Source organism: Lontra canadensis, unplaced genomic scaffold (genome assembly GCF_010015895.1).
Source record: "Lontra canadensis isolate GAN:19392208 unplaced genomic scaffold, GSC_riverotter_1.0 scaffold8, whole genome shotgun sequence".
In the NCBI taxonomy this organism is placed as follows: Eukaryota; Metazoa; Chordata; class Mammalia; order Carnivora; family Mustelidae; genus Lontra; species Lontra canadensis.
Genome location: NW_022631002.1, coordinates 17,680,430 through 17,886,944, shown reverse-complemented (window position 1 = coordinate 17,886,944; position 206,515 = coordinate 17,680,430). Strand labels below are relative to the sequence as shown.

General features: G+C 49.8%; 13 protein-coding genes and 1 pseudogene across 36 annotated transcripts; 9 read left to right on the top strand and 5 right to left on the bottom strand.

Annotated features, from left to right (window-relative positions):
* Positions 1–2,330: 2,330 nt before the first annotated feature.
* On the top strand, positions 2,331–14,792 carry CARMIL2 (capping protein regulator and myosin 1 linker 2). The gene is given in 40 exon segments (XM_032854188.1): positions 2,331–2,939; positions 3,163–3,257; positions 3,353–3,403; positions 3,629–3,691; positions 3,792–3,916; positions 4,053–4,144; positions 4,343–4,413; positions 4,525–4,598; positions 4,731–4,806; positions 4,886–4,974; positions 5,096–5,190; positions 5,268–5,354; positions 5,430–5,542; positions 5,645–5,722; positions 5,854–5,930; positions 6,022–6,126; positions 6,324–6,393; positions 6,534–6,615; positions 6,717–6,813; positions 6,911–6,968; positions 7,109–7,281; positions 7,459–7,621; positions 7,703–7,804; positions 8,856–8,984; positions 9,075–9,188; positions 9,333–9,493; positions 9,580–9,667; positions 9,880–10,035; positions 10,156–10,222; positions 10,692–10,921; positions 11,765–11,865; positions 11,948–12,317; positions 12,398–12,520; positions 13,259–13,295; positions 13,459–13,530; positions 13,627–13,745; positions 13,747–13,849; positions 13,969–14,049; positions 14,456–14,533; positions 14,624–14,792. Coding segments are annotated over 40 exon segments (4,218 nt in total). The 5' UTR covers positions 2,331–2,899; the 3' UTR covers positions 14,737–14,792.
* ACD (ACD shelterin complex subunit and telomerase recruitment factor) lies at positions 14,745–17,543 on the bottom strand. Its single transcript, XM_032854189.1, is given in 13 exon segments — positions 14,745–14,936; positions 15,017–15,108; positions 15,235–15,608; positions 15,780–15,860; positions 15,943–16,039; positions 16,118–16,159; positions 16,161–16,270; positions 16,415–16,449; positions 16,561–16,605; positions 16,736–16,812; positions 16,894–16,987; positions 17,127–17,263; positions 17,364–17,543. Coding segments are annotated over 13 exon segments (1,362 nt in total). The 5' UTR covers positions 17,463–17,543; the 3' UTR covers positions 14,745–14,857.
* A 574-nt stretch (positions 17,544–18,117) lies between these two features.
* On the top strand, positions 18,118–20,021 carry PARD6A (par-6 family cell polarity regulator alpha). 3 transcript variants are annotated; one of them, XM_032854185.1, is made up of 3 exons: positions 18,118–18,282; positions 18,671–18,893; positions 19,143–20,021. In XM_032854185.1, exons 1-3 carry the CDS (start codon positions 18,232–18,234, stop codon positions 19,895–19,897), a joined length of 1,029 nt encoding a protein of 342 aa, XP_032710076.1. In that variant the 5' UTR covers positions 18,118–18,231; the 3' UTR covers positions 19,898–20,021. The 3 variants fall into 3 exon arrangements, with proteins under 3 accessions (XP_032710076.1, XP_032710075.1, XP_032710073.1); XM_032854184.1 differs by having other exon boundaries at positions 18,118–18,294; positions 19,146–20,021; XM_032854182.1 differs by having other exon boundaries at positions 18,118–18,294.
* ENKD1 (enkurin domain containing 1) lies at positions 19,946–23,780 on the bottom strand. Its single transcript, XM_032854181.1, has 8 exons — positions 23,596–23,780; positions 23,283–23,382; positions 22,983–23,177; positions 22,282–22,454; positions 21,183–21,308; positions 20,916–21,079; positions 20,678–20,814; positions 19,946–20,580 (listed from the first exon to the last, which is right to left on the bottom strand). Exons 1-8 carry the CDS (start codon positions 23,743–23,745, stop codon positions 20,420–20,422), a joined length of 1,206 nt encoding a protein of 401 aa, XP_032710072.1. The 5' UTR covers positions 23,746–23,780; the 3' UTR covers positions 19,946–20,419.
* A 90-nt stretch (positions 23,781–23,870) lies between these two features.
* Positions 23,871–26,290, top strand: CUNH16orf86 (chromosome unknown C16orf86 homolog). Of its 2 annotated transcripts, XM_032854187.1 has the most exons (5): positions 23,871–23,997; positions 24,214–24,443; positions 24,796–25,013; positions 25,090–25,293; positions 26,001–26,290. In XM_032854187.1, exons 1-5 carry the CDS (start codon positions 23,893–23,895, stop codon positions 26,192–26,194), a joined length of 951 nt encoding a protein of 316 aa, XP_032710078.1. In that variant the 5' UTR covers positions 23,871–23,892; the 3' UTR covers positions 26,195–26,290. The 2 variants fall into 2 exon arrangements, with proteins under 2 accessions (XP_032710078.1, XP_032710077.1); XM_032854186.1 differs by lacking the exon at positions 26,001–26,290 and having other exon boundaries at positions 25,117–25,732.
* Positions 26,291–30,890: 4,600 nt separating this feature from the next.
* Positions 30,891–69,813, bottom strand: GFOD2 (glucose-fructose oxidoreductase domain containing 2). Of its 5 annotated transcripts, none has more exons than XM_032854177.1 (4): positions 69,616–69,813; positions 48,307–48,416; positions 40,960–41,305; positions 30,891–32,465 (listed from the first exon to the last, which is right to left on the bottom strand). In XM_032854177.1, the coding sequence occupies exons 3-4, from the start codon at positions 41,234–41,236 to the stop codon at positions 31,567–31,569; spliced, it is 1,176 nt and encodes a 391-aa protein (XP_032710068.1). In that variant the 5' UTR covers positions 41,237–41,305; positions 48,307–48,416; positions 69,616–69,813; the 3' UTR covers positions 30,891–31,566. The 5 variants fall into 5 exon arrangements, with proteins under 5 accessions (XP_032710068.1, XP_032710070.1, XP_032710067.1 ...); XM_032854179.1 differs by lacking the exon at positions 48,307–48,416 and having other exon boundaries at positions 30,891–31,369; positions 31,563–32,465; XM_032854176.1 differs by lacking the exon at positions 48,307–48,416.
* LOC116865929 lies at positions 36,921–37,783 on the top strand (annotated as a pseudogene).
* A 5,565-nt stretch (positions 69,814–75,378) lies between the features above and the next one.
* RANBP10 (RAN binding protein 10) lies at positions 75,379–140,752 on the bottom strand. Of its 2 annotated transcripts, XM_032854174.1 has the most exons (14): positions 140,483–140,752; positions 139,587–139,698; positions 114,744–114,796; positions 89,988–90,155; positions 84,681–84,703; positions 82,565–82,749; positions 80,185–80,297; positions 78,607–78,715; positions 78,349–78,497; positions 77,953–78,157; positions 77,175–77,296; positions 76,579–76,724; positions 76,148–76,259; positions 75,379–75,699 (listed from the first exon to the last, which is right to left on the bottom strand). In XM_032854174.1, exons 1-14 carry the CDS (start codon positions 140,715–140,717, stop codon positions 75,569–75,571), a joined length of 1,863 nt encoding a protein of 620 aa, XP_032710065.1. In that variant the 5' UTR covers positions 140,718–140,752; the 3' UTR covers positions 75,379–75,568. The 2 variants fall into 2 exon arrangements, with proteins under 2 accessions (XP_032710065.1, XP_032710066.1); XM_032854175.1 differs by lacking the exons at positions 114,744–114,796; positions 139,587–139,698; positions 140,483–140,752 and adding an exon at positions 108,988–109,004.
* Positions 140,753–141,091: 339 nt separating this feature from the next.
* Positions 141,092–157,010, top strand: TSNAXIP1 (translin associated factor X interacting protein 1). 7 transcript variants are annotated; one of them, XM_032854156.1, is made up of 16 exons: positions 141,092–141,373; positions 144,233–144,332; positions 150,973–151,085; positions 151,236–151,359; positions 152,911–153,004; positions 153,611–153,807; positions 154,068–154,203; positions 154,637–154,806; positions 154,874–155,033; positions 155,110–155,240; positions 155,376–155,498; positions 155,638–155,790; positions 155,891–156,000; positions 156,209–156,335; positions 156,457–156,563; positions 156,770–157,010. In XM_032854156.1, exons 1-16 carry the CDS (start codon positions 141,327–141,329, stop codon positions 157,008–157,010), a joined length of 2,133 nt encoding a protein of 710 aa, XP_032710047.1. In that variant the 5' UTR covers positions 141,092–141,326. The 7 variants fall into 7 exon arrangements, with proteins under 7 accessions (XP_032710047.1, XP_032710046.1, XP_032710049.1 ...); XM_032854155.1 differs by having other exon boundaries at positions 151,233–151,359; XM_032854157.1 differs by lacking the exon at positions 141,092–141,373 and having other exon boundaries at positions 144,248–144,498; positions 151,233–151,359.
* A 166-nt stretch (positions 157,011–157,176) lies between these two features.
* CENPT (centromere protein T) lies at positions 157,177–171,253 on the bottom strand. Of its 6 annotated transcripts, none has more exons than XM_032854166.1 (13): positions 171,147–171,253; positions 161,596–161,686; positions 161,401–161,488; positions 161,203–161,299; positions 160,943–161,079; positions 160,783–160,822; positions 160,422–160,570; positions 159,609–159,809; positions 159,005–159,313; positions 158,652–158,742; positions 157,673–157,849; positions 157,482–157,586; positions 157,177–157,404 (listed from the first exon to the last, which is right to left on the bottom strand). In XM_032854166.1, exons 2-13 carry the CDS (start codon positions 161,626–161,628, stop codon positions 157,281–157,283), a joined length of 1,551 nt encoding a protein of 516 aa, XP_032710057.1. In that variant the 5' UTR covers positions 161,629–161,686; positions 171,147–171,253; the 3' UTR covers positions 157,177–157,280. The 6 variants fall into 6 exon arrangements, with proteins under 6 accessions (XP_032710057.1, XP_032710053.1, XP_032710054.1 ...); XM_032854162.1 differs by lacking the exon at positions 171,147–171,253 and adding an exon at positions 163,135–163,511; XM_032854163.1 differs by lacking the exon at positions 171,147–171,253 and adding an exon at positions 163,160–163,272 and having other exon boundaries at positions 160,783–160,819.
* Positions 166,809–168,912, top strand: THAP11 (THAP domain containing 11). Its single transcript, XM_032854169.1, has one exon. It carries the CDS (start codon positions 167,252–167,254, stop codon positions 168,188–168,190), a length of 939 nt encoding a protein of 312 aa, XP_032710060.1. The 5' UTR covers positions 166,809–167,251; the 3' UTR covers positions 168,191–168,912.
* On the top strand, positions 171,241–188,177 carry NUTF2 (nuclear transport factor 2). Of its 3 annotated transcripts, XM_032854171.1 has the most exons (6): positions 171,253–171,361; positions 177,716–177,884; positions 181,107–181,234; positions 183,633–183,704; positions 183,789–183,887; positions 186,534–188,177. In XM_032854171.1, the coding sequence occupies exons 3-6, from the start codon at positions 181,136–181,138 to the stop codon at positions 186,645–186,647; spliced, it is 384 nt and encodes a 127-aa protein (XP_032710062.1). In that variant the 5' UTR covers positions 171,253–171,361; positions 177,716–177,884; positions 181,107–181,135; the 3' UTR covers positions 186,648–188,177. The 3 variants fall into 3 exon arrangements, with proteins under 3 accessions (XP_032710061.1, XP_032710062.1, XP_032710063.1); XM_032854170.1 differs by lacking the exon at positions 177,716–177,884 and having other exon boundaries at positions 171,241–171,361; positions 186,534–187,058; XM_032854172.1 differs by lacking the exons at positions 171,253–171,361; positions 177,716–177,884 and adding an exon at positions 171,691–171,827.
* A 455-nt stretch (positions 188,178–188,632) lies between these two features.
* EDC4 (enhancer of mRNA decapping 4) lies at positions 188,633–200,197 on the top strand. The gene is given in 30 exon segments (XM_032854150.1): positions 188,633–188,910; positions 191,720–191,876; positions 192,213–192,324; positions 192,613–192,712; positions 192,971–193,160; positions 193,264–193,411; positions 193,498–193,602; positions 193,936–194,045; positions 194,130–194,213; positions 194,307–194,402; positions 194,493–194,526; positions 194,528–194,596; positions 194,693–194,873; positions 194,967–195,039; positions 195,146–195,237; positions 195,316–195,503; positions 195,596–195,714; positions 195,797–195,950; positions 196,248–196,681; positions 196,766–196,870; positions 196,956–197,108; positions 197,198–197,234; positions 197,366–197,543; positions 197,658–197,813; positions 197,919–198,034; positions 198,133–198,298; positions 198,385–198,571; positions 198,664–198,883; positions 199,267–199,430; positions 199,664–200,197. Coding segments are annotated over 30 exon segments (4,206 nt in total). The 5' UTR covers positions 188,633–188,825; the 3' UTR covers positions 199,857–200,197.
* Positions 200,198–200,283: 86 nt separating this feature from the next.
* NRN1L (neuritin 1 like) lies at positions 200,284–202,239 on the top strand. 3 transcript variants are annotated; one of them, XM_032854153.1, is made up of 3 exons: positions 200,284–200,675; positions 201,446–201,557; positions 201,689–202,238. In XM_032854153.1, exons 1-3 carry the CDS (start codon positions 200,585–200,587, stop codon positions 201,972–201,974), a joined length of 489 nt encoding a protein of 162 aa, XP_032710044.1. In that variant the 5' UTR covers positions 200,284–200,584; the 3' UTR covers positions 201,975–202,238. The 3 variants fall into 3 exon arrangements, with proteins under 3 accessions (XP_032710044.1, XP_032710043.1, XP_032710042.1); XM_032854152.1 differs by having other exon boundaries at positions 201,425–201,557; positions 201,689–202,237; XM_032854151.1 differs by lacking the exon at positions 200,284–200,675 and adding an exon at positions 200,684–201,343 and having other exon boundaries at positions 201,425–201,557; positions 201,689–202,239.
* The last annotated feature ends 4,276 nt before the right edge of the window (positions 202,240–206,515 follow it).

Sequence of the window (206,515 nt, the reverse complement as noted above, 5' to 3'; positions counted from 1 at the left end):
TGGGTAAAAGTTTCAGCCACTAATTCTAGGGCTTTTTAACCAGAATTCTGAATTAGTGGTTTTCAGTAAGAAGTAACAAAAGGTAAGGTGTGTGTGACCTTTGGCTGTTTGTACTTTCCACATTGTCCCTTCTCCCAGGAAAACGGGTCTGAGGCCTCAAGACTCAGAACGTGGCGGTCAGCTCCTTGGACCCAGTGTTCGTGGCCCGAGGCTGTCTGGGGTCTTTGTCTCACGCATGGGCCAGCCCCTGTGGGGGCCACAGTACCCCTATCAGTGTTCCAGTGGCCATATAATTTAATAAAATTTTTGGTGTTTATAATCTCTGCAGAACAGTGTGATCTCTATCTAAAGCATAGCTTTTTATCTCATTGTATATATGCAGCTTGTTTGAAAATTTAAAAGATCAGTTTTGGATGGAAGGGGGGAAGGAAAGTCCCATTCTGATGAAGTAGAAACTTAGGAGGGATCCCCCATTGCATAGCCCATGATGCACCCTGTGTGACTCCATTATATATAAAACCTATCTAAAATATAGGTTATACATATATAAGCGTTAAAGTACAGAAGCCACTCCTCACTCCACACCAGAAAACTTCGGGTGGGGTGCTTGCCTGACCTGTCTGCCCTTCCCCACTGTTACAGCACAGCAGGTACTGGAGTCAAATTCTCCCTTAACACACCTGGACTCGCACCCCACCCCACCCCCACGCCCGCTGCCGTGCAGCCCTTCTCTGGCCTGTGGTCTGGATCTAGTCTTCGAAAACATCTGAGCTAGCCTTGTGGCCCCGGGAGGCGCAGTCCAGCGCCTGCTCGGCCCCTCCTCCCACGCCGCTGCCGCAGGCGGGGCTTAGGCCTCCGGAGGCGCTTTGAGCATTTCCTGAGCGCCCACGGAGTGTCATGCCATCTAGAACACAGACGAGCTGAAGGCCTCTCCGCCTCGCACTGAGTCACCCAGTATGGTAGGAGCTGGGTCCCATGTGTTCCCCTGGGCTCTGACAGACGCGCGGTAGTCTGGTCACTGCTGACTGGGGTTTGCTCTCAGCAGCCCGTGCCCACCCCCACGGCTCTCATCAGACAGGGCAGGTGCCACCAGTGTCTTGCTCGCCTGGAGACCGTCTCCTCTGGCGGTGCTTGCCTCTTGTATTTCTCCTCCGAATCATTCTCAACAGGAAACCCCTGGCCAGGTGGATTTTCTCATGGTGGGCTGTGGGGCCCTGGGGTTGCCGTGGCAGATGTGGTGGGTATGCGTACTCCCAGAGTGCCAGGCGCTGCTGTGAGCACTTAAACAGCATTTCATATGCTTACAGCAACACTTAGAGGTAAGTTAATAGCTCCAGCTTACGAACTGGAAGCCCAAAGAAGTAATTTCTTGAGTGTGGAACACCTGGCAAGAGGTGGAGTCAGGCCTCCATTCAGGCAGTCGGCCCTTAGAACCAGCCTTCTCCACTGACCGACCGCCTGGCCTGCTGAGAGTGCAAGAGACCTACTGAGTTCTCATCCTAAAAGCAGTTTGTGGGTGCTGTGTGCTCTTAGGAGTCCTAAATCTTAACCCAAACTCTTCTTCCAAGCTGGGAGACATCAGAGGAGGACTGGTGCCTCTGTTTACAAAAATACCTTCTCTAGCTGAGGCCTCCCATCCACCCTAGCCAGTCCCCAGCTGACAGATCACCTGACTGGAGGATGTTCCCCCTTCTCTTGAGGTGGGGAGGGGTGGCTGGATGGGAAGGAAGCCAAGGGACCCTGCTCAGCGTCTCGTCTATTCTCGAGGTTATTCTACCTCTGCCCGGCTGAGCTGTGGGCAGGGCAGTGCGCTGTTCCTAGTAAGTGGAGTTTCATTGGATTGTAGTGGAAGAAAAAGAAGTATTTCTTCTCCTGTGAACCCTCCATATTCTAGGTCCCTGGTCTTTTCTAGGGCAGCATGCTTCTGGTTAGCAGGACCCCACCGCATGACCTCCTGATCCCTCCCAGCCAGCAGAGGTGAGGTCTGGAGGGGAGCTAACCCCCATGTACCTGGCCTTTGCTCACCCCTCCCTGAAACCCTTGGGGTTTAGGCATTTAACTCAAGGCCGCCTGCCTCCTGAGGGTACTTCCCACCTTCCAGCCTGCAACCAGCTTGAACCTGATAAAAGCTGAGGACCGTGTGCTGCAGAGAAGGGCGCCTGAGCCCATCTGGCATTTTTTCTGGCATTTTTTTTCTGCTGCTTCCGGGACGCCTGGCTGGCTCAGTTGGTAGAGCATGAGACTCTTGATCTCTGGGGCGTGAGTTCCGAGTCCCCGTAGAGATTACTCAAAAAAAAAAAAAAAAAAAAAAAAAAAAAAGTTCGTGGATTTCCAAGGGGGTCACAGGCTCCAGGCTAGGAGCATCAGATTAGGTCCTTCAGGTTGTGACCCCGGTGTTGGGAGCGATTCTGGGAGATAACCGATGCTCGTTGCTGAATAGACGCCCCTCCCGGCCTCCAGTCCACTTCCCCAGCTGGGTTTTGGAGTGGACGAACGCGGGTGGGTCGCAGGGATCCCGAGCGGGCAGCGCCCCCTGGTGCTCCCGGCAGGGACTGCGGCGCGGGGTGGAAGTAGGGGGCTAGGAACCGCAAGAGGCGCGTGCCGCAGGCGTCCAACTCCTACCCCGTGTCTGCCCTCCCAGAGTAGCTCCTGCGCGACAAGGGGGGCGGACAGCTGGGACTCTGCCCCCCTCCTACGTCTCCTGGCCCGCGGAGGCTGGGGCGGGGAGGAGCCGGGCTGGGGGCGGCCTGGCAGGAAGCAGCGCGTACCTTCCGCTGCAGGAGGAGCAGGTGGCTGCAGTGCGGGCCAGGGCCCCCAGGCTTCCTGTGTGCGCGCCCGCCCGCCCGCAACTGTTTCTCATCGGAGCTCCTTGGGCCACCCGGCGGCCCGGCCTGGCCCCATGGCCCAGACCCCCGACAGCATATCATGTGAGCTGAGAGGTAAGTTCTGGCCCTTCCCGCCTACTTGGCTCCAAAGCCAGAGCACACCCAGCGTCCCAGGCAGTGTTGTCTGCATCTCTGAAGAGCTTTGCGCCCCCACATCCACTCCACTCCTTCCTTGCTGGCCCATAGATGAGCCCAGGCCACAGGCCTGGTACAGACCATGGGCATGCGTTGGCCTCCGTGGGAGGACCCAATCACCCAGTGGGCTGCCATTCCACAGGCGAGATCACCAGGTTCCTGTGGCCCAAGGAGGCCGAGCTGCTGCTGAAAACCTGGCTACCAGAGCGGGAGGGTGCTGAGCAAGGTCATGTCCTGGTATGGCAGGGGGCCGAGTGTGGGAGGACCACGGGGGCCCCAGGCTAAAAGAGCCCCTTGGCCTGTCCTGGGCGTCAGACACTCTCTCCCCACAGGCATTGCTACGCTGGAGAGCCTACCTGCTCCACACCTGCCTCCCCCTGAGGGTGAGTGTCAGGGGCTGACTGCCACCTTCACCTTGCCCTCCAGCAGCTTCCTTGGTGAGGGTTGCGCCGGCCAAGCTGTCTCTTGTCCTGTGGGCTCTGCCCTTCCCACAGCACCGGGCTCCACAGCGGGCGGGGCTGGCTCAGAGCTCCCAGCTGCGCAGAGGACTGGGACCCCAGAAGCGTGGGGCTAGGGCCTTGGTTCCAGCTGATTCCAGCTCTCCACAGGTGGACTGCACATTCAGCTACCTGGAGGTCCAGGCCATGGCGCTGCAGGAGACACCCCCTCAGGTGAGACAGCTAGTACCCCACCCCCGTGGTCTGCAGCCTGGTTTTCGCCTCCCTGGCACCCACACAGAGAGGGCAACCCAGCTGCCCTCCTCCCCATCAGGTGACTTTTGAGCTAGAGTCCCTGCCTGAGCTGGTCCTGGAGCTTCCGGGTGTGGCCGCTCTGGAACAGCTGGCCCAGCACATCGCCGCCGCCATCAAGAAGGTCTTCCCTCGCTCCAGCCTTGGGTGAGGCCCAGCGACTACAAGGGACCAGCAGAAAACCAGGGCAGCAGAGGTGTGCTGGGGATGACACAAGTGGGTTGCCTCCCATCCCAGGGGTTACAGGTCGCTTGTCCCCTTCTCCTTTCTCCTCGCACCCCAGGAAGCTCTTCCGGAGGCCCACATCCCCCTCCATGCTGGCTCGGCTGGAGAGAAGGAGCCCCTCTGAGGACACGGCGGCCAGCACCCCCTGTGGTAAGGGCCAAGAAAAGGCCACCCAGGGCTTCCAGCCTACCCCTCAGCCTGCAGCCCCAGACCCCTGAATTGGGGGTCTCTGAAACTGAATAGTCACCTCAAGTACAGCCACCACCCGGCTTGGCTCTGATCTTCCTCCTCCTCTGACCTTCTGTCTCTCTCCTCCTCACCCCATTATACCCCTGGCACCTCCCCCAGGTGGCTTCTTGGAGACATATGAGGCTCTGTGTGACTACAATGGCTTCCCTTTCCGAGAGGAGATTCAGTGGGTGAGAGTAGGGCCCTCCTTGGGGGGCTCTGGAGGCATTTGATCCCCCCTGTGCATAGGGTCCCTTCCCCTTTGATCCCAAGCCAGTGGGAGACATCTTCTTCCCATCCAGGATGTGGACACCATCTACCATCGCCAGGGCTGCCGCAACTTCAGCCTGGGTGACTTCAGCCATCTGGGCAGTCGGTCTGTGGCCTGCCAGGGGCGGGAAGGGAGGACCCACATTCCCGAACTGTGGCCTCTCCATGGAGGGGGATGTTGGGCCGAGGATCTGGCTAGAGGGCCCTGAATTCTGCCTCTGCCCCTTCTCCCACCCAGGGACCTGGCCTTGAGTGTGGCTGCCCTGTCCTACAACCTGTGGTTCCAGTGCCTCTCCTGTGTGGACATGAAGCTGGTGAGAATATAGGGGAGGGGAGGGGCCCAGGGTGCGGGGCCCAGGGTGCAGCTCACTGAGCCCCCACTCTGGTTCTCAGAGCCTTGAGGTCTCAGAGCAGATTCTGCACATGATGAGTCAGTCATCCCACCTGGAGGAGCTAGTGCTAGAGAACTGTGGCCTGAGGGGGTAAGGGGGACAGGGTAGGGCTTGGGGTCAGGAGTCTGGGAGCTCGGGATGGGGAGGCTTGTGGCCGGGGAGGAGATGGGAATCCAGGGTCAGAGTTTCACACCTGGGGTCTGGTCCCCAGAGACTTTGTCCGGCGACTGGCCCAGGCACTGGCAGGGCACTCAAGTTCTGCCCTCCGGGAGCTTAGCCTCACAGGGAACCTGCTGGATGACCGAGGTACGGCTGAACCTAGGGAACCCCAGGGAGCGGGTGCTGGAGGAGGTGAGAGCCACACAGCCACCCCCATTCCCTAGGCATGATTGCTCTCAGCAGACACCTAGAGCATCGACCTGGAGCCCTTAGGAGACTCTGCCTAGCCCAGACCGGGTTAACTCCTCGAGGTAGGTGGGGTAGGCAGGGGGCGGGGTGGGGGTGGATCTCCCTGATTGGTGAGCCACTCCCTCCTTCGCCACCAGGAATGAGGTCTCTGGGCCGGGCGCTGGCTTCCAATGTGGCCTTTGACACTGCCCTGACCCACCTGGACCTTTCCGGGAACCCTGGGGCTCTGGGGGCCTCGGAGGACAATGGGGTAAGTGGTTGTCTTTAGAGGCAATGATTGGGGGCAGTGGGATGTCAGGGAGCTCTTGGTGATGTGATCCCTGACTTCCTCCCACCGCCATCCTCCCATCAGGGCCTCTATAGTTTCCTGAGCCGTCCTAATGTTCTGACGTTCCTGAATCTTGCGGGCACGGACACCGCCCTGGACACTGTGAGAGGGTGGTCCGTGGGGGGATGATCTGTAGGGCCGGTGACCCGGCCCGAGTCCTGAGGATAGACTGGGGTTTGGGGGGTGCCGGGTCTCGGTCCTCCGTCGGTGTAGCCCACACCCTCCTCCCGTAGCTCTTCGCGGCACTGGCCCGCGGCTGCTGCACCAGCCTCAGCCACCTGGACGCCTCGAGGAATGTCTTCTCCCGCACGTAAGGGGGGCGGGTCCGGGCGGTGGGGGGAGACTGCCGGGAGCCGCCCTCCTGCGCCCGGAAGCCCACTCCTCCCGCTCGCCCACCCCAGGAAGTCCCGCGCTGCGCCCGCCGCGCTGCAACTGTTTCTCAGCCGCGCGGGGACGCTTCGGCACCTGGGCCTGGCCGGCTGCAAGCTGCGGCCCGACGCGCTCAGGTCAGTGTCGCTGCTCACGGCTACGCCCCCCACGGGTACGTGTGCGGCCACCACCCAGGCCGGGCCCCCCAGAGCTTCACCTCGCTCCTAACGCCCCCACGACCTGCCGGCGTCTTGGCCCTTCGGTCTTGTTATTCGTTCGCGCCCTGGGGCCCCCTTTCCCAGCTCCCGCCACTCCCTGTGACATCCCCTCCCAGGGCCCTTTTGGAAGGCCTCGCGCTCAACACGCACACGGGCGACCTGCACCTGGATCTCAGCGCTTGTGAGGTGAGCGCCGGCCCGAGACGTGAGCTGCAATGGGCCCACGCGCCGAATGGGGCTGGGAGGCGCAAGCGCCGGCCATCGGGCGCCCAAGTCTCTGCACCTGCAGCCCATTGGTCTGAACGTGCCTCACCTTCCACTCTCAGCTGCGCTCTGCGGGCGCTCAGGTGATACAAGACTTAGTGTGTGATGCTGGCGCAGTGAGCTCCCTGGATCTGGCGGATAATGGTGAGGCCGCCCCGAACCCACCCTCCCCCCACTGCCCACCCAGCTCCCACCCATGCCCACCCTTTCAGCCTCTCCTGATGCGTGACCGGAGCCACCCCTAGGTTTCGGCTCAGACATGGTGACTCTGGTGCTGGCCATCGGGAGGAGTCGGTCCCTAAGACATGTGGCACTTGGAAGGAACTTCAACGTCCGGTGCAAGTGAGCCCCTATCCCACTCCCTCCCGGACCTCTCAAACAGCACCCCACCACCCGCCACCTACCCAGGTCCTTCCAAACCGCGGCCCCTGCCCCACAGGGAGACCCTGGACGACGTCCTGCACCGGATTGTCCAGCTCGTGCAGGATGACGACTGTGTGAGTTCTTGGGACAATGAGGGAGCCCTTCGGCAATAGACGGGCCCCGGTGATTCCTGCTCTATCAGACCCTGAAACTTGCCCTCCTTGCTGACCGCCCATTCCAAACCCAAATCGCGCTTTCCACCCCCCTCCCCCAGCCCCTGCAGTCTCTGTCCGTGGCTGAGTCACGGCTGAAGCTGGCTTCCAGCGTCCTGCTTCGGGCCCTGGGTACCAATCCTAACCTGATGGCGCTGGATATCAGCGGCAACGCCATGGGGGACACTGGCGCCAAAATGCTGGCCAAGGCACTTCGGGTCAACACAAGGCTCCGGTGGGCGGGGTCAGAGGGGAGGGGGCGTGGCCGGGGAGGTGCTTACTGGACTAAGGGGCGGGCCGAATGTGGAGGGGCAAATGCTGGGGACTGGGGCGCGAGGTGAATGGACAAGCCAGCGGGGTTGGGTGGAGCCTTGTGGAGCTCCGCCCTTGATTGAAGTCCGGCCTGGCCCAGGTCGGTTGTCTGGGACCGAAACCACACGTCTGCTCTGGGCCTGATGGACGTGGCAGAGGCCCTGGAGCAGAACCGCAGCCTAAAGACCATGCCTCTGCCGTTGAACGACGTGGCCCAGGCACATCGCAGCCGCCCGGAGCTGACCGCACGTGCAGTGCATCAGGTTGGGTTCCTCACTCCTCCCCGGCCCTTCTCTGAGCCCTGGCCCCGCCTCCTACCACTTCTCTATATCGCTTATGCGCAGATCCAAGCCTGTCTTTTGAGGAATAACCGTGCGGACCATACCTCTTCTGACCGCACCTCCCGTCCGCAGCCACCGGGTCTGGTCTCAGACCCCTCAGAGCAGGTTAGTGTCCCCTCCCTCAACCTTGAGTAGGTACAGAAGATAGGGGATGGGAAGAAGTGTGGTGCCTGGAATCCTCCATGAGTTTGAGCCTCTGACTTTCTTGGGGCTAGAGTGCCTGTATTTGCTCTCCAGGACAAGTCCCTCTTTTTTGGTAGCTCCCCCAAATAACACCCCTGGATACCTTTTTAAAGGATTTAAATAGACTGTCCTGTTCAAGATGGGAGGTATTTAAAAATCCTCCCTCAATTTCCCCCAACCCCCAGATGCTTGTAGCCCATCTGTGACTTCCCTTTCATAGGACTCTCCTCTGCACTGACCTCTGCTGGGGCTGAACCCAGCAACCCTTTTTCTGGCCTCATCTCCCTCCACTCCCCTGCCTTTGTGAGATGTTCCCACCTATCCATTCCCAAATCCCACTTCTTTCTCAGGCTTTAAAGCTGAGGCATCTTGACCCAGACATCCTGCGGGGGCTCCACATTCTGTACACCTTCAAGTGACCTCATCACCTCCCACAAACTCTTCTCTCTACCCTAGAACCCATTCCCACTGGTGCTCACACACACCAAGTGTTGTGGCCAGAAGTTTGGGCCAGGTCTCTCCTGGCCACACTAGAACCCCCACAGACGGACTTGGTCCTATCTCGGTTAACTCTCAAACACACTGCTCCTCGCTCCCACCCCAAATATCTGTTGCTTCCCTGGTCCTTAGTCCATGGCTCCTCACTCCCATTTCTGCCCCCCTCAGTCTGTCCTCTACGTGGCTAGTGAGCAGACTGAGCTTCTAAAACATAGAAAAGACTAACAGCTCCTTTTTTTTTTTTTCCTATTCTGGACACTTAGAAGTGTATATAAAGTCCCTAAAATGATCCAAAGGGGACACTTCATGCCCTCCTTGAGCAGATAGGGTTCCTGAATGGCTGGCCTGATAGTACTGGCTTCAGGACCTCACCCACCCTGTTGGAGACCCTGGGCAGGAAGCAATCAGAGTCTGGGAGGCTGGAGGGAGCTAGGATGGCACTGATTCTTGATGCGCACCTCCCCCCATCCCCCAGGAAGTGAATGAACTGTGTCAGTCAGTGCAGGAACATGTGGAGCTACTGGGCTGTGGGGCTGGGCCTCAGGGCGAAGCTGCTGTGCACCAGGCGGAGGATGCCATCCAAAATGCCAACTTCTCTCTCAGTGTGAGCACCCCTTCCCCACCGCTGCTGCAAGGACCCTTTCCCTCTTAATCGAGTGTCACCTTGCAACTCCTTCTCTTGCTTGGCTTCCAGATTCTCCCAATTCTGTATGAGGCTGGGAGCTCCCCAAGTCATCAGTGGCAGCTGCGGCAGAAGCTAGAAGGCCTCCTAGGACAAGTGGGTGAGGTCTGCCGCAAGGATATTCAGGTAAGATATTACCCTTGCCCCAGGCCCAGGTCCATATACAGGCTTAACCCTATCTCATAGGTTTGGCTGTGATATCCCTTGTGTCAACGTTCTGTGGGGTTTGGAGCCTCAGACCACACTCTCCATGCTCTGGTCTTTGCCCAGGACTTCACTCAGGCCACACTGGACACAACAAGGAGCCTCTGCCCACAGATGCTGCAGGGGCCCAAGTGGAGGGAGCAACTAGAGGGGGTCCTGGTGGGTTCAAGGGGCCTCCCAGAGCTGCTCCCAGAACACCTGCTACAAGATGCCTTCACTAGGCTCAGGTAGACTGGATAGGCCTGAGGTTGGACTGGATTGAATAGGACTGGGCAGAGATAGTCCATTAATCCTTGCTCTGTCTTGCTCTTAGGGATATGCGGCTGTCAGTCACGGGGACCTTGGCAGAGAGCATTGTGGCTCAGGCACTGGAGGGGCTGAATGCAGCCCGGGATCGGCTGGTGAGGGAGAATTGTGCACGTGCATGCACACGTGTGCATGCACACACACACACACACACACACACACACACAGTGACCTGGCCACTGCCTTGCAGGGGTTCTATAATGTCTTTTGGGTTCATAGAGCCCAGGGGTATTTCAGAGTTTCTTTAGGACCGATGGGACTGTGGCTGAGGCCCAACTGCCCATCTTTGGGCTGCCTGGTATTGCAGGTGGAGAGTCTGGCTCAGCAGGCGACAGTGGCAATACCTCTTGCCATACCAGCACTGGATGGAGGTGAGCCCAGCCCCCTTGGGCCTGGGGAACTGGAAGGTCTTTTCTTCCCTGAGGAGGTGAAGGAAAAGGAGGAGGATGAAGACAAACAGAAGGTATGTGGTCCTGGAACCCTGGCCCTAGAACTCTTAGATCTTCCCATCTTGTTATGAAGTGTGGAAGGCTGGGAGACAGTCCGCCTGTGTCCCAAGCTGAGTTTCTGCCCTCCCCACTAGGATGGCAATCCCCCACAGAAATGGCCTGAGTGCAGCCAAGGTCTTCCCCTGGTTCCCTCCACTCACAGTAAGTCAGGGTCTGTGGGGAGGGGGAGTTAACCAGGCCCGGCTGAAAGTTCTCCATTAGATCTGGGAACCAACCTGGACACGTGGACACATTCATTCAGTCTTGTGCTAGGACCTCCCTCACCCTTGATTAAGCCAGCCCAGGCCCTCCGTGCAATTTGCAGGTTGGGGTCTGCTACGGTCAGCATGAAACAGGACCTGAGCAGACCAGGATCAGGACACTGTTTCCATTCGCCTCCCCCGCCCCTTTCTCTACCCCCAGGATGCGCATGCTTGGCGGCCGCGCAGAGCCGCGCTGCTCGGGGCCGCGCTCAGCACCACGGACAGCGGTGGGGGGGAGGGGCAGGGGGCGGGCGGCGTAGCCGGGCCCCTCCCCGCGCCCTGGGCGGGTCCCGGGCTGCCCTAGCTCCGCTGCCACCACCACCTCCCCGGGTTCGCTGCTCGGTGCTCCTCTGGTGCTTTCCCCTTAGGTGCTGCTGAGGAGCCGGAGCCCGAGCTGGCGGCTCCGGGGGAAGATGCGGAGCCGCAGGCGGGGCCTTCTGCGCGTGGCTCTCCGAGCCCCGCCACTCCCGGACCCCAGGCCGGCCTACTGCCTCGCATGGACCTGCCACCCGCTGGACAGCCCCTGCGCCATCCGACCCGGGCCCGGCCGCGGCCACGGCGCCAGCACCACCACCGGCCACCACCGGGGGGCCCCCAGGTGAGCGCCCTTCCCCCACTCTAGAGCTTGTGGAATTGGGGGGTCACAGGGGCTTTTCCTCTTCTCAGGAGTGATGGCAGCTAGGGAGGTGGGTTTTAGGGGCCCAAGACCACCTGGTCGTACTGCCGTGCCTTGGTTTATTTCTGGCGTTTCCTCAGGCCGTTGTCATGCAGGGTCATGAGTGTGTGGATTTCACTGGGGGTACATCTCAGTTTTAGGACTGCATCTTGGGTTGGCCCTCTGCAGGGACGGATTTGTGAGGGAGGGTGTCCATCTTCTCCTCCTCCTCCCAGGGTTACTGACAGATGCGGGGCCCCAGGCTGTGGGGACAGTCCTGCATCAACCACAGGTCCAGTGGGTATTTACCTGGGGAGATGTGTGTGTGCTGGGTGCGGGTGGGGGCAGTGGGTACGGGGCAGAAGGCAGAGAGTCAGCTTGAGGCCCCCCCAGAGGGTCTGACGCAGCAGCAGGCGCCGCCGAGCTGCCAGCAGGCCGGGTGGGGTGGGGGTGGAGGGTACTGCGGGGAACTGTTTGGAGCAGAGGGGGTGGCAAGTGGGAATGTGTGACCCAGGGGGCCAGTGGGTTCTCGCCTGTTGGTTCAGGGTGTGTAGGATACTCCATGGGACAAGGTGTGGGCTGGGTGTGTGTCCAGGGGCAACCACTGGTGAGGAGATACGTGAAACCAGCATTTCTGCCCACCACGTCGACAGCAAGAATGTCTGTCAGTAGCCCTTTAGGGTGACTCCAGCTGCCCAGTCCGGGAGTTGCCCAGGCCAGGCTGTTGGACAATGGGTGGAAAGAATTCATGGTTGTGCTCAGCCCTGACCCTGTGGTGTCCCCCAGGTGCCCCCAGCCCTGCCGCAGGAAGGGAATGGGCTCAGTGCCCGCGTGGACGAGGGCGTGGAGGAATTCTTCTCCAAAAGGCTGATCCAGCAGGATCGCCTGTGAGTGAGGGGCAGCTATAGGGGGTGGGAGAGGGTGGGATGTTCCATGGGCCTTCCTACTCACTGCTGGCTGTTCCCACAGCTGGGTCGCTGAAGAAGACCCGGCCAACGAGGGGGGTGCCACCCCTGTTCCTCGTACACTGCGAAAGAAGCTGGGTACCCTCTTTGCCTTCAAGAAGCCTCGTTCAACACGGGGGCCACGGCCTGATCTAGAGACCAGCCCTGGGGCAGCTCCGCGCACTCGGAAGGCTACACTCGGAGACCTGTTGCGGCCACCAGCCCGTCCCGGCCGTGGTGAGGAGTCTGGTGGGGCTGAGGGGGGCACCAGCAGCCCTGACCCTACCCGTAGGAGCCGGCCTCGCTACACTCGGGAAAGCAAAGCCTATTCCATGATACTCCTACCTGCCGAGGAGGAGGAGGAGGAGGAAACCCTGGGTACTAGACCTGACAAGGTAAGCCTGGTGACAAGGGGTGAGGGCTCTGCTAGGACTGAGGTGGTGGGCTCTCTCCCCATTTGGGCTTCTGTCCTCAGCGACGGCCCCTGGAGCGGGGGGAGACAGAGCTGGCCCCATCCTTTGAACAGCGGGTACAAGTGATGCTCCAGAGGATTGGCGTGAGCAGAGGCAGCGGGAGTGCCGAAGGCAAGAGGAAGCAAGTAAGTTGGGAGGGACACAAGTGCAAAGTGAGGGGGCAGGTGACATGTGTCTTGTGGCAGTCTGTGGGTGACATATGTGACCAGAAGGAGACTCATGACAGCTCTATCAGGTCCACCCCCCTCCTCCTCAAAATAGTTCTCAGCTTCAGCCTTTCCTCCTTCACGGCTTCTGCCCTGGCCACTGCTACCTCTTCCTTGGAGCTGGGATGGTCCTTCCTCTGTAGATTGAACAGAACCCAGACCTTGTGACCTGCATTTAAAACAGCAAATCTGGGTGCCTGGATAGCTCAGTGGGTTAAAGCCTCTGCCTTTGGCTCAGGTCATGATCCCAGGGTCCTGGGATCAAGCCCCGCATCGGGCTCTCTGCTGGGCAGGGATCCTGCTTCCTCCTCTCTGCCTGCCTCTCTACTTGTGATCTCTGTCAAACAGATAAATAAAATCTAAATAAAATAGCAAATCCTCCAGGAACATCCTCTCAGGACACTGCCCTGCCTCCTAGTCTTGTCCTAAGGCCTCAGCCCCAGTCATTTCCTTCATCTCACTGTGCTACACCCGGTGCAGCTCAATGCCCCTCATAACATAGTCCTCCGTCGGGAGCTACTTTCAGCTTCTCCTCACCACCCATGGGCTACATCAGCTTCCTCTTCACCCATCCCGGCATCTCCTGGTGGACATGTACTGGCAGTTGCTAGAATGAGGGCAGGACTGGACTGAGTTTGACTTCCCCGTTTCCTACAGAGCAAGGACGGAGAGATCAAGAAGGCTGGCTCGGATGGTAAGTGGGACCCTTTGCTTGGGCAGTACAGCTTTGGTGAGGGAGTTGTCCTTAGAGATAGTCTCAAGGCACTGGCTCTCCTGGGGGAAAAGGCAAAGAGGCCAGGTTTTCTTTCCCCTCATTCCCAAGGGCTGGTGCCTGAACCCCCAGCCCCACCTTGCAGGTGATATTATGGACAGCTCCGCTGAGGCCCCTCCCATCTCGATCAAGTCCCGCACCCACTCTGTATCTGCTGGTGAGTAAGTGTTGGCGTGTGTGTGTGTGTGTGTGTGTGTGTGTGTGTGTGTGTGTGTGTGTCAGACTAGTTAGGCTTATACCATTCTCCCTGCAGACCCCTCGTGCAGACCTAGTCCAGGAGGTCAAGGGCTTGAGTCTACTAGCTGGAAGACACTGGGGCAGCAGCTGAATGCAGAGCTTAGGGGCCATGGCTGGGGCCAACAGGACGGCCCTGGGCCCCCCCTCTCCTTGTCCCAGCCCCAGCCCACGAAGAGCCAGCCCCTCCCCAGACAGCCTGGGTCTCCCGGAGGACCCTTGCTTGGGCCCCAGGAATGAAGGTAATTGGGCACCCTAGGCCCCACTCCAATATGGGGCTGGGGACCCTGACAAGGGGGAGGCAAGGGCTGGGGTGGGGGTAGCTGTCCAGAACATACCCTGATATCCTGGCCTCCTCTAGATGGCCAGCTGAGGCCGAGGCCTCTCTCAGCAGGGCGACGAGCAGTGTCTGTGCATGAGGACCAGCTCCAGGCCCCTGTTGGTGAGGGGGGGACATCTCCCTGTGTGCTTGAGTGCAGGAGATGGGGGAGGGTAGACTCCAGGGCTCCCTTGGTGGCTCTGGTCTTTATTTGGAGGGGGCTACCAGTGATGTTAAGGGTTTGAGAAGTCAAGGAGCCAGAAGGCCTGGAGTAAGGGTCTGACAAGGCCTGGAGCAAGGGTCTGACAAACCCTGCCTCCTAGCCCTGTCTCCACCTAGCAGCTTTTGCCCCCGCCCCGGGGGGGGGGGGAGGGGGAGGGTTGGGGGTGTGGCAGGGGAGGAGGGAGGCACTGAAGCCAACAGTGTGAGCTCTGGAACTCACACACTGGAGGTGATGGAGACTGCATGGGAACAGGCAGCAAGTCCCTAGGAATACAGCTCCCCCCTGCCAAGTCTTTATGTCTCTCAGAACGGCCCCTGCGGCTGCAGCGCTCCCCTGTTCTCAAGCGGAGACCAAAGCTTGAGGCACCTTCATCTCCAAGCCTAGGTAAGAGAAGGCTGGGGCCAGCTGGGAGTGGGGGCAGGACAGCTTGGTCCAGTCTTGACCCCCTCCCCTCCCTTTTTCCTTCCCTTGCAGGATCTGGCCTTGGAGCCCAACCTCTGCCCCCACAGTCTACAGAGCCCTCCAGCCCTGAGCCAAACCCACCCTCCCCAGCCACAGACCAAAGAGGCGGCGGCCCCAACCCCTGACCCTCTCCTTTTCCTGCCGCATGAGATTATTTTATTAAAAAACTCAAAGAAGCAGAGCGTGGAGCACTGTTTGTCTATCCCAGGCCTGGATCTGTGTGCATATATCCTCCCCCATGATCCCTCACACCTGGGTTAGCTGAGAATCCGGCGGTGGTTCCATTAGAAAGTGCAAGGCCCAGGCCACGAGCTGGGGAGGGAGCCTGGGAAGAGATCCATGGCTGTAGGTCAATGGGGACAGGGACTGGTGACTAAAAGGGTAGGGGCAGCCCTAGGCACTCACCTGACGGCTTGGACCTGGGCACAGAGGGAGGTGCAGGGTGGCTCATACCCATATTGGAAGGCAGAACCATCACGATGCCGCTTTGGAGGGTCCTGAAGGTGGTGTGATATCAGGAGAGGGGCCAATAAAGACCCCTAACCCCATCTAAGGCTACCCCTCCACCCCTACTCCCAGCTCCACTCAAGGTCTACCCCATTCTACTATCCATGTATGCTCACCCAAACAGGGCTGGACTCCAGGGCTCCCGGGGTGCTTTTTGTCCTTGGAGAGTGCTGCCAGTTCTTGGGGGGCAACCCTTGCTCCCTGAATTCCAGGCTAGGTTTCTGGGCCCTAGTCACAGTGGCCTGATGTGGACTGGGTACATAGCCAAGGGGTGACAGAGTTGGGGTGCAGCTCAGGAGTGGGGAACTGGGAACATGGCTAGGGTGTGGGGAGCCAGGGGGCAAGGGGCCAGGGGCTGAACAGATGGCTGGTACAGCCTGGGCGCTGCCCTTTTGCACTGGGTCTGAAGCAGCCAAGGACAGGGAAGGCAGAAGGCTGATGCTGGCGCCGCTTTCCTCTGAGGACACATGGCTGGATAAAGCTGGAGTTCCTGGGAAGGAGGGGACTGACTGTGGGCACAGCCCTCTCAGCTCAGTAGCCCATGAGTTTAGGCAGGCCTATAGGGACTGTGTTCATCCCCTACCTGGGTGTGCAACCTTTTGCAGCAGCCTGGGAACCTGGGTGATAGCAGTGAATGGCTGTGGCCTGAGCAACCCCTTACCTGAGGAAGTAGGCGAGGAAGGAGAAATGAGGGTCAGCGATAGGTCCTGCAAACCTGGGTCTGGTGGAGGCAGCTCAGGGCCTGAAGGTCAGGGGGAGCTTATTAGCAGTGTGGGTACTGGGCCCCCAGGTACCCTCCTCTTCCCCTCTCCAGTCCTCCACACCTGGTGCTCTCTGACCTGGGCGCAGAGAGCTCAGAACTCGCTGGTCATTCTCAGAGATGTGCAGCCATGAGCTGAGGACAGTGTACACAGCTTCTCCCTGTGGGGCATAAACTCTTAGCACAGCCCTTGCTCAACTCCTCACCCTGACACTCCCCAAGGGAAGCCCCAGACTGACCGTGGCCCTATGGCAGGAGGAGGTCCAGCGGGTGAGGGGGGGGTGCTGTGCAAGGGCCTGCCAGCATCAGACAGCTCTCAGCCAGATGCACTAGCGCCCCCCGATGCTCCTGGTCCTCTTGCACTTCATCCAGAAGTTGGGACAGTGAAAGTCCTAAAGGCAGGGGACGAGAGGATGGGCCAAAACTTAAAGAAGGGAAGGGTGGGTAGAGAGAGGAGCTTACTAAGGAAGCAAAAGACAGTGACCGAGGGTGTCATTCTATGGGTGTTAGGATCATTGGCCAAACACTATAAGTACCTGCGCTGGGGGAGATGGACTCTGAAAGGTGCTCCCTATAGAAACAGAGAAAACAAGGCTGAGGAACAATCCTGAGGCCTGTCTACACAGATCTACCATCCCCTGACACAGCCACACTTGGCTGAAGAGCCCAATTCCGTACTCACTCCAGACAGTCAAAGAGCTTTTTCTGCACATCTGGGTCCTGGTTGCTGGGGGGCGGGAGGAGAGTTGAGGCAATGTTGTTACTAGGGGCCTAAGCCCTCCCACTCAAAAGACCTGTACCAAAGGCAGTCAGACCTGATTAGGGAGAACAGCTGAGGCGGGGGGGGCATCACTTACCAACCAATCACCCGTTCCCGGCGCTGCTCTGCAGGCAGCAGGCTGAAGCGATCCACCTGGAGGTAGAACTCTGCGGGCTGAAGGAATTCAGGGGCACGTGTTAGGAGCTGTCACGGAGTCAGGCTCATTAACCCACCCAAGCCAGCCTCACCACTCACCGCGCCACCTTCGGCGACTTGGACGCGGACCCCACAGTCCTGCAGCAGCAGCAGCCGGCCTTCTGTCCCTCGGAAGCCGAACTCTTTCTCCTCCCTGCCACAAGCACGACCATCACCGCCTTAGCCCGCTCAAACACAGCCCTGCCCGCTTGCGGCCCCGCGCATCTCCGGCTGAGGCCTCGCGTTCTTTCACTAGACTCGGATTTCCCCAGGCCCCGCGCTGCGTCTCTCACCAGTCCGAGGCGTTCAGGGCCTCCCGCGTCACTAGGCACCGGACACTGTGGGTCCCGTCAGACACAAGGAGCGCCGCTGCGACGTCAGAGGGGTCAGAGGCGTGGGACGGGCCCGGAGCGTCGGCCTCCTGTAACACCTTACGGCGTCGACTGGCGTCAAATCCACCACCCTCGGGCCCGGCCCACCGCCCTCGGGCTTTGCCTTTCTCCGAGCCCTGAGAAGTGGGGAGGGCTCACCTCGAGCAGCTGCCCCGCCTGCGGACTTGAGAGTGCATCTGACTCCAGGACCAGGTCTCGAATCCAAGGCCGCAGGACCAAACTCCCCAAACCTGCCATTTCCGCAGCAGCCCCTAGCAGAAAACCACCACCCCGTGTTTCCCGCGGACGCCAGGGCCCCGCCTCTCGTCGGAAGAGGAAGCGCACAGTGGCTGGGCGGGACCTAAGGTCTTGGCCCCGCCCATGAGCGTGCCCGCGCGTGCGCACGATTCAGTGTTGTTCCGCGCAAACTCTTGGGTAGAGTGGATATCCACCTACTTGGTTTTACCCTGGTGTCTCCGAGAAGCGGCCTGGCGTTCGGGCCGTTTGTTGAGATTACCATGCCACCGGGAAGGATGGAGAGGGAGGGATCTGGGGCTTGAGGCTGCGGTCAAGAGTGGTCAAGCGATTGGCTCAAAAACACTTCAACACCTTGTGAACCCGCGGAGCTCAGCAAATATTTATCGCTTTTTCCTCTTCTAAAACATTCAGTCATCTAACGTTATAAGGCCAATGAAAATAATACACAGACAACAGTCAATAAATATCACTTCCCTCACCCTCCCCTTGGATTGGCCAAACCCCTCCCCCAGACTCCGGAGACTCGCGCGCCGTAGCGTAATGACGTAAGAGCACGCCAATATGCCTCCGCCCCCATCTCCGTTTCCTAGGAAACGTGGACTCCGCGTTCCACTCTCTGTCGCTGCCCCCTTGACGTCATGGTCCGGATGGGAGGGCGGGGAGAGTGCTACCGTCAGGGGCGGGGCGGCACGAGCCGGCCTGCCGGGGCTGTGCACCTGCTCCTCGGCGGGCCGCCTGGGGCACCGTCCCCGGCCCGCCCGGCCCCACCATGGCCAGGCAGCAGAGGACTCCAGCGCGCAGTCCCGACAACATCGTCGAGGTGAAGAGCAAAGTAAGGGCCCCTCTGGCCCCGGCTCCGGCCTCGGCCCTAGGCGCTTCCAATTCCCTTATTCTCCCCTTTCCTAGCTTTAGTCCCCACCACCTTTTTTCTCGCCTCCATCATTCATGTCCCATTCTCCGGCCTTTCCTTTCGCCTTCCTCCATCCATCTTCTTTCCACTGCCGGCATCTAAAGTCCCTCTGTGGCCTTGTTACCTGGAAGGCGGGGAGAAGACCTTGGACAGCGTCCCTTGTACTGGAGCTGAGGTCTGGGCGCAAGGCTGCAGCCTTGGCGACAGCCTTTTCCGACCTCTAACACCCTGGGACCCGTGGTAGGAAAGGGCACGGGCTCCGTCCTGACCCCTCCTTTCACCCACCCCCTGCCTCCAGTTTGATGCTGAGTTCCGACGCTTCGCCCTGCCCCGCGCTTCGGTGAGTGGCTTCCAAGAGTTTTCGCGGTTGCTGCGTGCAGTGCACCAGATCCCAGGCCTGGACGTGCTGCTTGGCTATACAGATGCTCACGGCGACCTACTGCCCCTCACCAACGATGACAGCCTGCACCGGGCCCTGGCCACTGGGCCCCCACCGCTGCGCCTGCTAGTACAGAAGCGGGGTGAGGAGGATGGGGTACAGTGGGCAGCCTCTGTGGGGTAGAACACCAGGGCAGAGCTACAAGGGTTAGCCCATGCCCAGGGTGTCCAGGCTTCATTCTCTGCAGTTCCTGCCCTTGGTCTGACCTCCAACTAGTGGGAAATAGTTACCATACCCCCTTTCCCAGGCCTGGGCATGAGGGAAAAGGGCCCATGTGGGAGAACAGGGTCTCTGATCTCAGCACCCCCCCACCACTCCCCACCCCCCGCAGCAGAAGCTGACTCCAGTGGCCTGGCCTTCCCATCCAACTCTCTGCAGCGGCGCAAGAAAGGGCTTCTACTTTGGCCAGTGGCACCCCTGCGCACCCGGCCACCTCTGCTGATTAGCCTGCCCCAAGATTTCCGCCAGGTTTCTTCAGTCATAGATGTGGACCTACTGCCTGAGACCCACCGACGGGTGCGCCTGCACAAGCATGGCTCCGACCGCCCCCTGGGTTTCTACATCCGAGATGGCATGAGTGTACGTGTAGCTCCCCAGGGCCTGGAACGGGTTCCAGGCATCTTCATCTCCCGCCTGGTACGAGGGGGCCTGGCTGAGAGTACAGGGCTGCTGGCAGTCAGTGATGAGATCCTCGAGGTCAATGGTATTGAGGTGGCTGGGAAGACCTTGGACCAAGTGACGGACATGATGATCGCCAATAGCCACAATCTCATTGTCACTGTCAAGCCAGCCAATCAGCGCAATAACGTGGTGCGTGGGGCATCTGCGCGTCTGACAGGGCCTCGCTCTGCTGGGCTTGGGCCTACTGAGGCTGATAGCGATGATGACAGCAGTGATCTGGTCATTGAGAACCGCCAGCCTCCCTGTTCCAATGGGCTGTCTCAGGGGCCTCCATGCTGGGACCTGCGCCAGGGCCGTCTACTTCCTGGTGCCCGCAGCTCTCTGCCCTCCCTGGATGATCAGGAGCAGGCCAGCTCTGGATGGGGGAGCAGCATGCGAGGAGATGGTAGTGGCTTTAGCCTCTGACAGGCAAGGATGCAGCCCCTCGCCACTCCAGGCTGCTGGGACATGGCAGGGACCTCCCTGGTGGGGGTTTCTAGCTTGCTCACAGAACCCTCTCAGTCTGGGGAACATTAAAGGTTTTCTACAAATGCAGTCATCGTCTTTCTGTGTCCCAGCCTTAATGTCCATTGTGGTCTCACGGTTTTGCCTTCTGCCATGGACACAAGGCAGGAGTGATAAGGATAACAGAGAGACCTTCCCGCAATTGAGCAGCAGGGAGGGACACCAGGCTTGGCATTTCTAGGGTAAGAAAAGCTCTTATGGAAACAAACCTCACTGTGTACAAAAGGTTTAATTTGGACAAAGGGGTTAAGAGGCTGGGCTGGTCCTTCTACATCCACCAGTAGCTGGGAAGAGTGCTCTGGGGATACTGCCCACCCCACTCTCCTGTCTTCGAACTCCAGGCCATGATGGGGCCTCATCCTGCCTTTGCAACTGTGTGGCGATCCTCATTGAGGACCCACACAACTACCCCCATAAAAGGGCTCAGGCATCCATCTTCACAAAGACCTTGGGGCGGGAAAAGATCTTGATGGCTTCCTCTACCTGCACCAGCTTCCGGTCCAGCTCCGCACGGTGGCCCTGGGCCCTGAGTGAATCGGCCCCAGCAGGCAGCAGCACCAGCTCACGTAGCAACTGGCTCTGGCCTACAGGGGGCCCAGGGACAGTAAGTGCTGGGCAGGGGTGCATGGTCCCCACTAAGTTCCCCGTCCACTGCCCCTTATCCCTTGCCCACGAACTCACTCTGGAGCAGATTGCTCAGGGTCTCCAGCCGCTGATTCTCAGGCATGCGAGTGTGGCCTGGGGGCATGGCAGGGTCCGGCTGGCTCTGCTGGCGGGCCTCAGCCTCCCGCCGCCACAGATCCCTGCGTTCCAACAAGCTGCAGATGCACAGGCTCAGAGGTGATGGTCCCAGGGGCAGAGGTAATCTCCCACCCTCCACAGGCACCCCTCACCCTGGGTGTTGGGCAGTGGGACCTACTAATGAGGCACATGGCCCTTCTGCGTGGTGTTGTAGTGCTCCTGGGCTTGCCGCTGCTGCTCCAGCACTTGTGCCAGGACCTGCAGTGAGCGGGAATGCCTCCGGGGGGCCCTCTTGGCAGTGCGGGCATTGTGGCTAATGAAGTCCACACCCAGGCCTGGCCCCTGCAGGACGTGGCAAGCAGGATGGGGCAGACAGCACTGTGATGTGCTCCTGGACCCCTCAAGATCGCTGCCCCTCTCCCCCAGCTCCCACACATCCTCTCACCTTAGCACTGGGGCCTGGTGGGGTTAGCTGAGGACTGGGGACACGGGGTGGTGGGAGCCCAGGGCCGCAGCGGGAGTGTGCCCGTAGGAAGTGGGCAGGCTCTGTTCCAGAGGCAGGGCTGGGCTCCTGGAGGGCAGAGCATAGCAGAGGAGTCAGGCAGGCTGAAGTCAGTTTTAATCCACCCAAATGAGTGAGCTTCTGTCCCTTCTGCCTGTGAGGATATTTATCTCCAGCCCTATGGGCCTCTTCCCTTTTGAAGGAACACTTCTATCCATGAGCATTTAAGTATGTGGGTGTCTCACATCTTTAGGAAAACAGCAAACCACCCCTCCTTCAACCTCAGTCCTGACTCTGGCTAAACCATTCCCTTTTTCTCTCCTTCCTGGCCAAGCTTCCTGACTCTGTCCCCACCAAGGTCGTTCACAGCTGGCCTCCAAGCCCTCAAATCCAGGGTCACTTCCCTGGGCTCACTGTCATCAGCCTAATCCTCAATAACTCCTGGGTCTCTCTCTTCAGATCCAGACCTGACTCTCCATCTGTTTCCTGGGCATACTCCCAGCCCCCTAGGAGTCCCACAAATGCTTCAGTTTCAACAAATTTGCATATGACCTTACTGTCTTTCCTCTCTATCCTGTTCCTCCTTCTGAAGACTCTGGATAGAGAAATGGTACTACTGTCTACCAAAGAATCCCACCACTGTACCCCTGCCCTTCTCAACACCCATAGAAATAAAGGGATCTTTTATGATGTGGGCCTGGCTGACTTCTCAGCCCAGCCTCATGCTCTTCTCCCCTGTATACAGCATACCACTGCCCACACTCCCTCTAGTCTTAGGACTTCTATCTATAAGGTTCCATCTCAGTAGAATGTTGTCTTCCATTCTCTCCTTGCCTAATTCCTACTTGCCCTTCAGGATCCTCCAGCCATCACCACTTCTGAGGGAAACCCCCAGCCTGACCCTGCAGCACAATCAGCTATTTCTTAGCCCCTGGTACCCTAGTCCCCTGTGATTTTCACCCCTCCCCCTAACTCAGATTTGAGCATAACTGTCTCTCAGTCAACAGGATGAACAATGCTTGTGGCTCTTCAAGCCAGGTACCTGTAGCTGGGCCTTGACCCGGGACTCCACTCTGTCATATTTGGGTGAGCGCCACAGAGCCTTCAGGGGCCTGGGCTGTCCCTGCTCCCGGCTGCGCTCCTGCTCCTGGAAGCGCCTCTGGATCTCCCTGATCCGCTTCAGGTTCTCCTTCTCATGGTCTTTAGGGTCCTTCCCTGGGAAAAAGATGTTGCCAGACTCTACCCTACATATAGCCCAGGAGATCCAAGTCCCACCAGTTCAGACGTCGGCCTGCACCCTCCCTCCTACAGAAAGATTTCCCTGACCTCACCATCTAAGACAGTATACACATCACTACATTCCCTTCCTGACAATTACCTTCTTATGTCCTTGATTACTCTCTACATTTTTATTGTGAAGTACACCATGAATCACTTTGTATATTATATCCATCTCTTCACTTGTTTATTGTTTTTCTAGCACCTACAGAGCGGGCCGCAGTAGGCACTCCACACACAAGGTTTCGCTGATGCATGAATTCATTAAGCTGAGCTAGGGTTCCTGGGAACTTCATTCAGTCCTCTCCTGTGAGGAAGTAATGCATTTCTCCCTCCTTCTATAGTTGGAGAAAATGACACTCGGAGAGGCAAAGCCTGAGCCCAGATCTGGGAAGGAGAAGCAACGCTTTTGATCTCAGCGTTTGACCTCATACTCGCTTCAGTGCCCCTTCCGTACGAACTTACTCTTGGGAGAGGACCCTGGGCCTAGGGAGATGCCCCCGAGCTGCAACAGCACTCCCCCGACGCCACGCCGGCCTCGCTCCAGGATCTCTCTGGCTCCAGGACCTATGCGGGGGCCGCGCGAAGGGGTGGCTTCCAAGTCGAGGTCCGAAGTTAGCAGGTCCAGCTTCAGCGCATTTCCCTCAAGGCGTCCTTGGGCTGACAGGCCAGATGGGGTGGGGTGCGGAGCTCAGTAGTGGAGCAGAGCCAGAACCTCGCTTGGGCCTCGCCCCGCCCCGCCGCGCCGCCCCATACCCAACTCACCAGAAGCCGGCCGCCGGTAGTAGTCAGGGCAGACCGTAGGGTCTGGGGGTATAGGCCCCGAGATGCGGGATGGGCCCTCGCACATGCCGCCGTTGCTGCCCTGCAATGGTGCACCGTGGCCTGCTGGGCTGCGCATTTCCGGGCCCTGGCCCCTTCCTCAGCCCTGAACCCAGTCCCTGACCCCGGCGTTGCCCTCCATTCCCGGTCCCCGCCGCGCAGCCCGACCCCGCCAGCCCTTGCCGCCTCCGCTCCTAACCTACTTCTCTGCCCGGTACGCGACCCCTTCCTCGAAACACTCGGGCAAGGAGCTCACCGAAGCAGTTTTGCCGCCGACTGCTGCAACCCCACGGGCTTGCTGTTGCCAGGCAACAGTAGTTTCCGTCCCTGAGGCCAGGGGCCACGGCCCCCCTGGCGCAAAGCCTTCTGGGACTTGTAGTTCCAGCTGAGAGTGGAGCAAAGCCATCGTCAGGTTCCCTTCCCACTCGCCTGTCCTTGCTAGCGGGTCTCTGGGGTCAGCGCCCGGTCCCCGGGGTCAGCGCCAGGTCCCCAAGGCCGGCCCCTCGCCGTCCTCCCCGCAAGCAACCTTCGAGGAGGCGGACCCAGCGCAGCCATGGCCTCAGCAGTGGCCGAGAGACTGCCAGGGGCCCAGGAGAAGACAGCCGCGGGGCCGGCACATCTCGCGGAGTCGTCCGGTGGCCACGCTCAGGGCTTTGAGGTGACTGTCAGGCTGTGTAGTCTTCAAACACTTGTCCACGGCGCTCTAGGAGGCCAAACTCTGTGCGACACCCCCCAAACTGCCAGGACAAGCTCCATGGGGCAGGGAGGGACACGGGCTGGTGCCCTTCATCTGCATTTGGTGTTTCTCAGGTGTCTCATGACTGATCCCCTGTATCCTTTGCTTGGTGACCAGTTACCTATGTGTCACCTCTAGTGTCCAGTGATGGCCGACCCGTGCCTGGTACCAGCCTATGAGGCCTGCCGGACAGTGGGTGAAGACAAGTGCCCAACAGGACCCGTCTCAGAGCTGGAGGTCCAGGAGGAACAACTCAAGCTGGAGGAAGAGAGGCTTAAGCTAGAGGTGGAGTCACTAGAGGAGAGAGTCCCCAGGCCTACAGCCTCCATTGTGAGGGCCAGTCATGGTCCGAAGAGGAAGCCAGTCAAGTGAGCGAGTTTTCAGAGGGTCAGAGCTGCTGGTCTTCAGGAGGGAGGTGGGCGGGCTCACACTCGTACAGAGTGCACCTTATCCCCTGCCACCACCATCACCCCTCTATCCCCCTGTTCCTGAAGAACCCTGGCATTGGGGGTGGGAGGAGGCATCCAGGGGAGGAGTCTCAAGGCCTTGTAGGGTACTGAGCTCACAGAAGCTCTAGTCCTCTGTCCAGCCCAGAGCCTCACTGACCAGGAAGGAGACAAGAATCTAGGACCCAGGTAGTGGACAGGCAGGGCTATTCCCTATGGTCAGGGCACAGAAGCCAAAGCTGGAGGCTGGCTCCTTAGGCCTCCTATCCCCCAGCCTCCCAGGGCCTAGCCACCAAGCCCATCCTAGGGCTGAAGCAGAGATGCCACATGGGCTGCCACTGCAGAAGGAGGAATCGGAGAGTAGCCAGAGTGAGCCCTTACCATCTGCCAAACAGCACAAAAAAGCCAAGAAGCGCAAAAGTCTGGGGACCCCAGTGCTTCCAGCTCTGGCCAGCACGGTGTCTGCACCTTCAGAGACCTTGGGGCTGGAGCGTGAGTGGCAGCCCCTGGGCCTTCCCTTTTCCTCCTGCCTGATGGGACCCTGACATGGCACAGCTTGGTGTTCCAGCCCCTGCCCTGACCCGGGTCTTTGCAGGAAAGGCCCAACGCCTGCGGCCCCTGTACCAGTACATCAACTATTGCAATCCGGAGCTGAATCAGGCAGGGGAGGGGGACAGGGAGGCTGAGGCAGAGATGGAGACTGAGTTGGAGCTGGCCCTGGTCCCCGCGGAAGCAGGTGTGGAGCAACTGCAGGCCTTGCTGCCTGTGGCAGGTGAGCTGGCCTCAGGCCTCACTTTGCCTTGTCCCAGTACATTGGTGTCCTCCACCCATGCTCTGGTTCCCCTGGGAGAGGAGGTGGGAGAGGAACCTGGGTGTGTGTCCAGGTCAGGGGTCAGCAGCCACCTCAAGGCTGAGGTGGATAAGTCAACCCAGGTGGACATTGACAAGATACTGAGTGTTTGCGCCGCCCCACTTGTACCTCCACTCTCTCCTCAGTACAAGTGACTTTCCTGCCCCATCCCCCCACCCCTGCCACTGGTGGCTCCCCTTCTAAGTCTGAACCAGAGCAGCAGCCTAGGCCCTGGGTGGAGGGGAGAAGTTGGCCCTTCTCCCAACTTGGGACCTTGAACTTGCTGAAAATAAACATTTTTCCTTTTCTCAGACTTTGTGATTTCACAAATAAGATGTCTGAAGAGAGGCGGGGAAGGTGGGTGCAGGGTTTGAAGCCTGACTGGTCATCTGGATCTTGACAAAAGTATAGGTTCTTGGGCACGACGCCAAACCTAACCAAACCAGAATCTGCAGGGGTGGAGCCTACTTTTGTGCATTTAAATGCTCCTCAGATGAACCTGAAGTTCAGACAGGATAACAGTGGGGATGTAGAGGGAGGTGATGATAAGGAGAAACTTGGGGCAGAGAAAGGAAAGGGATGGCCAGGTCACAGCAAGCAAGTGCTTGGCTCTTCTCCCTGTCTCCCAGGGGAGCAGTCTGCATTTGGTCTGACCAGGAGGGTCCAACACTTAAGGTCCCCCATTGAGGTGTCCAAGTTCATCTGCTTACTGGAGGCCACAGCTGAACCAGACTTTGCCCTTAAGGTGGCCCCGCTAACAGAGGCATTGGTGCCTTTTTCCTGGCAGCCACGGGGTAGTGGAGGATGTGAATGTTCTCCCTGAGCCTTGCAGACAAGCCACTGGATAACCACAAATAGGCAAAAGCTTAAGCGGCAGCCAGTGCTGGACATTTTGGAAACCCTCATATCCTGCTGCCTCCTGGTCCTCCTGCATGTCCTTCATATATCTTAAATGTAAGGATTTCCAAATTAAATTTTGTCCAATCTGCTTTTTTCGCCGTTTCATCTGCACAACTGTTCAAGCCAAAATCATGGGTGTCGCCCCAGAGCCCATCCTGTTCTTCGCTTATTCTTTACTCCTGAAAGCTAATCAGGCAGCAAATCTGGTGTATGTACCCTCTAGGCTGAGTCTCTCAGATCCTATAGTCAGCACCCCTGTCCTGGGACGGTTATCTTCAGGTGAGAGCACCCTACTGTCCCTGCTTGTGGTCCCCTGCCCGATGAATCCACCCAGTGATCCCGCTGCACACCCACCTGAACCCAATCTGTTGCTTCCCTTCTAGCATCTTGCACCTCTTGCCCCAGCTGCCTTAAAACTTTTCAGTGGTGGGGCACCTGGGTGGCTCAGTGAGTTAAAGCCTCTGCCTTCGGCTCAGGTCATGATCCCAGGGTCCTAGGATCGAGCCCCGCATCTGGCTCTCCGCTCAGTGGGGAGCCTGCTTCCTCCTCTCTCTCTGCCTACTTGTGATCTGTCTGTAAAATAAATAAATAAATATCTTTAAAAAAAAAACAACAAAAAAAAAACTTTTCAGTGGCTTTAAGTCCCTGACCAGCCACATCTTTCTTTTACTCTCTCCACGTGGGACTTCCCCTGCCTAAAATGCCTTTATTCCTTTACCCCTCCACCTGGCTATTGCGCTCTTACCTTGAAGACTTGGGGGAACTTTGCTTCTACCACCCAGGGTGTAGCATTTACATACCACTGCTGCTGTGGGTTATAACTGTTTTCGGGACTAGGCTGTGAACTCCCCAGGAGCATTTGTCACTGCATTGCGCCAACCTAGCAGAGGGCCCCCCCAAAAGGCACAAAGATAAGGAGGCCAAGGTGGGGAGCTGAGGAAGCTGCAGAGAACAGGTCATCACTTCATCCAAAGTCCAGAACCATGTGGGGGACCCCTTGAATAATGGCCTGGCAAGATCGTTGGGATAGGGTGGGCAGGCCCAGATGGAAGCAGGAAGAAAATCGGCATCGTCCCAAGTTGCTTCCATCTTTACAGGTCATTTGAAAGACCTGTATTATTCACTTTTTCTGCTCACACTTTATTATTATTATTTATTTATTTTTAATTATTTCTGCTCACACTTCTCCCCGGGTAGCGACCAGACCACCCCAGAAGATACTGTCCACAGGGACCATGCAGACCAAGTCTTGTCCATAGGGATGATTATGGATTCTGCAGGATTTTTCAGAGGTAAAGGGCTCTTTAACATAAATGAGCTTGGGGCACCTGGGTGGCTCAGTTAGCCAAGCATCTGCCTTTGGTTCAGGTCATGATCTCAGGGTCTTGGGATTGAGCCCCACATCGGGCTCCCTGCTTAGCCGGGGGTCTGTTTCTCCCTCTCTCTCTGCCCCTCACCCCGCTCATGATCTTTCTCATTCTGCTCTCTCAGATAAATAAAATCCTAAAAAAAAAAAAAAAAAAAGTTAACTGAGCTTGACTGCCTCACTTCATGGCTGAGGAAGCAGAGGCCTTGAGTGAAGTGGCTTCACATGAGATCACACCCCGGACACCAGGGAGACACTGTCCTTTCCTGAACCCTGCAGATCTGGACCTGACAACTCTGGCTGAGGCCTGACCCAGGCCAGCACTGACGAGGAAGCTCTGTCCCTCCCTTCCAACAGGTCTTGTAGGAAATACTCAGAACTGATCTACATTTGCAGGTCTATTTCCTGACAGGTTTTTCTAAGCAGGGTGGATTAGAGTAGCCACAGAAAGAACAAGTCACTACTGTTGTTCCTAAAAGTGCCTTAGGGGCGCCTGGGTGGCTCAGTCAGTTAAGTGTCTACCTTTGGCTCAGGTTATGATTCCAGGGTTTTGGGAACAAGCCCTGTATTAGGGTCCCTACTAGCAGGGAGTCTGCCTCTCCCTCAAATAAAGTCTTAAAAAATAAATAAGAGCTCACTCTAAGGGGGAAATGCTGAGTGTAATGCAAGGAGACAGGTGCCACAGAAGAGCGGAGGACCAACGCTGTGGGACCTCGGTGGTGGGAAGAGCTGCCATTTTGCCTAGGGAAGCAGTGAAGAGACAGCCCTCCAGCTAACTCCTGAAGGAGAGTTGGGGGGCCTTCCAAGCAGAGGTGCACCAGGGAAAAACCTTGCTTATGTGGAAGAAGTCAGCCCCATGCAGGAGGGCCCCCTCATTTAGCATGGCTTAAGCAGAGGCATGGCCACCAAACCAGGGTGGGGAATTCTGGGAGTGATGAGAAGGAGTGTAGGCAAGGAGGATCTTGGCCCGGCATTCTGGAGAGGTCACTTGGGCAGGAGTGAGAAGGGCAAAACGTGGAGGGGAGATGGGACAGGGAGGTAAGGGGGGCTGCTAGGTTGACTGCTGTTTGGAGGAGTATGAGGCCTACATTTGGTTGGGAGTTGAGAAATAAGCAATAGGTATTTGGAACTTCTTTTCTGGTTGCTCTCACAGAGAGCAAACTGCATTTCCAGCGGCTTGGAAAAATTTAATCTACTCTGCCCCCAGGAAGATCCTTGAGATTAGGGAGCTGGTCCCGGGAGGTGATGCTGCCTTCCTCCAGGAGGGGGCGCGGCGCGACAAGCCTGGATCTGAATGCAGAGACCGTCACCCCTGAGGAGGAGAACCCAGCTGGTTTCCTCAGCCACAGGCCTCTGGGGGATGGCCATGGACCTATGCTCTGGGGAGTACCAACAGAGGACCCCAGCGTCCTCACAAAAGTAGCTCTACACCAAGCCCACTGCCACTTGCCTCAGGACTTCTGGGAACCTGTCTTTGTCAACAAGGGGTTTGCTGTGGAGCCCCATGAAACTTCAGTAGTGCCACTGTGGGTCAGCAACCTGGCTCTTCCTTAAGTAAGAGCACCTGAGTCATGTATGATGGACACTTGTGCTTTCTTAGTAAATACCCCAATTTAGGAAGGATCCCATCATCCTACTAATACACAGAGGGACTGACCTGGAGCTGAGCTGATCACCCCAGGAAGAAGAAAGCAGCCTGCCTCTCTTTCTTTCTCTTTAAAGTAGGCTCCTCACCCAGTATGGATCCCAATGCGGGGCTGGAACCCATAACCCCAAGACCAAGACCTGAGCTGAGATCAAGTGTCTGACACTCAACTGGCTGAGCCACCCAGGCACCCACCCACCCACCCCTTTCTAAACTCTACCGGCATCCTGCCTTGTGGGCTCTCTCTGCAGTCTGCCTCCTGGCTGAGGCCTCACTGAAATTCCTGCTGCAGAGGGAAGGCAGTAACCTGGAAGGGGGCCTGAGCGGGAAGGGGCAGTGCCTGGGCACTTGGTCTCTGAGATCTGCAAGTGCTGGGGAATGAGTAGTCTAGGGTCAGGCTCTGTAGTCAGATGACCCTGACCAGACTCCTTCCTGGCTCCATCACTTGTAACTTATAGGAAGCAAGGAACTTTGCCCCTCTCTGCCTCAGTTTTCTGATCTGAATAATGAGAATTTTCGTAGTGGTACCCCATAGAGTGGTTTGGATATTAAATGAAGTAACACACATGAAGTGTCTTCCCCGGGAGGGAGGCGGTGGGCAGCATGCAAGCAGCACACTCCCCGACACTAGCCACTGCTGTGTTGTTGCACAAGGACAAGGTTTAGAACCAGGACAACACGTAGGAAAATCAGCCTGACAAATTCTAGAAAGGATGCCAAGAGGAAGAGGGAGGCTTCCCTGAACCTTTCTTTCTCTGGCAAGGAGCCCAGGGCAAGGAAGAGAGAGGAAGTTTAGAGAAGGGAAGAGTTGGATTTAGGCCTAATCTGGGAAGGCTGGCAGAGGAAACAAAGGGGTGCGTGTGTCCTTTCCCCCCACCCACCTCACCTCTGACATGGTTAAAAGGCGGTCCCAGTGTAGACCAGTTAATAAAAGCAAGGCTGGGGCGCCTGGGTGGCTCAGTGGGTTAAGCCTCTGCCTTCAGCTCAGGTCATGATCTCAGGGTCCTGGGATTCAGCCCCGCATGGGGCTCTCTTCTCACTGGGGAGCCAGCTTCCCCCTCTCTCTACCTGCCTCTCTGCCTACTTGTGATCTCTGTCAAATAAATAAATAAAATCTTAAAAAAAGAAAAAAAGCAAAGCTGGTGACCGGCTGTCTGGGTCAGGCGGCCTTTGGCTATACCCACTCCATGGGGCAAGACGTGGAACCGTCCTCTAGTTCATTCCATCCAGGTTCCCTGAGAGCACTCCTCACTTCTCCTCTCCCAGGGCTCTCCAGAGCCAAATCCATGGTTGCGAGAACAGAACTCTTCCTGACCTCCAGCCCAGGAGGGTTCCTAATTCTCCCTATCTCCCTGAGACGGCATGCATGACAAGCACAGGTTAGGAAGTCTCGAGTCCTGTTGTCTGATAAAAGACTTTTCCCTGGAGGGTTCCTGGGATTCAGTCGCAAGGGATAAGCTCACTAGACTGTGATGGATCCAAAGCAGGCCAGAGCTGCTGTGGAGCCACAAGGAAAGAGAAAAACATAAACAATCTATAACAGTAAACAAGCCTTTCATGATTGAAGAAATCCAACTCACCAAACAAACCACCAGCAACTACATGACATAGTGTCAGACTTTCTGGTTTATTTACGAACATTTATCAGATATTCCAGAACCCTCCCTATCTCCTCTCTGCCAAGTCACAGGCCCTTTTGCCCCCAGGTCAACAGCCCCTGAGAGCTTACCTAATGAACAACCCCTCCTCCCTGCCAGGGAAGGGGCAGCCTAGAGGCTGGAAGGGCCTGGTCACACGGGAAGGACGACAGGTGCGGATCCCTGAGGGACGACTGAATGCCCTCACCATTCCTGAGATGCCCTAGCCCAGGAAGGGCATGAAAACAAGGCTTCTTGTCATGTTTCCTCAGGTGAGGAACCAGCCAAGCTGGGTTCTTGCCATGCTTCCTCACCTAGTTAGGACCACCATTTGGCGAAGGCAGCCTCCAAGTCAAGCTCTGGCTGGCTCTGCTTCCCAGCGTGACTGCGCAGAGAGCGGGGGCAGCTCCAGCCCGCTTCACTGTGCTGGCCCTCAGCTACATCAGCACCCTGCAAGTGTGAGGAGTAGATGAGCAGTGGAGGGGGTGTTTTCCCAGGGCCACCTTGGGCTTCACCTGGGCCCTGCCCAAGTTCACTGGTGAAATGAAAGACACTGTCTGTGCTCCGGCCGAGTCTGCCCGCCTCAGCTTCTGGTCCCCCCTGCCCCTGGCCCCTCCGACCCGGGGGCAGGGAGCCCACGTGCAGGCTCACAGGTTATTCCGCTGGAGCGCCTCACAGAGGTTCTGGTTGGCGTCAGGTTCTTCCGTCAGCACCTCCACAGCCTCCCACTCCCCGGATCTACTTGACCTTTTGATGGCATCCACCACACTCTGCATGTACAGCCCATCCTCGAACGAGGCGGCCATCGAGACAGGGGTGTGGTCCCAGGTGCGGCGGTCCCCCTGCCCCTGGAAGGACTGGCGCAGGGCCTGCACCATGTAGACCATGCCCTTCAGGTAAAGCAGCGGGACATCCTGGGGCCCCTGCTCAGGCAGCCCTGCCCCTACGGCCAGCGAGTCCCTCAAGAGCAACTCCTCTTGCGTGGCAGAGTTTTTCTGCCCGTAGAGGTCCGCTCCTCGGGCAACAAGGCGTCCTGCAGAGCCCACCACCATGACCTCATGCACAAAGGCGCCTGGCATGTTGAAGTTAAGTGTTACTGTGCTGCACACCCCCCCGCCCATGAGCATCTGGAAGAAGCAGAAGTCATCACTGGTGACATGGCGGATGCCACGGATGGCTGCGTTCTGCCTCACGAAGGTCTTGAGCAGCCCGTGTACCTTCTCGGCTCTCCGGCCAGTAAGGTGGGTCAGCAGGTCCACAATGTAGGTGCCCATGGTGTGCAGGCCCCCACCACCCATGAGCTCGTCACAGATCCAGCCATAGTTGGGGCTGAGCAGGCTGCCTGAGTAGATGCGGGCATCACAGATCATTACTGCGCCCACATAGTGCTCTGCGATCAGCTGCTTCATGCGCACAAAGGCGGGCAGGAAGCGCAGCACGTTTCCCACCAGGCTCATCAGCTGTGGGTAGTAGCGTGAGGCGGTCACCATCCGGAAGGCATCCACTGAGGTTGCTGCCTTCTCACAAACCACATTCTTCCCAATACCTAAGAACAAAACACACCAGAAAATCTCAAAGTTCCAAGAGATTTACACTGGGGGGAAAATCTTTTCCTGAAGGCACATGAGCTCTGAAAAGCCTACTATTATCAGATGGTGGCCTGGGACAAGAGGAAAGGTGATGGCTTGGATAAAAATGGTACACTGTGACTGGGACTGAAGAACAAGTTATAGGCTGGAGAAAGACAAGTAAATTCTTAAGGGAAAATGAAAGTAGAGGCAGAAGGTGCAAACCAGGAATCGGAAATAAACAGAGAAGGTATGGTGGGTAATTTTACGTGCCAACCTGGTTAGACTGTGGTGTCCAGCAAAAACCAGTCTGGACACTGTTGGGAAGGTTTTTTTTCTTTTTGTGTGTGTGTGTGTGATTAGCATTTAAACCAGTAGATTTTGAGTATATCAGATCACCCTCCACAATCTGAGTGGGCCTCATAATCATTTGAAGGTCTTAGGCAAAAAGACTGAGGCTCCATGGAGAGGAAGGAATTCTGCCTCCAGACTCAATTCTGCAACATCAGCTGTTGCTGGAATTTCCATCCTCTTGTCCTGCTCAGCAGATTTCAGATCTGTCAGCTCCTACAATCACATGAGCTGATTCCTTAAAATAAATTTCTCCCTCTCTCTCTATACCTTCATTGGTCCTGTTTCTCTGGAGAACACTACCTAATATATGTGGGCTGGAGAGATGGACATGCCTATGTACTTTCATACATTTATTAGATCAGCTTGGGGTAAAAGTATCTATAATCTCTATTCTAGGGGATAGGCTTTGACCTCTCAGTTTTAACTGCAGAAAGATTGTTCCAAAGATTGTTCTCTGAAAACACTAGTCCAACAAGTTAGCGTAGTCAAAAGGTCAGAAAATGTTTGGTCGGCTCTAGTAGCAAGAGAAAGGGAATAAAAATATTCCTTCTGACCTAATGACTGCTCTGATTATACTATAGCTGGGATGTACTGAGAGAGCAAAAGAAGGCTAGAAAAAGGCCTGGTGAGAGAGAGCTAGAAGACTGAGCAGCTTCCATATTAGGAAGCAGAAAGAATCAATACTCTTCCATGTTTTAAGATGAAAGCTCATGAGGGTATGAGTAGTCAAAAGACACCAACACCAGGATACTCCTGTGAGCTTGGGGTGGTTTGAATGGAAGTCCCATGTTAATATCTCCACAGATGCAGGGGTGGGGGCAAAGCAAAGGGGAGGTCCTTGCACTCAGGTCCGGCAGGAGGGCGCCCTACAAGAAGAGTAGCACCTGAATGCTATTATCATCTGCTCTTAAGTCTCCAAAACTTCCCTACATACATGGATTTTAGGGTTAGGGACTGGAGAATCACAATCTTGGGTGACAATTTGGCCACGTGGCTATAGAACATATACGGCTGACCAGGGAAATAATGAGGAAATTAGATTCTCAGACACAAACACCCCATCTGAGGGCTGCAGCTCTGACCAACCCAGAAACTACTTCTAACTTACTCACGGCAGGGATTGAGTGGACACTGCAGCATGGAGCAGAGGGGAGACAGGGTGGGGGGAAAAGAACTTTTATGGCCGCCGGGAGTTTGGTGATGATAAAACCAGGATAAGGAATCTCCGTTGCAGGTCAAGAGAGGTCAGGGAAGGAGGAGAGACCTCCCATCTTGAGCCCCGAATGCTTTTGAACGTAGGACCGCGTAGTATTATCGGTATGGGAGTTAAAGGCCATCTTGAGTTAAACAGGTTCCTGCAGGTCAACTACACATGATCTTTAACTTTAGAGAACCTGGGTTGCCCTGAAAGACATATTTATTTAAGTTATCTAGCATTCCTGCTAGGAAGCCAAAGGAGAGATTAGAGAAGCCAGGGACTGCTTTTTCTTAACAGGGAGTGGGAAAAGCATGGATGCTGAATGCTTATTAGCTCATATTTTTTGGAGTGTGAATAAATTTCAAGCTAAAACCCTTTCTCCAGCTCATATTCCCAGATTTCCCAGGACTGAGGTGCCAGTTAACAGCAGAGGCCCAGTGAGGCTGCCCCAGAATATATCTTTGTTCCCTATTAACATAGCACCGGTTCAGAGCTCTAGGACCACGGCACCCCCGTTAGCCCATCTAGAGACATGGGACTAGAGAAAGGAGACTTCAAACACTAGGCAGAGAAGTAGCTCAGGAAGAGCACCACTTTTCTGTGCTCCCTAAATCCAGGAAGTCTACTTTGGTGGCGGGGGCAAGGGGTGGGTGTACAAAAACGTTTCTGCTACTAGAAAAACAAAGTTGAAAGCCACAAGACTGAATGACTCTTGTCTTCTCTTTCTCAGGTCACTGGCCCTGTTAGCCCCCTGGGTCACACCAGACTGGGGGTGCATGAGCAGAATTTGTGTGCCAGGCCCTGTGCTATGCCCTGGGGACACAGCATTGGGTTTGGTCTTTACTTTCAGAGGACTTAAGGTTTAGTGGGAGAGGTAGCTATTAATCAGATTACCATATAAATACATGTAGAACTGTACTTGTGATAAATGCAGTGAAGATGAAATAAATGGTAAAATGAGAACATATACCAGGAACCTGAACTTGACTGGGCAGGGAATCAGAGAAGACGTCCCCAGGGACCAGGATTCCAGAGATTAAATTATTTGGGCTCTTTGAAGAACAATATCTTTTTATCTCACAAGCCCATAGGAAAAGGTTGGCAAATTCAGTGTTTTTCTAATGAAGCACACTAGTGCCAAGAACTGGGCACAGAAACCTCCCTTTTAGTGACAGATTTAAGAAAACATTCAACTGTTGCAAAAATGTTGGGGCATTTTGCAGACTAGAAAACACTTTTTCCGAACCACTTCTAAACTGAGAAATAAAACATGTTAGGGTCCCTCCCTCTCCTTTAAGGAACTCATGGAAAAGCTTTAAGGATAACACTGAAGGCGAAAGAAGATGACCAAAAAAAAAAAAAAAAAAAAAAAGCAGAAAATAAAATGCCACAAAAAGAGCTGTGATATGAAAAGGACACCTCCAGAGGCTAAGTCCAAGAGTGAATTTTAGAAAACCATCAATAAGAGCGAGGGCAAGAAACAATCTTTATGGGGGCACCTGGTGGCTCAGTTGGCTAAGTGTCTGCCTTCGGCTCAGGTCATGCCCCCAGGGTCCTGGGATCGTGCCCTGTTTCAGGCTCCCTGCTCAGCGGAAGTTGGCTTCTCCCTCTCCCTCTACTGCTCCCCCTCGTGGTTTGTGCTCTCTTGCTCACTCTCTCTCTCAAATAAATAGATAAAATCTTTAAAAAAAGAAAAAGAGGGGCGCCTGGGTGGCTCAGTGGGTTAAGCCTCTGCCTTCGGCTCAGGTCATGATCCCAGGGTCCTGGGATCGAGCCCCACATCAGGCTCTCTGCACAGCGGGGAGCCTGCTTCCCCCTCTCTCTCTGCCTGTTGCTCTGCCTACTTGTCATCTCTGTCTGTCAAATAAATAAAATCTTTAAAAAAAAAATAAAAAAATAAAAAAAAATAAAAAAAGAAAAAGAAAAAGAAAAAATCTTTATGGCCTCAGAGGTGAAATAACATCTAAAGATGAAACAAGCCGAGGAAAATGTAATTTTTCCTACACCACTAAGACTTAATGAGATGTAACCCTAGTGTTCCTGGGCTTTGGTTTCTTTCACTGAAAAGGAAGATGCTGGATTAGGTCAGTGGTTCTCGTCTTTAGCGTGTGTCAGAATCACCTAAAAGGCTTCTTCAAACACGACTGCTAGGCTTCACCCACAGAGATTCAGAAGGTCTGGGATGGGCCCTGAGAATCTGGATTTATAACAAGTTTCCACATGATGCTGAAGGTGCAGGTCTGAGAATCACATTCTGAGAACACTGGCCTGGAAGTTCTCTTCATAGAGGTCGCAGGCCTGAAATTTCTATGATTTTATGCATGTGAGTACCAGGAGAAAATACAGTCCTACTGGCCAGTATGAAAAATTTTAGAAGAATATACAGTCTGTCATATGTTTTTTTCCTCCCCCAATGTAATCTTTATGTCCAACGTGGGGCTCCAACTCACGACCCCATGATCAAGAGTCGAATGCTCTACCAACTGAGCCAGCCAGGTGCCCCCATCATCATACACGTCTTCATAGATGCAAATCTCTATTGGTATTTTTCAGTCTCTACGATTTATCTTTTATAATGCTTAGCATAGCATAATGCAAGGAGGATCCTTAACTAAATAGTCTTTATTCTTTCTTTCTTTCTTTCTTTCTTTCTTTCTTTCTTTCTTTCTTTCTTTCTTTCTTTCTCAGATTTTATTTATTTGACAGACAGAGATCACAAGTAGGCAGGGAGGCAGGCAGAGAGAGAGGAGGAAGCAGGCTCCCCACCGAGCAGAGAGCCTGATGCAGGGCTCGATCCCAGGATCCTGGGATCATGACCTGAGCTGAAGGCAGAGGTTTGAACCCACTGAGCCACCCAGGCGCCCCTAAATAGAGTCTTTAGATGATTGTGGTAAGTTTCTCACAGGTTCAAGATCTGATTGGATCAAAGGTGATCTAGAATTAAGAGTATGTCAATAGCTATATAGCTAAGTAATTATATCACTTGAGGGGGCACCTGGGTGGCTCAGTCATTAAGCGTCTGCTTTCGGCTCAGGTCATGATCCCAAGGTCCTGGGATCGAGCCCCGCATCGGACTCTTTGCTCAGCAGGAAGCCTGCTTCTCCCTCTCCTACTCCCCCTGCTTGTGTTCCCTTTCTCTTCCTGTCTCTGTCAATGAATAAAATCTAAAACAAAACAAAACAAAAGCAAAAAGCTGAGGATTGTTCTCTGTCTTCTCTGCCTTGGAAGCAGCTCTCCTGCCACAGCCCCTCAACCCCTGAAAATGTCTGCCTGTGTAAGGGTGTCTCCAACTCCTTCTTGGTCAGGAACACCTCTTGGGTGTTGAGCCAATCACTGTCTGGACCAGCCACTGGAGACACTGACACATGAGAGCCTCGGCAGCTTGGCAGCTCCACACCCCCTGACCTTACTTATCCCTAGCCACAGCTTCCCAACCAGCGCCCTTTCAAGGGGTATCAACATAGAAGTCAAATTCATCGGGGCTGGGGCTGCCACGGTAGGGGTGGCTGGCTCTGGGGATGGAACTGGGACTTTGCCTGGGAGCCGCATCATTGGTTATGCCAGGAACCCCTCTCTGAAGCAACAGCTCTTCTCCTACCCCATTCTGGGTTTTGCCCTCTTGGGGTGCCTTGGGGCTCTTCTGCACGATGGTGACTTTTCTCATCCTCTTCACCATGTGAGGAGCCTTCTCCACCTCCTATGTCTCACCTGCTCTGTACACTCCTTTTCCTATATCTACCCAGGCGCCACCTAGGCTCCCCTATTTATTTATTTACTTATTTTTAAAGTGAATTTGGGGCGCCTGGGTGGCTCAGAGGGTTAAGCCGCTGCCTTCAGCTTGGATCATGATCTCAGGGTCCTGGTACCCTGCTCAGTGGGGCGCCTGCTTCCCCTGCCCCACCTGCCTCTCTGCCTACTTGTGATCTCTGTCAAATAAATGAATAAAATCTTGGAAAAAAATAAATAATTAAAAAATGATTTTTTTTTAAAGATTTTATTTAAAAAATGATTTAAAAAATAAAATGAATTTAACTTAGGGGCAACTGACTGGCTCAGTTGGAAGAGCATACAACTCTTGTTTTTTTAAAAGATTTTATTTATTTGAGACAAAGAGAGATCATAAGTAGGCAGAGAAGCAGGCAGAGAGAGTGCTTAAGTGAGAATTCTCAATTTAAACGAAAGGAAAAGGGGAGGGCACCTGGGTGGCTCAGTGGGTTGAACCTCTGCCTTTGGCTCAAGTCACAATCTCTGGATCCTGAGATCGAGCCCTGCGTGAGGATCTCTGCTCAGCAGGGAGCCTGCTCACCCCCCCTTCCCTGCCCCACCTCTCTGCCTACTTGTGATCTCTCTCTGTCGAATAAATAAATAAAATCTTTAAAAAAAAAAAAAAAAAAAAAGGAAAAAGGGGCACCTGGTTGGCTCAGTCGGTTAGGCATCTGTCTTCAGCTCAGGTCATGGTCCTGGGGTCCTGGGATGGAGTTCCATGTCTGGCTCCCTGCTCAGCTGGAAGCCCGCTTCTCCCTCTCCCACTCCCCCTGCTTATGTTCCCGCTCTCGCTGTTTCTCTCTCTCTGCCAAATAAATAAATAAAATCTTTTTTTTTAAAAAATTGAGGGGCACCTGGGTGGCACAGTCACTTAAATGTGGGATTCTTGATTTCAGCTCCAGTCATGATCTAATGGCTCATGAGATTGAGTCCTGTGTAGGGCTCCGTGCTCAGCAGGGAGTCTGTTTGGGATTCTGTCTCCCTCTGGCCCTTCCCCCACCCCCATGCTCTCCCATGCACACTCTTTCTCTCTCTCAAATAAATGAACAAATCTTTTTTTTTTTTTTAAAGATTTTATTTACTTATTTGACAGAGAGAGAGAGAGAGAGAGAGATCACAAGTAGGCAGAGAGAGAGGGGAAGCAGACTCCCTGCTGAGCAGATTCCTGATGTGGGTCTCAATCCCAGGACCCTGAGATCATGATCTGAGCCAAAGGCAGAGGCTTAATCACCCACTTACCACTACTTAATCACCCAGGTACCCCAATAAATGAACAAATCTTAAAAACAAAATGGTGAAAGGACACAGGGAGTGAACTTCATGGTTATAATATGCTCAGCAACTCCTCTGGGGTTTGAGTGGGCAGTAACTGAAGGGAGGTCCAGCTCGAATGAGCTCTGCTAGACCCACCAACCTGGCCCTGGGACTGCGTGCCTACAACAGAGCAAGGACTCTCATTCACACCCTTATCTCCTACGACAGAGATGCAGAGAGAGAAGACAGAAGACAGATGATGCTAGTTCACCAATGGCTGAAACAGAAGATCCCAGAAGTCTCTGGTCATCCCTGTCCTTCCTGTTTATATGAAAAGCAAGTCCAGCGTTTTCCTGTACCACAAATCAGAAAACACAGGCCTTTGGCCAAAGAACCCTGGAGTTTCCTCTTTCTTCCTATGTAGCTTGGCAATAGTTTCTGGGGGGACCCTAAATTCTAAGACTGAGAGCCTCTACTACTCTGCCTCTGGATACACCTGGCTTCACCAGCCTGCATTCGTGCTATGGGGATGGCAAGCAATCAAACCGCCATGGTAGCTTGATCCCCTGGCACTAGCCCTCTGTTAAAGGGTTGGCTTAGGCTGACTTCTAAACTAAATCTGAAAGCTGTTATCTGCCCTCCTAAGAATCTAGTGTCTAACTCGTGTCACACATCCTTAGACACCGCTCTCTGAAAAAGACAAACCATCTACAATATTTGGCCAAAATGTACATGCCCCCAAATTAACCATCAGACTCACGTTCTTGCAAGCTCCAATGACCATTTATCTTTACCAACACACTGGGCCAGAGATGCCAGACATTCTTTTCTCCTCAGAACAAGGGGTACAAGTAGCAGAGGCTTGGATTCTCCACCATGGTAGTGGCCAGGAGGAGTGGTCAAGCCTCATGGCATACAAGCCCCTGGGCCCCGAGATCACTGACTGCATCAGAGAAGTATTTTGTTTCTACCACTTTACATAACACAACTTCTCTGTCAATTAATTATATGCTACTTGAATTGTGACCCAAGTCTTTTCTCATCTACTTTGTAATGTATGTGATCTCTAGTCTCTTCAATTGAACTGTACAATCTGAAGGCAGGAAGCGCTCTGATTCAACACTGCTCTGAATGTACAGAAAGACATCAGGACAGTGCCTGGCATAGAGAAGGCAGCGTTAAAAAAAAAAGTAACTGCTGGATAAATATTTACTGGCTTGTTTTCCTATTCAATTAGATTCTGATTTACGTAAGAAAAAGAGAAAAAAAGTCACCTACAGTTGACAGGGAAGAGTAGCCCAAAAGCAATTGCAGGAGAACAGCTCAGGAAGCCCTGCCCTGTCTACTGCTTCCCAAGGAGGCGGAGATGTGAGCAGACAGTCCTGTGGATCCTGTCAGAGAGCCTCCCTGCCTTCCCGCACACAAGATTGCAAAATGTGGCAGGAAGGGTGTGCACTTGATCTAGCGAAGGACTGACAAAACATGGGAAATGGCAGCCTTGCTACACACCTTCCTGTCCTCTCTGAGGTGCTCTGTGCCACGGAAATGGAAGAACAAACACATCAGTTACAATCCGTTTCCTACTGCCCAAATCTTTGAACTCTGACTTCAAACAGGCAACCTGACATTGCATGAAAAGTCTGTGTGCTGCCACAGCGAGTACCACATTGCACGGCATGTAATAATCTCCAGCCCCTGTGAGGGGCCAACTCTTAAGGCGTTTGCTTCATTTTTGTTCATGGAGTTACTTATGGAGGTGAGGAAGGCTGGAGCATTTCTTCCCACAGCTGTAGCACGCCCCCAGTGTGCCCGCCCCACCCAGCATAGAGGAGAGCAGTGACATACGAGGACCACCCAGAGGGAGACACAACCTGCCCTTGCTACGGCCTGACTGTCCATACCTAGAGCCTTCACAGATATCTGCCGCGTCAGTGGAGGGGGGATATTGATGCACACAAGATCCACGTCTTGATGCAGCAAGACATCATCGGTCCGGCTGGTGTAGAAGGTGATGTTCATCTCCTCAGCAAGCTGCTTTGCCTCCTCCTCAGTCTTCCCCCACAGGGCCTCCACGGTGAACCCTTCTGCCCTCAGCAGTGGGACCAGAACCCGGGCGGAGCTGCCGGTCCCAAACACGCCCACTCCTGGGAGCATCTTCATGCCGGTTTCTCTGTCCATCAACTCATCTCCTCACAAGAGCCTCCAGCATGAATACGAACTTCCCACAGTCCTGGTCAAACATGGCTCCTGGAACAGCAAGCATTATACTGGCTATTAGTGCACGGCACCCTCAGCTGAGGCTACCTTCTGGACTTATTCGGAAGCAACAAGTTCTCTGCCACAAAAGCACAAATGAAACACTGCTCTAGAATGAAAAGCTGCAAACCTTTTCCCATAGAGACTTAAGGATATCAGCAATATCCATCTACTGGCAGAAGGAAGAATGAAAAATGAGGAAAGTTGAGTTCAAATCTCTCTTCTGTTCTGTTTCTTTATGTTTTGTGTTTTGTGTGACTCTGGTCTAATCATTTATCCATCAGGGCCAAAACAGTCTAAGTTCATGAAGCTATGATATTATATTGGGAAAGAAAAAGATGGGAAACAAAAACCAGTACAAGCTGGAAGAGAACTACCTAGGCACTACACAGATTATAACTTAAAAATTTATGGTAGCATAGGAAAGTATTCATTATAAACAAAAAATAACAACAACAACAACAACAAATGATTTCAACTACCAAACTGGCAACAACAAGTTTAACATGTTATTTTTTGTATAAAGACATTTTTTATAAAGACTCTACCACTGGGGCGCCTGGGTGACTGAGTTTTTAAGTGTCTGCCTTCCCCTCAGGTCATGATCCTGGGGTCCTGGGATCGAGCCCCAAGTCGGGCTACCTGTTCAGCAGAGGGTCTGCTTCTCCCCATCCCTCTGCCACTCTCCCTAGCTTGTGCGCACGCTCTCTCTCTAATAAATAAATAAATAAAATCTTAAAAAAAAAAAAAGAAAGAACAAAACTAAACAAAAGTCTGGACACCGAGGAGGGCATGTGATGTAATGTGCACTGGGTATTGAGTCGCAGGCCTGTACCTCTGAAACCAATAATATTGTATATGTTAATTAACTGAATATAAACGAAAAAAGTTTTTAAAACTTAACAACAAAACAAAACAACAACAACAAACCTAAAGAAAAGTTATCCTGGAAACCAAGATGAGATTTGGGTGTGCTCAGGGTACCTGGTTTCCCCCCACAGCAGCCCATCTACTAACCCAGTGGTCCCAACTCTGGCTGTGTATTAGGTACTGGTAACTCCAGACCCACTGAGTCAGAGTAGAGGGATGAGGCTGTGTCACTATCAATTTCTTTTCAAGTTAAATTCTTTTTTTGTGATAAAATAAACATAAAATTTACCATCTTAACCACTTGTAAGTGTAACAGGTTCAGTGATATGAAGTACGCTCATATTGTGCAACCGTTAACCACCATCTACCTCCAAAATTCTTCATCTTGCAAAACTGAAATTCTGTACCCATTAAACACTAACTCCTCATCCCAATCCCTCTCGTCACCCCTGGCAACCACCATTCTACTTTCTTGTTGTTTTAAAAGTATATATATATTACTCTAGGTACTTTGCAGAAGGGGAATCATACAGTATGTCTTTTTGTGGTTGGCTTATTTCACTTAGTGTAATGTCCTTCAAGTTCATCTATGTTGAAGCATGTGTCAGAATTTCCTCCCCTTTTAAGATCAAATAATATTCCATTCCACGTATATACCATATTTTGCTTATCTATTCATCTGTACACAGACATCTGGGCTACTCCCATGTTTTGGCTATTGGAAATAAGGTTACTATGAACATGGGTGTTTGAATCTCTCTTCAGGACCACCCCCCGCCCCAAGACTCTGCTTTCAATTCTTCTGGGTTTATACTGGGATATATAATTGCTAGATCATATGGTAGATTCTTAATATATTTTTTAAGATTTTATTTGTTTAGGGGCACCCGGGTGGCTCAGTGGGTTAAAGCCTCTGCCTTCGGCTCAGGTCGTGATCCCAGGGTCCTGGGATCGAGTCCCGCATCGGGCTCTCTGCTCAGCAGGGAGCCTGCTTCCTCCTCTCTCTGCCTGCCTCTCTGCCTACTTGTGATCTCTGTTAAAAAAAAAAAAATTATTTATTTGACAGAGAGAGAGATCACGAGTAAGCAGAGAGGCAGGCAGAGAGAGGGGGAAGCAGGTTCCTTGCTGAGCAGAGAGCCCGATGCGGGACTCGATCCCAGGACCCTGAGATCATGACCTGAGCCGAAAGCAGAGGCTTAACCTACCGAGCTACCCAGGTGCCCCAGATTTTTAATATTTTTTAAAAAATATTTTATTTGTCAGAGAGAGATCAAGTGCGCACAAGCAGGGGGAGCAGCAGGCAGAGGGAGAAGCAGGCTCCCTGCGGAGCAGGGACCCTGATGTGGGATTCCATCCCAGGACCCTGGGATCATGACCTGAGCTGAAGGCAGATGCTTAATCAACTGAGCCACGGAGGCACCCCCCTATAGTAGATTTTTAATTTTTTGAGGAACCACCAAACTGTTTTCCACTGGGTCTGTACCATTTACTTTATTTTATTTTTAAAAGATTTTATTTATTTATTTGACAGAGATCACAAGTAGGCAGAGAGGCAGGCAGAGAGAGAGATGGAGGTGGGGCGGGGGGAAGCAGGCTCCCTGCTGAGCAGAGAGCCTGATGTGGGGCTCGATCCCAGGACCCTGGGATCATGACCTGAGCTGAAGGCAAATGCTTAACTAAGTCTCCCAGGTGCCCCTGCTGTTTGATGCTACTGTAAACAGAACTGTTTTCTTTCTCTTTCTTTCTTTTTTTTTTAAAGATTTTATTTATTTATTTGACAGAGAGAAACACAGTGAGAGAGGGAACACAAGCAGGGGGAGTGGGAGAGGGGGTAGCAGGCTTCCCACCAAGCAGGGAGCCAGATGTGGGGCTTGATCCCAAGACCCTAGGATCATGACTGGAGCCAAAGGCAGACCCTAATGACTGAGCCACCCAGGCTCCCCCCGACCTTTTTTTTTTTTTTTAAGATTTTTTTTTTTTTAATTTATTTATTTGTCAGAGAGAGTGAGCACAGGCAGACAGAGTGGCAGGCAGAGGCAGAGGGAGAAGCAGGCTCCCCGCTCAGCAGGGAGCCCGATGTGGGACTCGATCCCAGGACGCTGGGATCACGGCCTGAGCCGAAGGCAGCCGCTTAACCAACTGAGCCACCCATGAGTCTCCTTCCCCAACCTTTTTTAAAGATTTTATTGTTATTTGACAGGCAGAGATCACAAGTAGGTAAGAGGCAGGCAGAGAGAGGGGAGGAAGCAGGCTTCCCGCTGTGCAGAGCGCCTGATGTGAGGCTCGATCCCAGGACCCTGAGATCATGACCTGAGCTGAAGGCAGAGTTAACCCACTGAGCCACCCAGGCACCCCTCTTTTTTTTTTTTTTTTTTTTAAGATTTATTCATTTATTTTAGAGAGAGAGAGAGAGAGAGAGAGTGTGTGCAGGAGGAAGCACAGAGGGAGAGATGGGGAGAGAAGCAGAATGACCACTGAGCAAGGAGTCTGATGTTAGGCTTGATCTGACAATACCGAGTTCATGACCTGAGCTGAAATCATGAGTTAGATGCTCAACCGACTGAGCCACTCAGGTACCTCTGGAATTGTTTTCTTAATTTCATATTCAGGTTGATCATCTCTTTTGCTTCTAGTGTAGATACAAATGTACTATGTAAACTACATGTCTATCCTAGGGGTTGGTTTGCCAGTACAGCCTACTTGGCCCCACCTGAAGGAAACCTGTGCTTTTGTGAACCAATGAAATAAGTATGACTTGGGCTGCCTCTAACTCCAGATCCCTATCAGCCTCCTGGCCTTGTGTCTCTACTCTCTGGGACTGTAGATCTTGGCTTGCCCCCTACACTCTACTATTGGGTTTCATTTCAGTCATCATTCTTTCTAATAATGATGAATAATGTCTATAGACTCTCAGCTGTTTTTTTCCTCTTTGCTGATAAATGTGCCTTTACAGACTTCCTGTATGGCTAGAAACAGGTCACAGAGTATCTTTTATAATCATCATGTCCTGGACTTCTTCAGCTATAGTGGTCACCTTCTACATTTGCAGTTTTGTTTTTGCTTTGTTGTTGTTTTGGCTACTTACATATGATTAATATCCTGGGAGCTTGAAGTTGCTGCATAAGTTTTGTGGGTCATTAATTACCAACAGCTTTAAGGGCCAGAGGAGTGATACAACCACTATAAACAAGGACATCCATGTTCTCTCTAAATTCATGCCCAGGGCAAACTTCCTCCTCTCTCCCATCTCATTTCTTTATGCTCTAGTTATATTTGGGTGTATGTATGCATTGGTGGCTTAAAATAACAGAATGGATTAGAAGACAATTTAATAACCTCTGTTTTACTGACAGTGACTTAAAGCGTAGCTTCACCAACACCCATAAATGGGCATCAGCTGGCCTCTGAGGAAGCTAGATGGCACGAAGCTAGGCAGGCTTGATCACTAGGTATTTCCTGTTCAAGCAGGCAGAGCTGGTTTCCCTTATTTCAGTGACTACCCTTTTTAACCTCTAAAACTTCCCTACTCCCTGCCTTTAACATCCTTATATATATATATATACCTTTTGGGTCCTCCAGAGATCTCCATCCAGTCAGCCCTGCCGACACATGCACTCTAATCACCACACGCTGATCAGGAATGAAGGGTGGAAAGTGACCTGACAGGACTTTGCAAGGCTGTGGGGAAGACAGCACAGAGGTGAGATGCATGGAATCTGCAGTCACTTTGCCTGGCTCAAGTCCTGGCTCTACCACTTATCAGCTAGGTAACCTCAGGTAAGTTTTTAAATCATCGCGCTTCTGTTTCCTCAACTGTGAAATGGGACAGTTGAATCTACCTGATAGGGGAGTTAAAGATTAAATGAGTTAATATTTGTGAAGCTTTTATAACAGGGCCTGGCCCATAGTTAAGTCTCCGCATACATCATTTTAGAAAAGATTCCTCCAACTTCAAAAGTCATGTAGGAACATAAAGACTATTCGGAGCTAAGATGCAGTGAAGTACGACAGTGTAACACACAGTACATCTAAGTGCACACAATCCCGTTCTGCAGATGACCATACAGAAGCTCAGAGAGGCTAGGTAACCTATCTAGGGTCCTGCATCGGGCTGTATGTGGCCGAACGGCCATAACCAGCTGTGAAACCCTGGGCAGGTTACTTAGCTTCCCGACCCTCTGCAAAAACACAAGTTTTGTATGTGTGGAACAACTCTTCTTTCATTCTTTTGTGCTAAAAAAATGAGCCAGGAAAGTTCATTCTGTTGTCTGGCTTGGCAAGCGCTTGCCTCCAACCCACCACTCAAACCAGTGCTGATTGTTCATACATCACGCCTTTACTGAGGGCCCAACGGGAAGGCTGTGGAGACAAAAGAATGAAAAACAGCCCAGATTTTGGGGGCAAAAAGTCAGAAAGGTGTGCAGGAGCCAGAGCTGGTGGCACCAAGCACTAACCTTAGGAATTTGGGCTTTCATAGGTGGGTATGCTTAAATGCTGCTGTGCCCCATCTTCCCCACCTGATCCCCTCTTGGCCCTGCTCTCTCAGGAGTCATAAGGCCAATTTCTAAGGCTCCATGCTATGGGTTCACCCAATGGGAAGCACCAGGAGGAGATCAGAGAGCAGGAAGAGAGATAAATGGATGGAAGGATGAACTTATTTATTCTCTGCCTTCTCTCTACCAGGATGTGGTTCTGGCAGGGCCTGTGTTCCTTGACAGGGTCACAGTACCTACTAAGGACCCCTCTCCTATAGCAATAGCTTTTACTGGTTCTGGTATCCGTACCCTCTTCCCACTGTGCTGGAGGCGGTAACACTGACTACTAGCGGTAGCCAGTTCCTGGGTGCCCACCATCCCTTGTAGGTTTGTTTCCTTCACTGTTCACACCACTGTAAAAAACCCCTTCATTAAAGACTTCTCAGTAAACCCTTTTAGTGTGCTGCCTGGACTCTAACATAGTAAGCAATTAAGAACCATTCAAATTTTTTAACGTGAATTAGGTGGAAAAGAGTTTAACAGACTGTAGACAAAACGTCAGTTAGGGTACAAGTAAAAGATAAGGAGGGTTTGATGGAGGGAATGAAATGGAGCAGACTGTGTGCATTTGTCAAAACACTCAGAACTGTAAGAAGAGACTTACTCCCCACCACGGAGGGCAAATCCAATCTGACCCCCCTGGAACACAGTCACATCCATTCCTTTATCTATAGCTACTTTTGTAATACAACAGCAAAAAGTAGATGACACATCAATCAAATGGCCCACAAAAATAAAAGATATTTACCATCTGGCCCTTTACATAAAACGTTTGCCAATTCCTGCCATATCCCATGGATTATGAAGCTAGGAGCTCCAAGTGACAAAATATAGTCATGAAGGTAGCCAGGATTATGATAAAAAGAACATCCTACCTCATTATGTGTGTGAGGAATCACAGATTCTGGGAATTAGTGCACAACGTCAGAGAGGTCATTTATTCCGTAAGCAGCCTGAATAGGAGTCAGATCCTGGGAAGAAGGTATCTATGAATCCTTTCCTACCAGATGCAACACACAGATCAAAAACTTGTATTTCTCAAACTCTCTTGCAAAAAAAGATGTACCTTTTTTTTTTTTTTTAATTTTATTTATTTGACAGACGGAGATCACAAGTAGGCAGAGAGGCAGGCAAAGAGAGAGGGGGAAGCAGGCTCCTCCCTGAGCAGAGAGCACGATGTGGGGCTTGATCCCAGGGTCCTGGGATCGAGCCCCACATTGGGCTCTCTGCTCAGCAGGGAGCCTCCTTCCCCCCACTCCTGCCTGCCTCTCTGCCTACTTGTGATTTCTGTCTGTCAAATAAACAAATCAAATCTTAAAAAAAGAAAAAAAAGATAAATATAGGAAGAAGGCACCATCTGGTAGAGCTTCTGGTAATGTTTTTTAAAGGAGGTAATCTCTACTGACGGGGGGTATTTTCTCTCTTTCTGTCTGAAATGCAGACAGTGTGGCTGGAGTTGCCACAGTCAGATGACCACCAGGAGGCAACCTGAGGTTGGAACACAATTTCCTGCAGACATTGGCACAGAGATGGTGAATCACCCTCAAGGAACTCCCAGACAGTCATGTAAAGACATTTGTTACTCACTATAGGTATCTGTCATTCAGTATAGGTAGAGCAACAGAAATCTGTGTGTGGCACAGAGAACAGCCATCCTTAACAGGTCCACAGGTAGTGTGCAAGCAGGAAAAGGCTTCCTGGAAGAGAGGATGTAACAGGTCCAAGGTGGTCAGAAAGACAAGAGGTCACTCGACCTCTCTAACACATCCAACGACAAGACCCTCCCTTTATTGTTGGCTTGCTTCTGTTCTGGGGCCATTTCAGTCAGAAAACTACTCTGTAGATGGATCTGAAGTCACTGGTCTTTTTTACATTGTGGAATTACCTGTGATGATTCTTTTTTTTTCTTTTATAAGATTTATTTCAGAGAAAGAGCAAGTGAGCACGAGTGGGAGGGGCAGGAGAGGAAGAGAATCTTAAACACACTCCAAACTCTAGCATGGAGCCTGACTTGGGGCTCAATTTCACCACCATGAGAATTATGACCTGAGCCGAAATCAACAGTTAGGACACTTAACCCACTGAGTGACTCCGGCACATCTATCTGCGATGCTTTTTTGTTTTTGTTTAAAGATTTTTATTTATTTAACAGCGAGAGAGCAAGCACACAAGCAGTGGGAGCAGCTGGCAGAGGGAGAGGCAGGCTCCTCGCTGAGCAGGGAGCCCAATGCGGGGCTCGATTCCAGGACCCTGGGACCATGACCTAAGCTGAAGGCCGACGCTCAACCGACTGAGCCATCCAGGCACCCCTATCTGTGATGTTTCTAATGAAACTTTTCTATTTCCTTTACACTTCCTAGGTGGTCATAGGTTGTTTGCACAATGGCCACAATAACTACCTTTTTTTCATGCCATCAGATAGTGAATCACCTTACAATGACTCTGGACTTACTGCTCTGGCCAATGGCATAAGAGCAAAAACCAAGAGGTTTGAAAAATACATGTGTGTGAAAGCTTGCTCTCTTACTGCTCTTGGGTTCTCTTGGGCCATCACTATGTGAATAAGCCTAGGCCATCCTTCTGGATCACAAGAGACATGTGACCAAAGTCATCCTCACTGCCCCATCTGACACAAAGCCAACTGCCAGTTATACGAGTGAGACCACCCCCAGGCCATCCAGTTCCAGCTGAGCAGACCCAGACCAGAACTACCACCCAGATTCCCCAAAGAATCATGAGAAAATCAAATCAGTGCATTGTAAACCTTTAACTTACACAGGGTTATATGTCAATTACATCCCCATAAACCTGGGGAGAAAAGAATTATGAGAAATACTTGTTTTAAGCTACTAAACTGTGATGTTTGTTGTAACTGTTTGTTATACAGCAAAGCTTACTGATACACTCCATTACAGACAGAACTCCATAATTCCTTCAGGTCTTCCTCATACTCTCTATCAGAAGAGTAGCCAAGATCAAGGCTGCTCTGGTTTGCCCACTCTCGGGTTTATCAACAATCCCCTGAAATAAGACCCCCCAGAACTAAATGCCATATCCTGAGCATACCCTGCCTTGGCCTTCTTCCTCTGGTTACTATACTCCTATTATGCAGTTTGCCTTCATTATAGACTTTGGACAGCCATGGCATCCTGACACACAGTAGGATCTTTCACATGGCCTAATAAATACTCTGTACTTGTGTCATCAAATTTTTATAATTTCTAATTGTGGTTAAATACATATTAACATAAAATTTACCATCTTAACCATTTTTAAATGTACACTTCAGTGGCACTAAGATCATTCATATTGTTGCACAACCATCCTCACCATCCATCTGCCCAACTCTGTTTACCTTGTAAAACAAGGTAAACTCAAAACAAAAAACAAGGTAAACTCAAAACAAAACTGTTTTGTTTAACTCAAAACTCAAACTCTGGATCCATTAGACAACACCCTATACCCCTCAAGCCCCAGCAACCACCAGTCTACTTTGCCTCTAAGAGTTTGACTCTCTAGGTAGACTATCTCATATAACTGGAATCACATAATACCATACTTTTGTGACTGGCTTATTTTACCTAGTATCAGGTCTTCAAGGGTCACCCATGTTGTAGCATGTGTCAAAATTTCCTTCCCTATTAAGGCTGAATAACATTCCATTGTACATAGACACCACAGTTTGCTTGTCCATTCATCCATCCATGGATACTTGGGTTGCTTCACATCTTAACCACTGTGAATGATGTTGTTATGCACATGGGTGTACAAATTAGTTTTTTTGAATCAAAGTTTAAAATTTTCCTCTAATAAATGTCATTTAACTTGGGCATTTATTTACCAGTTGAGATCTTTTTGAATATGTATTCACTATTTGTACCAACTTTCTATCAGTTACAAATTTGATCAGCACGCTGTCTTCAAGCCAAAATAACTAACTTAAAATATTATATTGTTACCAAATGCACATACAAGGAGTCTGAACCAAATGCACATACAAGGAGTCTGAACCAAATCTCAAGGCCAGCAGCCAACTGTTCATAGGTTAGGCACCCAGCACAATTAGTCATCAATAAATTGTTGGATAATGTCCTTTATAAACCCATATACCTTTCAGTGTTCACCAGTTGTCTTTCCCTGTGTCCAGAGGCCATTTGTTTAATAAAATGTTCTAGTACTTCTCTGAGGAATCACCACTATCAGGCTTACCTTTGACAGCTGGGACAAATGTTGCATGTCGCCCATCTTCGGGCTTCTCCCTTTGCTTCATAATGCCTCAAGATTTTACTGAGAGTATATGGGGCTAGTTTTCTCAGACCACAGCGATATAATTCAGATGGATCAGGAGAACAAAACTGTTCTGAAAACTGAGTATTCTACCTTCCCTGACCCTGCTTTTTCCAGATAGGTTCCTTCCCAACCCCACAACTAGGTCTTTGATAAAAGGAGGAATATAATAGAGGTATTGAATAGTTAATGTTTTCTCTGTCAGATTATTCTCTATTTATCCTAAGTACCTCTTGGTATATTTTTAAGAATTCTTTCGGGGGTGCCTGGGTGGCTCAGTCGTTGAGCGTCTCCCTTTGGCTTGGGTCATAATCTCTGGGTCCTGGGATCGAGCCCCAAATTGGGCTCCCTCCTCAACAGGGAGCCTGCTTCTCCCTCTCCCACTCCCCCTGCTTGTGCTCCCTCTCTCGCTGTGTCTCTGTCAAGTGAATAAATAAAATCTTTAAAAAAAATTTTTTTTAATTAACTGCAGGTTTTTTCAAGTGTCATTACTTGTTCTGAGATTGTGTCTCCCTGATCCAATTAGAAGCATCCAGCTCGTCAGAAGCTTGCAGATGGATAGCGTGGGTGGTTCCAGCCAAGCTATTTAAAAATGTATCTATAATAGTTTGCCCTATAACTATTCTTTTTTAAATTACAAATTATGCTTTCTATTTTTCAGCACCAGGTTTCAAAAAGATCCATTAAGGATTTCTATAGACAAAGTTACTGCCTTGTAATATTATCTCTACCCTGCAAGTCACACAAATGCAGTCAAATGATTTTCAGCTGAAGTTATTTATTTATTTTTTTTTGGGGGGGGGTTGTTTGTTTTTGAAGATTTTACCTTTTTTTTTTTTTTAAAGATTTTATTTATTTATTTGTCAGAGAGAGAGAGGAGCGAGAGCAAGCACAGGCAGAGTGGCAGGCAGAGGAAGAGGGAGAAGCAGGCTCCCTGCTAAGCAAGGAGCCCAATGTGAGACTCCATCCCAGGATGCTGGGATCATGACCTGAGCTGAAGGCAGCTGCTTAACCAACTGAGCCACCCAGGCGTCCTGAAGATTTTACTTTTTTGACAGAAAGAGAAAGAGAGCACATAAGCAGGGGGAAAGGCAGACGGGGAGAGAGAAGCAGAGGGAGCAGAGAGCTTGATGTGGGGCTCTATCCCAGGACTGTGGGAGCATGACCTGAGCTGAAGGCAGACACTTAGCCAACTAAGCCATTCAAGCACCCCTCAGCTAAAGTATTAAATCATTAGTTCAATGGGGGAAAGGAAACTCCTAAAGAAATGGGTGTTTACAAAGTTTCTAGAAAAACATATCAGAACATATATATGTATTTTTTAATTAACTTATTTATTTGACAGGGATCACAAGTAGGCAGAGAGAGAGGAGGAAGCAGGCTCCCCACTGAGCAGAGAGCCCGATGTGGGGCTTGATCCCAAGACTTTGGGATCATGACCTGAGCTGAAGGCAGAGGCTTTAAACCACTGAGCCACCCAGGTACCCTTCAGAACATATATATATTTTTTAAAGATTTTATTTATTTATTTGCCAGAGAGAGAGCGAGAGAGAGAGCACAGGCAGGCAGAGTGGCAGCAGAGGCAGAGGGAGAAGCAGGCTCCTCGCCGAGCAAGGAGCCCGATGTGGGACTCGATCCCAGGACGCTGGGATCATGACCTGAGCCGAAGGCAGCGGCTTAACCAACTGAGCCACCCAGGCATCCCCAGAACATATTTTTAAGACCAAAAGTCAGGTATGGATTTCTTAAACAGGATATAAAAAGCATAATCCACCAATAAGTTGTATTTCAAACTGAAAAAAAAAAAAAATTTCTGTTCATTCAAAGACACCATTAGACAAAATGAACAGGTAAGCCAGAGACTAGGAAAAAATACTTGTCAAATATATACTGTATGTAACAAAGAACTTGTATGCAGAAGGACTCCTACAAAACAACAATAAAAAATGAACAACCCAAACTTTTAAATATGTTAAGACTGGGGCACCTGGGTGGCTCAGTCAGTGGGGCGTCTGCCTTCAGCTCATGTCATGATCCCAAGCTCCTTGCTCAGCAGGGAGCCTGCTTCTCCCTCTCCCTACCATTCCCCCGACTGTGAGCTCTCTAGCCTGCACACTCTGTCAAATAAATAAATAGAATCTTTTATTTTTTAAGATTTTAATTTTATTTATTTTGAGAAAGCAACCACAACAGGTGGAGGAGAGATGGAGAGGGAGAAGCAGACTCCTCACTCAACAGGGAGCCCCATGTGGGACTCAATCCCAGGATGCTAGGAACATGACCCAAGCTGAGGGCAGATGCTCAGCCAACTGAGCCACCCAGGTGCCCCAATAAATAAAATCTTAAAAAAATAATAATAATATAAGAATGTTAAAAGACTTAAATAGTCTCAATACCAAAGATATAGGCATGGGTAACAAGCACATGAAAAGGCATTCCATGTCATTAGTCATTAGGGACACGCACATCAAAGCCACACTGAGATAACACACTAATGGCAAAAATAAAACAAAAGAGTGATAATATCAAAGTCTGGAGAGGATAAGGAACAAAGGGAACTGTCATACATTGTAGGTGGAGGTGTAAGACAGTACAATCAATCACTTTGGAAAACTGTCAGTTTCATATCAAGTCAAACATATATTAACCCGTGACACAGCAACTCTACTTATTGATATTTATCCAAGAAAACAAAAACATATGTCCATAAAAATGAATATAAAATGTTCACAGCAGCCTTATTCATCACAGTCCCAAATTGGAAACAAACCCAAACGTTTATCAATAGGTGAACTGATAAACAAGTTATGGTATAGTCATTCAATGAAACAGAGTAAAGCAATAAAAATGAATGAACTATGAATACACACAACAACATCTATGATTCTTAAAAATATGCTGAGTAAGGGGCGCCTGGGTGGCTCAATTGGTTAAGCAACTGCCTTCGGCTCAGGTCATGATCCTGGAGTCCAGGGATCGAGTCCCACATCAGGCTCCTGCTAGGCAGAGAGTCTGCTTCTCTCTCTGACCCTCCCCCTTCTCATGAGCGCTCTCTCTCTCAAAAAAAATAAATAAAATCTTTAAAAAAAAACATGTTGAGTGAAAGATGCCAGGCATACATACATACCAGGAATCCCACCATACTATAGGATTCCATTTATCTGAAGTATAGGAAAAGGCAAACCTTATTTATAGTGATAGTAGTCAGAAGGTGTTAGTGGTGGTGACTGAAGTGGTGGTGGGGGTACAGGACTGACTGGAAAGAGGCACAAAGAAACATTCTAGAGTGGCGGAAACATTCAGCATTCTGTGTTGCCTTGTGCTTACATGGTGACACAACTGTAACAACTAAGCAAACTGAACACTTCAGATCTGTACATTAATAGTAAGTAAATTATACTTCCATTTTTAACCACCATAAGTTGCTGTGTTTAAGAACACAAACCAAGGGGCGCCTGGGTGGTTCAGTGGGTCAAGCCTCTGCCTTCAGGTCAGGTAATGATCTCAGGGTCCTGGGATCGAGCCCCACATCGGGCTCTCTGCTCAGCAGGGAGCCTGCTTCCTCCTCTCTCTGCCTGCCTCTCTGCCTACTTGTGATCTCTGTCTGTCAAATAAATAAATAAAAACTCTTAAAAAAAAAAAACACAGAACAAGCTTTTCACATCTTTAAGACTCAGGCTCGTAATCAAACAAAATGGATTTATGTGAATTAAAAGTCTCTTTCCTCAAGAACAACATAAAAACCTTGTCAACTTTTGGAGATGTCAACAGTATAGAGACAATGGCTGCAGCCAAGAGCATAAGTTTTCTGAGGAATTAACTTCAAGCTAAGGTCAATGATCTAGTCAGTCTGAGCATTTCCTAAGGGTTTCTGAAGAGAGCCCTTTCCTCCCCCTGACCCCTTTTTTCAAAGATTTTACTTATTTACTTGACAGAGACCCAGCGAGAGAGGGAATACAAGCAGGGGGAGTGGCAGAGTTCGGAGAAGCAGGCTTCTGGGCCAAGCGGGGAGCCCGATGCGGGGCTTGATACTGTGACCTTAGCCGGAGGCAGACAACTTAACAACTGAGCCACCCAGTCTCCCCGAAGATGGCACTTTCCACTAACCAATGTCAAACTGGGCAAACTGCAGAGCTGCAGGAGTTCGGTAAGTAAGTCCTCTCCGCTCACGAACAACTCACACTAGGGAAGGGAAGGCTCAAAAGGAATTCTTCTGTATTTCTTTAGGCAAGTAATGTTAATAATGGCTCTAAGTAAGAAATGATGTGTAACAGTTTGTGGTTATAGCTGTATAAGTTGGGCAACAAGACTTGGCACACCACAAGAGTTAGAAGCCTTCACTCAGTGCCCACCCCCACCACTACCCAGAACCAGCTCCACACCTGGAGTCCCCCAGCACAAGCAGCGGCCCCAAGCTGTGCTTCCTTAGGGCATCCCTCCCTCCTCTAAGACAACTCTACAGACTGCCACAGACCTCTGACCCTTGAGACATTCCAAAGGGCCAGTATCAAGAGGCTAGATTTTTCTGCGGATGAATTTGTCCAGTAATTGCATCTTCATATAAAATATGCTAAGGGGCACGTGGGTGGCTCAGTGGGTTAAGTGTCCAACTCTCAATTCTGGCTTGTGTCATGATATCAGGGTGGTGAGATCGAGCCCCACATAGGGTTCCATGCTCTCACAGAGTCTGCTTGAGATTCTCTTTCTCCCTGTGCCCCTCCTGCCATTCGCATGCTCTCTAGCCCTCTCTAAAGATAAATAAATAAACAAACACACACACACTTTTTTTTTTTTTTTTTTAAAGCACTGTGGCCAGAGGGAGGCCAGGGCCCTCAACCTAATTTTTAAAAAAATTTTTAGCAGAGGGAGAGGGAGAAGCAGGCTCCCTGTGAGGTGGGGCTTGATCCCACAACTCAGGATCATGACCCTGAGCTGAAAGCAGACACCTAACCAACTGAGCCTCCCAGGTGCCCCTAAAAGCCAAGTGGTAATTGGCAGACACTCCTTACCTAACAATATTTCTTCAGTATAAAATGGGTCCAGGGGTACCTGGCTGGCTCAGTCAGTAGAGCATGTGACTCTTGACCTCGGGTCTTGAATTCAAGCCCCAAGACTGGCACAGAGCTTACATCAAAAAAGCAGGGGTGCCTGGGTAGCTCGGTGGTTAAGTGTCTGCCTCTGGTTTGGGTCACGATCCCAGAATCCTGGGATCAAGCCCCTCATCAGGATCCCTGCTCAGCAGGGAGCCTGCTTCTCCCTCTCCAGTTCCCCCATGACTTATGTTTCCTCTCTCGCTATCTCTCTCTGTCATAAATCAATAAATAATCTTTTTTTAAAAAAGATTATTTATTGATTTATTTTTATAGAGAGAGAAAGAGAGAGAGAGAGAGAGAGAGAGAGATATCACAAGTAGGCAGAGAGGCAGGCAGAGAGAGAGGGGAAAGCAGGCTACCTGCTGAGCAGAGAGCCTGATGCGGGGTTCAATCCCAAGACCCGGAGATCATGACCTGAGCCAAAGGCAGAGGCTTAACCCACTGAGCCACCCAGGTGCCCCAATAAATAAAATAATCTTAAAAAAAAAAAATAAACTGTATACAAAAAGGTAAAAAATAAAATTGAACAGGTCCAAAGGAAGTAGAAGTGTAAAACATTTAAAACCTCAAACTGCAATTGTGCAACTATCTTATGCTATGTATTCAAGGCATCATGGCCAACAACCCAACAGTACGGGTCATAAATACTTCAGCTACCTGGTATTTGTCAAATACTATTAAAATGTTGCAACATCCAAGGGCCAATTTTCATCCTTATCCCACTTTGATGCTGACAGCAGCAGCATCTGATACAGCATGTTCGAGTCTCTTTGAAACACTCTTTAACTTCCAGAACACAAATTTCTCCTGCTATTCTCTCTGGCTACTTCTCAATCCACTCTGCTAGCTTCTCCTGATAATGACTGTGGTAACCATGATGATCCTAGTCAGTCTCATGGCTTAAATATATATACTGTCTATTTTCTGAGGACTCCCAAAGGTTTTAGCAAGTCCTCTTTCTTAAGCTTCAGACTTGTATAAGCAACTGCCTATCAGATACTTCTACTTGGATTTTTTTTTTTTTTTAAAGTAGGCTCCAAACCCCGTGTGGAGCCCAATGCAGGGCTTGAATTCATGACCTTGAGATCAAGACCTGAGCTGACATCAAGAGTCAGATCCTTAACCGACTGAGCCACCCAGGTGCCCCAGATGTTTATGTTAATAGGCATCCCAAACTTAAAATGTCCAGAATTAAGCTTCTGGAATCCCCCCATCCCCCACCAAACTTGCTCTTCCCACAATGGCTTCATCTCAGAAACTGGTAAAACAAAATTTCTAACAGCACAACTTAAAATCTTAGAGTAATCCTTGATTCTTATTTTTCCTCTCCCACTTCACTTTTGATCCATTAACAAATCTTGCTGGCTCTCTACCTTTAAAATATATCCTGAATCCAAGCACCTCCCACGACTCCTGGTTGCTACCACCTCAGTTTAAGTCACAACCACCTCTCTTGCCTACACTATTGCAAGCTTAACTGGCCTCTAAGATTCTACCCTGTCCCTCTACCCCATACTGTAACCCAATCTATTCTCAACATAGCACGGAGAGTGACTCAATTAAAATGTAAGTCAGAGCAAGTCACTCCTCTGCCCAAGCTCTCCACCTCTCTTGGAATAAGAGCCAAAGTCCTTCCACTGACCTACAAGGTCCCACACAATCTGTCCTCATCCCCTTCTTCTTATCTTTCTTACCCTAAGTTCTATTTTTCTTCCCCTCGCTCACTCTGCTCCAGCCACATGGGTCAGTACTGAATGCATCTCAGACATGCCAGGTATTCTCCAACCTCAGGGCCTTTGTACTTCCAGTTCCCTTTTCTGTACAGATATCCAATTGGCTTACTCTATCTCTCACTTTCTTTAGGCCTGTACTTAAATGTTACTGTATGAGAAACAAGTTATTTCCAGTTTGTCTCTCCCAACCACTCTTGCTAGAATGTACTTCTTTCAGACAGGGAATTTTTTGTCTGTTTTATTCATTGTTGTATCCCCAGTGCTTAGAATAAGGCCTGATATATAGTGGGTGCTCAATAAATATTGCTAAAAATTTTCAGATCTTGTTCCTGCATGGTTAGTTAATAAACCAAGATATAGATACTGAACTCATCAAAACTGTATACAATTCAGTGGTGTCTTGTGATATGTTCACCAATATAATACAGATTACTTATGTCACTAATCTAAGTAGTTTGGAGTAAAATATGATTAAATGGTTCAGGAAAGAAAATAAGCATATGATAACAGAATAGCTTTGCCTGTTACTTGGGATTAGGAAAATGAGAAGCTACTCAGTCTTAAACTACAACTTGACCTGCTAAGAGGGCTCACCCACCTGAACTGTCCTTCCAACTAACATCCCTCCTCCACATAACATGACTCATGCTTACTAGTCAGCTCCATCCCCTTGCAGTCAAGTTTCCTCCAACAGAGATGCATACTGTATGTAAAGGGCCTTGTGACCATAATGACCCAGCACTAAGAGATTTTGCTCAAATACCAGTAGACAACTGTGAAGGGAAGGCAAGTGAAAGGAGACTCAAACAGGTGACAGTTCCTAAGGAACCACTCTGCCTGCAGTGAAGCCTGCCCGCCCCCACAGCCAGTCCATCACTACACTTCACCAACTAGACTCAATGTCCCTGAAATTCACCCACTGCTCTGGTTCCTGAACACAAACCTAATGTTTCTCCTGGTCCTGACCGTCTCCTTCCCTAGACTTTAAGTGCCCCTAGGATAAAGCCCAAATTCTTTGATGAGGTTCACAAAGCATCTCCCAGTATGAGTGGGCCCCTTCTCCAACTCTCCACCTGATCACTTTCCCCTTACGCTGGATTTAACATGCTAGCAGCTACCATTTCTAACTCCTTCAGTCTTGGTCTGAGATTTTGGTCCAAGCTGTCTGCTGTGCTTGAAACAATCTTTTCTAACTTACTCAGGCTAACTCTTTAAGGTCTCCCCTCAAACACCACTTCTTTAGAGGCCCATGCCTAGGCTGGGTTAAGCGATTCAGCTCACAGTTCACAGCAGCCTGGGCTTTCTTTGGTTTTCAAAGTGCCCATCACACTTCACTGGGATCACCTATGTAGTGTCTGTCATGATAGCAGGATCTCGCCTATCTCTTATACAATGCTGTCACTAGGGGCGCCTGGGTGGCTCAGGAGGTTAAAGCCTCTGCCTTTGGCTCAGGTCATGATCCCAGGGTCCTGGGATCAAGCCCCACATCAGGCTCTCTGCTCAGCAGGGAGCCTGCTTCCTCCTCTCTGTCTCTGCCTGCCTCTCTGCCTACTTGTAATCTCTACCTGTCAAATAAATAAATAAAAATCTTAAAAACAAAAACAAAAAAAAAAACAATGCTGTCACTAGCACAAAACACAGTGGCTGACACGAAGTAGGTGCTCAGTAATGACTGAAGAATGAACCTAGGAATGAGTAAGTTCGAGAATGAATGAATCAGGAAGTCAGGTTAAAGCCTATCTAGGTGGTGCACTGACAAGAAGGCAACAACTTTTCCTGCCTAAGTCCTTATTGGTGTTTCTAATTTAAAATAAATATTTCTTTTTTTTTTTTTTTAAGATTTTATTTATTTATTTGAGAGAGAGACAGTGAGAGAGAGCATGAAAGGGGAGAAGGTCAGAAGGAGAAGTAAAGTCCCCGTGGAGGTGGGAGCCCAATGAGGGACTTGACCCCAGGACTCCAGAATCAGGACCTGAGCCGAAGGCAGTCGCCCAACCAACCAAACCACCCAGGCGCCCTAAAATAAATATTTCAAAAATTACTTAAAATATTTAAAAATCTTAGGAGTATAAGCTACTTTGCTCTTTTTTTTTTTTCTTTGAAGTAACCTCTATGGCCAACATGGGGCTTGAACTCACGACCCCAAGATCAACAGTCACAGGCTCTACCAATGGAGCAGGTCCAGGCATTCAATTACAAGCTACTTTGAAAGATGCCCCAGAACTGATACTGCGGACCATTACCCTAGGAGAAGGGCACTGTGACTGAAAACCCAGGTGCAAAGGGATCTATAACACGAGACCATAATTCTTGGGCATGATAAATGAGATAAAACCATGAAGGCCAATTTTAAGTTTAATTGTTGTTTCGCAAAACTCAGGGCCTGTTGCGGAAATAAGCAGGAATGCCTTCTATGTGGCCTTAAACATCAGTCAGGTATCAAGAATTAATTAGGATGATGCATCTAATTGTCCCCCAGCCTGCCTTTTGGCACCCCGACATCTGGAATTGAGCCAGTGTGGCAGACAGGCTGTCAATGTCAGAAGAGAAGAGTCAGACCCAAAGAGTAAAGACAACCACATCCCCCACCATCAGAGCCTGGGCAGGAGAGGAAAGGGGACAGCGGGGGTGGGGCAGTGTCCGCACTGGAGGGCACTAATGAAAGACCTAACGACCTGTCCAATGAGGCAAAAGTACCCAAAGTACAAAAGGGTTGTACTAAATTGGGTCATAAAGGAAAAATTTAACACCCACAGAAGTATCTAGACTGCCTTTAGGTCTAAAATCATCAGCTGATGATTACAGTAGGAAAAAGTACTTACTTACCCACTATATTAATTCTTTATTGCTTTTGAAAATCCGGCAATAACAATTTTTTTCCCCTAAGACTGCTTTAACAATGAGTTCCACCTTGACATCCCTCTGAAAATTCCATCCTCAGCTGTACTCTCTACCAGAGCAATGTTAAATAAATCCTTCAATTTCACTACAACCTTCATGCAAACATTCCTAACTTCCAATTTCCAGCCTCAACAACTTGTTCCAGCTATAGCTCTACTAAATGTATCTGTATCTACTAGAAATCCTCACTGAGTGACCTACCAGCTACTCCCATCCTGAACTGTCTTTCCTCTCAAACATGAACCTCATTCTGTCACTCCCACCCCTTTTAATGGCACACTATTCAGTCACCAGAGTCCTCTTCTTATTTGCTCCCTAATATTTAGAAGTGCCACAATGAGTCAGGCATTGTGCCAGAAGGTGGGCACAGAGCAGTGATCCAAACAGGCGAGGTCCCTGGAGTTTAGTTTCCATTTCCTCCTACACCCACAGCTGAATACCAAGGACTGATTCGACACAGGAACACATTGAGTGGTCAGAGATCTTTCACTGTGGCAGGCACGTCAACAAAGACTCTGCCTTTACTTTTAAACCACTGAGGTAAAGCACATTTGGCCATGATGCATGTGAAACAGTCAACCCTAGAGGGAAGAGTATTACATACTTTCGTTTTGATCTAGGGCCCAAGAAAGAAGAGAGCGAGTTTTTAATGATGATAAATGTTTTTCAGCGTGCACACCTAATTTACCAAAGAAGAGGGCAAGTTTTTAATGATGATAAACGTTTTTCAATGTGCACACCTAATTTACCGAAGTTTTCTAAGTGCTTTCAATCTTCTACTTGGATAAAAATACTCCTCTTCTGAGAAAACTGGTATTTCTGTGGCAGAAAGAGACAGTCTAGAGGGTCACCCATCTGCTTTCCTTCTGGATTTCAGGTATAGGACACTCCCCACCTTTTAAAAGATTTTACTTTTGAGTAATCTCCATACCCAACATGGGGCTCGAACTCACTGAGATCAGGAATCATATGCTCTACCAACTGAGCCAGCCAGGCACCCCTTGGACATAGGACATTCATAGGGCACCCTGGAGCACAACAACACAACAGCTCTGACTGGCATTCTCTACTCTGTTCCATGGCCTCTGGTCACCAAAAAGATTAAGTATTAAGTAGTTACTGGTGACTGGAAATGCCCAATGCCCTTCACAAGCATCTCCTTCGCATATGCAGCAAACTACTTACCAGCTAGGCCATGACCACATTCAGCTGTGATTTCATTTAACAATCTTCTAGCTGCTCAATGTAGATCTAAAATAATCTCATCTCAGGTCTTTGCCACACTATCCTCTTTCTTCTTTTATTTTTGGGGGTGGGGGAGTGGTTAATGTATAATGAAGGAGGCTGGTTATAAAATAAAAAGTATATGAGACATGCATTCCTGAAACAGCCATTCGTTTTATGTTTTAGGATTTTTGATTATTGTTTAAATGATACACAATGTCTTGTCCTCCACTGAGACTCTAAGCTCTTTTGGGACCAGGACTGGGTTTTATACAGTATTAAGGAGATAATAGGTCTCAAAAATTTCACACTTCAAGGTATTTTGGTAACATACCCAGAACACTTTGGAAATTACTTAGACATTTAAATGTTTTTTGAATAACAATCAGTATATCACGGCTTTAAAAGAAAGAGAAACAAAGGAAAAGATAAACAAAGAACATTTTTAAAAACCACCAAGACCAGAAGCAAGTCCCCGCCTGGAGGAATAAAAACGGCCATTTAAACACAATGATTTAATTTTGAAAATAACATCAGATAAGGAATACTATGTTCATTTTCTCCACTGCTCCAAAATAGAAGCCACTGGCACAGGAATATCAATGCAAAAGCCTGAAAAGTAACAGGAAATATGACTGATGTCTCTACCACTCCCCTTCTCCCTGATAATCAGAGGATGCCTGACAAGACAAACATTCTATCTCACATGCTCCCAGAGCCACTCCCAGAGAGGCCCCCCAGAGATGATAACCATTTCCTAGCAGGAACCACCATAAGGCTGCAGAAAACATTAACCACATGGAACATTCTCTAATATGCTTTAGAACACTGTGCTACAAAAACATCCATCAAAACACACCAAAGATACCCTAAGGGTCAAGATTATCTGTCAACAAGCACCAAAAAAAACACAAAAAACAAAAAACAAAAAAAAACCCAAAAAACAAACCCCCCCTAAAAGCAAACAAACCAAGTCTTAGAGGTACTTGGCAGGCTCAGATGGAAGAACATGCAACTTAATCTCAGGCTTTTAAGTTTGAGCCCCATGTTGGGTGTAGAGATTACTTAAAAATAAAAAATCTTAATAAAAAAAATAAGTCTTCAAAAGCCACATATGCTGTGTACAGTGTACCCTTCGATTACACACGTGTAAATAAATTATCTACGTAACCACATTACTGACTGGTTCCAACACCTGGGATAGGAAAGAAACAACAGTGTTGTCTTCTGTCAGCCCTCTCCCTCAGCACTTTAATATAGTCACAGCGTGAGAAGGGGTGAGGGCCTGCAAAGAGAAATGGTTCCGAATCATCTTTTACACCAGCAAGAAACTCTTAGGAAGGTTTGTTTTTTAAAATATATACTCATTGGGGCGCCTGGGTGGCTCAGTTGTTAAGCGGCTGCCTTTGGCTCAGGTCATGATTCCGGGGTCCTGGGATTGAGCCCTGCATTGGGCTCCTTGCTCAGTGGGAAGCCTGCTTCTCCCTCTTCCTCTCCCCCTGCTTGTATTCCCTCTCTCGCTGTGTCTCTCTCTGTCAAATAAATAAATAAAATCTTTAAAAAAATTATATATATATATGTATGTATATATATATAATGAGTGTGTAGATATATACACTCATTATAGGGGCCCTGGGTGGCTCAGTTTAGTGTCCTACTCTTTTTGGCTCAGATCATGATCTCAAGGTCCTGAGATCGAGCCCTGAGTAGGGCTCCACGCTCAATGAGGAGTCTGCTTGAGATTCTCCTCTCCCTCTCCCTCTGCCCCCTAATTCCCCTGGTCCCTCTTTCCCCACCTCAAATAAATAAAAATAAATCATAAACACACACATACTCATTACAGAAAATTACTGTTTTTCTCATTTTTAAAAAGATTTATTTATTTATTCATTTGACAGAGACTGTGAGAGAGGGAACACAAACGAGGGGAGTGGGAGAGGGAGAAGCAGGTCTCCCGCCGAGCAGGGAGCCTAATGCAGGGCTCGATCCCAGGACCCTGGGACCACGACCCGAGCCAAAGGCAGATGCCCAACGACTGAGCCACCCAGGCGCTCTCTCATGTTCTTTTTAGAAGTTTTTATATTTAGTATACTGTGATCAAACTGTATTCATAACTTTGTATCCTGATTTTCCTCATGTACCTATTTTGACATAAGCATTTTTCATGTTAACCACAGTTTTGTTTTGTTTTTTTATAAACATATATTTTTATCCCCAGGGGTACAGGTCTGTGAATCGCCAGGTTTACACACTTCACAGCACTCACCATAGCACATACCCTCCCCAATGTCCATAACCCCACCCCCTCAACCCCCCTCCCCGCAACAACCCTCAGTTTGTTTTGTGAGATTAAGAGTCACTTATGGTTTGTCTGTTAACCACAGTTTTTAAGGGTTATGTATTTCATGGACTACCTGAACCAGCTTTTCACTTCTCTAGTGTTAGACAACTATACTATATTCAATTTATTTTGTTATAAATTACACATTAAGATATTATAGTCCCGAAATTATATGATTTGCTTAACAGTATCATTCAGTTTCCTTTTTTAAGATATTTATTTTTAAGTAATCTCTACACCCAATGTGGAGGTCAAACTCAAAACCCTGAGATCTAGAGTCACATGCTCTACAAAATGAGCCAGCCAGGCTCACCAGCATTCTAAGCAAAATATAATTGTGAAAGTAAATAATAAAAGATTTTGAGGTTGTAAAGCGATATGGTAAATCTCAAAGCCAAGTAGAAGTGTTTCCGGTTCTATTTTGGGGTTATCTGCTCTCATGAAAAACTAAGAGTTGACAGTTTGAGAGCAGCACCGTTACCCTCTGCCAGAAAGGCGGACGGCATTTAGATACTCAGGTCCATTCGTAGCAGGTTTCATTCCTGATACTTCCTGGTAGACAGTGGATAGGATAGAAACCCTTATCAAATAACCATGAGAGGTGGCAGGAGTGGGAGGGTGGTGGGGGGAGGAGAGCAATTTCTGTCTATCCTGGGTCCCAAAAAGTGTGGCATTGTGTCACTGGCTACTCTGAGAACTGCCAGTATCTAGGACAAAGGTAACTCTCTTACTTTCAACTCTTTCCTTCTAAGAGAACAAGTGCTTAACAACAGAGTTTGCGTGTATTCAAGTAATGCAGGAATATTCACCTTTTCCTTCTTAACGGTTAATCTCTATTGTCTGGGTGTTTATTCCCATCACTGTGAGATAGAAATATTTACTTCATTTCTCATTTCTTTTCTCTCAGTTTAAAGAGATAATACTTCAGTGAGCTCATTCCTGACCTAATGGCTAATTCACAGTAAGTGTTAGTGGAGGAAGTCTTACTGCTTTCATTTTTTTCTCAGTATCTCCTCCGATTCTGACTTTCAGGAGCCTAAGTCTATGTCAAGTATCTTTCAATCCCCACTTGTTAAAACACCTGGCATTTAAATTTTTCAAGTAATTTGGATAATTGGACTCTCTTGGAACCTAAAGCTGCTACCTTTTAAGAAAAATAATGTCCCCTTACAATACTGTATATGAATTCTCAAAACTAAAACTAATAAAATCTTAATTTTTTTCCTAGATGCTGTCCAGTTCCAACAATGAATTGATCCTGGAATTGGACCTCCTAAAATAAATATGTGTGAGTGACTTGTCAGACATCAGAAAGGCTCCTCTCCTACTTCCCAGTGGGCTCTGACTGATTCTTAAGTTTTCTGAACACCAACATTTGTGTTACAACTTATGTCAGCTGGCACTGCATCTCCAGCTCATTCTCCTCTTACCATGTAACTAGAAAATCAGTTCAGTGAAAGTAGATCCTGTTAGCATTACTGGTTTATCTGGTATGTTGGCCTGTTAAATACTGTTGATTACTTTATTACAGGTCAGATTTGATAACTGCCTTCAGCTGCCCTAGAAAATGGAGTGGATATTAAGTAATTATTGGTGAAAAGTTTCATTGCTATAGCGACAAAGAAACACTTCTAGAGTCTGTGAGTCCAGCTTTCTCTCTCTCTCTCTCTTTTTTAAGATTTTATTTATTTATTTGACAGACAGATCACAAGTAGGCAGAGAGGCAGGCAGAGAGAGAGAGAGGGAAGCAGGCTCCCCGCTGAGCAGAGTGTCCAATGTGGGGCTCGATCCCAGGACACTGGGATCATGACCTGAACTGAAGGCAGAGGCTTTAACCCACTGAGCCACCCAGGCGCCCCCAGCTTTCTCTTTTGAAAGCAAATGTCTTTCTGATTATAGGAGCTCAAAAATTGCACACCCATCAATGGAGCACACTCTTCACATTCATGCAGTATCTCCTTCAACTGCTCATTCAAGAAAGTATTTTCACTTACATTCAAAGCAGCCTCCCAGGTCCAAAGACAGTAATTGCTCCCTTCCATCTTACCTTGATTTTGGCCTACTAGTCTGTCTTCTATCTGGGCCAGCACTAAGGTAATGAGGGTTTCTATAAAGAATTCAATGATCTTCATAAAGCTTTCTGACAGGATTTGATTAACAGTGCCAATTTCCCCCATAGATTACAAACCCTTCTGATAATACTCCATTATATCTCTTAAGGTATTTATACAAAATATTTCTGCAGATTAAAGAAAAACCAATAAAATGCACAGCCACATCATAGATATGGTATGGCATTGATTATGAACCTCAGACAAAATTCTGTTACTCAAATTAATCTGACCTATTATTATCACCATACTTTTTCTTTTTTGTTGTTTTTCTTTTAAGATTTTATTTATTTATTTGACAGAGATCACAAGTAGGCAGAGAGGCAGGCAGAGAGAGAGGGAGAGAGAGGAGGAAGCAGACTCCCCGCTGAGGAGAGAGCCCGATGTGGGGCTTGATCCCAGGACCCTGGGATCATGACCAGAGCTGAAGGCAGAGGCTTTAACCCACTGAGCCACCCAGGCGCCCCATTTTTTCATTTTTTTAAAAAAGATTTTTTATTTGGGTGCCTGGGTGGCTCAGGTCACGGTCTCAGGGTCCTTGGATTGAGGCCCGCATCGGGCTCTCTCTGTTCAGCAGGGAGCCTGCGACCCGCCGCCCTGCCTGCTTCTCTGCCTACTCGTGATCTCTCTCGGTCAAATAAATAAATAAAATCTTAAAAAAAAAAGAAAAGAAAGTGAAGAACATCTCTTAAAAAAATAAAAATAAATAAAGATTTCTTATTTATTTACTTAGAGAGAGAGAGAGAGCTGGAGCAGGACGAGGGGCAAAGGGAGCAGGGACTCTGAATCATGACCTGAGCTGACAGCAGATGCTTAACCAACTGGGCCACCCATGTGTCCCTAACATCACCATTCTTTAAAGGTATCTTATCATTCTGAGGGGGAAAGAAAACCTGCTGCAAAATCAAATATACATTGAAAATTAGTTGTTGTTGTTGTTTTTTAAATGTATTTGTGAGAGAGAGAGAGAGAGCACAAGCAGGCAGAATGGCAGGCAGAGGCAAGGGAGAAGCAGGCTCCCTGCTGAGCAAGGGGCCAGAAATAGGACTCAATCCTAGGGCCCTGGGATCATGACCTGAGCAAAAGGCAGCTGCTTAACCCACTGAGCCACCCAGGCGTCCCTGAAAATTAGTTTTATCAAGAAAGACAAGAAAGAAAGAAAGAAAGAAAGAAAGAAATAAAGAAAGAAAGAAAGAAAGGGAAAAGGAAAAGAAAAGAAAAGAAAAGAAAAGAAAAGAAAGAGGGAGGGAGGAAGAAGGAAAGAGGAAGGAAAGAAATTAGTTTTATCAAGCTAGTAAGAAATTGATTTTATTGATTAGAATCAGGGACCATCTTTTTAAAAATTATACACTTTTTTTTTAAAGATTTATTTATTTATTTACTTATTTGACACACAGAGAGAGAGAGAGCGCACAAGTAGGCAGAGAGGCAGGCAGAGAGAGGGGGAAGCAGGCTCACTGCCGAGCAGAGAGCCCGATGCGGGGCTCGATCCCAGGACCCTGAGATCATGACCTGAGCCGAAGGCAGAGGCTTAACCCACTGAGCCACCCAGATGCCCCAAAATTATACACTTTTTTTTTTACCATATTACAAATCTTTGTCTTTTTTTTGGCCGGGGGGGGGGGGGGCTGTCATTCCTAATCCTGCTACTAGCGGATCCTAGTAATACTACAGCAATTTTCCTAGCAAATAAAAATAACTGATCAGACCCAGATCGATCATTCCATAGGAAAAGTAGAGCAACCAGGTGGTAAGAGAAAACCTGACAACAAAATTTTTATCCGTAAAATGGGGAGCCCACCAACAGAACTGTCTGCTGAAAATTTTCACCTCTTAGTCCAGTCTTTAAATTCCTAGTCCAAAACCAGTACTTCTCCACATTTTTCTGTAAAATGGATGGCCTTAATTGAAACTCTTTTGTTCCCTGGGTGTACATAGCTTTTCAGAAGAAGAGGAGTTTCCTTATGAAGAATCAATTTAGCTTCCCCAACACTTAAAGACAACCATCTTCTCCATATCTCAGTAACATGTCTTTTTTTTTTTTTTTTTAAAGAACTCAAGAGATTCTTTATTTATTTATTTGACAGAGAGAGATTACAAGCAGGCAGAGAGGCAGGCAGAGAGGAGGAAGCAGGCTCCCCGCGGAGCAGAGAGCCCGATGCGGGGCTCGATCCCAGGACCCTGAGATCATGACCTGAGCCGAAGGCAGCGGCTCAACCCACTGAGCCACCCAGGTGCCCCTCAGTAACATGTCTTAAGTGTTCTTTCTAATTTAAACAGCTCTAACCTTTAAGTGAAGGGTCATACACCTTCTGAGACTGTGCCCCAGAGTTTACAAAGGTCTTCCAGGCGGTGCCCCAACTCGGTTCTGGATACTCAAAAGGACACCCACTTTCTTCTATAAGATGGTTTATATATATATATCCTTTCTTGCTGTCTAGCCAACGCCGCCGCTTTAAACTTTTCCATTCTTCTCCCATTCTTCAGATTCTGCTGCAGTTTGGGAGGTAAACTCTTCTCACAACCATTCACAAGTCCTGATCCGCCCCCATTTCCTTCCTCCCCATTCATGTGATAACGTCTTGATGGGAACACCTTACCTCACCTTTTGTCTCCGCTAGTCCTTCGGCTTCCTTCCTGAGCTTCGAAGCTAGGCCAGGGCCATTGAGACGTGGCCTGTGGGCATTCGGTGACTGGCAGAGCCACCAGCACTTTCTGGAGTGTCCCTTCTCCTATCTATCACCTGAACCCTCTTTCCTTAAATAAAGATTTATCCTCTAAAAGTCCCATCTCCCTCTGAAAGACGATGGACCAGCGCCCTTTGTCTGAAGCTTCCACACCTCCCATCCTTGTCCACAAAGCGTCAGTCCACACAGGTAGGGTCTGCTCGGGGCAGGACAGGGGAGCCTAGGTTCCCGCGTCCCGTAAAGGGATGAGTTATGGCCGAGGTCCTTCCAGGAGCCAAAATTCTACAATTACACGACCAAATCTATAGGTCCTATTTCTGAGGCTGGGAGGACGAACTCCGGGGCGACCCCCCAACTCGGCGACCGCGCTGGCATTTAGAACGGACCCCTCCAGCCCAGGCTCTAAGCAGCCCCGCCTCCGACCTCGGGCGCCGGGCCGCGGAGGAGGCCCGGTCAACGCCCGCTGGCTGCCGCGCCATGCCCTCCATCCTCACCCGCCGCCGCGGGCCTGCCTCTCACCTGGCATGCTGGCATCGCCCGTCCCGCGCTGCACTGGAGACCATGGGTCTAGACCGGCCTCCCCCACCACCCGCCCGCCAAGAGGGAGGCTGGCGGGGACGCGCGGGCCCCGTAGTCCAACGCACAGGCACCGGGTACGCGCCGCCTGGTTTCTAAGGAACCGGGAGCTCTGGAAAGGGAGGGGCGGGACGGCTGGAGGTCTGCGCATGCTCCCTGTCGGGGATGGACCTGCCTGGGAGGGGCCGTGATCGGAGATTGCGCATGCTCGCACATTGGGGGCGGAGATTAAGTGGGTTAGCCGAGGGGTTAGTCCTTTATTTCCGGCGGTGGAGGCGGCTGGTCAAATGTACAACAGCCTCTGCTTCTTTAGGGCCCTTCCATCCCGCATCAGTAATAAGGAGGTTCTGGGAACTGTAGTGGGCCTTGGTCTGGAGTTAAGGAGGGTCTGGTGTTGGACCCAACGAACTGTTGTTGTAGAACGGTAGTCCTCTTGAACTCGCCGGACTTCTTGGCCGCCTGACTCCTACAATAATGACTCTCTTCTGTTCTCTGGTGCCTGTCTGGGCTTTTCTTCCTCTGCATGTTCTTTGGTTGTTCCTTAAATGTTAGTGCACCTACTGTGACCTCAGTCTCTCAGATCTCTTTACTGGAGTCTGTGTCTCCCCAAGTAAATACCATTTTGTAACAAGACTGCTCTTTACTTCACCATTACTCTGTCTGCCAGAGTAATGAAACCTGTCACCTATAATCCTTAGCTATGTAAAGTAGGCTACGTAGGAGATGTAGGTTTAGGGGTTATTTCGTCAGGGGGAGCCTCTCCTCTGCTATTCTGACTCCTGGTGAGAGTCTGGACCCCCACTCAGCTAGTATTAGAATGGTGTGCCAGCCATCATTCCAGAGCAGCTTGTGATGACATGTCACAGCTCAACATGTCAGTTGAGCTGAGGCAATTGTTCTTGCTGAGAACTGGTGGCCAGCAATGCTATCCTTGGTTTGGAAGGAGACAGGACTTCCTGCCACTGCTGCCACCTTCGGAGCATGGAAGTCTCCCAAGAGTGATGAGAGATGGTAACCTCTAATCTCCCTCTTATGAGGTTTTAATCCCCTTAATCTTTCCCCCTGGATTCTGAACAGCCATGCAGACTCAAAATGCGCTTGTGTTTGATGTTTGTTACCATCTCAAGATTCATTCTGGAACAGGGTTTTTCAACAGGGGCACTGTTGACAGTCTGAGCCTGATAATTCTTTGTTGTGGGGTGCTGTCTATGCATTGTAGGATGTTTATAGCATCCCTGGCCTACCAAAAATATCTTTAGTCACTGCCAAATGTTCCCAGGGTGGGGGGGGGGCAAAATCACTCCCTGTAGAAACCACTAGTCTAGAGAGAAATTAAAGGTACTCTGGCTTTATTTATGGAACCAGGACTTTTTGCTTAATCTAACATTCCATTCTTCCCTCTTCAGTGTTCCCTAAGAGAGTCCTGTCGAGTAATAGTCCTATAAAATAACCAAGTGAAGCACACATGTACTATATATCCCTCTATGTCAAGCCTCCCCTACATGTGCTATAATTATGTCTCCATGGGGTAGAATTAGTCACTTTTTAAAATTTTTTTTTATTTTTTTATTAACATGTATTATTAGCCCCAGGGGTACAGGTCTGTGAATCGCCAGGTTTACACACTTCATAGCACATACCTTCCCCAATGTCTATAACCCCACCACCCTCTCCCTCCCCACCCACACCCCCCTCCGGCAACCCTCGGTTTGTTTGTGAGATTAAGAGTGTCTTATGGTTTGTCTCCCTCCCAATCCCATCTTGTTTCATTTATTCTTTTCTTACCCAAATCACGTTTTAAGGGTGGGGAAACTGAAGCTGAGAAAAGTTAATTTTCCAGTTACCCAGTTGGTAAACAGCAGAACCAGGATTTTGAGCACGAGTACTTTCTCTTCAGACTGACAGGAAGCTAACTTCAATAAGCCTCAGAAGCCCTCTGACTGTCCAGTGTTTGGGACGTGTGTGTTTGGACTACATTAAAATCTTATTCTGAGGGGCGCCTGGGTGGCTCAGTTGTTAAGCATCTGCCTTCGGCTCAGGTGAGTGATCCCAGGGTCCTCGGATCAAGCCCCACATCGGACTGTCTTCTTCCTCTCTCACTTCCACTGCTTGTGTTCCCTCTTTCGCTGTCAAATAAATAAAATCTTTAAAAAAAAAAAAATCTTATTTGGAGGACAGAAGAACTTGTGGCCACCTTTTTGAAAGTGAATTTTCTCCTTTTTCTTTGTCTCAGAAGGAAGCTGTTTGCGGGGAGAGAACTGAAGCCCAAGCGCCTGTCTTCTTTCGGGTCTCACAAACACCTGAAGTCTTGAGGGTCCCTGAGGGGTACCAGGGGCCTGGGAACTTGAGAGGTGGGCTGAGTAAGGGCCAGACCCCCAGGACAGAGCGAGCCACACAAGGGGTGCCAACCCCAGTGAGACTCAAAGCAGACACCAGACACTCATGACTACTCATGGATGTGTATTTTAATAAAAATAATTCTGTCAAAATACAACAGGAGTTTTTTCATCTCTCAAGTACAATTTGATAGGATGTTTTGTGTTAGAATTCTCTCTAAACCCTCCCACGCCCACAAGTTTCATGCTAATGCCAAGTATCAACTTGCAAGGACAAAGGCAGAACCAGTGTGCACAATGTGGAGGACATCTGTTTCAGCTGTAGTTACTAATGGAGGAAAACCCTATGCAAAGAGGCGGCACCTGAGGCATCCAGAGTCCATGAACTGGCCACAGGTCTGGTGCACGGGACCGGTGGTCAAGTAGGGCTCTGCTGCCTGGCTGCCACATGGCATGCATACCTGAGTTGTGAGCAACCAAAGGAACTTTCAGCTCTGACAGTTCTCTGCCTCATCTTCTTTGTGCTTGCTTAAGGGGTAGGAAGGCGCTGGGTGGGCTGGGCAGTCCCCCCTTCACCATCTCTTGGTGTCCCTGTTCTGGCGGCCTACCCCCAGCCACAGATTCATGTGGGTAAGGATCAGAGGTTCTGGCTTTCTTTGCAGGGTCTGACAGGGTCCACTCTGGAAGGAGTGACCATTTGGTGGCACAAGGGGGAAAGGTAAATAGGGAAGGCTGCTCCCCCAGGGCTGGACAACCCAAGAGAGCCAGGTCTTCTTCCTGTCCCCTTAAGTCAGGTCCAGCCCTTCAGTGGGGCTCCTCCCAGGTGCCTTCCCCACTGTTGGCTCCCGAAAGCAGGCTGGTAGGACTGGGTGTGCATAAGGGGCTCCTCTGGCTGGCAGGCAGCCCTGAACTATCAGCAAGATAGTGGACTCAAGCAGCTTGGTTTTGGTCCTCTCCACGGCTTGTGGGGCAAAGGCTTATGTCCCAAAGGCAAGCTGTCCAACTGGGACAGAGAGCCCCTCTGGAGAGGAACAGAGTAAACAACTTGGACTCAGCTGAAACAGTGAGATAAGGCACAGAAAATGGGGAGGTGGCCATGGGTACTGAGAGTGAGCCAGGAGGACACCCAACCCCAAGCAGCACACAGCTGTCCCAGGCCCTCTTGGGCCCTCTCTCAGACGCTCCACAACTCAAGCCCATGCACCCGTCCCCATCCCTGACACACCCCTGAAGGTACCAGCTGCTCAGACACTGCTGGGGGCCTCACCAGCCTAAGCCCTCACCTGCCATTTAGCTTCAGGACTAAAACAGTGTTGCACAACCCCCAGGGATGAGTTAGTCCAAGCTCTGCCACTAATTTGCTGTGTGACTTTGGCTAAGTCATTTAATCTTCTGGGCCTGTTTCCGTATCTGTAGAAGGAGAGGACTGGTGGAGTAGATGTTCTCTGAACCCCATTCCAGTTGCAAAAGCCTCTGGTTTAAATTCCCAATCCTGCTCAGCTCTGGCCATTTTAGGAGCTTGATGTTTCCAACCTCTGGGTTTGGGAGCTAGACATCCTCAGCCTTGCACAGGATGAGTTTCCTTTACAGACATGACAACACCTCCCCAACAGGCCACGGTCTGGGGTGCCAGCTGGAGCCCTGGTGGGGACCAAGAAAAAGCAGCAGTTCGTAGGATCATGTCCCAAGGCAGAACTCTGGGAGAGCACAGGGAGAGGGCTCCAACCCCATCACCAGCAGTTGGTCCAACTCAATCACTTTTCCTGTCCAGCTGTGAGTCAGGCAATGAATATCTCAGGCCGTACCACCATCCCTGTGTCTACTGCCAAAGAGCAGGAGCTTACCCAGCCCCTGCCCAGGCATGGACTAGAAGTTCGATTTCTGGCCTTGCCTCTTTGCAAGGACTGACTGTGTGCTCCCTCTCACTGAAGCAGGTAGGGAAATCCCGACCCCTCCTGGTGCTCCTCTGAGTAGGCCTCCTCCCTTCTTCCTCCTGGGCGGTCAGTCCTCTCCACGGATGGCCTGCCCAAGTCCTAGCAGTCAACTCAGCCCTTCCTCTCCTGATTCCCTGATGGCAGTACCAGGACTGTTTTTGCCCCACCAGCTGTGAGGATCCATCTGAAACAGTTGGTGGGACACCTGCAGAGCCCATGAGGTCCCTTCCTCTGGCCAGCAAATACTCATAATAGTCTTTTCTAAGAGTGGCTGGGGCCAAGCTGCAGGGAGCTGCCTGGCACAGCTGCAGTGAAGCCTGACCTACTAGGTCAAGAGTTCCATCCCCTCCAGCAACGGGCAGCCCAAGAATCTGCCTCCACAAAGTCCTAGCTTCTCAAGAGAAAGTACTGATTCCATGAGAGCTGTGCAGAGACGGTGAAGATCCAGGCAGAAAGAAGGCAGCCCCTGTACTCAAGGACTTCTGTCCTGGAATGGACACACATCCTCCCCGCAGCCTGACACACAGCAGCTCTTGGGTCAAAGGCAGGTAGTTTCCAGGCAATCAATTTAGAGTAAATGAATTATTTGGCCATCTTAACGACAAGGGAAAATAGGACGCTGAAAGGGAGAGAAAGAAAGGGGCGAGGCAGGCAGTGAGAGGCAGGGTAGAATGGTAGATAATGTGCTGGCCAAGGACTCCCTACTCCCTTGCTTTGCTGAATAGCCCTGGGCCAACTCATCCCCTCTCTGAAGCCTCAGCCCTGTAGTTCTCCGCTCAGCCCAGCTCTCAGGGGCCTAGGGACCCACACCTCTCAGCTGCTAACCAATTTAGCCTGACCTGCCCACTAACTGGCTCCCAGTGCCTACTGGGCTTCCCTGGGCTGCAGCTGGGCCTGTGGCTCAACAAAGGGGAAGCCTGAAATAAACTTATTACTTGGCTGAGGTGACAGAGATGATTCTTTTTTAATGAGTTGGACTCAAATAAAAACTTATGGTGTCTGGACAGCCTCACCCAAGAGGTGCTGGACCACTAACACTACGATAAATACTGTGTCTTTTTTAATATATATATTTATATATATAATCTCATTTTTTTTTACTTATGAAAATAATAAGCTATCACCAACTCGGATAGGCTTCATCACTAAATTAGCAGAAACCAGCTCAGCACAAGCTCTCCAGAGATAAATACTGGTGGCTCAGTCAGGAGGAAAAAAAAAAAGATTAAAAAACCCAAACCCTCCTCAAAACAAAACCCCCCTTTCAAAGTAGAAGGCGCTACATGAGAGTAACCAGCCAATACTGTGTCAGAGGCCGCTGCACATGAAGGGGAGAGAAAGACTGAGGGCAGGGGTAGGGGGAGGAAGGAAAGGAAAAAGGAAGGAAGGAAGAAAGAAGGAAGGAAGACGGAGAGGGAGGGATGGCAAGGAAGGAAAGGGAAAAGGAAGGAAAAGGAAGAAAGAAAAGGAAGACAGGAAAGGGAATGGGGAAGGCCAGGCAGGAGGAATGGACTCTGCCCATGGCTTCTAGGTCCCTGCGCCAGATGCCTATGGAGGGCAGGGCTGCTCTAGCTCTGGCTAGAGAGGGGCTGAGAAGGGCCAGGTGGGGCCAGCCAGCGTGGTCAGCTAGTGCAAGTAGTCGTCGACTCTGGCAAAGGAGCAAGATCCCAGGCCCGCTCGGGCCATGAGCCGTAGACATTCAGATGCCTGACCCAGGGCGAGCATCAGAGGGGGCTGCTTTGGCAGGTTCTGAGACTCTGTGGAGGAGAGACAAGGCCTGGTCACTGCTTTGCCCAGGAGTTGGCCTAGATCAAAGTTCCCTTGAGAGCAGAAAGTAGGGGCAGTGGACAGAATCTCTGGGAACAGTGTTCATGTGTCTCTGAGTTTGTCCCAAGCATCAGTCTATGACCCCGCAGCCATGCCAGGAACCTGAGGACCTTAGCTCTCTTCAGAGCCATGAGCTGGCCAGCCCCACAGTCATCGGCCAGGGTCTATCATGATCTAGCCAGCCAACTCAGCTGGGCAGAGGGAGGCCAGGATTTAGGTTCAGCCATGGAAGCCCAAGTGCTATGGGCTACCAGAGAGTGCCCAGGCAGAGCTCACTACCCTGATTTGGACAAACATCAGCAGTTCCTAGGGAGAGAGGGGAGGTAGTCTAGCCCAGGCACTCACGGACGAGCTTCTGTTTTTGTTTTATCTACTTACCTAAAATGGCGCTGTTGAGGGCAGCACACACAGGCTCCCTCTGGATGGGGTCAAGCTGCTGGCCAACTGGGCAGCTCCAGGGGTCTGAGTATGCCAGCAGGCTAAAGGCATCCTAAGGGATAGGGCATTCTTGAGAAGAGTCTGGCACATACCACACACATACATATCTCCATGGCTCCAGGGGGCATACAGAGCCCGGCATGGTGCCCAGTGAGGGCACTGCACACCCTGAGCATAGGGTCAGGAAGCACCGTGCCCTCCCCAGAGCCTAGAGAGGGCTGCATATATCCTGGAAGTCCTGTTTCCCATCGTGGACTTGACGAGAGCCCACTCTGTCCTGTTGCTGCTACACCCAAGGCCCTCCCAGAGTCGACCTGTCCCCACCCCCACGTGGGAAGCCGCTCTGCATGAGCGCCTGGCTTGTTCTATACCTGTAGCATCTCTGTGTGGGCCAAATTCTTGCCGTACTCCCGGCCCAGCTGCTCACTCAGTGCCTGCAACTCGCGACCAAACAGGATAATCCTTTCTGTGGCAGCCTGGTTGCCCCCACAGAGCTGCCGCCGAGGATGCCCATCATCTGCGCCCAGAGCCCAGCAGAGAACAAATCGTGAGGGGTAAGGAGACAGGGGAGGACTGGGGAGGGGACCCCAAAAAGGAGACAGCAAGAGGGACCTTGGGGCCAAGTTAGGTGGACCATCCGTAGCTGAGGGGCTTTTAGTCCACCTAGCACATGACCTAGGAGTCTGGATTCGACTTTCCCTCTTCCCACCCGCTAGAGTGCTCAAGAGAATGCCCACTCTCACCAAGTCGCTCCAGCCTCAGACGCAGCAGCCCTGGTCTTGGCATCAGGCCACGGGCCCTCCCACTCCAAGCACGCGTTCCTGACTACAGTGCCAGTGGATCAGGTCCACTCAGAGCTTCTCAGGCTGACAGAGCCTGCCCATGCCAACCCGCTCCCAGGGGGCAGAAGTCATCCAGGCTGAGCCACTACCACCCCTGCAACACCATACCAGGCCATGGTTCTCACCCATGCTGGACTCATCTGTCTGTAGGTCCTCATGCTTGTAGGCGCCGTTGACGATGCGCGTGGCTACACTCTCCAGCACACCATTGGGGTAATGCTCTGCTTCCATCTCCATCTCACTGTCACTGTGGAGAAGGGTGCAGGTAGGAGCTGGCCAGGCGGATATGGTTGGGAGCAGCCTGGCTGGGCCTCCATTCAGGCTTGCCACAGGTCGCTGTGGGTAAACCAGGCTCCAAAACCTGGCCCCTACTCTGACATCAGCTATCCGCAGAGGCCTGTTACCTGATTCTAACTCTTGTCCCAGTGCTGCCTCGGTGGCTCTCCCCTCCTTGGCCTTTGTATGAGTTGACACACCCCTTCCACCCATTCCTCTTCCAGCCCCAGGGACCAGAGACCCCTGAGAAGTATCTCTAGGCACCAGACTCAGGTCCAACCCTGAGGTATGCCTGGGGGCAGCCGAAAGTCACAGGTAGTCTACAGCCTAAAATCTCTGCTGCTCCATCTGTCTGTCTGCGGGCCATACCCAGTCGGGGTTCTGCCAGGCCCCGCAGGAGCAGCGCTTCTTGAGAAAGTCAGGGCTGAGCAAAATGACAGCTGGATCACAGGCAGGGCCAGAAGCTGGAGCCAATGCCTGGCCTGGCAGGTCAGCAGCAACCACTCCAGGCACAGACCTGGGATGGAGGTGGGCAGTTAAGGGCAGGGGTAGCACTCGAACAGGCTGCAGTGAGCCCAGCTGGTACAGAGTAGAAAGGAGAAAGAAGAAGGAGAGTAGGACAGGCACCTGGTCTCCTGGTTACTGGTGCTGCTGTGAGGCTGGGACTTGGTGGAATCCGTTGAGTTGGACTCGGAGTAATTGACAGAGGATGGGGATGAGGAGGACGAGGAGGACGAGGAGGAGGAGGAGGAGCTGGGTGCAGGGTATTTACTGTGGTTCTGTTTGCTTTTCGTGGATGCGACGCCATTGCTGCAGCTGGGACTGTCTGCTCCTGGAAACCAGGGAATAGTCACAAGAGGAGGGGCGGTTTGCCATAAAGGGGCCCGAGGAATGACCACAGTGGTCCCATTTCCCTTCCCCCAAATCCAGCAGCAAGCCCTGAGCCCAGCCCAGGGAAGGGCATGTGGGTGGCCTTTCTTCTCCACACCAGTTCTTCCCCGAGCCCTCTGGAGAGTGGCTGACCTGTGTTGTGCGTGTGGGAACTACTAGGGCCGTGTCGGGGGCTGAGGCTGGGGGAGCCAGGGTAGCTGTCCTGGGACTTGGGGCTTCGGGAGCTCAAGCTGCGGACCTCACTGTCGGTCCCATTCACCATCTCCACAAATTGTCGGCACCTGCAGAGGGAGCAGAGCGGCGATGCTCTGGGCTTGGTCTGGGCTATATGTTCCCACCACCAGCTGAGAGGGACTGGGTTAGGGGGAGAGGGCGGTGCCCAAAACTTACTTGAGCATGAAGAGCAGGTTAGGGTTATGCTCCAGCAGTCCTGGATAGAAGCGTTGTGTGGTCTCAATGGCCTCACCCACACGGCCCTCCAGCACCAGCTTCTGGATCTCTGCAGAGAGCAAGAGTATGGCAGTGAGTGAGGGGCTGCAGACTTTCTTCACAGCCACATGCCTGCACGCTACCAGCCCCAAGCATGGACTAGCCAACGGTCACGGGCTGGCTCAGAGTGGCATGTCTCGTTGAGATGCTCAGAGAAGCTAAAGAAAGAACCTGACCCCCAGCCCCAGAATAGACCCTGGTTTCTGCCAAGTGTCAGGGAGTCTTCAAAGAACAATAGGGGAAAACAGAGGCAGGACTCAGTGCAGAGGCAGGAGAGCAGATGTGGAGGCCTACTCCTACGGAGGTCAGTCGCCAGGGACCTGGGCACGGGGAGGGGTTTTGGCCGGGGGAGCATGATCTGGGGCCAGGCACCCAGGCAGCTTGGTGGCCCCAGGGGCTCCTCTTCAGACAGACTTCTCTCTTTTTAGGCCTCACAGTTGGGTGGCAATGGGAACACAATGGTTTCTGGGCCAGGGCCCAAGTCTTGGCAGTCTTCAGGGGCTGCGGCGTGCTCCCTGCTGGGAGAGAAGGCCATCCTCCTCATAATGGCATCTCTGACGTTGACACCTTTCAGGCCATCAGCATCTTGCTCTTGTTCTGGGGCCTGGTGCATCTTGCTGGGAGCGACTTCTGGGTCTGAGGCTCTCATTCGTAGATCCCAAGTCTGGGATCCCTTTCCGTCTGTCTGGCTGGGCGTAGCTTCTCTGGGAGACACAGACACATGCACATACACAGAGACGACAGGCTCAGAGAGACGCAAGCAGGCACACACAGACACACACATCCACAGATGCCCATTCTTCACTCGCCTCTCCTCTTCCTATCTCCTTTCTGGGCTCGGTTTCCTCTTTCCCAACACCCTCCTTCCACAAAAGAACCCCAAACACACAGTCTATAGGCCAGTATGTACATTAACAAAGTTTCCTTTGGCTCCTTCCCATGGTTGTCTGCAAAATGCAGGACCAGAGTGGGGTGCAGAGAGAGGTGCTACCACAGCAGCCACAGAGGGCCAGCCTTCTCCCTGTCTAACTACTCAGTCCTTCCTCTGGCCGGGAGCTGGCACAACCACTAAGGCTGAGTAAATGGCAGAGGCAGGACATTGGTCTGAGAAGATGCAAACACACTCTTCCAGAAGACTATGAACACGAGGCTGAGTAGGATCCAGGATTCAGGGGAAGCAAGCAAGCATGGAGGAGGGGGATCCAGCCATGCCAGGCCCCAGCCTCTGCCGGGCCATCAGAGTGTGCAGTAGGGAAGCTGCACGGAGGCATTCATTCCCATGCTGCCGGGCCGTCCATCTGGGCAGTGTTGTCGTGAAGGAGGGACAGAAGCAGAGCCTGGGGCTGGGCTGGTCTCCTGGTGGTAAGGATCAGAGCTGAATGGACTCCTGACAGGTTACCCAAGGCTGGCATGAGCCAGAGAGCAGAGTTAGGGACAGGTGAGGGAAGGAGGGAGAGGGGAGAGGAAAATCAACCTTACTTTGTCTGTTCTTTATGGATGCTTGTTCTTCCTGAATCGGGGTTTCAGTCATTCGGGCAAAAGCCGTGGCTGTGGCACAATACCCATGATGCACCAGGTAAGATGAGACCATGCTAGAAGAAATGAAATGCTCACAGTGACACTCTAGAACTGCATTTCTCATTGATCACCTGATGAAACAAACTATCTCCCTATCTGGGCTTCCTTACACATGTGAAGGTGCAACCTTCACAAAATGAGGATAAAGAGGCTGCAACAAAATGAAACACCCACCCCTCCGACCCCAGGGCTCATGCAGTCAGGCTGGGGAGGAGCTAGTACCACAGCTGTCCTCACAGCTTGGAGGAGGGGCTGCAGTTTCTTTGGAATATGCTGTCCACAAGCAGGTGAGTATGATAACAAAAATACACGCACAGGCACGTACCGTCTCCTTACAGCAGCAGCTGCCTCTTGTGAACTGTGGCAAGCCAAGAGATGGCTGACAGTCTCTCAGAGCCAAGTGGTCTAGGAGCTGCCCAGACAGGCGATGTGTGCCGTGTGCGTGCCTTCCAGAGACACAGCAGCTCCTCTGTAGACAGCCCCACATGCCTAGCATAAGCATTCCAGTTCAGCAGGCGAACCTGGCCCTCAGGAGTGCTGGCTCAAGAGGCTGATGGGGAGTTAGCCCATGACCCAAGTCCCTCCACAATACACCCAGTCAGGGGCCCAAGAAGCCAAGAAATAGGCAACTAAGTGGCCAATAGGAGCACAGCCTCTGGGGAAAGGCCTGGAGAAGCGCAATGCCCAGTCACCATTCAATTGCACAGGCAGCTGGCTCAGCGGTGGCACGTGTGTGGCATGCACACACATGGAGAGCAGAAGGGTAAGCCCTCACATCTGATGTCCACAGCTGAGTACCTTGATGTAAACATGTATCCGACACCATTACTATAACTGCCAAACACCAATGTGAAAGGCACAGAAGTTCAGCTGTGCATCTCCTCGTGTTTTAAGGGTTAAGTGAGATGACACATAGAAAGTGCCTAGCACTATCGATGAAATAAACCTCTGATAATGAAATTATGTATTTATATTATACTATGAATAAAGATAACTATTATGAACACAAGGGCAAACATTTTGGACAAAACATGGTTCAGAGGAGTCCACGCGCACGTCAGACGCCACTAACATATACGGTCCACTGACCCATTAATCCCACTTCTTGAAAGGACGCCAAGAAAATAATCTTAAATATGAAAAGCACTTTACTTACAAAAGGGTTGCCCACACAAGCAAAAGAGAGGAAATAACCCGAACCCCCCACCAAGGCGTGTAGGTGTTGGCAAACACCACACACGAACACACACCGGCGCGCGCACATGTCCAAACACACTGCAAGCTGTGAGTATCGTTCCCTCCCCAACACGGCTGGGGCAGCTTCACCTCTCCCCTTGCCTGTCCCAGCAAGCCTGCTTCAGGGACTGGCATTGTACTGGCCAGCTGTCCAAGGAAGAGCTTCTCAACAGCTCTGAGGGCTAAAACCAAAACAGTGTGGCTCTAAGGATCTGGCCACATAATCCCCGCCTCACCCCCGCCTATAGCTGCCTCCATACCCATCCTTAAGGAAAGAAAGACTGCACAAAGAACCCAGTGTGCAACCCCACCCCACCCAAGGGACCCTGCTACCTGGGTGCCTTTGCAGGCCAATAATCAGGACTAGTAGAAGCCCAGCCCTTGTCTGCCCACCCTTGTGAGTCAAGCTAACAAGCTAGCCCACCTCTGGCAGAGTGGGTCCTGGTTATCGTCTCACTCAGGCCTGCAGCTGGCGAGAATAGAGACCCAAACCTCGCCTCCCTTCAGATTCTCAGCAAGCCTGGCTTCCAGGATGGTCTGAAAACTAATCATCCAAGAGCCAGATAGGCTGACCTCAGGAGGATTCTCTTCCAGCCATCACTGCCATGGATGCCTGGGACTTAGATGGATGATGAACCTGAGAGATGACCTCAGGCCAGAGTCACAGCATGATGGATACTCCCTATGGTGCAAAAAAAGTCCACAGACGAAGAAAGAGACCACGAGGCATCCTAGTACATCCTATGCAAAATGATCTGGAGAAGGAAAGCAGCTCTGCTGGTGATAACTACATGCAGAGCCTTCCAACCCAGGTGAGGGGGCAAAGGCTTAATTAGGAACAGATCTGGAGAACTGAGCAGAAGCTGCTCATCTGGTATGAGGAAAGAAGGAAAGCCGCAGGCAGAGTTACCCCAAGAGTGCTTTCCAGAAAGAATGGTTACCCACTGGAGTTCATAAGAGCAGCTTGAAGCAGTACAGGGGCCTATGGGAGAGTGAGGCCCCTGTGATGGGCCAGGGCTGGAAAGGGCAGGAGTGGGGAACTCACCTCTGCAGCACTGCCTGCCACTCGCCAAGCCGAGCACTGATGGGGAAGCAATGCACAGTGCCTTGGACCTTGGCACGCCACTCCCGCATGTAGTCCTCAATGTCAAACAGGAAGGGCTGCTGCCCAAAGTTGGCGTCCACAATCTCCCCGGGTGTTTGCAGGCCTACGGTGGGGTAGAGGTTGGCCTGAAGAGGAGAATGAAATGTCAGTTGGGCCCTGAGGGCAGTGGGGCAGCAGGGCCTTGCCTTACCTCTGGTGCAGAGAGGGAAGGCACTGGCTCCTGCAGGCCACTATTCCAGCTTTTGAAAGAATTGCAGGCTGAAGGAGGCAGGGCTGAGTCACATTCTGCCCACCTCCTTACCAGAGACACCATTCCCCAAAGCTTAAGGACAGAAAGCAAAAGAAAAGCAAGCCAGGCTCAAAGTGCCTGCATCAGAGGCTATGGGCTCCCCAAAAATCCAAGGTCCCCCTGTGGGGGTCAGGTAGGGCACACAGAGGTAGACCAAGCTCCACAACCCTACAGGGATGCCCATGAAGACCTGCTACATGGGTGGATAATGGCTCCTTTCCAAAGGATCTTGGACCAAGGACCCCTTTGCCACCAAAAAAAGGGGATATATGACAGGGCAGGAAGGGATGAGGTGATAGAAAAGGAAGGTGGGGAGGAAGACAGCTTGGCCAAAGGGGGTAGGTGGTTTGGACCCCCAGAGCCTGGCAAAGGGTAAAGAGAGACCACTGTCCCTCCTGTCAAAGGCACACTAAGAAGAGGATCTTCTGGCTAGTGAGGTGTGGGCATGTCCCTCCATGGGTGGTGGGGCTACTTGCTTTCCCTCTATCCCCTGTCATGGCCAACTTTTGCCAGATCACTCCCTCACTCACTGTTTCCTGTGGCTCCCTGCTGCTACCAAACAGTGTCTTGCTGGCCACCTCCCCACTGTCACTGGGCGCCAGTCCTCTCTTCCACCTTCCATCCTCAGGCCATGTGTCATTCCTGAATAGCCTATGTCTTTACTGCGTGCTGGGTTCAGCCTGCCACAAGCTCTGAATCCTAAGACCTCCATGCCATAGGCAAAGCCTACCCGCCCCAAGCAAGCTTTCCCTGACCGTCACCGCCCTCAGTGACACTGCCCACCTGACAGCAGCCGTACACTTCCCAGCACTTGGCAACTGGCTATATTCATGTCTGCTTATCTCACGTCACATCTCCACAACTAGACCATTCCCTAGCTGAGACCAGAATTCTCCTGTCTTTCTCTTTGCCTAGGACCAAAGCCCCTCTCTGGGCCTTCCAGGTGGGACAGAAGGATTCTGATCTAAAGTTAAGAGTCTCTAACAGGATCCTGAGTGCTGTAGTCTAGCCTTCAGAAGGCCACTCAGATCACAAGGGCCTTTCCCAGGGCATCAGAGGGGTGCTCCAGATCCTAAGGCAATCACCAGAGTCAGCAAACCTCTTCTCTTTCCAGAACCCAGCCAGGGCGCACAGAGCCCAGCCAGACTCCCAGCAGTCTGGGTGGAGGCCTTGCATGTGACGAGATTTGTGATGACTCATAATAATGAAGGATTGGGGTGCAGAAGATGGGGATGATCTGTGAACTAAGCCAACAGGAAACTTCACCCTTTTCTAAGAAGAGAAAACCCCACAAAGCTCACCTCTTTGGCTCGGGCATACCCTGTGTGGTAGCAAACCTAGTTCCCTAGGATAGCAGCCTTCCTTAGGAATCTCTGATGAGCAGTCACCAGGACCAGGCTCCCTAACAGTTGAGAACGATGCTCTATGTACACCAGTCCACTGGCTGTAAGCCACACAGAACTGGCCCAGACCAGCTGAGCCATGGAGCTACCCTCATCTCCACCCAAACCATCCCCCCAGCTGCCTTTGGAAATGCCACAAATCACTGTCACCTGCTAAGAGTCATGGAGGAAGAACAGGCCTTGCTGCTGGAGAGAGAAGAAGGCCAGGAGATACCCCTACTGGTACTCTCAAGCTGACAGCACAGCATACATCCCTGTTTGGGGAAAGGGCCAGGCTCCACACTCTGCACTTGAGGTTCCACCATGCTCCATCCCAGTCAGCCCCCAAGAGCCCAGAGGGAGGAGACCCACCAATAGTACTTACCGGGAGGTCTGTGAAGGCTATACCTGCAGAAGGAAAGAACAGAAATGAGGCCACTTGGTCTCCTATGCGTCTGTGGGACCACAGAGGGTCCATCACAATGTCTGGGGAGGGGCTGGGCAGCACACATCTCTCCTACGGCAGAGGCCAAGCAGGTGCTGGGGCCTGGTAGGTTTAGACCCTGGCATTCCCTTTGCTGGGTGGCCTTGCTGGAAGTAAAGTCAAATACTTGAATATTTGCCCACACATCTTCCAGTCTCTCAAGGAAAAAGCCTGCCAGGAAGGACTAAACCCAAATAATGTACCCTGAGGCCTCTGCAGGCCTGATCCTTCTTTTGATCTAACATGTATTGACGGAGATTTACTGAATATGCCAAGCCCTTTTCCATCCATCACCGCATCTGATCTGTATACCAGCTCTGGGGAGCAGGCGTTCTTATCCCCATTTTACAGATGAGGAAAGTAAGCCTCAGAGGTGAAATGATTTGCCAACAGTCATAAAACTAGCAGAAGCGCTACGCCTGGACTCTTTCCTAGCCTGAGGCTCCAACATCATCTCTAAGCTGACAGAGAAGTGGACACAGGGAGGGTGGCAGCTGCCCATCTCCAGCCAATACCCATCCAGAGTCTCCAGAGCTTTCAGGTTGACAAATCCTAGGTTAACACGGGCCTGTGTACCCTCTGACCCTTCTGCCAAGGGAAGGGGCTGCTTCCAGGTTCTTCAGCCTTGAGCTAGAAGTGAGAGAAGAGGAAAGCTGCCCAAATATGTGAGCAGAACAAGCACCTCAAATTATCCATCAGAGCATTCATGTTCTATAGATCGAGCAACGGCTCACGGAGAAAGGTGAGCCTTCCAAGGACTCACAGCCCTTCCATTTTTTGAAAATTCTTATATCTTCTAGAAGCTCCTGAGCTTTTGGACTGAGAAGTTTCCAAGCCACTCCTTAGAGGTCCCAGTCAGCTTCCCTAACTCCTGCCCAGAAGAGAAACCGAAACCCAGCAAGAGAGAGGAACAGGTGAGGGTTTCACGGTAGGTCTCCCAGTGAACCCGAGGCCAGAATCCTGTCAGGCAGCTGGCACGTACCCTGTGCCTGCTCTGTGCTGGGTCCTGGGCTCAGGGCCTCCCAAGGAACCATTTCATCCTCAGAACAACCTTAGAAAGCGTATACAGTCTTGAACATTAGTTTACAAAGGAAAAAACCAACGTGCAGAGAAATTGCTTACATTCTTTGCCAGGCTATTTTGCTCCTGAGTGAGGGAAGTGTGCAAACCCCGCGATCTGCCTGCCTGAAGCCACTTCTCAGCCCCACATGCAGAGTGGCAGTCACAGAGCTGGCAGAGCGGAGGCTGGAAGGCCCTCTGCATCCAGGAGAAGACCTCAATGTCCACCCTCCAGGTCTGCACAAGAGCTGCCCGTGCAGAGCTCAGTGTGGCCAGGCTGCAGCTGCTATACTCCCTGCTCAAGCAGAAGACCCACGGGCTCCGGCAGAAGGAGGTCGAGGCTCCATCAGTATCTGCAGTGTGACCGTGGCAATTGACCCAATCTTTCCAAGCCCATCTGAAATAAGGGGGTAACACTAATCCTGACACTTCAAGAAAGAAAGGAGAAACTGAGATACTTCTATAAGAAGTGCTTCCAAACTGTGAGGTCTTAGTACAAGCTGGCTGCAGTTGTGCCACAGGGTGAGGCAAGTGCCACACTTCTGGGCAGGGGAAGACCCAGCCTGGCGTGCCTAGCTCTACCTCACAATGGCACTCAGGAAGGACAAGGCCTTGAGGAGCTTCCAGGAAGATGAGGAAAGAGGTTACTCCACCCCCTATTGCGCCGGACAAGGGCAACACAGCTCCCCCAGACCTGCAGGTCTCTGGGAGCCTCCACAAGGCCAATGTAGTGGTGAGATCTGGGAAAAAAGTCAGGCAAAGATCCAGGATACAAACAGAACATTCAAACTTGCTGATAAGAAGTGCTCTGAGCCAAAGAGACATAGGTCAGGGGTTAATGAGGCTGAGGATATAAAGCCTCTCAGAGCACAGGGATGTATAAAAATGACTCCAAATGTGTGGACCCCTTGTAGGTGAGACATTATTTCCTGTCTCCATTCATTTGCTCATTCATCCTTCCATCAAGTAACTGCTAAGACTTCCCAGGAGCCAGGACCTCAAAGTGTTGCCGGCTCCATGCAACTAACAATGACACAGACAACTGACCACTGACACAAGGGCAAATGCCGTGACAGAGGAACGATGGAGCAAAGAAAGCAAAGGAATGGGGAGGTCAGAGGGAGAAAACATCCTTCTACTTCTCTAAAGGGGAGAAGGTAAGGGTTCGGGTTCTGAAGGTTAAAAAGCAGTGACTGATCCCAGGTGAGATTCTAAAGCACATTACTGATAAGCTGGCTTATGGAAAGGAAACAAGGTCATTAGAAGATTCACCAAGTAGTCTATTAATCCAAATTCATTGCCCTTCCATTAAATTCTGTGATCTAGAAAATGCAGGGGACAGGCCACATACATTTTTCAGTAAGGTCTCAGTAATATCGTTGTGGCCAAGACAGAAAAACAAGAGTTTCAAATGAACATAATTAAGTGATTCTTAAATAGCTATACCCTGAAGGACTCAGATCTCAGCCTTGTTCTCTTCGAATATTTTTTCAAGACCTTGATGAAAACATACATAAACATGTTTATCAAATTTTTTTTGTTAATACAGTGCTGACAAGGCTATCAAATATTTGAGAAAAAACAAGCAAGATCACAGACGATCCTGACAGGTTGGAAAAATAAGCAATATCCTCCTAAATGAGTGAGATCTTGCATGAGGTCTATAAAACAGGTGGAAGTGGGAGATAAGAGTTTAAAAAAAAAAAAAAGAGTTTAAAAATAATGTGAGGGTTTGGGCTGGCATAAAGGTGTCTGAGAGCTCCTTACAGACCTAGGTACCTGACTGACAAAGAGCCTGGGGGCTTGGCATGTCCACAGGGCCCAGATGAGAGAGATGAAGGTGGAGAGAAGACAGCAGGGTATGCCCCGAACTTCATCCCATTGCCCTGTACCGGCAAATGTGGACAACCTGGAGGGATGTGACAAAGGCAGGTATCCAGAGCACAGAGAAAAGACTGAGACTGGGACAGGTGAAGAGGGACATGGGTAAAGAGGCTACAACTGAAGCTCCTGGGACTCTAACAGCAGAACAAGAGCCAGGAAACAGCCGGAGTCAGAGAGCAAAGTGGGTATAAGAAGCCATCTTGAGACCTTGTCCTTAGCTGCCAGCTCACCAGCTGGGTGCCACCAACTACAGCCAGGTGGCTACAGATTTCAGAGGATGTCTCCGGATGTGCGCCTGAGTCACATCTGCGGGGTTTATGCTACACTCTTGGCTGCCCACTATGGGCAGTGGCATCTGACTGTCCTGTTGAGGAATTCTGACTCCCGGAACACCTGGGTGGCTCAGTCGTTGGTGTCGGCCTTCGGCTAGGGTCATGATCCCAGGGTCCTGGGATCGAGCCCCATGTCAGGCTCAGCAAGGGGCCTGCTTCTCCCTCTCCCACTCCCCATGCTTCTGTTCCATTTCTCGCTTTCTGTCAAATAAATAAATAAAATCTTAAAAAAAAAAAAGAAAGAAAAGAAATGCTGACTCCTGGCCTTTCAGTCCCAGCCACCAGCAAACCCAATTCCCACTCATGCAGCCTAATTCAGCTGAGGTTCATCTCATGGAGAACCCACACAGAAGTCACCTCTGCCACCTTCTCACTGCCCCTCAAGCCAGGGGATGTAGGCCTCCTAAAAGTTAAGTTCTTTCTTTCTTTCTTTTTTTTTTTTTTTAAGATTTTATTTATTTATTAGAGAGAGACAGTGAGAGAGGGAACACAAGCAGGGGAAGTGGGAGAGGGAGAAGCAGGCTTCCTGCTTAGCAGGGAGCCCGATGCAGGGCTCCATCCCAAGGACGATGGGATCATGACCCGAGCCGAAGGCAGACGCTAAACAACTGAGCCACCCATGCGCCCCTACAAGTTAGGTTCTAAGTAAAATACCCAATTCCCTTTTCTTACAAGGCCTGTGGCCAGCCTAGCTGGTAGGGTTCTGCCAGATCAGAGACCTCTGCAAATCCAAACAGGCAGGCCCAGTGGTTAGGCACTACCTCAGGGCCATTTTGGCCAAGGGCTCCTCTTACTCAAGAGTCAAATACCAAATACCAGTCAGCCCCAGTAGGGCAAGACACCACAATAACCAATGTCTCCCTATCTCCCAGGCTCTTATCCTAAATCTCTCCACATGTACCTGGTTGCTCTTCCAAGAGATCCTTTAGGGCCCCCATCACTCCCCACTGACTGCTGCTCCTCCCGGCTTCCTAATCCTGGCTAACAGCACCACTATCCAGCCTCTTTCCCATCCTCTCTTCTTGCTAGTGCACCCCATCTGTCACTAAGCCCTCCTGGGCCATCCTGGCCTTTGTCAGGCTTGTTCCCCATAGCCTGAACCAATCGCGATGACCTTGCCTTAGGTTATCTACCTCTTCCCCAGGCCCTCCCTCACTCCTGTCAGTCTCTCCTTTGCAGTTACATTGAAGGACCCTTTTATTTTATTTTATTTTGTTTTAAGATCTTATTTATTTATTTGACAGAAAGAAACACAGCAGGAGGAATGGGAGAGGGAGAAGCAGGCTTCCTGCTGAGCAGGGAGCCCGATGCGGGACCCGATCCCAGGACCCTGGGATCATGACCTGAGATAAAGACAGACACTTAACAACTGAGCCACCCAGGTGACCCCGAAGGACCCTTTTAAATAGAACTCTGTCCAGGTTGCTATCTGTTAACTGTGAAAAGGCCAGAAAAGACCTGGCCCCATCTGACTCCAGCCCGTCTGTTTATCTCCCATATGAGAGCAGACCTCTTGTTGCTTCACAGCAACTAGCATCCTGCATGTTGGAAGGGCCAGCCAAAGTCAGGACCCAGGCCACGAACGTGCAAACCACTACCACTGGTGGGTATATACTTCTCACCAAGGCCAAATCCAACTCCAACAAGTGTCACACAGGCCAGGGGCATGACCATGACCCTGGTCTTTTCTCAGCACCAACCCTGGGCTTGACAAATACTGCTAAATGGATGGATTAACAAAGGAAGCACCTCCGCTACCTTCCCTTCACTTCAGAGGGCTCCAATGCCTGGAAACGGCTGCAGTTCCCCAGAGCTCCCCAGAGCTCGGCAGAGGATCAGTGACCCTGCTCTGGTGTTCCAGCCTGCTTGTGGGCCGCTCACCAATCAAAGTGGCTCCATGGGGTATAGCCTCTAAGGTCCCCTAGGCACCCACCAAGGCTGTGGCCATTCTTGGTGTAGAAGCAGGTGCTGTTGATGAGGTTGACACAGCAGCCAATCACATCTCCTGTGGTGAATGTGGGACCGTAGGGCTGGCCAGTACCAGAGGAGCAGAATGAGTGCCCATCATCGCCATGGTAACCATAGGAATGTTTATCCCAACCTGTGGAGGAAGAGAAGAGCAACAGGTGAGTGGATATAGTTGAGTCAGCCAGACACACCACCTGGGTCTGAGCTCCTGTCCCCAGCCTGCTACCACCTCAGTTAGTACTTCTGGCCTCTCAGAGCCGGCTGTGGACAGGGTAGGGCTATGCCCAAGGAGCAGGGAGTCCAGCAGGTGATCGCACTTGAGGAGCTGAAGCAATCAAGGGGCCCAAGCTGTGGTTAACAAGAACCAAAACCATGAGTGACCTGGAAGGGACTTACCAGAAGGCCATGCGTATGACAAGGGAAAATGTTATGAAGGAGAGGGGCTTAAACTGACCTTTGAGGGATTTTTAAACATATTTTTTAACTGAAGTATAATTTACATGTAATAAGATTCTCCCTTTTTAATGGACAGTTCAGCAAGTTGGTTTGTTTTTTAAATATTTTATTTATTTATTTGACAGATCATAAGTAGGCAGAGAGGCAAGCAGACAGAGAGAGGGAAGCAGGCTCCCTGCTGAGCAGAGAGCCTGACGTGGGGCTTGATCCCAGGACCCTGAGATCACGACCTGAGCCGAAGGCAGAGGCTTTAACCCACTGAGCCACCCAGGCACCCCGACAGTTCAGCAAGTTTTAACAAGTGTTACCACCATGATCAAGACATAGAAATTACCGCTGTTCCAAAAAGTTCCCTCATGCCTCTTTGCAGTCAGCCCCACTCCACCCGCCCCAGTCACTGGCAACACTGATCCGATTTGTTCCTAAAGTTTTGCCTTTTCCAGGATGTCACAGAAATGAAATCACAGAATACAGAGGGTCCTGTGTCTGACTTCTTTCACTTAGCACAACACATTTGAGATTCACCCACACTGTTTAGGTGTACCAGTATTTTGTTTCTTTTTATTGCTGACGTAGTCCTCCATTATATGGATATGACACAGTTTATCCATTCATTAGTTGATGACATTTGAGCTGTTTCGATCTTTGGCCATTGTGAAAAAAGCCAATAAATACTTACATACGGGCCTTTGCGTGGACATATGTTTTCATTTCTCTTGAATAAATACTCAGAGGTGGTATTGCTGGCTCATAAAATAAGTGTATGTTTAACTTGATAACAAAATGCCTAATTGTTTTCCTACGTGGTTGTACTATTTGCATTCTCACAGCAATGTATAAGGCCCACTTTCTCACAAATACCTGTTATGGTCAGATGTTGGGTTTTTTTTTCTTACTCTTTTAGCCATTTTATTTATTTATTTATTTATTTAAAAAAAATTTTTAAAGATTTTATTTATGTATTTGACAGACAGAGATTACAAGTAGGCAGAGAGGCAGGCAGAGAGAGAGAGGAGGAAGCTCTCTGCTGAGCAGAGAGCCCGATGTGGGGCTCGATCCCAGGACTCTGAGATCATGACCTGAGCTGAAGGCAGAGGCTTTAACCCACTGAGCCACCCAGGCGCCCCATCTTTTAGCCATTTTAGTAGGTATTAGTAGTTTCAATGTCACTGCAGCTTTACTGTGCATTTCCCCAACAACCAAGGATCTTTTGAGCATCTTTTCATATACTGAATCATCAATCTGTTAGAAAAACTATTGAACTATGCAAAATTTTAACCAGGTTTTTTTTTTTAAACAGGTTTTAAAAAAAAGATTTTATTTATTTATGAAAAAAGAGATGGGGGAAGGGCAGAAGGAGAAGCAGACTCCCTGATGAGCAGGGAGCCAGGTAAAGAGCTCAATCCCAGGACCCCCGGGATCACTATCTGAGCCGGAGGCAGACACTTAACTGACTGAGCCACCCAAGCACCCCTTTAACCAGTTTTTAAAATTGAGCTGTGTGTCTTAGGAAGATTTAAGGATTCTAGATATAGTCTGAATACAAATCCTTTTATGTGTTTCACAAATATTTTTTCCCAGGGTGTGGTGTGTCTTTTCATTTTTTTTACAGTATTTTTCTTTTCTTTTTTTTTTTAAAGATTTTATTTATTTATTTGACAGACAGAGATCACAAGTAGGCAGAGAGATAGGCAGAGAGAGAGGAAGCAGGCTCCCTGCTGAGCAGAGAGCCCGATGTGGGGCTCGATCCCAGGACTCTGAGATCATGACCTGAGCTGAAGGCAGAGGCTTTAACCCACTGAGCCACTCAGGAACTCCTTAACAGTATTTTTCAAAGGCCTTCTGGGATTTTGATTGGGATTGGGTTGAATCTATAGATCAATTTGGAGAGAATAGATAGCTTAATAATACTGAATATTTCAATTTCTGAACATGGCATATCTCTCCTCTTATTTAGGTCTTTAATTTCTCTCAACAGGTTTTGACCAATTTTTCTCTACTCTACTTTTCATGCTATTCTAAGTGTTATTTTAAAATTTCAATTCCCAATTGTTTTTTTGCTATTATATCAATATATAATTGATTTTGGGATGGGAATATAGGATCAAGGTTTCTTTTGGAGTGACAAAATGTTCTAAAATTAGATTAAGATGATGGTTGCACAGCTGTGAACATGCTAAAAACCACTGATGTGTATACTTTAGATGAGTGGTTTTTATAGCATGTAAATATTATTTGGATAAAGCTATTAAACATACACACACATATATTTGACTTTTTATATATTCACCTGGTGTCCTGCAACCTTGTTAAACACACCAATTAGTTCTGGTTGCTTTTATGAAGATTCTTTGGGATTTTTAAATATATTGTCTGAGAATAAAGACAGTTACATTCTTCCCATCTACTCTGCATGTCTTCTATTTCTTTTTCCTGGCTTACTGCACTGACTAGGGCCTCCATACATGCTGAGTATAACTAGTGATAGCAAAAGTAAGTGAGACCTCTGAAGTATACCACAGTTTTGTACAGGGAAAAGAGTGGAAAAGATGACTCTGGGAAGGTAAAGACATGTGCACAGATGGGACCAGAGGGTGTGAGCTGCAGAGGGCCTGCCTGCCTGCTTGGCTAAGGAAAAGGAGTAGAGCCCACAGGGCCATGGCAAGCCAGGACCTGCAAAGGGTAGGCAAGCCTGACAGTCTGGCAAGCAGGTCTATTTCCCAAAGCAGCTCCTTCAAATAGCTTTCCCAGCCTTTGCTGCTTCCTTCGGGTCTGAGCAGCATGCCTATGTGAACATGCTTAAACACACCCCTCACCCCTCCCTTCCCAAGTGACATGGGTAGAAGTTCTCTGCTGGGAGGGAAGCTCTCTCCAGAAAGGCAGAGTGGTTGAGGATCTGAGTAGCTGAGAAAGGAAGGTAGGGCTCAAACATTTTCAGTATGTGCACAGATGTGTGGTGGGGAAGGGGAGGTTAGGGCAAGGGCAGCGGGTTGTGGCCAGGCTGTAAGCAGAGGTATGGGGGTGAAGCAGATGGATGACAAGGACAGTACTTGGCAAAGGAGACAAAGGGCATGGATGGAGAGGAAGAACTGATCAGGCTGTGGAGCCCAAACTCTGCCCCGCATTTGTACTGCTGGGCTCAAGGACAAGTTGTTTCTCCTAATCATATTATCCATCTCAAGCCTTGCGGACCCTGAGCTTTCATTTCTTTTCAGCCAGGAACCCTCTGGTTAAACAAAGCTTCCCCAGAACCCACAGTGGGGAACACACCAAAGCTGAATGGCTCTCACTACTGAGTACAGGACTCAGAGACCTGCTGCTCCCCTCCCAATAGCTTTCTACCACATCACAAGGAAACTATCTTGAGAACTGCCCAGGGCTGGCTTTAGAAGGCCCAATGCCTAGAGCCAGGCTCTGGTCCCACCTTTCCTATTCTCCAGAGATAGTGGACTACCTAGCTCAAGGGACAAGGTGCTATTCTGGGCATCAACAGGCCCAGGACTGAAAGGAGTCTTTCCACTGCTGGTGGGTTCATAGATCATCTGACTTCAGGGAAGCACTCTTCTGGGGCACAGCGATGCCCATTCCTGCCCAAGAGCTGGCTGATGAGGCTACCAGAGGCAATGGCTCTTCTCAGGCCTCCATACAGGAGGCCATAAGGCTCTGCAGCAGCACCTGCAACTACAGAAGGCCACAAAGGAAGGGGGTCCAGCTGAACAGCAAAGTGACAATTATCCCTCCAGGTCTGGCTCAGACTGTGCTTAGCGCCCCAGGTCTGCCCACCAGCTTCCCCTGCCTCAGGATCCTCATCCACGTGCCATACCAGTCACAGCCGTCCTCCCTGGATCCTTCCGATTGAGCATGGGTGCTCCCCACATCCAACACAGTAACTGACCACAATGGGGCAACCTGTGAGGAGAACGTGGCAATAATCCTGTGTATTTGTCATAACAGGTACTGCCACTTCCACCTCAAGACCGGGACCTTGCTCACCAGCCCACAACGCTGAGAAATGGCTGAGCTGGGATTTGCACCCAAACCTTCAGGTTCCAAAACCCACATCTTCCCTGTCATGGATCCTGTCTCATTTGGTGTGATAACCATCTGGGCAGTAAAATCGTCCCCAAGCCCCAGACCCTTCACCAGAAGACAGTGGTTAGATGCACTGGTTTTAGGGCTCTGTGGACCACAGATCTCTGACTTGCAGTGACTCAGGAGGCCTCCAGGCCAGAAATGGGGGAAGGGCCAGATCTCAGCCCTAGAAGAAGACAGAGGCACTGGTGCCTCCTGCCTGAAGGCTGCAGCTGCCCATCTTGGCTCTCCAGGGTGTCCACACCTTCCCATCTCACCAGGCGGCCATGGCCAGCAGACCAGAACACACATTTCCACCCAATGCCCACTGGAAAAGGGTTCCTAACGAAGAAGCCACACTTCTCATATACAAAGAACATGAATATGATCCAGACAGAAAGACAGGAGCCCTTCACTTTAGGCCACAGGCCTAAGTTCTCAGCTGGAATCCCCCAGGACAGGCTGTTCTGCTAAGTACCCTACTGCTGCAAGAAACCCAGACTTCCGCTCCAGGGGCCTGGGATGCCAGGGACAGAAGTGTGGCTCTCAATGGTGCTTGAGCAGCAAAGCTTTCCCTAAAGCCAAGCTCACCACTCACCACTTCCTGAAGCCAGGTGGTGGTGGGGGAACACTGTCCAGGAAAGCCACTGCCCATTCTAGCCCTCCCCAAGAATCCTTAGCGAGAGCAGCTTGCTGCTGTGGGTCCTCTCAGAACTATGCCCACAGCTGTTGATGTCCACTGGGTCCTCCCTTTGTACCAGTTCATCATGATCCATCTCTAAAGCTTGCCCCTTGAAGTTTTCCATAACATTATTTGGCCCCCTCTCCCCCAGCATACTGATCACATCCCTGATCAATTCTGATTCCTACTGAACCTTTCAAGTCACCAGTCACTGTTCCTGACAGTGCCCCCTAACTATCCTCTCTGGCTAAGACAGGAGCTCCTTGGGGCATGGGCCATATGATCTCATCACCAGTTCCTCCAGACCCAGCACATCAGGAGATCAGGAGTCTGAGAAGTAGTACACGTATGTGTACACACACACACACACACACACACACACACACACATCTGTGTGTTCATGTGCAATGACCAGTTCTAGCCCATTTTTCTCTCACACAAGGATGCCCCTGCAGGACAGATTTTGTATGCAGATTTTCTGTCTAGAAGGTAGAAAACTTGAACTACAAGATTTTCTTTGTTTTAGCTTTCTCAGATTAAAGCAGTAGGTACTCCAGAAATTCTAATAAAAATGTGGCCATTTGGCCGGGGTGGCTCAGTTGGCTCAACATCTGATTCTTGGTTTCTGGTTTCAGCTGGGGTCATGATCTCAAAGTCACGAGATCAAGCCCCAAGCTGGCCTCTGCAATCAGCAGGGAGTCTGCTTGGGATTCTCTCTCTCCCGCTTCCTCTGACCCTCCCCTCCATGTACTCTCTCTCTAAAATAAATAAATAAATGTGGGGTTTTTTTTAAAGATTTTATTTATTTATTTGACAGAGAGAGATCACAAGTAGGCAGAGAGGCAGGCAGAGAGAGAGGAAGGGAAGCAGGCTCCCCGCCGAGCAGAGAGCCCAATGCGGGACTCGATCCCAGGACCCTGAGATCATGACCTGAGCCGAAGGCAGCGGCTTAACCCACCGAGCCACCCAGGCGCCCTAAATGTGGGTTTTTTTGATGTGGCAATATGATTTATCAAAAGTAGTAAAATCACCCAGAACTATTTCCTTAATTGTTAAGCCAATGACTCAAGGATAAATGGGGGATATTTTTGTCTCCATGTATGGGAGCTCAATAACTATCACCAAAACAACAGATGCTTACATTTCCAAAGGCCTAAAATAGAAAATTAAGTATTTTGATGCTTTTCTTCAAAAATAAACTACGTAATTATTTTGACAAAACTACCATCAAGCTATAAATACGGATTTTAAATTTTAAAAACATGAAGAGCTCAATTAAAAAAAAAAGTATTTAGTTAGAATCAATTCAAGAATCACCTCAGGCTGTCTGGAAAATAGGTAAGTTTTCCTGTTTTTGTTTCCAATTCCCAAATGATTTATCAATTATATAGATTTACTCAAACGAAGAAAATTTATAGTCCCTGTGGTACACTGAATAAGGCTTCCCAAAGATGTCATGTCCTAATCCCAGAACCTGTGAATATGCTATTGAAGATTTTGCAGAAGAGATTAAGGGGGGGAAAAAGTGATTAAGGTAAGGCTCTTGAAATGGGAGACTGGACTGTCCTGTATTATCTGGATGGGGAGACAACGTCCTCACAAGGGTCCCTGTAAGATGGAGGCAAGAGGGTCTACTCAGAAAAGGTGATGTGGGGGCACCTGGGTGGCTCAGCCATTAAGTATCTGCCTTCAGCTCAGGTGATGATCCCAGGGTCTTGGGACTGAGCCCTAAGTCGGGCTCCCTACTCGGTGGAAAGCCTGCTTCTCCCTCTCACGCTGTCAAATAAATAAATAAAAATCTAAAAAAGAAAAGAAAAGAAAAGCTGATGTGAAAGCAGAGACCGTTAGATGCTACACTGCTGACTTTGAAGATGGAGAGATGGGGCACATGCTAAAAAATTCAAGTGGACACCAGAAGCCAGAAAAGGCAAGGAAACAGATTTTCTCCTCTAGGGCCTCCGAAAAGAACGTCACCCTGATGACATCAGGAATGATCAGTGTAGAAAATAAACACCTCAGCCCTTTGTCTCTTGCTCATCAGAGTGCTATGAAGTTAAAAGCTTTTGCAAGAAAAACACAGAGCTATAATGTATCTTCAATTAAAGCTATGATTTTATAACCAATGTTTTTTCCAAACACAATTAAGAGCCTGTATGTGAGGAGAAGGTACATATGTGTGTGTGAAAGCTAGCTTGGGGTGAAAAATGGAATGTTAATCACTTCATTTAGTAACAGTGGCTGTGGCAGCGGCTTGGCTTAGGGCCACTGTGCTACCTTCCCATCCTCTGGAAAGGACAAGCAACCAATCCACTTAGTTAGCCGACTAACAAAGGCCTGCCTACTTCATGGGGCTGATAAATTAGGGGTGGGGGGAGGTGTGAAAGCAACAGAGAAGACATTATATATATATATATTTTTTTTTTAAGATTTTATTTATTTATTTGACAGAAAGAGATCACAAGTAGACAGAGAGGCACACAGAGAGGAAGGGAAGCAGGCTCCCCGCCGAGCAGAGAGAGCCCAATGTGGGGCTCAATCCCAGGACGCTAGGATCGTGATCTGAGCCGAAGGCAGAGGCTTTAGCCCACTAAGCCACCCAGGCTCTCCCACAGGCACCCCGAGAAGACATAATATGTAAGTAAACCAGTAAGCAAACAAGAAAACACCTGATAGACACAATCTGCTCTGAAGGAAACAAACCCAGGTGATGGGCTAGAAACGGGAGTGGGGATGGTGATAGTGTAGTCAAGTTAGACCTCGCCAAGCTCTGACCCTTATGCAGAGGTGTGCTTAATGAGAGAATCAGAAAAAGAACTTTGGGGGCAAAGGGAATGAGCTCACCATATCTGGGAAATAGGAAAAGACGACCAGTGGGGCTGGAGCTGAGAGACTTACAAAGAGTCAGAGCAGAGTCAACAGGACCCACTGGATGTGCGTGCTGCTGGTCTGAGAGCAGACAAGGATGCCGCCCAGGTTCTGTCTGGGACAAATGGGTGGATGGTGGTACTGCCTACTAAGAGAAGGAGCAGGCCTTTCAGACACGTTAAGTCAGAGCAAGTGGGTGGCTATACAAGGCCAGGGCAAGACTGTGGCTCATCCCAGATGCTCAAGGCTGAGATGGGGAACACTCACTAAACAAACAGTGGTGTAGGCAGAAAATTTAAAATGAAGTCACTGGAGGATTTTCCTACTGTGTTGCCTGATACAATGGCTTTCTGTTTTCCCTTTGGGAGAAAAATTCAGGCCAGACAAAGACTAGAAAAGGCAGAACAAACGCAGAGAACGGCACCAGAAGCCCAAAATAGATGAGGAGATGTTAAAGGACACGAAGTTACTCTCGATGGATTAAGTTACCCCACTTGCAATGAATCCTCTCCCCAGGCCTTGAGAGGCTGTATGGCAGAGAGAAGTTGGTACTATCACTGCTGATCGTGAGGAATCAGGCAGACAGGAGAAAAAACAAAAGGCCACGGCCTGATTGCAGTTGCACATTCTGCAAAGAGTCTGTTGTCAGTCTCAAGCTAGGGTCCTACAGAGGGCGTGTGGCCTGTCAGGAAGAGACACCGTAGCCCTGGGTACCAGAGCAGAAGTGTGGCCTGAAGGGCTTCTGCAGTCTGGTCCTGGATACAGCCTTGTCCTTCCAAGACGGCAGGCCCTGGCCAGTCATTTGCCTCCTTGGATCTTGGTTCCCTTCTCTACCAAGTGAGGGGGGATCAGTTGGAAAGTGTTGTCAAATAGCTCTAAGGTTAACCTTAAAAAATACCGAGTCTCCAAAATAATCAGAAGGTACAATAAACCCCATCTGAAGGCTGAGGAAACTGAGGCCCTGAGAGGCTACAGGAGGGCTCGTGGTCTTGTAGATAACACTCCCAGAAGCTCAGTTCTTCTTCCCTCTGAGGGACACTCAGGTGAGAACCAAGCAGGTGCCCACAAGGGTGAAGCTACTACCTCCTCCTTGAGGTGGCCCCCAATCCAATATCAGCAAAAAGCAAGATGCTCTGAAAGTAGAACACTTGAATTCCTCAAAGACAGGGCTCCATTTAAAAAAAAAAAAAAAAAAAGAAAGAAAAGCTTGAAGTAACCCCTACAAGGTCTTTGGACCCCAAGCTAAGCTGACCTGACCAGTACTACTTCCTCTTGGTATCTGGCTGAATTCCATCAACTGTGAGAAGGGACTGGGCACAAAACCTCCTAGCACCCCTCCCTGAAGGCTGCAAGAACAAACAGTAGGGTAGGTGAGCAACGAATGCTAGGATTTGCCTGCGAGCCCCCCTTCTTTAGGGGATAGCACTCACCTTCTCTCAAGTAGCTCCTCCCCATACCCATCCTGTCTCCAGTGGGAACTGCTAATCCTAGTAACTCCTCCTCCCTGACCCAAACTGGATCAGTAAGAGAGCTTCCTGGAATTTTTCTACAAGGATGCTGGGAGGAGAGTGGGTCTCAAAGCTCTGTGCTGCCATTGTTCCCATCTTGTGCTGAAGGTTTGACAGCCTAAAGCTAATAAGCACAAAGCAGGTGCAAGAGGCAGAGAAAGAAAGTCTCAGCCTTTGAGTCCCTGAGACCATACTCCTCTGTTTACCCTGCCTGAGTTCTGGCAGACCAACCTGGTTAGAGATGGGTTTCTCTCCCTTAAAGCAACCAAAGTCCTCTGGCTAAAGGGCCCATGTCTAAGCATCCTTTTTTTATTCACCATGCATAATACCTGGTCCACAAAAGATGCTCAAGAAATGTTTGTTGAAGTAAAAAGGGAAACATGGTCGAGGGCAGGCAGGAAGTCTGAACTACAGGATTGTCAATGGTCAGACCACTTCATGACACACTGCCAGTGGACAGTCCTGGGCTTGACTGTGACGAGTTTTGTTGGCATTTTTCTTTTTTAAGAAAAGAAAAGCGGGGCGCCTGGGTGGCTCAGTGGGTTAAGCCGCTGCCTTCGGCTCAGGTCATGATCTCAGGGTCCTGGGATCAAGTCCCGCATCGGGCTCTCTGCTCAGCAGGGAGCCTGCTTCCCTCTCTCTCTCTCTCTGCCTGCCTCTCCGTCTACTTGTGAGCTCTCTCTGTCAAATAAATAAATAAAACCTTTAAAAAAAAATAAAATAAAAAAAGAAAAAAGAAAAAAGAAAAGAAAAGCAATCAGAGCTGTCTGCCTGCATCCTGCCCCTACTTATACAGATTAATGGTGAAGCCACTTCTGGGCCCTGGAAAGAGGCCTGCAGATAGGCTGTGGACCCGGCTCTATACTGGGTCGGTTATTTAGCTCCTCTGAGTCTGCTTCCTCTTCTATCAAACAAGGCAGCTGATGCAAGTATCTTTGCCTGCTCTGGAAAAATCCATGAATCTAAGCTCCCCTTCCCATTAAGAGGGTCTAGCAGCTATGGTGACTGTTGTACCTCTGCCTTGGTAAGCCTCCCCTCTAGCCCTACCACCCTCTGTTTCAGAAGACAACTCCAAACAGAACCCCTGCGGCCAAAGCCAGCACCTTCTAAGTTGGTAGCAGGAGCAATAATCACCCTCTCTGGGTGTGCCTGGTACGAGGGTGGAGTGATAAGGCCAGGAATGAGAGCTGTCACCCTTACCATAGGACTGTCTACAGAAGCCAGCTGTCTGAGAGGACACTGGGATGTAGGTCCAGAAGGAAACAAGGGAGCACAGCTGCCTGGGTCAGGCCCTGTAGGAAGTCAAGTCCAGGTGGTTGTGAGGCAGAGGATGGCTGGGACTGCACAATGGGGACAACACTCTAACCAAAATGCTACAACTAACCATTCTTCCCTGTCCAAAGAGAATAAGCCTGGTCACTCCCAGAGAGAACGAATGGGTAGCTAGCCTGGCACCCACACAGAAAAGCCTGCCACGTCAGACACCTATCAGATGCCAGTGACGCAAGGGGAAAGCCAAGCTTCATTGGAGCCAGGAGGCCCGAGGTGCCCACTTCAGATGCTCTGGCACCATCCACTTCCCCTTCCATTATCACTCAGAGCGGCAGTCTCCCTCACAGAAGTGTGGGGGTGGCTGAGGAAAGGAAATGGTTCATCATCTCGGCACTCCCAGACGCCGTCCCTGGTTACAGTGCCCTGGAGGAAGGAGACTCCCGTGGGGCTGCCAGGGACTCCAGCACGATTGCTCCAGGCACCCACCCAATGCAACTTCCCTCCACCAAGACATGTCAGGGGCCTCAGTGCAGGGGAGCTAGGAATGGAGAGGACTCTCACTGCTAAATACAAAGATTTCTGCATCATCACCATGTTAGCACAGAACCTGGGAAGTGGGCTGGTGCTATGCCTGCCCATTAGCTTCTGGCCCTGGCTCATGACTGACCAGCATACAGAGGCCAGCCCATACCCCACAAAGCTAGCCTAAGCCTTGGCCCCCATGCCACCAAGCCTGCCATCTCTCCCCAATAAATGCGTCCCAGTCACAGTTGGGCTTTGGGTTTGAATCCCAGTTCCGCCACCCAGCCCTCTGGGTTCTCTCGACTGAATTCTCTCAGGGTGGGTGAGAGGATCACATGAGAAAGGCTATGGAACGGCAGCCTGCAGGAGGTACTCACCCTCGAGTTTCCCTCCCTCTCCATTCCTAGCACCAGCTTCATGGTCAATCCTGGGCACTTGAGACTTCCTGCTTCCTTTTAGCAAGGGGGGTGGATCACCCATCTGTCCGAATAGCTCAACAAGGGCAGTCCCAGGCCTGCTCCACTCTTGCTTATCCCCAGTTTCCTGGGGTGGGGGGCGGCCACCGGGCTGGCCTTCAGCGCACTTAATAGAGCTCAGCAGCCATGCCTGGTGACTCTCAAAATGTCACTCATGAGACTGGCTATGGAGGGAAGGTGCTGGGCTGGCTTGGCCAGGGTGCTTGTTGAGCCTGAGGCTGCTGTGGAAAGAACATGTGTCCTGGGAGACCTCCTGGCAGGGCTGCTTCTCAAGGATGGCCACTTACTCAGAGCCATCCCTCCCCAGAAATGCATCAGACAAATGTTTCTCCCCAAACCTTAAGTATCTTAAAAAATCTGACAGACCCATTGCCCGGAGTAGCTCCACAATGGGTAAGGGGAAAGCAAAGGACAACTTTTCACTCAGCAGAGGCAGCGTGGTGGCATCAGAGAAGGCCCATCATAACACTCACATGGCTGCTACCCCAAACTCTCAGAACCCTGGGACCAAGAAACAGGATCTACACAATCCTAAGGCTAGGCCTCTGGCACCTCCAGGCAAAAGGGCTCAAGGGTACCCTGGGAGTCTGCTCTGCATGGAAGCCAAGGTAAGGAGAGCAGGAGAAAAAGGCTCTGCAGGTAGTTGGTGACAGCGGAGGCTGATATCAGGTGGAGCCTGCCCTCACAGGGGGATCCAGGCCCTCTACTGAGAAGGAGCAGGTGTCAGCGTGAAACCATGGGCAAGGCCAGGGGGTGTATAGCCAGCACCTGCATAAAAGGGGCCTTCCAAGAGTCACACTCTTTCCCTGTCCCCAAAGAAATCGATACCTGATGGCCAGGGGAGGTGCAGGGAAGCCAGGGTGAGTCTAGCTAGGTCTGGCTAGGACATGGCTCAAGTAGCATCTGCCATATCTAACAGTGCTACCCGCCTTTACCTCAGGCTCCCACAGGACAGACTCGGTCTGTCACCCATGCTGAATCAGGCTAAGGAAAGGGGTGGCACTGTCCCACAAAACTAAGAGGCAACCTCAACCCCTAGGCCTTTGTATCTCTCCTCTAGAGTTGGGTTTGCCTTTTCCTTGTCTCCAATGAGCTCCTTCTGAACCTCTGGGAAAGTCAGTGGATGGGTGACCCCTGGTAGTGCAGGAGCCTGTGACTTCGCACACACTGCCAGATCCTGAGAGATGGGCATGCGCAAAACCCTTCCCCAAAGGAGGCCCAGGTATGGTGATGCAGTATTTCTAGGACACCTAAATACAGACTCCTGCCCAGCAAGAGGGAAGCAAGGGATTGAGCAGTAACTAGTACCCACTCAGCTCCACCCTGAGGTGGCCCCAGCCTGCAACCATACCAGAGGACACTTGAGAATCTCTGTTTTCAGAGACTGACAAACTCAGGTTTCAGAACTGGCCCTTCTGCTGTTGATGAAACCTCTTACCTCAAAAGACTTAACTTGTCCTGCAAAACAGTCTTAAATTGAGAATTTTCACCTCTGCTACAGAAGTGGGAGCTGGTATTTGGAAGAACAAAATAGGATACTGTAGACAAGAAATCTCCAGGACCAGGAATAATAATTTCCATGCTTGACTGAGTTGCCTCACTTTACAAGGCTGCCAAGCAGTCCTGATATGTTAAGGTAATACAGTTCTCCCTGTGGCTAAGGGAAGAGGCCCACAGAAAAGGACCAGGACTCAGCTGGCTATGGGGCCCAGCGTGCTGCTGGCCCAGGGAGGGCCGGGAACAGAGGGCCTCTCACATGAAGAAAGCTTCACAGCAGGGACCACGGCGGGTCCTGTGGCACCGGCACCATTAACTACCAGGGGAACCACCAGGGATTCCAAACAGATACCTGGCCCTTGGGCCCCAACTGCTAAACCACCATCTGCTCCGGACATCCTAGTGGAACCCGGGTTATCTACCCCTCCACTCCCAGCCAGGTCATTTCCCTCATCTCTGCTATCTGCTATTCTTCTCCCATGGCACATGCAAATGAGAAATATCGGCCATTTGTAGAATCTGTCCCACCCAGTGGAAGCAGGCCCCAGCCACGAGATCAGGACACAAACACTTCTGGGGGCATGCTTCTAACAGACGGTTCAGGGTAGGCTTAAAGTAAGCTCTAGGGGGAGGAAAAGATGTTCACTTGAACATGACCATCCTGTGGGAGCAAGGCAGACAGTCCCCTTACTACCCTCTCACCCCCTACAAGAGCCTAGTTGCAAGGTGCCATCTGCTTCAGGAGATATGCACCCCCGAACCCCCAGTCCCCAGCTGTGGAGCTGTTCTTTTCCAACAGTATGAAGGAAGTTTGCCTCAAGGGTTCTCCTGAGGGGTTGTAGTAATTAAGGTAATACATGCCACACTAAGACAACAGCTGCCTCCTGCACAGAAATGGCAAAGAGGAAATTACCAGCTACCCAGCTCTGAGGCAGACAGGGCTATCTATCCACACAGCTTGAATCTCCCTGGCCCTCTCTGAGGTTCAAGGCACAAAAGGAGAATCTGTCTTATCCTCAACCCCTTCAAAGCCCTCAAGATTAGGAGAAGCCCAAAACCCTCCCTCTGTCCACGCCTCTGACTTTTCCCCCTGCTTCCTCAATCCAGGGATCGCAGCCCACGCTGCTTGCTGCCAGCTCAGCGATGGGAGGGTCGGGCTGAGGGTACTCACCTGCCTGTAGACTATCTGCCCTGCTTTCAAGCCGTTTGTCCATGAATTCTGATATTCTTATTTTGGACCACATGTGCTCCTTGGTTTCACATTTAATGGAGGTCAAAAACACCTTACAAAAGGTAAACCTCAAAACTTCTGACCATGCAGAAACTTCTGACCGTGCAAGCTGAGACAGGCCCGGATGTTCCTTGGAAAGTCTGACCACCAGCCTCATACTGAAGGTACTCTGTTCTTGTCTGCTCCCAGGACCAAGTGAGACCCCAAGAGTGGCTACACCCTGCTTCTGACAGCCCCAGAAGCAAAGACGTCCTTGCGGAGCTAGTATAGGAAAACCTACAAGAAAACACTTGAAACATCAACATCCTATTTGTTTGCTATGCCATCTTCATCCTCCATAACTCAACTCCAGTTAACACATACTAACATGGCTACTCAAATACAGAAAACACAAACACAAAATGTAGTTTAATTACATCTAACTCCACTCTGATACACATTCATAAAAGAACTGTATTTATTCAGGGATGCCTGGGTGGCTCAGTTGGTTAAGCGGCTGCCTTCGGTTCAGGTCATGATCCCAGTGTTCTGGGATGGAGTCCCACATCAGGCTCCTTGCTCGGCAGGGAGCCTGCTTCTCCCTCTGCCTCTGCCTGCCACTCTGTCGCCTGTGCTCGCTTGCTCTCCCTCTCTCTCTGTGACAAATAAATAAATAAAATCTTAAAAAAAAACCACAAAAAACTGTATTTATTTATTTACTTAAGAACTTCAAATGTATAGGTTCTTCCTTCCACAGGTAGAAAAAACACTTTTTCTCAATTACAACAAAAGCTAACATGTATGTACCCCTTTTTTTATTAGACACTGCTCTAATCACTATGCAGGACCTTACTAAATTCTCAAAGCCATTCCATATGTGAGTTACCTACAAGTATTGTTTCCATTTTACAGATGGGGAAAAGAGAGGCACAGAGCAGTTAAGTAACTTACCTCAGGTAACACAGCTGCCAGGATGCAAATGCAGACCATGTGGCTCCAGAGCCCATGCTCTTAAGCACTGAGCTACATACTGCTCCACAAGCTGACTGCAACCCTAAAGATGTGTTTCCTCGCTCACTAAATGTGAGCCCAGAGCTGATTCAATGACACTGAGCCCTAACAAACAGAGAAGGGGGAACAGTCACTCCTCTTATAGGTAGAAGGTGGCAGCAGAGCCCCCATGCACAATCAGTGCCACAATAGTTAGGGCATAGTAGGGAAGCTACGATCCAAATAAAGGCTTTTCCCAGACAAGGGCAGGCTTCAGGCCAGCAGGGACCTGACTCAGGAATGGTTCCAGAACCACACTTGGTTTACTGAAGCCACAGCACTGAAGCAGAGCACAGCAAGATGCAGAAAGAGCCCACGGGCATTATGCTCACTCTGGAAGAGTGGTGATAAAAAGATGTGGTCCAAGTCCCCGTGAGGGTATCGTTGGGTAAGTATGAATAAGTCACACAAGGCAGAGAGGTAAATGTCATGAGAGAAATGTGGTCAGGACCAAAAGGGTTAGGCAGTATTGCACAGGGGGACACAAGCAGGAAGGATACCCCCACAGTAAGAAGGGCACCTATCAAGAGGCACAGCAGAGAATGTCTGCAGGGTATCTCGGGCCTCACAAACACACTGGTGTGCAGCCCATGTAGAGGGTAGAGGGCAGACGATGCCAAGCAAGGCTTACAGGCCTGTGTCCCTGGAAGAGGGGTCAGAAGCACAAAACAGGCAAGGGACAGGAAGTGGAGAGCAGAGACCTGAGATAGAGCAATGAATCAGGAGGCCACGGAAAGAGCCCAATGGGAAGGCAATGACAGTAAGGATAGAGAAGGGGACCAGATTAAAGACATACTTGCAGAGTGGCAGAACCATGGGATGGATGCAGAAAGGGACAGGGTGAGATTAGTCTGAAGAGTGCCACCTGGGGGCTGGGTGAACAGCGACTGTCAGTGGACACAAGGAAAGCAGGAGGATCTGGGTTTTGCAGTCAGATAAACTTAGTTTGTAGCAAGCAGGTTCACTGTGTGCTGGACCGTAAACAAAGCACTGAGGTTTCAGGAGATGTGACCTGCTCAAAGACAGAGAAGAGCCAGAGAAGTGAGTTGTATAACTGCCTGGATGGCTCACGAGCTGCCTTTCAACTGCGCTTTCAGGCCTTGGCAAAGTACGGTCAACCATTCATAGGCCACAGAGTCTTGGGGCCCCTCAAAAAGAGAGAACTGCCTCTACCGCCTCCACACCTACTTCACGCAGCTACCATTAAGTTCTACTCAGCAACAAGATGCAAGCAACCAGAGAAACCAGCAGGCTGGGGCAGAGGAGAAAAGAAGGGCGGGGAGGAGTGTGGAGGACTCTGTGTGTGTGTGTGTGCACGCGCTCGCATGTGTATGACAGAGGTTATCTCCTACAGTCAAGAAGTAGAGAGGGGTGGAGGCTCTCTCTCAGTCAAGTCCATCATCTGCTGTTACTGGTTTCACTCAACCAGATCAGGAACTATAAGAAAAGGGGCTTCAGTTCTACACTCGGGCCTCTCCTTTCTCGTAAGTTTCTCTTCCAGGGACTCGTGAAAGGCTGGACTGCCAAAGATCCGGTACTTCTTGCAGCAGCACCTGGGCAGGCGAAGGCTGGACTTCCCAAGTTACCTTCTTCTTAGAGTCACTCAGATAAGGGCGGTTCGATTTGCACTCTTCTACTTGCTCTGAATGACACTGAGACTTGGCATCTAAAATGGCTATCACCAGGCCATTTTATTAATAAAAGAATTCTTAAAACAAATTATCAGCAAAATCCTACAAGCACAACATAGTAGTTTGTAGTCTGTTCACCTACTACTCGGAAGATACCAAGCTGGATGAACTACTTCCACAGGGCCCATCCTCCTCCCCATCTCTCGAATCCCAGATACCACCATGCTCTTCTGGACCACTGAGACAGTCCCTAACTGGCCTTCTTGCACCTGCTCATCCCCCCTCCAACCTGGACAGATCACACCTCCGCTTAAATCCCTCAGTGGCTCCCTGTAACACCCAACCCACTGTCTCCCTGACCTAGTAACAACCATCAGGCTCAAAGCTGCTTAAACCCTCCAACCTGAAGCCCTCAGCCCTTAGGCACAAGGTTGCAGGTGACATTATTTTCAAAATTTCTTTTACCCTCTAATAACAAATTCATAAAATAGACTGATATATAAATAAGAAAAAACAAATGTACAGAAAACTCTATGGTGGACTGGAAACAAACTCTGTACCTACATATTTCACAAAACCTGATGTGCTAGAGTATAAATGAGCATTAAGCAAACTTTTTTTTTTTTTAAGCAAACTTTTTCAAAGTACGACCACATCATATTACTGATCATGATGGAAAAAGGTCAGGTTCAGCCAATTAAACAAATAAATAGTGCCCGATCATGTGAAAATTATTCAAGCATTCTATTGTCTTGAATACAACCTCGGTCAGGAAGAAAATCAAGAATAAAGATATTTATTATATAATATATATGTATATAATATATATATTTAAATATGATACTATATATATTTAAAATATATTTTATTATATTATTATAACTGTCTTAAAATGAAAAGCTCAAACTAAAACAGCATATCAGATTCATAAAAAGAGAGGGCACTAGGGTGGCATAGTTGGTTAAGCATCTGTCTCTTGGTTTTGGCTCAGGTCATGATCTGAGGGTTGCGAGACTGAGCCCCAAGTCAGGCTCCACACTCACCATGAGGTCTGCTTAAGACTCTCTCTTCCTCTGTCCTTCTCCCACATGCACTCTCTTTCTCTTCTCTCAAATAAATTAATTTAAAAAATTTTTGTGAGGGGCACAGGGGTGGCTCAGTCACTTAAGCGTCTGCCTTTGGCTCAGGTCATGATCCCTGTATCCTAAGATAGAGCTGTATAGGGCTCCCTACTCAGCAAGGAGTCTGCTTCTCCCTCTCCCTCTGCCCCTCCCACCACATGTGCTCCCTTACTATCTTTCTCTCAAATAAATAAATAAAATCTTTAAAAAAAAATTGTGAGGCATAAAGTAGTACTTATAGAAAATATGTAACAATAAACATCTATCTTTATTCTTTTTAAAAGATATTATTTATTTTTGACAGAGAGAGACACACAACGAAAGAGGGAACACAAGAAAGGGGAGTGGGAGAGGGAGAAGCAGGCTTCCCGCCGAGCAGGGAGCTGGACACGGTTCGATCCCAGGACCCTAGGATCATGACCTGAGCCAAAGACAGACGCTTAATGACTGGAGCCACACAGGCACCCCTGCTGAAGAAAATTAAAGAAGATCTAAACAAATGGAAAAACATTTCACATTCATGGACCAGAAGATTTAACATTATTAGGATGACAATACTTCCCAAACTGATCTACAGATTCAGTGCAATCCATTAAAATCCCACCTGATTTCTTTATAGTAATTAACAAGCTGATTCTAAAATTCATATGGAATTGCAAGGGAACCGGAAGAGTCAGAGCAATCCTGAAAAAGAAGAAAAAAGTTCAAGGACTCACACTTCCCGATTTCAAAACTTACTACAAAGCAACAGTAATCAAGACAGTATGGTATAGGCAAGGACAAATATATAGATCAATGGAATAGAATTGAGAATCTAGAAAAAAAAAATCCATACATCTTTGGCTCAAATTATTTTCAACACAGGTACCAAGATCATTCAGTAAGGAAAGAATAGTTTTTTCAACAACTGATGCTAGGACAATTGGACAGCCACAGGCAAATGAATGAAGTTGGATCCTTACCTCACACCATAAAAATTAAATGGATCAAAACCCTAAATAAAAGTTGTTACCACATGACCCAGCAATTCCACTCCTAGGTATACAACCAAATGAAACGAGACATATGTCCACACAAAAACTTGTACACAAATGTTTACAGCATAAATCATAACAGTCAAAAAGTAGAAACAAGCCAAATATTCATTTAAAAAAAGAAAACAGGGGTGCCTGGGAGGCTCAGTGGGTTAAGCATCTGCCTTTGACTCAGGTCATGATCCCAGAGTCCAGGGATCAAGCCCTCCGTTGGGTTCCCTGCTCAGCAGAGAGCCTGCTTCTCCTCTACCTGCCGTTCCCCCTGCCTGTGCTTGCTCTCTGTCTCTCACTCGCTCGCTCTTCTGTGTCAAATAAATAAAATCTTTAAAAAAAAAATCCAAATACTCACCAACAGACACATGGGTAAGCAAAATGTGATATACCCATATAATAGAATATTATTTGGCCATAAGAAGAAACGAAGTTCTAATACACACTACAACTTAGATGAAGCTCAGAACATTATGCTAAGTGAAAGAAGCGGTATGCAAATATAACACCTGTTGTATGACTCCACTGATATGAAATGTCCAGAAAAAGGAAAATCCATGGAGACAGAAAGTAGATTAGTGGTTTCCAGGGGCTGCAGGGAAGGAGAATCAGAGAATGACTGCTAATGGGTATGGGGCTTCTCTTTGGGGTGATGAAAATGTTCTGGAACTAGATAGAGGTGATGGTAGCACAACTCTGTGAGTACATTAAAATCACTGAAATGCATACTTTAAAGGGGTGAATCTTATGGTCTGGTCAGCAGAGAGTTTGTTTAAGATTTTTCTCCCATTTCCTCACCTTCTGCCCTTCCCCCTGCACTCTCCTTCTCTCTCTCAAATAAGTAAATCTTTAAAAAAAAGTTTATTTATTTAAGTAATCTCTACACCCCACATGAGGCTTGAACTCATGACCCCGAGATCAAGAGTCATGTGCTCGGGGCACCTGGGTGGCTCAGTGGGTTAAAGCCTCTGCCTTTGGCTCAGGTCATGATCCCAGGGTCCTAGGGTCGAACCCCGCTTCAGGCTCTCTAGTTGGTGGGGAGCCTGCTTCCTCCTCTCTCTCTCTCTCTCTCTCTCTCTCTCTGCCTGCCTCTCTGCCTACTTGTAATCTCTGTCTTGTCAAATAAATAAATAAATAAATAAATATTTTTTAAAAAAGAGTCAAGTGCTCTACTAACTGAGCCAGCAAGGAGCCCCCCCTTTTTTAGGTTTTGACAATATTAATCAGAGCCATTTTCCCATAAAGAGAATCAGATGGCCAAAGCAGAATATACGGAAAGTGATGCCACAAGAATGAACTTACTTGAACAAGCTAACAAGAAAGGAAGGGAAAGTCTTTAAAATGTCCTCCCCAAAAGACCAGCTGGCCCTGATAGATTCTCTGACAAGTTTTTTTAAACTTACAAATCAAAAGTAATCTACATACACGGTCATGAAAATAAGAAACTCCTCCCAATGACCTAGCAGGATTCTTCTTAACTACACAAGATAATACTGAGTTATCTCAACATACACCCATAAGGCACATATAAATATAACTGTCCACTTATGATGAAATGCTTCCAGTTAAGTATTTCAGAATAAGGAAAGGAGTCCTTTTTTTAACCAAAACCTACCACCTTCTGAAGTTCCATCACACGCCTAAGCTCTTGTGATTCTTACTGCCCAGGCTGCCCAGCTTAGCCTCCACCCCCTCTGGAAGGTCTCTTCTACAACAGTTCACTCTTGAACTAGTTACTTATTAGCAAATCTAATCACATTTTGCCTATGTTCAGAATACTCCTGCAATCCCCACTGCTTAAATAAAGAAGTCCATGCCCCTCGGAATGGAACATAAGACTCTTCCTTCAACTGGGTTATTCTGACTGTCCCCAGGAAGGCATCCCATCACACAAGACAACTTACAGATCTACTCACAGGCCTTACTGTACCACCACACAGACCCACCTGACAAACTCCTGTATGTCTCTCAACACCAGGCCAAAACACCCCTGTAAACCCACAGTAACCACCGCTCTCCCTCAGACACAACAGTATCTATCAAGAAGATACATCAACACTCAAATATCTCACCTGAAGTTAACACCAAAGTCTCAAATTCTAGACCCAGCCTAGGCCACCATCGTCACTCACCTCCCACCAACCATATATCCTAAAAGTCCCAATAGCCTTCATCACAACCAAGGGTCTCTTGGAAATCAGAAGCAACAGCCAGAAAGGCTTTAGCTGCTGTCATCCTCCATCCCATGTCCCCAGTGGAATACATGCTAGTAGCTTCAGGTCCAATTGTTATGAACGATGATCCTTTCAGTTTTGGATAATGCATGCTCATTAACTACCCCCACCCCCTGCATATGTGTGTACACGTACCAAAGAAAGCAATCCCAGAAAATGAAAAGTGCCAAAGGGGATTCTGATCTTCCAAATCCAGCATTGGGATAAACAAGCCCACCATCATTCCTAAGAGGAACGTCTTCCCTCTACCCCTACATCTGTCTTGTGCTAGGTCTTTTCAGCCGTTCAGCCAGTCCTGTCTCCTGGGAAAGCCAGAGGCACCCATCCTTCCTAGGGAGAATCCCTATCTAGCTGCAAACTGATTCCTACTTTTTTTTTTTTTTTTAAGATTTTACTTATTTATTTGACAGAGAGACACAGTAAGAGAGGGACCACAAGTGGGGAGCGGAGCGGGGGCAGAAGCAGGCTTCCCATCAAGCAAGGAGCCCGATGTGGGGCTCAATTCCAGGACCCCGGGACCACGACCCTAGCCGAAAGCAGATACTTAACAACTGAGCCACCTAGACGCCCCTGATTCCTACTTTCTACCTTAAGGAATAATCAGGGAGATTTTCAAAAATGACAGGAAGGGGGGGGGCGCCTGGGTGGCTCAGTGGGTTAAAGCCTCTGCCTTCAGCTCAGGTCATAGTCCCAGGGTCCTGGGATCGAGCCCCGCATTGGGCTCTCTGCTCAGCAGGGAGCCTGCTTCCCCTCTCTCTGTGCCTGCCTCTCTGCCTACTTGTGATTTCTGTCAAATAAATAAATAAATAAATAAAATCTTTATTTAAAAAAAAAAAAGAAAGAAATGACAGGAAGAAAAGCCCTCAGAGCCGGTAGCCAGAGTGAAATGAAAATAGGTGTAATTCCCAAAGGGGCCCCTTTCTCCTGCCAAACAAGAGACACACCACTCAGGATAAAAAAAGGCGCCAACTCTCCGGATACATTAGTGTGGGGACCAACACCTCATCTACTGTCTCCAAGCCCCTTCTCCTATAGGCCCACATCCTGGGCCTAGACAGGGTCTGACTGCATAAGGGCCCCAAATGCATTTCCACACAATATTATATTCTCAACATCAAGGCACATGACCAGCAGCTAGCCTCCAACTGGTGCAGAGGGGGTCAAAAACTCCATCTTATGAGTGAGGCAAACAGATGTGGCCAGCTCCGCATGGCTCCATCTCAAAGAGACTCAGGTCAGCCCAGGTAGACCGTGAACCTCCCCCTCCCACCTCATCTGCTCCACTCCATGGATCTCAAACCAAATGAGCAATGCAAAAAACAGATCTTACTAAAGAAGGATGAGCATGTGAAACTTGGAATACCAAGCCTAGTGCATGGTTAAAGGCTGTATTCCAAATCCACCTGATAGATGTGAGGACTCCTTGATACAAGGGCATCTGCGTTTGCTTCTTTTAATTCTATCTACACTTTTTAAACAAATAATATATTCACAAGAAAGAAAATGTGAAGATTTTGAAAATAAAAAATTTCTTTCCCAGTCCTATCCCTAGTCACGCTGTCACTTCCCAAGGGATAGCTGATATTACAAGTTTTTCTATAGATTTCCAAAGATATTCAATGCATGTATAAGCAGGTACAGATATGCTCAATTTGCCTTTTTAATTTTTATATACTTCATAGCACATCATACACTGTTCTATGCCTTATATTTTCCACTTAACAATACACTCTAGAGATTACTCTAAATCAGTACCTAAAGAACCTCCTCATTCTTTTCATGGCTGCATAGTATTCTTTTCTGGATTAACAAAATCTGAATTAACAAAAATTCATTTAACCAATGTTCAAGGTTGCTTAAAGTGATAGTTAATAACAGATTATAACAGTTACTTCTACATAATAAGCCTCTTCTTCACTGCCACCAAAGCAGTGCAAAAGTTCAAAGAGCACACTTGGTATAAGAAAAAGATTAAGGGGCATCCGGGTGGTTCAGTTGGGTAAGCCACTGACTCTTGAGTTTGGCTCCATGATCTCAGGGTTTTGAGATCAAGCCCCTTGTCCCTCTTCTTCCCCCTCTGTCCCTTCTCCCTGCTTGCAGGCATTCTCTCTCTCTCTCTCAAATAAATAAATAAAATCTTGGGCGTGGGGGGGGAGATTACAGCCACATGCTACACAAAGAAGTCAAATATGCCACACACATCCTGATTAATAACTAAAGGTCAGTTTTCCCTGAGATCAAAGCCAAAACATTTCAGACTCCTGACAAGTAGTTGAATCCTGAGCAAGTCTAGATTTCAAGTTCTTGAAATTGGTCAATTAGAAAAAGATATCTGTGTCTTACATTAAGCATAGATGGGAAAAGATGTAACATTTAAGTGCTGCTCTCTCTTTGGAAAAAGCCAGCTGCCTTCTCTCGGTGTCTGGGGCACAAAAAGTAGAGAGAGCCAGGGCAGAGACACAAGAGACTTTGCCTGCCTTCATGACAATGCCAGGGTAGCTTGCACCATGTCACTTAGGCCACTGAAGGAACAGATGGACTTCGGACCATCTTCTGGTGGAGGTTTCTATACCTTCAACTGTACATAGCCCAAGTGGTTGAAAGGGTGCCTGGGTAGTATCGGAGGACCATCTGCAGGGCCCAGAGCATTCCACAAATCTGAGGTTACTGACTGCAAACCCAAGTCTCACACACTTCATATTTATTAAAAAATTGCTTCGACCACGTTCTAAATGGGAGGCCACTTAAAGACCGATTCTTAACAATGATGAAGTAACAAAGAAGCCAGAGTTGGCAGCAGCCTTCTTCTCCATATATGCCAGAGTCCCAGGATGGTCAAATGCCAATGGGAGTGAGGGCTACTAAGGCGTATTTCCACTAGGAGTAAACTCAGGTTGGTTTTTGACCGCAAACAGTTCAAATTCCAATTAATTTTTGGAATGGAAGCCCATACCATCCCAGCCATGGCCATGTTTTAGGATTTTCCACCCAGTGACTTGGCTTTAGGTAAGATAGTCTCCAACCTCTTGGCTGCCACCATGATTCTCACCACAGAATGGATCAAAATTGCAGAACAAATATTCTCTTAACCAGTGACTCACCAGGAAGTCTGTTCATGTTGACGCCTTGAGCTGAGAGTCCTATTCCCATGTACCTTCAAAAAATCACACACAAAAAAATTTGGTTAGCAAATGATTACGCATCTCCCTTCTAAAACATTTCTTGGTAAAAGAAAAACAAGAAAAGCAATGAATATAACACTCTTAACACAGTTCTTGGAGACCCTTCATATTTTGATTTTCTAATGAAAATCTAAAATATCATCTAAATGTCTTAAGTAGCTGGAGAAACAAGAGGTAGTGTCTGTAACCAGGAACTTCAGTTTCAGATGAAAGTTTCCTGAAATCACTGTTTCCAGTCCCTTGGTTTCTGGCTCCAGCTAACACAGTGGAATCTATCCTCGAGAAGTACCTAAGTAAGTATTTGAATCCTAGGTAGTGCTTGGCAGAACGATGCAAGATCAAGCCCACAGGGATAAGCCACTATTCAGCAAGGACCAAGACATGGAAAAAATATAGCCAGGTTGGGTCTGTATAGAATTATCAAGACCCCAGGGTTCTTCTCTGGGTATCTCCAAACTCACTAACGTAACCTAATACATGCACTCACCACTGGCCTCCCTGATCATCCAATGTTGAGGCAGGGTGTCCTTAAGCCCTAAGGATCCCCCTACCCCCACTCCTCCCACCCAGGTACCTAAACACCTAAGTTATCCACAGCAAAGCAGGGCCCATGCTGTGCACCTCGGTCAAAGATGTCTCAGTGGCATTCATGAGTAGGCAGGCCAGAAAAGGAAATGAACAGAGTTTTTTAGTCTGTTTGTACTGTGCAAGGAAATAGTGAGGTATTTCCCCAAGAACTAAGAGAAATAGTTCATTACCTTCTAACAGTACAACAGGAGAAACCCACACATGATGCCTGATATTATCCATCTGTGAGTGCCAACAGTAGTTGAGAAGCTCAGAATACTAAAAACACCAACCAAGAGGGCTGAGATATAACTTTATGGTTGCATAAAAACCGAATGTACTTAAGGCCACTGAACTTATACTTTAAGATAGTGAAAATGGTCAACTTTATGTGATGTATATTTTACCATACACATAAAAAAAAGTTTTTAAGATTTTATTTATTTATTTGAACAGAGAAAGAGCATGAGAGAGAGCGCAACCAGGGGAAGAGGTAGAGGGAGAGAGAGAAGCCAACCCCCTGACATAGGACTTGACTCCAGGACCCTGGAATCATGACCTGAGCCAAAGGCAGACATTTAACCAACTGAGCCACCCAGGCGTCCCCACACAAAAATGTTTTTTAACACAGGGTTGCCTTCTTTCGACCATTTCCAAGTGGCTGCACATTTACATCCCAATTGTTGCCTGTTGTAAATGATTCTGCAAGGAACACTTCCACATACATGTCCCCATCTTGGATTATTACTCTTTCCCCGACATGCTCCATGCACCTACGTACCTGTTTCCTAACACTACCTGAGTTCCCACAACATGGCGCTCCTGTCTCTGCAAGTCCTTCATCTACAGCAAACACCCATTTCCCTTCTTTGGCTGGCTGTGCCACTGCGTTTTGGGAGAGCAGCAGCAGGAAGGCTCTGACCCACACATCTTCCTCTGAAACCAGCTACCCCATTATGCTGGCAGGAACCAGGATGACACCAACCAACACATGACCCTGGTAACTTGGACTGCAGGAGTTAGGGGAAAGAGGAGGGAAGGGAAAGGAACAGCACTTCAAAGAGGGGCTTGCAAGGTTCAAAGGACTGAGACTATCAAACTGCCTGACCTCCTGCCAAAAATGGACCTTGAAGAAGCATCAGGGGCAGAATCAGTGTAAGCCTGCTGGCAGGATTCTTATTAGATTAAGACCTGTACTTTTCCCCCAGAAAAACAGCAGCCCAAATAATCAGCTTCCTTACTTCACTTGGTAGAGGCTGCCACAAGCTGGTCTTCATTCTCTCTTTTTTTTTAAAAGATTTTATTTATTTATTTATTTTTAAGATTTTTTAATTTATCTATTCGACAGACAGAGATCACAAGTAGCCAGAGAGGCAGGCAAAGAGTGAGGAGGAAGCAGGCTCCCCGCGGAGCAGAGAGCCCGATGTGGGGTTGGATCCCAGGACCCTGAGATCATGACCTGAGCCGAAGGCAGAGGCTTTAACCAACTGAGCCACCCAGGTGCCCCAAGATTTTATTTATTTATTTATTTGACAGATAGAGATCACAAGCAGGCAGAGAGGCAGGCAGAGAGAGAGGAAGGGAAGCAGGCTCCCTGCTGAGCAGAGAGCCTGATGCGGGGTTCGATCCCAGGACCCTGGGATCATGACCTGAACCGAAGGCAAGAGGCTTTAACCCACTGAGCCACCCAGGCACCCCTGGTCTTCATTCTCTTATGCCTTGACTGACCAAGCAGCAAACAACCTTAACTGCTCTGCAGTCATCAGTCTAAATAATCATGTACAACATAGCCAGGGGTTTCCCTGACTTGGATGTTAGCCCACTCATCCTGCCCTGTTTGGAAGGGCCTGAGTCCCTGCCCAATATCACATGTGATCCCATTCCTGCCATACAGGTTTCCTGACACTAAAATGAGGGTTTGTGTTTAGAGCACATTTTTCCTGGATAACCCTCAGCCACTTAAGGTTAACACAAATAGGGAAGGTCAACCAGCTTGGCCACCAGCAACAAGGGTCTAATTCCATAAATTTCCATGGGAATAAGGAACTACTAAGGCACATGTACTCAAACACAAGTTGCTTAGGTTTCTGCACTGGGGAAGCCATTTCCACATCCAGCAGCCAGCTCTCAACACCTACCTATAAACTCTCTACCCCATAGGTGGGATAGTGTTTACCAGGCCTGCAAGCCTTTACATAAACCCTAGGGTCAACTTGTGAATCCTCTCCCAGAGATCCTATACCCACACTTGGGTGCCATGTCAATGACACAGGGAGCAACTCCACAGGAACCTAAGTTGCATATCATATGATGGTGGAGTTGAGTCACTGTTCAAAAGAAATGAGTCCCAACTCTTCAAACAATGGGTGATATTAAGTCTTTTCTAAAAGTCTGATGTCTAAAATAATAAAAACACACAGCCTTATACCTTCCAGCAAGTCTTCAAGTCTTCAAGCCACTTGAAAACTATTCTCCAATCAGTCTGAGATAAGCAGGGGTAAAAAAGCTGTAAGGACACCGTGAATATACTGAAAAACACTGAACTGAACACTTTAATTGGGGAATTGTATGGTAGGTTAAGTTACATCTCAGTCACACTCAACAAAGTAGGAATAAACAAAAACTATCTCAACATAATAAAAGCCATATATGATAAGCCCATAACTAACATCATACCCAATGGTGAAAGACTGTAAAACTTTTCCTCAGATCAGGAACAAGACAAAGATGCCTGTGTTTGCCACTCTATTCGACAGTGTTAAAAGTTCTAGCCAAAGCAATTAGGCAAGAAAAATAAAAGGCACCCGAATTGGAAAAGAATAGGTAAAACTATCTCTGTCCACAGATGACATGATCCTATATGTAGCAAACCCTAAAGATTCCACAAAAATGCTATCAGAATAATCAAATTCAGCAAAGATGAAGGATACAAAATCAACACCTGAAAAGTAATTGTTTTTCTATACACTAACTATACACTAACAGTGAATGACAAAAAAAGGAAATTAAAATAATTCCATTTATAATAGCATTATAAAGACTAAAGTGCTGGGGGGGGCATACCTGGGTGATTCAGTCAATTAAGCACCCACCTTTGGCTGAGGTCATGATCCTGAGGTCCTGGGATCAGCCCTGTGTTGGACTCCCTACTTGGTGGGGAGTCTGCTTTTCTCTCTCCCTCTGAACCTACCCCTTTCTGGTATGCTAACACACGTTCTCTTTCTCTCAAATAAATAAATAATATCTTAAAGATGAAATAAAATGAAGTAAAATAAAAAATAAAATAAAATAAAATAAAATAAAATAGGGGCACCTGGGTGGCTCAGTGGGTTAAAGCCTCTGCCTTCAGCTCGGGTCATGATACCAGTGTCCTGGGATTGAGCCCCACATCGGGCTCTCTGCTCAGCGGGGGGCCTGCTTCCCCCTCTCTCTCTGTCTGTCTCTCTGCCTGCTTGTGATCTCTGTCAAATAAATAAATAAAATCTTTTAAAATAAATAAATAAATAAAATAAAATACCAGGGTGCTTGGGTGGCACCCCAGGAGTGAGACATCCAACTCTTGGTTTTAGCTCAGGTTGTGATCTTAGGATTATAAGATCTAGTCCTGCATTGGGTTCCGTGATCAGTCTGCTTGAGATTTTCTCTCCTTCTGTCCCCCCTCCCCTCTCTAAAATAAATAAATCTTTAAAAAAAAAAAAAAAAAAAGAATAAAATACTTGAGAATAAACTTGACCAAGGAAACAAGACTTGTATACTAAAAACTGTAAGATGTTGCTGAAAGAAATTAAAGAAGACACAAATAAATGGAAAGACATCTGTGTTCACAACTGGAAAACTTAATATTGTTATGATGCCAATACTACCCTGTGCAATACACAGATTTAATGCTATCCATATGGAATCTCAAGGGACAATGAACAGCCAAAACAATCTTGAAAAAGATGAAAAAAAGTTGGAGGACTCACACTTCCTGACTTCAGAACTTACCACAAAGCTGTGATAATCAAAACAGTATTGGTACTGGCATAGAGACAGACATATAGACCACAGTAACACAATAGAGAGCACAGAAATATACCTTCCCATACGTTGTCAACTGATTTTGACAAAGATGTTAAGACCATTCAAGCAGAAAATAATAACACTTGGTGCTGGGACAACTGGATATCCACATGAATAAGAATGAAGTTGGGCCCTTACCATACACCATACGCAAAATTAACTTAAAACAGATCAAATAAACAAAGATCTAAAACTGTAAAGCTGTTAGAAGAAAACACAGGAGAAAAGGTTTACATTGAAATTGGCAACGATTTCTTGGATATTAAATCCAAAGTACAGGCAACAAAAGAAAAAAGTAGGGATGCCTGGGTGGCTCAGTTGGTTAGGCCGCTGCCTTTGGCTCAGGCCATGATCCCAGGGTCCTGGGATTGAGTCCCGCATTGGGCTCCTTGCTCTGCGAGGAGCCTGCTTCTCTCTCCGCCTCTGCCTGCCACTCTGCCCACTTGTGCATGCTCTCTCTCTCCCTCTGACAAATAAATAAATAAGTAAAATCTTACCAAAAAAAAAAAAAGTAAACTACATCAAAATCTTAAACTTTTGTATCTCAAAGGACACCATCAGGGGCATCTGGGCAGCTCAGATGGTTAAGCGTCTGCCTTCAGCTCAGGTCATGATCCCACGGTCCTGGGATTGAACCGTACTTTGGGCTCCCTGCTTGGTGGGTAGCCTGCTTCTCCCTCTCCTTCTGCTGCTCCCCCTGCTTGTGCTTTCTCCCTTTCTCTGTCAAATAACAAATAAAATCTCAAAACAAACAAACACCATTAACACAGTGAAAAGCAACCCACAGTATAGGAGAAAAAAAAACCCAAAGAGAAAATCTATTAAAAATGGGCAGCGGGCACCTGGGTGGCTCAGTGGGTTAAGCTGCTGCCTTCGGCTCAGGTCATGATCTCGGGGTCCTGGGATCGAGTCCCGCATCAGGAGCTCTGCTCAGCAGGGAGCCTGCTTCCCTCTCTCTCTCTCTCTGCCTGCCTCTCTGCCTACTTGTGATCTGTCCCTGTCAAATAAATAAATAAAATCTTAAAAAAAAAAAAAAGATGTTCAGCATCACGAATCACTGAGGAAATATAGATCAAAAACACAATGAGATACAACTTCCTACACTTAAGGACAAACAAACAGAAAACAGAAAATAACAAGTGTTGGTGAGGATATGAAGATTAGAACACTTGTGCATTGATGGTACAACAGCTATGGAAATCGGTATAGCAGTTAAGCATATGGTAATTCTAAGTTTAAAAAATTAGGGGTGCCTGGAGGGCTCAGTCGTTAAGCGTCTGCCTTCGGCTCAGGTCATGATCCCAGGGTCGTGGGATGGAATCCCACATCAGGTTCCCTGTTCAGCAGGGAGCCTGCTTATCCCTCTCCCACTCCCTCTGCTTCTGTTCTCTCTCTCACTGTGTCTTTCTCTGTCAAATAAATAAAATCTTAAAAAAAAAAAATAGATAAACCATGTTGGGGCACCTGGGTGGCTCAGCTGGTTAAGCATCCAACTCTTGATTTCAGCTCAGGTCATGTTCTTGGGGTCATGAATCAAGCCCTGCAGTGGCCTCCATGCTCAGCGAGGAGTCTGTCCGAGATTCTTTTTCCCTATCCCTCTGCCCCTTCCCCTGTTCACATTCTCTCTCTCTCTCAAATAAACAAATAAAATCTTTTAAAAATTACACTTTTTAAAACAAGATTTTATTTATTTGAGAGGGAGAGAATAAGAGAGAGAGAGTATTAGACGATGAAGGTCGGAGGGAGAAGCAGACTCCCTGCTGAGCAGGAAGCCCGATGTGGAACTCAATCCCAGGATCATGATCTGAGCCAAAGGCAGTTGCTTAATCAACTGAGCCACCTAGGCGACATACACTGTTTTTAAAATGCTTAATTTTTAAACAAAAATTACCATTTAATCCAGCAATTCCACTTCTGGGTATATATCCAAAAGAACTGAAAAGAGGCACTTGAACAGATATTTGTACACTCATATTCATAGCAGCATTATTCACAACAGCCAAATGGTGAAAGCAAACCAATCCAAGTGTCTACTGCTGAATGGATGAACAGACAAACAGAATGTGACACATATACACAATGGAGTATTACTGAGCCTTCAAAAGGCATAAAGTATGGGGCACCTGACTGGCTCAGTTGGCATGCAACTTGGGGTTGTAAGTTCAAGCCCTATATTGGGTGTAAAGATTACTTAAATAAATATAACTTAAAAAAAAAAAAGGGAAGGAAATTCTGATATATAATACAACACAGAAGACAAATTATGGGGGCACCTGAGTGGCTCAACTGGTTAAGTGTCTGACTTCAGCCAGGTCATGATCTCAGTGTCCTGGAATGGAGCCCAACATGGGGCCCCTGCTCAGGGGAGTCTGCTTGCCCTTCCCCCTGCTTGTGCTTACACACTCTCTTTCTCTCAAATTAAAAACAGAGCAAAACAAATAAAAAATGTTAAAAAAGAAAAAAAGGACAAGGGGGTGCCTGGGTGGCTCTGTTGATTAAGCATCTGCCTTCAGCTCAGGTCATGATCCCAGAGTCCTGGGATTGAGCCCCATGTCTGGGCTCCCTGTTTAGCGGGGTGTCTGCTTCTCCCTCTCTCTCTGCCTGCTGCTCTCCCTGCTTATGCACTCTCTCTCTCTGCCAAACAAACAAATCTTTTTTTAAAAGACAAATTCGGCTTGATTCCACTTATACAAGGCATCTAGAATAGTCAAATTCATAAGATGAGAAAAGTTCTGGAGCTAGACGGTGGCGGTTGAACAACAATGCGAATGTACTTAATGCCACTGAACTGTGCATTTCATGATTCAAATGATAAATTTTTATGTTACGTATGTTTTACTACAATAAATAAATTAATATATGTATCAATGCAACTGCCCCTTCTCCCCAAAAAAGGTTCAAGTTCACTATCATCAGCTATAATATTTGTTATTACAGGGGCGCCTGGGTGGCTCAGTGGGTTAAGCCGCTGCCTTCGGCTCAGGTCATGATCTCAGGGGATCGAGTCCCGCATCGGGCTCTCTGCTCAGCAAGAAGCCTGCTTGCTTCCCTCTCTCTCTCTGCCTGACTCTCCGTCTACTTGTGATCTCTGTCTGTCAAATAAATAAATAAAATCTTTAAAAAAAAAAATATTTGTTATTACATAAAATCTTTTCCTCTCTTCAGGCTGGGGGATTTAGGATCCAGGAAGACAATACCCTCACCTGTTAATTCTTCCAGAGGTGTCACCTCTGGCCAAAAACGCAGTATGTGGGTATATGTTTATTCAGTTCTGATATCCCCCAAACCCCCAAATCATCCAAACACAGGAGATGGAGCTTAAGTTTACAGGTTCAAGCCCTATGTCTTATGCCACAATGAACAGAACTGATGCAAGGCCTGTTGCCTACCTCAGGATACAGGAGCTATAGGAAGGAGCCCTCAGCCCTCAGAGGAAAAGCACACAGCCACAGCAGTACTGGGCACATAATGAACATTCAACAAACCCCTAGTGTTCATCCACACGTGGTCTGGTGAACTTTATCACCAAAGTCACAGGGTCCTTCCCAGCCACACTGCAAGGGAACCTATGCTTCTAGCTGGTGTGAAAACATAACAGAGCTACATAATAGGTTAAGTGAGCTCTGAACTCAGCCACAACACCCCCAGTACTACTCTCCCCTCTCGCAGACACTAGACTTCAGCAGTGAGATTAAATGACCCATACTCACAAAGCTAGTGACATTACAGGCATAGGGGAAGTCTATTTCTCCATCCACTCATGAAAAATCTAAGGAGGCCTGAGGTTCCTTCCTGTCAATCACCAAAAAAGGACACCTGTAGTGGTTTGCCAGGTCGTGGACTCATGTGGTCCCAGCTCTCTGAAAGGCCGACAAGAATGAGGTAAAACGATAAGGAAAGAGCATAATGAAAATCCAAAACCCACATATGTTCTCCTGGGCGCATACTTAGATGCAAAGTATCTTTGCATCTAAGCAGCAATAACACTACCTCTCCTCTGCAGATCTCTGGTGGCATTTGAAAAGGAATGGGTTGTTAGGAGCTGTTGAGTCCTGGCTAAAGTTGAGTAATTCAGTAAAAACAGGAGTGATAAGTTTCTTTATTTTACAGAGGCCCTTGAGATCTTCTGTGCCCAATATGGTGCTAGGGACACAAGGGTAGGAGCCTGAATTCAGTCTCTGCACTCTGACAGTTTCCAGTGGCAAGTCAGGAGCAAGCCAAAGACTCAGGGTGCACTGACTCAGGGATTTCCAGAGGAAGTAAAGGCTGAGCCAAGACCTGGTAAGCAGTGAGGGGCAAAAAAGGAGCACGTTCCATGCAGAAGCAGCAGAATGTGCTGAGGCGCAGTGGCAAGAACGCAGCCCCAAAGTCAAGGAATGGAGAGAAATTAGTGTGGCTGGGTCACAGCTTGGGCAGACCTAAAAAGATCCAAAGCTGGCACAGAAAACTGGCTATCCATGCACAGCTTGCATGCTAGCTAAAGGAGTCTGAACTTCATGGAGGGTCAATAGGAAACTGCAGAAAGGATTTAGAAAGGGGCGGGGCTGATCAAACCTACTAATTTTTGTAAAATGGATTGAAGTGGCAAAACTAGAGGCCACCCAAATCATCCCAGCCAGAGATGACAGGCCTGGACAAGGACAGAAGCAATGGGGATGGCAAGGCATAGAGAGAGCCAAGTGCTCTTTAAAATATACATATATTTTACATACATACATTCATCTTTAATTAATCTCTACTCCCAATGTGGGGCTCGAACTTACAACCCCGAGGTCGAGAGTTACATGCTCTTCTGACTAAGTCAGCCAGGCACCCCCAAGCCAAGTGCTCTTTAGAACACAGTGAACTTAGGCAAGGGGGAGGAGCCGCCCGGGACACAGCCCAGCACAACCAGTCACCACAGAAAGGGCAATTCTCTGAGACCCACTTGCAAACTCTGGAGCCCAAGTGCTTGACCTGTCAGCAGTAGCCTTTCTCCAGTTCTCCTCCAACCCTAACATTTATACTGTGTGCAAACAGACAGACAAAAAACAAAAACATGCATCAGACCAAAGTATGAGACAAGCCCAGATTCAAATCTCACCCCTGCCACTGAGTTCACCCTATTCCCAAATCAGCTTGTCAGACTGTTCCTCAGCTATCACCATCAGTCCAGAGAGGCCTCAGGGTAGCCACTGAACAGGATCCTGGGCATGGTGCCGGAAGGGCTGCTGGGGGCTACTGGACAACTCCACTGTACTTTAGTTCATGCACTAGAGACTTTTCTACCATTGGGATTGGGTAAAATAGGACATTTCTGAGGGCCTGAATCTTGGGACTTCTAAAAACAAGCGCCTGTTTCCTGGGGATCGCTGAGGAAAAAGGAGGTGAGCATCTGCTTCCTTCTTGGTAATGTGTCAGATAATGCTAGAAAACTAACAGATACAAGCTGCCTTGGTCACCTAGGAGGGAAACAACAGGGGTTCTCACTTCCTAAGCAGGTAACTGGAATAGACAGAGCTTAGCTCCCCCATATTTAACATCTCCACTAGGGCTTTCTTTTCAAGCAGGAGGATATATCTGAGGAGCTTGGGGGTAAAGTTATTAGCCCACATCATGACTTAAAGTAGGGTAAACCCATCTGCTTTACTCCTTTCTTCCATATGGCAGCAAAATGGAGAATACCATTTTTCATAGCGGTGAGACAACCAGTTGGGTATAGACGGACAATAGAGGGTAAGTTCTTCATGGCAGTGAGACCACGAACTGGCCTCTAACTTCTCAGTTTCTACTTCACTGCCAAAACCATAACACAAGCTAGAGCTAGAAGAGCAACTCCGTCTCTCTGTGGGGCTCCAGGGAGAAGAGGGCAGCACGTGAGCACAGCTCCAGCCAAGCTGGAGTGCAGGACAGAGGATGAGCAGCAGCTACGGCAAGACCCTCAGCTGACCACACGGCCAGGTCCTTCCTGAAGCTGTCACCATACACCGCAGGCAGCAGGGGCAAACTGGGGCCCTGGAAAATGACCTACAGTGAAAATGGACTGGTGGTTTCTGGGGCCCATGCTGCCCTCCACCCACCTCTGCTGACTCTCCCACAAAAGCAACAGTCTGCTTAAACTCTGTAGTCACGGAGAGCTGGGCACAGTCAGCTTGGATTCTTCTTTTTTCTCTTTGACTTTCCAGATGTTCTACAATTACTTTGATAGTCACAGAAAAATCATTTTCCAGAGCCAGTTGATGGCCACATACTTAGGAGGCTGTTGGCTCTCGCCCATCAGACTCTCCCTGGATCATCCCAGGGCACATTTCAGTGCCAGAGGGGCAGAGTGGGGGACCTAGTTTTCACCGTCAGCTCCACAGTACCCCCACTTGTCTTTGACAGGAGTGTAGAGGCTGCATAGGAAGAGCACACCTTCAGACAGGAGGAAATTGTCAAAATCCCTGCTTCGAAAGAGGAGATGGGGCTCTGGCTCACACAGTAGCAGGTGAGTCCCAAGCTCAATCCAGAGCACACAGCCAGGAAACCCTCCTGCTCAGCACAGTGACACTGGCTCAGCACAACTCCAGCTGACTAGAGATTCTTCTATGGCCCAGACAGGTCTGGTAGTGAACAGAGGACAGGACCTTAGAAACTGGGCCTCTGGAGTCTCACACCCTCCAGGGACATACCACAAGGCCTGGGGCAAGGAGACCACACTTTGCTCTTATCACCCATCCAGTCCTGAGGGATAGCCTGAAGCACTCTCCACTCTATACTGGGAACCTCTCTGGCAGCAGAGGTCCAGAGACAACATCCCAAACTCTTGAAGCCTGGTCTCAGACACTCCAGCCTAATTCAGGACTGTGCATCTCGGATTTCACCCCACATCTCAAATTCCCTATCGGAAGAGGAGAGGTTGGACTAAAGGGCTCCTAAGATCCTTCCCTGCTCTGACCTAGAGACTTCAATTCTTGGCAGAATAAGGTCCAGATACTGTTACAAATGTGCTGTTCCCAGATGCAAGCCCAAGATGGGATAGACCCTGAAACAGCAGTCAAAAAGCCACCAAGACGACAAAAGAAAAGGAAATTACAGACCGATATATACTTTATAGATGCAAAAATCCTCAACAAAATTGTAGCAAACCAATTCCAACAATGTATTAAAAGGATTACAAAACATGACCAAGTGGGATTTATCCTACGAAGGCAAGGTGGTTCAACATTAAGAAAATCAACCAATATAATAAACCACATTAACAGAACTAAGGAAAAACACACTCATGATCATCTCAATTTATGTAGAAAAAAAACCCCAAAAATCCAACACCCCTTCATGATACAAGCACTCAGAAAAGTAGGAATAAAAGAGAACTTTTTCAAAATGATAAAGGGTATTTATGAAAACCCAATGGTGAGAGGCTGAAAGCTTTCCCCCCAAGATTAGAATAAAACAAGTATGCCCACTTTTACCCACTGCTATTCAACACTGTACTGGAGGGACGTCCTCGCCAGAGCAATCAGTCAAGAAAAAGAAGTAAAAGGCATTCAAATAAGAAAAAGATAGGTAAGGGCACCTGGGTGGCTCGGTGGATAAAGCCTCTGCCTTCAGCTCAGGTCATGATCTCAGGGTCCTCAGATAGAGGCCTGCATCGGGCTGTCTGCTCAGTGGGGAGCCTGCTTCACCCTCTCTCTGTCTACCTCTCTGCCCTCTTGTGACTGACCTCTCTCTGTCAAATAAGTAAATAAAATCTTAAAAAGAAAAGAAAAGAAAAGAAAAGGATAAGTAAAACTATCTCTATTTGGAGATGACATGATTTTATAAAAAATCCCCAACAGTACACAGAAAGCTCATTAGAGCTAAAAAATGAATTCAGCAAAGTTGCAGGATATAAAATCAAACAAAAAGCAGTTGTGTTTCTATACACTAACACTGAACAATCTAAAAAGGAAATTTTTTAAAAATTCCATTTATAATATAGCATCAAACAAGTAAAATACTTAGGAATAAATTTAGCTAAGAAAGCAAAAGACTCCTACACTAAAAACTACAAAACACTGCTAAGTTAAATTAAATTTAATTAAAGAAATTAAATTAAGGAAGACAAATAAATGGAAAGACCTCTTGTGTTCATGGATCGGAAGACTTAATATTGTTAAGATAGAGAATATTGTGAATATTCTCCAAACTGACCCAAAAAGTCAATGCAATCCCTACCAAAATTCCACAGTGTTTTTTGCAGAAATGGAAAAGTCAATCCTCAAAATCATATGGATATACAAAGGACCCCAAGTAACTAAAACAATCTTGAAAAAGGAAGAACAAAGTTAAAGGATTCATACTTCCTGATTTTAGAACTTACTAGAATACTGCAGTAATCAAACAGTGTGGTGCTGGCATAAGGTAGACGCAAAGACAAATGGAATAGAATTTAAAGTCCAGATATAAACCCATATCTATCACGAAATTATTTTCAACAACGGCGCTCAGTCCATTCAAAGGGGAAAGAACCATCTCTTCAACAACTGGTGCTAGGGGCACCTGGGTGGCTCAGCTGGTTAAGCAACGGACTCTTGATTTTGGCTCAAGTCATGACCTCAGGGTTGTGGGACAGAGCCCCACCTACGGCTCCACGCTGGGCTGGGAGCCTGCTCGGTATTCTCTCTCTCTCCCCTATTCTCTGGGGGTGGGGGTACAAAGTTGGTGCTGGGACAACTGGACTTCTACATACAGATGAATGAAGTTGAACCCCTCCTTCATACTATATATAAAAATGAACAAAAAATGGATCAACAATCTAAATATGAAAGCCGAAACTATAAAATTCTTTTTTTTTTTTTTTTATTTATTTATTTGACAGAGAGAGAGATCACAAGTAGACGGAGAGGCAGGCAGAGAGAGAGAGAGAGGGAAGCAGGCTCCCTGCTGAGCAGAGAGCCCGACGCGGGACTCGATCCCAGGACCCTGAGATCATGACCTGAGCCGAAGGCAGCGGCTTAACCCACTGAGCCACCCAGGCGCCCCAAACTATAAAATTCTTGAAAGAAAACAGGGAAAAACTTCATGACCTTGGATTTTGCAATGGAGTCTTAGATGAGACACTAAAAGCATGAGCAACAAAAGAAAAAATTAGATAAACTGGATTTCATAAAAATTAAAACTTTTAGGGCACTTGGCTGGCTCCATTTGTACAGCACACAACTCTTGATCTCAGGGTTGTGAGTTCAAGCCCTACATTAGGCATGGAGCCTACTTCAAAAAAATTTTTTTTCATTAAAAAAAAATATTAAAACGGGACGCCTGGGTGGCTCAGTTGGTTGGACGACTGCCTTCGGCTCGGGTCCTGATCCCGGGATCCCGGGATCGAGTCCCACATCGGGCTCCCAGCTCCATGGGGAGTCTGCTTCTCCCTCTGACCTTCTCCTCACTCATGCTCTCTCTCACTGTCTCGCTCTCAAATAAATAAATAAAATCTTTAAAAAAAAAAAAATATTTGGGGCACCTGGGTGGCTCAGTGGGTTAAAGCCTCTGCCTTCGGCTCGGGTCATGATCCCAGGGTCCTGGGATCGAGCCCCTCGTCGGGCTCTCTGCTCAGCAGGAAGCCTGCTTCCCTTCCTCTCTCTCTGCCTGCCTCTCTGCCTACTGTGATCTCTCTCTGTCAAATAAATAAATAAAATCTTAAAAAAAAAAATATTAAAACTTTTGTGCATCAAAAAACATTATCAAGGGGTGCCTGGGTGGCTCAGTGGGTTAAAGCCTCTGCCTTCGGCTCAGGTCATGATCCCAGGGTCCTGGGATCGAGCCCCACATCGGGCTCTCTGCTCAGTGGGGAGCCTGCTTCTTCCTTTCTCTATCTGCCTGCCTCTCTACCTACTTGTAATCTCTGTCTGTCAAATGAATAAAATAAATAAAATAAAAAATAAAATTAAATAAATAAAATCTAAAACAAAACAAAAAAACACATTATCAAGAAAGTGAAAAGATAACTAGAGCATGGGAGAAAATATTTGCAAATCATATATCTAATAAGGGTTTAATATCCAAAATATGTAAAGAGGGACCCAAGGGGCACCCAAGTGGCTCAGCTGGTTAAGCGACTGACTCTTGATTTCAGCTCAAGTCATGATCTCAGGTTCATGAGATAGAGCCTTGTATCAGGGACTCTGCTTTTCTCTCTTCCTCTGCCCCTACCCCGCCTCACACCCTCAGGCACTCTCTAGAATAAACAAATATAGGGGCACTTGGGTGGCTCAGTGGGTTAAAGCCTCTGCCTTCAGCTCAGGTCGTGATCCCAGGGTCCTGGGATTGAGCCCCACATCCTTCCCCCCTCTCTCTCTGCTTGCCTCTCTGCCTACTTGTGATCTCTGTCAAATAAATAAATAAAATCTTTTTCAAAAATAAATAAATAAAATAAAATAAACAAATCTAGGGGCACCTGGGGGGCTCAGTCATTAAGTGTCTGCCTTCAGCTCAGGTCAAGATCCCAAGCTCCTGGGATCAAGCCCCGCATTGGGCGCCCTGTTCGGCAGGAAGCCAGCTTCTCCCTCTCCCACTCCCCCTGCCTGTGTTCCCTCTCTTGCTATGTCTCTGTCAAATAAATAAATAAGATATTTCAAAACAAACAAAGAAACAAATCTTTTTTAAAAAGAGGGACTCAAACAAATACTTCTCCGTCAATGTTCACTTCTATGTACCATTATTCACAATAGCCAGCAGATGGGGGAAAAAAACCCAAGTGTCCATCAACAGATAAAAGATAAACAAAATGTGGTTTATACATACAGCCATAAAAAGGAATATTTCTGATATAGATCACAACATAAACCTTGAAAACATTATGCTAAGTGAAATAAACACAAAAGGACAATATTGTAGGATTCCAGTAATTTGAAATATCTAGAATAGGCAAAACAGAAAGGTTGCCAAGGGCTAGGAGGAGGGGGAAATAGGGAATTATTGCTTAATGGGTACAGAGTTTCTGTTTGGGGTGATGAAAAAGTTTTGGAAAATAGACAGTGGTAATGATTGCCCAAGATTGTAAATGTAATTAATACCACCGAATTCCACATTTAAAAATGGTTAAGGAGCGCCTGGGTGGCTCAGTGGGTTAAAGCCTCTGCCTTTGGCTCGGGTCATGATCCCAGGGTCCTGGGATCAAGCTCTGCATCGGGCTCTCTGCTCAGCAGGGAGCCTGCTTCCCTTCCTCTCTGTCTGCCTGCCTCTCTGTCTACTTGTAATCTCTGTCAAATAAATAAATAAAATCTTAAAAAATAAAATAAAATAAAATAAAAATGGTTAAAATGATACATGTCATATATGTATCATACACCGCACAACACACACACACACACACACACACGTGTGCACACAGTCACCAATAACACCCCCCACAGCCCTGCATGCCAGCATTAGCCTCATCTGACTTTTCCAAATGAAACAAGGAAGCCCTGGCACAAGGCGCGGTGGAAGGCATCAGAGTATTCTGGCCTCCTGTCAGGGCCAGAAGAAAGAAGTCCTTCACCATAAGCAAACAGCAGATGACAAGGGTGAAGAACACCCACCTAGCTCTTCTTATTTTCTATCAACTTCTTCTTAGAGAGAAAGTGGATTTCATGGGCTGGCAAGCCTACAGGGACTTTTTTTTTTTTTTTGAGAGGGAGAGAGAAAGCAAGCAAGAGCACAAGAGCAGGGGGAGGAAGAAGCAGACTCCCCACAGAGCAGGGAGCCTGACATAGGGCTCGATCCTAGGACCCCAGGATCATGACCTGTGCCTAAGGCAGACACTTAACCGACTGAGTCACGAGGGTGCCCTACGCACTTTTAATAAATACTGCTTAAGATATATGAACCAGGGTGCCTGGGTGGCTCAGTGGCTTGAGCCTCTGCCTTCGGCTCAGGTCATGATCTTGGGGTCCTGGGATCAAGCCCCGCATCGGGCTGTCTGCTCGGAGGGAAGCCTGCTTCCCCTTCACCCTCTGCCTGCCTCTCTGCCTACTTGTGATCTCTCTCTCTCGTTCTGTGTCAAATAAATAAATAAATAAAATCTTTAAAAAAAAAAAAAAGATATATGAACCAATGGGCGCCTAGGTGGCTCAGCTGGTTAAGCGTCTGACTTCAGCTCAGGTCTGGGATCCAGGCCCACGGTGGGCTCCCCGCTCAGCAGGGAGCCTGATTTTCCCTCTCCCTCTGCCCTTCTCTCCTGTTCATGCTTGCTCGCTCTGTCTCTCAAATAAATAAATAAAAATCTTAAAAAAAAAAAAAAAGATATGAGCCAATGACCATTGCACCTGAACATATTTTTTTAAGATTTCATTTATTTATTTATTTGTCAGAGAGAATGAGAGCACAAGCAGGGGGAGCGACAGGCTGATTATCTCCATGCCCACAGAGCTCTGGTAGGAAGTGACGAAGAGGAGAGAAAAAAGACAAGCTCCTCGGTCTCAGAGCTGAGATGGCTCATGGGGGCTGAGGGAAGGTACCAGCTCTGCTGGCAATCCTCTCAGTCACCTATGCCTCTGTCCCTTGCCCCAGACCCCCGTGGAGCTACTGAAATCTTACCTGATAGCTTCATCTTGACATCTAACACCTTAGCCACAGCTCAGCAGGCTGACAATCTTGTTCCTATCAGAATCTGCCCTAGATAAAGAAATCATCAGCCTCCGTAGCAGAGATCTTGGGGACTATGGTTACAAAATGGGAGACATTTCAGGAAAAGCACCAACTAATGTTTGGGTCTGAAATAAGGGCTAATATTTGGTGCTAGGAATTTTATTTCATACTCTGATGGGCCTGCTTAAAACCACAGTCCATCAGGACACTGGCTGCTGTGTGTACACGCTGCTCCTCCAACAACCACACCCCACGTGGCAGAGGATGTAGTTACCTACTGAGCCCATATCTGTGCAGGCCCCCTACTGAGAGATGGACCATAACAGAGATGAATGAACCCAGCTCAACACCACCCAAGAAAAAACAGGCCCGAAGGAAAAGGGACCTAGAGTCAGAATGTGTTTGTAGGCAGGAAGGTGGTTCTGAATGTGAGTCTGGAGACCCTCATACATCCACTGTCAAGAACACCATCAAAACACCCAGAGACCCCACAAGACAGGGAGGGGCAGAACAGTCCCCATGAGTGGTCCTAAGTAGGTTACTCACACACTCTAGGTTCTGGCTTCTTCCCTAAGAGTCTCAAGCACCAAGACTTTCCAGAGCCTGTCACATTCAGAAACCAAACATACTGCCCTTACCAGAGGGTATACCTATTGGTTCCCCGCTTAATATGAGTCTGGACACAGTAAATGCCCTTACTCAGACATTACCCTTAATCTTCTAGTTACAGGTATTCATCCAGAAACGGGCCTGGAGTTTACTGGTTTGTAACTTAGCATCTTTCATTATTTTCAGCAGGGGATCTTATTCAAGTAACTAGCCCACCATTACCTGGAAACTCTAAGTCCCAATGAGTTTGAAAACATCAAATTCCATGTATTAAACCCCTTTCTGCTTAAAATATCTGGAATGGTTTCTGTTTTCTGCACTCACCTCAACTGATACACATAATGGCAATAAACTACATTTGTTTAAACCTGCATCTCTCTATATATATATTTTTAATATTTATTGATTAATTGAGAGAGAGCGCATGCACAAGTTAGGGGGGCAGAGGGAGAAGGAGAGAGAAACTCAAGCAGACTCTGTGCAGAGCCCGTCCCAGGGCTCGATCCCATGACCCCAGGATCATGACCTGAGCGAAAACCCAGAGTAGACCGCTCAACCAACTAACGCTTTAAGCCATCCAGGTGCCCTGTCTCTCTGCTATTTTTTAAATGTACACTGTGTCAGGTGTTGAAAAATCTTATGTATTATTTACATTTTGGCACATAAATAAATAAAAGCAAATATAACTACTAATAAACTCCTAGCACAACAGCTATTATTAAGAGAGCATTCTGTAAAATAGCCAATGTCAAGTTCAGATACATGGCTTTATATACTGGGTGATAACCAGTTCTACCCAGCAAACCATCCCCTCTGCCTCCCTTTGGTTCAGTTGCACCTCAGCAATGTCCTCCAGAAGAGACAAGCTGAGCCCTGACAGCACCTGGGCACAACTGCCTTTCTGCTCTCTCCTCTTCCAACTGCCTCCGTCCCTTTGACCAAAAAAACAGCAGCTGCCTGGTGCACTGCACATTAAGAAAACTCCTGGGGCTCTGTCTAGATAAGGATGAGCACTGTTATCAATCAGTAACATGTGCCACAGAAGCTGAGTGGGCAGATGAGGTATCTGAGCCTTGACACCTGCCCTCCCCATAACCTTAAATAAACTTCCCTGGAATCCCAGGCCATTCCTAAGGTTCAAGAGGTAGGAGGGGAAGAGAGCACAACAGGGGTGCAAAAGACTTACCCAGCCCCTCCCCCACTTCTCTACACAGTCCAGAGCTGTTCTTTCTGGCAGTCTCATGAGAGAGGGGCTGGGTTCTGTTCCATCACCAAGTTTTCCAGCCTCATTTCCAGCAACAGAGTCATGACCTCATATTTCAACAAAAATGCCAGGATCCTGGAGCTACAAAGACATTTCATATGGATTTTGAGCAGAATTTCTGGAGAGGAAGAGTGACAACCTGAAGAGGGGTGACATCATCCACCCCTCTCTAGTGATCCGTCCGTTCTTTGCAATTTGACCCCTGCCCACAGAGACCCACACTGGGAACCTTTATTCTTTCCTAACAGCCCCAGAATAGGATGACACCCCATGCTTCCCATGCAGAGCTACTGAGTCCATCCTCCTGTGTTCCACCCCAATGGGCTCCTGCTTCCCCTCTCACAGAGAATCTCCCTTACATAATGACCCATTTAGGGAAAAGAACAAACACTCCAGAAAACAAACAAACAAAAAAAACCACAATGAGGGCAGCAACTGGGGAGAAGGGATGTGCAGTGAATTTCAGGAGTCTCTCCAGAGGCTGATGCTCGACGAAGGAAGCCCCCAGTTACAAAGAAGGAAGCCATACTCCCTACCCTCAGCTTCCAACTTGGAGCCTGGGGCTGCAACACACAGTGAGCAGGGAGGTCCCAGGAAGTCCAGATGTGCTCTGCACAGGAAAAGTCCTTCCAGAAAAGTGGACATCGTGTGGACTCCAGTATTCTCACCCTGTATCAGAGCTACACCTCAGTAAGCCCAGCTAGACCTGGGCTTTAATCCCCAACACAGGTAGGCAATACGAACACTCGAAGATGTTCCAGACTCTACATACTCCATGTCTCCAGAAATAGTGCAATGTGTGACCAGGGAGAGATGCAGCCCACAGCTCAGCCTGTGCCCGTGATGCCATCAGAACTGGAGGGCAGTCGGGAAGAACAGGGCACAACCACCATCTGTATCTGCCTTGGGCAAAGACAGAACCTACTTCTCAGGACAGGCAGGACAAAGCCTCCTCCCCCAGGTCCCACAGATGACCACCTACTTCTCAATGGCACTGCACAATGCCACTGTGCATGGAGCGAGGGAACCCAGGGGCCAGCCACAGGCTGTCTCTAGGCTGGAGGGCCTGAGCTCAAGTTGCTCTACAGATCACAAACATGGCAGGTGAGATCGTGAATGAGCAAGGGGCTCTCTGGGTCTCCATGGAAAATTATGGACAGTGTCGTCTTTCAGGTGGGACTTGGCAAAAACCAAATACCAAAGACCAAGCAAAGGCGGATTGCTTTCACCCCCAGGAAGCCTCTCTGGCCACCAGTCTTCAACATCCCTCCTGTGTATCTTACCATACAGGAAAAAGATCAGCCGAGAGAGAGAAGACATAGGCTTTGGGAAAACCATGCCTGGAGTGTGGGACCTAAAGCTACGGGCGCACGCTGGACAGGGCTCTCAGCCTGAGAGGCTGCCTGAACCAGAGCAGCAATCTCTTCTGTCCCATCCACTCTCCAAAGTGTGGGCAGATCCAAAGTCCTCAAACACTGCTACCACCCTCAGGATAAAGCCCATGCTCCTCAGCCAGAGCATACAAGGTATTTCTGACCTGGCCCTTGCCTACCTCATGCTCTGTGCTCCTCATCTTTTTATACACCACTACTTATGCCTGGATCACCTGCTTCTCAACAAAGTGAAAACCTGGAACCCTCTAATTCATCCTTCCAGATTTAGCATCATCACCCCTTCTATGAAGGTTTCCCCAAACTTTCAGGTACAGAGAAAGCCCAACCTCTGGGCCACCCCTGGGTATAGTGCACACTATGGAATGGCCTTTTCTATACCACCCTGTAAGGTTGTATGTGTAGGCATATCTGCCTCCTCCCTAGATGAGCCTCAGGGCTGTGCTCCTGAAGGCCCGGCCTGGCACCGAGACTAAACAATGGGTGCCTCCCTGTGGTATACAGAATTAATGATGAGTGCTTTGCTGCCTGGCCAAAGGAAGTCAGCTGCAAGTTCAAGCAAAGGCAGGCTGGCTGTGGCCAGGGCCTGGGCCTGGGCACCAGTTGCAGAGAAGAGCATCCCCCTGCAACCTTAACTCCATCCTGTGCTCCAGCCCAGGCTTGCTGTTCTTGGGTAGAGCCACCCATCACATGTCAGGAGGCTGCTGCTGCTGGGATGATGTTACAGTCTATTTTGAGGGTCACACTGGAGCATCTGTCAGCCTGGCCAGCCACACCCTCCATGTGTCATCACTAAGAGCTGGGGACACCCACAAGTCCACAAACTCTGCCTGAGCAAGTCATTTCCCCTAGGAACCCTCAGCTGCAGGGCCTCAGTGGCTTTCTAACAAGATCAACCTGAATGCCCTTATCTCCTGGCACCACTGGCAGGGCTCTGATGTCTCCTCACCCACCAGACCCAACTCCTGCCATTCCCAGCACTGGTGACTCGGCAAAATGCAGCTGAAGCCCATCAGTTTGTACCAAGCTCTTAGCTCAAATGTAGCCCCTCCTTCTTTAGCTGTCTCTTACATTTAAGGAGTGCCCAGAAAGCCCAGCACCCTGACTTCAAGCCAGGTACTAAGCAGGTTCATTTTAGGTCCAGCAGGTCTCACCTGCTGAGAAACTCCTACTCATCCCTCAAAACTAACCCACACTCTGCCTCCTCTTGCAGAGAATATTTCCGTCTACTCTTTGCTGAGTGGCCAAAGGCTTTCTGAGGACAAAGCTGGCCTGTGCTGGCTTTACCTTTATTCTCCCTGTACCCAGCCTAGCACATAGTAGGTATGACTAAATACTCCATGAACCCCTGAAATGAAACTTTCTAACTAGACTAGATTAGTATGTTCTTCTACAAAAATCATCAGAACAAAGGCCTTTCTAGAAAATGACATTGATAAATGGGTTCATAAACACCTTTTACAAATGTACTCAAAACTACAGAAAAACAAATTTACAGATTCAGTAAATCAAGCCCAGTACAGAGTATGCCACATTTCTCTGGCCCCATTCAGCACTAAACACCTTGTAGCTCTGTCTCTTAAGGACACTGTGATCCCCTACAAATCCAACTGGACATTCCTTCACTCTACCCAGGGAGTGAACTCAATGGGGAAAGGCACCAGCAGAGACACGTATGTCTGGGATCAGGCAAGGACATCTAACAAGTTGGGCCACTCAAACCATGGTGCCAGGACAGGTCACCAAACATTCTAGGGGTTCAGGACTAACTCACAAAATAGACACATTATCAGGGTGCCTGGGTGGCTCAGTTAGTTGAGTGGCTGACTCTTGATTTAGACTCGGGTCATGAACTTGGGGTCCTGGGATAGAGCCCTGCTTCGGGTTCCCTGCTCAGTGAAGACTTGGCTTCTGCTTCTGCTTCTCCCTCTCCCTCTGCCCCTCCCCAATGAGGTCATATTCTCATTCAACTAAATGAATAAAATCTTTTTTTAAAGACTTTATTTATTTATTTGACAAAGAGAGAGAGCACAAGAGAGAGCATGCCCACTGAGCCACCCAGGCGTCCAAAGAAGATCTTTTTATTAAAAAAAGGATTTTGGGGCACCTGGGTTAAGCCTCTGCCTTCGGCTCAGGTCATGATCTCAGGGTCCTAGGATCGAGTCCCACATCAGGCCCTCTGCTGGGCAGGAAGCCTGCTTCCTCCTCTCTCTCTCTCCCTGCCTGCCTCTCTGCCTACTTGTGATCACTGTCAAATAAATAAATAAAATCTTTAAAAAAAAAAAAAAAAGGATTTTCTGGGACATCTAGGTGGCTCAGTCGGTTAAGTGTCTGCCTTCAGCTCACATCATGATCTCAGGGTTCTGGGATCAGGTCCCACATTCAGCTCCATGTTCAGCAGGGAGCCTGCTTCCCTCCCTCTCTCTGCCTGCCTCTCTGTCTACTTGTGATCTCTCTCTGTCAAATAAATAAATAAAATCTTTAAAAAAAAAAAAAGAGGCCACGAGGAGATATTCATATACTTGCTATCTGACAGTGGTCAAGTGAAGCAGGCCACTACAAACACAGAGGACGTGAGGCCTTTGTTAAAACTGAGGTTTCCAGGTCAACCTATTGGTTATATTAACCACATATAAAAATGCTGGCTACAGAAACTGATAGAAGATGCCCAACTTTCTTTGAATCTGCAGGCAAAAACTATAGTAAGGACAACTAACAAAACATAGGGCCTCTTCCAGCAAGATCCACTTACAACTGAAATGTGAAAAGCCAGCTGAAGGAATTCAGGTCTCTACATTTAAACACTCCCCTTCTGAAAAAGTATTTTCTTTTCTCACTAGCTCAGTGGTTATCTATGATTGGGAGTACAGAGAAAACAATTGATTTTCCTCCCTAAAGTCCAAGTAATGTCCCTCGGTCTCTTTGGCAATATGAGACTCCAGCCACTGCCATTTCAGTCTCTACCAAAACTATTTTTGCACTGTTTAAGAGGCCATTCTCATTCACACTAGTTCAAGCACTTTGTGCTTTGATCAGATGATGGGAAGGGAAAATAGAAACTTTAAAGCCCTCCAATAGTATGTTTCCTATCTTTAAATTAACTAGACAGGATAAAAGTTGAAAGATGTAATAGCATGCCATGATCAGAATTTCAGAATCATGGAACCCCGGGGTTAAAGGCAGCTTAGGTGCTGGCCTAGCTCTCCATAGCACAGACAAAGAGATTGAATCTGCGCCATCTACCCATGGCCACACAACCACCCCAGGCAAGGATGACACAATTTCACTAAAGAAGCAGGCAAAGCTCTTGACTATAGCAGTTCTCCCCCAGCACAGCCCCTTGGCTGGGCATTTTGCATGCACCACAAGAGGGGCAGTCCCTAAGAGAGAGGAAGTATTTTGAATGCTCAAGAATACATATTCAGGGTTGGCACGAAGGTCACTGGTGTATTCCCACATCGACCTAGGGTCTAATGAGGAAAGCCTTTCCAAGACAGCTGAAATCATGTTATTTCATAAGTTAAACACCTGCTATGTCACAATCAATGGGAAAAAAGAGAGTAGGAGAAAAAGGGAAAAAAAGAAAAAAGGGGAAATCTCCCCTCTGACTTCCAGGTTATGTGCTTAGATCACCCTAAAATAAGGAGCCTCCTTAATGCTGACTTTAATGAGGACCTTCTTAAAGCTGGTCCAACTGGTGTTCAAGTCCCTGGACTGAAAAACAAGTTTATGAGCAGCAAGGTCACCTGATTCTGACCATGTGCATGCTGTTTACCCTGAGATGACAGGCCAGTGGCTGCCACAGCTATGATGAATGCTGTGAAGACTCTACTATCCCTTTGAAGCCTACAGAGGCCTCTATGTGACTAAATGCCATAAAAAAGAACCCTGAATGCACCAAGAGTGTGAAAGGAGGGAAGTCACAAATGCCAAAGGACAGTGGGGAAAATCCCATTCTGGATACTGAATTGTTAATGTAAACTTGTTACTGGTTTCCCTGACTTGTGAGGTATCTCATTACATAATCACTTTAGAAGTGTAATCACTAAATCTCTTTAGAAGTCCCCTCCTCTACCTGTTGATGGCAATGCACCTACTTGCCATCAACAGCTGCCGCTTAAACCAGGCCATACCAACAGTCAGGTAACAGAGGCAGCCCCACTATTCAACCCTCTGTAGCCCAGACCCACATAGCTCAGGAGCTCACATCAGTCACAACTGTCAAGCAGGAGACCTCGAACTCTGACCACAAGGAACAGTTCGGTGCTGGGGAAAAGAAGATGGTAAGAAGGGGCTTACCCATCTCTTCCTTTACTGACAATCTTCACCTCAAAGTAATAAATGCCACAGGCAGCAGGTATGGGGTGAGTGGCACGCACTGAGGCAGCATCTTTGTGATTTTTACCATGACCTAATAGGAGAGAGCAAGGAAGAAATTTCAGCAGAAATGCAGATAGAAGCCTTGTTCTTTTCTGCTCCGTGGCAACTTAACCCCTTCATGGCCAGAGGAAGCCCTTTCATGGTTCAAGAAATAACTAGAGAACAACTGAGCAAACACATAAGCCTCCCACTTTTGGCTCACTTCCTCCTGTGAATGGCAGCCCTGCCAGAGACACTTTCTCCCATACAAACCAAAGGAGGGTACAGGCAATGTGGATGCATGTGAGGGATTCCCAAGTGCTGCTGGCAGTCTCTCCAGAATATAGAGAGCCCACCTGGGAGATCAGGGGAGGAGGCAGCTCTGAAGTCCATCCCCCTTAACTTTAATAAAGAACTCCAATCTCTGTCTGTGATGTCTGGCAGGTGAGCAAGCCCAAAGGCCTCTGGCTAATGGAGGGGATGTGACCACCCCCTTCTTCTGACACTCCCAAAACTAAGCAGTGATGAAAGGCCCAGCTGGAATTGGAGCTACCCAGGATAAGCAAAAAGGCCCTCGGGTGGAAGGTCCAGCCCTGCACTCGGTTTGGACACCTGTTGCAGTTCTCTTGCCATCGGGTGTCTCAGGGTACAGCAGTCTAGAGAGTCGACCCTCGGCCTGGTCAGCCTCAACACCATAGACACCCCGCAGGGGCCAAGGCCTAACCTGGAGCACCCAGGCCAGGGAAGGGACGTGATATGGCAGGGGTCAGGCAGCACAGGTGCCCGGCAAATGCTCCGGTCATCCCCCAACCTCCCTGGGTAGAAGAGGCCGATACCTTTGTAGTGGACGCGGAGGTTGCCCTGGGAGAGGCCGATGTAGTTGTACTTGTCCTTGGGGCTCCAAGAGCGCGGCAGTGGCGTCTCATGCTGGTTGACCGCGGGGTACAGGCGCTGAAGGCGCCGGCTCAGCTCCTGCTCCCCGGGGGACGGCAGCCCGCCCCCAGCGCCCCCACCAGAGGAATCTCCAGCCTGCGGGCTCCCAGCTCCCGGGTCCACCGTCGCCGCCGCCATCTTGGAGGGAGCTGCTATTGTGTCACTGGGGGCGGGGAGGAGCGGGACCAGATCCTCCCCGCTCAGCCAATGGCCGACGAGCCTACCGAGGCCGCAGGGAAACCGAGTCCGAGTCCGACACCTCTCTTTGGACATTGCCAGCCCTCGCCACATTGAGGACTCCATATCCCACAATGCAGAGCTTTCCAGAGGCGGGACAACCCGGGCTCGTAGGGAACTTTGGGATATGTAGTACGTATCTGCTCAGTCATAAGCCTGTTCGGCGAGACTTCGGGAAACCAAAAACTACAATTCCCGCTGGGAAGGCGGATCCAGGCCCCCAGTTCGCCGTCCACCCCCATAACCTCTGTTTATCACCCCGCCTCAGTTCTGATAGCTGGAGTCAAATCCACTGTAGTGATTGACCGAGGGGACCCTACTCCCGGGTCTGAGGCCACCTTTGCTAATTGGCTTCCCTCCCAGACTGCCGGCTCCGGGAGCGGGGGTGTGGCACAACCGTGACCCCGCCCCAGCCGCTGGGATGCTGGGGCCTGGTCGCCATAGCGACGGGCTGTACACTACCACAACTTCCCCAGCTGCGGATGCGGGCTGCCCGGCTGCCTGAGGGTCATGGCCTTCCCGAAGCCGCGGTCCTCCAGCTTCGCGACCACATCGAGGTAGGCACTGGCCGGACTGAGGGTAGAGAGGAGGGTTTGAGAGCTTCCAGAAAGAGAAATGCCTCTGTCCATTTGTCCAAGGCTTCAGGCCCCACAGGATCTGTGGTGCAGAAACTGAATCCGGGCTAACTTAGCCCTCTGAGGACGTTACGCGCTAGCAAAAGGGCCGGCGCCCTTTATCATTAGTAAGAGCCAGCATGTGTTAAGCATATATTATGTGCCAAGTGCTTTATATATGGCACATTTAACCTCACAACTCTATGAGGTAGTAATATCTCCGTTTTACAAATGAGTAGAAGCCTGGAGAGATCATGTGTTTTACGTTTGTAAGTGGTGGAGCTGGGATTTGAACCCAGCCATGTAAGACCTCTGAACCTGAGCTCTTAGCCACAGGGATAAACTGCCTCTTCACCCATTGGTTTATGGCAAAGATGCTTGTCGAATCGCTGTCTATTCAGGGATTGCAGCCTCTGGGCACTGCAAAATATAACAACAAGCTCTATTAGCCAGGAAAGCCACAAAGTGTACATATTAAAACAGAAATTTGGGGCGCCTGAGTGGCTCAGGTGGTTGAGCATCTGTCTTCGGCTGAGATCATGATCTCCCGGTCCTGCGATCAGCCCCAGGTGGGGCTACCTGCTCGGTGAGGAGTTGGCTTCTCCTTCTCCCTCTACCCCTCCCCCTGCTCATGGTCTCTCTATCTTTATCTCTATCTCTCTGTTTCAAATGAATAAATAAAATCTTTTTTTTAATTAAAAAATTTTTTTTTAATTTGGCTAAATATCTTTCTAGCTTTGGGAACCCAGAGAAGTCTAAGTCCCAGGCCTCAGGTCACCTGAGTGGCTCAGTGGGTTAAGCCTCTGCCTTCAGCTCAGGTCATGATCTCAGAGTCCTGGGATGGAGCCCCGCATCGGACTCTCTGCTCAGCAGGGAGCCTGCTTCTCCCTTTGTCTCTGCCTGCTTGTGATCTCTGTCTGTCAAATAAATAAATAAAACCTTAAAAAAAAAAAAAAAGTCCTAGGCCTCTGCTTCTGTATCTCAGACATGGGGATGAATACAACCCACTTCACATTGTTGGGAAAACTTAGGCAGAATAAGTAAAGCTGTCATTGCAGCTCTTGCATATACTAAGTATTCAGCAAGTGTTCAATGAATATAGTTTCTCCCTTCTAATCAGTACCAATGTAAAAACCTGATCTCACCTAAACTTTAATCCTTCAAGGTTTGCTGCCCCAATAAAGAAAGCCTACAAAAATCTGGAGGGGCTCCTGGGTGGCTCAATCGGTTGAGTGTCTGACTCTTGATTTCGGCGCAGATCATGATTTTTGGGGTTGTGGGATCCACCCCGTATCAGTTCTGTGCTGGGCATGTAGACTGCTTAAGATTCTCTCTCTGTCCCTCCTCTCCTCCCTCTCTTTAAAAAAAAAAAAAAAAAAAGTAAATTATTTGCCAGAGCTAAAATGAATCTACAAGAACCATACAACAGGCTTGAGAAAGAGTATAATTACCCAGCACAGGAATGATAGGAAAATACAGTCATGTTTGAGAGGGATATGAAACAGATTCAGGAGAATAAATGTGCATCTATTTTAAGAAGGAAGCATAATGGGGGTACCCGGTTGGCTTGGTTGGTGGAGTATGTGATTTTTGATCTCCAGCTTGTGAGTTTGGGCCCCACATTAGCTGTAGGGATTACTTAAAAATAAAATCTTAAGAAAGAAGAAGAAGAAGAAGAAGAAGAAGAAGAAGAAGAAGAAGAAGAAGAAGAGGAGAAGAAGAAGGAAAAGGAGGAGGAGGAGGCGGAGGAGGAGGAGGTAATTGCTGAGGCTGAATTTGGTAGCAATACATAATATCATTGATTCCTGTCCATATTCTTCACCAGTATTTAGTAATGTATACTGGGCCAAGCTCTTTCCCTTAGAGGCACAGTATGGGTGTCCTCCTCCAGCTCCCCTTAGAGCAGGGCCAGGATGATGAAGGATAGGCCAGACCTTAGTATTATAAATATGTCAGCAGATCCTCTTAAAAGGGACCTTCAAATTGTGTATTTCCCAGGGTGCCTGGGTGGCTCAGTCAGATGAGCATATGCCTTTGGCTCGGGTAATGATCCCAGAGTCCCAGGATCGAGTCCCAGGATCAAGCCCACATAGGGGCTCCTTGCTCAGCGGGGAGTCTGCTTCTCCCTCTGCCTCTCCCCCTTGCTCATGCTTGCTCACATGTGCTCTCTCTCTCTCCCTCAAATAAAGAAAATCTTGAAAGAAAGAAAGAAAGAAAGAAAGAAAGAAAGAAAGAAAGAAAGAAAGAAAGAATTTGTCTCCGTTTCCTTATGAGCAAACTAGGCTGAGAGAGGTTAAATGACTTGCCCCGGGGCTCCTATTGGAACCCCAGATGTCGGCTCCATGCCCTTCAGCCAGTAAGTATGTGCAAGATAGGGACTGGCACAACAAGCTCCTGGCCCTGTACTTCTCGTCCTATAGCACCTGCCTTTGTATGACACCCCCAGAATGTGTCAGAGTCACAAACATGAAACTCATCTGAATACTGAATGAAAGTGTAAGTCCACAGAGTTTTGTGGGCTCATGGTGAGGCTTTCCTGTCACTGCAGGAATTGGGGAATTGGTGAGATTCTCAGCATGAGAAGGTTTCTGGGAATATAGGGAAATGTCTTGGGCCCAGGGTCAGGAGCTTATTGGCAGCATCTCTGGGAATCTGTAGGCAGTATTGGGAAGACCCAGAACCTAGATCTGCAACAGAGAGAAGAGGCCATCTCTCTTGTAGATCTAGGAAGGGTGGAGGTACTATTCCCACTCAGGGCTCAGGGCTCTGCCACCTACCACTGTCTTCCCCTTTTCTGTGCAGAACACACATGCGGACTTCAGGAGGGACCATAGATGACTCCTTCCTCACAGAAATCAAGAACACCCAGAATTGCAAGCTTTCTCAGAAACAGAAGACGCTGGTTAGTGCCAATGTCTTGTTGGAAACCCTAATGTCAATTCTCAGACCCTATCTGCCTTCCTCTCTGCAACCCAAAAGCACCATGCATCTGAAACACGTCTCCCAGAATGGCTTCTCCCCAGTTAAGGGAGTGCAGCTCATGGAGGCCAGACCCATCAGGCTCTGAGGTAGGTGTGTGCACACTGGCTGCAGCTCACCTGAAAAGCCTGTCCAGACCTCTTCTAGCAGAGAGAGATGCAGCTGATGTCCATGGATATGCTTTCCCTGAAGCTCAGCATTCTGGAATGGATCTCATTTTTTCATTCAGCCTGACATGTGCCAGGCATTATGCTAGGTGCTGGGATGGTCACAGATCTGCCAAGGTCCTTCAGGACTGTGACTGTATCTTTTTTTATGTATGGCCCTGGTTCCTGATAGGATACTTGAGTGGTAGGCATATGTTGAGAGCTCCATAATGCTGTGAGTAGATAAGTGAAGGCAGGAGTGAAGGGATGTTCCCACTTCGTGTTGCTGGCTCTGGGTTGGAAACAAAGACTCTACTAGCCTCAGGAAATGTCCTTCCTCCATTCCTGTTCTTTTAAGTTTTTATATAAAAATGAATGCTGTCTCTATCTTGAGCACCTGGCTGGCTTAGTCGGTAGAGCTTGTGGCTCTTGATCTCTGGGTGGTGAGTTCAAGCCCCAGACTGGACGAAGAGCTTACTTTTTTAAAAAATGAATGCTGTCTCATTAAGTACTTTTGGGTTTTTGTTGATATGATCATAGGATTGTAATTATTTAATTAGCAAACAGCCATTATTGGAATCAAATGAAGAAACACATTTTTAAAAAGATTTCATTTATTTATTTGACAGACAGAGATCACAAGTAGGCAGAGAGGCAGGCAGAGAGAGAGGAGGAAGCAGGCTCCCTGCAAGGCAGAGAGCCCGATGCGGGGCTCGATCCCAGGACCCTGGTATCATGACCTGAGCCGAAGGCAGAGGCTTTAACCCACTGAGCCACCCAGGCGCCCCAAGAAACACATTTTTTTTTAAATTTTTAAAGATTTTATTTATTTGACAGACAGAGATCACAAGTAAGCAGAGAGGCAGGCGGGGCGGGGCGGGGCGGGGCGGGGGTGGGGGGAAGCAGGCTCCCCACTAAGCAGAGAGTCAGATGATGGGCTCAATCCCAGGACCCTGGGATCATGACCTGAGTGGAAGTCAGAGGCTTTAACCCAGAGCCACCCAGGCGCCCCTATTTTTTTTTTTACTTTTTTGAAAAAACAGTTTAGCGAACTTATAACTCCAGCTCACAGTGGAGCTTTATGGGCTGTGTGGTGGTTTTCTTTGTGTGTGTCCTGAATGGGTAATTTGGGGACACATGAGCCCCACACATTGTTAGACTGGAGACTCCCAATATGGGGATCCCGACTCCAGAGAGGGAAAGGGGGTCAGTGCGACTCTTCGTGGAGACCAAGCGCGGGGCCAGGGCTCCAGAACACCAGAGGACTTGGGGCACATGTTCCCCACTCCACTCAGCTGCCACCCACGCAGTGTAGCTGGGTCCCAGCCCTTTCGTGCAGCCGCAATACCGCCATTTTTAACCACCAGGGGGCATTGTTCCCTCCAGCCGCCCTGCAACCCCTTTTCGCCCCCCCCCGTGGCCTCCCTTCGCGTTTCCACCTGCAAGGAGAAGCAGAGATCATGGGGCGCCCGGGAACACCTCTTCACACCCACCGACTGGTGGAGGCCAGCCCATAATGATAACCAAGGCCTGGAAGCCGCATTTGCCTAGGAGTCCATGTAGGGTGACCACGTTTTCTTTCCACAGAAAGGGCAGACGGAACACAAGGACTGGCCTTTGAAAGTCTGAAAAACATATTAATTCGCTAGGGTCAGGTGCTTATTTGACAAATTCCCAGCTGTCTTTCAGAGTTACTTGGCACTTTTATAAAAATCACATCCAGGGGCGCGTGGGTGGCTCAGTGGGTTAAAGCCTCTGCCTTCATTCACCTCAGGTCATGATCCCAGGATCCTGGTGATAGAGCCCCTGCTTCGGGCTCTCTGCTTAGTGGGGAGCCTGCTTCCTCCTCTCTCTCTCTGCCTGCCTCTCTGCCTACTTGTGAACTCTGTCAGATAAATATGTAAAATCTTTAAAAAAAAAATCATCCAAAAAAAAAAAAGTCACATCAATTTTGACAAATTTCAAAAACTTTTATTTTTCTGGTTTGATTTTTTTTTAATTTTTTAAAATTTTTAATTTTTTAAACATATAATGTATTATTTACCCCAGGGGTACAGGTCTGTGAATCATCAGGCTTACACATTTCACAGCGCTCACCATAGCACAATTCCCCCACCCATGTCCATAATGCAGCTACCCTATCCTTATCCCCACACCCCCCAGCAACCCTCAGTTTGTTTCCTGAGATTAAGAGTCTCTTATGGTTTGTCTCCCTCCCGAACCCATCTTGTTTCATTTTTTCCTTCCGTATACCCCCACCCTGCCTCTCAAATTCCTCATATCGGAGAGATAATTGTCTTTCTCTGATTGACTTATTTCGCTCAGGATAATACCCTCTAGTTCCATCCATGTGTTGCAAATGGCAAGATTTCGTTTCTTTTGATGGCTGCAGAGTATTCCATTGTGTATATATACCACATCTTCTTTATCCATTCATCTGTTGGTGGACATCTAGGTTCTTTCCTAGTTTGGCTACTGTGGATATTGCTGCTATAAATTTCTGGTTTGATTTTTAAGTTTGACTTTTCTCATTTTTCTAATTTGTCTATTTATACTTTTATTTATTTTTTATTTTTTTTATACTTTTATTTATCTTTTTAAAGATTTTATTTATTTATTTGAGAGAAAGACAGATAGTGATGGAGATAGCAAGAGAGAGCAGATTCAGGGAGGAGAGGGAGAAGCAGGCTCCCGCTAAGCAGGGAGCCCGACATAGGACTTGATCCCACCAACCTGAGATCATGACCTGAGCTGAAATCAAGAGTCAGGCACTTAACTGACTGAGCCATCCAGGTGACCCCATATCTCTTTACAAACAGAAAGAAAGCTTAAAGCTTTCTTTTCTAATAGCAGAAGTATTTTAAGCAATTAAAATAAATACCAGGGTCGGCACCCCAGGTACTCAGTCAGTTAAACATCTGCCTTGAGCTCAGGTCATGATCCTAGGATCCTGGGATGGAGCTCCCCCCGCCCCTCCTGCCCCTGCAATCAGGCTCCCAGCTCAGTGGGGAGCCTGCTTCTTTCTCCCTCTCCCTGTGCCTGCTGCTCCTGCTTATGTTTTCTCTCTCTCTCTGTCAAATAAATAAAATCTTTTAAAAATTTTTAATAAATAAATAAATACATTCATACCAAGGTACTTGGCGGGCTCAGTCGGTAGAACAGACTACTCTTCACCTCAAGGTCATGGGTTCAACCCCCCACATTGGGGGTAGAGGTTACCTAAATAAAGGGGTGCCTGGGAAGCTCAGTCTATTACGCATCTTACTCTTGTCAGAGCTCAGGTCTTGATCTTAGCATTGTGTGGAACCTACTTAAAATTAAATAAATAAATAACTTCAAATTTTTTTAAAATTAAAAAAATAAAATAAATACCTTATGAGTGCTGCTCTGACCATGTCCCAAACATTTTGAACATGAAATTTTAACATCCTTTTTTTTTTTCATTTATTTTTAGTAATCTCTACACCCAGTGCAGGACTTGAACTTATGACCCTGATATCAAGAATCCCATGCTCCCCCAACTGAGCCAACCAGACACCCCAACATTATTTCTATAATATGTTGTATTCTAAAAAGTTAATGGGTCAAGAAAAATAGGAATTTCTTATTAAATTTCCAAATACTTAAGAGGTACAAAGAGGGCTTTTATATTGAATGCAACATTGAATTCTAATTCAATTTTCTTTTATTTTCTTTCTTTCTTTATTAAAGATTTTGTTTTTAAATAATCTCTACACCCCAACATGGGGCTTGAACTCACAATGCTAAAATCGAGAGTCTCACGGGCTACCAATTGAGCCAGCCAGGCACCCCCAATTTTCTTTTAAATTGAAAAGTAATTTTTGTGCATTGTAGACAATTTGAAAAATGTTCAATTACAGAAAAATAACTACCTAATGGCCCATCATTAGAGGATAATAATTGCTGGTAACCTTTTAGGTTATTTCTTCTGTCTCTTCTGGACATCCATTTTTACCTAGTTGTGCTTATTCCCTAATTTCAGGCTTAACTTAACCCTTAGAAATATGGCATTAGCATATTTCTGTGTTAGGCCTTTATGTAATCATTTCATGACTGCTTCTATTTTTAGACACTTAGGAGTTTTCTAATTTCTAGACATTTAGGAATTTTCCAATTTTTTCACAGTCATAAGGCTTTGAGGACTGCCCCTCTGCATAAAGCTGCTGCTCCATCCCTGTCTCCATCCACACTGGCCACCCCAGGTCCCAGCCTCAGGCAGCCTGCTGTCCTTGGGCATTCATCCCTATTCCTAGCTCTTTAAACCACCTGCCCTTTCCCTGAGGTGTTGGTGCTACCCAGGATGCCTTTGCACCCCACCTCTAACCCTGACACACACATCCTCTCCCAAATGACCTCAGCTCCTCTCATATAGTACTCTTATGTACTGAATGAACATCACAGACATCACCACCTCCTACAAAATGATTAGCTTCCCCTGGTCCCTTCCAATCAAGTCTTATCTCCTCCTGGTAATCTGCATTGGCTTTAGTCACTACCCACTGACTTGCGATCATCAGTTCATTTGTCATCCCACCTCCGTCATACCCCCAGCTTCCTTCATGTCCCTAGAACCCAGCAGGTTGAGAAGGTACTATGGCTCCAGGAATGTCTGACGAACAAATGGATGACTGAATGGATGAACTATAGAGGTGAGATTCGCTGGGTCAGAGGCTCATTTTTTCCCCCTAAGTTTTGAGTATTTCACTAAAAGATTAAAAAACAAAAAAATAAAAACCAGCCCATGGGGGCACCTGAGTGGCACCCTCCGTTAAGCGTCTGCCTTCAGCTCAGGTCATCCCAGGGTCCTGGGATTGAGCCCTGCATTGGGCTCCCTACTCAGCAGGGAGCCTACTTCTCCCTCTCCTCCCCATTTGTGTTCCCTCTCACTATTTCTGTTGCTATCTCCGTTTCTTTCTCTCTCTCTCTCAAATAAATAAAATCTTAAAAAAAATAAAACAGCCTATACATATTAACTGCTTCCACTCCCTACCCCTCCTCAAGGTTCAAAATCAGATCCCATTGCTTCAGGACACTCCTACCCACCTTCCCCACTCAGGGGGTACAGCTCAGTCTCTTCCTAGGGTCCACAGCTACCCCTGCTGCATCTCTGCAGTCCTATCTGAGTGTCAATCCAGGCACAGGGCTGGACCTGCCCTCCTCTGTCTTCCACTGGACTGTGCTGTGGGGCAAGGGCTGGCACGGATTGGTACTCACATCTGTTTTCATGGTACAGATATCCAATACCCACTGACATACCTACAGAAGAGAAGGATAGCTCACCTTTACTGAGTTCCAAGGAGGTGTCCGAGTCAGCATAAACCAACTTCATGTTTTCTCACTGCATCCTCACGTTAATATAATGCAATGGGAACTAAAACCATCCCCATTTTACAAATGCAGAGACTGAGGTTCAGAGCAGTTAAGCCTGTGGTCACACAGCCAATAAGGGATATCTGGCTTTTTAACCTAAACTCTACCTCTAGGGCCCATGGTCTTCACTATGAACTATATTAAGAGATGTTGGGGAGGGGTACCTGGCTCACTCAGTTGGTGGGACGTGTAACTCTTGATCTCAGGGCCATGAGTTCAAGCCCTATGTTGGGTGTGGAGCCTACTTAAAAAAGAGACAGAGAGATGTTGGGGGGAAAATCAAGAATAGAGGGAGGTGGGGTTCATGGGTGGCCCAATTAATTGTCTGACTTGTTAAGTTAAGTGAGCCTTGGTTTTGGCTCAGGTCATGGTCTCAGTATCATGGGATTGAGCCCTGCGTCCAGTTCCATACTTGGCATGGAGTCTGCTTGAGATTTTCTCTCTCCCTTTCCTTCCCCATCTGACTCTCCCATGCGTGCATGTGCTCTCTCTCTCTCAAATAAGTAAATAAAATCTTAAAAAAAAAAAAATAGAGTGGGCGCCTGGGTGGCTCAGTGGGTTAAGCCGCTGCCTTCGGCTCAGGTCATAATCTCAGGGTCCTGGGATCGAGTCCCGCATCAGGCTCTCTGCTCAGCAGGGAGCCTGCTTCCCGCTCTCTCTCTGCCTGCCTCTCTGTCTACTTATGATCTCTGTCTGTCAAATAAATAAATAAAATCTTAAAAAAAAAATAGAGTAAGGGCTCCTGGGTGGCTCAGTTGTTTGAGTTTCCAACTCTTCGTTTCAGTGCAGGTCATGACCCCGGGGTGGTGGGATCGAGCCCCACATGGGCTCTGTGCTCGGCAAGGGTCTGCTAGAGATTCTCTCCCTGTGCCTTCCCCCATGCGTGCACATGCATGCGTGCTCTCTCTGTCTCTCTCTCAAATAAATCAATCTAAAAAAAAAAAAAAGTAGAGGGAGGAGGATGGAGAGGAGCATTATGAAAGGGAGAAGTGTTGTCATGGTAACCCCACCTGTCTCTTCCTGCAGTCCTGTCAGTTCTCCATTGGTGACCAACTGTCCCCATGGCCCACATACACCACTGGTCAGACCATTCTGCATAATCGAAAGCCCTGTTCATATGATTATCGGAAACGAGCAGGGTAAGCTGGGGTCAGCCCCATGGTGGATGGGCTGGTACAGACCCAACATTGGATCCAGAGATAGCGTGGGAGTGTGTGCTGCCCCAGAATAATGATGCAAGAGCCCTGTGGGGTGCCCATCACATCTCATCCCACCATCCCCTGCAGTAGCTGGCAGAAGCAGCCCCTGGGCATTACTAAGCCGAGGTACCTGGAGCAGCTAGAGAACTACCTGCGCAAGGAGCTCCTTCTGCTGGACCTGAGCACAGATTCTACCCAGGAGCTGAGGCTGCAGGTTAGGGTCACGGAATAACTGTGGGGAGGGTGGGAGAACAGGTGGGAGGAAATCTTTCTCACTAGGACTGAGCAATTCAGACTTCAGGAGAGACCAGCCTCGGGACACCTGGGTGGCTCAGTCCTTAAGCGTCTGCCTTTGGCCTCCGTTCATGTTCCCAGGGTCCTGGGATCGAGCCCATTGGGCTTCCTGTTCAGCAGGAAGCCTGCTTCTCCCTCTCCCCCTCCCCCTGCTTGTGTTCCCTCTCTTGCTGTGTTTCCCTCTGTCAAAGAAATAAATAAAATCTTTTTTTTAAAGATTTTATTTATTTATTTGACAGACAGAGATCACAAGTAGGCAGAGAGGCAGGCAGAGAGAGAGAGGAGAAAGCAGGCTCCCTGCTGAGCACAGAGCCCGATGTGGGGCTCGATCCCAGGACCCTGGGATCATGACCTGAGCCAAAGGCAGAGGGAGGCTTTAACCCACTGAGGCACCCAGGTGCCCCAGAAATAAATAAAATCTTAAAAAAAAAAAATAGAGACCGGCCTCTCCCAGCTCTTTGGGTTCCCCATTCCTGGTAAGGGGAACGTGATCTATGACAAAGTTAGTGAGCAGTCAAAGCTGCCAGTATAAAATCAAAATTCTCCTGAGGTTTGATTTTCCACAGCTGAGTCAGGTAGTAGACTGGATGCTATTTCCAGTCCCTTCAGCTCTGTGATCTTCAATGACTAGCATGGGTTGTTGGACATCAATCAATGGAGCCTGAATCCTGGCAGTTGGACAAGAAGGGGTCACACAGTGTTCACCAGCCTAGGGATGACAGAACCAAGCTTGAGGAGCTTAGCCCAGACAACTAGAAAAACCTAGATGCAGATTAGATTCTAATACATATTAAGGAGAAAATCACCAAATTCGTGCTCAAACAAGGATGATGACAGGGAATCCCTCACTTCTGATTTAGTTACTGACAGAAGCATTTGCTGAGTGTCATCTGTGTGCCAGGCCCTGAATGGGGCCTTGAATGCAACCTCACAGTCTGAGGGCACTTCATCAAGGAAGCAGAACTTCAGAGAAGACATATAGCTATGAAGTGGTGGGGCTGGGATACAAGCTCAGGGCTGATTCCAGAACCTGTGCTAATTCCAGTACATAATGCTGTCTCCAAAAACTTCCGTGTCCAAATGGAACAGGAAATCACACCTCTGTTTGGTCAGAATACAAGGCTGGGGCATTTGATCTCCTCCTGCCTCCACAGGTCTATAAGATAGCAAGAGGCAAGAGGCCAACTAAGGCACAGGGCTTGGAGAAGGCTGGCTGCCTGGAGAGCCAGAGTGGGGTGACCCTGACCCAGGTCATTTGCCAGACTTCAGAGATAGTACCAGGAGAGACCTCCAGAGAACAGTTGAGAGGGAAAGAGCCGCCCCTCAGCTTCCTGGCACTGAGAGACCCAGGTGATGCCCTGGGGGATTTGTTTGAATATGGGTGACCTTGCAGCTTCATGCTACAATACTTCTAAGCTTAAGAGAGTGGCCCCTATAGGCCAGGAGGTGACAGGTCCCCTTTTCTTGCCAGCCTTACAGAGAGATCTTTGAGTTCTTCATAGAGGACTTTAAAACATACAAGCCATTGCTGTCCTCCATCAAGAATGCGTATGAAGTGATGCTGGGTAAGACTGAAGTCTCTGTGCCCGGATCCAGTCTGGAGGGCATGGAGAAGATCCCACTCTGACCTTCTGGGGCTGTGCAGAAGTATTGGGGCAGCTACTAATTGGGTCTTGAGGTCACCAGGCATTGTTCACCTTTTTTGCTTATACTGTCCTGTGTGATAAGAGCACCTGATTACCTCCTGTCCTTGGGAAACATGGTAAGGCAGTATCTGATGGAAAGAAATCAACTTTACTATTGAGAGTAAAGCCCAGGAGGGAGTGAGTACCTCTGGGAAGTGATGAGCCTCCCCAGTCAGACACAGGAGGTTCTGGGCATGGTACAGCTGCTGGACTAAAGGCTGTAGGGAGAAAGGGCATAGATGAAACCCCATTCCTCAGACAGACTCTGTTTTTGGTTTAAAAGCAAATGCAGAAAAAAAAAAAAAAAACCGGGAGTGGGGGAAGGCAAATGCAGGAAGGCATTAAACAGGGTCCATGCTTTGAACAAGGCATATGCGTAGACTCCTGGAGTTTGCAAGACATAGCCACTCACTGTGACCTTAGGAACAGTGTCTCCTGACTGTTTTCTATGGTCCCAAAGGGACTCTCCCACCTGTACCTTCCTAGCCCACCAGAGAGAGAAGATTCGGGCTCTGGAGCCCCTGAAGGCCAAGCTTGTCACTGTGAATGAGGGCTGCAATGAGAGAATCCTGGCCATGAGGGCTGAGGAGAGATATGAAATCTCCATGCTGAAGAGAGAGAAGATGAATTTGCTAAAACTCATTGACAAAAAGAACGAGGAAAAGATCTCATTGCAGAGCGAGGTGAACGGGAGTAGTGTGGTGACCAACTCCCTGAATTCCTGCTGCCCCCACCCCAGGGGTGATCTGAGGCCCTGGGCACTAAGGTGACTCCCTAACTCTCTACCCTTCTGCCTGGATTGATATACTGAGCGACCACCTTGTCTCCTTCTCCCTCCACCTTTCTTGTTTCCAGGCCCTGATGGGGCCACTCAGCACCCACCCCATGCCCTTTGATGGCTAGCTATGTATAGCCCCTGACCTCACAGCCACCTTCCCAACAGGTATCCAAACTGAGAAAGAATTTAGCTGAGGAGTACCTGCGCTACCTCAGCGAGCGAGATGCCCGCAAGATCCTCATCGCAGACCTGAATGAGCTGCGGTACCAGAGGGAGGACATGTCACTAGCCCAGTCCCCAGGTAAGCCTGAGGTGGTTTCTCTCCACTGAGGAGGTACTAGAGAGGAGTCTCGCCACTCATCCCTATTCATTCAACTCTCTTAATGTCTGTTCATCCGTGCCCATTCACAAAGTGGGGATGTTCCTGCTGCTGCCCGGGTCTATGGATCTTTTGAGCTAGACTGAGAATCATAGACTCATTGTTTAAGTAGGAAGCAATTGTGGCCTGCTGGGACATCCTGGACTCCCTGAGAGCAGGACAGGCCTGGTACCCCATGTCCTGGGCTTCTCTATTTAAGCCTGAAGTTCTAAGCTGTTAGCGCTCTGGGAAAGACCCAGGGCTTCCCAATCAGGGAGAAAAGGATCTGGGACCAGGCCCCGAGGGACACTCTAAACCTTCCCTGGGCTACAGGCTCAAGAGCCAGGGTAACACAAACTGGCGGGTACTCTGGCAGGCATCTGGGGGGAGGACCCCGTGAAGTTAACACTGGCTCTGAAGATGGCCCGGCAAGACCTGACCCGCACGCAGATGGAACTCAACACCATGAAGGCCAACTTTGGAGATGTGGTGCCCAGGAGGGACTTTGAAATGCAGGAGAAGACCAACAAGGATCTGCAGGAGCAGGTATAGGTACTGGTGGGCAGGTAGGGCAAGGTAGGGTCATGTAGGTAGGTAACAAGCTGTTCCACAGCTGGACAGCCTGAGAAGTGACTATGAAGAGGTCTGCAAGGAGCATGAGATACTGCTGCAGTTGCACATGACCACACTGAAAGAGCGGGACCAGTTTCATTCTGAGCTCCAGGAGATCCAGCGTACCTCTACGCCACGGCCTGATTGGAGCAAGTGCGAAGGTAATGATGGCCATTGTGCTCCCAGGGACTGCTCAAGGATGTGATTTGAACTCCAGCTCCCTCTTTCCACATGCAGATGTGGTGGCTGGGGGCCCAGATCGCTGGCAAAAGCTGGCTGAGGGCAAGAACAGTGACCAGCTGGTGGATGTACTCCTGGAGGAGATTGGCGAGGGGCTGCTCCGGGAGAAAGACTTCTTTCCTGGTCTGGTAGGGGTCCCTGGGCTCAGGAGGTTTGGGGCCAGAGTCAGAACAGCCAGGCCTTGCCGCTAAGACTTGAGGTTCTGGGGGAACCATCTGGGGCTCTCCCTGGGCCCAGAGATGAACTGACACTCTCCTTTCCAGGGCTATGGGGAAGCCATCCCTCCTTTCCTTCGATATGATGGCTTTGTGGAGAACAAGAAGCCAAGCAAGAAGGATGTGATAAACCTCCTTAAGGATGCCTGGAAACAACGTCTTGTTGAGGAGGTCAGATCTCATGGCCATTTTGGCTTGGTGTGGCCTTGAGAGTCTTCCAGGGGGTTCCACTGGGGTGTTATAGAGAGAAGGGCCAACCCACCATGGGGTACCAAACAGTCTTACCAAACAGTCATCTCCCACCCTACAGAAAGAGAAATTCCCAGATTTCTTCTTCAGTTTCCTGGAGCATCGCTTTGGACCTAGTGAAGCCATGGCTTGGGCTTACACCATTTTTGAAAATATCAAGCTCTTCCGCTCTAATGAGGTCATGAGTCAGTTCTATGCAGTCTTGATGGGAAAGGTGAGGTTGGGGCTGGCCCTCCCTTTGTCCCAGGCATAGGCCAGCTCTATTGCTACCACTCCAGGAAGCAGCAAATTAGTCAATGCTTCCTTCCCTATAGAGGAGTGAGAGTGTATACATCAAGCAAAAGGAGACGGTGGCACAGCTGCTGAAGGAGATGACAAATGCTGACAATCAGAATGAGGGGGTGATAACCATGGAGAACTTAAGGTGAGAGTCTGGTCCAGCTATCCAAACTCCTGTCCAACATTTCATCTGGCCAAGCTCCGAGATATGCGGGGGAAAGGGGAGCCTGGCAGGAAGGGCTCACAGCCTCAACACTTGTCCTTTTTGAGCACTGGTGGGGCTGGCAGAGGGGTACAGGAAGATGGGTGAGCAGGCCTCAGCCAGGTCTCTGGGCCCTTGTGTCTCCCAACAGCACTGTCCTCAAGAGTAACTTCCCCTTCAAGAAGGAAGAGAAAATTCAGGAGTTGATGGAGGCGGGAGGCTGGCATCCCAACAGCAGCAACGCAGACTTGCTGAACTACCGCTCACTATTTATAGAGGTGCCCACCTCTACATCCGTAGGTGTTGGGCAGGGGTTGTCCCGGAACTTGCCGAGCCCCGCCCTAGCCTCTGCTGGACCCCAACCAATGTGTTCTCACCCTGCCTTGCGGCCCCTCCCAGGATGAAGAGGGCCAGAGTATGCCCTTTGTACAAAAGCTGTGGGAACAGTACGTGGATGAAAAGGATGAATACCTACAGGAGCTAAAACAGGAACTGGGCCTAGAACTGTGAGTAACTCCTGAGCCCTTAGGCGCACTTAGCTATAGGCAAGTCCCTATGCCACAGGGTGGCATCTCAAGGCCTTGGTCTCCCTGTGCACGGCTGAGCTTGCTGCTGGGCACTGTATACTACTCAAGTTCAGCAGAGGAAACCTTGGGGTCTGGGCTGCAGAAAGGAGAGGTCAAGGCCTACCTCTCTTTCTTTGTGGTGGTAGCTATGATGAAGTAACCCTACCCAGGTTACGCGAAGCCCTGACGAACATCGATCCCGGGCTAGACAGGCAGACCCTCCATGGCTACTTGAGCCGGGCCTTCCAGCTCCCCATGACAGAACTGCCTGAGGAGGGTGAAGAGAAGGAAGAAGGCATCGTGGTATGGCTCAAGATTGCCCTGGAACGGCTTCGGATGACTGACATCAGGCGCATGGGGTCTCGAGAGCAGGAACCCCCAAGCTAGGGCCACCATGGGCAGCCTTGGTGCTGACTTTTAGTCTGATTTTTAGTATAAAATTATTTATCTGAACCTGTTCTCCAGGTTGTGTTGGGGAGTTGAGGGGAGGGAAGGCGGGGAATTGATCCTGGCCTGGCTGGCCCCAGGATATATACCAAGACACAGCACATTCTGTTTGTGACACTTTATTGATGCTGGGGAGGTGGGGAGGAGATCTGGAAGAATAGGTGGACCAGTCCCCTAGGTGGGGACTGGGCAGGTGTTGAGGCCTGGCCACTACTGGGCAGGGAAGACAGAGTTGCCACTGAATGCACAAGGGATGAGGAGCTGACGGTACTCCAGGGGCAGATGCCGCTCCACAAGCACATGCAGGGAGACTTGGTCGTTGACCAGGCCCTGCCTGTAGCAGAGGGGTATAGAGATAGAATCAGGGCCAGCACTCCCACACCCAGCACCTCCCTGCTTCTGCCCACTTACCGTCGCATCAGCAGTTCCAGGTCCTCTGGCCTCACAGTCTTGCGGCCAGCATGAGCAGAAAATACCTCCAGGTCATCACAAAGATGCTGGAAATACTTGTCCAGGCTGCCAAAAGGGTTGGGGTAAAAGACTCAACAGTCTATTGATGATCTGAGGGCCTCCTCTCCCCACCCTGCGTGTCCAGGACTCACCACTTCTCCACCATCTCAAGAGCCTTCTTCTCCATGGGCATCTTAGCATAGAAGCTAAAGAGTTTCACATAGTGGCTCAATCCAGTCTTGTGGGGATCTTGACGGGGCCTGGGGCCATGGGTTCGGGCCCTGGGGGGATGCCTGGTCGATAGAGGCTCCAGAGGCTCTGAAGATAAGCTGGGGGCAGGAGTGGACAGTTAGCTAAAATGCTGCCCAAAGAGGCCCCTAATCAAAAACAAGTCTTTTTTTTTTTTTCTTTAAGATTTAATTTATTTATTAGACAGAGAAAGAGATCACAAGTAGGGAGAGAGGCAGGTGGAGAGAGAGGGGGGAAGCAGGCTCCCCGCTGAGCAGAGAACCCGATGCAGAGCTTGATCCCACGACCCTAAGATCATGACCTGAGCTGAAGGCAGAAGCTTAACCCACTGAGCCACCCAGGTGTGCCTCAAAAACAAGTCTTATTGGCTCCTGTGACGACTAGGGCCCATGTGCTCCTTGGCTAACCTGGACAAATAGCTCTAACTATCTGCTGGGGGACAGTGGGGACCGAGGGCCACACAGAGGCCTGGTCTTTCCCTGTGGCCCTGATCCTCCAGTCTGGACCCAGAGTCCCAGTCTAGACTCATTGTATAAGCTAGTACTTGCTCAGGCCCTTGACCCTCAGGCCTTTGCATGGACATTCTTTCCCCTCAGCCTGTTGCGGCCTATCCCATTCTGCTAATCATCCCCCAGGAAGCCTTCTCTGACTATATACTGACTTAGGCACTTCCCCTACCCAGGTTCCTCTAAGAACCTGGAAGCATGCACTAGGATGACACGTGTACTCAGTGAGCCCCACCCAGCCCACCTCAGGGTGCTCTCTTGAGTGATCATCTGCATATCAACAGGAAGGGGGATAACTCTTTGGTGCTCAGTGCCAAGCTCAGAAGCCTGCCCCCTTCCCAAGAGGTCCACGCACTACAGGGTCATGGGATCTTACACTGTAGTGCTAGGCGGTGGGGATGGTTCAAGAAACTGAGGTCGCCTGGCCTGAAGAGACTCAGTGGTGCTGGAGGCCAACTCTGGACTTGCTGTAGAGAAAGTGCAGGATTAGAGGGGGCTCAGGCTTGACTATCTCAACCCACTGTTAAGGCCCACAGGTTCCTTGTCCTGTTCCTCAAGAGCCCCATCTGGCTCTGGTCAGTCAAACAATGGGCCCCTCAGAGTGTCCCTGACCCAACACCACTTGTGCCCAGAAACAAAACCTAAGGGTACAACTCCTCAGAGACTGAACACAGCTAACCTGAACACAGTCAACCATTTACTCCCTTGTGCCTGCATTGGGCTCTTTACCTGTCCTGCCAGAGATGTCCTCATCTTCTGAAGATCCCTCTGGCTCCTTGGCCTCAAGAGCTTCTGTCATTTCTCCATGTCCCTTAGACTTTTCTGTCCTGACAGAACCTTGTGTTCCTGTTGAGCCCATCACTTCACTCACACTCAAACTTTCCTCCATCCTTTCCTCTGCCTCCTCGCCAACTCCATCCTGTAAGGGCTCTACTCCATCTTCTCCAGAGATAGCACTACTATTGTTTGGGAAGCTCACAGCAAGGACATCAACTTTCTTTGCCTTTCCTGACAGAAGTTGGGCTGGTTTTCCAGGATCTGAATCAAGGGAGAGAATATAGGTTCGAGAAGCAGTAGCCCAAGGCTATAGCTCTGAGAAGAATAAGGGTAGTGTAATAAACCCAATCTAGTTCACTGAGGAGAAATGTCCAGAAGCAGACCCAGGATACTTGTTTGGAGTATCTTGGTCCAAAACCAACTCTGCTCTGACATGTAAGAGGAACCAATACCCAGGGGACTCTGCAGGGCACACATACAGGCCTGAGGACGGAAAAGCACCAGTGCCAGTTTTCATCCAAGGCTTAGCTCTGGGCCACGTGCCCCACATACTCACTGTGGTTCTGCAGCCTAGACCCACTGCTCTGTGTCCTATGACTGACAGCCCTCTCAGCATTTTCAGCCTCAGTGTGAGAGAGAAAGGGCAGGGAGTGGTACACACTGGGGGAATGGCCAACCAAGGGCTGGGAGAAGGGCTGAGTGTCCTCCAACACGGTATCCGTTGGCAGGGTGGCAACAGGGGTTCTGAGGCTGTCACCTGGAAATGAAAGGCCAGTTGACACTCTGTTTTCCAGGCCCATCTGCTGCTAATCAGTCACCAGGGCCTGGGCCCATGAGTCTGCCCCAGGTGGCCTTCAGAAAAAATTACCTAGTACTCTAAGTACTCTTCCACAGCTCTCTTTGCTTACCTTCCTGCTTCTTAGCCTGGCATTCCCACCCTCCACAGCCTGTCTCACCAAAACTGCTCACCTATGCCTCTACACTTCTCACTCTACTAAGAACCCTCCTCTTAATCTATCTAGGGAACTTGACTTGTTTCCTGGAATCAGGCTGCCTGGTCAGTCCTGACTGGCCAGCTGCTCCCGAAACCTGACCTTTATCTATCTCCCAAGAAGCTCCAACCACCACACCACACCTTTCCTACCCTCAGCCCTGTAGCTTCTCAGGAATATGGGATCCTAGAAGATACAGGGCCCAAGACTGGGACCCCACTAAAACATGGACGTTGGAGAAAGAAAGCAGGAACTCCTCATAGATCTACTAGCAAGCTTGCTCACTGTCCTTGACCTGACAGAGAGAGGAGTAATCCTGGACTCAGCAGCACCTCCTTCGGGTGGTGGGGGGTGGGAGAGGGAAATCTCAGCCTTACCTGGAGAAGCCAAGGCCAAAGAAGTATCTCGCAGATCCTGCAAAAATGCACCCACATCTACAGCTCGGCGGGTAGGAGGTCTGCGAGCCAAGCCAGGCCTCTGTACTGACTGTGGCTGGAGAGGTGTGGCAAAGTTCAAACTGAGGGAGCTGGTGGGAGGGAGGAGGCACAAAAGAAAGTTAGGTATCTAAGGCCCAATTTTCAAGGGAATTCCCCCATCTGCCCTGGGGCTCTCATCTCTTAGAACACAGCCATGATGCCAGAAAGCTAAAACTTGCAGGGATCAGTATGGCCAGATTCCATCCCAATCAATACCTCCCTCTCCTAGCCTTTCCACCAAGCCCAGGATAGGCAACAGCACCTGGTGAGGGAGGAGGCACTGGCATTCCCACGAGGCTCTGCTAGAGAATTTAAAAAGAAACCATGGTAAGTTACCAGGCTCATGAAAGCCCTCTCTCAGACCTCATCAGCCTCTCTAGAGGGCAAGAGAGGGTGGCCAAAGGTGGTGTTCAGGATCTTACCTTGGGAGAGAGGCAGTCCCTGGTCCATTTCTTGCTGAAACACTGACAATCTCAGCCTCTGCTTCCTCCTGCCAGGAGCCAGAAGACCTAGAGCCAGGGTTGTGGGGGGCTCAAGCTCAGGAAGTTGCAGCTCCAGGCTACAAGGATGGAACTTATCTCAGACAGGCCAGGAAGCCCAACACTGGCTTCTGGGGCCCTCAAGAGACTCCCTTATCAGAGCTGCCCAACAGCCCAGTGCAAGGGAAGAATTCACTGTGCACCTGCCCCGACTGCTTTCCTGTCTAGAGGACCGGACCACTTGCGGTGTCGGCACTGGCTTCACCACAGACTTTGGCGTCATGATGGAAGATTCTGGGGCTGCAGAGACAGCAAGCAAAGGGCAGAGTTGGCAGGGCAGGCTGCACTGAATGAGGGATCCCAAGGGACTGGTGTCTAACCCTGATCAGCAAGTTACTCACCAGTTAGAATGATGTTTTTCAGCAGAGTCCGGGGTGTCTGTTCCTCCAGGTTCCCACTGGTATGAACATGGGCCAATCTGCCAATAGACTGGGTAAAAGCCCCAAGGGAGTCAGTCCGTTCCTTTGCCTTGAGATTCCCTCAAGCCACCTGAAGGCAGCAAGAGCCCTGTAGTGGTCAGTGGGCTGGGCACTTACCCTAGCTCTGTGGGAACCTCGCCTCACATTCATCTTTGTTGGGGTGCTCAGCCTCCTGGAGGAAGGTGTTTCTAGTAGAGCTTTCTGGGCACTGTGTAAAGACCAATAGCTCTAAGAATTAAGTGGGGAGAGGGAACTGGGGGATGCAGAGATGTGCTTTTATCAGGGATTTTGGCCTGAAGCCCTTTTCCCTCAAGGCCAGGGACCCAGAATCCACTTGCCCCTCTCACAGCCTTTGTTCCAAGCTCTGTGTCAACAGTTCTGTGGATGAAGGGAACCTAAGGAATATGGGAAGGAAGAAGGACTATAATGATCCAGCCAGAGGGAGGGACTGAGGAAAGCTTTACAGAACTGGCTCTGTTAGAAGTAACAAAAGCAGAAGAGTATTCATTCCTGGCATTAAACTAACAAGGCAAGAAGGATATTTAAATATTTGGAAACCTTTTAAGTACTTGCCAGGGTTTCACAGCAACTTCTACATTGGTCACTCCAGCCCTAGACTTCATTCCAGTCCCTCTCAGATTCCCAAGGCACAACTCCCACCTTATCACTTATAGGTCTAAAACCTATAGTGAGGGGCGCCTGGGTGGCTCAGTGGGTTAAAGCCTCTGCCTTCGGCTCAGGTCTTGATCCCAGGGTCCTGGGATCGAGCCCCGCATCAGGCTCTCTGGCTCCACGGGGAGCCTGCTTCCCCCCCTCTCTCCACCTGCCTCTCTGCCTATCTCTGTGAAATAAATAAAAAAAAAAAAAATCTTTTAAAAAAATAAATAAAACCTACAGTGAATAGCGTTCCAGGGGCCTATAAAAGAACTGCACTGGGGCGCCTGGGTGGCTCAGGGGGTTAAGCCTCTACCTTCGGCTCTGGTCATGATCTCAGGTTCCTGGGATTGAGCCCTGCATCGGGCTCTCTGCTCAGCCAGGAGACTGCTTCTCCCCTCCCCGCCCCTGCCTGCCTCTCTGCCTACCGGTGATCTGTCAAATAAATAAATAAAATCTTAAAAAACAAAAACAAAAACAAAAAAAACCTGCACTGCCCCAGTCTGGCAGATGCCAATTTCCACACCCTCTGCAAGAAGAGCTCACCATAGCCCTCACCCACTGATAGATACTACCAGGAGGTCAGGCCAAATTCCCTGCTCTCTAGCAAAGCATCTATTTCCTGCCTCCAGAATTCTGCCCAGGCTGTGCTCTCTACCTCCTTTCCCATCTTCCAGCTGGGAGCTACAGGGAAAGGGAACTGAATGTGCAGGGAACGGTGGGGACCATAAAGGAAGCAGTTCAGGGAAGACGCCTGGGAAGGTGTTGCCCAGAGAACAGGACAAAAGGCCAGATTCTGAGCGCCTAGAAGCAAATACCCAAAGACGCGAGCAGAGTTGAGCTCTGTAGTCCTGAGAACTGGCAGCCTCGAGTCTCGCGGGTGGGGACACAAACAGCTGACCCGAACCCGGTAAGTCTCTCCGAGACTCAGTTTCCCTCTCCAAACAGGGTCTGCCCTGGATCCTGCTGAGGTCTGACCCCCTAATCCCTATGGCTGCTCACACGCTCGGGCAGCTCCCCGCCGTACCCAACTCTAGCACTCCGGCGTCGCCGCGGAGTGCGCGTCTCCGCAGTATCCAGCACGCGCCGCAAGAGCGTGCGCGTCGTAGGCTCGCTGTCGCTGTTGTAGCTCTCCGCCATCGCCTCAGCCATCCGCCTCCCAACCGCTGAGGTAGCCGAGGCCGCCGCCTTCCCGCCGCAGCATTTAAGCCAACTCTCGCGAGGCTGCCGCACGGCCTCACGGGAGTTGCAGTTCTAACCCTACTGCTCAGAGGCGCGAGGAATGTGCTGCGATGGTTGTAACCTGGTTTTGGAGGCACTTTCACTTGGGAGTGCACCTGGACAAACGTGTCAACCCGTCGAAGCCTTGGTTTCTTCATCTGTAAGTTAATCCCCCTTATAAGGGGATTGTAGTACTTAAGTGAAATATATATTTTTAAGTGTTTACTTAAGTAATCTCTACACCCAAGGTGGGACTGGAACTCACCACCCCGAGATCAAAAGTCCTTTGCACTACAGACTGCGCCAGCCAGGAGCCCCTCAGTGATATGATGTTTAACTCAATGTATGATATATAGTAAGCTCCATCCTCAGTAAGTAGCAGTCATTAGTATTAGAATGTCTTATTCCTAGCTCCCTCTGGAGTTGAGGCGGGACACCTAACCCAGGAAGGAAATAATTTTACCCTCAATGTGACCTGGTCAGATTTGCAAATTTGCATTTGCATCTCTGCCTTGGAAGAGATCAGTCTGTGGGCCAAAGACTAGTGTGCTACTTGTCATCCAGCAGAAATGTTATGATCTCCAAACATGTGCAATTTGGAGATGAATTTTGGCTTTCAAAAGTTCTGGTAACGCTAAAAACTCTTACCATATTTTCACCAAGACAGCCTCCCCATCTTTTTTAAATTTTCATGGAAACTTAATTAGAACTTGAGTTCTGAGTCTCCCATGGAGTTATCCTTTTGCTCCTAGATCAGGTGCCTATGTGTTTTACATAACTGATTACATTTTATATTTGCTACTTGTTAAAAAAAATACTGGGTGCATGAAGTGAGGGAGGGAGGAATGAGAGACTAGTAAGAACCAGACAATGTGGTGTCCCACAGGCTCTGGAAAGGAGTTTGGACATTATTCAAAATGCAATAAGCCATTGGAGGGATTTAAGCAGAGGAATCATATATATGGGATATCATATATATATATATATATATATATATATATATACACACACACACACACACACATATGTGTGTGTGTGTATATGGCTTATCACATATATATATATGTGTGTATATATATGTCTATCCATATAAACAACAGATTTTGTAGAGAAGACAAGATTGGAAACAGGGAGGCATGTGACAAGGTTCTACCCATTCTCCTGAGGTGACAAGATTGAGGCTGGGTAGGGCCTTCAGGATGGGGAGAAAGCTATGCATTTTAGATGTTATAAGTGTAAAGGATTAAGTGTAGATTAGAGGTGATTTTATTTACTGGAAGGTAGAATTTTTTAAAAAGATTTTATTTACTTAAGAGAAAGAAAGCATGAGCTAGGTGAAGGGTAGAGGGAGAAGCAGACTCCACACTGAGCAGAGAGCCTGATAGGGCACTCAATCCAGGGACTCGGGGATCGTGACCTGAGGCAAAGGCAAATGCTTAACAAACTGAGCCACCTAGGTGCCCTGGAGGTAGAATTTTACTGAGCATAATCCTCACTGTGTGTACATGAAGAAATTATATAAATTTGATCTCTCATTAATATTTTTTGAGTAAGGTAGGTTTTGAGACAGGTAGGAACAGAACTCTACTGGTAATAGTAGGATGATGAAAATACAAAATAACAGATAACAATGATCTTTTGCTTAATTTTGTCTCTACTGCACACATTTTATAAACATTTAATCATATAACAAAGTGTGTATTCATGTTTTTATTGTTGTATATTCACCCAAATGAATGCACATCTTTCACCATGGACTGCATTCCTAAGTTTGAAGGGGTTCAAGCTGTGGACCTCAGCTGCATAGGCCAAGAGCAGTGGGATGTTTTCTTCTTACGGGTCTGTGAAGCCCATGCCAATAACCACAGAGCACAGTGACTGTAAACAGAAAACGCAATGGTGATGTTTGGATGTAGGGACCAAATAATTCACTTCCCATTTTCCTGTACTTTTCCAAAACATTTTAAGTTTGGGATCCTTTTATAATAAAGCACCTTTAAAAAAATAACAGTTAACTTGGGGTGTTGTATTTTTTTCTTTCACCAGCTTTTAAGTTGCCGGTCTTTGGCAGCTCTTCCTGCCCATGGGTCCTGTCCCCGTGCTTTAATAAACCACCATTTTGCACCAAAGATGTATCAAAAATTCTTTCTTGGTCATCGGCTCCGGATCTCACCCCACCGAACCTCACCTATATTCTAGAACTTCATTCCAGGGTCCTGGGATCGAGCCCCGAGCCAGGCTCTCTGCTCAGTGGGAAGCCTGCTTCTCCCTCTCCCTGCCTCTCTGCCTACTTGTGATCTCTGTCAAATAAATAAAATCTTAAAAAAATAAAATAAAATAAATTGCCGGTCTTTTTTGTTTTTATGTCGAATAAGTAGAAATAGTATACACTAGGCTTCAATTTCATTCCCATGGTCTGTAATCAGGAGGAAAAAAAATGAGAAGGGAGAGTCTGGAGAAAGGGTGTAGAAAGGCAAGAAGTAGGAGAAAGGGGGAACTCAGCGAAGGAGGACTAGCTTGCAGGTAAATCCCTAGAACAACTGCCTGGCCTTTCCGCTTCATTTTCCACAGCCTCTCTTGCCCTTTAGAACATTTTCTCCATACAAGTGGTGGGGCTGGAGAGGTATCTTATTACAATACAAATTCTGTCCATCCTCTGGTTCTTCAACAGCTCCCAGTCATCTGCAGAATTAAATCCCAAATCTTTTAACTTAGCCCAGTTTGGTATCTTTCAGCACTTCAGCTACCCCGCCAGTCCTCTTCCAGGCTTTTTTTGGAGGCCTAGCCTCGTTATTTCCTCAAGGCCAGCTACTCCCTCCTCACTCAAACTTTTCACCATTTTTTCTTCCTTGGCTTCCGCTTCCCATTTTCTTCTCTGTCCTATTCATTAGTTTGTAGCACTTATTTCTGTGATTAGACATCCATTCGGGTGCATTCACATCTATTATCCACAAGTCCGACCCTCATCCTTCCATGTAGTCAGGCCTGGTCGGTTTAGCTTCTTCCTTCAGCAAGGTTCCCAACTCCGTGCACTGTACCCTCCACACAGTAGGCACCTTCTGGTGACTGTGTTTAGGCGAGTATGTGAGTCAACTCAAGCAGCAGCTGAATTAGACGAGTCCTCAACGCAGAGAAAGGGGCTCCTGAGGTCTTTCTGGGTACTGAAGCTCAGGTGCCCCACCCAATCCCCGCGGGAATGCCATCAATTCGCAGCCCCGAGGATTGGGGAAGCGCTTCCGGCGGTCACACAACCTCACCCAAATCCTAGTCCCCCATAACCCAACCTCTCCTTTAGGCGGCGCTCCAGGCCGCAGTCGCCGAGCTCAGCGCACGGCATTGCGGGAGTTGTAGTTTCCGTAAGCAAACGCCCAAGGCGCTTGCGCACTACAGAGGCGCGCACCGCCCTACCTCCCTCCCCCCATCAGGATTCTGGGTCCTTGTGAAGGGCGGTCCAGGCGACAGCGTTCCAACTGAATACGCCTCTATAGTTGGCCGGGGATAAGCCGGGTGGTAAGAATCTGTTCTGCGTGGGCCGTCACGGTGCCCTGGAAAGCGGCCGGAATAATCACGCCCCCGCTCCGGAAGTGAGCAGCTTCTGGCGCGGTGCATTGTGGGGGGCGTAGTCCTCCTTCCCAGGCGGTCCTTCGCGGCGTCCCCCGGGCCGACTCCGGAGCGCAGGCGGGCGGCCGGGCGGGCGGCGCAGCGCGGGCCGGCGGGAAGCGTATTCTGGGCACGGGGCGCCGGGCTAGGCCGGCCGCGCTGGGCGGCAGTAGTGGGAGGCCGCCTAAGGCCCCGCACGGCGCCGCCCGTCGAGGGGCGGGCGGCGGCAGACCGACCGGGCCGTCGAAGGGCTCAGGAGGCCGGTGGGCCGGGCCGAGCCGGGCCGCGCGGCGCAGCCATGCCAGGCTTTACGTGCTGCGTGCCGGGCTGCTACAACAACTCGCACCGGGACAAGGCGCTGCACTTCTACACGTTTCCCAAGGACGCTGAACTGCGGCGCCTGTGGCTCAAGAACGTGTCCCGCGCTGGCGTCAGTGGGTGCTTCTCCACCTTCCAGCCCACCACGGGCCACCGACTCTGCAGCGTCCACTTCCAGGGCGGCCGCAAGACCTACACCGTGCGCGTCCCCACCATTTTCCCGCTGCGCGGCGTCAACGAGCGCAAAGTAGCGCGCAGACCCGCTGGGGCTGCAGCCGCCCGCCGCAGGCAGCAACAGCAGCAGCAGCAACAGCAGCAGCAGCAGCAACAGCAGCAACAACAACAACAACAGCAGCAGCAGCAGCAGCAGGCGTCGCCCTCAGCCTCCACTGCCCAGGCCTCCCAGCTGCAGCCGAACCTGGTGTCTGCCTCTGCTGCTGTGCTCCTCACCCTTCAGGCCGCTGTAGACAGCAGCCAGGCTCCGGGGTCCGTTCCCCCAGCGCCCACCACTCCCACCGGCGAAGACGTAAAACCCATCGACCTGACCGTGCAAGTGGAGTTCGCCGCTGCAGAGGGCGCAGCTGCCGCAGCCGCCGCGTCGGAGCTAGAGGCAGCTACGGCAGGGCTGGAGGCCGCAGAGTGCCCTATGGGCCCCCAGCTGGTGGTGGTGGGGGAAGAGGGCTTCCCTGATACTGGCTCCGACCACTCTTACTCCTTGTCGTCAGGCACCACGGAGGAGGAGCTCCTGCGCAAGCTTAATGAGCAGCGGGACATCCTGGCGCTGATGGAGGTGAAGATGAAGGAGATGAAAGGCAGCATCCGCCACCTGCGTCTCACCGAGGCCAAGCTACGAGAAGAACTCCGTGAGAAGGATCGGCTGCTTGCCATGGCTGTCATCCGAAAGAAGCACGGAATGTGAATGGGTCCGTCCCCCTTTGGCTTGCTGGACTCCTGGACCCCTCTCAGCCTACAGGGACCTTAGGCCGCTGCTGTTGAACTCCCCTATACTCCTGGGGCACTGGTTGACAGTACTGAAGCTTAGGGCCGCTGGACTCTTGCTGGTGACCTGGCACCCTCTCTTGTTTTCTCCTGAAGCAAGGTCCTGAAGTCTGGGACCTCAGACTCTGCACAGGTGACACCAGCAATTATGACTTTGTCCCCCACTCCCCACCTCACCTCCAGTTTATGTTGCAGGTTCTGCTTAAGCAGAGGCTTCAGAACCACTGACCTTGAAAATTACCCACTCGGGATGCAGGTCGGATGCCCAAGACTATGGGTTTGGGAAGACAACTGCTTGAGGTTGGCCAGCATTGAGACGACTCTTCCGTGTGTAGTGATAAGAGATCCAAGTAACATCAGTTCTCCTTTTAGTGCTTTTCCTTCCCAGGTGCAGCCTGTGATTCTGACGGGGACTGGCAGATCTGTGCCTCTGCCTATAAGGACCTCCCTCCCTCCCCAGGAGGCCATCTACAAGGGGATCTAGGTGACCTGCTGATGATCCAGCTTGCCAGGGCCTTAGGTTTATCCTGTTATGTTTGCTACTGGTTACAAATTCTATTTTCTGTACAATTAGTCAGACTAAAGTTTTCACTGTGTTTGTTTGGCAAAACGAATTAAACAGAAAGTAAGGTTTTAATTTGAGTTTCGCCATTTTATTTTTATAAAGGCTCATTTCAGTATCCTTGAAAGGTGGGGAAATAGACCCTCTAAACAAGCCTCTACCTTAGGTCTCAAGGACCAGACTGATCCTAAGACTAGAAATGCTTTAGTGACCATGTTTGTCCATAAAGGGACCCTGAGCACATGGACCCTGGCTCATAAGGTTCTCACAGAGTTCCTGGCCCAGCTTACTCGGAAACTGCACCGAACAGTCCCAGTTTGCTGTGGGTTAGGAGAAGGAGCGACTGAGAACTAAACCAAATTGTGACTGCTCACTTCTCTTGAGGGTTTTGAATTCCTCATGAATTTTCAGCTGTGGTTGAATTTCACTCACCATTTTAGTCCTGGTACAGTGGCACACATGGGGTTGCAGTTACTTATTACTTATTGAGGATCACAGCTGAAAGTAGCCATGCTTCCTGCACACATAAGAACTCTTATATAGATACCTTGGCCTTGGTACGTTTTCGTTGTGGAGAAGTTGGGATTTGTGATCCCTTGATTCATTTCTTGTCTGTTTCTATGCTTTTTTTAGATAAGGTAGGGGTGAGGTGACATTTTTATCTCTAATAAATTTAGATTTATTAGACTAATAATTTAGCTCAAAGTCAATGGGGGAAAGGCAAGCCTATAAGTCTAGCCCTATTTACTATGGGTGTTCAGGCACAAATGGACACTTCCTGGGCTCCATAAAACATGACTCCCTTCTCTCTTACTTTAGAAAAAGCCACTTCCCAGGGGGCTTTCCCTGTATCTGTGAACGGAAATAACAAATGTTTCTCTAGTCCCTGCTCTTCTTTTGGCCCCTTGGCACTGACTTGAGAAGTCTCTGGTAGGGAAATGGGGTGGAGTATAGGTTGTACAGGTGCCTGATTGGGGGAGGAATTGGATCTCTGCCTTCCTAGCATTAGTTCTGGCTTATCATAGTAATGTGGTGGAAGCACAGCATTGCCCTTCCAGGCCAGCTGGGACTGAAGCCCTTTGTGAGCAGCCATTGAACCACTCTCCCACGTCCCCACTCTCCACTAGGAGTGAGGGCTTTCTCAGGCTCAGTCTATGCCGTTAAGCGTATCCTAGCTCCTGTTTGTTGAAGGCACACTGTTTCTGCGTTGTCTCACTTGGACCTCTCAGCAGCACTCCTAGGACAGGTGAAGGCCAGGCTCTGGCCAAGACTCTTGGTGTCTGGAGGTTATTTGCATACAGTCTATCCAGAGTTTTCGCTTCTAGGGTGTGGGGGAATGACAGAACAAGGGAGGTCCCAGATACACCACCAAGAGTTCTCACTGGCTAAGTAATAAGCATCGAATCAGGCAAAGTAGTGCAGACCTGGTCTTACAAGCCATCCCCAGCAAGTGAATGTTGTATGTGTGTGTATATTGGTGAAGATGCAAAACTTACGAAGAACAGGAATACTGAGATTTCTGGCCAGAAGGGAAAGCATGGAGCTGCCAGGATATTTCCCTTACCTGTGGTCCACCTGGGTTAGCTACAGAGGATTTCCCCAACAGGACTGACTTAAACACAGGCCTTACTTCGAATGTTTGTAATGCCCAGTAAACTATGGAAATGGGATTATTGACAATCTGGTCGCTTAAATCATGGGGAAAGTTTGGGTGAGCCAGTTCGCTTTTCTTGTTAATAAAAATGAAACTCTTAGCTGCCTTGCCTGCTGTAAAAACAAACAACAAACAAATAAAAAAACCCCAACTTGGAATGTTTTGGAGACCCCAACTGGTACAAGTGTAAGAGTAATCATGTCTCCAGCTGAGTCCGACTTGAGCAGTTGAGTCTCCAGCCCAAAGGAAAGCCTCGACTGCTCGAAATCAGGTTTGGGCCTGGTAGGGTGCATGAATGCTGGGACAGCGACACTATGGGTTCCGCCCTGGCTGACTTTAGAGCACCGCTCGTCAGAGTCGAAGGGCCAGAGGTGGGAGGGGTGGCTAGAGGACCAAATGGGAGGAGAGTTCCGGAGCGGAAACAGCCCAGGGGCCCCGGGAGGGGCGGCTGGGCCTGCTTGGGGCCAGGCGGGACTCCCACGGAGGCGGGGCCTGCTTCAAACCACAGCGCAACATGGGCGGGGCCGGACCAGCTGGGACCTGGAGACAACCAAACCCTGACCCTTGCCTGGCGCCAACCTCGGGTGTTCCAGAGGCTTCCGCTAGACCACAATTCTCAGGGGCTCGCCCTGGCAGCCTCCCTCCCCGGCTTAGCCTCACCTCCCGCTCTGCGGGCCGAGGCTGGTCCTCGGCGCATAGCACACCGGGAACTGTAGTTTTCTCCTGGCACACTTATGCCAGAAAGGAGCTCTGGGAGACTGCGTTTCCCAGAGTGCAGCGGGGTGGCGAGGGAAGGCAGGGGGGAAGGGACAGTCGGTCGCAGACCGCGCTGGGTTGCCGCCGCCGCCGCTGCCGCCATCGTGCCAGCCCCTCGGGTGAGTGTCGGGGCTAGCGCGCCGGGGCGGGGGCTGGGCCGCTGGAGCCGCGCTCTGGGCCGCTCGGAGCCTCCGCTGCCAGTCTCCGGGAGCTCCCCCCCCCACCGGCGGCCCGAAGCCGCGCGGGGACGGGGCCATGTGTCGCGCGCGACTCCGCCTCCCGCCGGTCCTCTGAGGCGGCGGCCGGGGGGAACAGAGAGAGACAGCCAGGCGCCTATCCGGCCGTATCGTGTCCATGGCGGGTGCAGCGGACTGCGCGGCGGCCGGGCCTTTTTTTCTCTGGTCCAGACCAACCCAGATGGGGCTCTCCGGGCCCCGCCCCGTCTGGCCTAGCCCGGCCTGCCCGAGTCCCACAAGCTCTGCAGGCAGGCTAGCGGGACGACCCCAGCCCCACGTCCTGTCACCCGCCAGCGAAGGATCCGGGGATGGGCAAGCGCCACCCGGCCCGCTCCGGAGTCAGCATTGGGTAAGGGCGCTTTCCTGCCGCAGCCCGGGATTAGGACTCTCACCCGGTTCCCGAGCATAGACGGGCTAGGATGTAGGTGAACTCTCCCCTGCCTGTCTGCCCGTTGGGAGTGCACAAAACCTAACTCCCACTCTGGAATTGATGTGTGGGTTCCTGCGTGGAGGGCAGGTCAGGGAATCTGGGGCGGGAGGGGGGTTCCACATGGGACTTCACCCCCCGGCAGCCTTGGAGGATCTGGCCCGATGCGATGAGCTGCTCGGGCCTGGTAGGCTCAGACCCCCCCCTTCTACTGGGGACCAGGCCCCAGCTGTGGGTAGGTTGGCCGGCCCATTTAGTGGAGGAGGGGAGAAAAGAAGCCACGGAGGTGAGGTTGGATGTGTGAGCCCCCAATATGTTATTAGACCCCAGGGGTAGCCTAATCCTCACATCTGTCCTTCCCAGAGTCATCTGCCCTCCTCCCACAGAGGAAAATGATTCCAGGAGAATGGTGGTGACAAGGTGGGTTTTAGTAGAGGGAAAAGTAGAGGAGAAAGTAGAATCCAGTCCTGAGGACCATAAGCCCAGTGCCAAACGAGAGACTGGATTTGAAGCTACATTGATGGTGTGCACATTTGGGCTGTGGGGCTCAGATTCAGACTCTGTGGGGCCCTCCTGAAGCTTGGGTGGGAGAACTAGAGCTGAAAGCTGTAGAAAGTCAGACTCCCCTCACTTGCTCACTTCCTGCTAGCTGGAGTAACCTGTGTACAGGCAGGAGGCTGCTTGAGCCTTGGGAAGTTGCCTTCAGTGATTATTCCAGCTACCCCTGTGAGTCCTGAGAGAAGTATCTAGCCTTAAAATAGTCTTCTGATGGGCATTATAAAGGCATTTCTGATTGACTGATGATGTATTAAGGACCAGTCCAGAGAGAACCTTGGGATTTGGGAAAGAGACAGCTTGTGGAGCCTTGATTTCTCTGACCCAGTATAGCTTCTGAGCCATAATTGTTGCAAAGATTAACACAGCAGCTAAAACTCTGCAAGCCTGACCTCAGCAGCAAGCAGGTCTCCTAGGAAAGTTGGGTTAGGCCCATGAGGCAGAAAGCCGCCACCCCTGGACTTTTTCTTCCTTGAGTATTTCCCCAGGTGATGTTTTTCTGGTCTTTGGGCTCTAGCCTTTGGAAGTTTTCTTTTTCCTTCTTTGTCTGGTCATTCTCTCTGGTTAAGGAGGACAGGCAAAGATCTGTCCAGACCTCGTAACCAGCACTTCCCTTCTCTCTGTCCTCAAAACCTCCTTGTCCACCTCCTGGCCAGTAAGCACATGGAAGTCAGGTTCATTCAGCAGGCTTGGAAGGGTCTGGTTTGCTAGTGCAGATGGGCAACAAGGAAGGACTGCCCGCAGAACATACATAGGATCCCTGTGATAGAATCTCTTAGTACTAGAAGCAGTTGTTTAAGGATCCTCTCTAGATTGTCAGGATTGGTTCTGTCTTGGACGCAGGTTTCAGGTGAGCTAGACTTATTTCTGTGGATTAGTTTGTATATTCTACAGCCTTAGGTGATTTGATGACAATGGTTTCCTTCAAGGTCAAAAAGATACTTTTCCTTCTTGATACTGTTCCTTCACCACTGGCAGCAGCATCAAGAGTAGGAGGAATTCTGGTCTCTCCCTCTCATTCCAACCCTAGAAGTTTTCTATAACTTCTGTGTCTGGCCTTAGCTAGCCATTGGTTGGCATCCTGACCCCCAGAAGTCCTTGACCTTTCTGGAACTTGGCAGGCCATCTGTATCTCAGAGATAAGAGGAGAGTCCTGAGGTTCTTCAGAATCCATCTGCATCTTCTATTCGGGTAGGCTGACTTAGAAGTGGGGCCTGGCATGGGGGAGTCAAAATGTGGCTGTATAAGCATGGCAGGGTGTGAGGGTGCCTGCGTTCTCTGCTCAAAACTAGGACCTTTAGTGACATGGAGTGTACTTCTCCTCTTCAAGCCACATCTCACTTTATTCTGCTGTCTTTGCAGTTGGTGGGTTGGGGTGGCATGAGTGGTTTAAGAATGACTAGAATTCTCAAATTACAGAATTGCAAAGCACTTGTATAAAAGAAATTCTGGGATTCCCTTACTGGGGCATTAGTATCTTAATAGGAATTTTTTTTTCTTTTCCTTTCTCACTGATGATTAGTATTATTCAGCAACCATTCTTTGGGCCTTTTGTGTGTTAGGCTCTGGGCTGAGGCTGAAGGTAGAAAAATGAATCCTACCCAGTCCTGGTGCTGGGGAAAGGAGTAATGTTACGTGCTTGGGGCTGAGTTGAAGGGACCTACAGGGGCTCTTGGTCCTGTGCAGAAGACGGGGCTTTGCATTGATTAGAGCACTGAAGAAGAAAGGTTGTTAGCGAGCCTTTAAAAATCTTTAAAAAAAGAAAAAAGTTGAGCAGGGTTTCTAATGGACTTGGGTTGAGTTGAACCTCCTCGTGGAGATTTTTGTTTTTTCAGGTGTTTTTTTTTTTAATTTAATTTTTTCTTTTTTTTTTTTTAAAGATTTTATTTTGTTTTAAAGATTTTATTTATTTATTTATTTATTTGACAGAGAAAGAGAGAAGAAGCATGGGGAGCCTCGGAGGGAAAGATAAAAGCAGGCTCCCTGCTGAGTAGGGAGCCCCATTCAGGACTTGATTCCAGAACCCTGAGGTCATGACCTGAGCCAACCAACCATGCTTAACCAACTGAGCCACTCACATGCCCCTAAAGGAATTTTTATATGTTAAAGTAGACTTACAGGATCCTGGGGGTCGGGCTAAGATTGCTTTTTGTGCTCAGCAGAGTATTAATATTAAGTCCTTATATGTTGCTGGTATCTACTATGTGCCAGCTCCCTAAGCCCTGAGACTAGAGAGGGGACTATCCCAGAGGAGGAGAACCTCCCCCTCATGAGGCAGGTGTATTTGACGTGCCTGGGAACTTCAGTAGACTGGGGAAATTATGGAATGATTTTTTCTTAAAGCCTCACATACTTCATCAGAGCCCCTGGGTCTTAACCAGGGCAGAGACTGCTGCCCCCCGGGAGTGATGTCTGTGTGTAGAGACATTGGTTCCATTGGCAGAGGTGGTTTCAGTCCTAGGTGAATGCAAGTTCTCACTTGGTATAGTCCTACTTTGATCTGCTGAGCATGCACTCGGGCTTTCTCTCCTGAGAGGTATAGAACTTGCTGATTTCAGAGGGCAAGAAAAAGGCCAAGGCTCCATTCCTCACCGTCTCCTTTGTGACCTCTGTACTTTCTGCTACTTGACATTGGCTCTCAGCTGTTCTAATCCAGGCCATTTTAGTGGACGTTTTAATGCTGGCTATGCTAGTGACCTTGCATCGTCTTGAATTCTTAACCTCTTGGAATTTTGGTTTCCTTGTCTAGAAAATGATGATACTCATACTAGCTTTACAGCTGTGAGGCTCAAATGAGAGCACACTTGTGACTGTTTGGCTTACAGAGAAGGCGTTCCATTTAGCACCCTGGGGACTGCATGTGCATCCCTTTATTCCTCTGCTCACCTCAGTCTGGGAGTGTCAGGACAGTGTTTGCCAGGCATGGTCGTAGCAGACCACGAGGATGGTCACATAGGAGCTTCAGGCCCAACTGGAGAGCCGAGTCCATATATACCTGATCTGCAATTTCATACCCTGGGGTTTAGTTCATGGATGGGAGCTGTCTAGGATGGGGGCCCAGAGATCTCTGAGTGATGTGGGAAAGGGAGGCTACTCAGGGACTAAGTACAGAGCAGAAAGACCAGGTCTTGGGTTTCACCAGGGCAGCCCTAAAGCTCTGGATTCCTCCTCTAGGCAGAAGAGAAGGAAAAGCCTCTCAGGGTGCTGGGGGCACCTAGGCCTTGGGTCTGCCCCAGGGAAGTGTTCTGTCACGGCCAGCCATTCAGGCACCAGACCTTGGCTGATTGCTCTCCAGACTTCAGGCGGGAGAGTGATGGACTAGGCAGTTACCAGTCTTCTGTCGGGGCCGCTCTATGATGTGGTATCCTTGCAGGAAGCTGAGGTAACCACCTTTTTTCGAGTTCTTGACCTGGGGCTTCACTTAGGACTTGACTGACTCCTTGTAGCTGGGTCTTTTTCTGTACTCTCAGTTGATTACTCCCAATATCTCCACAATTACTGGTAGGGAGACAGGGTCAGTGGGTCATACAGTGAGGGAGAGGAGGAGTAGGCTAGACGCCAGACCTTGAGGCTGTGGTTGTGTGCCTGCTCTTGAGCCACAGCTGTGCCTCAGGTGACCAGAGCTTTGCAAATGGGGGGGGTGTTGGGCCAAACCCCACTTGCCACACCCTCAGACAGATAGATGATTGGTGACAAAGGGTTGTTTCCTGATGACTTGGACAGAAGGTCTAGTTGGAGGGGAAGTGGGTCACTTGGCCACTTAAATTCAGCAGGGTTTGTCCAGAAATCACTCCTCCAGAGAAGCAGGGCTGGGCCAGGTACCATGGGAACAGGGTGTCCCTAGGTGAGGGACAGAGATCATAAACGGATACATTAAGTGTGACTATTTCATGCAATGATAAGTGGTAAGAAAACAAAACAAGATGGTGAAATGAGTAGCTGGGCAGTTACTCTAGACTGAGTCTGAGTGGTCAGAGAAGGTGTCTGTGAGGAAGTGACATTTGAGCTGACACATATGTGACAAGGAGCCAGATTCTTGAAGATCCAGGGAGAATAGTAATCCAGGTAGAAGGATAGATAGTTGCAAAGCTCTTAGGTGAGAACAGGCTCAGCATGTTCCAGAAACAGGGAAATACCTGACTGTAGAGGAGGGGAGAGAGCAGGTGGCAGGAGATGAGGTTGGACAGCCAGGAGGGCAGGTCATCCTGGGAGCCTTGAAGGCAGGCTAAGTGGTTTAGACTTGTGAGGGAGAATAGAAAGGGAAGTCACTGTGAACATTTGAGGGCCATAGGACGCATGAGGATAACTAACAGCCATGGTTGATGCCGATTTCAGGGATCCCACTAGAAGTTCAGCATGTCTGCTGGCATTCCCTGCAGGCCTTGGTGATGATGGGTACTCGAAAAAAGACAAGCATGGGTCTTCCTGTGTATCTGTTTGGAGTTTGTGGCATCTTCCACCCTATCACTTTCCTGCCCCCGTCCCTGCCCCAGGCCTAGCTAGGCTAGGATCTATCTCTGATTTGCTGAGATGGTAGAACTGAGCTGTGACTTTGTGGGTTTGGGAAAACTGTGAGATCATCCCCCATGAAACGCCCATTGTTGAGTTTGGTGTGGAAATCTGCCCCATGCCTTTGTTTGGAGGCAGAAGCCCTGGTTCAGTCCTATCTTGCCCCTCTCTGAGAAAGTCAAGGTTAGAGGTCAGGGCTTCAGCCTTATTTGCCCAGGAGCACTTCTCTCACGTGTGTGTTTGATGTGTTTGCTAGTTTTTTATCTCTGCCCTATTGTCTCTGGGGGGGCTTGGCCCCGGAGTCAGCCAGACCTGGTTCCATCTAGTTCCACCATCCATTAGGCTCATGGCCTTGAGTGAGTTAGCTAACCTTTTCTAAGTTTCATTTTGCTTAAGTGTAATGTGGGAGTTGAGTCACAGGGTATTAGGAGCAAATGCTCATAAAGCTCTTAGCACATTTCTGTGTCGGTACACATTAGGGAAAATGACATGTTATCAGCTGGACACTGCTATTTAAGTTTTGTCACTGGGAAACACCCAAAATTTGAGGATAAAAATTAAAATTTTCTGTTGTCTAATGGGCTCTTCTGGGCAAGAGGTTTTAACCTGGGGTCTATGGCTGAACCTCAGGGAGTGTGAACAACTTGAAATTATTCACAAGGCTGGGTCATCTCTACCATTGTGCAAATTTATTGGGAGAGGGCCACAGTTTTTGAGACATTCTTAGAGGGTCTTTGCACCCACAGAGACCTAAAGGTCAGTGAAGGCTGATGCTCAGTGGGCGAGAGGTCATCAAGGTCATTTCTGCTCCTCGAGGAGCCTGGCCTCAGTCAGCCTGCGGACTGTTGGGGTGAAGCAGGAGATGGCGTGGTCAGCGGCCCTCTTGGAAGAACTGTAGGAGAAGCCGTCATGAAGGTCAGTCCCCGATCTGATGTGAGGCTGCTCTAAGCCTTGGCATTTTTCTTTTCAGACTGTTCTTTCTGCAGTATATGTATTAGAAGCAAGGTCAGGGCTTGCTGGCCATCCTGGGGAGCATCCTCCCAGCCTGACCCAGACCCCTTCCTGTGTTGCATGGGGATGGATAGGGGGCACATTGCTCCCTCCTTCTTTTTCTGGATGCAGGAATGCTGCCTCCTAGCCATGAGTTGAAAGCTTGTGGGAAATTTGGAGTCAGAAACGAAATCCTATCGTTTGCTGAGCCACTTCCTGTGCTGGTGTGGCAACAACCACACTGGAACCCTCTTAGCCCAGAGCTACAGTGTTTCGGCAGAGGAATGGGCCCTGGCTGTGTTGATAACAGTTTTGCACATGGGGTTGGGGGTCAATATTTAGTCTGGGAGGGAGGACCCAAACAGATGGAGTCTGAACAGTGAATTGAAGGAAGAGCAGGAACTAATCAGGCAGATGTGGGTGGGAGGACATCCCAGCGGGGGGATGCATGGGGTGGGGGTGGGGCAAAAACCAGTGAGCAAGCGCACAGTGAGATCTGGTCATTTGTGTGTGGAGCTGGATGAAGGTAGGAGAGAATGGTAGGGACACAGGGACGGGTGTGGAAGGCCACCTGTGGAGGAGCTTCAGGGTTTAATCCAGAAGTGAGGCTGTTGTAGAAAAGGGATATGGCCAGCTTTGTTGTTTAGAGCTTGGGGACAAAGTTAGCAGGAAGAAAGCCCTGGCTTCAACCAGGGAACCCAGTGTCAGTTGGGCTTGGGGCAAGACAGATTGCTGAACCTCAGTTTTCCTATCTGTAAAGTGGGATCTGACCACGTGGCTGTCATGATTACTACATGGAAATAAACACAACAGGGTCAAACAGGCCAACAGGTTGGTATTGACTTCAGGGACCCTACTTGGAAAAGTCCTCAAACCATATGGTTTTGAAGGTTCCTTTTCACACTTTCTGGGAGCCTGAGCGGTCTCATTCCTTAGAAGAGCTCACTTTGCCCTGTTCTGCCCCATCAGACCAGAGTGCCCTCCTGTCCCTTTAGTCCTCCACCCTCTTCACTGCACCACTACTTCTGCCAGGTAGTTTTCGTATTGACAAGTTATCACACCTTAAGAACAATATTGAAAAAGAAAGAAACACCCCCGCATTTCCTCTGCATCACTCTCCTACCACATGGCACCACTTTTCTTGTCTTTGGATCTGCTTTTATTTAGCCTTTTTTCCTGCCACACTTCATCTCCAGCTTCCTGGTTTCCTTACCTCTTTTCATATGCCCAGACACTTGCTTATGCTTTTTCTTTCAATCAGCCATGGACTCTTTCTCCAAGACCTCTCTTGAGGGCTGCCCCATCTTGGTGAGTGAGCAATGGCCCTCATCCATTCCTCCAGCTTTCCTTTTGCCCCAGAGCTCTTCGGGACTGAGTAAGACATCTTGGGGTAAGATACTGTAGTGCTGGGCCACAGTGAGTGAGCCAAACATAGTGAATACTAGGGTAGAAGGGCTAGAGGTTTGAGATGCGGCAGAGAGATTGGGGGTGGGTATAGCCACAGTCTGACCCCTTGGAAATGTGACCAAGACAGCAGCTGAGACTAGCTGTTGATCCTATGCTTTTCCCACTTGTTGATTTGTTTCTTGGCAGAGGATAAACTGGGACACACCTTGTGTTCCTGTGTAGCAGGCGTGGCCGGGTCCAGGCTTTCTCTTCTACTTGTTTTAGACTTTCCAGGACATTTCTTAGTCATTCTAGCGCTGAGCTCCTATTTTTAGTGCCACCACCTCCTATGGGACCTAAAATAAAGTTGGCTCATCTTCCTGGCCCCTCATTGGCTGGAGTTTTGGTCATAGGCTAGGAGATTGGCTAGATTGGGAATAAGCCACTGCCCCCATACACTATCCATCCCAGCTGGCTCCTCTGGCGTTGGGTGAGGTCATAGGGACTGGAGTGAACTAGCCGGTTCCCTTAGTGAAGCTTTGCAACCACTGGCAACATCAGGGCTCCATCCCCTTAGATTGGAGGAAGGTGAGGCCCTTCTTACGGCAGTTACTTGGATCAGATTCCACTACAGTTAATCGTCGTCTGGCAGGGTTGAACCCAGCTCCTCACCTCTTTGGTTTAGAGTCCTATTACCAGGAGATGGGGAGATAGTCCCAACTATAGAACAAGGGACAAGTCTGGTATCATGGGATTCTTCAGTGAGATGTGGCCTTCCTACGCCAGGCTAACAAAGCCAGAGTGCCTCTCATCTGGGGCTTGAGTTTGCCATCTAGCACCCTCAGAGCTGTGATGTTGTAGCTACGAGGAGGTCTCCCTTCCTCCTTTAGAGACCAGAGAGGGGCAACCCCTTACAGCAGAGACAGTGCTGGGATGAGGAGTATGAAGAGATGACATGTTTCCTCCCAAAGCCTCCATTTCCACTCCCAACACCCCTCAGTATTACTCTCTGATCTTTTGAACTCAGAGCCGCAGCTCTGAAGTGGGTAGGGGTAACTCTCTGTCCATGAAGATAGGAAGAGATTTACCCATGCTCAAAGAAGCAGACTGCTCCCAAGACTAAAAAAGGCTGTTTTGTTCCAAGTGGGGCGTTGAGGAGCCATCTCCGCCTCTTTCACTGGGTCTTCCTCCACCTGCCAGTACAGCCCTGGGGTGGTGCTGATGGGACTGAGGACTGCAATAGAAGACACTCCACACAGAGACATCTAGTTTCTGACCTGCAAAGTGGGAAGAATGACAGTAACTCTGGCCTTGAAGGTTGTTGAGAAGATCAAATGAAAAGATGTGGGAGAGCGATGTGGTTAGCTCCTCCTTAAAAGCCACACGCCTCCCGGTCCCACTCCCCCCACCCCTGCCATTAGGCATTGAAGGGCTTGCTCTGACTTTTCTTTGTCTTGGCTCCACCCTCAGCTCCCATCCTATATGCTTCATCTCCCCATCACCTCTTTGTTTCATTATCCAGAGCTCCTCAGAGGAGGGGCTGAGTGTGGTCCACCTCTGGTCTCCCTGCGCTGGTCTGTATTGGGAGGGGTCTCCTACCAGTTTGCCAGGGCTTCTCTGTTTCTTGGGAATACAGACCTCAGCAAAGGACTTTCTGCTCAAGGAGGGCAGGAGGGGTGGGGGTCAGTGAGGAAATAGCAACTGGCCAGCTCCCGCTCCCTTGGTACCAACACTTCCCTCTCTGTCTCGCTGGTCTTGCAGGTCTCAACGAGGCCGGGTGACGCTCCAGAATGGGAGACAAGCCAATTTGGGAGCAGATTGGATCCAGCTTCATTCAACATTACTACCAGTTATTTGATAACGACAGAACCCAACTAGGCGCAATTTATGTAAGTCTTCAGCTCTAGGGCCTGAATGGGACTCCACTGGATCAGTTCAGATATTGGGCTAGCCTGTCCAGGTCACACATTCTAGCAGCCCTCACTGGATTCGGCTATACCTTTCTATTTGAGTTTCTGTCCATGGGATAGGGGGCCTGAGGCCTAGCCCAGCTACCCGGTTCGCACATTCCTTTCTGTCATCTTCCGTAAGAGTAGGGGTCCAAGTATCCTTGGCAGGGTGTTCAGGGCTTGCCATTCCATGGTCCCGGGAATGCCTCTGCTTCCAGATTGGACAGCAGCAGGCAGATGCGAGGGCTCATGGTGCTCTCTGGAGGCGGCAGCTATGAGCATCTCAAGTGCAGAGCTGTCTCCTGGAGGCCCTAAGTCTAGTTTCCTATGCTCATGGTAAACAAATGAGGTTACCCTGGGGAGGCTGGTGTGTCTTTTTTTTTTTTTTTTTTTTAAGATTTTATTTATTTATTTCAGAGAGATGTCACGAGTTGGGGTGGGGAGCAGCAGAGGGAGAGGAAGAAGCAGACTTCTCACTGATCAGGGAGCCTGACTCAGAGCTCGATCCTAGGACCACAAGATTGTGACCTGAGCTGAAGGCAGACACTTAACTGACTGAGCTACCTAGGGGGCTGAGGGAGGCTCATGTGTCTTTCAAGAAATCCTTCTAGGCAGGCATTGTTTGGTGCTATTTTAATGATGTTCGTATACACCAGGCACTACTTGTATCTGACCTGGCCAAGACTTAGTCACAGAAGTGTGATGGATCGGGCCATGCCTAGCAGGTCTGCGCAGAATGGAAGTGATAGGACTCATCTAGCATAGCCTCAGAGCCTGACTGTGGGTAAAGCACTCCATATCTCTCTCTAGAAAGTCAGGGTCAACTGTGAAGAAAAAAAGGATTTTACCAGTGGAAGGTCAAATTCAGCACATGTATTATTTGGTTGTCATCGTAGATAGAGAATTTTTAAAACTTGGACTGACCTGACCCTGGGATCCTGACATTTCTGCCTCAATGCTTCTCAAAATCAATTAAAGCAGTCCTGACCCAGAGAAGAGAGTCAGCAAGGTCCTAAAGGAGTGCTTTATCTTTGTTCTATCCTTTTTTTTTTTTTTTTTTTAAAGATTTTATTTATTTGACAGAGAGATAGAGTACAAGCCGGGGAAGTAGCAGGCAGAGGGAGAGGGAGAAGCAGGCTCCCTGCTGAGGAGGGAGCCCGATGCTGGGCTTGATCCCAGGACTCTGAGGTCATGACCTGAACTGAAGGCACATGCTTAACTGAGTGAGCCACCTAGGCGCCCTTACCTGTGTCATTTCATATAATCCTCAGCACATGTCCCCTTTAAAGATCAGGAAATGGGTGCCTGGGTAACTCATTCAGTTAAGCATCTGCCTTTGGCTTGGGTCCTGATCTTGGCGTCCTGGGATTGAGCCCCGCATTGGTCTCCCTGCTCAATGGGGAGTCTGCTTCTCCCCCTCCCTATACCCCTCCCCGCAGTCCCACTTGTGGGCGCTCTCTGTCTCTCTCTCTCTTTCAAATAAATAAAATCTTTAAAAATATATAAATAGGAGTGCCTAGGTGGCTTGGTTTTTAAGAGTCTGCCTTCGGCTCAGGTCATGATCCCAGGGTCCTGGATTCGAGCCCCACATTGGGCTCCCTCCCCAGCGGGAAGCCTGCTTCTCCTTCTCCCACTCCCCCTGCTTGTGTTCCTCTCTTGCTGTGTCTCTCTGACAAAAAAATAAAATCTTTAAAAAAAATTTATATATATATAAAATCAGGAAACAGACTCAGAAAAATAACTGGCTTGCCAAATGTTATAGCTGGTAAGTGGCAGAGGCACTTTTGAGTTCTGCCCCTGAAAGCTGTGGCAGGGGAGATCTGGAGGGAAGGGGAGAAAGCTAATGGATTGCGTGTTGATGGAAGGGAGGGTCCCAGGCTAGGCCTTGGGAGGCCTTGTCAGCTTCCGTCCTTCCCTGATCCTATGGATGTCCCCATGGGAATGGCCTCAGTAGAACTTAGCCTAAGCTCTAGAGATGGTGATGAATATAGGTTGTTTCCTTATTTCTTGTGGGCTTTACTAGGACTGGTGCTGACTGACCACACAGCAGGATGACTTTGGGCTGAGCCTTGGCTCTGTATAGCCAGCCTGGGGCTCAGGCATATCAGAGGCCATATAACTTCTTGAATAAAAACTGGTAACGAGCTTACTAAATACATTTATGTTTTCTTAGTGTTTCGGAGCCTGGGCTCTGGGAAGATAGGGAATAATTAAAGAGATTGTTAATAGTGTAAAGTATGGAAGCTACTTTCAGTTCTTTTCTTCACCAATAAGGAAACTGAAGCTGGACTCATTTTTTCCCAAACAAGGCCCTAACCCTATGTTTTCTGGGTTTCAGATTGACGCATCATGCCTTACGTGGGAAGGACAGCAGTTCCAGGGGAAAGCTGCTATTGTGGAGAAGCTGTCTGTAAGTAAGGGCCAGGGCTGTGCTATAAGCGGCTACTTCCCTGCCCTGCTGGCTGCAGCATGCTGCGCACTCTTTCTTTTGCAGAGCCTTCCGTTCCAGAAAATCCAGCACAGCATCACGGCACAGGACCATCAGCCCACGCCAGATAGCTGCATCATCAGCATGGTTGTGGGCCAGCTCAAGGTAAATAGTGCTGCCTCATAATACTGGTGGTAGGGAGGAGTGGGCGGCAAAGAGCCCTGCACCCCAGCCTTCTCTGTGGTGTGACCTGCTTCTCAAGGGACACCCAAAGTATCTAGAGCTGTATAATTCAGTACAATAACAACCTCTAGTCACATTATTAAATTACATTTTAATTTTAATGATAGTTGTTTTTCTTTTTAAGATTTTATTTATTCATTTGAGAGAGATACAGAGACAGAGAGAGAGGAGAGCATAAGCAGGGAGAGAGGCAGAGAGAGAGGGAGAAGCAAACTCCCCGCCGAGCAGGGAGGCCTGTGTGGGGCTTGATCCGAGGACTCTGGGATCATGACCTCAGCCAAAGGCAGATGCCTAATCATCTGAGCCACCCAGGTGCCCCTTAATGTTAGTTTTATTTTTTATTTTTTTAAGATTTTATTTATTTATTTGACAGAGATCACAAGTAGGCAGAGAGGCAGAGAGAGAGGGGGAAGCAGGCTCCCCGCTGAGCAGAGAGCCCGATGTGGGGCTCGATACCAGAACCCTGGGATCATGACCTGAGTCGAAGGCAGAGGCTTTAACCCACTTAGCCACCCAGGTGCCCCTTAATGTTAGTTTTAAAATTATATTAATTAAAATGAAATAAAGTTACAATAGAGTTTCTCAGTTGAACTAGCCATGTTTTAAGTGCTCATAGCCCTTATGGCGGCCTATTGGACAGTGTAGACATAAATTTTTTTTTTAAGATTTTATTTATTTATTTGAGAGAGAGAGTGAGAGTATGAGAGGGGAGAAGGTCAGAGGGAGAAGCAGACTCCCCACGGAGCTAGGAGCCCGATGCGGGACTCGATCCTGGGACTCCGGGATCGTGACTTGAGCCGAAGTCTTAACCAACTGAGCCACCCAGGTGCCCCCAGTTTGTTTGTTTTCTTAAGATTTACTTATTTGAGAGAGAGAATGTGCTCGAGTGGGAGGGAGGGGCAGAGGAAGGGAGAGAGAGAGAGAAAGAGGGAAGATACTGAGAACACTCCCCACTGAGTGCAAAACCTGACACGGGGCTTGATCTCACGACTCTCACGACCCATGAGATCACGACCTGAGCAGAAATCATGAGTCAGGTGCTTAACCAACTGAGCCACCTAGGTTCCCAGACTGTTTGTGTTGTTACAGAAAGTACTGTTGGAGAGTATTGGTCTAGAGCCTTTTTGGAAAAGGCACAAGAGATACAGGAGCAGGGTGGAGCTGTGGTGTCAAGCTGTTGGGCTTCTGTACTGCCCTGAAATGTAGGTAGGCTTTCTGCTGGCAGCTGGCCCTTCAGGGGCCAGCTGGGTGCTGAGTCGCAGTCACTGTCTTGAGTCCATGCTCCCACTCCCTGAGCTGGCCGCTGACTCCTCCACCTGCTGAACAAAGCAGATTCCCAGAATTCCTGCTCCTCTTTGCACTCTTCCTCCCTTCTTCTCAAGACCTGTCCTCTTCAAAGCCTTAAGCTCCTCTGTCCCCAAGAACTCTCCCAGGAACTCCTACTATTATGCTCCAGCAGACTGAAGCCAGATTCTGAATTTCCAAAAAAGCCTCTCCTCCTTCCCAAAGCAGGACAAATTGGTTCCCCCTTGACCAGGTCTCAGTCTCCTGGACCTGTGTCACCATGGGCCTCTGAAGGCCTATATGCCTTCTCCCTATGCTAGGTGGGGCCTTCTGAGTTGAATACAAGGACAGAGAGAGGAGGCCTCTAGGCCTCTGCCATGGACCCAGTGGGACCTGCCTTCTGGCCTGGATTTTCCTGTCAGTTTTTACTGCCTGCCCAACGTGCCCTGTCCAGAGTTTGTGCTCAAGTAGGCCCTTTCGAGTGAAATAGTCTCTCCGGGGGGGCTCAGTGCCCACTTTCTAAGCTAGGGTCAGTAATTGTTGCCCATTCCTACCTGGCTTCAGGTTAATTCTGGTGTTTTTGTCCAACTCAGAATCCCCAAAAGACTGATTTGCCTTCTTGCTCATGATAACTCAGAAAACCCAACAATGTTAGATACTGAGCTGGGTAAGTGGGCTCCTACCCTAACTAGGCTTCATCCCGGTCATCTGCAGTTTGGCTGAAGGTGTTTTGCCTTTCTTTTCTCGTTGCAAATGTTATATATGACGTGACAGGAAACATTGCCTGGTGGCATTGCTTCATTTTTGCCCTGTAGAGGTGTGATTATAGTGTGAACTCACTTTTGAGCCCTTTCTCAGTCACCTGGTCTCAGTCAGTAGTGGGCGTAGTTTCTCCTCATTGGACTACCTGGCATGGTAATCAGACAGACACTAAGATTGCTTGGTTTTTAGGTACTGTAAGGTCTGTGGTGAGCAGTGCAGAAGTCTCTCAAGTTGATCACTGTGCCTAGAGATAGGAGCTCTGAGCTCTGTTGCAGTAGCTCACTGGTGACTTACTGGGTGGTTCAGGTGCATGCAGCAGTGTGAACTGCCATCTGTGCCCCCTGTGTGCCCAGTATATTATATCAGTTCATGTTCACAAGTATCCCGTGGCTATATTGGAAGTTAAGTCCAAGACACTAGGGTCTGATCCCAAAGTCGGCATTGTTTGTCCTGTTCCCCTACCCCTGAACCACCTTCCTGTTCTTAGGCTCACTAATTGAAGCATTTTCTTTCTCCTCACAGGCTGATGAAGACCCCATCATGGGGTTCCACCAGATGTTCCTCTTAAAGAACATCAACGATGCTTGGGTTTGCACCAATGACATGTTCAGGCTTGCCCTGCACAACTTCGGCTGACCTCCTCCCAGCCAGGCACTCATGCTGTTTCCTCCTCCCTCCTCTTCCTGATACTATTCACACTCCTCCAGATGCTCCAAATATCATACACAAACGAGCAGGGCCGCGGTGGGAGCGGGTGCAGTGCGCTGCTGCTACCGAGGTATTGTGCATGATGTTTGGATGCTAGACTAGTTGCATCTGACAGGAGAAGTTTGTGTTGTACCAGCGCATGCCTTGGAAAGACTTAAGTAATGCAAAAGGTTGTCTTTTTTTTTTTTTTTTTTTTTTTTTTAATCTACTGACAAGTTGCTCTAGTAACCCAAAGAAGTGAAGGAGAAAGCAGCTGCCTCACCGCCCGATATTGATTTGTTCGGATGTTTCAATGCCTCATGATACAATAAAACCACAAAATTTTCTTAACAGTTTAAATTGTTTTAATTAGTTTAATAGTTGGCTGGGCATCAGTAATCACCTTGCCCCTTTGGCTCTCTCATGTCTCACCTTCCCACCTTCCCCCCAACTCAGCAATACCTGTGGCAAAGAGAAAACTGCTGAAGCGGCATTCCCAGCTAGCTTCTCTCAGAAGCCCTGTAGGGCATAATATTCCCCACCTCAGCCCCACTGGGCTTGGAAAACCGAGCTGCAGACAGCTCAGGTCCAGCCCGAAGCTTCCTCTGCCCCGGAGCCTTTGCAGTCAGTTCTGACAACTCCTACATTGTGTAGGATCGGGCCTCTGGTAATAGAAATGATCTAGAATCCCCCTGAAAGTGACTCATCAGGTTCAGGTGCTCTGGACTGAGGCCTCAGCAAAACTACCCTATGGTTTTGAGGGAGAGGGTCCTGTTTGACCCCCCAGAATGACCCCCCCGGAATGGTCAGGATCACATCCAGGGTGCCCCATAAACCCTAAGCCAAGCAGAGGGCAGCTCAGATTTTGTACCACCTACTTTGGATGTCATTGCCCAGAGGTGAGTGCCCAGAACACCCAGCCTCCATTGCCCACAGAGCAAGGCCCAGTTGGGTTGGAGTATCGACTTAAGAGTTAATGAAAGTCTGAGTTTGAGGGATTTGTGCTCTGGGATTTCTCACCCCTCAGACCTCTCCAAGGCATCTCTAGGCCTCCTGCTTCCTCCCTCACCATACACACACCTTCACATTGTCTTCAAGTCCCAGGAAATCTTAACTATTGGGGCAGTTTCTGCTTCTCAATTTGGGGAACAGAGGCCTTGCCCATTGCAGAACTAGCCCTTGAGCCCTGAGACCTCTGGTGGTATAAGCCTGGTGGCAAGATAGCAATCAGAAGCTAGAACCAACCCAGGTCTTGGGCTGGTGCGCTCTTAGGGGTTTCAGGATTGGCGAGGGCGTCACAGTTAGGCAGACCACAAATTGAGATTTCAGTGGGACTGATTTAGGATGCTGTGTGTTTGGGGAGTGGCGTTTGTGAGAGAGGTAGATGCCTGGTGCCTCTTAAACCACCCTGTATTCTGCAATACAGCTTCTTCCATGTACCTGTGCCTGAAATTTCTGCAATAAAGAGGTGTTTGTAAACTCTGGTTTCTTTTTCTGTCTGGGGGTGTCAGGCCTGGGTGGGTAGGGATGCTGGGGGACATGAACAATGTGATGTTTGTGGTTTGACCATCTGCCCTTTTAATTCCTGGGCCTGTTATTCCCCTGAGACCTTGGGTTGCCCTACCCCATTTCCCCAAGGAGAAACCTAGGCTCATACCGATTCAGGTTCTTTGGGAGGGTCTTAGGGACTGTAACCTGGGCGGCTGAGTTGATCCAGTTCCAGGCCCATCAGGAGTCCATGTTTGGGGAATGGACAAAGGATGTCCTGAGGCGAGTAGGGATTTGGGCGGTTCAGTACCTCGATATTTGCTCTGCCTCAGCCCTGAGGAACGCCCGTTGACCGAGGGGTCTGGTGGGGGCGAAGCTTCCGCCCCCAGCCCGGAACCTTTCTTCTCCACCCTGCGCAGGTTCCGGGGGCCGGCGCTCCGGAGGGCCGGAAGTGGAGGCGGTTGGTGGGGCTGGTGGGGTACAGGGACGCGGCGCGGGCGGCGGTTTGCGGGCTGCGGGTGGACCGAATCGAGTGACCCGTGTCCTGCTGTCTGGCCCCGGCAGGGCTGTGCGCGGCTGCAGAGTGCACGGCGGCAGCGAAACGAACGCGGGGCGGACGAGGCGCCCGAGGCGGGGCCCATGGCCTCCTCCTGCGCGAGCATCGACATCGAGGACGCCACGCAGCACCTGCGGGACATCCTCAAGCTGGACCGGCCCGCGGGGGGTGAGCCGGGACAGCGGGGGTGGGCCTTTGGCTGGCGGGCAGAAGGGCGGCGCGGGCCTGGGCCGCCCTCTGAGTCCTCAGGTCCCTCAGTCCCTCAGGATCCATACTGCATCTTCCTGGCTGGTGAGGTAAGACGAGGGTTGGAGCGGTAAATTCCTGAGCTTGCCCGCCAAGGTTGCAGATCTGTTCTCACCCTGGTGCCGGGCCGTTCTTCCCTGTCCTTCAGCGTCTCTGTTGAAGGTGAGGCCCCTTCTCTGAATCCGCAGGAGCTCCTTCGTGTCCTGGCCCCAAGGTCTCAAGTGTACGTGGGACTAGCTCAGGTTCTCCATCCTTATACCATATAGTTCAGAGGCCTGGTCTGGGCTCTGTATGCTGAGTTTTGGGTCTAGACCTAAGCACTGTGCTGAGGAGCACTGTCACCCTCTGCAACTTGCCCTTCACTCTGGAATATAGACAACAGGCCTGCTGTTCTAAAACTGATTTTCAGGAGGTGGGTGACCCACCCCGTTTTTGTGTCCTTTCTGGGATTAAACCAAATCACAGACTGCACGGCCCTGATTGGATTAGGCTACAAACATCTGTAAGCCCTAGTTTATTTCCATTCACTTAAACTTTACTTGGGCTTGCAGTGATACCTCAGAGCTGCTCCTGCCTCCAAAGAGCCCCCAGAACATAGAGAACTAATGAGGTTGTAATATAATGCTGTTGTCATTGAGAAAAAGAATATTTTGGTACTGTGATGGAGACCAGGTATGTGAGGTTAGGGCTGGAAAGTGCTTGAGAACACATTTGAGAGAGAAGACAGTGTTTAGGCTAGGTGTTAATAATACAAACAGGTGATTCAGTGTCAGGAATGGCATTCTGCAAAGAAGAAATAGCATGTGTGAAGGTACCAAAGTTTCCTGACAGGTTTAGGGACCTGTGAAAAGTGGTAGTGATTGAAAGACTGCTGATGGTGGTGTGGGGTCTGCAGTGGCCACAGCTAAGATTGGTGTTCTTCAAACCCTGTACTTAAACTTGCTGGGAGGCCCATACTGTACTAGCTGCTTTTGAAGCAGACACTAGTGCTCACACTGGGTGGGTTTAACTACCCCTTGCCACCGGAGGAAAATCCATCTTCTGCCTGAAACCACTGAGCAGTTCGCCCCAGACCTGGAGTCTGTGGTCCCTTTACTTGTAAGCTTGGCTTGGATCTCTCATGCTCATCAGCCCTGTGCAGACTAGACTACTCAAAGGTTTGGTAGAGTCTGGCATGGCCGGTATTTTGCAGCTTGTCTGTCCTCATGGTAGCCTGCCTGGGAAGGAGAGTGGCCAGCTTACCCCTGAGCAGCTAAAATGGCTCTGATCCAAATGAAGTGGCCTGGAGGTTTTCCACTTAATTTCTTATATATTGATTGGCACTTAATTGTCCCATTTGCCAAATAGTTCTTGCTTGTCTCCTCTGGAGGCACTGGAGGACCATGTCAGATGCCAGACTGTTTTGTGACCAGAACCTTGCCATGTTTTTCTTTTTTCTTTTTTTTTTTTTTTAAGATTTATTTGTTTATTTGATAGAGATCACAAGCAGAGAGGCAGGCAGAGAGGAGGGGGGAAGCAGGCTCCCTGCTGAGCAGAGAGCCCGATTCAGAGCTCGATCCCAGGACCCTGGAATCATGACCTGAGCCGAAGGCAGACACATAACGACTGAGCCACCCAGGCACCCCTTGCCATGTTTTTCAATGTGGGGCCCTAGTCTCCTTGTCACCTGGGAGCTTTAGGGTGGTGCCTGAGCCTGTGAGGGTGTTTGAAATAGCTAATAGCAAACAAATGAAATGCTGCTTTTCCTGACTACCCATCCTGTCCTAGAGTTTCTCTCCACTTTGTCCAACTCCTTCATTTTCTTTTGAAGTTATCTGCCCAAGGTGGCTTCTTCTGAACCACTTCTTTGAGAGGCCGGTTGCTTTCTTACTCCCCCATCTTATCAGTGTCCTTTCATACCTTAAGAGCCCATCTTCCCTTCTCTACCATCTATCATTATCTTGGTTTAGGAGCTGGTATATCTTAATTAAATTCTTAACTATCCTACATGCTGCCTTAGAGCAGTCATTCTTTTTTTTTTTTTTTAAAGACTTGATTTATTTGACAAGTAGAGATCACAAGCAGGCAGAGAGGCAGACAGAGAGAGAGAGGAGGAAACAGGCTCCCTGCTGAGCAGAGAGCCAGATTCAAGGCTTGATCCCAAGACCCTAGGATCATGACCTGAGCTGAAGGCAGAGACTTTAACCCACTGAGCCACCCAGGCACCCTAGAGCAGTCATTCTTTTCGCAATAGCAGACTATGTCACCTTCCTGTTTAAAACTGTGTGGCTCTCAGTGCCACAGGGAGAATTTAAGCACCCAAGCTTCATATCTGAGATCTCTGTGACTTGTTTTCCCTCCCTCTTTCTTATATTTGTGTGTTCCAGCCACACTGGCTCTGATCGACCTCCTTAATGAAGTCTCTACTGACCCTATCCATGCCTTCTCTCAGTACAGAGTCCCTCTGTGCTAATTTGGACGTAAATATTAATTGGCTTCACAGGGTTCTTGATGGCTTTACTCTTCCCTTAGGTAGAAGAGCCACATGCATGTCTTTGGTCCTGGCAGAGATTGTGTTAACCATCAGTGCTTATGGAACAAAAGATGAACCAAGCGTCCTCCTCCCCACAGACATGGCTCCCTCAGTTGAATGTTCCCAGAGCACCTCATGGTTCTTAAATGAAGTTCTGCAGGAGGAGAGGCCAGTGGGCAGGTGGAACAACCTCATCAGAGTGGACCTTTCTGTCCCCAGGTCCCAGTGCAGAGAGTCAGCGCCCATCTAATGCCTACAATGGGGATCTCAACGGGCTTCTTGTCCCAGACCCCCTCTGCTCAGGTGATAGTACTTCAGCAAACAAGCCTGGTCTCCGTGCCATGCCACCTATTAACCTTCAGGAAAAGCAGGTCATGTGAGTGTCTGGGAAATGGCAGTGGTGGTGTTGGGGTCTTTGGGGTGGTGCACTTAACCACGGCATATTTGTACTAGGATGAGGGGCAAGGACAAACTCAAGAGCGTGGGCTGGATCTGAAGTTTGGGCTTCCATTTTAGCATGGAAGTAGGCCCATTACTGAGGAGGGAGGTGAGAGCAAAGAGAGCTGTGGCTTTGGGGACCAGTGGATCAGGCAGAGTTGAGCATCTGGGACTTGACACCTTCACCAGAGTGTTTGTATTCTCTTCCCCTCCCAACCCTGCCCATTGAGACTTTACGGGAACAGGAGTCAAGCTTGTGTACCCCTCCCCCTAGCTGCCTCACAGGAGATGACAGCTCTACATGCATCGGGATTTTGGCCAAGGAGGTGGAGATTGTGGCCAGCAGTGACTCTAGCATCTCAAGCAAAGCACGGGGCAGCAACAAGGTGGGCACCACGACATTGTGGCATGTATGGTGGATGCGGGTACAGTCAGCCTCTCCCTCCCTTCTCCCATGCGGCCAGTTACTGTGAGGATCACCTTGACAGGTAGTGTGCCTCAGTCTCAGGAAGCCAGGGTTAGCTTCCAGATCTCTGTGGGAATCTGGCCCCAAGAGTTATGACTAGGCTGACACCTGTGGCCTATCCTATCCTGGGACGCCGGGAACCAACTGGGCCCTGGCAGATCTACCTTAGCCCTCAGCCTCTATGACCTTCTTCACCCTTTGTTCTCAGGTGAAAATTCAGCCTGTGGCCAAGTATGACTGGGAACAGAAATACTACTATGGCAACCTTATTGCTGTGTCCAACTCCTTCTTGGCCTATGCCATTCGGGGTGAGTAGGGGCAGGATTGAGGAGGGAGGTGTTTTGCTCAAAGCCCCAGAGATGCAGATCCAGTGTTGGACCACTCAGCCCTTAGGGTGTGAAAGAAGGCTTGTCTGTTCCGCCCCCACCTCTGACAGGCCTTGGGGATCCGTGGGGGAAAACCGAGTTTGAGACTGGTAGTGGCACTGAGGCAGGCAAGGGCAGGGCATCTCTGCTGCTGCCTGGGCCGGGATAGTTCCTCAGGGCCTCCTTCTCTTCTGATTCCAGCTGCCAACAATGGCTCGGCGATGGTGCGGGTGATCAGTGTCAGCACTTCAGAGCGGACCCTGCTCAAGGGCTTCACAGGCAGTGTGGCTGATTTGGCCTTTGCACACCTCAATTCTTCCCAGCTGGCCTGCCTGGATGAGGCAGGCAACCTGTTCGTGTGGCGCTTGGCTCTGGTTAATGGCAAAATTCAGTATCCTTTCCCTGGGGTGGGATGGGGGACTGTAGAAAGGTGGGTGGGACAGGGGCTGCCAGACGTTGTCATCCACCTGTTTAGCCCTTAACACCGTGCTCAGAGAAGAGATCTTGGTCCACATCCAGCAGCCAGAGGGCACACCACTGAACCACTTCCGCAGGATCATCTGGTGCCCCTTCATCCCAGAGGAGAGTGAGGACTGCTGTGAGGAGGGCAGCCCCACGGTGGCTCTGTTGCATGAGGACCGGGTAAGGGAGCCAGGCACAGGAAGAGAGAAGGGCTCAGAGCAGCCATGGTGTGGGCAGGGGCTGAACGCTCACCTTGTACCCTCCAGGCTGAGGTGTGGGATCTGGACATGCTCCGCTCCAACCACAGCACTTGGCCCGTGCGTGTCAGCCAGATCAAGCAAGGCTTCATCGTGGTAAAAGGCCACAGCACTGTAAGCCTGCCCCTGACTGCTCCCCACCCCCGCTACCCTCCCCCCTTTCCTCATGCCCCTCATCTCATTCCCGAGCCCCCAGCTGCGCAGGTGGCTTTGCTGGCACTGCCCCGGGAACTCTGAACACAAAGTGAGCCTTAGCTATAGAGTGTACATCTAACCTGCTGCGCCCTGGGGGGCTGGTGTTCTGTACAGCCCCCCATTTAGGGAGGCTTTCGTACACATGTACACATCCGCTCTGGGCCAGCTCAGCTCACTACCATCCTCACTGGAGAAGGGCTTGCTCCCACCCCAAGTCAGGTGACAAAGCAAGGCTGTTTGGTTTCTTCCCAGTGCCTGAGTGAAGGGGCCCTCTCACCTGATGGGACTGTCCTGGCTACTGCAAGCCATGATGGCTTTGTCAAGTTCTGGCAGATCTACATCGAGGGGCAGGATGAGCCAAGGTACGCAGGGACTGAGGGACCAAGACCCCCCACCCAGGTGAGGGCGAGATCATTCACTCAGGTCCCTCATCGGCCTTCTTCCAGGTGTCTGCATGAGTGGAAGCCTCATGATGGGCGGTCCCTTTCCTGCCTCCTGTTCTGTGACAACCACAAGAAACAGGACCCTGAGTGCGTGAGTGGGCAGGCAGGTGGGTGGTGGACTGGACCTTGGTTCTCCAGTAGGGGGCCCAGCCAACGATTCGATGCCTTGCTGCTTTGCAGAGTCCCTTTCTGGAGATTCCTCATCACTGGTGCTGACCAGAATCGGGAGCTAAAGATGTGGTGCACAGTGTCCTGGACCTGCCTGCAGACCATTCGGTAAGCAGAGGCTGGGCAGGGGCAGTAGGGTGACAGATGGGGATTCTTTCCACTCTCTGTCTCATTAATCCTGCCTCCTGGGCCCCGCAGCTTCTCCCCAGATATCTTCAGCTCAGTGAGTGTGCCCCCCCAGCCTCAAGGTTTGTCTGGACCTGTCAGCCGAATACCTTATTCTCAGCGACGTGCAACGGAAGGTAGGCTGTGGTGGGGCAACCCGGGCAGAGCTGGCGTCGTCAGGGAGGCAAGGGTGTCGGGCCTCTAGCCCCGCCGTGAGTGCCGTGTGTGTACAGGTCCTGTACGTGATGGAGCTGCTACAGAACCAGGAGGAGGGCCGTGCCTGCTTCAGCTCCATCTCCGAGTTCCTGCTCACCCACCCCGTGCTGAGCTTCGGTATCCAGGTTGTGAGTCGCTGCCGACTGCGGCACACTGAGGTGCTGCCTGCCGAGGAGGAGAATGACAGCCTAGGGGCTGGTGAGCTGCTCCGGGTTTAGGAAACATGTATGTCTGTAGGGAAGTATGGAGGCATAGAGGGCCAGGGCTTAGTTGCCCACACTGTCTTTGTAGATGGGACCCACGGAGCTGGTGCCATGGAGTCTGCAGCCGGTGTGCTCATCAAACTCTTCTGTGTGCATACTAAGTGAGTGTGTTGGGGAATCCTGTCTCTGCCCTGTCTGTACCCCTCCACACCCTACTGATGCTGGCCTCTTTGAGCTCTCCTATTCTTAACTCTTCTCCACCTGCAGGGCACTGCAGGATGTGCAGATCCGTTTCCAGCCGCAGTTGAACCCTGACGTGGTGGCCCCGCTCCCCACCCACACTGCCCATGAGGACTTCGGTGAGTGAGGTGTAAGAGGGAGGCAGCTTAGACTGACCAGGGTCTGAGATCTGACTCAAGTGGCAGCTTTCCCCACAGCATTTGGAGAGTCTCGGCCTGAACTGGGCTCTGAGGGCCTGGGGTCATCTACCCAAGGATCCCAGCCTGACCCCCGACGCATAGTGGAGCTGCCTGCGCCCGCTGACTTCCTCAGTCTGAGCAGTGAGACCAAGCCCAAGCTGATGACACCTGACGCCTTCATGACACCTAGCACCTCCCTGCAGCAGGTGTGCTGGGGGAGGGGTGTGGGGCTCAGGGCAAGGCGACCAAGGAATCCCCCACCTGTGGGCCATGGCCTCAGTCCCCTGCCTCTCCCCAGATCGCTGTGTCCCCTAGCAGCAGCAGCAGCTCCAGCTCCAGCTCCAGCTCCAGCTCCTCCTCTCTTACAGCTGTGTCTGCCATGAGCAGTACATCAGCTGTGGACCCCTCCTTGCCCAGGTGAAGTGAAGGTCAGAGTTGGGGAGAGGGCAGGGGCTGGTGCCAGGTTCTGGCTGCTATACCTCAGCCTTCCTGCCACCAGGCCACCTGAGGAGCTGACCTTGAGCCCCAAGTTGCAGCTGGACGGCAGTCTGACCATGAGCAGCAGTAGCAGCCTGCAGGCAAGCCCACGCAGCCTCTTGCCCAGCCTGCTCCCAGGTCCAGCTGACAAACTGACTCCCAAAGCACCTGGGCAGGTGTGTGTGTGGGTGTGTATGAAGTGCAGGGTGGCAGGTATGTGGTAGCAGGAAGCTTGGGGGCCCTTTCCTCCCACAGTGCCTGAGGGCTTTCCCTGAGGTCATCCCAGCCTCCCCTGGTCCCTGGAGGGCAGCTTCTCAGCCTGTGTCCATCCCCACCTCCTCTCCTCCTGGGCCGTGGGATATTTGACGTGCATCTCCCTTCTCCACCGTCCCATCCCTGCAGACAGCAGGCCTCATCTGTGCTCCCGCTTCCCCACGTCCCACTGTCTAAGTCCCATCTTTGCTCCACCTCAGGTGCCTGCTGCTGCTTCTGCACTGTCGCTGGAGCTGCAGGAAGTGGAACCCCTGGGGCTACCCCAGGCTTCTCCCAGCCGCACCCGCTCCCCTGATGTTATTTCCTCAGCTTCCACTGCCCTGTCCCAGGACATCCCTGAGATTGCATCCGAGGCCCTGTCCCGTGGTTTTGTCTCCTCTGCTCCTGAGGGTCTTGAACCAGACAGTATGGCCTCAGCTGCCTCAGCGCTCCACCTGCTGTCCCCACGGCCCCGGCCAGGGCCCGAGCTTGGCTCCCAGCTTGGCCTGGATGGAGGCCCTGGGGATGGGGATCGGCACAGTACCCCTTCCCTTTTGGAGGCAGCATTGACTCAGGAGACCACAGCCCCTGACAATCAGGTCTGGCCTACGGCACCAGACATAACTCGTGAGACCTGCAGCAGCCTGGCAGAGAGGTGAGGAACCTGGGAGGGGAGTGGGCGCTGGTGGGAGGGGTTTCAGATAGCATCATCTGCTGTTGAGTTGGCCTGTTCCTTCAGTCCCAGGAACGGCCTCCAGGAGAAGCACAAGAGCCTGGCCTTCCACCGACCACCTTATCACCTGCTGCAGCAACATGACAGCCAGGACGCCAGTGCTGAGCAAAGGTAGGTGCCACCCTACGCTGTTCCTCTCATGAGGGAGGGCTGGTAAGTGGGTCGGTGCTGATTTTTCTCTCTCCCCTTTCTCCAGTGACCATGATGATGAGGTTGCTAGCCTTGCCTCTGCTGCAGGGGGCTTTGGCACCAAAGTTCCCACTCCACGGCTACCGGCCAAGGACTGGAAGACCAAGGGTTCTCCTCGAGCCTCACCTAAGCTTAAGAGAAAGGGCAAGAAAGATGACGGGTACGGGGTGGGGTCCTGTGGCCAGGGAGAGGGGTGGTTCTCCGGCTGCCCTGCCTGACGCAGCCTGAGGTGCTTCTTGTCCATGGCAGGGACTCAGCTGTGGGATCCCGGCTCATGGAGCACCAGGTCAGTGAACTAACAGCCTTTCTATTTCTGGGACGACTCCTGCGAGGATGGGGAAGAGCTCTGGGCCGTTCCTTGGTCTGGTGTGTGGGAATGTGTGGGGCAGGCATCATCTGATTCGGTGCTCTTGGCAGGTGGCAGACCCTCCTGAGGACTGGCCAGCACTAATTTGGCAACAGCAGAGAGAGTTGGCGGAGCTGCGACATAGCCAAGAAGAGTTGCTGCAGCGTCTTTGCACCCAGCTGGAAGGCCTGCAGAGCGCTGTCACGGGCCACGTAGAACGCGCCCTGGAGTCGCGGCATGAGCAGGAGCGTATCCTTACGGGTCATGGCTCGGTGTGGCGTAGGGGTGGGGACAGCAGCAGCATTCTTGGCCCAGGAATGGATGTGGGACCTGCCCCAGGCCTGTTCCTTAGCTGCAGTGCAGAGCGGCGGCTGGAGCGGGCGCTGGCCGAGGGGCAGCAGCGGGGTGGGCAGCTGCAGGAGCAGCTGACACAGCAGCTGTCCCAGGCGCTGTCTTCGGCCGTAGCTGGGCGGCTGGAGCGCAGCATACGGGATGAGATCAAGAAGACGGTGCCCCCGTGTGAGTTCGGCATGGAGACTTCTGGGTGGGCCAGGTGGGAGTGGGGCTTCCTGTCTGTCAGGCTGCCTTTCGTGGCTCCACCTATTCCTCTTCATCCTGCCCTAGGTGTCTCCAGGAGTCTGGAGCCAGTGGCAGGCCAGCTGAGCAACTCAGTGGCCACCAAGCTCACTGCCGTGGAGGGTAGCATGAAAGAGAATATCTCCAAGCTGCTGAAGTCCAAGGTGCTGTAGGGCCCAAGATGAGGGAGGCTGGTGGTTGGTGGGCCTGGTCATGTCAGCTTGGGCATAGCGTTTCAACTCCGCTCTCCCTCTACCCCCAGAACTTGACAGATGCCATTGCCCGAGCAGCTGCAGACACATTACAGGGGCCAATGCAGGCTGCCTACCGTGAAGCCTTTCAGAGTGTGGTGCTGCCGGCGTTTGAGAAGAGCTGCCAGGCCATGTTCCAGCAGATCAATGATAGCTTCCGACTGGGCACGCAAGAGTGTGAGTGGATTCATATGCCTCAAGGTGGGAGGGGCTGTTCCTCTCTCCCCAGCCAGCCCTCTCATGCTCCTGTGGTCACCTCTCAGACTTGCAGCAGCTGGAGAGCCACATGAAGAGCCGGAAGGCACGAGAACAGGAGGCACGGGAGCCTGTGTTGGCCCAGCTGCGGGGCCTGGTCAGCACACTGCAGGGTGCCACCGAGCAGATGGCAGCCACCGTGTCTAGCAGCGTTCGGGCTGAGGTGCAGCACCAGCTGCACGTGGCTGTGGGCAGGTGTGTGGGCGGGGTATTGGGCGAGGTGCTGGGTTTGGAAAGCGCCAGACCAGACTTCCTGTCTGTCTCATCTCCCTCACTTCCCTTTGCAGCCTACAGGAGTCCATTTTAGCACAGGTACAGCGCATTGTTAAGGGTGAGGTGAGTGTAGCACTCAAGGAGCAACAGGCTGCTGTCACGTCTAGCATCATGCAGGCCATGCGTTCAGCTGCTGGCACACCCGTCCCCGCCGCCCACCTTGATTGCCAGGCCCAGCAAGCCCATATCCTGCAGCTGCTGCAGCAGGGCCACCTCAATCAGGCCTTCCAGCAGGTATGCCGCCCAGTGGGTTGAGGTAAGGGTCAGGTGTCTTCTGACAGGGCACACACACCATACTCTACCCGCCAGGCTCTGGGTGCTCCAGCCCCAGTACACTGTTCTTGGTTGCCTTTGGCTTCAGACCGTTTCCCCTACTTTCCCCTCTGCCTGGACCTTTTCTTTCTACCTAACGCCTGCCTTGCTTCATGACCACCCTTCTCAGGAAACCTTTCCTGATCCCCCAGAGTAACAACACAGCTCTCTATGACTGTCTCTGGGCCCCTGAGCACACACCCCGCCCCCCACCCGGGGCCCTCAGTACCCTACTCTGGTCATCCACGGCCAGCCAAGCAGGTATTCCCTTATGACCTTGGCTGTAAACACTGTTCTCTTCCTAGGCCCTGACAGCTGCTGACCTGAACCTGGTGCTGTATGTGTGTGAAACTGTGGACCCAGGGCAGGTTTTTGGGCAGCCACCCTGCCCACTCTCCCAGCCTGTGCTCCTTTCCCTCATCCAGCAGCTGGCCTCTGACCTTGGTACTCGAACTGATCTCAAGCTCAGGTGAGTGGACTCAGGGATCAGGAGACGGGTTGGGGTGGAGGTGGAGAAGCAGTTCAAACAGAGACTCTTGCCTGATTCTGCTTCCTAATTTTTCTCCCCCAGTCCCTTCTGTGCCCACCCATCTCTGGCTTTGAGGCCCCCCCTTTGTCAGCAGTCCCTCTGGGCCTCGGTGCCACCAGGGGGCGCTCGCATCTGCTGGAGCCCACCTGTTTCTTGTCTTTCTTCCACCACAGCTACCTGGAAGAGGCTGTGATGCACCTGGACCACAGTGACCCCATTACTCGGGACCACATGGGCTCCGTCATGGCCCAGGTGCGCCAGAAGCTCTTCCAGTTCCTTCAGGCTGAGCCACACAACTCACTTGGTAAAGTGGCCCGGCGTCTCAGCCTCATGCTGCACGGTCTTGTAACCCCTAGCCTCCCTTAGCTAAGCCTGCCTTGCTCAGAGTTGGGGAGGCACTGAAGGCCAGCAGACAGGCCTAGGCCAAAGCAGGGTCATGTCTACCCTTTTACCTGCTCAGGCTCCCACCTTGGGGGTGCTTGAGGGGAGAGCACTGGCTGTGGTCTACAGGTTGTGGTAGCCAGCGGGTTTAGGCTGGGCCCAGGGTGGGTACTGTGCCTTCTTGGGTTCTGCCGTGCCTGGAGCATGACCCTCGAGATCGTGACACCACTTGAGTTGCATTTTCCATGTTCCTTTTTACCTCTGATTTGGATCTTTTTGTTTTTGAAAAATATTGAGAAATTCAATTAAATGCTTTTGGAATAAAATGGAGTATGTGTGTGCTTTTGGTGTAACTTTGATAGGGGCCTCTGTTCTCTCCCCTCTCTCTTCCCTGTGTTGGAGCCTGTCTAGACTAAGCCCGGTGCCCGGACACCCACTCTCATCTACATAGCTGCTCTCCCAGATCCCCTCTCCATTTCTGAGACAAGGGCCCTGAGGTCAGCTCTGCAATTGCCTTGTCGCCAGCTCTTCTCTCTGGGGTCCCTCCCCTCCTTTGCGGATCTGAGTACTAGGGCGGGGTTGCCCAGCTGGCTTTGGGCCCCGCCCCCAGCTCCCATCCAATCACAGTCCCTTCTTTCGGGGGCTGGGCCGAAGGGCTCTGCTTCCAAGCTGCTAGCTCCAGCACTAGGCTCCCAGCCGGGAATGATGCGGGGATGATGCACGGCTACTGCTCCTGTCACCACCGCCAGCGACTGCCCCGAGCTTCCGGTGTGCTGGGGCTGTTGCGGCTGTTGCTACCGCTCGGTGAGTGCGGGAGTGCTGGATCGGGCTTAGCGCTGTGTGGCACACCCTCTCCCCAGTCTAGGTATAGGGCCTGTGAGAGCTGAGGCCCAGCCTTCCTGGGCCCTGGGAACCAGGCTGGAGTGGAGGTGCGACGGCTTCAGGGAGGGGTAATACGTGCCAGTGGCTTCAGGATGCAAAATGGGCATGACCTGACATCTAGTCATGGGGAAAGGACCCCAAAGTTCCACATCACCCATTCCAGTAAAGGGAGACCTAGGCTCTCGTGCGACCCCTAGTCCAGCCGTGGGGCCCCTGAGGCCCTCTCTTAGGGTCTGATCTGGATCCCGACCCTGCCTCTCCTGCTGTCCCTGGCAGAGAACACCTGTCTTTGGGTATGAGGGTGGGATGGTCAAGTGAAGTTTGTCCAGCCTGCAGGACAGTTAAGGGAGCCTGTAGCCCTCATCTCCATGTTCTGACTCTTTCACTTGGACCATCCTTACTTCACCTGTGACCCTAGAAGCTCAGAGGAAGAGTCAACCCCTTGGGACAGGACACCTTACCCCCTCTCCACATACCCTGTATGGATTGTGCCTGGGGGGGAGCCAATGCAGGTGGATCCCCAGATGTGCCCGTTGGTTCCCTTGGGTGCTTCTGTTTGACGCTGAGTCATGTCCCCCAAGCACACGCAGGTAAAGAACCCCTTGGGGGCTTGGCGGTGAAGGGGGGCGGGGCTGCTCATCCTGTCAACCACTCTCCACCCCCACCCCTAGTCCTTGTATCTCCCCTGGCAGCAGCTGCAACGGGCCCAGGGGGCTGTGACACCATATACCAGGGGTTTGCTGAGTGTCTCATCCGCTTGGGGGACGGCATGGGCCTTGGAGGCGAGCTGGACACTGTCTGCAGGTAAGAGCAGGTGTGAAGATGCCTGCCTAACTGTGGGAACCCCCCGCCACCCTGGGGCCTGAACCTTTATCCTTCCCATTACAAAAGCCTCTTTGCTCCACCTAATTACCCTAACCCCAAGCCTTTAACAGGTCTTGGAATGACTTCCACGTCTGTGCCTCCCAAGTCCTGTTGCGCTGCCCAGAGGAGGCTGCTGCTGTGTGGGAGTCACTACAGCAAGAAGCTCGCCAGGCCCCGCACCCAGATAACTTGCATGTTCTCTGCGGCACCCCTGTGCGTATCAGGGAGCATGGCATAGGCCCCGAGACCAACCAGGAGACGCTGCAGGCAAGAGCATCTGCACCCACCCCAGCCCCAACGCCCCCACTGCTGGCGGCTGCTCTGGCGCTTGCCTGCCTTCTGGGGCCTCTGGCCTAGCCAGTCTGGTGGAGTAGCAGCACCCCTGCCTCCTACCCTGCTCTGGTAGCTGCTCTCGGGGCTCTACACAGTGCCCTTGGCTTTCATTAAAGGTATTTATATTTGTACTAAGCTCCTTTCTTTCTTCTGGCCATTGCCAGCCCTGCTTTGTTGGGGCGGAGCCTCCAGAAGCTCATCTCCGGGGATGGATGGGCAGGGCCCATGGCCACCACAGGGGACTCAATCTTTCTACTTAAAGATAATTATTTCCCAGGGCTGGCTGTGCAGAGTTTTCCATTGTGTGCAGGTTCTAGGAGCTATGGTGGTGACCCGAAATCTTCTGGAATGCATAGCCTTCCTCTCTTCTCTTGGGCTGGCATTTCTCCCCAAGTCTGCCCCTCCTATTCTGGCCCCCATGGGCATGTGAAGGGGTGAGTTGTACCAGCCCACCCCATCCCCACGTTTGTTCCAGCCTCCATGTTCCTGCCATCTCTGCTAACTATGTCTTAGCCTTCAAGACAGATTAAGTGCTCTGTCCTCTCCCTCTCTGGTGTCCTGGTCTACCTGAGGGGAAGCTGTTCCAGGAGATGGGGAGTCCCTGTTTGGTCTATATTCAAGTCCTTAAGGTGACCTGGAGCTGCAGAAACTGGGGTTATGATGAGGGTTCCTCTGGCCTCTCATGTACCCAAGCTTCTCCTTTGAGAAGAGGTATGCAGTGTGACGTCAATAATCCCAGAAGACTTTCTGGAAGCATGGAACAAGTGTGTGATGTGTGAGGAAACCCTGTTCATCCTGGTGGAGAGAGGCAAGAATCCACACGGGCAGAATCCTAAGGGAAGGAGGAGTCCTCAGAGAGGGTGAAAAGCTCTCTCAATCAATCCTCTACCACCACCTCTAGGACCTTACTCCAACCCACCACCCCATGACTTGTGTGGGCAGTGCCATGGCCTCACTGACTTCTGCTCTCATCCCCTCTGCTTTATTCTTTTTTTTTTTTTTTTAATTTAGAACCAACTTCCAAGTTAAAGCTCCTTTGCATTGTCTATGCAGCCCTACCTAAGCCAGCTCTGCCCACAGTTGATTCAGTCCACTCCTGCGACTCTCTGGAATGCATCTTCCTACTCAGTCCTTGGCATCAGGGGAGGCTTCAGGGAGGGCATGTTATAGGGAGTGATAAGGGAGGTGAGGATGTGGGACTTAACAGGTGGTGGAGGAGAGATGGGCTGAGTTGGAGAGGACTTTACAAGAGGAGCCCAAAGGAATCAGGGTAGGAACCTAGAGCTTGGTAGACTAGGTTTACACTAAAGCCCATGCTGGGGGACTGCTGCCTCCAGGACTGAATAAGCCTAATTGAACCCTTCCTTGTTTGGCTCCAGGGTGACAGGAGCCTCCAGAGACCTCCATCCTTGTGTATAGCAGCCCTACTTCATCCGTTCTTCCCAAACATCATCCGATTCCAGTTAGCTCAGATACCTCCGTCAACTCTGTCTGCCCGTTTGCTCCTCTGCTTCATTCACTTTTATCTCCACTTTTATCTCCCAACCAGTCATTACCCATCTTCTCACATGACCTAAAGGAGAAAATTCCTCCCACATCTGCCCCACTCTGACCACCAGAATTTTCCAGAAGGAAAGGCCAGGCTTTTATCCCTTTGGGTCTTTTTTTTTTTTTTTTTAAGATTTTATTTATTTGTTCGGCAGAGAGAGAGAGTGGGTGCAAAAGTGGGGAACAGCAGAGGGGAGAAGGAGAAGCAGGCTCTGCTGAACAGGCAGCATGATGTGGGACTCAATCCCAGGACTCCAGTATCAGACCTGAGCAGAAGGCATGTGCTTAAGCAACTGAGCCACCCAGGCGCACCCCCCCCCCACCACACCCTTTGGGGTCTTTGTACATTCATTCTCTGTACTCAGAATACCTTTCCCCATACCCTCCTGGTGAACTCCTTTTCTTGCTCAGTATCACTTCCTTCCTAATCCTGACTCCACACCTGAATCAGAAGCCGCCTACAGGTCCACACAGCTCCCCAGTGGTCTTCTGTCTCAGTACTAATAACACTGGCTTGCTACTATCTCGGTCCAGGTCAAAATTCTCCACTCTGGACTCCCCAGGGGTTCTCTCTATGTCTCTAGCACCCCACTTAGGGCTGGGTATAAAGAGTACACTTGTAGAAGTATGTGGAATCAAAGACAGAATCTCTCAGCCCAGCACAGAAAGGGTTATAGTCAGTCAGAGCTTGGACTGAGAATGACCTCAGCACTGAGAATGCGTCATTTGGGGCAGCCCCCTAACCTAGCTTGGGCATACTTTGGGAAGGATGATGCTGAGAATCCAGACCCGGAAAGTCTTCTCACAGCCCCTCTTGGTGGGTGGCCAGGAGCAGCCTGCTTCTAGGAGCTGGGTCCCAACCCCTTTGGCCAGCCATCCAGGGGATTACCATCCTCCTGCTGTGACCTACTTTACCCTGGTTTTTGCTCCCTAAGTCCCTGCTCTTCCCTGGAATGAGTGACCTGGAGTGTGTGCATGGGGGTGGGGACGGAATCTGCTTTCTGGCCAGGGGCTTAAGAGCTTTGTATGTTTATCCCAGAGCTGGAGGAGAGGGGTGAGCTGATGGCCAGACGGGGCCCTGGAAACATCTGCACAGGCCAGAGCATAACGGTGATGGGTCTCACCGTTATGTGTGTCTCACATTTACAGCTCTACGGACATGGAATAGCTTATTGTTCAGGGGAGAGACTGGGGCTGAATGTCCTGAACCCAGTCCTTCTGCATCAACATGCCTCTTATCTCAGGACCCTGTGTTCTTTGCCAGAGTCCAGACAAGCATCTATCAGTAGCAAGGGCCCAATAAATACTTGTTGGATTAATTTGCTGAATGTCTGTAAAATTGAGGTGTTGTGTGTGAATTTTTAAAATGATTTTATTTATTTATTAGAGAGAGAGCATGAGCAGGGGGAGGGGGAGAAGGAGAAGCAGACTCCCCGCTGAGCAGGGAGCCCAATGTGGGGCTCCATGCTGGGACTCCAGGATCATGAACTGAGCTGAAGGCAGACGCTCAAGCTCAACCAACTGAGCCACCCAGGCGCCCTATTGTGTGTGAATTTCTAAGCCCCACCAACCCTAGAATTCCATATTACTTTTAACCTTCACAACAACTCTGTGGGGTCAGGATTATGATCCCCATAAAACAGAAGAAAAATGAGGCTTAAGGAGGAGAGATGTCTTGCCTAACTAAGGTAACACAGCTGTGAAAGTGTCAGAGCTTGGGCTATGATCCCAGGTTTGTTTGACCCCAAAGTAATGCCCTTAATCAATAGACTTTTGAGAGAGTGGAGTTGGGGGGAGCAATGATTTTTAAAGGTGTTTTGTAATTTTTAATTTTCTTAAATTCAGTTAACCAACACACAGTTCCTCATTAGTTTCAGATGTAGTGTTCAACAATTCATCAGTTACATATAACACCCAGTACTCATCATATCACGTGCCCTCCTTAATGCCCATCACCAGGTTACTCCATTCCGTCCTCATGCCTCCCATCTCCCAAAGGTGTTTTTTTAAATAAAACTTTTTATGAAGCTCTGCTATATAAAACATCGTGATGTTTTATTGGTTAATTTATTTTTAGATTTAAAGTATAGCATTATACAGTAAATTAAAGATAATTTCATGTATAAAGTAAATAATAAATATATTTTAAAAGATTTATTTATATATTTATTTATTTGATAGAGATCACAAGTAGGCAGAAAGGCAGAGAGAGAGGGAGAAGCAGACCCCCTGCTGAGCAGAGAGCCCGATGTGGGGCTCTATCCCAGGACTCTGGGATCATGACCCGAGCTGAAGGCAGAGGCTTTAACCCACTGAGCCACCAGGTGCCCCAATAATAAATATTTTAACAAATGAACAAACAGAAATGAAGTAGATGGAAAGAGGTTACAACGCCTTTATTACCTCCGGCATCTACTCCGCCCCCCCGCCCCCGCAATCTGGGATTATTGTAAAGTAGTGAGATAATTCTGATCTTCTAGAGAAATCTTAATGGTAACATTTTTATTTATTTTTTTAAAGATTTTATTTATTTATTTGACAGAGAGAGATCACAAGCAGGGAGAGAGGCAGGAAGAGAGAGAGGAGGAAGCAGGCTCCCTGCTGAGCAGAGAGCCCGATGCGGGGCTCCATCCCAGGACCCCGAGATCATGACCCGAGCCGAAGGCAGCGGCTTAACCCACTGAGCCACCCAGGTGCCCCAATGGTAACCTTTTAAAAAATCTACTTGATTTGCAGTCTCAGAATACACTTACATTTAATAACAACAACAAAAATTAAAACAAAAAACCGTTACTCCGAAGTTAGCCCAGGACTAACGTCACCTTCACTGATCCTCTAGTTAGCCATTTGCAACTCCTCTGTGATGGAGGCCAAATTTAACACGTCCGAGAGCCTCAATTATTTTAACTGCAGTTAAAAAAAACCGATTTGCTAATGAAATTTAAATCCATCCTTTGCGGAGTTCCAGAGGCACTTCCAAAAACTTCTGTTGAAACGCTCTAGGTGCCCAACTTTGC

Bases quoted from the DNA above. Each gene is read 5' to 3' on its own strand.
- PARD6A (XM_032854182.1), top strand. From the start codon at position 18,232: ATGGCCAGGCAGCAGAGGACTCCAGCGCGCAGTCCCGACAACATCGTC. The intron at 18,295-18,670 runs GTAAGGGCCCCT...CCCTGCCTCCAG, and splicing joins TCGTCGAGGTGAAGAGCAAA to TTTGATGCTGAGTTCCGACG. The intron at 18,894-19,142 runs GTGAGGAGGATG...CACCCCCCGCAG, and splicing joins CCTGCTAGTACAGAAGCGGG to CAGAAGCTGACTCCAGTGGC.
- ENKD1 (XM_032854181.1), bottom strand. From the start codon at position 23,745: ATGGCTTTGCTCCACTCTCAGCTGGAACTACAAGTCCCAGAAGGCTTT. The intron at 23,383-23,595 runs GTGAGCTCCTTG...GCACCATTGCAG, and splicing joins TCGGCGGCAAAACTGCTTCG to GGCAGCAACGGCGGCATGTG. The intron at 23,178-23,282 runs GTGAGTTGGGTA...CTGGCCTGTCAG, and splicing joins CTACCGGCGGCCGGCTTCTG to CCCAAGGACGCCTTGAGGGA.
- CUNH16orf86 (XM_032854186.1), top strand. From the start codon at position 23,893: ATGGCCTCAGCAGTGGCCGAGAGACTGCCAGGGGCCCAGGAGAAGACA. The intron at 23,998-24,213 runs GTGACTGTCAGG...TGTCACCTCTAG, and splicing joins GCCACGCTCAGGGCTTTGAG to TGTCCAGTGATGGCCGACCC. The intron at 24,444-24,795 runs GTGAGCGAGTTT...CCTATCCCCCAG, and splicing joins CCGAAGAGGAAGCCAGTCAA to CCTCCCAGGGCCTAGCCACC.
- GFOD2 (XM_032854177.1), bottom strand. From the start codon at position 41,236: ATGGACAGAGAAACCGGCATGAAGATGCTCCCAGGAGTGGGCGTGTTT. The intron at 32,466-40,959 runs GTATGGACAGTC...TTTTGTTCTTAG, and splicing joins GATATCTGTGAAGGCTCTAG to GTATTGGGAAGAATGTGGTT.
- RANBP10 (XM_032854174.1), bottom strand. From the start codon at position 140,717: ATGGCGGCGGCGACGGTGGACCCGGGAGCTGGGAGCCCGCAGGCTGGA. The intron at 76,725-77,174 runs GTGAGAACCATG...CTCTGGGCGCAG, and splicing joins GACAGATGAGTCCAGCATGG to ATGATGGGCATCCTCGGCGG. The intron at 75,700-76,147 runs GTAAGTAGATAA...TCTCCTCCACAG, and splicing joins CCTCAACAGCGCCATTTTAG to AGTCTCAGAACCTGCCAAAG.
- TSNAXIP1 (XM_032854155.1), top strand. From the start codon at position 141,327: ATGGCCTTCCCGAAGCCGCGGTCCTCCAGCTTCGCGACCACATCGAG. The intron at 155,241-155,375 runs GTAGGGGTCCCT...TCTCCTTTCCAG, and splicing joins AAGACTTCTTTCCTGGTCTG to GGCTATGGGGAAGCCATCCC. The intron at 155,791-155,890 runs GTGAGGTTGGGG...CCTTCCCTATAG, and splicing joins ATGCAGTCTTGATGGGAAAG to AGGAGTGAGAGTGTATACAT.
- CENPT (XM_032854162.1), bottom strand. From the start codon at position 163,511: ATGAAGAAACCAAGGCTTCGACGGGTTGACACGTTTGTCCAGGTGCAC. The intron at 161,687-163,134 runs GTGAGCAGCCAT...GTCTTTACACAG, and splicing joins GCGGGGAGCTGCCCGAGCGT to TGCCCAGAAAGCTCTACTAG. The intron at 160,571-160,782 runs GTGCTGTTGCCT...CCCTCCCACCAG, and splicing joins AGTGCCTCCTCCCTCACCAG to CTCCCTCAGTTTGAACTTTG.
- THAP11 (XM_032854169.1), top strand. From the start codon at position 167,252: ATGCCAGGCTTTACGTGCTGCGTGCCGGGCTGCTACAACAACTCGCAC.
- NUTF2 (XM_032854171.1), top strand. From the start codon at position 181,136: ATGGGAGACAAGCCAATTTGGGAGCAGATTGGATCCAGCTTCATTCAA. The intron at 181,235-183,632 runs GTAAGTCTTCAG...TCTGGGTTTCAG, and splicing joins CCCAACTAGGCGCAATTTAT to ATTGACGCATCATGCCTTAC. The intron at 183,705-183,788 runs GTAAGTAAGGGC...TTTCTTTTGCAG, and splicing joins CTATTGTGGAGAAGCTGTCT to AGCCTTCCGTTCCAGAAAAT.
- NRN1L (XM_032854151.1), top strand. From the start codon at position 201,235: ATGGATTGTGCCTGGGGGGGAGCCAATGCAGGTGGATCCCCAGATGTG. The intron at 201,344-201,424 runs GTAAAGAACCCC...CCCCACCCCTAG, and splicing joins TGTCCCCCAAGCACACGCAG to TCCTTGTATCTCCCCTGGCA. The intron at 201,558-201,688 runs GTAAGAGCAGGT...AGCCTTTAACAG, and splicing joins GAGCTGGACACTGTCTGCAG to GTCTTGGAATGACTTCCACG.